This window comes from Natrix helvetica (assembly GCF_964273705.1).
Source record: "Natrix helvetica genome assembly, chromosome: 2".
Lineage (NCBI taxonomy): Eukaryota > Metazoa > Chordata > Lepidosauria > Squamata > Natricidae > Natrix > Natrix helvetica.
In genome coordinates, this window is record NC_138552.1 from 76400638 (window position 1) to 76642721 (window position 242084).

Below are 242084 nucleotides of genomic sequence, written 5' to 3' on the forward strand. Positions count from 1 at the left end.
GGAAGCAGCTCCCCAGAAAAACAATATGTGAAAGACTTTTCTGTCTCCTCACTTGGCCCCAGAATTTTCTTTACTCTGCTATAGTAAGGGGTGACCAAAGTCTAACAGAGTTGGAAGGGGTCTTGGAGGTCTTCTAGTCCAGTCCCCTGCTCAAGCAGGAGACCCTGTATCATTCTGGACAAGTGACTGTCCTGTGTCTTCTTGGAAGTCTTCAGTGATGGAGCACCTACAACTTCTAAAGGCAAGCTGTTCCACTGGTTAATTGTATCCACTGTTACGATTTTTTTCATCAGCTCTAGGTTGTATCTCTCCTTGATTAGTTTCCATCTGTTGTTTCTTATCTCGTCTTCTGGTGCTTTGGAAAATAGGTTGATCTCCTCTTTGTGGCAGCCCCTCAAATATTGGAATACTGTTGCTATTTTACTCCTAGTTCTTCTTTTCACTAGACAAGACATACCCAATTCCTGCAACCTTCTTCATATGTTTTAGCCTCTGGCTAAAAACATCTTCACTGCCCCCTTTCCAGAGTCTGAACATCATTTTTATAATATGGTGACCAAAACTGGATGCAATTGTTGGAAGTTATCACCCAGCCCTCGCCCAGAAAAATGAAATATCCTAGGAAATATTGAAAAGGCAGAATATTTCCCTGGATGTGAAAAAAGGGAGAAACACATTTTAAACACAAAGTAAATTCCTGCAGCTTCCTGCCCATCCCCACTTTGTCAATGGGCCATTAAGAAGACCAAGCTAGTCCACTTTACATAATAAAGAGTTCTCCTCTTCAGCTCCAGAGTGATGGGATTAAGGCAGGATAGTATTGCCTTTTACTCAACTGACCACATGGCATCTGAGAACTCAACCAAACCTGGATTCAAAACTCAGCCTAGAGGGTTGCCCTTGCACGGGCCCATGGGAGTCTGGCAACCAATCAGAATACATTTCTTACACAGGAACAGGAAACAGATAGGTGGGGCAGAACAGATTATAAAAAGCCCTGCAAGCACTTCTTCTTTCTCTTCTCTTTCCTTCTCTTCTTCTCCCCAACATTGAAGCATGTGATCACCTTTTCTGTTCAGGACTCAAGCCATGCGGTCCTGTCCACCATTAAAACCATCTTTCCAAGCAGCCTCCATGTCTCCAGTGTCTTTTTCCCCACTTGGAGCCGAACCCAGAAGGACATTTCTTCCAAGACAGTATTCTAAGTGTGGTCTTACTAAAGCTTTATAAAGCGGAACTAATACTTCACATGATCTTGATTTTATCCCTCTGTTAAGGCAATCTAGGATTGGACTGGCTTTTTTGGCTGCTGCCACATACTGCTGACTCAAATTTAAATGATTGTCCACTAGGACTCTATGATCCCTCTCAGAGATACTGCTATTGAGCCACGTTTATACCTAATCTGTACCTGTTCATTTGTTTTTTTTTTATTGTCTAAGTGTAAAACCTTTTTTTTCTGCATTTCATTTCATTTTGTTATATAGAGCCCAGTGTTCAAGTCTGTAGAGATCCATCTGGATCCTGAGTAGGGTCTTGCTTCCAGGGTGTTGCTATTCCTGTCAGCTTAGTGTCATCTACAAATTTGATGGGTTTCCAAAGGTGGGGGAGAGGTTTCAGACCCCCAAGAAAGATGGTAGAGCCAAGTTGTTAACCATTTGCAACAGCTGGGAGAGTGGGTGTGGGTGTGCTGGTGGTAAGATAGGGACGTGCATAAGTGCACCAGGGTGCCTAGCGTCCCTGTCCTACTGTCCCCATTTATTTGTACCAATTTCCTGTGCTCTTATTCATGTTTATTCTTATTCCTCTTATCTTGTACATGAATGACTAAATGAATGAATGAATGAATGAATGAATGAATGGATGAATGAATGAATGTTCTTCAGGGTGGGGGCAATGGCAGAGAAGGCTCTCTCCCTGCCACTCAGAATTATTTGGCTGATGGTGTCCACAGCATACTTTCCCTGCCTGGGGTGGGCCAGTATAATGGGATGAAGATAGTTCCTTAGATAGCCTAGCCCAGCGATGGCGAACCTTTTTTGGCTCGTGTGCCATAAGGGGGGGAACGCAGGGGGGTCGTGCCTGGGTGTGCCGCACCCATAATGCAATGCGCAACACCCCCCCCCAGTGTGCATGCACGCATGAGAGGTGCGACCCCCCAGTCATTTCTGGTTTGCTCGTAGAGTCGGCTTAAGCCCTCCAGAGGCTTCAAGGACCTTCAGGAGGCTTCAGTGACTTCCAGTTTGCTCGTAGGGTCCTTTTTAGTCCCCCAGAGGCTTCAGGGAAGCCTCCTGAAGGTCCCTGAAGCCTCCAGAGGGCTTAAACCGACCGTAAGAGCAAACCGGAAGTCCGTTCCCGAACTTCCAGTTTGCCCATAGGGCCGTTTTTTGTGCTACGGAGACTTCAGGGAAGCTTCTGAAGCCTCCGGAGGGCCTCTGGGGAGGTGGCAGGGGAGGCTCTTTTTGCCCTCTCCAAGCTCCTATAAACCCTCTGGAGCCTGGGGAGGGTTGAAAATGACTTTAAAAAAGGTTGGACTCAAGTGGCCAAAGCGTGCATGTGCGCTGGCCAGCTGACAGGGCAATGCATGCTACCTGTGGCACGTGTGCCATAGGTTCGCCATCCCAAGCCTAGCCCATATAATGTCAGGTTTTAAAGGTCATAGCCAACATCTTGAATTGGATCCAGATGCAAATTGGCACCCAATGAATTCATACAGTAGAGGTGTTACATGCATTATCCTTGGGTCGCCCAAGATTGCTAGCATGGCTGCATTCTGTATCAGCTGAAGCTTCCAGATACTTTTCAAGGATAGTCCTATGTAGACCACATTGCAGTAGTCTAGACAGAAAATGACCAGGATCTGAGTGACCAAGCAAAGGGCTTCTCTGTCCAGTTGTCTGGCTGGCTGTGTTTTAGAATTGACTGGCTCTATTTTTGCCAATTTAAATTGCAGGCCCCCAAAAAGAGCCTTGTCCCCCACAACAGTTTTCTGATTGAAAGAGCAGACGATTCAAGAAAGACCCATATTGTCTCTATTATAACATATTAAAAACTGAGATCTGATTCTCACACTTTTGGATAACCCGGCCAACATTGATATCTAAGTAAAAATCTCATTGACCCACATTAATTTGGCCTACATTCAAAATTTATCCATATATCTAATTTCATTTAAGTTTGGGCCCGAGGGTATAACAATGAGTTCAAAGGTGTGCATAGACTGCAATGTTTCCCTGTACAAATTAGGATATGAATTGTGACATTATGTCAAAGCAGAAAGCCCAAGGAAACTATCGTTGGTAAGGAGGAAGGCAGGGCGAGGGAAAAGCAGCTCCACCCATCATTTGCCCTGTCTCTATTGATTAGCAGCCCCTCACAGATTATTATTTGAGGGTAGGACTAAAAGACCTCCAAGTATCCTTTTAATCCTATGATTATATGTAAATACGATCTGTGCAAGACAACTTTGATTGGCCTTTGTGAGATGCTTTATATCTATTGCACACCAGGAGGCGCTATTGCTTTTCTATAGTCACAGCACCCTGTAACTATTAGGGCAACTGAAGTTTGCATATAGTTGTGGTTATACCTGCACTGTTTGTTAATCCAGCAATTACTGGCATGCCTCAGCTAAATATCCTGCATTTGCTCCTATATTCATATTTCTTCTCTTAGTCATAATACTAAAGCACCGGGTAGCGCCACCAACATTGTGTGAAACTCTCAAATGGATCGGTGCTTTGTGAAAATTATCCATCTGGGACCAACTTTTGTGGACCAGCAATTTAGGTAAGCAGCAAACATCCTAATTGGATTCAAGACCTGTTTAATGAAAAATAAAGTATGACTGCTTCTTGTTTAAAAACAATTAAGATTAATGGTGGCACAGTGCTTAGAGTGTGGTATTGCAGGTTTACTCTGCCCACAGCCTGGAGTTTGATCCTGACAGGCTCGTGGTTGACTCATCCTTCCAAGTTAGTAAAATGATAACCCAGATTGATGGGGCAATACATCGACATTGTAAACTGTCCAGAGAGAGCTGTAAAGCACCAGGGGCAATATGTAAGTCTTAGTACTATTGCTATTGCTATATACCTGTATAAACTAGAACAAAACTACTGTAACTGAATTGGAAAACCTAGATAGCTGCTAGTTTGTAAGAAAGAGATATATTTAATACAGTGTTTTTTAAAATCAAAAATCTTTGTAGCATCAATATACCATCATTCTCATTTAACTATATTTGTTTAAACGTGCTTTTGTCTGTATAATTCAATATGAATGAAATATAAAGAATGATTGTAGTAACGCACGAAATTTAATTGTAACCAATCGACATGCTTTCTGGAAGATGTAATGAAGAATGTTTTTGTGTGTGTTTTTTGTTTAATTAAAACAATGAAAAAAAACAAAAAAATACAGTGTTTTTTTTTCAAATTTGTCAACCTTAAGATGTTTGGACATCAGCTCCCAGAATTCGCCACCCGGTTGTGTCTACACATCATTAAGTTGCTGTTCAATAAACACTGTTTAGTGAAAGGGTGTCAAACTCAAGGCCCCCAGGCCACATCCGACCCATGAAATGGTTAGATCTGGCCAATGGGGCTGCCCTGGAAAAAGTGAAGGACTGGCCTGCAGCGCCTCAGTCTGCTCCAGGCCAACCGGGCGCCGATCCAGAACCTGGTGGTGGCCATCTGGGTCGGAACGTGGCCACCCTTAGATTCACAGTGCCACTCTGGAGCTGGGGGGGGGCGCCCTTGACCTGCCCCCTGGGCGCACTCACAGGAGACAGCCAGTGCGTGCGGGGCTTCATGTCTCCATCTTGCCCCACAGGCTGACTGCATTCTGAGTGCTTCTCTTTCACCCAGGATGCCAGCACTTGCATGCTTGCTGCTTCCTGCACAGGAGGTGGGGTCAAGGTGGCAGGGCGGTGTCTCTCACTGACCTCCAGGATGGGTTATATCTAAGGCCAGGGTGCAGGAACCAATGCCGTTTGTGGCCCAGGTGGGCTGCTGCTCGCTCATGTGTGTCGGCCTTACTGCATGAGGGCAGGAACAAAGCCTTCAACTGAGCAAAGCCCTCGCATCCAGCCTGCCAGAGCTCACCGCGTTGGGAGAGAAATGAGACCCGTTGTCCCGTGGAGCTATTGCTTGAGTAGGAAGGAGGAGAGCGATCTCCTGTCAGACCAATAACCCCTCAGAAGGTCGTCTGCTGCTTACAACTCAAGAAGAAATATCTTGATCGCTCCGGAACTAAGACAACAGCAGTATTGATGGAAATGCAGCGGGCATAGACTATTCATCAACAATACCATCACCATTGGTCCAGCACCAGCCAATTCCATGGAACTGAACACTGAGTTGGTAGCTGCCCTTCCTTCCATCAAGGCAACTGGCTTGGTCTCTGGAAGATGATGAGGCTCAACAATGGCATGTAGACCATTCAGTCTGGAATGGTCACAGGGGCCTTTGGCCATCCTCTCACCCAATCATAGTCCTATTCTAGAAGAAGGCAAGCTTTGGGCCTAAGTGTTTCCAAGAAGGATTACTGTTATAGATGGGGCTACTTTTAAGGTAGTTCTGAAGTGCAGATGATTCAGAATTTTTACTTGCCAATCTGCACTGACTACCAATTTGCTTCCTAATTCAGTTCAAGTTACTAACCTCGACCCTACATCGGTGCTCCTCAACCTTGGCAATTTTAAGATGTGCAGACTTGACACACAGTAATTGGCTGGGGAATTCTGGAAGTTGAAATCCACACATCTTAAAAGTTGCCAAGGTTGGCAAACTCTGCTCTAAACATTCAGGCTATCAGAAAAGTGCCAGCTGCTCATTTTAACACCTTTAATTTTAATTCTTGTGTATGAAACTTTCTTTCTCCATTCCCCATCAGAGCAAGTGACTTTGTGACTACATAAGACTATGGAACAAAGAGAGATCCCTACTGGATCAGAGATGGTATTCAGCAGGTTCTGACCAGTTCTGGAGAACCGGCAGCGGAAACTTCGAGTAGTTTGAAGAACCGGTAAATACCACCTCTGACTGGCACTGTCCCCATCTATTCTTTGCCTTCTGAGTCCCAGCTGATCAGGAAGAAATGGAAATTTTGCAGTAACCTTCCCCTGGAATGGGGAGGGAATGGAGATTTTACAGTATCCTTTCCAGTGGTGGGTTCCTACCAGTTCAGACCAATTCGGATGAACCGGTAGTGGGCTAGTGGCCTGGGTCGCTGGAACTGGCAGCAACCCAGGCCTGCCACACCCCCAAACCAGTTCCCGGGTCACTCACCCAGTCCCTCACCTCCCAGGCGGCTTGCCTGCCTAAGCTGCCTTGCCTGCCTAAGCTGCCACATGGTGCCTGCCCTGCACCCTAACTGAGCTGCCTCCTCCTGCCTACAGGTAAGTCTTGGTAGCCCCTGCCCAAGCTTGCTGCACCCCCCCCCACTGTCCCCACCGGGCTTGCAACCTTACCTTCCTCCACCCCTTCCAGGAGTCCCCACAAGCCCCATTATGGCTCTCAGGGGGCTTCAGGAAGGCTTGCTAGGCCCAAAATAGAGCATGTGTGGCGTCCCCAAGCCCATTTTTGCTTCCAAGGGTCTTCAGGGAGGCCTGCTAGGCCCAAAATAGGGTGCAGGGGACGACTAGCAAACCTCCCTGCAGCCCCCTAGGAGCAAAAATTGGCTGCAGGGCAGGGGGCTTCAAGGGAAAAAGAAATAAAGAAATCCTCATTGTTTGGGGATCCTCAAGTGCATGGAGCAGAGGTCTTCAAACTTGGCAACTTTAAAACTTATGGACTTCAACTCCCAGAAGCCCACAAGTCTTAAAAGTTGCCAAGTTTGAAGACCTCTGGCATGGAAAGAGCTTATTGAGAGCTTATTCAAAGTGCTGCTAGCTATTTCTTGCTCATGCTAAGCTAATCAATAGTGGAGGTCTAAGAATGCCAGATGATCAATTGGCATGTTCTCAGTTTCAAAATGTCTGACTTTTCTTTCTCCTACCAAAGACCTTCTGGGGTTCTTCACAGGAAGGGAGAAAGGAAGGGAGGGAGGGACGGAGGAAGGAGGGAGGGACGGAGGAAGAAAGAAAGGGAGGGAGGGAAGCAAGAAAGAGGGAAGGGAAGGGAAACTAAATGAGATATGGATGGAAAGAGGGAAGGAGGGAGAGAGAGAAAAAGGAGAGAAAGCAAGGACCACAAACTTGGCACTAGAAGCAGCTTCAGAGGATGCTTTGAAACAGCACAGCTACAGAAGGAGACCTTATAGCAGCGATGGCGAACCTTTTTTGGCTCACGTACCACAAGTGGGGGGAGCGCAGGGGGGTCGTGTGCGGGTGTGCCATTCCCATAATGCAATGCGTGACATACCCCCAGTGCGCATGCGCGCACTACAGGCACTCCCCCCATTTTTACATGCTTTTTTCGCCCTCCCCAGGCTCCAGAAGCTTTATAGGAGCCTGGAGAGGGTGAAAAGAGCCTCCCCCGCCCCCCCTGGAGGCTTCAAGGACCGTCCGGAGGCTTCCCTGACGCCTTTGGAGCGCTCAAAACGATCCTCCGAGCAAACCGGAAGTCACTTCCGGTTTGCTCGGAGGGTCGTTTTAAGCATTCTGAAGGCTTCGGGGAAGCCTCCGGATGGTCCCTGAAGCATTCGGAGCGCCCAAAACGACCCTCCGAGCAAACTGGAAGTCACTCGCGTGCCCTGACAAATGGCTCTGCATGCCAGCTGTGGCATGCGTGCCATAGGTTCGCCATCACTGCCTTATAGCATTTTGGTTATTTTGGTGTCTCTAACACAATTCTTGAACCCCACCACTGGATCACGATAACTATAGCATTATTTTGATAAGCTTCTGAAAATGCCTTGGTGTGTTTCTTTTTTTTTTTTACTGTTGCATATTTTATTTTCAGTGGCGCTTTTATTCAATGTTGTCTTATTTTACTTTTTTGTAAATTCCCTTGAATAGATTATGCTTTATAGTAAAAGAGGGTAATTAATAAGTGGCACACAAGGGTCAGATAGGCTGAACTTCACTTTGTCACGTTGTATATTAAGTAACCTTTTGACTCCTGAGTTAAGTACTAATTTGCAGTTATTTTGGGAGAAGTGTAATATTGCACTGTCATGATTTTGCTTTCTCCTTTTGGGTTAGTATTGCAAAGAAGTTATTTATTATGCAAGGGATAATTTTCCTCAAAAATGGGACTTTTACTTCTTGAGAAATAAGAGTACAACTTCTTACTAAGAATTGTAATTTCTTAGGAATACATGAAAATCATAAGATCAGTTGAAAAAGAGGCACGTCTAAGGCTGCCACTCTGTGCATCCATTTGTATGACCTTTCCCCCCCAATTAAAGTACTTATCTCCAGGCAAGGTTTTTTTTTAAACTTGATTCACAAAATGAGGTGTGGTAACCTGATTACTGTGTAGGTTCATATTGCCAATTTTTACACGTGCTCCTTCCCTACAGAATATCTCCCACAGGTTTCTGATCTCAAAATGCTGAAAACATCATAAGGATTCATCCACAAGTTCTTGGTTCAACATCGCCATTTATTGGTTTGCTGCTAAAAGTCAATGGAGCTTTGGGAACCAGAACCGGCATTAGGAATCAGGCTTAATGGACAGCTGTCAAGCATGCACTTCTACCAGGGTCACTGTTCAGAAGTCCAAGGTTTTCGGTTCTGAACTGTCTTTTTCATTATGTTACAAGAATAATTGGGGGTTTCCAATTATTGATGCCAGAATTGATGCAAATCAAAGATGAATCCAGACATACTGTGAAAAAGGAGATTCATTTTATTGCCAAGAACAAAGAGGAACTGGGGTCCAGAAACTTGGTTCTACCGGGGGTGGGGGGAGGCTGGTCCAGTGGTGGGATTCAAATTTTTTTACTATTGGTTCTGTGGACGTGGCATGGCTCTGAGGGTGAGGCATGGCTTTGTGGAGGTGGCTTGGTGGCCGTGTCACGTAGTGCCGGTTATCACGTAGTTTGTTAGATAGAGATAAGAGTTTTGCCCCAAACAAACTGAATCTCTTTTTGTATGCAATGTGAACGCCGGAACGTGACAGAAAAGTCAGTTCTGGTTATCCCTCCTTGGCTCTGAGGGTGAGGCATGGCTTTGTGGAGGTGGCTTGGTGGGCGTGGCAGGGGAAGGGTACTGCAAAATCTCCATTTCCTCCAGAGCAGCTGGGACTTGGGAGGCAGAGAATAGATGCGGGGAGTCAGAAGTGGTATTTACCGGTTCTCTGAACTACTCAAAATTTCCACTTCCAGTTCTCCAGAACTAGTAAGAACCTGCTGAGTACCACTTCTGGGCTGGTCCTTGGTGTGAGCTCAGGGATGTGGTTTGTGAACATGCTGGTTTTAACGTGGGTCCTTCCTGTGCAGATGTGCAGTTCAGGATGCTTCTGATTTGAGCTTTGATACTGAGGTGCATGTGAAATCCAGAAAGGAAGATCAACTATATAGATTCCAACTCAGGTGTCTCCCTTTATTCTGGGGGGAGGGGATTCCATTCTTTTTTTAAAATATCTTTTTATTGTTTTTGCATTTAAAATAGTGCAGTGCAGCGAAGGCGTTGTGGCCATACAATCACAGTATATGCGCATAATCTCATCCATTCGCTGTCAGTCTACTTAGTACATTTTCTATCCTTCTATACAATCACATTATTTACAGTTTGTTCCAGTCTTGTCACCTTGTCTTATACCAATAATCAAATCTGTTCATAATATTTAGACTCCCCTTTATTTTTTAATTCCTGGGGTAAATCTATCTGCTTCCGCATAGACCAAGATTTTTCTAATTATGTCTAACTCTGATGGGATACTTTCTTTTTTTCCAATACTGCACGTAGGTTATTCGCACCGCTGTCAATACATGGATAACTAAATAAAGCACATCCTTCTTTATACCCCTCTGGTATTACAGCTAGGAGGAAAATTTCTGGTTTGAACAGAATTTGAGGGGGATTCTGTTCTTTGATGGAGTCAGCGAGATACTGAACTAAGCATTAGGATTGCATGTTTATTCTGAGGCTGATTGGAAGGTCAGGGAGCTGTTAAAGTAAGGGGGCAGATCAGAGACCTTTTAATCAATTTTTCCCAAAATTTCTGATTGGCCATATAGTATAAACTCAGAATGGGTGCTCTCTTGGATACCTTTAGCCTAGTTTCTATTGCTGATCATAAGTCTATGGTACGGCATCTGTGTTAAAGATCTTGGACACATCTGCTTTAGTAACTGCTGTATTGGAACATTGGGTGACAGACAACATAGAGGAGGTTTAAAATGGTTTTTCACATGACCGAAGGCTTTTCCCCCAGTGTCTCTTGCCCAAACTGCTAGGCATTTCATTCTTACAGAATTGATGGCAACCATGTGATTTGAATGTGGTTAACAATTTCTGATTCAACCAGTAAATTCCTGCAAATGACTAGCAGCGTTTCTTGCTTCAGAAAACTGGAATGTGACGGGGTTTACTTCGTTTCTAATAATTCAGATATAGGTATGTTAGGAAATCAATGTGCATTTTTTTAATCGCACCGTTTGTAAATTGTTACTGTATCAGGCAGGAACTGCCAACCTTTTGATTTCCTGTTGAGATAAAGTTGTTGAAAACCTTTTCCTGTTGAGATAAACTAAAATGTTTGTGTACTGCCCTGAAATGACTGAATATGAACGGTATGGGAAACATTTGTCCTTTACAACCAAAGGCCTCATGTATGGAAAAATAGGGGAATTCCTTCTAGAGGCCTGATTAACTATTGATTTGTGCTATAGTAGTGTGGAGCCTATGGTGGATGAAGATAAGATGAATAAAGCTTCATAGGCCAATGTCTCTCCTGTAGAAGAGAAACATCAAATACATAAAATTCCTATGGTGTAACAGTTATGTCTTCCATGAATATAAAGGGGGCAATCCTTTGTACAGTTACCTGAGGAGTGGGTTGCATTGAATAGAACAGAGTTTATACACACAAGCACAGACGTATGTGAATGGAGTTCATACACTCACAATCTCTTTCACTCATCTCTTCTCTCATCTATATCTCTCTCATCTAGCTGCATTGTACTCAAGCAAGCAAATGGGTATGTATGTGTTGAAAAAACGAACTCATACATTTTATTTCTTTGTTTATTTTTCACATTTTTGAACCACCCACCTCCCTTAAAGAGAAGCTCTGGGTGGTATACAATGAAAAATCAGAATATAAATCAGTACATAAAATTAAAATGTTAAAGTTAAACATTAAAAATATTTAAATCATTCAGAATCAGATGTTCCTTTGCTTCACTGAGACCTTTGAATAGGCACTCTCTCATAACTTTGTCTCCTGAGAAAGTGGACTATTTGGATCTATTTGGAAGAAACGTCCATTTTCTTATTTGGACTTAATGCCAAGTAAACACACTGAGGATTCATTTTTAATGCAGGAAACCCTAATTTCTGCAGCCAGATCTGGAATATTGAGAAGCTCTTTTTGGATACTTGCACAAAATGGTGGCATAGTGGGAATCTGGAACCTCAAGAGACCAATTTAGGGGAACACCAACTCTGGCAATTGCTCTCTCTGGCATACCTGTATCCTCCTGGCATTTATACCCAAGCCTCTAAAGGGTGCAGTTTGCCTTTAAGGACTTGCGAAAGAACAAGGTGGAACAACAACTCCTTTGACTGGTCCACAATAGAAAACGTCCTCACTTATTGAATTACAATATGGTATGCTGGCTTGACAACCGTGGATAGAAAGACATTACAGAGGGTGATGAGCAGGGCACAAAACATCATGGGCTGTCCCCTGACATCACTAGATGAAATTGCTATGACTCGCTGCCTTAGAAAAGTGAGGAAAATCCTCAGGGACGACTTACACCCTGGTCAGCACTTCTTTACTCTCCAGTCATCGGGTAGGAGACATAGAAGCATAGCCAGTCGTACCAACAGGCTGAAGAACAACTTCTATCCGTGGGCTGTCAGACTCCAGAATGCAACATAACATCATGATAGACTTGCCGGGCCGGTGCAACATGTTCATCTTGGTGGAATATAAATTATAATGTAATATGACAGACATATATGTATAGAGAATTGCATGTTGTTAGTATGATTTACTGGGTTAGGGATTCTCATTCTTTCACTGAGTTGTTGATATGTATTTATGTTGGGTGGAGGGTGCACAAAGGGAGGCTCAGCCAATCTCATTGTACACATGTTGTGCCTTGACAATAAAGGTTGAATTGAATTGTGACATTACGACACATTTTGACGGAATCTTGGCTTGTTACAGATGCTCTTGCGGGAAATGCACTTATTCTTAATGACACACTTTGCAGCAGACTATCTCCCCATAGTTATAATTCCTTTACGGTATCCGCTTATATTTCATACCAGTTAGTATTACTTGTAACTCCCCAAGTTATAATGTCTAATTCAGTTGCTAGATTGTTATCCATTTTCTACTTGCAGAGGAAGCCAAGTGGATTTTGTGACACCTAAGTTTTAAATATGTTGAGACCCCAATCAAACATTCATTCATTCACCAGCCGCTCCATACCAGCTCCATCAACCTCCTGGCCCCAGAGCCAGCTTTTTACTAGTTTCTTGAAAGCTAGCAGGGTTGGGATCATCTGCATCTCCATACAGAGGTTGTTCCCTAGGGCTGGCTTCCAAAATCTTAGTAGGTGATTTTGTCTTTGAACTGGGTCAGGGTTAGATCGGGTGAATGGATGAGACAGGACTCAGGCTTCAGTGACAGCTCTTTATTAGACAACTATTTACAAATCTAGCACTGGCCTGCCTGACAGCTAGCCCTTTTATAGGGAACTGTCAGACGGTTCAGCCAATTGGCTTTGAGTATTCTCCAGATGGAATGGAGGACCTTGGTGGAGCCTATTGCTCCAGACTCGATATATAACAGTCATCAGATAGTGATCCATAGATGCAGTTGGTACAGAGAAGAATGGATCCAATGGAACAATGACCTCTTAACAGTGCTTGGTTGTATCCACTTCTAGTTTTCCAGCACTACTTCTAGGGGCATTCTCAGTTGAAGAAGGCAGGGGCTGACTCTTGGCCTTAATCCTAACGTACTTCTCATATGTTTTCCTTAATGGCTTTTATTTCCTCAAAAGCACCTGGCATGTCTAGTGAGATGAGGAAATTAAGGGAATTTTTAAAGGTCCTGTCCAATGAGAACAAAGTACAGTTCATAGAAATTGTTTAGAGGAAGCTGGGACAATTTTTCTCTGTAATATCCAGAGCAGCAGATCACTGACTTCGTGAGAAAAAAATTCATTGTAGATAAATTCTGTCCGTATCAGATTTTACATTTTGGCTGAAAACCAACAGTCAAATAGAGTGAATCAAATGGCTATTAAAAAGATCAGAATAAAGCTGCATAAATGAAATGTTATAACATTTAAAAGCTAATGCATATTTCTAGTTTACTCCCTGTAGTGCAGAGATGCGTGTCAACCTCGATTTGGGGGCCACATCAGGGTTGTGTTTGATCTTGCAGGGACCCTGCCTTGGGTGGGCATGGCCAGCTCGCTGTTCTGCAGCCCACACATGGCGTTCTCTATTATATTTTGCATAGACTACAGGTAGTCCTTGATTTACAATCACAATTGAGCCTAAATCAGCAATGATGAACCTTTTTTGGCTCACGTGCCATAAGTGGGGGAGTGCAGGGGGGGGGCGTATGCAGGCGTGCCAAACCCATAATGCAATGTGCGACCCCTCAATGCGCATGCGTGCACTACAGGTGCTCCCCCCCATTTTTTGCATGCTCTTTTCGCCCTCCCCAGGCTCCAGAGGCTTTATAGGAGCCTGGGGAGGGCGAAAAGAGCCTCCCCTGCCCCTCAGAGGCTTCAGGGACCTTCAGGAGGCTTCCCTGAAGCCTCCGGAGCAGTCAAAACGACCCTCCAAGCAAACCGGAAGTCACTTCCAGTTTGCTCAGAGGGTCGTTTTAAGCTCTCCGAAGGCTTCAGGGACCTTCAGGAGGCTTCCCTGAAGCCTCCGGAGCGCTCAAAACAACCCTTTGAGCAAACCGGAAGTCGGTTCCCGAACTTCCGTTTGCCCATAGGGCCGTTTTTTTTGTGCTTCGGAGGCTTCAGGAAAGCTCATGAAGCCTCCGAAGAATGGCTGGGCAGGCTCTTTTCACCCTCCCCAGGCTCCTATAAAGCCTCTAGAACCTGGGGAGGGCGAAAAATGGCTTTAAAAAAGGGTGAACTCAGCTGGCCAGCACATGTATGCGAGCTGGCCAGCTGACAGGGCAGCACCTCGCATGCCCTGACAAATGTCTCTGCATGCCACAGATTCGCTATCCCGGGCCTAAATCATCCCAAAGGTGCTTTTTCAGGAAGCAATTGGACTTTCTTGTTTTTTCTTGGAAGACTAATAATAATTGAGTCTAAAATTTTGGTTGCTAAGCAAGACAGTTGTTAAGTTGGTTTTACCCTACTTCTTTGCCACAATTGCTAAGTGAATCACTACAGTTGTTACATTAGTAACACTGAAATGAATTGTTAAGCTAATCTGGTTTCTCCATTGATTTTGCTTGTCAAAAAGTTGCAAATTGATCCTGGGATGGTGGAACCGTCATGCGTACATGCCAGTTGCCAAGTGTCAGAATTTTGATCTTGGAGATGCTTCAATGGTCATGTGAAAAGTGGTCATAAGTAACTTTTTTCAGTTATAACTTCAAACATTCACTAAAGGAATGGTTGTAAACTGAGGACTACCTGTACTGGCACATAAAGGTTAATCTAGTATTCCCCATTAGATTTTCTCCAGATATGTTGAGATTGTAATTCCCACTATTCCAAGCCAGCCCAGTTACAGGTAGTCCTCGATTTATGTTGCTAATTGAAACATTTGTTAAGTGAGTCTTTTTGCGAACTTTCTTGCCATAGTTGTTGAGTGAATCATTGCAGTTGTAAACTTGTTAAATTGAGTCTTGGTTTCCCCTTGACTTTGCTTGTCACAAGGCCACAAAAGCTGATCACCTGACATGACGACAGTCATAAATATGAGTCAATTGCCCAGCATCCGAATTTTGATCATGTGATCACGGGGATGCTGTAAGTGTGGAAACGGTCATAAATCACTCTTTTCAAGGCCATTGTAACTTTGAGCAGCCACTAAATGAATTGTTGTAAGACGAGGACTGCCTGTGTTCAAGACTAACCATCTTGGGAGAAGAGATGTCGAGAATGAGAAACATCTGCTGCTCCTAGCAGGCATGGCATGGCCTCCTCCTTCTCCTCCTCCTCCTACTCCCAGAGACCATCGAGACCAGCTATCCTGTGAAGAAAGGCAACAGGAGAAATGAGGAGGAGGCTTCATCTCGGTCTCACTGGTAGTTGATTTCAACCATAGCTGGCCATCATAGAAACCCTGAGTCAATAATGCCTTTTTTGGGTGGTTTGACTTAGTCCTAAAGGATCACTATCACTAAGTTTGGATTCAGTATGTGTAATAGAATAGAATATAGAATAACAGAGTTGGAAGGGACCTTAGAGGTCTTCTAGTCCAACCCCATGCCTAGGCAGGAAACCCTACACCACTTCAGACAAATGGTTATCCAACATCTTCTTAAAAACTTCCAGCGTTGGAACATTCACAACTTCTGGAGGCAAGTTGTTCTACTGCTTAATTGTTCTAACTGTCAGGAAATAATAGTTATTCCTCAATTTTGATAGGCCTACAACTGAGGCATCTCTAGTATCTTTCTTCCTTTACCTGAAATTATTTCTTTATAACAGTGGGTCTCAACCTTCCTAATGCAGCGACCCTTTAATACAGTTCCTCATGTTGTGGTGACCCCCAACCATAAAATTATGTTTTCCGTATTTTTTTAAAAAATATATGTTTTCCGATGGTCTTAGGCGACCCCTGTGAAAGGGTCGTTCGACCCCCAAAGGGATCCCGACTCACAGGTTGAGAACCACTGCCTTATAAGGTGCTGTATCTTCAGATGAAAGCATGTTTGGGTAGCTATATAAATATTTTAAATAAAGTTAATGTCATCATGCTTCTTCCTTCCCGAGAAGCAATTACTCACTGTCCTTTAGAATGCTGGGAATTTTTTCCCCTCCATCCTACAAATTACTCCACATATTGTACAAGTCCTTACTACAGCATTTCCCTTCTCCCTTCCAATTCTCCCAAGGGCTTTCCTTGTCTCTTTTCTACCCTTTCTTCCCATACATTTCCGGCTTTTTTTCAATCGTGTTTTCTTGGGAAGGGAACTTGAATAGCTGAATCACCTCCTCTCTCCACTCGCTGTGACTGTTTAGGACTACCATATTTTTCGGACTATAAGATGCACCAGTGTATAAGACGTGCCAAGATTTCAAAAAGGTAAGTAAGAAAAAAATGTGTTTGTCCTCCCCGGCCCCCAGGAGCACTCTGCAGGCTTCAGCAGGGCTGGGGGAAGGCAAAAAAATTTCCCTTCCCCCAGCCCTGCTGAAGCCTGCAGAGTGCTTCCGGGGGCGGGGAGTCAAAAGACCCTGATTTTTGCAAAAAACAGGTGGTCCTTTTTTATCAACCACAATTGGGACTGGCAATTCAGTCACTAAACAAAAAGTAATTGTGATTGAATTTATAGTTTTACTTCAGCTTTCTTTTGCTTTCACAGACCTGCAAAGTTGTAAATGAGGGGACTGGCCACAAAGTTACTTTTTCATCATTGTCATAATTGTGAATAGTTGGAAAATGAGGTAGTCACTAAATGAGGACTATCTGCACCATTTTAAAGTAGACTACCCCATTGCCAACTTAATTCCTCTACGAGGAGGACTGAGGAAGCGGGAGCAGGGTCCACCACAGGGGCTGGCAAAGGGCAGCGACTGAGGGCATCCTCATGCCCCAAATTCTTTCCTGGCCTATAGACAAGTTGATAATTGTATGCTGCCAGGAAAACTGTCCATCTGAACATTCTAGGTGACAAAATCTGAGGGGTTTGGTGGTCCCCCGCCAAGAGACCCAAGAGGGGTTTGTGGTCAGTGACCAGTTGGAAGAAATGACCATATACGTAGTCGTGAAAATGCTTGACCCCTGCTACAGCAGCTAGAGCTTCTTTGTCTAGCTGGCTGTAGTTTCTTTCCGCAGCTGAGAGTTTGCGGGAATAATAGGCAATTGGGGCTTCTGAGCCATTAGGAAGGACGTGGCTCAGAACAGCCCCAATGCCATAGGGCGATGCATCACACGCCAAAACCAAAGGGAGGCGGTCACTGTATTGGACCAGCAGTGACTGGGATGTGAGAACGTCCTTAACCATCCGAAAAGCATGAGCTTCCTTGGGACCCCAATGCCAGGGCGTCTTAGAGCCCAGGAGCCTGTGCAGAGGCTCTGCCAACGAAGCCTTATGGGGCAAAAATATGGCATAAAAATTAAGTAGCCATAGAAAAGCCTGAAGCTCCATCTTAGATGAGGCCGTGGGCACTTTTTTGATGGCTTCTATCTTTGATGAGGTAGGGTGGATGCCTTTGGCGTCCATGAGGTACCCTAAAAATTCCACACTGGGGACCCCAATCCTGCATTTTCCTTGCTTAAGTTTTAGCCCAGCCTGGTGAAAACAGCTCAGGACTGCCCTTAACTTCTCAATGAGTTCGGCTTGATCCCTGGCAGATACAAGCACATCATCAAAATAGGATACTACCCCTGGCAGCCCCTGGAGCCATCGCTCCATCAGGCTCTGAAAAATGCCTGGGGCTACGCTAACCCCAAACTGCAACCTCTTGCACTTAAAGGCTCCCTAGTGGGTCACGATGGTCTGGGCCATGGCAGTGGCCTCGTCCACCGGGAGCTGTTGGTAGGCTTGTGCCAAGTCTAACTTGGCAAATACATTTCTCCACCCCAGGGAGTAGAGCAGGTGCTGCACCATTGGTACAGGGTAAGGGTTGGCTTGCAACCCCTTATTGATGGTGCATTTAAAATCTCAGCAGATTCTAATACTCCCATCCTGTTTGATGGGATCACTATGGGCGTCTCCCAGGGAGAGTGGTCCACTGCTTCTAATATCCCTTGTGCGATTAACTTGTCCAATTCAAGGTCTACTTTGGGCCCTAGGGCAAATGGCACTCTCCTAGGCTTAAGGTGGATTGGTACCACCTGAGGGTCCAAATTAAACGAAATGGGTGTCCCCGTATATTTACCGAGCTGGTCGTCAAAAATGTCTGCGAACTCGCTGACCAGCGTGCGAAACAGTCTGGAATCACGGAGTGGATGCTGGAAATGTTGAGCCCCAACATGGAGAACCAGTCCAGCCCTAGGAGGCTGGGCAGCTGGCTGTTGACGATAATGAGGGGAAGAGGCCCCTGGAAATTGTGGCGGGCGACCTGGAATGTGCCACAACCCACAATAGGAATCTGTTGCCCTTGATAGTCTCTGAGGCGAATCGGGCACTGCTTAAGGGTAGCCTTAGTAAGCCTGGGCACTATCCACTTGATAGTGGCCCAAGAGATGAGGGATTTGGAAGAGCCAGTGTCCACTTCCATTTTACAGGGCTCTCCCTCAATTTGGATAGTCAAATAGATCTTGTGGGCTGGCTTTGATAGAAATGCATGGCTGACGGCCCATTCAGAGTGCTGCTGGTCACCTGCGATGGTGAAACAGTCCTCGCGGTGCCTAGGAGCCTGTCTTGTGGACTGCCATGGCAAGGCGTGTTCAGGAGGCCAATCAGCAACTGCCATGGCCGCCCTGCACACCTTGGCCAAATGTCCCTTCCTGTCACACCGCTGGCAGATGGCGGCTTTGAACTTGCAAACTGACCTTGCATGGTTCCCGCCAAAACTGAGGCAACCCGACTGAGGCAAAAAGTCTTTCTGAGTTTGTTTTTTTCAGGTTGTCAGGTTGAGGCGGCTGATTTCTTCCTCGACGTCTGAGAAATCGTCTGCATCCACTTCATTGTGGTGGACAGCGTGGCCCCTGCTGGCATGGATGGCCAGTGGCTGAAATTTTTGAATCTCCACAGTAGACTTATCAGACATTTCATATGCAAACGTCGCTGAAGTCTGAGGTCTCTAATACCACAGACCAGCTGTTCCAGCAGGGCATCGTCCAGCACAGGGAAGTTACAATGTAGAGCCGCTTTCCTGAGGGAAGCCATGTAGTCCGTCACGGATTCCCCTTCTCTCTAGATCCTCTTTCTAAACGCATAGTGTCTCGCCATATGTGAGGGAGTTGAAGAATAATGGTTTTTTAACTTCTCCAAAAGCGTCTCCCAGGGCATTGAGTGCACTGACTGAGGGGCTGCTAAAGCCCTGGTTGTGCTGAATATCTCGTGGCCGCAGGCGCTGAGGAAATAGCCTCTTTTACGGCCACTAGACAAACTGGTGAAGTCATTTGCCTCCAGGAAGCACTCAAACCGTTCGAGGTAAGCATCCCATGTTTCAGTGGCTGGGCTGAATGCCGTGAATGCTGGTAGGGTAGCCATCCTGAGAAGGACAGGCGGAAAGAATCAGCTTGGAGCGACATCTCGTCGCCTGGTGACTTGAGGCAGCTCTAACAGTGACTTTGTTTTTTGTCCTTTACCTCAGACCTGATCCCACCTTCATCACCAGTGTTCTGTAGGGAGAACGAGGCAGACAGGGACTGAGGCAAGGCAGGTTGAAGCTAACACAACCTTTATTAACAGTGACCAAACAGCTCAAATGTAAGGCAAACAGCGAACAAATGACAGCTGACAGCTCTTTTATGCTGGAGCTGTCAGACACTTAGCCAATCAGGTAGCTAGAATCTCCCGTCAGCAGGCTGCTCGCATCTTAGCCAATCAGGACCCAGCAATGCAAGTCAATGGCAGGGAACCTCAGTACTTAACCCCCACTGTCTCTTTTTATCTTCTGATTAATTAGAGTGGAGCCTTTCTAAGCTTCTTTCGCCACCTGTTACTCACTTGTGGCCTCCTTCCCCTTTTATCTCATCATTCCCTATGCAGCATCTCTCTCTCCCATGCTTTTCATTATATCTCTGTTTTGATTCCTTGCCACATCTGTCCTAATTTTGCGTGAACAGAGCAGGGTGAGCAAAGCGATTGGTTAATTCTTCAAGCTATGCCGCCCTCCCTTTTTGCAGGCTACCAGCCAGTGAGAAAGACACCTGCCAATCAAGATAGGTTCGTCTTTAGATTCCTTCTATGTCCTTCTCCTTCTCTGTCCTTCACACCCCATTCTAATTCAAAAAAAGTTAAAAAGAAAAAAAAAACTATTGGAAACAAACACACTACTACTTTGCAATTCTCTATTATTTTCTCATTTTTTTAAAAATAGAGGCAACAAGTGCCAGTTTCCAGATTCCTCTGTGTTTTTGTGTGTGAGGCAATAGAACGGATTTGTCCTTCCATCTATTCTACTATAACCCCATTTCTCAATTTTAGGATTTGGCACATTTCTTACAGGCATTGTCCAATGATTGTGTGTGTGTGTGTGTGTGTGTGTAGTGTAGTGTAAACATTTGACTGGACAGCTTCAAGTGCCCAACAGGCACCAGGTAGATCATGGGTGCACTTGACTGGGCTTCTATCACCCCCTCCCCATAAACATCACAAAAGGCTGTTGCTGTGAAAAAAGGAGAAACACTTTAACTCTGATTCACCTCTGGAAGACCTAAGACTGTCTTACTCATAGACCATCGATGAGATGAAATCACATTGCAGGGGGGGAAATGCCATCAACATTTCTAATATAAGATGCAAGCCAGGAAACTCCCACTGATGGGCCAAACAAATGGGAATAGTGATTATTGTTGAAAATGAAAGCAAATTCAATTCTGCTTCCTAGAAGAAGAAAAAACCCATTGATTCTGCTGCTGCTTTTTTTTTTTAAACAACCAGCTGACTGCAAAGGAAGCAGAATCTTTGCTTTCTTGTGGTATTGAGACATTTAGCTCAAGCCAGTGCAGAGGGAAGTCTGCTTGAGAGAAGGCAAGGGAAATCATCTGACACGCTCCGGAGGTGAGTAGAATCCTGATAAACAACAGTGGTATCTCTTGAGAGCACTAGAACAAGTTTCTCTAATGTGTTAAATCTTTTGCACTCAAAACGAAGAGAATTCAGAAGAGGTCGAGTGCATGATGGAAAAAACTCTTACTAGCTACCTGATGGCACAGTGACATCCATGGCATAGGCAATGTCTTTGTGGCTTCCATCCACCAGGAGGCATTTTTAGCCGTGGGCTCAACTGCATGTGGTTCCCAACCAAAGCCGCCTCCTTGCTGTGTTTGCAGGCAGCTCTCTCAGCACAATCTTTCCATGTGCAAATCCAGGTTTTCTATGAGGCTTAATCCATCCTGGTTAAGGAAAACCTCTGTTCAGGGGCCCCACGGAGAAAGGGAAGCATGCCTAATATTTATCTCGTGTTTCTTTTGAACCAGGCTAAGTCTTGTCTTCTTTCAGGTGTGTTTTGGTTATTATTTTTTTCATTTTATTTTAAGGGTTTGTTATTACATTGAGACAGAGAAATGGATGAGAGAGGGGAAGAGAGGGAGGGAGGGAGGGAGGGAGGGAGAGAAAGAACATAATAAAAATTAGGTTTACGTATATTGCTTCCATAATTTTTATTTTGTATAATTATTTTCAATCACCTATGTTACATCCAGAGAACTCCAGGTATTGGGTGGATTGTAACAGGTAACAGGGAATATTAGAGTCATGAAAGGCTTCCCAAGCCTGTCACTCCCCATATGTGTTGGAGGTTGAATTTGACAGAATTCCCAGCCGCTAAATTTTAGTCAATGTTTTAAAAACATCCTCAGAAGAATGTGACAAATAATGGCAAAAGAGCAGAGATTTTGAAATCCTCTAAGGGAATGGCATTTCATTTCCCTCTGGCTTTGCTGTTTGGTATAATTTAAAGAGAAATATATATTTAAATCTCTGTGCATATGCAGAGGAGGGTCATATTTCAGGTAACTTATTAGCACAATCTTCAAAAGCAAGTTTCTAGTTCAGATATAAAAGATATAGGTGTCTCCAAGGGTTTGGGGGTAGGTAAAACAGTCATGGGGGTTCACAGGAATGGGCAGGGGGGAGGACATGACTGCAGTTTGCTATAGTCACCACTGGAACCCATGCGCCAATCCACGTGCCAACGAGTCAGTAGAAGCTGAAAGAGCAACCGATAATCAACTGACTTCATCTCCATATGCTTCGAAAAATATTACAGATTTGGGGGCCCAGACAGCCCTAACATTTATCAAAACCAGAACGCAGGGATTCTCTGGAGAAGGAAAACATTCAATGGAAAACATCTGGTTTTGCTTTAGGAATACTATGCACAGGACAAGACTAAGTAAGACTAAGACTAAGTGGCTATCGTGTCAGACCCCGTTCTCTAATGACATCTAAGCCAAGGAAAGCGGGTGCAAAAAAGAGGTAGGCATCTCAATTACAGCCAAAGGATGCTGGCCAGCTTGGCTTCTCCCCTCCCTCGGCGTCCCTTGTCTCTTTCCAAGTCTCTTCTGGGAAGCTGTGTGTAGATGCGATTGTTAGGTTCCTGCCACTGTTTCCATTCTGCATTTCACCTCTGTTGGCTTTGAGTGTTCTTTTGTTCTCACAATAAAGGAAAAGGTAAAGTGGAATTCCCATTTATGCCTCGATCCTGTTCCATCCTGTTCTTCCCTCTAACCGTGACCAGCTCCTTGAGTCATTAGAAATATATGTTGACCCTATGGTCTGAAACATCACACAAACGACGGGTGTTCTCAGTTCTGCTTTCTGTCATCCCAGAGGGCAGGATATAGAACAAGGGATTTGAAGTACAGGCAGCCAAGCTCTGGTAGGAAGTGAGGGTGAAAAACGTCTTATTATAAGATGATGGAACCAATCCAAAGGCTTGCCTTCACTGGCTACAATCCTGCAATTGTGCAGGAGCAGACAGCTATCTACCTACAATAGTTTAATTTGGAGCAGGGGGTTAGGCTCAGTAACTTGATAACTAGCTCATTAATGTTATGATTCTGCCTAACACTGCCAATTTGTAGAGCAATTCTCTCTCACATGGAGAAAGGAGGTTAGAAGCAGAAAAAATTATGAGCCTGCATGATACACAAAACGGAGGGAAGGAGGGAGGCAGACCATGCCAATTCCCCCCCCCCAAGGTTTTAAAATGTGTTTGTTTTGCAAATCCTCTCCCCCTGAAGCTACTGGAAGGGATTTGATTGAAACGAGCTACACACTGGAAACGCAGCTTGGTTGGGTGAGGTAAAAATAATAATTAAAAAGTCAGTTTTTGTATGTTTTCCAGCACAATAGCAGCAGCAATTTGGTTTAGTGATTAAGACACTGGCCCAGAAAGTGACTGGGTGACTTTGGGTCAGTCCCTGTGTCTTTCAACCTACCCTCACAGGGTTGTTGTGGGGAAAACAGGAGGAGGAAGGAAAATTAGGCGTATTTGCTCCCTTGAGTTACTTATAATAAAGGCAGGATAAAAATCATATAAACAAATAAATAAATAATAGATGATGATAAAGAGAGAGAGAGGATAGATGATGGATGATAGGTAAGTAGGTAGGTAGGTAGGTAGGTGGATATACAAATACAATAGCAGAGTTGGAAGGGACCTTGGAGGTCTTCTAGTCCAACCCCTGCCTAGGCAGGAAACCCTATATCGTTTCAGACAAATGGCTATCCAACATCTTCTTAAAGACTTCCAGTGTTGGGGCATTCACAACTTCTGGAGGCAAGTTGTTCCACTGATTAATTGTTCTAACTGTCAGGAAGTTTCTCTTTAGTTCTAGACTGGTTCTTTCCTTGATTAGTTTCCATCCATTGCTTCTTGTTCTATCCTCAGGTGCCTTGGAGAATAGTTTGACTCCCTCTTCTTTGTGGCAACCTCTGAGATATTGGAACACTGCTATCATATCTCTAGTCCTTCTTTTCATTAAACTAGGCGTACCCAGTTCCTGCAACCATTCCTCATATGTTTTAGCCTCCAGTCCCCTCATCATCTTTTTGGTTTTCTCTGCACTCTTTCTAGAGTCTCCACATCTTTTTTACATCGTGGCGACCAAAACTGAATGCAGTATTCAGATAGATAGATCCTATCTATCTATCTATCTATCTATCTATCTATCTATCTATCTATCTATCTATCTATCTATCTATCTATCTATCTATCATCTATCTATCTATCTATCATCTATCTATCATCTATCTATCTATCATCTATCTATCTATCATCTATCTATCATCTATCTATCATCTATCTATCTATCTATCTATCTATCTATCTATCTATCTATCTATCTATCTATCTATCATCTATCTATCTTAGCAAAGCCCATGGTTTTTTCCTTCTCTGTGCCTGAGATTGGGATTTCTCTTGTAGAATTGGATTTCACAATTCTTTGAGGAAGAGATCAGTCCTGTGACCTTTGGGGTGCCTTTGCATAGGACATGGAATTTAATTTAACAGGACATGGGATTTAATTTAAAAATGCACTTCTATTCTTGGGGAAAAATAAGACTTTTTGTCATTAATTTTCCTTCTTCTTACCTTACCAATTGGATTGGTATATACTTACTGATGCCTCTTTCCAAGGACCATGCATGAGTAGAACTATTGTATTTGATAGGACCTTGGTCTGATCCAGCCTGCCTCTTTCTGTTTTGGCCATACAGGTAGCCTCACCTTATGACCATTCATATAACAGCAATTCAAAGTTACGATGATGTTGGAAAAAGTGACTTGTGACAGGTCCTTGCATCAATAACATGGTTGCAATTTGGGGGCTTGGCAACTGGCATGTATTTACAATGATTGTAGTGTTCCAGGCTCATGTGATCAACATCTGCAACCTTCTCAGGGAACTTCTGATAATTTTTTGACAAAAATAAATCGGGAAGCTGGATTTACTTGACTATTTTGTGATTTGCTGAACAACCATGGCAAAACTGATCATAAAATTGGGCACGACTGATTTACCCATATTGCTTAATGCAGAGGTTCCAGTCTCAAATGTGGTTGTAAGTTGAGGACTATCCAAAGTAGGTTGGATGTCCAAAGTAATGTCAAATACCCTCTTTTCACTAGAGAGTAGTTGTTTTTTTCAATAGATTTATTGAAATCTTTATCCATGCATCAAGGCAGTTTCCAAAAGAAATATGTAGAAGCATATTGTCAAATAAAAACATGAAGTAAGACTACAAAGCACCACCTAGTACTAAAACAATGAATGAAAATAGCATGCAAGAGGTAAGTTATCAGGTTAAATGCAACTGTTAATCCATTTGAGCGGGAAATGTGAAGTTTTATGGAAGAACTTTAAACTTGGAGACCAGCCCAGCAAAGTTTCTGCTGAATTATAAAATTAGCTCTCTCAATTTGCAACATTGCTGCAAACCTAGCCATGGGACAGACGTGTCATTACTGATGTTAGGCAGGAAGATACAAATGCTAGCTCATTTCTTCTGGTGAAACGGGAGTTGGAAGCAGCCAAATGTCTTGGGATCTGCCTATCTTCCCATTAACTTTCAAGGCCAGGGGAAACATGGCGAATGTATCTGTATATGGTCTCAATTGAGAGGCATGTTGGTTTTTTTTAAAGAAGCTAAAGAGCCATTTCTCTGTGGCAAAGGAAAAATATATCTTCCTATTTACATATCAATTGCTGTTTTTTAAGTCCTCGATGAATGGGCTTTTATTGACAGAAACATTGCAAAGCATCTTAGCTTGACTCAACCTGCTGAAGTATTACAATATTAATGATGTCACTCTTTTTTAAAGATATTTCTGGAAAAATGGACAATTTCCTACCAGTTCTGCTGTTTGCCACCCAGCTTTCTTTGACAGCAGGTGAGAGTTTTCTATTGGATATTTTCTGATAATATTCTCAGAATTGTCCACTGTTAGGGGTATCTCCGTTGGGAGACAGACAATAACGCAGCGGAATGTACAGCTAGAGAGAACGTTGCTAGTAGAAAAAACACACAAATAGAGTTTCAGACACTGCTAGTCAAAACAAGTAGCTTTACTACTAATAATTGCTTCACAAGCAGTGATAGTAGATATATGTCCAAAAACAATTCAAAGAACAAACAATTGCTTACAGTCGCAGTTCACGTTCCAGTCATCGAGCGCGCAAGTAGTTATCAAGCATAGGACAAGCAGAGAGAGAGTGAGTGAGCTCTCCTGACTCCCTCTTATTGTAGAGTTAATTACAGCTGATAAGTACATTCACCCATTTAAAGCAACAACGACCATTTGTTATTGTATATAGGTATATGTTGCCTACCCAACACTAGGAGTATACTCCCAACATTCTCCCCTTTGGGTAGCCAATATATATTCACAATTTCAGTCCATATTGTTCACAACTTTCTTTATGTTTAATAGCACCCTGAGCCTTTGTGAAATGGTTGGCTATATTATCTTCTGACATACAGTATGTTAACTCCACTAGCTTATTTTTAATACTCTCCGGTACATTCAAATAACGCAGATCTGTATGTTTCGTTCTAGTTTTAACTGCCAAATTAGTAATCATTTGAATAGCTTCCTGGTTGTCCTCGAACACGGTAATAGAATCATTTACTTCTATTCCTAGATCTATCAGTAACTGTTTGTAACGTATTATATCAGTACATAGTAGTGATAGACATGAAAATTCTGCTTCCATAGTAGACAGAGTCAGATGTTTCGGCTTAATGGATCTCCATCCAACCAATGCCTTACCCAAGAATACAGCTATTCCAGACGTTGATTTTCTTGTGTCTATATCTGTTGCAAAACTTGCATCAGCATATGCGGTCAGCTTTAGCTCCTCATTAGGCTCAAGGTATAGCGCATAGTGCATCGTTTGCTTCAAATACCTTAAAATCCTTTTTACAGCCTGCCAATGCCTCTCAGTTGGGTCTGAATTATACCTAACTAATTGGTTTGTGCTGTATGCAATATCAGGCCTTGACCAATTGCTTAAATATGACAGACTTCCGATTAGTGATTGGTACAACCCCTTATCAAACATAGCACTCTGTTCATTGCTATTGTTGAAATCCTGACTCATAGGAGTCTTTGAGGGTTTACATAGTTCCATCTTGAACTGTTTCAATAAATTGTTTATTTTATCCGTCTGATATTTTAAACCCTCCCCTGGTTTTATCAATCCTTAATCCTAAATACTGACGTATTTCACCTAGATCTTTTACAGTGAAATGTTTCTTTAACTGTTCAATTATATGAATAGCCTCTTGTTCTGTCTTAGTTAATAATGCTATATCATCGGTAAATAAAAGAAGTAATGAAACTTCTCCATCCCTTTACATCCTAAACAGACATGGATCAGCTAAACCAGCTTTAAATCCGATGCTAGTTAAAGTGTTGACTACACACTGGTTCCACTCATAACCAGACTGTTTTAAGCCATAAAGACTCTTCTTCAGAAGCCAACATTCAGATGTGTCATTGTCTCTGATTCCAGCTGGTTTTTTCATATAGACTGTGTGTTGTAATGGTGCATGTAGATAAGCTGTTTCTACATCTAAGTGTTTAATCAAATACTTATTTTTTGCAGCCCAAACTAAAGCGGTTCTAAGTGTAGTGGATTTTAGACTAGGTGCGAACACTTCATTGTAATCTGTGGCTGTTTGGTCAAAACCCGGAGCCACTAGCCTAGCCTTATATGTTATGGCTCTGTCTACTCCAGTTTTTATTTTATATATTCACTTACTACCGATTGTTCTCTTACCTGGAGGTAAATCAGTGTTTTCATATACTTTCATATTCTGCAATGACTTAAATTCTTTAGTTTTCCATTCCTTTTGATCTTCTAAAGGAAATGTGGTCAATTCATGGTATGTTGCAGGAACTTTGTTAATCTGATAAGCCATAGTTGCCTGATACCTATCAGGTGGCTTAACTACTTGTATAGAACGCCTTGGTAACTCAGGACTTATTACCGGACTTTCTATTTTTACTTGTTCCTGCTCTACTACTCCCTCTTCAGTAGACAACTGATTTTTATTATTCAATGCTGGTTTCTCATCATCTTCATTAGTGCTTGGCTTGGTTTCTATAATCACTTCATTATTTGGATCTAACCTTTTCCACCCTATATGTTCCATAAATTTGGCATTTGCACTACGAACAACCTTTGTTGATCCTTTTTGCCAAAATCTGTATGACCGGTGGTTAGAATTATAGCCTATAAAAATTAGCTGTTCAGCTCTTTCTTGTCCTTTATGTCTTAATTGCGAGGGAATATGAACCCATGCTGGAGTTCCAAATATGTGTATGAAACTGAGGTTTGATTTCTTGCCATACCATCTAGTAAACGGTATTTCACCAGTTGTGGTGTTAATTACGTTGTTTAAAATATGATTTCCACACATCTCGGCTCACAATGATTCAGGCAAACCAGCATCAGCCAGCATCGTTCTAACCATAGATTGCCCTCTTCTTTCCATAAATGCATTATGCTGTGGGTGATAAAGTGCAGAATGTTTATGTTGTATACCAGCCTTTTGCAACGTAGTTGTAAAATTGGAGTTTATGAATTCTGTACCATTATCAGTCACTATGGTGATAATCTTATGAGTTGTTTTCCTCTCTACAAATTTAACCCAGTTAGTGAACCTTTGAAATGTTTCTGTTTTGTTATTTAACAAAAAACAAAAACCATATCCGGAATAGTGGTCTAAAATGCTTAGTACATAACAGGCACCCCCCCCCCCTCAAACTAGGTTTCATTGGCCCTATTAAGTCTGCAAATACCACTTCTAGTGATTTCTTGGTCTTAAACCCGTTTAACCTATTAGCCCGAGTAGCTCTACTCTTCTGTTCATTACAAACATTACAATTTATATACTGGCTACATGGTTTCATCTTCACTCCATCAACTAACTTCACTGTTTCTTGCAACATTTTGAAACTGATATGTCCCATTCGCCTATGCATTAAGTGAATACACTCATTGTGGGGTTTAACATTCGAACAAACAGAATTAACAACATAGGAATCAGACATTACATATAACCCATCTTGTAGTTTAGCAGTAACCTTAACACCCCCTTTTTCAATAAAACAATTATCCCCTTTAAATGTTACAATGTAGCCGTGATTAACCAAAACTCTAACTGAAAGCAAATTAAACCTAATTTCTGGTACATAGAACATATGCAATGTTTTGGCAATACATGGACATTTAGCAATACCTTCAGCCGATACCTGTAGCCTCCACCCATTCGCTAAAGAAATGTGTTATTTATTTGTGACCAACTTTACAAAGTTTTTTCTATCTTTAGTAATGCATATCGATGCCCCACAGTCGATAATCGACAAATTGTGGTTAAATGATACATTATTAGCTATAGTCACATTAATCTCATGTTTTCTAGATTGTAGAGGTTTCTGTGGTTTTGGCTTTTTGCAAAACCTGGCAAGGTGACCCTTCTTACCACAATTATAACAACATTTTACAGTATATACATAACTAGGTAAATCACTGCTCTCTGCAGTCCTCTCTCTTAACTATTTTCTATCTTCTCTTCTTCTAGACTCTTCCAGCAGTCTTGAGGTAGTGGAGCTCAATGTAATGCCCTGTTGAGATAAAACTTCAAAAGATGTTACAAAATTGTCGTAGCTTTCATCAAGTGATGAGAGAATAATATAAACTTGGTGCTGCTCCCAAAAAATTAACTCTTTTTCATGTAGCTCTTGAAACATCTGTTTCATGTAGTTCAGATGTGCTAACATGTTACCACCCTTGGTGAGTCGTGTTCTAAAGAGTTTTCTTGTAATATTAATATGGGTACCCACAGAATCTCGAACATATAGTTTCTTTAAATTGTCCCAACATTTAGCAGCAGAATTTTCACCTCGGATATGACTCAGTTGTTGGTCAGCCAGTGTGAGACCGATAATGCATAATGCCCGTTCATTCCTCCTCTGGAACTCTGCAATCTTCTTTGCATCATCATCATCGTTTGCATCCCAGACAGTGATATCCAGTGGGGTCTGTACTACATCCCATAGTCCTTCACTAGGCAATAGCAAACTACATTTTGCGGACCAAGATACATAGTTTGTGCCATCCAGCTGGGTGACCAACGATAAATTTGGAGTTTGGCCTTGTGCCATTGTCCCAGGTATATCTGACTAACCAGATATTTGCAAAACTATAACATTTGTAGCAACTCCACTCTCTTAACGCTGCAGCTGGCACTCTGGATACACTGGGTACACTGGCTATTCTGGGCCCATAACCAGTGTTAGGGGTATCTCCGTTGGGAGACAGACAATAGCGCAGCGGAATGTACGGCTAGAGAGAACGTTGCTAGTAGAAAAAACACACGAATAGAGTTTCAGACACTGCTGAACAAGTAGCTTTACTACTAATAATTGCTTCACAAGCAGTGATAGTAGATATATGTCCAAACACAATTCAAAGAACAAACAATTGCTTACAGTCGCAGTTCACGTTCCAGTCATCAAGCGCGCAAGTAGTTATCAAGCATAGGACAAGCAGAGAGAGAGAGAGTGAGTTTTCCTGACTCCCTCTTATTGTAGAGTTAATTACAGCTGATAAGTACATTCACCGATTTAAAGCAACAATGACGATTTGTTATTGTATATAGATATATGTTGCCTACCCAACACTAGGAGTATACTCCCAACATTTAGAACTTCAGATTTATGCGAGAACTTTAAACTGTTCACTACTCCCTAAAAATTCAGGTCAGGAGAACTGTTGAGAGACCGGCTTTAAGCTCAAATGAATCAGTGCTTGCAGTGCTTTTGATGTGGCCACGATCCTTTGGGTACAAGCACTGTTGTAGTTTAGTGGGAGATATTCAAAAGGACAAGTGTTGTTGCTTGTGTCTCCCTCTTTTCCATTCAACCAGCATAAAGGGTATTCCAAATATATCTGGAATACCAATAGAAGAGAATATTTGTAGCTCTGGTTTGAACTGTGGCATCCTTGATGCTGTCTGGGCTTGGTTGTTTTCTTGCAGAGGTTTCATTCATCCAACTAGGTCAGCAGTCTTCAAACTTTTGGGCACCAGGGACCGGTTCTGTAAAGAGATATTTTTCCACGGACCAGAAAGGGTGTGGTTTTGTGTGCTACTTGCATCCCGCAGATGGAGCTTCACTTCTTTGTGTGGCCTGGTTTCTGGCATGCCATGGCACATTGCTGAGCCATGGACCAGGGGTTGGGGACCCCTGAACTAGGTAACATCATCAGTGCTAGAAGGGAGTGGGATTCACTGTCTGTTTGTATACAAGTGGCTTGTCCCATCAGTGTTGGTGGGAGCAGTCTTGGTAATCTCTTGATTATTGCTGTTGTTTTCTGTTTGTTTGTCTGAGTTGTTAATTCCTTGATTGAAGTATTTTTTACCTAGTTTGGTAATGAAACTTATGCAAGAAAAGCTCAAAGAGGCCCAAGGACCCCACATATCTAGAATAATCTGCAAAGGATTGGTTCCAGTTGTGGATTCAAACTCAGGGTAAGCAGCCAGGAACCAGAGACATTCAGGGAAAGAAGCCACATCTAAGCAGGCTTGGGGGAAATCAACTGGAACCACCAACCTGATGCTTTGGCCAGCAGTGTGCCTGAAGGTGTCTGAGCTGGGAAGGCCATCCTTGTGACATTCCTAAGACCTTCACTATACAGTCTGAATGCCAAATACCAGCAAAAATGCTGCCCCACATCCCAATTTATGCTATTGAAGATTTCCAATTTAAAAATTATAGGGTTTTTAAAAATCTTCTTCTTGATATTCACAGATCCTTAAAATTAGCAAAACATATTTTAGTAATCATAACTAGAAGAAGAAAAAAGTTACCAACTGCAATAGAGGTAGGTATGTATGTATGTATGTAGGTATGTATGTAGGTAAGTAGGTAGATGGTAGATAGATAGATAGATAGATAGATAGATAGATAGATAGATAGATAGATAGATAGATAGATAGATAGAAAGAATTAATTAATTCTTCATTGGCCAAGTGTGATTGGACACACAAGGAATGTCTTGGGTGCACGTGCTTTCAGTGTACATAAAATAAAAGATACATTCATTACCAATCATAAGGTACAACACTTAATGATAGTCATAGGGTACAAATAAGCAATCAAATCATGCTAGGAAACAATCAATATAAATTGTAAGGATACAAGCAACAAAGTTACAGTCGTACAGTCATAAGTGGGAGGAGATGGGTGATAGGAACGATGAGAAGATTAATAGTAATGCAGGCTTAATGAATAGCTTGACAGTGTTGAAGGAATTATTTGTTTAGCAGAGAGATGGCGTTCGGGAAAAAATGTTTTTATTCCTAGTTGTTCTGGTGTGCAGTGCTCAATAGCATCGTTCTGAGGGTAGGAGTTGAAACAATTTATGTCCAGGATGTGAGGGGTCTGACATTTTCACAGCCCTCTTTTTGACTCATGCAGTCTACAGGTCCTCAATGGAAGGCAGGTTGGCAGTAATTGTTTTCTCTGCAGTTCTGATTATCCTCTGAAGTCTATTTCTGTCTTGTTGGGTTGCAGAACCAAACCAGACAGTTATAGAGGCATAGATGACAGACTCAATAATTCCTCTGTAGAACTGAATCAGCAGCGTCTTGGGCAGTTTGAGCTTTCAAACTATCGATTTCCCTTAATATTTGCAAAGTATCCTTTTTTTAATATGCCTGGAATATCTCACAGTAATCTCCCAGTTTATGATTCGGGTGAAATGTGTCATAAAAATAAGACACCGGTTAGAAATCAGGGACTCTTCACCATGAAATTGTTTCAAAGAGCTCATCTTGGGTAGCTTTCTGCCTTTGGCTGCTTCTCCATTTAGAAGCAGCCGCCATGCTCGGCGCTACTTAACTTCTCTTTCTCTTTTTTCTCATTTTCAAATTTAAACAGATTGCTTCCCATTTTGCATCAGTTCAAGTCAAAAAGAGAAAAAAGGGATTCGATTAGAAATATTTTCCCATTTTCATATCTTTTTCTCCTAGTAGTTCTATGTTTAGTAGACGTTTTTTCTAACATTATCTATAGGCGCCTTTCATTGAGTTATGACTCTTTTTCACGCTATAAGTGAAAGTACAGCTAGCAGGAAAAACAACCTGGTTTGCATACCAGAAATGCAAATGATATTACTGAACAAGTCTACGTTAAAATGAGGACCAAAGGAAATGACTACTTCCGAGATCATAGTTACTCATGTAGACAGCCTGCAATGATTAAGACGACCCCATCAATCCCTTTCAGTTAACTCAACTTTGTACATTATGGGAGCAGCAAGAAATCTGAGCACATGAATGTGCAATCCCTTAGAAAAAAACAGGTCACACTAATACAGGTAGTCCTCGACTTACAACTGTTCATTTAGTGAACATTCAAAGTTACAACAGCACTGCAAAAAAAGATTCATGACCGTTTTTATAATACAATACAATAAATTTATAATACAATACAATAATTTTCACAGTTACGACCTTTGCAGCATCCACATAATCATGTGATCCAAATTCAGATTGCTTTGGCAACTGGTTCATATTTGTGACCGTTGCTGCAACCGTCATATGATCCCCTTTTGCAATCTCCTGACAAACAAAGTCAACGGAGAAGCCAGACTCACTTAACAACCGAGTTACTGACCTATCAACTTCAGGGATTCGCTTAACAATTATGGCCAGAAAGGTCGTAAAATGGGGCAAAACTCTCTTAAGAAATGTCTCACTTAACAGCAGAAATTTTAGGCTCCATTGGTATAAACCGAAGGCATTTAATTGATTAGAGATCAATTATATAAAGTATTTCTTTTGATTATATAAAGTATGTAAAAAAAGAGAGCAAGCCAATTCCCTTCTAGCACTGATGATTGGTACCTAATTTGATAATGAAACAACGACAAGAAAACAATCAAGCTCAGCGAGCCCTAAAGACCTCACACTTCAGTTAGTCTAAACCTTGGTGGTTGTGTTTCATTTATACTCTGGAAATGCACATAGTTAGATCTTCAGCATAGTTTGGTACTTGCAAAATATCGATAGAAGAGAATATTCGTAGCTCAGGGTAAAACTGTGGGGTCTTTGGTGCTACAGCACTGATGATGTTACCTAGTTTGATAATGAAATACCTGCAAGAAAACCACCAAGTTCAGAGAGCACCAAGGACCCCACATGATTAGAGATGTATCTGCAGGTTCTTAGTTAACTGAGTCACAGCATACAAACTCCTGCATAAAAATGTTAATTGCCCAGTGAATACTCAAGTATGTTTGCTTCTTTTATTTTTTCCCCCCAGCTTTATTCAGGGTGAGTGTTATTCAGCCTCATTACTCTGCAGAATATGGGAGCAACGTGACCATAGGATGTCGCTTCCCAATTGATAATTCCTTGCATCTGACACAATTGAATATCTTCTGGCAGCAAAAACTGTCAGACGAAGACAAAGAAGTTTACAAGCTCATAAACGGGCGCGAAGACCTGTCAGGGCAACACCAACATTTTCAAGGAAGAGTCACATTATTATATGAGAAATTGAAAAGGGGCTATTCTATGCTACATATCACTCATCTAAGGATCACAGATGCTGGACGTTACCATTGCGTTGTCAACTATCGTGAAGCTGATCACAAGTACATTGACTTGGAAATTGAAGGTTAGTAGCTATAGAATAAAGGGACGTGGTGGCTCAGTGGCTAAGACGCTGAGCTTGCCGATCAGAAAGGTCAGCAGTTCAGCGGATCAAATCCCAAGCACCACGTAACAGAGTGAGCTCCCGTTACTTGTCCCAGCTTCTACCAACCTAGCAGTTTGAAAGCACATAAAAAATGCAAGTAGAAAAATAGGAACCACCTTTGGTGGGAAGGTAACAGCGTTTCATGTGCTTTTGGCTTTTAGTCATGCTGGCCACATGATCACAGAGACATCTTTGGACAATGCTGGCTCTTTGGCTTTGAAACAGAGATGAGTACCGCCCCCTAAAGTCGGAAAAGCTAGCACACATGTGTGAGGGGAACCTTTACTTTTACCCATAGAATGTCACAGGCAAAAATCTGAATGACACTCCATTATTTCTCAGTGAGAATTTTAGAATATCCTTTTATATATTCAGCACTGAAGACTACCTGTGGGAGAAAAGATGCATTAGTCTATGATAGCCAAAAATCTGAAGAGGTATGCCTTGATAAAAAATTGTTAGCCTGGAAATTGCTATCCTGAGTCCTTCTGATTTTTAAAGATATATTAATCCATTATGCAGATAGAATTGTGTAAAAGTACATGAAGGGCCTTCTTTGCTCTTTCTCTGTTGACTTCATACTACAGAGGCAAGATCTCAAGGGAGGGGATATTTTATACTTATAATAGCTGTCCTTTATTTTAGAAGATCAGGTGGAGGGCCTACACAACCAGCCTTGGAAGAAAGCTACCCAAGGAAGACAATCTGGTTATGTTCCAACAAAGTGACTCAGATGACAGTGGTGGGACCAGGGCCATCTCCACCTTCCTCACATCCAATGGTGGGTTCCTACCGGTTCGGTCCGATTGGACCAAACCGGTAGTGGTTTGGCAGCCTGGGTCGTTGGAACTGGCAGCAACCCAGGCCTGCCACGCCCCCCAAAAATTTTGCACACACCAAACCGGCAGTAATGCTGGCAGCAACCCACCCCTGCTCACATCCTTGCAATCACGGAGGGATAAGTCTCCTTATTGTCGTCATTTGTTTCATAACAAATAAACAGATCGAACTTCTTCATATCTTCACAATTATCCCTATGAATATCCACAGAAGAAGTGAGATTCTACTTCCTGCCTCCTATTTTTATGGCTTCGCAGAAATTTCCCTGGAAGGGAAGTTCTGAAGTTAGCTCTCCCCACCCCCAATCTTGAAAAAGACTTACATTTTATAATGGTAGCACTTGGCATTTTTTTCCTTTGTAACAGAAGGGTGAAACATTAATGAACGCTTTACCTTTAACAAGCAGATTTGTTAAAATGCAGCTGGGAGCTTGTGCGTGAATTCATAACTATCAAAATGTAGCTGGCAGCAAGAGAGATTTAAAACCTTTCTTCTTTTGTGTGGCCATGATAAAAATGGCTCTTTCTAAGCCAGTGTTGGCAAACCTTTTCGGCACCAAGTGCTGAAACGGGAGGGTGCAGGCATGCTGGAAACCAGAAGAGTAGCCGCCTGGTGTGCATGCATGCACTAGAAAGATGATATTCTGGTTTCCAGACAGTGCACCAGCTGGTCTTTGCATGTGCGTGAGCAACAGAAACTGGAAGACCAGGTGGCCAGTGCACATGCGCGTGTCGGAAATCAGAAGATCCTCTTTCCAGCAAGCACAGGTGCACTGGGTGGCTGCTCTTCCAGTTTCCGGCTCTCCCGTGCAGGTAAAAACCAGCTTGCCAGTGCACCAAAACCCGGAAGAGCAACGGGCGATGGCTTGCGTGCTTGGAGAGATGGCTCTGCATGCCACTCCCGGCACGCGTGCCATAGGTTCGCCATCACAGTTCTAAGCCTTTGTTATTGGGAGGAAAACTGCTAATAATACCATTGTAGTTTTCTCCCCAGACATTTTTTAAAGACTTGCACAGTGAATGAATGACTTTAGTCATTAACAAAAGCAACACAAAATATATGTCCTTGTATAATGTCTTTGTCAATTCACCTGTAAGGAAAATAAAAACTTCTTAAAAGCTTTTATTTCTTTTTATGTAGCGCCTTACAAGAGGATAAACATCCAGGAAAGAAAAGAAGAAGACGGCCACGTCTTAACTTGCCAGGCAGAAGGGTACCCTCTGGCTGACGTTCTTTGGTTTTATGAAAACAGAATCAACGACACGATATTTGCAAACACCACACATAAGCTGACAGACACAGGACTTTTCAACATAACCAGTGTCTTGAGAATCAAACCAACTGCTCCTGGAAATTACAGCTGCATATTCCAAAATAAGGAATTGAGGCAAACCTCAGCTCACAGAACAGTGTTTCTAATAGGTAAAAAGAATAATGCGTTGATTATATGGGAGTTTAATCCTGGCAGAAATGGAAAAGCTAGGGTTCTAACCATAAAAATGGCAAAGGATCAAATGAGTTGTGTGAATAGATAGGGAGAACTAGCCTGCAGTATTGAAGATGCTCTAAGACAGAGGTCCCCAATCTTGGTGGCCTGGCTGGGGTGGGGGTGGGGGTGGAGAGGGAAACTGGTTGCAAGAGTGGTGGGCCGGCATATGCTTGTGTGCGCACATGCAGCCCTTATGCAAATGGTGGGCCAGCATGCAGCTTGTTATGGCCCACCAGTGGCCAGCAGAGCTGGGAGCAGATTCGGACAGTGAGGAGGTTGGGGAGGAACATGGGCCAGTCCTGGAGTCTGGAGAAGGCTCTGATGAGGGTTCTGTGTCGGAGGCAGAGAGGGGGGCCAGAACCGTATGCCAGTTATCAGCTGCCTTCAGAGTCAGAAATCAGTGAGGCAGACAAACAGCTGAAGCCTGTTCCTAGTGTGTGCATGCGCAGAGTTGCCAGACGAAGGGAACAACTAAAGAATAGGGATTGACTTGGGAGTAAGGCCAGAGGTGGACGATAAATGGCCCCTCCCAGAGGAAATAAAAGAGGAACAAAGGGGGAGTGGAGTTTGCAGGAGACAATTAGTTCATTTAATTGGTTCGTGACTCTCCGAGACTCCTTGCCAGGTTTTGCAGATATTGGCCGGTCAGCTCTCCAAGCCAGATAAGGTCTAGGGCTATAATCCTCCCTTGAAAGACTTTGTTGGATGTGAATGAGCAGAATTCATAGTAAATTAATAAAAGGGTTTTTTGTCGGGACAAGGAGTTTGCTTCATGCTCTTGGGAAGCCTCGCTCAGAACACAGCTCAACTTACATGAGCAGTGGGTTGGTGCACATGTGCATGAATGCCCACCAGCCCACCGCTCATGCAAGTTGAGCTGTGTGTAGGTCCTCTAAGGAGCCACTCATGGGGCCCAATTCCAAATAGGCCATGGTGCGGTAGAGTGGGCTGTGGCACAGGCTTTGCAGACCCCCTGCCCTAGAAATATGTAGATGATCACTAAGGACCCTAAATGTAGGGTAGCTGAAAGAAACGGTCTAAGATGCAATGGGTTAAAATCTAGGAAGAATAATTGAGTGTGGCCGAGTTGGGAAGGAAACCAGGGGCAGAGAAGTATTTTTTTCTTCTGAAATAAGTATAGAAAGGAATTTCTCTAATCCAATCTACCAATTACTTTGTCACCTTCTCTCAGAGCCATAGATTGGATTTGAGACATAATTGCAGCCTTAAGATTTTAGTGTATACAATACAATACAATACAATACAATACAATACAATACAATACAATAGCAGAGTTGGAAGGGACCTTGGAGGTCTTCTAGTCCAACCCCCTGCCTAGGCAGGAAACCCTATACCATTTCAGACAGATGGCTATCCAACATCTTCTTAAAGACTTCCAGTGTTGGGGCATTCACAACTTCTGGAGGCAATTTCTGTTCCACTGATTAATTGTTCTAACTGTTAGGAAGTTTCTCCTCAGTTCTAAGTTAAGTGTAGGATTGATACATTTCAGATTCCAAAGAAGTTGATTTTTTAAAAAAAAACATGCAGAATTTCAGTATTTGGGGCAACATCTAGAAAGTCTCACAAGCTGCTTAAATCAAATAGAACACCAATTAAGTTTTTGTGATGTATCCATTATACATATCCTCCTATGAGCCTCAAGTCCACTTCTCTTCTTACTCTTGTCTTTTCTTATCAGTGCAGGAAATATCAAGGCAATTACTACCTGGGCAATTGCAATCATTAGTTGCCCAGCTGGAAGAGTGGAATGGACTCACCCCAAACTATAAGAACTAAAAGCACCCATAATACTTACCTAAATCAGGGGTCAGCAACCTGCGGCTCTGGAGCCACATGTGGCTTTTTCATTCCTCTGCTGTGGCTCTCTGTCAATTGATAGGGCTTTCAGTTAGGACAGATAGAGGAAAAAGGACACCATTCTAGGAGGAGACTCTATGGTGGGGGAATCGGACTTCCACTCGGCTCCAGAATTTAACAGGGAGCTTCCGGTTAGGATCATTGTGGCTCTTTGAGTGTTTAAGGCTGCAGACTTCTGACCTAAATTATGGGACCAAACACTTTCCAGTTAGGGGGATAAAATAATCTTATTGTTGAACATGAGAAAAGAAAACATGATGACCTAGGATGGCTCTCTGTTCAGCTCTTTTGAAAAGAAGAAGTATTCAACCTAAAAACAGAGCCTGTAGTATTTTAGCATATGTGCTAATTAGAGACCTAAAGGATTGTGCTATATCAAAGAACTATTTGAAATATGGTTTGCCAATGTCTTTCACTTCAACGGCTATACAAGTTGTCAATGCCTCAGACATTAGCAGGCAGTGAGATTTTTTTCCCAACAACTGGTTCTCCGAACTGCTTAGAAAATTAACAACTGGTTCTCCTGAATAGGTGCGAACTGGCTGAATCCCACCACTGGTTATGGGCCATTGGGAGATTAATGCTCAGGCAATTCATTGGTGCATTATTGCAAAAGTGAAATACTTTTTGGATACTGTCAATCCAATGAAATCAAAGTAGCAAGATATTTTTCTGGTTTAGAGTTAGTTCTTCCAGGACAGCAATACAAGAATTATCTAAGGGACAATATCTGCTGGAACTTGACTTGTATTTACCTGTGAAATTAACTCCCATCTACCATTTTCAAATTGAATCTTAAATTCCAGTAATTCCATGTTCTAGTTTAATGTTTTTCAAACTTGATAACTTTAAAATGTATGAACTACTCCTCCCAAAATTCCCCAGTGGCCAAACTTCCTGTTCCATCCATATTTACTTATTTTAGTTTTAACCAAAAATATCAAATAGAAAGCTGGCAAAGAAAGTACCAGCCTCTAGCTTCATTTCCCCCCACAAAGATGTCCTTGTCAGGCCTGCAGCTGGTTCCTTTTGGGATTTTTGGCCTGCCACACTAATATTCTATTATACTATGCTGTTCATTAGTGGGGAATTGGGAGGGGTAAGTAAGGAGTAGAATGTGTGAAAGGAAATAAAATTCCTTTCTAGAATCCAAGGTCATCCTTTGTCTCGACACCTTTGCACCTGATGGAAACTGGATGGGTGGAACTGCCAGCATGGCAGTGGAAGATTGGACCTTGTGATGGACTTGTGGGTGTGGGGCAAGATCATGAACATTCAACTGGGTGGGGAAATCCTAGGAAGCTCAGATTCGGGTTTCCCCAGATGTGCCAACGTGTCTCTCTTAATAAATTGGAACTTAGAGCAATACTTTGCCTTGGACTCTGATTTAATTTGGGATGTTATTTGGAATGCTGACAGCCTCCAAGACTTAAAAGAGGCCACATAGACATTCTTAAAAGTTGAAAATGGTAGATGGCTGGAGTGCAATGGGAAATGTGCCTACCAAATTCCTCCCAAATTAAAAAAAAAGACAGTTGCATAGCCATGTTGTGAACAGGCAAGCCCTTATCATAACAATCATGTAAAGTAGGGATGTCAAACTCAAGGCCCAGGACCCGGATCCGGCCCAGGGAGTGCTTAGATTTGGCCCGCGAGGCCACCCTAGAAACAGCAAAGAACTGGCCCACAGTGCCTTTTGCCAGTGAAAATCGAGCCCTCCCAAGCTCCATTTTCACTGGCAGAGGGTGGCAGGAGGCTCTGGAGCCAGTTTTTACTGGCAGAGCACTTGGGCCCTGACACAATTGATGTCAAGCTGGCCACGCCCACCACACCCCTGGGGTCAAACACAACCCTGATGCAGCCCTCAATGAAATCGAGTTTGACACCCTGTTGTAAAGGGTCACATTTCTGTGATATATAAAGCATATTGGGGTTAAAAAAACTCCTATTCTGCCATGGTCAGGGTTATGAAAAAAGATGCATCTACCCAATTTTTTTAAACCTAACAATAGAGAATCAGATTTTGTACAAAATCCCAACACATTGTATTTTCTTATTTACAGATCAAAGAAATGAAAGAAATGCATCAGGCACTGGGAAAAATTCCATGATCTTGTTTATCCCAACAATTTTGTATAGTGCTATGATTTTATTTACTACCACTAAAGTCTAAGGGTGGGAAATTAATAAATTTGCACACCCAGAAAGGTAAGTGTCTACTTGTTTTCCAATTGAATTGGAAATTTAACTCCATTTGATATCTTAAGTATTTATTGCTTGGCAGTTATATAGTACTAATGTATTTATGGGGAACCTTTAACACACATTTATCAGCACATGGCTGTGTGATCATGTGTGAGTTTAGCAACTAAGCAAGAAATCCTGGTTACTATTCGGATGGGAAACTAGCACTGTGGCTGGACTGTACAGTAGATAGAGGGAAACTCTAGACAGGTGGCATGGCAATCCCAGTTCCATACTAATGCCAAGAAATGGGGTTTCCACAAAGTCACCAAAGATGAGCTTGATTTTAATATACTAATTTTCTATTGACCGGGTTACATTTAGTTGCTAACCTGATACTTATATTTCCCCCCACATCTCTCCCTTCCTTCAACCCTGTGTGTGTGTGTGTGTGTGTGTGTAAAATTTTGTATTTACCCCATTATTTACCCCATTTATCCTCTATAATTTTGTCTATAATTTTGACATGGCTGTTTCTAATAAAAGCAAGTTTGGCCCCTTTACTCTAAGGATTGAAAATGTCTATGCAAATGTGTGATCAGGCATGTGAAAAGCGAAAGCAATTTTTTTTCTCCATCTGATTAAGCCTATATTGAAACAGAATTTTGGTTTATACTATTTCCTGTTGCTCAAATCTGTATTGAAAATGAACTCAAATCAAAGTGCTTTGATTTGAGAAACCAAAGTTGGGAAATTTGAGAAGCTGGATCTCCCCCGATGGTAATTTCTTAACTATGGTATGAAGTGCAGTTTGTAGCACTGATCCCAATGATTAGAAGTCTTAATGTTGGGATGTCCATAGGAAAAGCTTGGCTAACCACAACTCATTATTTCTTGTGTACCTCTTTTTGTCCCTCTGCTGTTGGTTTTAGAAGAAGATCTGGAGCATCAAATCAAGGATAAAGTTTGATGACTGTTGCAGATGGAGAAGCCTGAGCAAATACAAGAAGCAGTTCTTTTTTGTTGTTTGATCCTCCGTTGAGTCTCCTCTTAGAAACTTCCTTAAGGAAGTTGGACTGTAGAGGTAATTAATGCTGATCTCTCTGGTTTTCTTATGTTCATTGTGCATTCCAAATACTTGTGAAAAATGTGCAGGTTAGAGATTTGGGAATTACTTATTTTAAAGACTCCCCGCAGCTTCCAGATATAGCCTCATACAGAACAGGTGATATATAAGAAAACATTCTTCTTCTTGTTGCAACACAAACTCCAGCCCTTATGGGCTTGTGTGTGATGTCATGATTTAAATAAGAAGGTAGGGTGTATCCTCTAATACTGCAATGAACATTTCCTTATGTTGGCACCTTTATGGCTAGCTACAGGTGCCTCTGGTCTCACTTCACATTTTTGCTATAGAAATGTTCTTTCTGAAAGTTAGCTCCACCATTAATTATTGCACAGCAGCATCTCAATCAACAGATGATGAGGTCTTAGGAAGCAGTTGTGTGCACTAGGTCTCCTTCCTTGTAAGACAGCCTGATATTCTCAAGCATTAGGGAGAATGTTGTCCTGTTACTATTAAATTAAAATTTAATTAAAATTTAGCTATTATTGTTCAGTAAATGGCTTCTGGATGGGTATGAAGAGTGGTAGTTCCATTTTGTCCTGTCTGATGCTCTTATGAAACATTGTAACTAACATTTTTAATATATTTACAAACACTTGTAATATAGCATGTGCAAAGTATGAGTTAGAAATCGGATAACTGCTGTTTCAAACCTTTCTGCAACTATAGTCTTAGGCAAGTTTCTTGTATGCTAATGACATTCTGGATCTTTTCAATTACAATCAAAAATCTTTGTTGTAGAGATGTTAAAATGCTATAAATGCTACAATATACAATCAGTTGGAATAATCTCATGTGCCAAATGGTAATAACACTTGTTTTTACTTTTTGTTTAGAGTCTATTAAAGAATTATTATTGATAATTATTTCTAGGAAAAGTAGCCTATTCAGTAGATTTGAATATTTAATAATGCAAAGTTCAGATTAACGGGGATAATATTAGGTAGTTGAAAAGCGCTGTGAATCTCTGAGGAAGATTAAAAGTAGCAAAACTAAATACTGCCTCAAGACTGATAATACATTAACTAGGATTGATTTTTGTTGGTTCCACTGGACAGTTTAGACTAATTGATTATTGATTTAGTTCCAATTGAATGGTAAATAGGATTTCCGTTTCAAACGTATGAAAATAGAAGCTCTACGTTTCCTGACTGCAAATTATATAATTCAGTGCATTTATTAGTTTCTATAATACATTCAGATGAAAATGATACTGAATAGGTCTGGCTCATGGGCCATTTGGAAAGTCAAGCTTTGGAGCTGTTGAAATCCAGTATATATGTGGTTCCAACTATGCAGGTAGTCCTCAACATGTGAATGTAATAGAGTCTGCCCATTATGGTTATATATTGTGACTGTCATAAAACAAGTTGTCACGTGACTGGTCCAATTTTACAACTTTTTTCCATGGTCATTAAATGAATGTAGCAGTAAGTAATAAGTGCAAACCCATTTTTTTACCTATGGGCACAGTCTTGCAGAAAACCAGAAGTGCCTGTTTTTCAGCAAAAATGTCATAAAATGTAACATGACTGTGGGTGTCAACCGTCCCATTTGGCACATTCAACAAAAGAAATCCCTGGCTCTTTAAACTAATGAAGAGTGTAGCTTTTTTGGAAATGGCAGAAGCAAAGACAGTTCTGGGATTTTCCTGCGAAAACCCACATAGGAACTCCCCTTTTCCCCTCCAGGCCACCCACAGTTCATAATTCATCAACTGAGTTCTGTTCTTTTGCTTTGAGAAAAGCTGCCTGCTTTGATTAAAACATTGGCCTTGTCAGATAATGTCCCTCTAGCAATAGACAGTTCACTTGCATTCCATAGCCTCCTTCCACCCTTAGGAATTCACCACTCTCCTCCCGTCACTGTTTGGCAAAGCTGCAAGCCAAAGCAGGTACAGGTGACTATAGAGTCAAGTTAGATTTGACCAGAAGTGGGTTCCTACCAGTTCAGACCGGTTTGGCCGAATAGTTAGTAACTCGGCCTGCCACGCCCTTGAACTGGTTCTGTTAGCAGTGCCGCCATCTTGCTATTTGCTTCTGCGCATAAGCATTTTTTTACTACTGTGCATGCGCCTGTAGCGCGCATCAAGCACGTGCCCGAAGCGTGTCCCTGAGTGAACCGGCAGTAGCAGAAGCTGGAACCCTGGGTTTGACAGTCGGATGCTGTAAACAGCTATAAATTCAGCTGTGTTGCCAAACATCCAGAGTCATCTGATTAAAATCTTTGGCTTTTTTGCCAGATTCTGGCAAGAATGCCCATTGGTAAAAATGGGTTTGCTTAATATCCATGGGGTTTGCTTAGTGATTGTTGCAAAAAAAAAAAAAAAGAAGTTGTAAAATCTGGCACTGTCATGTGGTAACATACTTAACAATCCTCATTATTTATGACTGTCATTCTAGGTTTAATTATGGTTGTAAATCAAGGACTACTTGTAATTAAAGTCCGTATTATATTCTCATTTTGTTCCAAATGCTTTGCCTGCCTCCAAAGGCCCTGATTTTGTTAATATTATAGGTTTTGCCCGAGTGTAAAGTCATAATTCAATACCACCAATAGTCAAAAATGGTTACAAAATAAATTTGGATTGAAAACTAGATTAGAGAATTCAAGTTTTCATTACAAAATCAGTGGTTTCAGGTCTTAATTTATGTAAAATATGTGTTTTATGATTAAAGCCCCCACCCCCATTTTTTAGGTTTCCTGGACTTCCTAGTGAATGTTCAAATAATTCTGGTTACTGTCACGCACATGCTTTGATTCTATTCGTTAGCATTATTTTATTGGTTCTGTGTTTTTAATGCAATGAACCAGACTTTGGGGAAGATGTTAAAGATATTTATGTGCCATTACTTTATATTTAAACAATCTGGACTTTTATTTTATTATTTATAAAATTTATAATCTTACTATAGGGCAGTGATGGCGAACCTTTTTTGGCTCGCGTGCCACAAGTGGGGGGAGCGCAGGAGGGTTGAGTGCGGGCGTGCCGCACCCATAATGCAACGCGCGACCCCCCCATTTTTACATGCTCCCCAGGCTCCAGGGGAGGGCGAAAAGAGCCTCCCCCGACCCCCCGGAGGCTTCAGGGACCGTCCCTGAAGCCTTCGGAGTGCTTAAAACCACCCTCCGAGCAAACCGGAAGTGACTTCCAGGTTGCTCGGAGGGTCGTTTTAAGCGCTCCGAAGGCATCAGGGAAGCCTCGGACCGTCCCTGAAGCCTTCGGAATGCTTAAAACGACCCTCCGAGCAACCCGAAAGTCACTTCCGGTTTGCTCGGAGGGTGGTTTTAAGCGCTCCGAAGGCATCAGGGAAGCCTCCGGACGGTCCCTGAAGCCTTCGGAACGCTTAAAACGACCCTCTGAGCAACCCGGAAGTCACTTCCGGTTTGCTCAGAAGGTGGTTTTAAGCGTTCCGAAGGCTTCAGGGACGGTCCCTGAAGCCTCCGGGGGGGGGGGTTCTTTTCGCCCTCCCCAGGCTCCTATAAAGCCTCTGGAGCCTGGGGAAGGCGAAAAATAGCTTTTAAAAAGGTGAACTCAGCTGGCCAGCGCGCGCATGCGCGCTGGCCAGCTGACAGGGCAGCGCCTTGCGTGCCCTGACAAATGGCTCCGCGTGCCACTTGTGGCACGCGTGCCATAGGTTCGCCATCACTGCTATAGAGTAACTCTGGCCTGTTTTCAGCTACATAAAATCTAAAACATAAAAAGTTAAAAACAAACATTAAAACCAAAAACACACATGGAGGAGAGGGGAGGGGAGATCTGTTATTATTCAATCAACCATCCCCATTGGTGGCCCAAGCCATCTGGCACAGCCACATCTTTAGGCTCTTACAAAAAGATAGGAGGGTTGGGGCTCATCTCATGTTGGGGAGGGGCAAGATGTTCCAAAGGGCAGGAGCAACAGCAGAGAGCCTTCCTTATGGATCCCGCCAGCTGGAATACTCGGGGTGATGGGACCCACAGCATGCCTCCTCTGCCAGCACGAGTGGTACAGGCCAATCCTAGGGGGGGGGTGTGAGACTCAATTTATCCATTTATTAAGAGATTTGGGTCTATCATGCTTAGTTACCAAAAAGATGATGTGCTCATGGAAAGCACATGATACATGATACGTGTATCTTAAATACTAGATACAAAAAAAATGGATCAAAAAAATTGTCAGCTCTCAGCCTTTGAAATGGTTTTTATCACCAAAAAAGAAAACAGTGGATCACGTGGTTCTGTGTGGTCAAAGATTGTTCAAAACTTGAGTTACAGTATTTTTTATACAGATGTAACTATTATACTTATAGTACTATGGACTAATTCAAATTTTGTTTTTCTTATATATTTTTTAATATTTTTGTTGGAATTATTTTAAGATAAAAAGTTAGTTATAAGAAAAGCAATGAAACATATATATTTTTTTAAAAAAAAACTTTCACAGCAAACTGTGCTGTCTTACAGCCTCAATCTTTCTCTCTGAATTTTGTACGCTTCAGTGAAAGTAAAACTAACTGTAAAACCCTGGGACTTTCTAAAAATGTCACGCATCCACTGCATGACTTGGACCGTGTGTTTGCAGATCAGATGAGCAGTCTGTTGAGGTGTATTTGTTTCATAAAATTTAATTCTGTTAGGGAAGTCGCCAAGAGCTTCTTTACATTATAAAAGAAATCACAAGGCAGCTGGAATCTTGCAAGTTTAACCCTTTTCTTCTTGGCAACTGCAGAAGTGTCAAGTATATGAATAGGTATATTCCTGTAGAGTTCACCTGCACAGAGGGTTTGAATAGGAGAAATGCCCCTCTCACTTGGAATTTCACTTGGAATACAGATGTATTCTAGACTTCTAATCTAGTAATGTGCCAACTACCCCTCCCGGTAGTTTACAAGACAGTTTTAAGATTAAGGCATTAAACACTGTTTTAACTGAGCTTTCGATTCAAAAGACAAGCACCATTAATAATGAATAAATCCAGTTTCTCATGTGGCTCCTCGAAAAAATTAATTGCCCACCCCTGCTATAGAGTGCAGTCAAAAAAGTGAATACACCAGCCACGGGGGCATTTTATATGCATTGCATATTTTTAAAAAAATCTTTTTGCCTTTTTAAAATCATACCCTGCAGATACGTCTGGTGGCAACTGGAGGTGAACCTCTTCAGATAATTCCAAGCAGCATGGAAGCTCAGATTTTTTTAAAAAAGGAGTTCTTTCAGGCAGCCTGGCTCTAAGGCCATTTAAGGCTTTAGATTAGAATAAGCAAAATGTGTAGGCGGCCTAAAAAGGAACAGGCAGAGGCAGCCTTTTCAACAAAGATGCAATGAGGCATTTTTTTTTATTCTTCTCAAGATTAACCCTGCTGCCAAAGTTTTATATGAACTGAAGCATTGGGTCCTTGGTGGCCTCTGAGCTTGGTTGCTTGCTTGTAGACATTTCATTTCTAAACTAGGTAACATCATCAGGGTTAGAACGGAGTAGGGTTTGTGCTTTATTTATCTACCCCATTCCCTTCTAGCACTGACGGTGTTATCTAGTTTGGTTAATGAAACTTCTGCAAGAAAACCACCAAGCTCACAGCACTGAGGATCCCTCATTTCAACAATGAGTTACACTACAAATATTCTCTTCAACTGTATCAGTAGTAGCTGAGGTTTCTAGTACAGATACGAAAGCAACTTCCTGTACAAGCACTGCTGGAAGGGAACCAGGGGTTTTCAGCAGGTGCCTTAGTTTTATTTCCATTATCTTCCAGATACATTGGACAAGTCAACCAAAGCTGGTAAAAGGTCATCCTAGCTTTGTCATAAATCTGGAACCCAAAGCACTTCCAAAACTCAGCACTTGCTCTTTCTGTAAAGGGTACTCCCCAGAGGTGGGATTCAAATTTTTTTACTACTGGTTCTGTGGGTGTGGCTTTGTGGACAAGGCAGGGGAAAGATACTGCAAAATCCCCATTCCCTCCGCATTCCTGGGGGAAGGTTACTGCAAAATCCCCATTCCCTCCCCACCCCACAAACTTGCTTTCCAGCTATTCAGGGCAACAAAAGAAGATCAGCAAGGGGCAGGGCCGGCTATTTGTAGGTTTTCCGAACTACTCAAACTTTCTGCTACCGGTTCTCCAGAACCTGTCAGAACTGGCTGAATATCACCTCTGGTACTCCCACTCAGTCTGACAGTGTTACCTTGCTGGAATTAATACCCCTCACAAGGAATATAGTGACCATCTTACCTGCATTTAGTTTCAAGTTATTATTCCCCAGGGAGCCGTTTACCGATTTAAATTGGTCCCTAAATGATTTATCACTTCATCAATGGTTTTATAATTAACAACAGATGTGCCTGTAGGGCAGAAGGTGGGTAGGAAAGAAAGCAGCATTGCTCTGCAATGTTTGTATGCCTGACATTATACAAACACAAGGAAGCCACAGAGCTGGTGGTGCCCGCAAATAACTCTGATTAAGAGGGATTATGCTATTAAAAGAAAATATACTACCTGTATTACTGGCTTTTCTACTCTTTGATCCAGAACCTTTGAAAGGAAGTAATGAGTAAACATGTAGTTGAGAGAGCTGTAATGTTTCTGCTTTGAACTAAAGTTTAGTTTACTAAAGTTTACTAAAGTAAAGATGTGATACAGCTCCCCCTTGTGTTTTCTATTGTATTCAGATTACAAGTCATTTTTGTTTTAGAAATGATGGAAAACTGAATTTTAATATGGAAATAAAGAACATTGATTTATTCAATCAAATTTTGTCTTATTGCTAACCACCCGTTTTTATTAACACATATGTTTGTTCAGTAAAGAATTTTCAAAGCTAACTAAAATATAGCATTATCGTTACAATACCTTGAATATTCCCATATTATGTCTTGAAGCATGACGATCAACAGGAATGTCCAAGATGGATTTGATCATATACCGCTTAAAATAAGGAACTATTTTAGGGACTATTTTGTAATTTTGGAGAAGTGGAGATAAACAGTTTTGAGTCCTCTACTGTAAAATTTAAAAAATAAAATAGTATCTTTAAGTCTTTGATAGCTGATCATAAATTTGTATTGTTTGTATTTATTTTACTGCATTGTGTTGTTTTGAAGGTTATGGAAAGCTATGTACATACAGCATGTAGCAATAGTAAAGGGTTATCTAGAGGAAGAAAGTCACACATTTAGCTTGAGATAAACAAATAAATACTGTAATAAATAAAGCTACTATTTGTAGTAATTTTCTTGATTACATTTATGTGTAGCAGGTGTTCCCATTTCTAAAGATACTAAAAGCAATAGACCATTATGCCCTGGGGGGAAAAAAGAGACAAGCATTGTTGATTTTTGCACAAGAAAAATGGAAATGGCTGTCAACAAAATATATAATGTTCTTATCGTTACAAATATTGCTACCCTATAGAAGGCATTATTTAAAAATATTTTTACTGATCCATACAGAAATGTAATATCCAGAATGTAAAGGGAAGAAAACAATTTTTTTCAACACAGTTACTTCGACTTTGCAGTACAAATGCATGCATATGGGAGAAAATAAGCAAGTGCCAACTCAGAGTACATTCCAAAACTGGCTGCCTTCTATAACTACAGTGAATTATCTCCAGCTGTCATGAGCTGTCATTTCTAATTGTAAGTTTAATATGCATACTGTGCTTACAAACTTCTTTGGGATCACATTTTGTGCTTATATATTGCAGAATATATTCTGTGTTACGAATGAAGGCAAATATTCTGTGTTTGCCCTAGAGGTTCTACATCTTATTAATAAAAACAATTGGAAAATCTCAGAAGAAATGGGATCCTGCTCATTAGAAATGATTAATTATCTTTTATTTCATCATCCATAGCATCCCCAGATAAGAGGCACTCTGCTGTACTTCTTTTCTAGTAGTTAAAGCACTGGGCCAGCAATTAGGACTGAGTTTTAATCTTTAATCAACTGGAAGTCTTTGGGCCATTTTCTTAGGCCTAGGAAGAAGGCAAACCAATTATTATTTTTGACAAGAAAGTGGCATGGATTAGTCCAGTTAGTCATGAAGGATCAAAATGTACTTGATGGAAGGGGAAAAAAGCAAACAAAATATCTGTAAAACCTACTCAATTGTTTACTGAAGATGGTTTGGAAAAATGTAGATCAACATATCTAGAAGGCAACTCAATAGGAAAAGCTGCACTAATGCAATCTAGTGTGTTTTCAGCTGCTTTTAAACAAAGTTTCAAAAATCTCTATGGGCAGCAATAAAATGTGCATAAGAGACTCATGCTTCCTGCATGATGGCTAGAGCAGAAAACCATAAAGCTCCCTTGAAAAAAATGAATTGTTAAAAGTTCTTTATTAATACTGTGCAACGTCTGTTTATTATCTTTAAGCAAAGGTTTCTGATAGTATTAAGTATAAATTGAGATTCCTGCTTGGAAAAAAATCCTGAAACACAGATGGTTGTTACTTTCCAGAGGCAATATGTTCACCAACAAGTGCAATCATAATACTCTTTTGAATTGTATATTTAATCATGAAATCAGAATAATTAAGGGACTGAAACCTAATTTGCTATTTAGAATAGTAAATTCAGATTTGAATAAGTCTTTGAGTACAGTTACAACTCCACTATTTGCAAATACAGCATTTCCGATTTACACTAGTAATTTTTTTTTGTAATACAACATTTACAACTTTTATTGTGTTGCTTTTAAATACAGTCAGGTTTCAATTATAGTGAACAGCTGCCAGTAATTCAAAATTTGGTTCCCAGAATATGCTATAACAGCCATATTTTGCTTATGCTTTATATTCATGTAAACTGAGTTTTCATTATTAAGCACTTCCACTTTTGCAATGGAAGTGTAAATAGGCAAATGCAAATGCAAATAGGTCATCTCTTTAAACTTCTACAGTATGTACAAACTTCTTTGGGAGGCTTTTTAACTATAACTTAACTTATATAACAGTGACAGTTATATAAGAAACAGGAAATCTCTGAGATTTTGTCTATCAGACACAATTTTGGGAATTTCCAGAGCACTTTTTGCATCAGTAATCGCATGCCCTGTTTTTAAACCAATCTTCCATATAAATATTTGTTTGTTCAAAATCTCAAATCTCCAAGTTCTTCACCGATTGCTTTGAAATTTTGACACAACGTTGTATTCGACTACGTACATGTTTTTATATATGTATATTATATAGATGTCACACCTGTGACAGGTAAAAACATGCTTTTTTGTAAAAACATGCTTTTTTGAAAACTAGCGCCATCTGCTGGACATAAAAGCAACACCCCCTTAGAGTTCATTTCTTCAGTATAATATATTCGGAACAGTTTGGCCTCTCTCCAGCTTTGTCCCGACGGTCCCTTTATGTGTGGCTGGGCTGTGGCTGCACCCTTTCCCCTTTCCCCTTTCCGCCTCTCCTCCGACGAGCTTCGCCATTTCCACCAAGGGGAGCCGAAGCCTTTCGGCCTCCCCCTCCCCTCTCTCTCCTCCCCTCCCACCAGGCTTTTGCTGTCTGCAGCGGGGTGGCCCCTGCCCCATCCCTCGGCCACCTCCTCCCACCCTTAAGCTGACCTCCCCCCACCCAGCCCAGTGGAGCTCCAGAGGTGGAGGCGGAGCGTCTCCTCAGCCCGGCCAGCTACGCGCGCTCTCCACCCCCCTCACCAAGGCGGCTCCGATGGGGCTGGGGCAGCGTCAGCCTGAGGCGCAGCGGGGCTGGGGTGGCCGCTGGGTGCCCCATGAGGTGGCGACTGCAGCGGCAACGGCGTCTCTGGATGGGGCCGTGGCCAGCGGGGGCTGCCTCACGTCCGCATCGCCAGGGTCGGCTCCTTCCTCCTCCTCTTGCTCCTCAGGGGACGCCAGCCGCCTCCTCTCGCCGCCACCGCTGAGGGAAGCCGGGGCGGGGCGGCAGCCTACTCCTCCTCCTCCTCTCCTCAGCTCGGCCAGGCCGGGGCCTGTGGCAGCATCCTCCATGGCAGCTCTTGCAGGGGCCACCGTGGCTCACTTCCATGCGGGGGCCACCTCTGCCAGGAGATTTGCTCTTTCTCTTTTCTTTCTTTTCCATTTAACCAGACTGGGCCACAGCAACACGTGGCCGGGTACAGCTATATGATATAATTTGCAAGTGCACATCTGTGTATGTATGTAAGAGGTAAAGCATTTTAAAGCACACATTTGTAGAGGGACAAGGAAATCAATCTCACATGTACATTTTTCTCTCTCAGCATTTTTTAATATATATATATATTCTGGACGTTACATTAGCAGTCCTATTTTATAATAAATGAAATATATGTATAATAAATGAAATATATGTATAATAAATGAAATATATGTTTCTTTGGTAAATATTTGCACCTCAAACATTTCTGATGTAAATATATCCTAACAGTACGGTCTCACTCTGGCTCTCACACACATTTTATTTAGTTTTGTTGTTTCTAAGATCGGGGGGGGGGGGGAATGTCTGCTTGAACCAACACAAACCATATCATATAGCTGTACACGGCCACGCGTTGCTGTGGCCCAGTCTGGTTAAATGGAAAAGAAATGTTCTTATATAGTTCAACCAACGAATCAAGCCCCCTCTTCCCCAAATTATAATGCCAGAGATGGCTACTTTGTCATATGAAAGAAACCTTTGCATTTGAATGTCTCTATTAGTATAAAAACTCAAATATCTTTACAGCAAGCAGTAGAAACGGTGTAACTAAAATCTGCCTTAGGTGCAGGTTCGTCATGCTTCAATTTCAAAAGGAACTTCTAAACTAATGAAACTGGTCACTAGATGTGTTGATCACAGAGCGATAGGGAGGGGAACTTAAAGTACAAGACGCACCTGCCTTTGTGGTAGAGGATTATTCATTTACCACATGGTACATTCACATCACATTTTGCTAAAAAGCACAGATAAAAATACAACATACGAAATATAAAAGGTTATAGGAAGCCCCGATGAAATATAGGTAGTCCTCGACTTACAACAGTTCACTTAGTGACCAAAGTTACAACGGCACTGAAAAAAGTTACTTGTGACCATTTATCACATTTATGGCAACCCCGAGGTCACCTGATTTATAATTGGGTGTTGGACAACTGATTCACATTGATGACGGTTGCAGTGTCTCGGGATCACGTTCTGCAACCCTCTGACACGCAATGTCAATGGCGAAACCGGCTTCACTTAACGACCGTGTCCCTACAACTTAACCGCAGTGATTCATTTAACAAACGTGGCAAGTAAAGTCGTAAAATGGGGCAAGCCTCGCTTAACAAATTTCTCACTTAAGAACATACGTTTTGGGCTCAATGGTGGTCATAAGTTAAGGACTACCTGTACAGTACATGTACATTTTGGACTGTCGGCTTCAAAACGATGTTTTGCCGGTAAGAACCCGTTAAGTGCGCGTCTGCCTAACTCCTTGGCCATCATCGTGGAGAAAGAGAGCCGACTCTGCATCCCAGGAAAGCCAAAAGAAAAACCGTCACCCGCCTTTCCCCCTACCCCCGCCCCCGGCCTCGATCTCGCCAACCGCTCCGGTGATCGCCACCCAATCCGCAAAATGGAGAAGTCCTCCACTGCGCAGGAAATGTGAGGGAGGGGGAAGGGGGGGAGGATTTCTTTTCCTCCCTTCTAGCTTTTCTCGGTGGTTCTTCCGCAGATCTTAAAACGTCACCTCCGGTTGGTGTTCCCGCTCCCCCCCTTAAGGGCCCTGGAGCCAATCGCGGCGTCCTCTGGTCCGAATTCTCCGCCCCCTTTTCCCCAACCAGTACTGAGTTGCCGTCCTGAGGCAAACAGGGCTCGCTCGCTCCCTCTTTCGGGTCGTATGCGTCTCTCGCTCGCTCTTTCTCCTTCTTCACCCCCGCCCCCCCCTTGCTGTCCACCGCCAGACGCCGACGTAGCAGAAAGAAAGAGAGATGGCGGCGGCGGCGGCGGCGGCCGAGGCAAAGGAAGCCGCGGCGGGAAGAGCGCGAGGCACCCGCAAGGTTAAGGCGACGTCGCGAGGGCGCCGTCTCGAGCTGTAACCGTCCTTTCCCCTTAGGACGCCCCCCCTCCTACGCCTCCCCCCGCCCCCCGTCCCGTTGCTTCAACCCGCCAGGAAGGCAGCTGCGACTCCCTTCCTCTTCCGAGCGCCTCTCCGCCTGGCCAGGGGGCGACGCCGGCCTCCCGAGTGGAGCTTCCATCCCTTCGCTATTATGCTGGTACCTCTCGGGAGCGCCGAGAGGGTCCCGTCCGCCCGAGACAGATGCTGAAAACCCTCCAGGCTTCGGCCGCCGTTTCTGCCTGCTAGGACGGCGCCTGGCCAGGACGCCCGGTTGGCTCTCCGGCTATGTATTTCCTCAGCGGCTGGCCCAAGAGGTTGCTCTGCCCTATAGAGGCTCAGGAGCCCCCGCTCGGGATCCAGGCCGACCCGCAAAGGACTTTGTTCGCCGTGTTGTCATCGTCCCAACTCAGCATCTGGTACAACAGGGTGAGTAAAGTTGTCACCCTATAATCACCACCCGCCTGGGTTTTTTTTTTGGCTACCGTCTCCTCCCGAAGCTCTCTTCTGTTTCCCCCACCCCCCACCCCCACCCAGCCAGATTGCTCCATACCTGACTTTGGCCTCTTCCCCATCTTGTTTTTGAATAGTGAGAAATAATTTTGTGTGCGTGGCTGTAGATAGGTATATACCAGTACATACGTATATACACGTGTGAGTGTGAATGTAAATACATGTGTGTGTGTGAAGATATAGATATCTATATCTTTGTCTATCTCGTATATATGTATATCTGTATGTATATTTCATCCATCCATCCATCCATCCGTCACTCCCTCATTGGGATGTGATGCTGAATTGGGAAATACTTTGAAAATGTGGCTCAAACAAAATTTGTGGCTTTGTTTTGTGGTATGGCTAAGGTTGAACATGTGTGTTAATATTATCCTTTTAAATGTAGGTCTTTTGCCTCTTCTCTTAAATCTTCAGATTGACAGCATAGTTTAGATGTATTTTTAGTTACTTAATGGGCTCTAGATGTGTCAAAAAGTTGAGTGCAAAGGAATGCTTACTTAAAAAGAAAGGACTTGTTTTGCAGATACAACAGATTGGTTCTGTTAGCATCCTTGGAATTTTTCAAAATTTTCTTTTAAACTTTACTGGTATTTCTTAATCTCAATTCCAAACCTGCCTTCAGGTACATCCAGATAGTCCTCGATTTAAATTTGCTAAGGAGACATTTGCTCAGTTAGCTGTGCCCCATTTTATGACTTTCCTTGCACCGTTGTTAAATGAATCACTGCAGTTGTTAAGTTAGTAACATGGTTGTTAAGTGAATCTGGTTTCTCTATTGACTTAGCTTGTCAGAGATTACAAAAGGTACACTACAACCATCATAAATACATGCCAATTGCCAAACATCTAAATTTTGATCACACAATCAAGGGGATGCTACAGTGGTCATAAGTGTGAAAAAGGATCATAAGTCATTTTTTCAGTGCTGTTGTAACTTTGAATGGTCACTAACTGAATGCTTGTAAATTGACGACTACCGGTAGTTGTAGTGGCTAAAGCATAGGGAAAAAATAATTCCAAGAAGCTGTTCACTTTTTTAAAAAGTAGTAGAACTGCATTCTCAATATTCTCCTAATTTATATCTTACATTTTAGGCATATTCCTCTTGATTATCCATTTTGTATACATGTGACAGTTATGAAAAGCATTTTAAGTTTGCATTTGAAATTTTCATAAATTTGAGTTTATTTCATATATTTCTTATTCCGTTGGATATCAAATTCCATGGAAGGAGTAGGATGTGCTGTTTATGTAAATTATATAGAGATGTATTTAGAAAGAACCAACTAACAGTAATGATGAAGATAATTGGGTGGGTTTAAATTTTGTGTAAGAGTGAAATATCTTTCAATAGCAACTTAGTAATGACATTTCTAACATAGTATAGTGCTGTATACTCAATTACTATATACATATGGCACACATTCCTTAAATATTTCTGTAATTGAATTTTTAAAATATCTTTTAATGTCCTATCAATCTGTTGATCTAAATTTAGCATTGACACATTGATTTTATAAAGTCCAGAAAGGAAGTTGAATTTTAGTTGTTCCATATGCTTCTAATTCAGTTCATATCTATGATGCAACGTTGTGTTGCAATCGCAGTCTGTTAGTTCCAGTAGTAATATCTTTGTAAGCATTGGTTTCAAAACAGTCAAGTTAGTGTAAGTCTACAATTCCCTGCAAAGTTATTCAAAATAGTAATCTTAAACATCTGCCTGGGACAAAGCAATGTCTTTTTATATAAGATCTGATGTTCTATAGAAAAGATACTGGTAATACTGGAAGGAAATTCAGAAAACAGTGATTAAAATTAAATGATTGGAGAACCTTCTTTTGGGGTTTCTTAATTTACAAAAAAAAGTAGAGGTGGAGTAATAAAACGAGAAATTTAAAAAGTGAATATGAAAAAAATATCATATATAATACTAGAACTGAAGATTAGTGAATCAAATGCAATGGAAGGATTAGGATGAAAAGGAAAATATATAATTATCTACAGTTCAATTTCTCAATGCGTATTAATCATCCACATGGCATTAAACAATTTAAAATACAGTTCTACATATACTTACACAAGAATAAACACTGAGCTAAATTCCAGAATATCAATTTCTAAATGAACGAGGATTATTATGCCATTACATACTAGACTTTTGTTGGCTGTTAGTTGTAAAAGATGAGTATAATTTATTTTTGTTTATAATTTATCATTTATCATTCTATTTTTCTGGTGAGGAGGGCAAGTTTATAATGCATTTGCAAACGTGTAAAATGTATTTATCTAGTACGTATAAGGGCTTTGATGAGGTAATAAGATTGTTCTTATTTTCTTAAATCCAGTGTAATATGTGCTTTTGATTAGGTTCTTTATGCAAATACAGAAAGCCTTTGTTATCTTCAATCTTGTTCTAGTATTTCACATATGCGTAATTTTTTTAGAAGTTTTCTGTATTTTATACGCCCAAATTCCAATAGTTCTGAATATATTACCAACCTTTATTTTGCTCTTCATCCTGTCCTAATGACTTCACATGAAGTTGTGAATTCTCCTTTGATAGAATCTTCAAACAGAAGTTGGATGGTTATTGTCAGAGTTGCTCTAATAGAGTCTGTTTTGAGATGGTGTTGGGTTGGATGACAACTAAGCCTCTTTCCAGCTCCAATTCTAGGAGTAGCTTACCAGCTTGTATAGATAAATATTTTTTAGAAAATGCCTAGTTTTATACATGTGTTTCTATAAACATCAGTGGTATCAATACTTATTTGTAATGTGTGTTATGTAAATATGGCATCAAAATGGTAAATAATTTTCAATATTAACAAGCATTGCTGGGAAGCTAATGTTTTCACTCTCTGCTATCAAATTAGAAATTTCCCTTTTTAATTGCAATTGGGATGTTATTAACAATGGGATCTATTCTATGTATATGCTTTGTTATATCCACTAGATAAAATATCACTGAAATGAATTTGATCCAGAGTCTTCTGTCATTAAAGTAAGAAATGGAAGCAATATCTAATAATGATTTTGGGCCCATTACATATGAACACTGCGTTGAGTTGTGGGATTTAAACAATTGAAAAGAGGAATCTTTTCCATTTCTCTTGCTAACAGTATTCTCTATTGAATCAACATATACTATCAACAGAGTAATTCCAGTTGGTAGCAACCATTTGCAAACATATTTTCACTTGTAAATTACAGTCTAATTTTACATTTCTAATATGTAAAGCACTTTTTCCTGACATTATGAATACATACACTATTTTGGATGGATGAAGAATTGGGTGACCTTTGCATTTTTTGGAAAAAGACAATAAGATTATGACTATTAAAATCTAAGACAGTAGAGGGAAAGGAATAGGGTCAGTACAGGAGCTAAATTAAGATACTTAATATGACTTTCAGGTTTCAGTTTCTAACCCTTTTGGGCCAGTAGGTGGATTTGGAACTGGGCCATAGTTGAACTAAATAAAGGGGCCAACATCAGAGGACTATTAACAAATCACTAAATACTGTTGTAATGAGCATGGTGTGTGCCATTTTTTTTGAAGTCAAGATGTTGAGGCTAAAGATAATTTAGCAGAATGGTTCTAAACTGTATGAGTCATAACTACAAATATGCAGAAGATACAAAAAGCTTGTTAATAATCAGTAGCATCTTCAGATAATTATAGCTGTTAGAGGAAAAGGTTTGTTTGTTAGGCTTATTCTCTATTCCACCTTTCTTTCAGAAGCTTATGTCTGTTTCAGCCTGCTACATTCCAAATTATTTCAGAAGTAACTCCCATAATGGAACTACTCATTTAGTGAGCTTGTGGGTATTACCCCTGTCTATGTTTTAATTAACTCCTGCTGCTAAGACACGAAGTCATGCATGGGATAAGGCAAGAGTCCCTTCATTCATGATGATTCTTACCTAGTTACGATTTAGAGCTACTCGGTACCGGGATCACATTGGGATTTGTGAACCTATCTGCATGTCTTTCAAAGTTCCTCCACTTTACCAAGGGTTTTACAGTTGTTTCTCTCAGGATTTCTATAGTGAGAAGATCTCTTCCTTTGAGCATGCCTGTTTCTGGGATGCTGGTGGTTGAGGCTACTAATTCCAAAGCTGTGGCTAAAAGGGACAGCTGTTATCCCATTTAGAGACTAAAGGGAGCTCATTTCAAGTGGCAGGTTGTAGTTGCTTCCATTATACCTTGCCTTTATTTAGCAATTTAAGACTCCAGTTCAACAGAGCCAGAGTTGGAGAAAAAATACAAATTCTTACAATCTGTACGTCATTCTACTGAAATGGATTTGAAAGTTATAGATATTAAAACAGGATCCCTGAAAGGTCCTGTTCCTCTTACAGAATTATTTTCTTACCTACAAAAAACACTCCTTATATTTTTCTTTACCAATTACGGATTATTAATAACAAGCTTTTCTTCCATTTTTGTTGAAATTTTGCTAAGTAGAAAAAGGATTTTCTGTACTTCTGTGCAGTCTAGTAGTTTCACAAGTCCCTTCATAGCACATTTTCCATTTTTTCCATTTTCAGGTACACTATCTATGTTTACCATCCAGGGGGCATTGCAAGATTGATCCAGGGTTTATAATGAACTCTAACATGTTAAGGTCCCTCAGTAGTGCTGAGCTGACTTTCCCTTGAATAAAACTGTTCTATTACCTTTTTCCTACATATTTAGAGTGGTACCATTAGCTTCTGTTAATTGTTTATGTCTGTACTTTTCTGTGAGCTGTCTTCTGAACCTCTCCGTGAGGATGTCCAGTTTAACCAGGAAAAAAAAACATTGCAAGAAAAAACATTTGCAACACACAGAAAAAAACCAGGCAATTTGCCTCATATTGTCTAATGCCCACCATAGCAATAAGAAACAAAGTGGGCATGTAGGCACATATATAAAGTAAACGCACATTACAGCAACCCAGACAAAACATTTCGAAGACCAAATATTCTCTTGTATTGGTAAGAGCCATTCCTGTGTATTCTCTGATACCTCTAGCTTTTCCCCCCTGCCCATTTGCTATATATATATATGTTGCCCATATGCACATGAATAAAGAAAAACAAGGTAGGGTGGTAACATCAGAGGAAACAACTTCTATAATCAAGGGCTTTATAAGCTCTTTATCTTTGTGATTTTCAAAAATCCAGTGTGAGCTTGAATTTTTTAAATTGATGCATAAGAGAATTGGTTGACATATAACATATGATTATATATATAGGCAGTTTGTTTGTATGCTTATTACAGTGCTCTGCTATGATTGTAATTTCCTGCCATTGACAATATTTAATGAGCTGTACTGTACAACACATGAAACAAAAAATAAAGCATATTTTTGAAAAAATTCATTTGCAAGCAAATTGCATAAGATAATTTTATATTAGAATTTGTATATTGTATATTAGAATTTTACTATAATTTCTATTGAAGGAGAAAATAGTGAAATGAAGTACAAGTATTTCTGATTGGGGGAAGTCATTACAGTAGTACAGGCAGTAAACACTGCTCTTCTTAAATGCTGCAACCCTCTTTTCCCATTATGCTGCTTTCCTCAGCAGCTTATCTTCTGCAACAAGTTGCCATTAGTTACTGCCATATGTTATGGGCAAGGTTATGCTTTAAACTCTATATCAGCCTTTCCCAATTGATGCCTTCCAGGTGTTTTAGGTTATAGCAATCATTGTTCTTGACTGCAGGCCTTAAATGGCAATGGAAGTGGAGGAAATGGTAATTGTAATTCAAAACAACTGGAGGAGCACCAGATTGAAACAGTTTGAAATAATATTATTGCAACAGCATATGCCAGAATACCAGTATCTTAATATTCCATATCTTCATTTTAAGATATGACCTTTCAGCTGAATTCCTATCATTGAAAGGTATTTGAAGCATAAAGATAAAGGGGTTAGTGCATTTATGATGTGCTGGCATATTATAGTAGTTTTGGGTTGCTTTGGGCTTGACAGAGTTTAAAAACTAATTTTTTTCACACTGTTAAATTTCATGAGTTACAATGAGAATTTATATTTATTATTATTTATTTTAAACATGGTGTATAAAAATATAAAACAAAGCATAAACATGGCTAAAAACATTGAATCAGGTGGACGGCTCCAACTAAAATGATGTAATAAACAGCAACATCTACAAAATAGGGACCTTAGACAAATAATAAACATTGTCCCCAGATCTGCAACCAAAGCCAAGTTTTCAAGCTTTCCAGACTTATACGAGAAAAAGTGCCACCCTTATCTCTGAGGAAATGCTGGTCCAGAGGATGGGACCAAAAGGCCTGCTTCCTAGGTCCTACAATTTAATGGCGGGGAGCTGGAACACACTCATTTTGCTGGAACATACTAGTCAGGCAGAAACAATTTGAGATAAGCAGTTTTTCAGATATCCATTTAAAATATTAAACATGCAGATATTACTCAGGTTATTTATTTGAATATACTAGAAACCAAGCCATTACAATAAAATTAATAAGTAGTTGAATTTATGATCATAGCGTTTATATCTATTGATTGTAGAATCTGTGATGGAAATACTCCACATATAACACTCTGCTAGCCTTGTTTAGAAAAATAGCATAGATCTATCCAGATATCTAAAAATAGTGCAATTATTTGAAAAGTAAATTATTCAAGAAATTATTGTTTTGTAATAAAAGCAAGTTGTTGAATGGTACTTTTTTTTAATTTATATATTCATAAATGGAAAAAAACCCATAGTTTTCGCATACATACTATGTTTGTTTTACAATCTTTTAATATACTCCTGGGACCCTTCAAATTGATTCCTGAAGTATGTTATTGCTACCATAGGGAATTTATAAATTAGCATCTTGGTGAAGCATCAGCTTACTTTGCAATGTTTCTAGTATCTAGTATAGATCTGAAACTTTGTGCTGCAAATGATAGAAATCAAACACTATTATAAAATAAATTCCTGAACAAATGCTCAGCCATTTGTTAAAATAAACATTTCTGAGCCAAAGAGAATGTTCTGATCTTTCCAAGCCTGAGAATTGTGATGCAACTTTAGTTTTTATTAATACATTTCTCACTTTGGAATGACTAACTATTCTATCTAAATTGAGCCGTTTTGAATGATAGCTGTACATCTTGAATAAATCTTTGAAACCAATAATAGTGCATGAGCCATATTTTTAAAGCAGAACGTTTTAAGGCATCATGCTTAATTTATTACTTGCCAAGTAAGTAAGATTATATTGTGGTTTTGAAATAAGGAACTCTTAGATTTTCCTAGCCACAGCTCTTAATTAGTTTGCTAAGAGGGAGCTTCTTAAACATGTTAATATGTGCTTTAGGTATAATGCATTGAATTTAGGTATAAAACAACATCTTAGAAAATATAAATAAACAATGATTTTTACAGTTCTACTATAGTTGTCTTTAAAAAGAATTAGGTAGGTATGCTATCACTTAAAGTGTTTAAAGCTATTTGAAAGAATTGAATTTATGAAAGTAATAGCTAGTAGATTTAACTTTTTTAAAGAAAGATAACATTGAAATATAAAATAATGTAACTATTGTGTACTATCTCTCTTCCTATCCCAGCCCAGTGTGCTAATTGTAAGCTACAAAGAAACACTAAAAGCTGTGTCGCAATTTGGACATTATGACCAAGCTGAATGGAAGCCTGACAGTACTACGATAGCTGTTTCGGTAAGTAAATAAACTTATATAGAGACATTTTATGACTCTTAATAGGCATTTCACATAACATTTTATTGAAACAGATAGAAAATTAATTAAAAAGTAAATTTAAAATGTAGATTGAGTTGGTATCTATATTTTTCATCTATATTTTTTGTTTAGAGCAACCATGATCTGAGTGTCAGATGCCATCTCTTTAAGCTGTCATCAGTTAGGGCTGTTCTACAAGGCTATCACAGAGTCCTTTGCCACTCTTTTTTGTCTTTCCTCCAAATATGTTGGATAAAGAATGTAGTGTCCTATGATTCCAGCAACAACTTGTCTGAATGCATCTGAATTTGTAGTTGCATTATGCTTCATAAAACCATCATTCTTCATAAAGACATACATTCTGAATTTTGGTATCTCATTCAAACATGTATTCACATCTTTAAGTTGTATTAATCTTTGTAATATATTAAATACAGCAATAGTAGGACAACCTCTTAGAGGTGACCCATGCTTACTTCATTTTCTGCTAAGATTTGAAACTCTTTATTTTAATTGTTTAATATATTCCTGTAATTTGTCAGTTCAATCCTGAAGTTCTCTGAATGATGCACAGGGAGATTGTGAGGCCACAGTTATTCTCCCTTGTTTACTTGCTTGATTGGCTAACTTTATTCAGAATCATAGTTGGCCATTAGCAATTTTTTTACTAGTTACATTCCAAAGCACTATTTTAAGGCTGTTTTTGAATATATTTGTGTCAAAGTTGTGAAAACATTTAATTTTTTAAAAAAAGAATGGCAAGATTAGGTTTGGATTGCTTAAAAAAACCTGATAGCATTCTTCTGGGCTGTTGTAGCTGTTGTAATTACTATTTTTTTGAAGAATCTATATCTAAACCTATATCTGTTTACTTATATAAATCCCAATGAAAGTTAACGGTAGCTTCTTAAAATTATACAACTAAATATAAAATAATAACGTTGGAATAATTGTTACAGAATAATGTAGACTAAATGTCAAATTCAGCCTTTTTTCATGTCAGTATATATACAGAACTGAGCCTTGTAACATTATCAACTTGTATGGCAAATGGAACTCAAGAATGTGCATCTATGCTGATGTCAGATTGATACTTCCACATAGTATTGTCTTACACTTTCTTGTAGCATGACATAGCAAATGAATAAATTATTTAAAGACAGATAATGGTAAAGAATGCAAAATTAAGTAGACGGTGCTATCTTGTTCCTTTTGTTTCTTTCAGACACTGAATTTAATTAGAACATAATCTGGAAATTGTAATATATACTTAGATATATAAACACATCTGTCTATATTTGGATTCATAGTTTTGCATCAAATATTAAAGAAAATATTACTAGAAGCAGCTGTCGAAATACGTTTTTCTTTCATCATATTCTTAACTGAAAAACAGGAAACCATGCATGGAAAGAAACCTGAAACCTTTATATTTTTTTTCTCCTTCTGTCTTTGAGAAATATATTAAATTATTTAAAAGAAGGAATCTAGTTAACATTCTTTTAAGTATCTGTCTTTTTATTTAGAGTCCATATTAATTTAATTTTTGGGGAAAATGCTGATTAATATTGTGGGCAGTTACCCATCAAATGGGGAGGTTACAATTAAATAAATAAAACAACATATTGAAACTAAAGAATGAAAATTCAAAAATCAGGTGTTCAAACTGTGATATTGTGTGCTCTCTCTCCCTCCCTCCCTACCCCATATAAACTCTGCCTTTTAAGTACCTGTCCGTCTTAAGGTTTTCTTAAACTTTTTTTTGGCCATTAGGTCAGAATTAATATTGTTTGAATATTGGGGAAAATTAATAAAGTCCATAGGAGTTTGGGGTTAAGTATATGGGTAGCAAACTAAATTAGTCTCGTGTGTTTGTGCGCGCACGTGTGTGTGTGTGTGTGTGCGATGTTTAACAGTATTAAAAGAAAGTAATTTATGCTGCTCAATAAACAATAATAAATTTCGATTTGATTTGATTTGACTTACAAGTATACCTTGAGTTATGGTCACAATTGGCACTGGAACTGCTGTCATCAGTTGGTGTGGTCATACACCGAAACGTTACATGATCACACTGACTAATGACAGCATTCCTTCGCATTGTAGTCATTAACTGAGAATTGTGGGTCATTAAGCAAGTATCCATCCCAATCAAGCCATTCTGGCCTTGGTCCCTCAGCTTTTCCAGTAACACGCAACCATAGGGTTATATGGGGGCACTGCAATGGCTATAATTTTGGGCATGGATCATAAGTCTCTTCATTCAGTGCTACCATAATTTCAAATGGTCACAGAAAAAACGATTGTATCCGAGGACTACCTGTTTTCATTTTTTCCCTTGAGTACAACATTCCATATGTTTTAAATATATGGAATTACTGACAGCTCTGATTTTTTGGAAAACTTTTAAATCTATGCATTTTTTAATTTTGTCTATCTTAACTTTCAGACTGCAAATGGATACATATTATTTTTCAATCTTATTTCTGCAAGAGACAAATACCTGTATGAGCCAGTCTATCCCAAGTAAGTTTTGCTGTAAATCTTTTATTTGTTCCACTGTACAAGGCTACATGTATAATACCACAGAAACAAATTTCTAGTTGCACAATAGGAATTTTCCTTTGTTTTCCTTTCCATCCCTCCCTGATCTTTTTCGGTACTTTAACATTTTGCTAAAAATATTATTTTTGATCCAGAAAACTATTCATATGGAAAAATATAGGGAAAGAAAAAGAAATTAGCTTTTTGTATGACATAAAAATATGGATATATTAGTAATGTGTACAGTATATTTGTCAATTCCTTTTACTCCATAATATGAAAATTTTAAATCTTGTTTTAACAGCAGGAGCTTGAAAATTCTATTGAATAAGTGTAAATAAGAAAAAATATATATCGGATCAGTTGTCTAGAGAAAGGATGGACAGGTTTTAAGTGTATTCAGAAGTTGACGGTGGTTTGTTGGTTCAGTGTATCGGCAGTGGTTTGTGGTTGGCAGAGGTTTGTTGGTCAGTGTATTCAGAAGTGTAATGCAAATTAACCAACATCTAGTTACCCCAATAATTGTCATGTTAACACTTCATATGAAGTGTTAACATTGTAATAAAGCTTTGCTTTCAAAGCTATGATGACCTTTGATGGCATAGAAATGATACTAAGCCACTATCTTGAATTAACTGCATCTAAGGCAAATTAATTAATTTGGGAATATATAAAACTCCCCAGTTTGGAATAGTTCAGGAGAACTTTGGAACATTCTGTAATTCTTCCACATCAGACTAAACTTTTTCCAGGATCATGCTGTCCCAGGGATGATCTGTGGTTGAAATGTAAGATTTAAAGAGTTTTCCAGAATTGTTTATGAAGCAGTGAGCTCTTCAGCCTCCTTATAACAAAATCTTAGTAGAACATTTTAATATTTACCATTTGGTTCCTTAATTTATGTATAATCAACAGGAACAGTACAATTTTAGAACTCAATCTGCATTAAAAAAAATCAACGTAATAAAAATCTGCCATTGTGTTTTGATCATTTTGTGTTAGCTTCATGTTAATAAACAGAATTCTATTAATTAAATTCTTTCACTATGTTAAGATGTTAGTTTTCAGGGAAGTAAGCTACCATAAATAATGTGAGAATGTAACAACTCCAAATATTCCTTCTCCTAATATCAAATTGTGTCCTGTGATTTTGAAAAATAGATAGTTTTCAGCCAAAAATTAAATACTTTATGCTTTTGATTAAAACTGTACTCATCTTTAGAAAGTCTTCTCATCACTGCTGCTTCTAATGATAATACTCTGTCAATATTGGAGGAAAAACTTGTAAATCTATTATGGAAAAATGACAATCATCTCGGACAATAATTTTATTCTTTGGAAATGCTATACGTGAAATATACATACTTATGTTTATGATAGAAGGAGAGATACATATGTAGTTCAGAAATGCTCTTAGGCTTGATAGATAAATAGATTTCTAAGAGTATTATAAAACATTTTTGCTGACAATCTCTCATATCTCCTTATAATAGAATTATAATTTCTATACAATGTATGCATATAAAGCATTTTATATGAAATCACTTGTTGCTTTTGCTTTCTGTCATTCATGTGTTCTTTAGATGATTTTCCTTTTCATTTCTCCTAATTTTTAGACATCTATGGTAAGAGACTGCAGAAATATAGCTCTTGTTGATGTTGCAACATAGATGAAACATTCTTTCCTGCTTCTGTCATCAACTTACATTCAGAGTTTAAAGGTCAAAGCTATTGAAGTACTAAAATAAGTTCACAAGGCTATTTTGTGTGTCTGAGTATTTTAAATGGGTATGATCATCTTTTATTTTTCAACTTTTTCAATGGCTATCAAAGAAAAAAGAGTAAAGTGGAGCCATTTCTGTTAAAGGATTTAGCATGGGATTGAATTCCAGCTTGATTCCCCTAGACCAGTGATGGCTAACCTTTTTTCTAAAGGTGTGCCAAAACTATGTTCATGTGCGGTATAGCACGCGCATGCCCTAAAGTGCGTGCCCACCCACCTGCGCATGCACGAGAAACCCCCACCAGTACATGCGCGAGAAACCCCCCACCATGCATGCACAAGCGATCCCCATGCACAGGGGTGAAATTTTTGCCCTCCCCATGTTCCGGAGGCTTTCCTGAAGCCCAGGGAGGATGAAAACGGCCTCCCAAATGGCGTCCCAATGGCCCAACCAGAAGTTTGGGAACTAACTTCGGGTTTGCCCGTTGGGCCATTTTTCACCCTCCCCAGGCTTCATTTTCGGCCTTCTGGAAGGCTGAGGGAGGTCGTTTTGCCCTCCACAGGCTTCAGGAAAGGGCCGAGGGAGGTCATTCTCCTAGGCGCTGCTTGGAGTGTCCAAGCACGGGTTAACATCAGCTTGCTGCCCAAGGACTGAGTTCGAATTCTTGTAGCTCCGCCTCTTGCTCCCCTCAGAGGCTCAGTTTTAAAAACTCAGTCGCCCTACAGGACGCAATTTGGGGAGATCCAGTCCTTGAGCAGCAGACTGGACCCTTTGGTTAGTGTAGTTAGCTCCTTTTGAGTAAAATAGTTAAGTTTAGTTAGCTCCTAGATAGAAGTTTGTTATTTTTCTGTATTTTCTTGGATTTTCTTGCATTTCCGGCTTTTTGCAGTTTGAATTTGGCGCGTGAGCCAGGCTGCCTGGAGCGCGACTCGCTTCTCGCAGCGACGAGAGCAATCGCGCCGGGGGGGTTCGTTTGGCGGCTGCCAGCGAACAACGGGGGTGCAGGTAGGAGACTAGGACCCCAAGGGACAGCATTAGGCTGTTGCCTTTTCCCCCGGTGCCGCTCCAGGCGTGAAAACGCGAACGGCGGCCATTTTTAGTTTAAAAATTTTGGCGCGCTTTTTCTGCCGGGGCTTTTAGCCTCATCGCGTTGCCTGCGCTCTCTGCAGATCGCCGCAGTAGGGGTTGAAGAGGACCATTGCAGGGTCTCCTGACTGGGTCTCTTCCCCTCCAGACCTACAAGCGGCCACAGGGGTTCTTTTGGTCATCTAGACCATTCACCCTTGCCTTCTTCAGCGCTGATCTGCTGGCTTCCGACCTCATCTCAGCCGGAGCCATTTTCCAGCCACCACTTGCCTACAGCAGGAGGATCCCAGAGATGCAAGCCTCAGATTCTCCAGCACCTCAGCCATCGGGAAGGATTCCCAACACTATGGAGAAGCAAGTGGATCAGCAGGCTGGCCCACCAGCAGCTAAACACAGCAGGACCAACCCTGCTGCTAAAGGTGAAGGGGTGGGATGCCCAGCTAAGGGGAAGGCTCCTAAAGCCAAGCAGCCTTCTAAGGCTGAGGAGAGACTAGCTGCTAGGAGGCAGAGGGCCCTGGAGAAACAGTTCCAGAAGGCCTTTTCTGCCCAGCAGGCCCTTCCTCCAGCCCCTAATCCTGGGGAGGAAGGGGTTCCTGTTCCATCTACCTCCAGACAGGGGATTCCTCCCTCCCTTCCAGGGGAAAGAGAGGAATTCGATTTTTCCCCTAATCCATCCAGGGCCTCCATGGGTTCCCCAGGCCATTCCCTGGCAGCAGATTCCCTTGATGAGGCAGACTCCCTGGCAGAGGAGGGGTCCTTCATCTATTCAATAACTGGACCAGATACCCCTCAGGCCCACGACCTCCCCTTGCCCAAAAGCATGCAGGAGGTGGTGGCTGAGGCCATCTCTCGGGGTATCACTGATGGGATGATGCAGCTGGCATCTAAGCTTCCCTTTGCATCTGTAAATCCCAGTAAGGGGAAACCAGCTAGGGCACAAGGTCCCCCAGCTAGGGAGGCCTCACCTGATCCCTCGGGCATCAGCGAGGTTTCTGACTCAGAGAAGGTGGAGCGTGATGCTCCAGACCTCTCAGGATGAAAATTCCACTCCAGAGCCTCCCCCCTCTCTGGGGCTTTTTAACTCTTCCATGTTTAGGGCTATTCTGACTAAGGCCCGGGCTGCAGGACCCCAGATGGGCCTTCCAGCCCCCAAGCCCAAACCTACCTCGGATCAGGCTTCCATGGAGACCATCGGTCCCCAGGACCCAGGGGCAGGGCTTTTCAACGAAGTTTCCCCCCCCCCCCCTTAGACTTGGTTCCAGCCCCTCAGCTGTTCCTAGACATTATCCAACGCCAATGGACCCAGCCTGGGTCCTTGGCAAATCCCAGCGGGAACGACAAGAGGTTATTTACCATGGAAGAGCCTCTGGAGGAGCTTCTAAAGCTCCCCCAGGTCGATGACCCCATCATGTCCCTTACCTCCAATTCGGCTCTACCTGCTGAATTACTGGAGGGGCTCAAGGCAGAGGACAAAAGGGCTGAATCGTCTTCTATCAAGACGCATATGGCCACTGCCTGGGCCATGAGAGCATCTTCTGCCTCTTCCTACTTCGGGAGGGCAGCTCTCTTCTGGCTTCACAAGCTATTGGCCGGCCTACCGGCTGGGGACACTAAAATGAGGCAGAACGTAAATAAAATCATAGCAGCCATAGAATACTCTGCTGATGCTTCACTTAGCGCCACTAAGTTTTCCTCCAGGGCATTGGCCGCCAATGTGACCTCACGTCGCCTACTGTGGCTCCGCCACTGGCAGGCAGATGTCAAGGCAAAGTGGAAGCTGGCTTCCGCTCCCTTTAAGGGTGGGAAACTTTTTGGGGAGGCCTTGGATTCCTTTCTGATTGAATCCAAGGATAAACGCAAGATACTCCCAGCCATGACCAAGAAACCTGAACGCAAGGGCCAGCCCTTTCGGAAGGGTTCCTTTCGGGGCTCCGAGCCTTCCACCTCCTCAGGTGGTCCAGGCCGTCCCTTTCCCCAGTCACAGGAACGTCCCCAGGACAGGTCTTTCTACAGGGATAGAAATAGACAACAGGGCTTCCATAAACCTTCCCGAGGGGGGTTCTCCAACTGCCCCTTCAGGAAATCCAAGTGACAGTCACAGGGACCCTCCCATAGGCGGCCGTCTCCAACTCTATGCCGCCCAGTGGGAGGAGACCATGACGGACGTGTGGATCCTCAACACGATCCGTCACGGCCTGACCCTGGACTTCCTTTCCCCCCCCCCAAGATCCCGGGTTCGCTGCCCCACTCCCAGGTCACCTCACAAGCTCCAACTAATGAGGGCGGAGATAGACCACTTTTTAGAGATAGCGGCCATAGAAAGGGTACCCGAGGGTCAGGAGGGCACAGGCTTCTATTCCATCCTGTTCCTAGTCCCCAAGCCATCGGGAGGGGTGCGGGCAATCTTGGACCTCAAGCGACTCAACAGGCATCTAGAATACAAGCGTTTCAAGATGCAGTCCCTGCAGACCATCCTGGGTTGCATCAAGCAGAGAGACCTCTTGACTTCGATAGACCTGAAGGAGGCGTACCTGCACGTTCCGATTCACCCGGCGCATCGCAGGTTCCTGAGGTTGCAGTTTGCCAACCAGCATTTCCAGTACAGAGCCCTTCCCTTCGGACTCTCGTCAGCCCCACGCACCTTCACCAAGCTGCTGGCCGCCATCGCAGCTCACCTGCGCTCAATTCCAGTGAGGCTGGAGTGCTACCTGGACGACATCTTGATCCACTCGTCATCCAGGGATCAGGCGCAACAAGACCTCAACACCACCATTCAGGTCTTACAACAGCACGGCTTCTCGGTCAACCTGGCCAAGAGCCATCTCAACCCGACCCACAGGATCCAGCATCTCGGCACCATCATCGACTCGGAGTCCTGCAAGGTCTTCCTCACACAAGAGAGAGTGGACAGCATCAGGTCCCTCGTGCGGAGGATCCGGTCCACCAGGTCAGCAACGGTAGTTTCCCTCTCGCAACTGCTAGGGAAGCTGGTGTCCTGCATTTCGGTGGTCCCGTGGGCACGCCTCCACGCGAGGGATCTCCAGTGGCTCCTGCTGCCCCTCCAGAGACGCATGGCCAGCAACTCCAAGAGGGTGATACGTCTCCCTCCCAAGGTAATCCGTTCCCTCCGATGGTGGCAGTCGGACGCTCTCCTAAAGGGTTCCTACTTCAAGGAGCCGGAGCGCCTGGTCATCACGACAGATGCCAGCCTCTTCGGGTGGGGGGCACACCTTCAGAACCAGGTGATCCAGGGCAGATGGTCTCCAGCGGAGCTCGCCCACAACATAAACTGGCTAGAGCTCCGGGCTGCCAGACTGGCCCTGAAGCATTTCCTCCAGCTGATCAGGGACAAGGATGTGCTGATCCTGACCGACAACATCGCCACGAAAGCATACATCAATCATCAGGGCGGCACACGATCCCTTGCTCTGATGACGGAGGCGGAATCCCTGGGTCGGTGGGCGGAACGACACCTCAGGTCTCTGCGGGCAGACCACATCTCGGGAGAGGACAACGCGACGGCAGACTGGCTCAGCAGATCCACCATCCAGAACGCGGAGTGGCGCCTTCACCCAGATCTGTTTCATCAGTTGTCTCTGCGATTCGGCCTTCCAGTTGTCGACCTCTTCGCGTCTCCGGCCAACGCCCAACTACCCAGGTACTTCACGAGGTTCCAGTGCCCAGGGGCGGAAGGCACGGACGCTCTTCGTTCTCCCTGGCCTCCGGGTCTGCTGTACGCCTTCCCGCCCCTGCCGCTAATCCCACAGGTCATCGGGAAGATCCTGACAGAGGGAGCGGAGGTACTGCTGGTAGCTCCTCACTGGCCGAGGAGATCCTGGTTCGCAGACCTGGTCAGTCTCTCAGTGTCTCGTCCCTGGCGCATTCCTCAGGACCGCATCTCCCTCAGCCAAGGGGCCATCCATCACCCGGAACCCCAGTGGCTGAAACTTGCCGTGTGGCACTTGAAGGGGAGATCCTGAGGCTCAGCGCATACTCGGAGAAGGTGATCCGCACCATCCAGGCATCCAAACGTCCATCAACGATTAGAATCTATGAAGCTACCTGGTCGGCCTTCTCTCGCTGGTGCCTTCATCACCAGATCTCTGCCACTTCTGCCACCGTTCCCCAAGTGCTGGACTTTTTGCAGGACGGCCTTGACAGGGGTCTGGCACCAAACACTCTCAAACGCCAGACTGCCGCCTTGGCCTCCATCCTGTCTACTGAGTCGCACCTGTCCCTCAGCAAACATCCGCAGGTGCGCAATTTCCTCAAAGGAGCCTCCAATCTGGCTCCTCCTACCATCCACAGGTATCCCACCTGGGACTTGTCCGTGGTGCTACGTTCTCTGTCCGGGCCACCATTTGAACCCCTTCGGACAGTTGGACTACGCCACCTGACCCTCAAGACGACGTTCCTCATTGCCATCACTTCGGCACGCCGGATCTCTGAACTGGCGGCCTTGTCAGTCAGAGAGGACCTTTGCGTCATCCACTCCGACAGAGTGATATTACGTCTGGACCCGGCATTCGTACCAAAGGTCAACAGCGTTTTCCACCGCTCGCAGGAAGTGATCCTCCCGGACTTCTGTCCGCATCCCAAGCACTCCAAGGAACGTGAGTGGCATAAGCTGGACGTCCGCCGTACCCTGCGGATCTACATGAAAAGAACAGCTCCTTTCCGCAAGTCGGAGGCCCTCTTTGTGTCATTTCAACCTGCCACCATGGGCAAGAAGGTCACCTCCGCTACAGTAGGGCGCTGGATAAGGGCGTGCATCCAGCTGGCCTACGAACATCAGGGCAGGCCGGCGCCTCCTCGTATCACCGCACACTCAACAAGAAGTGCTGCCACATCGGCCGCATGGGCCACCCAAGCATCCATCGAGGACATCTGCCGGGCTGCTACGTGGTCAGGCCCGTCACCGTTTGTCAAGCACTATAGACTGGACACTTTTGCCTCGGCTGAGGCAGCCTTTGGGAGAAGAATTCTGCAGAGGGTTGTGGCTAGCCCCGCGCCCGTGAACAGTTCTTCCCTCCCTGGGGGATCATAGCTTTGGCATGTCCCGTGTTTGGACACTCCAAGCAGCGCCTAGGAGAATGACCGTTGTCTTACCTGAATGGTCTTTCTCTAGGCGCTGCGGGAGTGTCCAACCCCACCCTATCAGGGGTCGCGGGGTAGTTTCTTCATTGGACTGGACTATTGCATTGACAGTTCCTTTGGACACTCCTTCGTTTTTTAAAACTGAGCCTCTGAGGGGAGCAAGAGGCGGAGCTACAAGAATTCGAACTCAGTCCTTGGGCAGCAAGCTGATGTTAACCCGTGCTTGGACACTCCCGCAGCGCCTAGAGAAAGACCATTCAGGTAAGACAACGGTCATTTTGCCCTCCACAGGCTTCATGAAAGTCTCCGGAGCCTGGGGAGGGTGAAAATCAGGCCCAACGGGCCAATCAGAAGTTCGTTCCCGAACATCCGGTTTGCCCGATGGGCCTGTTTTTGGCTCTCTCTAGGCTCCGGAGGCTTTTCTGAAGCATGGTGAGGGCAAAACGACCTCCCTTGGCCCTCTGGAAGGCCGAAAATCAGCTGGTGCGTGACAGAGCTGAGGGCTGCCATGCTGGCAAATATGACTCCGCATGCCACAGGTTCTCCATTACGGTCCTAGATTGAAAAGACATAAATAGAATGTTTTAAATGAATTTACATTTAATTTCATTTTTTAAATGAACATGTGATGTCATCAGGGGGGTCCATAAAGGCTTGAAGAAATGTTATGATTTATATCTGGAGTTAAGTCTTGGGGGGGGGGTGTCCATGGCCGTAGCCCATGGCAACAAAAAGTATTTAAAGGGGGTCCACGGTGAAAAAAAGGTTGATGCCCACTGATATAAGGCATTGGTTGAATTTGTGGCAGGAGGAAAAGAAGACAGAGAATATTTTGAAAACAGAAGCGTGTGTAAGCAGAGCAAGAAAGAATGATGGATATGAAAACATTAGCTGTTCAGTTGAGGAGGCAAACGGGAGCAAGGTTGTGGGGTTGCATTTTTGTTCAAGCCTGTTGGTCCCAGATACAGCATCCTCAGCTTTCTATTTCCTTTGTCTAACTGGATGCTGCACTTCCCAAGCAAATCATTTGTCAGAATTAGAAATGGATATGCCTAGAATTAGAAATGGATATATATAGGAAAGTACAGTTGACAAAAATATAAAGCTAGATAAAGAAAAAACAATTAAGCAAATGAGTCAAAAACAGTATACTCTTTCATTTATTTATTGAGGGAAAGGAGCCAAGGCTATATGTTGATTTTGAGACTTGTGTAGAGAACAGATCACATTTTAGGTTGCATTTATGCAGAAATATTGAATATTTAAAAAGGTTCATAAACTTTTATGCACCACAATATATGTATGGTCTTTTCACTGTTTAGGTGTACAGGTAGTGTTCGACTTACAACAGTCCATTTAGTGACTGTTCAAAGTTACAATGGCACTGAAAAAATGACCAATGGTCATGTGACCATTTCCCACAACCATTACAGCGTACTCATGGTCATATGATCAGAATTCAGACACTTGGCATTTATTTATGATGGCCAGAGTGATCTAGGGTCACCCAATCACCTTTTTCAACCTTCTAATAAGCAAAGTTAATAAGAAAGCCAGATTCACTTAACAACTGAGTTACTGACTTAATATTTGCAGTGATTCACTTAACTTTCTTGTGGCATGAAAGGTGGTAAAATGGGACAAAACTCACTTAACAACTCTCACCTAGCACCATTGTGTTGGGCTCAATTGTGGTCATAAGTCTAGGACTACCTGTACAAGATAGGCTACAAGTATATATTTATTGCCTTATTTATTTCATGTCTAGGAATACAGGTATTTAGCACATTAATTCTATCTTTCATTATCACACTAAAATCAAGATGAGTAAGAAAGAAAATCTCAAGTGTACAAGGTACTTTGTGCTTACCCAGAATTACATTGGACAAGGATTCCTTATCTACACAGTGCATCGTCTCATAACTTGCTGATATGTATTTTTTTTCTGCTGCTACACAGAACATCTTAATTAAGCTTGTTGAGTGTTTTAAAATGTGGTTACGAAGAATTATTTTTTTAGGTGACTTCAACATGTTTCAGTTTTATTGTTTTCTTACATTTTCGACATAGTTGGCATTTTGCACAGTCTGTGTATTTGAGTGAAACTGAGATGCATTTAAGATGCTAGTATTCTGATTATTCAAATAGTTTTGTTCGTTTGGGTTTTTAAAAATGTGTTTATTGCATTATTTTCATATAAAATTAAGCAGTTGGCTATATTCCTAACTATTTTATTTACTGGTTTTGACTGCTTTTCAGTTGAGGCTACTGACAGTTTTCGGGTGATATTAATTCATTTCATTTATCGTTGACTGTTTTTCTTTCCAGATTCTTAAATAACTTTGTAATATGTCCAATAAATAAATGTCTTCCTAGCCTGTTGTAATGAGTTGTATATTTTTATAATCCAATGCAATAAACTGAAGAGATGCTACATATTTTGGACTGAGTGTCTTTCAGAAATCATTACTCATCCCTATTTAATGTAACAATGTAGTCAGTATTCATCTGAAGAACAGTATTTGGTGTCTTTGCTATTATGTCATTATAATAAAATGTGATTAATGAAATGTTAATTACAATCTCTCTGTGTTAGTTGGAGTAGTAGAGAGCTCTTAGTCTAGATGTTTCTGTTCTATCCAAATGTTTGAGCATGGGAGATAGGAATGAAATTTAGAGGAGGACAGGGTAGAAAAGGAACAGCATGCTTTCTGACTGCAAGGAATTCTGGAATTATCTCCCATTTTAAATTCTACTGAAACCTGATTGTTATTCAGCATTTGTTCTATGATTGTATTATCTTATTGATTTGATCTTATTGCATTTTTCTGTTTGAAATATACATTTAATTTCATATGTAACTGGATTTAGGAGGACTTGGACTCCCACATTAATACATTGTACTTCAAAGTGGTCAGTTCTTATTATTTGATTATCTGACAAATAATCGGTACATCATGAGAAATCATTATGGTTCATAGTTAATGGTTATGGTTTTTCTATTGAGGCAATATTTTTAATAAATTACTTAGAAGAACAATTTACATGGTGTGATAAGGGAATAGCCTTTAAGGTAATTTAGAGCCTATTCCAACTAACTCTTCTTGAAATGATCTCTCCCAATACCTTGTGGATAAGATTCTGAACATTTGTTAATTTTTGAAAATACTTTATTTTTATTTATTTTTTTCTTGGTAAAGTCTTTTATGGTTTTGATCATGAAAATCATGATACAAATAATTGAAATAAACAAATCTGTGTTTTCTGCACATTTAAGCTTTTCTTGATGAAAATTTCTTTCAAGTTCTTTCAAATTGCAACATACAGTTGTTGTTGATTAGAGAGTATCTTTCTGAGTATAAAGTAAGTCTTCAGTCTTTATGATTTTAAAACACTGATTAGATTGTAATCTAGTTATAGGAATTGTGGAGCTATTTTGCATAAAACTCATTCTTGCAAAGATAACCTGTAAAGCTATGAATATTTGATTGTCTTAGTATCACATATTTGATTATATCAAATGTCAATTTTTTAAAGTATTTTGCAGTGAAATACTGTGTATCTCCACGAGTAGAGGAATCTCAATGCCATGCAATAATTTGAGGTTGAAGAGCATTTCCTTAGAGCTTCCTTTGGTGGCTGGAGGAAAAGTGTGAATTAGACTGACTATTGGTCTCCTCAGGCCTTTTTTTAAAAAATAAGAATTGTTTTCAGGACCACAGCTTGTAATATAAATGTAGGTGGGTGTTTAGAATGTTTTACTTTATTATGTATCTTCTCTTCAGATCAAGATTTATTTTAAGAACTTATTTTAAGGATTTATTTAACCACAGACTAAATTAGTATGTTAATGTATAGAATTTGGGGAAAATGAATTAAGCATTGTTGGTTCTTTTTTTTAAAGAGGAAGCCCCCATCTGAAAGGAACACCGTATTATAAGGAAGAACAATGCGCTCCATCATTAAATCTAGAGAAGAAACAAGTGCTAGATTTACAAGCAACTATTACCAGGTACAGTGGCTAATAACTTCTATATTTAAATTATTTACCAGAACAGCAGAAAATAAGATGATTAATAATTTAGCACATAGTATAATTAAGAGTAGAAGTGAATAATATCATATTAGAGTATCCATTTTCTTGGCAGTTCCTCAGAATCTTGAATAAATCTTATCATCATCTGCTATCTAATTCTTTTAATGAGAAATGCTACAGCTATCCCTACCAAACAATTTCTGGAAAAAAGCTTACATATTGTTATTTATCAGTTTGACTGCCGTCTCATTCAGAAAGTGACTCACAGTGAATACAGAATATTATTAAAACATATGCTATCTTATTTCTAGGCATATCGTTTATAATAATCATTTTTATGGTTACATGCCTAATTCAAATGTAACTAATTTACTGTTGAATAACATGAAATTTTATTTTAAAATGTGAATCATACAGATTTTTTTCATTGAAAATATATAATTTTGAATTATTTTTTTACTAAATCTTTTCAGCATGGCATTCTTGAAATAAGATCAAATATACTTAGTGGATTGAAAAATTTCCCATCAATATTCAAAGTATCTAAAGAAAATTCTGAATTCACAAGAAATATAGATTCTGCAAGACAGGATGTTTGAACTTTCAAATGTTATTTCATGATTGAGTGAGTGAGTGTGTGTGTGTGTGTGTGTGTGTGTGTGAGTGAGTGAGATACTATTTGGACACATTCTCTATGCCTTTTCCTGCAGCAACACTGAGTGGCAGGACATGGATACTCCTAAAGCCTTTGCATTGTGCAACCTAGTCCTCACTTATGAACCACAAAATCTGTCATTAAGCAACGTGGTTGTTAATTGAAATGCTACATGACTGCATGGACTTACATTAGTTCTAACAGTGGTTCTTAAGTGAATCACCACAGGTTATTAAGTGCAATGTCATGCGACTGCAACTTGCAAGTTCCCGTGACTTCCCTGTTGATTTTGTTAGTTGCAAGCTGGCTGGGAAGGTTGCAAATCGCAATCATATGACCATAGGATGCCTCAACTATTATAAATGTGCACTGGTTGCCAAGTGCCCAAATTGCAATCGTGTGACTTTGGGGAGGCTGTGATGGCCGCAACTTTGAGGACTGGTTATGAGTCTCCTTTTTCAATGACATCATATCTTTGATCAGTCTCTGAACAAGCAGTCAACGGACCACTTGAATATAGTCTATACTATATTTATCTAAAAGTACAAATGTTCAGGATCTTAATTGCCAATACAGGTTTTAAACCCCATTGAATTCCCACTGGCTACCTTTGTGCTGCAAGTCCCAAAGAGGGTAAATCTGATCATGTAACGCCTCCTAGTGGTGACCAGTGTAACTGAAAACACAATATATACATTGTATAAAAATAGAACATTTTCCTTTTTCCTTAAAGTGGAGGGGATGGAAATCGTGTAAAACCTTTTACATGCAAGCATGAAATAATGTAACATCGCATCTCTCTTTGCTCTAAAAGCTTAATAGAAAGTGAACTGTATATACAGTTGATTAATTGATTAATTTCAGATAGTTGGGAAGCTCTAAAGTAGCACCCAAAGGTCTGTGTCTGATTTATTTTGCTTCTCTTTGCACAATGCAGGGCTACTTTCAACAGTTCTTGTTCTTCCATCCCTACATCCAGCTCCAAAAAGTTGGAGGATTATTTAGAGCTGATAATTAGAGGTGATTGGGTTTATGAATACAGAAATGTTGAAAAGTTCTAAAGAGAATTGATATATTGGTGAGATTGACATTTCTTTTATATCAAATATCTGATAAAATAATGTGCCTTGCTTGTAGTTTACAGTCCATGCTAGAGGATCTGATCATTGCTACGGCTGATGGTCTTCTACATCTTATTCACTGGGATGGTTTGACAAATGGAAGGAAAGCCATAAATCTCTGTACAGTATCATTTTCAGTGGATCTACATTCATCTAGAGGTATTTCTTCTATGTATATATGGTTGAAAAGTGGGGATTCTAAATTAAAATTTAATTAATATTTTGTAATAATTCATAGCAGTTCCCATTTCTTATATTACATAGAAATAGAACTGATGAAGAGAGCTTACAATTTAATAATGGCAGCTTTTAATAATTCTGTTCTTTAGCAGGTTCTTTTTTGGGTTTTGAAAATGTACACATAAGAAATATGGAATACTGTGCTACTCTTGATGGATTTGCTGTAGTGTTTAATGATGGCAGAGTTGGTTTTATTACACCAATGTCAAGTGGATTCACAGCAGAGGTAAGATTTCTTAGCAGTTCAATAGTTTGATTAGCTTTTCCAAGATGTATTAAATTATTTGGTCATCTGTCGTCTGTTTAGTAATATTTGAGCTGTGCCTGAGAAATTGTGAAAATACATATAGTTAGCCTCGTTTACTAGAAAATAGGGTTAATTTACAGAAATATTCTAAATAAAATGAGATTCACTTTTTTGCAGTAAAATATTAATGTAAGATTACCTCTGTAAAGAAAGGGTGAAATAGACAAGTAATATTTCTAGAATATCAGCTTGTTTCATAATCTCACACCAGCATTATTATATTCTCATAAATTTCAGCTATTCTTTATTGTTAATTTATTTCCTTAAAATATGTTGTTCCCTTGTGCATACATTCTTTTTTAATATTTAGCACTATATAAAACAAATATTTCAGAATACATGAAATATATGTATATTGAATGAATACTTATATCAGTTTAAAACTTGTTATCAGTTTAAAAAGGGCATATACTGTAGGTCATGTCTCATTTTAAGATGTAACACAATGTGCTGAAAGCTAAACAGATAACTTACTCTTGCAGCAACTCCATGGTGTTTGGGCACAGGAAGTTTTCGATGGGACTTGTGTGGCTGTAAACAACAAGTACAGATTAATGGCATTTGGTTGTGCAAAGTAAGTTGAACATCTTAACTCAGAACTGGAGTATATTCTTTTTAAATTATCTGAGGGTAAAATTGTTACTGTGCTAAAGTTACTGAATTCCTAATTATGCCATCCTTTCTCTAAGAGGACATTATCTTAGCTTTTAAATACAAATCCAAAGTTTATCATATCTTCAGGAAAGCGATCTTGTAAAGGAAGTTATTTAATTACTTAGGTAATTATTTAATAGGGTTTGGTGGAGGTACATATTTTTAAAATCTGCAGTTTTTAAATTCTTGGTGGAAAGGTTATATCATTGTGCTTACATTTTGTACATCAACAGTTGTTGTTATAATGATCAATGTTCCCAAGTTGCCAAATATTTTATGTTCATTGAGCAATATTGGATATTAAGGCTTGTACTAAATTGTACTTTTTTCTAAAACCATGGTTTTAGAAAAAAGTCTCAAACCGGTAAGTGTATTTTTGCTATTGTTATAGTAAAAAAACAGATGTAAAGCAATTTTATCCCCGTTGCTTCTTATCAGGTCTGTTTGCCCAGACCAACCCGGATTAGTCTGCAAAATAAATAACCTTTATTTCCATTGTTTATTATGGAATTAAAATAATCACCATCTTCATTCCTGCAGCTAAGGTTTGTGGTAAATAGCACTTGAAATGGATTATCAGACCATGTTTATGTGCTTACGGTTGAAAAACAAAGGAGCTTAAGGCTTGCTTTGAACTGCTTTTCTTTTTCCTGTGATAGAATGTTCAAAACATTTTAGAGTGATGGTGTGGAAATATGGGACATTGGATGTTTGCAAGATTTTTTTGTACAATTTGCCTTCCTATAAGTTGATTATTATATGCCTTATTTTCTGCACACATCTAGAATATGTTTTGATAGACGTTTGTCAGATATTTGAGGTATGCTATCATATCCACTGCATTCTCCTCAAGACTAAATGTGTCAAATACCTTCACTCTCTCTTCATAATACTTAGTTTTTAGTGCATTAAGTACCCTTGTTGCCCTTTCCTAAACCTTTTCAAATTTTCTGAATTCTTCTTTAAAGATTTAGACAGAGTATTCAAGTTGGAATACCTGCCCCAAGATAAAGCCATTTCCGGTATTGTAATATGAAATGGTATTGTGAAAATAATTTTACCAGAATACTAGATCATTCTGTTGGTATCTAAAATATTATCTATTCATTGCATTTCTAAGTTATTTGCTGCATGATATAAAAGTAGTTATCTTTGAGGTGAGTATCAGTACCAATGGTTAATTTCTGCATTTTATATTCAGGGCTGAATTTGTGTGATTTTTATTATTAATTTAAATTTGGCTGTTAGCTAGAAGAGTCTGTTTTGAAGGGGGAAAAGGTGGATATGAAGAAATAAATAAGAAAACCAATTCAATCTAACAAGTACTGTACATAATTATTTATCTAGTAGATTCAGTTGGATGCAGGATGTTCATGTAGCATCCACCAGCATTTCATTCAAGAACTCATCTTAAATCTAGAATTGGTTTAAGGAAGGCCTGCAGATGCTACATTCATGCCCATGTCACGTTTTGTCCTTGAATCAGGCTCTCTGCACAGTCTAATATGACTCTAACATCTGTTTCCCTCTGACACTAATGAGCTACCGGTAGTCCTTGCCTTACAACAGTTTGTTTAGTGATCATTCAAAGTTACAATGGCACTGAAAAAAGTGACTTATCCTTTTTGGATCATAAGTCACTTTTGACAGTTATGACCTTTCCAGCATCCCCGTGATCATGTGATCAAAATTCAGATACTTGGCAACTGGTCCGTATTTATGACTTTCTGTGTCCCAATGTCATGTGATTACCTTCTCCTCACAAGCAAAATCAAAGGAGAAGCCAGATTCATTTAACAATCAGGTTACTAACTTATTAACTGCAGTGATTCACTTAACAACTGAGGCAAGAAAGGTCATAAAATGGGGCAAAATTCATTTAGCAAATGTTTCACTTAACAACAGAAATTTGGGGCTCAATTGTGGCCGTACATCTAGGACTACTTGTATTTGAATTAAGTATATGAAAGTGGACTTATTCTTTACCTTCACATTTTCATCTGATCAGCTTAATTTTAAAATTCTTGTCTCAGAATTGTTTGTGTTTTTTTTTCTTTTCTAGTGGTTCTGTGCAAGTATATACAATAGATCATTCCACAGGGGCCATGCAGCTGTCTCACAAACTGGAACTAACACCCAAGCAATATCCTGGTATGCCCAATTATATTAACATTCAGGTTGGATTGTTTATCATCTTTTTGGTGATATTCCTCCTTGATTCATTTATAACAAGTAAACAATTTGGCATGTAGTGGCTGTACAAAAGGCTGATCTACCAGTCCAATCATCTGGGTCTATGTACATTCAATTATGTATATCCTGTACAGTTCTGTAGCAGACAATATATGTCTGACAAAAATTTAAAATATTATTATTACTCTTCATAAAATACAGTCAGGCTGGCCATGTTATGCTCATGGCTGTACCATCTCTGTAAAGACAGTTATTTCTTTCTTTTAAGGAGTAGTCAACAGCTGTTTGTTAACAGTAACAGAATAGAGGTTGTGAAAGAGCTATGTTTGCCCTAGTTCTTTTTTTTTTTAGTCTAGTGGTTGTAACGGTTTTGCAACCCAGGTCATTCTACTAGTTACCCAACATGAATGCATTGTTTGTTTAGTCACAGAGAAATCAAGTGGTTAGTTACCAGGAGAAAAGATTCCCTTTACACCGACATTTATACATCTAACACCCAGTTTAGAAAGTTATAAATCTTGCTTTGCATTTCCGGGTATTGTGTTCTGACTACAGACTTGTTAGAGAAATAGAGAAACTGCTTGGAAACAGTTATAAGGTTCACTTACGCTGTTCCAATGTTTTTTACTAGCTTGGAAGGAATTGTGGCAGGGCTCTAGAGATCTATGACAACTTTGCTAAGAGCTCTGGTAAAAATTTTCATATCTTTAAGCAAGAATAATTTATACAGAGGAAAGAGGGCGGAATGTAGATATGCATTTACTGTTCATCCTGATGACTTCTTACTCTGTTTTTGTGCATTACTTCTATGTACCTAATGAGGATAAAACTCTGCAGAGTTTAATAAAATTAAATTGCATCCTGTTAGGATTAATATTTTGAGGAATATTACCTATCCCATAGAGCCAATATACCACAGTCTTCCCTTCACCTTGTAGCTAAGTCTCTCTCTCTCATCCCAAAAGAATAGCAATGGTGGAATTGAATTGAATCCCTTGTGTACCATTTTGAATTTCCAGACGAAAAGTAGGAGCTCAAAATATTAACCACTATTCAACTACTGCCCGTCTTTAAAATAGTTAAAAATATTGCAAAGAGTTTTTTTAAATCTGCCAACAATTTTTGTATTTCAATAGATATTTGGAACAAAACAGGAGCTGTTAAACTCATCAGATGGTCTCCAGATAATTGTGTTGTTATGGTGACCTGGGAATGTGGAGGCCTGTCTTTATGGAGCGTATTTGGAGCCCAGCTTATTTGTACTCTAGGAGGTGACTTTATGTAAGTAACTTGTGCTTCATATTAGGAAATTTAACCAAAATATGTATCTGCTATTCAACGTTTTATTTGCTGCACAAAGCTTTTAAAACTATTTTTCTTTGCTTAATTATTTAATATCTCATACTGTATATGTTATCAACTGAATTAGTAAAAAGGACTAGGCTGAAAAGCAAAATGCTCATTTTTTTCTGCACAATATTTTTGTAAGTGAAATGTTAATATGCCAATGAGAGGCTTTATCTTCAACTACAAAATCAGTTCTCCCTTCAATCTCTGTTGTACAAACGTTAGATCTATATTTTTATGTGCTACATATACTGTACCTTCTAAATTCAGAGGTATTTTTAATAGCTACAGAGGACTTTCCTTCTTTCTTCTGTTTATTAGACTTGATGAAGTTGATTAAACTGATATGATGTGATACTTTTAAATTAATAGAAAAGTACAAATGATACTAAAGAATAGGGTTGGGCAAATATTTATATCTCATACTGATTTTTCTTGGCTACTTGGGTTTAATATATCAAGGATCAAAAGGTGGGACTGGGAACTAGGGAATTAAAAATGGCCCCTTATTAGTATGTATGTAGTGAATTGAAACACAAAGTCTCTTTAATATCCAATATTTGAATGTAATATTTTGTTTATGCTATTCATTTTAGTCACCGAACTGATGGTACTAAAAAGGACCCTCTAAAGATCAGCTCTATGGTGAGCATCATTTATTATTATTTTACTAGTCTCTTTTTCTCTCTCATGTAGGTACATACAATTAAATTTTATTCTAATACTTTATCAATAAACTAACCTGGACTTATCCACTTTACTTAAGTCTCTTTCTGCATTAATATTGCAATCCAGATATTTCCAGGTTACTTTTTAAATTTAATTTACTTAATTACACAAAGAAAAATATTCAGGTTCATAAGCAAATAATATTCCCTGCCAGGGACAGATCTTAGAAAATCACAGTATGTTGTTCCTTCTGTCAGAATAACAAAACCATTCAGTTCATAGGAACTGGAATATGTCTTGGATACCAATTCTCAGCAAATACTACTAATATTTCACAGAACAAGGCTGACATTTGGATAGGGATTTTGTCTGTGGTTTCTCTTAGCACACATGGCTATAAAAGGTGTACAGAATTGTGAAAATATCTGTAAATGGTGTGAAAGGAATATAAAGGAGGAGACTAGTGCTTTTCATCAAACTTATTGGTAGCAACTTGATATTAGGCATTCTTGGGTAGTAAAATTCTAGACAGTATTTCTCTATTCTAATCTTTTAGTTGTTTTAAGTGATATACCTATTTTTTATTTTTCGTCTTAGAGTTGGGGATCCGAAGGTTATCATCTGTGGGTAATCGATGCAAATAACTCTGGGAATTCAATGATTGAGAGCAAAAACAAAGGGCAACATTTTGGTATTTTGCAATTTCAGTTCATCAAAAGTGCACTAGCAGTTAATCCTTGTATAGTAAGTATTCAAGTTTGATGGTTTGTAGTGCTATAATAGAAGTGTAGTTACTTCTGTTATATTTTAGATCAAAACATTGCCTAAATTGAATTATATTAAAATTGTTTTTTTAAATAAAATGTAAATAAAACAGTATATGATAATGTTGCTGTGCAAACTTTATTTGAAACATGAACGTGACAGCACTCTTAAATAATCTTTTCCCAATTTTATTTGGTTCACTGTCTGAAGTACTGGTTTCTTTGTTTATTCACAGAGCAGCCAGGAGCAGGTCCTCCTTCAGGGAGAAGATCGCTTATACTTGAACTGTGGAGATGTTGTGCAAGCTCAGAATCCTAGAAGTTCTTCGGCACATGCTGAACATAAACCTGTCCGAGAAAGAGGCCAATTTTCATATGAGAGCTTAGATTCTCAGGGTTTAAGCACTTTATTAGGGCACAGGCATTGGCACGTTGTACAGGTAACTCCCTCCCTTGGTACTTGACTGCTTCCCTTTTCACATCTTATTTTTTGAATGCCTGTCGGCTTCTGCTCTGAAAGAAGACCAGATTAAAATCTAGTGACTTCCCAAGGCTACACCTTAAACTGCTTTAACTTTCTCATATAAGAAACCTATCCTTAGTTCTATAATATCTATTGTCTATTAGGATCAAAATATCTTTACTGTTAAAACTTCCTAACTGAATTTTTTTTACTTATGTTCCTGATAGACCAGACATACATGCCAAGAAATATACGTATGTCAATAAATATATAAAATGTACATTACATAAAGAACGCTGAATATCTACTATAGAGATACCCAGAGATCTACTGAAAATGGGAATAAATATTTGCTGGTGTAATCATGTAATATTTTATCTATTGGCTTTGATGGAATGTGGTAATTGTAATAAATTTTCATAATTCTTTTTTTCTTCTTTTAAAGATTCACAATATATATTTAGAGATCAACTGGCCCATAAGGGTAAGTTGCTTTAAAACGTGAATACTTTACAAATTTGATTGTATTGAGATAGAAATTTCACTTTTTATAGAAATGAATTGGATGGGGCATCTTGTCTTAGAAATAATTATTAATGAAATAGGGCAAATAGTATAATTCTTCTGTTAATAAGGATCTGACGTTGCGTTTGTTTTCTTCATAAACAGTTTTCAGCCATTGATAAGATGGGGCAGAATGTAGCTGTAGTTGGCAAATTTGGCTTTGCACATTACTCTCTGCTTTCCAAAAAATGGAAACTGTTTGGCAACATTACCCAGGTAAGTGGCTGATTATAAATAAATTAGTGGGTTTCTTTCTAAAGATGTTATTACCAATTTATAGAACGTCATTTAGGTTTATAGTCTGCTTGCTAATCTGTTGTGTGTAATGTATGTAATGTAATATAATGCATGTAATATGTATATATTAAATAATAGACATTTACATTAAGGTTCATAGAAATAGTTTCTTATCTCAGTGCTCAGTGATGGATATGACATTTTGTATTTTAGGAGAAAGGAGGAAAGAATCTTGTAAAAATAAGTCATTCCAGTAATATTGTAATTAAAGAATTTCTTATAATTTTACTAAAAATAGAATTGTTGGCTAATAACTATTCTGGCAGAATTCATTTTGGAGAAGAGGGAGGCCACATTGTTTCCATTGTTTATCAATTTTGAGAATGGAGGAGGTGGATTATAATAAGGCTGAGGAGGAGAAGGCAGGCCATGGGTATCTTTATTCCCAAAGCAGCTTAACTGGATTCTTTCTTCTGCCAAAGGCAGCTACAACAAGTAGCTCTGTAGGAAGGATCCTGGAAGTTTTATGTTTTTACATTGTATTAGCTGCTTGGGAGGTTTGTTATTTTGAAATGTGGGTTCTAAATAATGTAATAAATAAAATAAACTGAGGGAGTCAGGAAGGTAAACAAAAAATAGCCAACATAGTTCTAGGCTGCATAAACAGGGATAGAATCAAGATCACATGAAGTATTAGTACCACTTTATAATGCAGAGAAGAGCAATAAAGATGATTAGGGGACTGGAGGCTAAAACATATATTAAAAAGTTGCTTGAATTATTGTGTATGTCTAGTATTATGAAAAGAAGGACTAGTGGTGACATGATAGCAGTGTTCCAATATCTCAGGGGTTGCCACAAAGAAGAGGGAGTCAAACTATTCTCCAAAGTAATTGAGGGCAGAACAAGAAGCAATGGGTAGAAACTAATCAAGGAGACAAGCAACTTGGAACTAAAGAGAAATTACCTGACAGTTAGAACAATTAATCAGTGGAACAACTTGCCTCCAGAAGTTGTGAATGCTCCAACACTGGAAGTTTTTAAGTAGAGATTGGATAACCATTTGTCTGAAGTGGTGTAGGGTTTCCTGCCTAAGCAAGGGGTTGGACTAAAAGACCTCCAAGGTCCCTTCCAACTCTGTTATTCTATGTTCTATAAAACATCTTCTACTTTCATGCTCAGATTTTTCTGAGCATGAAAAATCCACTTCAAGGAAATACTTCCTGGAGATTTAAGACAATAGCATTGCTTTCAATCGCAAGGGAGGTATGCAGAATATTTGAAATATGAAAATAACTTGTTTTGAGCACTAAACAGCTGTTTTCAATAGCAAATGGGCCTTTTCTAATGCCATTCAGACTTTACCAAAACCATTAAAAAATTCCAGCAACTTCAGAACAGCATCAAAACATTTCAGTCATCTCGAGCTTGACACGGCTCTTTCAAATTCAAAATGGCATTTCCGGCTCATTTTTTTTTCTAGTGGGATAGCATGTTTCTTTGTACTATCTTCTCAAGATCAATCCCTAATGATTATATAGTGATGTCAAAGCCAATAACCTGCAGTTCTTATAAATAGTGTAAATATAACATTTAGGATTGACTTCTAGAATACTCGGGGCCAGGGAAGAGTTAATAAAATTAATATTCTAATGTTTATCCATAAATGTTATTAGAATGTTATTAACATCTTTTTTATTATGTAATTGTATTAGCCTTGATTATATTAATCTTGATGGATAAGCTGTTCGGATTTTTAAAAAGTTGAATAATTCTAGCTTTCCATTTACTTTTAGGAACAAAATATGACTGTTACTGGAGGCTTAGCATGGTGGAATGACTTCATTGTCATTGCATGTTACAACTTAAGTGATCGCCAGGAGGAGGTAAGGCAGACCTTAAATATAAAAGACTGAAATTCTCCCGTTGATGCACTTTTATGGCAACATTAAATAGAAATCTGCCTGTTATATTAGTTATATTAGAAACTTTATTGCCTGCATAGAAATAACAATTACAAATAACAATAACTATTATTTTCATTTTTCTTTCGGTTTTCAGAAAGTATTAGGATTAAAATTAATATTCCTCAAAATTCTGATTTTTGTAAATTAGATTTTTTTAATTGCCGCAAAATAACAGGATGTTAGTCTCATCTTTCTTATGAGTGTGATAGTTTAGAAATTGGATTCTCACTCTAAAATGTTTAAAGATTTACTTCCATGATAGTTATATTGTTTCATGCTGTAGGATTAATTGTTCAAATGTCTGCCCAACATTACTTTTGCATTGTGTTTCTAATGTAAGTGTAACATATACATACATATGATACATATAGAATGTTCTTTCTTCCTCATTTTAAGGAGGAAAAGGATAGTGAATGAAGAGTATTTAGTATCACAACAGAGATGAAAAATCCATTCCATGAAAAATCTTCTATCAGTAGTTAGGGTGTAGATGAGCCAGCCTTATTATAAGTTCCTCATGAAAGGACAAGGCTTGAAAATTAGTTTAAATTCTCCTTATAAGTTTGTGATCAAAAGTTTTCATTATTCTTTCAGCTAAGAGTATATTTACGAACAGCCAATCTGGACAATGCATTTGCTCATATCACCAAAGTGCAGGCAGAAACTTTATTGCTCAGTGTCTTTCGGGATATCATCATTTTGTTCAGAGCAGACTGTTCTATTTGCCTTTATAGTATTAAAAGAAAATCTGATGGGTGAGTATGAAATATGTTATTGCATACTTCATTTTACTTTACTTTTGTTTTAAAGTATGGGTGAGGGAGAAGGAAACCTTTGGTGAAAATCTCTTGAATCAGATTTGAGTGGTGTCCTTTTTGCTCTTGTTCATTCTGATGTGGCCCCCTTGTAAATACTAACACAGAGAGAGTTCAGTATTACAGGCATTAAGTCATGTTTAGCTCAGCGGGTACTTTATGTTAGAGAACTCAACAAAGCTAACCTTAAAAATGAAAAATATTAAAAATTTAGCATTAAAAATTACCAAAGTTAATAATTAAATATACAGTATAGCATATTGTAATCTGACTTACTTTTCAATGCTGTTTGCTTTATTTGGTTACATGGAATATTTACAATATCTTTGTCTTGTCAGGATTGTTGTATTATCTGAAAATTATTATCATACTGATAGACAAAGATCTTAAAATACCTCACATATGTTTATTTGGGGCTAGTAGGATACTGACCACTGGACATTTCTTTGTCTTTCAGCCCTAATCCCACTACAAGTATTCAGGTTCTTCAAGAGGTTTCTATGTCACATTATATTCCTCACCCCTTCCTTGTTGTGTCCGTTACTTTAACATCAGTAAGAACAGAGACAGGTATCAGCTTGAAAATGCCACAGCAGGTATCTACAGGGTATTTTAAAAATTATTTTAAAGCTAGTGAAAGCAGATTTTCCACTTGAAAACAGTATATATATATATATATATATATGACAACACCATCCCTCATTAAATCTCCCCAATTGTTGGAGCAAGATATATGAGAGGACGTGATTGATAAATCATGGTGTTTTAGGTTAAAGGCAAGATAAAAATGCATGGGTTTGAACTAATATTGATTTTCCTAATGTGAATAATATCTTTATGAAGGAATGATTTGGATTTGCTGCTGTTTTTACAGCTTCGTGTAGGTGGTTTTTTTTTTTTAAGCTGATGAAATTGCTATTGTTTTGAATGAGAGTTTACTTGTAAAACTTTTGAGGATTCAGTCTAGCTCTATGATGTTCAACATCAAAAATTAACTATGGGGAGAGATAGGGGGATATAATGTTATCAGTCTGCTGAACGATAATCAGCTTTACTTTTTGGAGAAGGCAGTTGGGTCATCAGCGTTTCATTTATGACCAGCGTGGATTGAATGATATTGAATAGTATGCTTTTATAAACACAGTGCTGATCATGATGTGTTTGAACTTTCAGAAAAACAGATTCAGCGAAATTGAAAAGGAATAATAAATTTTTGTTTTTCTTTAAGGCCTGTGAAGCAGAGAGCATTATGTTAAATTTAGCTGGACAGTTAATCATGGTACAGAGAGATCGATCAGGTCCTCAGATACGAGAAAAGGAGAGTAGTCCCAACCAAAGGAAACTTGTGAGTTAATTTATGGAAAAATCTCAATGAAAGGAATGCGCATTGTGAATTAATCTGAATGTGTAATACTTTGTTGATCTTACAATTAAAATAATTGGTCAATAAATGACTGTAACTTTTCTAAATTCTTGTAACATTGTTTTTCTGTAACAGTCTTTTCTTTAGAAGCAAATTACAATTAGTTTCAATTATTTCAATTATTATTTTCAAATAGCGCTTACTTACCCAAAATTGTATGATAGTGATTAATGTACAAGGTTGTTTTCAAACTAACGCAACTAACAATATGAACTGTAGCAATATCTTAATAAATATAGCAGGGACGGAAGGCAAAAATAAGGGATTTAATATCAGTAGCAAATATAAGTAGTACTGTAATTTTAGATTATTTTTAATGGAACCTTTCCTTCATTTCTGTACTTCGGTAACATATTTATGTTAATACATAGTGAAGAAAAATAGATAGCAAGCTGTATTGCTGATTATTTAAAATGTGGGAAAAATACTTTGTAGTAACAGGATAATATGAAGAAAATGATGGTGGAGAATAGGGAGAGTTGAATTAATTTAGTAAACTAATATGAACATGCTTATATTGAAAAAGAATGAGATGTCAGCAGAATTAATGTTTGTGTGTTGCCATATAAAACTTGATGCACAACTTGTGTAAAGGGAGAAAAGAAAATTGCCTAATTAGTATTATTCCTATGTTCTCAGCTGCCATTCTGTGCTCCTGTTGTACTTGCCCAGTCTGTAGAAAATGTTTGGACGACATGCCGCTCTAACAAACAGAAACGGCACTTATTGGAGGCTCTGTGGCTCAGCTGTGGGGGATCAGGTATGAAGGTCTGGCTTCCTTTGTTTCCCAGGGACCATCGCAAACCACATTCCTTTCTTTCAAGACGGATCATGCTGCCTTTCCACATTAACATCTACCCCTTGGCTGTTTTGTTTGAAGATGCCTTGGTTCTTGGTGCTGTCAATGACACTGTGCTTTATGACTGTTTATACACTCACAGCAGTGCTGTTGAACATTTAGAGGTCCTCTTCCCCTTCTGTATTGTTGAGAGAACATCTCAGATCTACCTCCATCACATTTTACGCCAGCTTTTGGTGAGGAACCTAGGCGAACAAGCCTTGCTTTTGGCTCACTCTTGTGCCGCATTACCATATTTTCCTCATGTACTAGAACTGATGCTCCATGAAGTGCTGGAAGAAGAAGCTACCTCGCGGGATCCCATTCCCGATCCTCTCCTTCCCACCGTGGCTAAATTTATTACAGAGTTCCCCCTCTTCCTACAGACTGTTGTTCATTGTGCTAGAAAAACAGAATATGCCCTGTGGAATTATCTCTTTGCTGCTGTTGGAAATCCAAAAGACTTGTTTGAAGAGTGTTTAATGGCCCAGGATTTGGACACAGCCGCATCTTACCTTATTATTCTGCAGGTAATTATATTCACTCATTTTATTCGGAAAAGTGGTATGGTGTGTGCTAAGCACACGACCCAAAGGACACATTATTTTGATAGAGCTTTGTCTCTTACAAGTATATATTTATTAAATAAGGACAGAAATAAAAAAATAAGAGAGGGATCCTAATTATCTTTGGGAATGAAATTGTCTACTATGCAGTCATCCGCGTAAGTATAGAGGACCTGATTGATATAATAGGTGCCTCTAGGCCATTTCCAGTTAGCAGTCCTATCATAGTCATGGATAGTAAAATCATGGGCCATGATTATTGGACAATGAAATCAAAGGTGTGAAGTTTGATGCATGCTTTTTATCTGCAGCCTTTTCTGTTTGCTTATTGAATCAGTGGTTTCTGTGTAAAAAGTGTTTTATATTGGTTCCAGAATATGGAAGTTCCAGCAGTTAGTAGGCAGCATGCAACTCTGCTATTCAATACAGCTTTGGAGAAAGGAAAGTGGGATCTTTGTCGGCACATGATCAGATTTCTGAAAGCCATTGGCTCCGGCGAATCAGAGACCCCCCCTGCTACACCAACAACTCAGGTTTGAATGGCACATGATTGCTCTATAATAAATATCTTTGACACTAATCCAGATGTAATTTGGGGGGGGGGGTGTTCAAGTCATGTGTGGAACTTGCTAACTATCCAGTTATCCTATCAGATATTTTCCTCAATAAATGGATTTTAATCATACGCTAAACCATAGTCCTTTTTATTAATGAATGACTGTATGCGAACATGATTATTTGATCGTTAAGGGTAACTAGAACTTGCAACCCATATTTGGCATCTTAAGCAAAGCCTGGATTTGCTTGTTTATAACGTCACAAGACTTGTTTATATGTTGTTCTGGAAACAGAACTGTGGTAAAAGTATTACAAATCAAAATGACTCATCAGTCCGTATCGTGCTACTGCTTTCGCCATTTCGAACTTGTTGCTTTCAAATTCCTTGAAGTTGGGTAGTCGGGCATTTTGATCAAAGGAAATAGGAAAAAAGACTCATATTTTCGGAACTATAGCATAACATTCTCAGTCTCAGCAGAACCACTATTTGCTTATAGTCGTTCTTTGATGTCTGCAATCTGCAAGATGTCCAAGCTAAGCCTATGCTGTTTTGGTAGCAGATGACAAGATGTCTGGACAGAGGCTTTATTCTCTTAAACTAAGGGTTTTTGATCCTTTTTTGAAAAATAACCAAATGTAGCATTAAGCCTGTCTGACGCAGTAGCCACCTTAATGTCATAACATAGCAAGAAAGCAAAAAAGAATAATAAAATGCTATTATCTAAAAACTTTTGAAGTCATTATAAGTAAATGGATTTTTTTTCAGGGAGCATCTTTTTGATGGAGGATTACTTGAATAACTCATTATTGTGACATTCATTAGAAATATTTCTTTCACCATAAAACCTACCCTCAGCTTTTCTGGTTTTCAGCCAGTTTGCTCTTTGCTTTTTTAAATGTAATCAGTTTAGATACTGTCCAACTCTAAAGAAGTCTCCAATCGGTCTATTCTTATCCTTCTTTTCTTCCATGTAGGAACCTACTTCAAGTGGTGGCTTTGAGTTCTTCAGAAATCGCAGTATTAGTTTGTCTCAATCTGGAGAGACACTTCCAGCTGGCAAATCGAACTTGCAGAAAACCCTGAGCATGCCATCCGGCCCATCTGGCAAAAGGTAACCAAGTAGAAGAGAATATGTGTCTCTTGCTATATATTTCATTGCATCAAGCCCCTACATATATTAAATTATAGAGATTATTACTACGTTACTGATTCTATTTGATGATGAAATTTCACAGCACTCCAACTTTTGACTCCTAGAAAATTAGGCCAAATCCATAAATTAAATGGAAGTTAGTCTTTGGTGTTAACTTTGTTATTTTTCCACCTTTGTAGATTGAGTAAGGAAAGTGATTGTGCTGAGAACATGTACATTGACATGATGCTGTGGAGACATGCTCGCCGTCTTCTGGAAGAAATCAGGCTTAAGGACCTTGGTTGTTTTGCTGCACAGCTAGGCTTTGAGTTGATCGGCTGGTTGTGTAAAGAGCGCAACAGAGCTGCCCGTGTGGAGGATTTTGTGTCTGCCTTGAAGACATTACACAATGATTTTCTTTGGCCATTTCCCATTATTCCAGTGTGCTCTATAAATTCACCTTTGAAGAATGGAAAATGTAGAACAGGTATCTTATCCTCCCTCTCGTTTAATTTACCAGAATCTAAATGTAGCTTTAGAGTAAATGGAGCCTTACAGTACTTTCATTTTGGGTTTTCAGATCAGTTTATTATTTTCATATTTGTACCAAATCCATTGTTGGTGCTACCATAGAGGCAAATGTAGCAGGCACTTTGAATTCAAGTGATGTTGCACTTTAGCGTGTTAAGATTAAACATGTTTAATTCAGTCTTTGAAATTAAACTGTATTTAAACAAAGAATAAAAACATATAGCAAGTAATTGTTGGAAGCAAGTTATTGTTGGAATTGATACTATCTGTCTGATGACTGTAACAGTTAAAGTGTTCATAGGAAATAAAATAAATTGACTTGGTTTGATTGTGTGCAGGTTTCCACTGTATGTGGCTTTATTAATCTATACTGAAGCTTATGGTAGGCATCCTAAGTAGTAGGAATTGGTTACAAGTCATCGAAATGAATTAGGCTTGAAATCTTAAATAACATGTTTAAGGCTGGAACAACAGCTTGTTCACATGCTCTCATTTCTAGTAATAGGCGAACAACTCTTAAAATCACAGTCTGCTGACAGCTTTTTAAACATGGAAATAGACTCTGGCATCCCAGGTGTACCAAGGAGTCACAGCTGGTTTGGTGCCATCAGCTCCTCCCAAAGAGAGATGGATACAGCATCTTCCCATGGCCCTCAAATGCAGGAGGCATTCCTCTCACCTTTGTTAAGTAAAGTGGGTGAGTTCTTTATTCTGATATTTGGCTTTCTTTTAAGTGGTTCTGGGTATTTTGTCTGAAAATAAATATATACTTTTCATATATTACAACTGCCATTTGCTTCTTCATCTTTCTTGGAAATAATGCAGAAGGTAAAGGATTAAATAGCAGAGGAAAAACAAACCAATAATATATTTATGAATGCATATTTAGAATGAATTCAACATAGGAATTCTATTGGCAGCAGCAATCTAGAACTTCATCACAAGATAGCATATCTATATGTATAGTGACCATGCTAGTCTCTTTTGAAATAAGCAGTGTTCACAATGTGCAGAAAAAGAATAATAAATATTAAATTGGAAAACAGTATCCCACCTTTATTATTTTTATAAACAATTCAAGGTGGTGAACATATCTAATCCTCCTTCCTTTTCCTATTTTCCCCACAACAGCTCTCTGAGGTTGGTTGAGCTAAGAGTGAGTGACTGGTCCAAAGTCACCCAGCTGGCTTTCATGCCTAAGGAGGGACTAGAACTCACTAGCCTAGTGCCCTAACCACTAGAACAAACTCTCTTGTTCAAATCAACCTCATTCAGTGTCTGTCCTTATAAGCTATCACTAAACTTCTTAACTCGCCATTCTTAAGGATATCATTAAGCACAACCTCCTGAAAGTCCTCTTACTCTCAACAAGTTTACTCTTTGTACATTTGCTTTGCTATTAGATTCACGTTCATTCTCTCTGTCCAGATAGTTCTTCCTTAACAGAAGTACTTGGAACCGACAACACCACCACTAAGCAATCATAAAATATACACAAAGTGGTCATAAAATACAATGTTGTATGACTGTACTGACTTAATGTGGCAGTTGTAGTTGCAATTATTAAGCAAATCCAGTGTAGTCATTGAGTGTGACGTCACATGATTGCCATTTGTGACCTCCCTTGACTTTTGTTGGAAGCCGGCAGTGAAGGTCACATATGGTGATGATCTGACTGAGGGACACACAGCCATTGTAATTGCAAGCCAATTGTCAAGTGCCTGAATCTTGATCCTCTGACCGGGAGATGCTACAATGGCCTCAACTACAAGGAACAGTTGTAAGTCTCATTCAACACCATTGTAACTTCAAATAGTTGTTGAACAAGCTGTTGTTAAAAGAGGATTACCTATATGACTAACTTAATTTGTGCTCAGTTCACTGTTATTCACCACCAATTCATTCTTATCCTACCTCTTGGTTTACAGCATACGCTTCTTAAATATCTCATACTATTGTCATAACTACATTAATTCTCAGTTCCATTTTGCACGTTGGGGAGAGTCATGCTTTAGAACACAATTGTTTTAACTTTTTTTCATTAAACAGCCATTCCTTGCAGCAGAAAACAGCCTTTCTTGTAGCATTTACATATTTTACATTTTGTTTCCCCATTTCCCCTTCTTCACTAAAGTCACTTATTTGCTGCTATTTTGGTTTCTTATGTATAACTTGCTTTTCTTCATTCAGTTTTCTGAGAGAAACACAATTATCTTGTTTTGATGCATTAATTTCTTTTAGATACACTTTCATGCTTCACATAGATTAGTGTTCCCTGCAGATGTGGTACTTGATAATATGGCATCATCTACATACAAAAATACATGCAGGTTTCATGTTTTCACATTCCACCAGCATCCGTATGTATTTATCCATAAAAAAATATTAAACAGCCAAGTACACTATACTGATGAGATGCAGGTTTTTTTGCACCTTTTAAATAAGTCACAGAGACATTGAAACATCTATATTTGGTTTACTGTATTTGACAGGTGACGAGGGGAGCATTGGCTCTGCCACGGATCTGACAGAAACAAGCTCTATTGTGGATGGAGACTGGACTATGGTGGATGAAAATTATTCCACCTTGGGTCTGACACAGTCTGAATTGGAACATATCTCTTTGGAGCTAGCCAGCAAAGGGCCACACAAATCACAAGTTCAGCTGCGGTAAATGTGATGGGAGTTTGTATTGTCATTGGGATTCCTTTGAATTGTTCTTAGTGGATGGGGACCAAGGATAATATCCCGAGATTCTGTGCCTTAGACAGTGCCTGTGGATCTTTTTGTAGGTATTTGCTTCATATTTTCATGGAAGCAGGATGCCTGGACTGGTGCATGATCATAGGCCTAATCCTTCGAGAATCTTCAATCATCAATCAAGTGTTTAGTCTGGCGCAGTCTTCAGAGGTTGATGGGGAAATGTTGCAGAACATTAAAACGGGATTGCAGGCAGTAGAAAGATGGGCTTCTACAGACTGGTGAGTTGCATGAACCTCCTTTCACTATACCTATGATTTAAGCTGCTTTTCTAAGAAACAGCAGTAAACAAAGAAATAATATTCTTTAACTTATTCAAAATTTAACAGATAGCAAAACATAATTTTAATGCTTAACCTCTTTGAGGACGTATTCTATATGTTGAAATACTACATATAATACTTGACATAATTTATCTGTGGAATTATTTTGTAACTGACTGACTGTTCCTATTAATATACTTGACAAGAGTTCTTACTTCAACATGTGTAATATAAACAGAGAAGTATGTATCCAATGATATGCACAGTATCTTGAATTAGCATATTTCTCATAGTAAAGCAGCAGGTTGCAATACCAAACTTTGGCTTAATTTGAAAAAGCTAGGAAGCTCGGGGACTGTAGATTAGATGGGAGGAAAAACAAGCACCATCTCCACCAGATAAAAGCATTGAAAAATTGCTTGCAGGTTGGCATTAAAAAAAAGGTATATCCATATGATTCACAAGAAACCAAGCTCAATTTTAGCGAAAATTAGAGCATCATATATATTTTCATTATACAAAGGGCATTCACTTGTTGGATTGGCTTACTACACCAAGTTAATAACCAGAAAAGGATAGTTACTGGATTTGCAGTCTTAAAAATGTTTAAACTATTTTTTAATTTTCTTATCTTATGTTGTTTAGTCCTGGCTATAAGCCATTTTTAACCATTATCAAGCCACAACTGCAGAAGCTGAGTGAGATATCGGAGGAACAGGTGCAACAGGAAGCCTTTCAGCCTACAAATCTGTCAAGAGTGGCTGAACAAGCCAGTCCAAGGGCAGAGGAGAACCGGATTTCAACTAACCACAATGCTAGTCCTCAAAGTGACATTGGTCCTAATACTTCAATTCGACCTGATGAGGACATGATTGGATTGGAAAAGGAAGACCATCCCCTTCAAGAAAGCAATTATGACTGTACTGTCTCCTGACAGCATCACACATAATAACTGTTTTAGTAAAGTTTCATAATGATGGCATTGAAGAATACTGCTTTTGGAAAAAAAGTACAGAAATCATTTTTTTTCAAAACATACGTTTAGTTTTGCTTTGTTTCTGTTTTTAATGAATACTTTTTTTTACATGAGTAGAGAATTTCCTTGAATTTGGGAGTGCTTTCCCAGTAATTTCCTCAGTTCTTTTGTTTATCTGATTGTGTGAAAAGCAGCAATATCCACCTGTATTCCAAGATTTATTTGAAGTTCTTGTAAAGTCTGTCTCTATTTTTACTTAATCATGCAGAACACCAACTATGTATCAGTGTATATGATCTTTATTGAATTTTTATTTTATTTTTTTGAAATGAAAGAAAATTTAATCTTGGAGACAATTCTAAGATTTACCCATCTGTACCATCCCCAACTTAATTTTTGAACCAAAACTTGAACAAGTTGACAATGAAGCTTGCTGGGATGAAATTTTGATGCATTCTGTGTAGTTTAATTGCCTAAAGGAAATTATGGCCTGATTAAGCTAAATTCTATTCTATAAATTATGCAGGTATCACATATTTTGACATCACCAAATATTATATATTAAAAATTGTAAAATACCTTGTATCTTTTGTGAACACTCTTGTATATTTTCAAGTTTATTGTTTATGCTTTTTGTCTTTGCTCCACAGTGTAGGGTAGTTTTATCTATCTTGCATGTTTGTACTTTTAACTCCAGGAAAACTAAAAGTAAAATTGCACTTCTATCAGAATGCAACTGACTTTCATCTGGATTATTTGCAGCTTCATTTCATCATTTAGTCTGTTCAGATCCATTCTGAGCAAAAATATTTTAAATGAATTACTGAATCCTTATTTATTTCAATTGTAAAGATGCTTTCCTCAAGATTATTTTTGTGTAAATAAAACCAATTTATATATTACTGCTATTAAGACTTTGTAATGGCAATGTACAGTGTATATATTTAAGCCACCATCTTGCTAATATTTTATAATGCATATACTTGTAACTAAAAACGTTTATTTTAACTTTCATACAACAATATTATGAAAAACTGGCTGCAGCAGAATCTCATGTTTGCTTGAGGTACTTATTTTTTCAGCCTGCTGACTCCAGATTGGTATTATAAATACTGGTGTGTAATATTAAATACCTGTAACAGTATTAAAATTTAAATATTGTATGGCTTGTACTGTGCAGTTGGGAAAAATGCAACACTACTACTTTTTCTACAGAAACCTAACACTTATTTTTATAATATGGGTGTAATTAATACATATATGGACCAACATCATTTATCTTTTAGGTAGTATGAGAATGTTTATCAGCCACAGTCATAGTTCATGAAATTCTCTATGCAAATTCTGAATGAATATATTATGAACAGTCAAAAATATTGCTTCCTAACCTTAGCAAATCGAAGGTGAGTCTCGGTCTTCAACTCCCAGAATTCTCAGCAATGGTTATGTTGGCCATGGAATTCTGGGAGTTGAAGTGGAATTTGCTAATCTTGGGAAACTGGTCAAGAGGGTCAGCAAAGAAAATACTGGTTATGACTTTATATATTTGCTTAGAAAGGCATGGTCATGTCTTTTTATTGATAAATGTAATTAGATAGTTTTTATTGCTGTTGTGTAACCTTTACCGTTGGTAAGACTATAAGTAGTGGTACATGTGCAATAACTTTTAAATAAAATATAAAGGGGTGGAAATGACCTAATTTTTCCATACTTCTTACATTGTATTTTGTGCATCATGGATGCAAAAATTGTCACTTTTCTTACATCAGAAAGAAGAGATACTACTTTTCTATATTGTAGTGAACATATTAATAGCTCTTACCATTAAACACTACACTGCTGTGTTCCAGCCTAAGCAGCTTTTTTTCCCCTAATAGCATCCATCATATGCCTTATCTCCAGTGCTCTTAATTCTGTTACTCTCAATAAGCCCTTTTCGCCCCTTTACAATGGGGACATCGTCCTCCTTTGGAAGTTAAGCAGGTTCCTTATCTTACTTAGAGAGAGCTTGGGAAAAATTCCATGGATGAGAATCCTCAAGGGGAAAACAACTCAAGAAGCTTGGGAAATTTTGAAAAATGTGATTACAAAAGCCCAGTCTAGCACAATACCAATGAAGAAGAAAAATAACAGCTCCCAAAAGAAACCAGCATGGCTGCATAAAGAACTCTCTGACAAATTGAAAGACAAAAAAGATAAGTACAAAAAGTGAAAAGGGGGGGGGGGACATAACTAAGGCAGAATATCAGCAAATAGCCCAAGCATGTAAAGATGAAGTGAGGAAAGCTAAGGCTCACAATGAAGAAAGGCTTGCCACAAAAGTAAAAAATAACAAGAAGGTGACAAGCAACAGGGAGAAAGCAGAACTATTTAACTCATGTTTTGCATCTGTCTTTACACAAAGGGATAAAACAGTCCAACCTATCAAAAACAGCACCACAAAAATCAGATTAGGAACACAAGTTGAAATAGGGAAGAAAATGGTAAGTGAGCACCTGTCTACCTTAGACGAGTTTAAATCACCAGAACCAGATGGATTACACCCCAGGGTTCTGAAGGAACTGGCAGACGAGATCTCAAAACCACTGAACTATATCAGAGATCCTGGAGCACCGGACAATTGCCAGAGGACTGGAAAAGATCTGATGTGGTTCCCATCTTCAAAAAAGGGGAAAAAAACAGATCCAGGAAACTACAGACCTATCAGCCTGACCTCAATACCAGGAAAGATTCTGGAAAAGATAAGCAACGAATTAACGAACACCTAGAAGCAAACAAAGTAATAGCCAAAAGCCAACATGGGTTTGTCAAAAACAGATCATGCCAGACTAATCTTATTGCATTTTTTGACAAAGTGACAAAATTAGTGGACCAGAGGAATGCCGTCGATATAGTTTACTTGGACTTCAGTAAGGCATTTGATAAGGTAGACCATAACCTACTACTAGATAAAGTAGAAGAATGTGAGTGGGACAGCATCACCACCAGATGGATTCATAACTGGCTGACCAACTGCACTCAACATGTAGTCCTCAATGGAACTGCATCTACATGGAGGGAGGTATGCAGTGGAGTACCCCAAGGCTCTGTTTTGGGCCCAGTACTCTTCAACATCTTCATCAATGATTTGGATGAGGGAATAAATGGGGAACTCATCAAATTTGCAGATGACACCAAGCTGGCAGGAATAGCCAACACTCCAGAAGATAGGCTAAAGATACAGAAGGATCTTGACAAACTTGAAAAGTGGGCACTATCTAATAAAATGAAAGTCAATGGTGAAAAGAGTAAGGTTCTACATTTAGGCAACAAAAACGAAATGCACAGGTACAGTATAGGTGGTACCTTGCTCAACAGTAGTAACTGTGAAAGGGATCTTGGAGTCCTAGTAGACAACCATTTAAATATGAGCCAGCAGTGTGCAGCAGCTGCCAAAAACCAACACAGTTCTAGGCTGCATCAACAGAGGGATAGAATCAAGATCACGTGAAGTGTTAATACCACTTTATAATGCCTTGGTAAGGCCACACTTGGAATACTGCATTCAGTTCTGGTCGCCACGATGTAAAAAAGATGTGGAGACTCTAGAAAGAGTGCAGAGAAGAGCAACAAAGATGATTAGGGGACTGGAGACTAAAACATATGAAGAACGGTTGCAGGAACTGGGTATGTCTAGTTTAATGAAAAGAAAGACTAGGGTAGACATGATAGCAGTGTTCCAATATCTCAGAGGTTGCCACAAAGAAGAGGGAGTCAAACTATTTTCCAAGGCACCTGAGGGTAGAACAAGAAGCAATGGGTGGAAATTAATCAAGGAGAGAAGCAACTTAGAACTGAGGAGAAATTTCCTGACAGTTAGAACAATTAATCAATGGAACGGCTTGCCTCTAGATGTTGTGAATGCCCCAACACTGGAAGTCTTTAAGAAGATGTTGGATAGCCATTTGTCTGAAACGGTATAGGGTGTCCTGCCTAGGCAGGGGGTTGACCTCCAAGGTCCCTTCCAACTCTGCTATTGTATTGTATTGTATTGTATTGTACTTGATATCCACATTAAGAAGACAGATGCTGCCCTGAAAGTAGAAATATTGCCAATTGACCAACATATTGCTCTGAATAAGCTGCATAATACTGTTAAAATTGAAAGGGGGGGGGGGGTTAAATAGTTGATAAATATAAGAGAAAAGACATTCCACATTCGGTTTGCAAGAGATCTAAAATTGCATAGAAAAGGCTACTTGAGTCACTTTCTAACGCCCCAGTTCAAGAGGAATGTTCAATAGTCTCCTTCAATGGGACAGATGATCATACAAGGAGTATCTTTTCCAGTTTAAATGAGAAACAGAGTCACAGTTGTTTTTTATGATGGAATGAGATCCGCGCACACAGTCGATTCCAATGAACTTCAAAGCAATAGGGTTTTAAGCACAATTCTTCCTGTTGCTAGGAGACGGTGCAGAGGCCGTTTGTTTTTTGCATCTGCTTTCTCTCCAAGCAACCAAACGATGAGAATGGGAAGAGATTCCATTTAGCTAATAGATTAAGCAGTAAAGACTTTTCACCTAAATCTGATGGAAGAAATTACTATAGCATGCATATTATTCACTTCATTGAGGAATGAATTGCCACTGATTGGAAAGAATACAACTACCTGGTCTAGGAAGTGGTACAATTATTTGAAGTAGGGAATATTCCCCTTTCAACTGATTTCAAAATGGAGGGCTGTATTGTAGAATTCCTGCGATTCAAAATCTTGCTGGCAGAATACTGCCATTCTGCAATTGTACCAGCCGGTTACTGCAAAAAGCAAAAAAAAATGGATATGATCTTGTAAGGTTTTTGAGTGCAGCTCAGAATCTGATAAATCCAATGAACACGAGGCAGCTGATAATCAGTTTTAATTCTGATCAGAAAGCAAAACTGGGTGACCTTTTATCTCCCACCTTAAACAGAGGAGGCAGAGAAAAAGCCAAAGCAATTTTTTTTCTTGAACTTCTTACAGTTTACACGGCTTGCACAGATGGTCATAGTGTTAGAAACATAATTTCATATCCATTAGTTCATGCAAACCTCATGATTTTCTCAGCGCTCTGCAAATAAAAAACTTTAGAAGGGGAAAGGGGTACATTTTCTGGCCTATACCCCAGAGCTTTGTTAGGGAGTGCTATCTCACATTGTGTTGCTGAGAATACACATTTTAAGTTATAAGGGAGGCTATTTGGCAATTAGCCTAAAGGCTTTATCTTTGCTGTTGGCACATTAAGTTGCAATGGAGCTCAGCTCAGCAGGGAATCAAAAGTTGTGTTAGGTACACTCCAGTGGTGGGTTGCAGGCCGTACACCCCGGTACGGATGTACTGGGGCCTGCCCGGAGCATTGGGTTCCGGTACGGTGCTCCGGAGGCGCCACCTGCCCGCCCGTCGTCCTTACCTGTCTTTAAAGTCTTCGACGCTTCCGTGCAGAGCACGTACAGCACCTGTGCGATGCTCTGCTGAGCAGCTGGAGCATTGTGAAGGCTCGTGGAGGCATCGCAGGCCAGTAAGACCCATGCACGCATTCGTGTGGAGGACGCCGGGTCCCGTTGCAACCGTACTGGTAGCAACAGGATCCGGAACCCACCACTGGTACAGTCTGTGTGCTCTAATCTTTTCAATCTCTTCCCACAACCCACTTTTATTCTCTGTCCTAGTTGGTAACAGCCATGCGAGCAGTTTGAAATTCAATTTTAGGAGGGAAACTGAATATTGAGATACATTTATGTCTTGCCTCTTAACAAAGTAGTCAATAAATCTTCAATGGAGTGGCAGCTTGACTAGCTGGATTTCCATCAATATTTGAAGTTCTCAATCCCGAGATTTACCTTATATTTCTCTCTTCCCAACTAATTTTCTTAAATGTCCATTTAATAATGTTCTCTTGATTCCTCCCTGCATTTTGATTCCTTTCATCTAAACTGTTTCTCATTTGCTTCCAAATTCCTAGTGTGTTTATTGTTTTAATTTGCTACTGACACATGATGTTACTGTTCTTACAAATATATCATGATCTTGCTGCCAAAAAATCTTGCATTTTGATCTCCTTGACCTGTTCACTGCCTCTGATAACGGTGAATCACAGTTGCTTCAGAGTCATTCCCTTAAGGTCTCATGACAAAGCTCCTTGCTGAGGTGGTTTTTTTTCTGCTTTCAATTTTAATTATTTAATGCTTTTATTGGTTATTATTTCTGTGACTTAGTCTTGTCTCCCTGTAGATGTCATCCCCTGTCCAATTCCATTGTCTCCTCTGCTCTGAAATAACTGGCCTTCTGTGTAGACTCCTGTGCCTATTTGTTTTTTTCTTCACAAATACAACACAAGTGTATGGTGTCATCACTTTCGGTCCAAAACCAATTATCATAGTTTTGGGGCTTTATTCCTGCATTAAATATGAGCTGAGTAACTTTGGGCTGGTCATGCTTTGTCAGCCCAACTCACGTCACAGGATTGTTGTGGGGAAAATAGGAAGACGGAGCTGTGTTGGGTGTGTTCAGCATCTTTAATCTATATGTATAAACCCCTCGGGGTGTGTGCTGTTAGGATACAGCCTGTTTTGTCTTAAAATGTCTTCTACTGTACTGCCGTAAAATAGCTTCTACTGTGCAGTGCAGTGGAGTTGCCATGGTAACAGTTTCACAGTACACTACAAGGGTGCTCCCTCTGGTAAGGGCAGGGATGGGATCCTACCGGCTTCACTACCAGTTCGCTGAGCATGCACGTCCACAGTTAAGAGAAAATTGAACTTCTGCATTGAAACAAGGAAAGGAGCAAGGAAAACAGCTGAGGAGTGGCAATTCAATCCGCTGCCCCTGATCCGCTGGGCTCCAGAAGCAGAAATAAAGGTTTGTATAATGCAGGGGTGGACGGCGGGCCCACTTTCATAGAAACAGAGAACTGGTTTGCTCTCGGTTTGAAGTCAGAGCTACCGGTTCAGGCGAATACCACCTCCGGGTAGGGGGGAAAATCATACATTAAAAATTGTGTTTGGTCCAGACATTTCCCCCTATAAATAAATACCCGGGCAAAGCCGGGTTATCGGCTAGTTTCTTATAAAGTAAGAAAGTTGGGATAATAAAATTAAATAAATACATGCAGCGGTTTGTACACACCCTTCCATCCCCACATGCCCTCTTTCCTCATATAGATAGATCTACTGTAGATCTATTTATTTTAATTGCCATATGTATAGCTGGTGCTGAGGCTGTTACTTTCAACATCAATTGAAAAGCTGAAGTGCAATTTAAATTATACCGAATGATTTGCTTCCTTACCCAATATTAACATTTGCGTTTTGCGTAAACCTAACAAACTAGTTGTTAAGAGGGCGTACTTACCTGGAAACTGTTTCTTCATTAAAATAATGTTACTTAATACAAATTAATTGTGTATGTCTTCCTTTTTCCTATTTCTGACATTGTGATTCCATGTACCATCTCAAATGTAGCGCTCTGTGGATGAACTAAACTCCCAACTTCTAACTTCCAACTAGCTCAATGATTCTGATATGCTATTTGCCTGAAGGTTTCAGGTTTAGGAAGATTTCTACATTCACTGACCTGGGAATAAGTTTTAATGAACTCCGTGAGACTTCTGGTTGCACATGTATAGACTTGTGTTAACCAATGCACAACATTTGGACCAGGGCCGGATTTTCCTATAGGCTAACTAGGCTTCAGCCTAGGGCCTCAAGATCAAGAGAGGCCTTTTATTTTTATTTATTATCCGTGCCACATTTTTTATAAAGGTTAGTACCAATTACAACATGTTTCATTTAATATATTGATATATATCACAGTAATGATGTATTTTATTATCTCTCATGTAATTTACAAACTTAAAAATGGGAGGTGAAAGGGCCTCAAAAGTGGAATAGCCTAGGGCCTCTTTTCATCTAAATCCGGCCCTGATTTGGACAACAACTTTGAGATGAGATGCCATTTGTACATGTGGGATTCAATTTTTTTTACTCCCGGTTCTGTGGGTGTGGTGTGCTTGGTGGGCATGGCAGGGGAAGGACACTGCAAAATCTCCATTTCCTCCCCACTCCATACTGCAAAATCCCCATTCCTATCCCACTTCAGGGGAAGGATACTGCAAAATCCCCATTCCCACCCCACTCCAGGGGAAGGATACTGCAAAATCCCCATTCCCTCCCAATCAGCTGGGACTTGGGAGGCAGAGAAATGATGGGGACAGGCCCAGTCAGAGGTGGTATTTACCGGTTCTCCAAACTACTCAAAAGTTCCACTACCAGTTCTCCAGAACTGGTCTGAACAAGCTGAATACCACCTCTGATTTGTACACAGGCAATAGCATGCTTAATACAGCAGAGCAGAGGTGGGTTCCTACCAATTTGGACCGGTTCGGCTGAATAGGTAGTAACTTGATGGCCTGAGTCACTGGAACCGGCAACGACCCAGGCCTGCCATGCCCCTGAACCGGTTCCCTGGTCATTTGCGCTGCCCACCAGCCCTGTTCAGTCACTCCTCACCTCCCGGGTGGCTTCCCTGCCTCAGCTGCCTTGCCTGCCTAAGTTGTTACATGGTGCCTGTGCCCCAGTGGTGGGATTCAGCCGGTTCGCACCTATTCGGGAGAACCGGTTGTTAACTCTCTAAGCGGTTCAGAGAACCGGTTGTTGGAAGAAATCTCCTTTTGCTTTTTCCCACTTTACAGGGCTAATCCTGTAAGGAAGGCAGGAAGGAAACATTCTGGTGTTGTTTCTAGCCTAATCTTTATTGCCCTGCTTACAGAAACGGCCTCTCCGGTTAACCCTTATCACATTGTCCCAGCTAAGGCAAAGCGCCCATCGACCTGAGTGACATTGAGTTGGCCATGCCCACATGGTCACACCGAGCCCCGCCTACCCAGTTGGTCATTAGGGCAGAGAACCGGTTGTTAAATTATTTGAATCCCATCACTGCTGTGCCCCAACTGAGCTGCCTCCTCCTCCTGCCTACAGGTAAGTCTTGCTAGCCCTGCCTCCCTGGAGCTTGCTGTGCCCGCCCCCCACTGGGCTCGCAACCATACCTTCTGCTTCCCCTTCCAAGATCACCCCCATACCCATTTTGGCTCCCAGCAGGCTTCAGGCAAGTCTGCTAGGCCCAAATTAGGACATGGGGGCTGCCTAGCAAGCCTCTCTGCAGCCCCCTGGGAGAAAAAACGGGAGAAAGAAAGAAATCCTCGCCATTTGGGGATCCCCAAGTGCATGGAGCAGAGGTCTGAAAACTTGGCAACTTTAAGACTAGTGGACTTCAACTCCCAGAATTCAGCTCTGCTGGCTGGAGAATTGGGAGTTGAAGTCCACAAGTCTTAAAGTTGCCAAGTTTGAAGACCTCTGCTAGTTGCTATCCTTAGGCTCAGGCTAAGCTAATCAATAGTGGAGCTCTAAGAATGTCAGATGATCATTGGACACGTTCTCAGTTTCAAAATGTCTGGCTTTTCTTCCTCCTACCAAAGACCTTCTGGGGTTCTTCAAAGGAAGGGAGAAAAAGGGAGGGAGGGAGAGGGGAGGGAGGAAGAAGGAAGGGAGGGAGGAAGGACGAGGGAGGGAGGGAAGGGAGAAAGGGAAGGGAAAGGAAAGTGAATGAGATATGGCTGGATAGATGGATAGAAGGAGGAAGGGAGAGAAAGAAAAAGGAGAGGAAAGGAGGACCACAAACCTGGCACTAGACACAGCTTCAGAGGATGCTTTGAAACAGCACAGCAATCCAGGGCTGGAAGGACCCTAGAGGTCATCTAGTTCAACCCCCTGCTCTAGCAGGAGACCTTATATCATCTTGGTTATTTTGGTGCCTCAGGACGATATTACCAGAAATCCCCAGGCATTGCCAACCTCTCCCCTCTAGTAAAAAAAAAACCTAGTGCAAAAACTTCATGCAGTATTAAAAAGAATAGAAAAGGGGGCTGCTGTGTATTGTTTAATGGACTGCTAAATTGGCAAAATGGACAGCTAAATTGGCCATGTCCACCCATTAACATAACCGCCAAGCCACTCCCACTCGGTCACATGACTGCCAAGGCACCAAGCCACTCCCGTCTGGTCACATGACTGCGACACACTCACAAAATAAACAACGTCCACAGAATCGGTAGTAAAAATTTTTGAAACCCAACACTGCAGCATAGTCAACAACAGTGAACGTGATAAAATATCTTTGTTAAAATGCAGGAATTCGCAGAAAAAATAATGCATACTATTTGTGGTATCTTAACATTCAAATGGTTAGTGGACTTTTTATATGCATTTGCAAAAGATCGGTTCTACTAACTCCATACACGTGCCATTATGTGGTACATGTAATGTTATATTACGTTACAACATTACATGTATTAATGTATAATTTCACCTGTGCTTTGTCTTGGTTTTGTTGAACAAAGAAATAAGAACAAAAACATTAGACTTTGTCTAAAGTTCTGATAATTAAACTTTTGAGTTTCCTAATCAGGAAAGTAAGCTGCTATTGAGCAATGGAGGAAGTAACAGATTTTCAGTAATACAGGTAGTCACTCCTCAAGTTACGAATGTATTGGAGCCTATCTATTCCATTCGTATATCAAGTATTTGTGGAAATGAATCCTGTACCTTGAACGGAATCACTCCCTCCTTTCACCCACGCATTCGCTAATCAAATGCATGTCTTGTTAAGTGCACATGAGGTATCTCGGGGAGGGGAAGGCCGGTGGTGGTGGTGGTGGTGTAGTGATGGAACAGGTCACCTGCTTCAGACCATCCAAGGCCTCCCCTGACCCACAGATACCTCATTCTCCCTCGCCTGAGGTCCCCCCAATTGTTCCCTCCCCCATCTTGCTACACTGGGTGACTTACCTTATGAAGATCCGTTTCCTCTCCAGCCTGTTTCTTTGCCGGCTTCCTCCTTTCTTGTCAGCAAAGGTCTTGATGAGGCCTGCAGCGATGAAAAAGGAGGCCAAGAGGGCCATACATGGCCTTCCGGACTTCCTTTCTCACTGGAGATCTGCTTGACGAAGATTCCGGCAATGAATAACTGTCAAGTGGATCGCTGGATAGAAAGGAGGCTCGGAAGGCCATGTGCTGGGGCTCGTTTCTTGTCAGCAAAGCTCTTGAATATTGCGTCCCTCTAGGCCAGGGGTGTCCAAACTTGGCAACTTTAAGACTTGTGGACTTCAACTCCCAGAATTCCCCAGCCAGCTCTGCTGGCTGGGGAATTCTGGGACTTGAAGTCCACAAGTCTTAAAGTTGCCAAGTTTGGACACCCCTGCTCTAGGCTTTGGAAGCCCTTTTCAAAAAGCCTTTGCCAGTAGGAACATCTTTGGAGGGACGTGCCCTCTCCTCCCAAGCTCCGCTGGTGCCAACAAAAGCTTTTTGCAAAGGGCTGCCAAAGCCTACCGGAATGCAATGTCCCTGCAGGCTTCGGCAAGGAAAAGACAAACTGAGGGAAGGACTGAAGGGCTGAAGCCTTCCATCCGTTTGCAAACGTCCAGGCCTCAATTCTCAGAGAATAGAGGCCTAAGGTGCAAGATCACACGAGATCAGTAGCACAAGATCTCACGGTACGTTAGATCTCTGTTCTCGGCGAATGCACCGAAAGCCTGAAGCAATGAAGCAGGCAAAGAAAGCGCAACAGGGAGAACTTCGCAAGGTGAGTTTCCACAAGCGAAATGCCTGTGAAAACCTGGCCAGGAAGGGGATTAGGTGGAGCGAATGTTGCAGAGCCTCTGTTGTTGTTCAGAAGAGCAAACAACTGCTGTGGTGCTGCAATATTCATAATTTCGGGACTTGTTCATAAATGCTTATTGCGTAACTTCAAACGTTTGCTAAGGGAATGCTCGTAACCCAGGGATTACCTCTAAGAATTTTCCTTCCTTGGTCCTAGATATTGTTTAGTTTCATAAAGTAAAGGAGATATTTGGCCAAAAGGTGGCAATAGCAAACTTTCTATACTTTTGCCAAGGTAACTGTGTGGATGTGCTGGAGAAATTGGAAGGAGTTGAGTAACTTTCAATGGGTGTGCGTTGGATGAATTGTAAGAATAGCTCCTGGGACACCTCGCCCCAAACTGATTGTGTTTGTGTTGTTGCCTTGTGCCAAGAGTTTTGACAGGCAGTGGTCAACTCATATGTTAAGCACCCTAATCTAAGTAATATGCACATCTGAGATCCCAGGCTCTTAATAAGGAGGTTTCAGGGAGAGTGTTGAATCACTCCACTGAACTTCACTTTTGAATCCTGATTATAAAATATGAATTCTAAGGGACCAGGTTTTTTTTTTAGAAAGGTTGTTTGCTATTAGTGCTATTAGTGATTATAGAAGGGAACCTCTTGGTCAAAGCACTGTGCACTCTGCTTCTTGTGTACCTTCAGTGAGTGTTTTTTCAAACATCTTTAAGAACATATTTGTTTTGCTGTATTTGACAGGTGGTGAGGGGAGCATTGACTCTGTCACAGATCTGACAGAAACAAGCTCTATGGATGGAGACTGGGCTATGGTGGATTAAATTGTTCCCACTTGAGTCTGACGCAGTCCGAATTGGAACGTATCTCTTTGCAGCTAGCCAGCAAAGGGCCGCACAAATCACAAGTTCAGCTGCAATAAACGTGATGGGAGTTTGGGATTCCTTTGAGTTGTTCTTAGAGAAAGGAGACCACGGATAATATCCTGTGTTTCTGGGCCTTAGAAAGGGCCTTTGGGTCTTTTTGTAGGTACCATAGTTGCATCATATTTTCATGCAATCAAAAGCAGAAGCTGGACTGGTGCATGATCATAGGCCTAATCTTCATATTTAGCTGAATGTGGCTTTAGTGCTGTAATGATTTGCTATGGAAGAAATCAACTGCATATCACTGAATGAGAAGACTTGAGAATGAAGCTGACTAAATTGAAGCCTAATATAAAATCTCTCTGCAGCAGGCATCAAGCACAAGGATCTCACTAATTTAAGTAGACTAAAGCTGCAGTCCTACATTTTCCTGGGAGTAAGCCCCATTGAAGACAATAGTAGACAATGTAGACAATAGTAGACAATGTCTACTCCTTCTGAGTAGACGTGCATAGGATTGCGTTGTGAATATGATCTTCAAGTGAGCTCAAATTGTATTTTAAATTTGTTAGGTACCTTTATTTATATATACATATATATGTGTGTGTGTGTGTCTGTGTGTCTCTGTGTTGTATTTGTGCTGATAAATAAATAAAGGGAGACTAGTATAGATCCATTTCAAGCTATTTAGCGCTCATCAGCTAGCCATACCCTTACTGGGATTTGAACCTGGGCTGTATTACATATTAGGCAGGAGTCTTAGCCACTATGTCACAGGCTCTCCTCCTTTATCAGCTGAGCCAGGGAAATAAGTATGTATTTGTGGTACAACCCCTGGTATGCCCAAATATGGGAGGAAGCTCACTACTCCCTCCTTCTGTCCTTCGGCTCATCACAGAAAACCATCCAGGCAGAAAACCATATTTTTATTTTTAATGTTGCCTTTTTATATTTGTGTTGTATTTGTGCTGATAACAACACAAATATAAAAAGGCAACATTAAAAATAAAAATATGGTTTTCTGCCTGGATGGTTTTCTGTGATGAGCCGAAGGACAGAAAGGGGGAGTAGTGAGCTCCCTCCCATATTTGGGCATACCAGGGGTTGTAACATACATACATACATACATACATACATACATACATACATACATACATACATACATACATATTAATATAATGAAAGTATTACAGAAAAAGCTTTCATTTAAATGATTTTAGATTTATGCATTTCAGTTCTCTATTATGTTTTGAAAGTTTATTTGCTGTTTTTTTCATATCCCTTCATACTATTATCATCACTGATGTAGAGCTTTAAAAGTGTCAAACAGGGAACTGCCTTTAGAAGCCAGGTGGCAGCCAAGGCATTTCCCAAACTGTGATTACATTGCCTCCATAACTACTTATGCTGTTGCATTTACCAGGAACTCTTCTGTTGCTTTACCACACCTAAGTCATTTAAATTTTTTGCTTTTATTTTTTGGATGCTTTTAAGTCGCTGAAACTTTCTTGCCAAGATTTCAGAACTGGTTTCCAATATCTAGGACTCACTTAGAGACTGGCCCAATGTCACCCAGCTGGCTTTGTGCATAAGGCGTCTTTCAAGTTACCGTACAATAAAATAATTTATTATTTTTTAAAACGTTTTTTCTAAAATAGACGCACAGAGGAGAAATTACAATGAATCAAATGGCTGCGGTAGCTTCCATTTCATACTTTAAAATAAAGATTTAAATGGTATCTCTCCAAAATCCAAGAAATCCCTCATTGATAGGGTCAGATCCCAATTTCTATCCCTCCTTTTACCTTTTACTTTCTTACCAAAATGGTTTACTCTAAAACTTATTTTCCACCTGCCCTGATGTTTGATGTTTTTAATTTTTGAACAATGTTCAGTTTTCTTGATACAAGTTTAGTAACTAGATAAGTTACAAAAGAGCAACTACTCCTTGATGATCCTTGATTAACAGCCGTTCATGTAGTGATCATTGGACATTACAGTGGGCCTAAACAAATGGTATATTATGACCGGCCATTGAAGTTACTGTCGTTGGAATATCAACATTTGGGGGATTGGCAGTGGGCCTCCAGTTACAGTCAAGAGGGGACTTCAATTCCGCCATCCATCTCTGCCCGTTTGGTCTTCAAGTCTGAAGCAGCAAAGATTACAATGATAATATTTGGGAGGTTGGCGGTCCTTCCCCCAAGGATGAACCCCTTGGTTACAGAGAGTGTCAGGCTACTCTGTAGCTCCTGGAGTGTTCTCTCAAGGACTCCAGGGTTACAGCCTTAGAAATGGCCATGAAAGAAGACAAAAAAACCTTAGTGCTATTCTGCAGAGAGGCCCATACCAACTTTATAGTTCCTACGGCTTAGGAATGGTTTATTCCTATTTCTTTGGCAAAACTGGATTTAACTTGATTTCCCCATAAGCTTTCCTAATTTTGTAGAAACCTGCAGCTTCCAATGGAGTGTAAATGGCACTCTCCTGAAAAATCAGGTAAATAATAAAAATAATTGTAAGTAACCAGTTCAGTAATTAACTAATGGGCATATTATCACCAAAATACAGTTTGTGTGTTGTGTGTGTGTGTACAAGAGACCAGAAAGGTGACTCAGTGCTTAGAAATATAGTGTTAGGTGCTTACAGTGGATGAACAGGCAACTGTTTTGTTCATATACTGCTTGATTGCCATAGGGAAGTCAGGTGAATATGGACTTTGCTTTCATAGCAGGGATGGGTTTCAGCCGGTTCTAACCAGTACGCTAGAACCCATTCGTCCAGTGGCACAGTACAGGAATGCTCACTCCTGCCTGCCCCCCCTCTTTTGCATAGTGCAAAAAGGACATCCCGTGGATGTCACACTTGACGTTCGCAAACCTAAACCTGCCTGCACACACGCACAATTACAGGCACGGCGAGGGAAGCCTCGGCATGGAGTGATTCTGGAGTCTACCTGCGACTCCCCGTGGAAAACATAGGCACGCACAGACTGCACAATTACAGCCCCGGAGAGTGGAGACTCTCGGAGGGAAGCCAGAGGCAGTGGGGCAGCCGGGCCTCTCGCCCTCAGAGGGAGGAGGAGCCAGTTGGGAGAAGGGTTTTGGTCCTGCTGCCTCTGGGGACGGAGCTTTACTGTCCAGCAGCAAAGATTCCGTCCCTCATCCCGGAGCCTTTGTAATGGCGGGAACTTGTTCTCACTCGCCCGGGCTTGTGCAGAGGCTTCCCTCTCTGGGCCTGTAATTGTGCGTGTGTGCATACACCTATCTTTTCCATGTGACCGCGGCCGGAAGACAAGGAACTCGAGGGGGACCACAGAGGCGTCGTCCTTCTGAAGAGGACCTGTCCCCGAAGAGAGGAGATGTGGTGGCATCAGTCTTGGGATGTTCTGCGGAGCCCCCCAGGGAAAAACGCCACTGCCAGGTACTTTTAACCATATATTTTGGTCCTGTGACTGCAGAATGCTGCAAAAAACTATAAATGCAGACCAGTTGTTGAGTGTTTCAAATGTGATTGGAACACTGAACAAGGTGACCACAGTATGCGTGTGTCTGTGTGTGTGTGAATGAGAGAGAGAGAGAGAGAGAGAGAGAGAGAGAGAGAGAGAGAGAGAGAGATATGGAATCAGAGAGAGACTGACAGACACACAGAGAGACAGAGAGAGAGACAGAGTGGGAGGGAGGGAGGGAGAGGCAGACAGACAGAGACACAGAGAGAGAGAGATGCAGAGCGAGTGATTAAGTGAATGAGTGAGAGACACACACACACACACACACAGAGTGGCAGAGAGGGAGGGAGGGGAGAGAGACAGAGAGAGAGAGGGAGAGAGACAGAGACAGACACAGAGAGACACACAGAGTGAGCAAGTGAGACACACATACACACACACACACACCACAGAGTGACAGAGATGGTGGGGAGGAAAGAGAGAGACAGATACAGAGAGAGAGAGAGACAGACAGACACACAGAGAGAATGATAGATAGAAACAAAGAGCTACAGAGAGAGATAGACAGACAGACAGACACAGAGAGAGAGAGAGACAGAAAGAAAAAGAGAAAGAGAAAGAAAGAATGAAAGAAAAAAAGAAAGAAAAAGAAAGTGGAAAGAAAGAAAGAAAGAAAGAAAGAAAGAAAGAAAGAAAAAGAAAACTTATGACCACAATTGAGCCCAAAATTTTTGTTGCTAAGAGCGTCGTTAAGTGAGTTTCAGCACATTTTCTGAGTTGGCCATGCCCACCTGGTCACATGACCGCCGAGCCACTCCTAAAAAACAGGCCACACCTACAGAAGAGGTTCTAAAAAAATTTGAAACCCACCACTGTTTCATAGGCATAAAAGAATCCAGAAAAAAGAAGGAAAAACAGTAAAACCGGAACACACAAACTTAAGAATTCAGTTAGATTGACCATCAAGCTTGTTGGCATTATAATTAAAAGAGCTTTATTTACATAGTGCATTCAAAATGAGTATCATTATTGCAGCAATTACCATTAACAGCTCCATATTCTTCATGATAGCCTTAACGGTGCGTAATTACAACAATTCTTTAGTCAATGAGAACACATCAAAATATTAAGCACAAGGCAGCACTTGTGTTATTTAAAGGCAGTAAAGAATGTTATTTTGTGCTTGTAGCTTCAGTTCAAAAGCTCCTTTTATTGCAAAAACCCAAGAACAGCTGTTCTAAAGCTACTTTCCAAAAGGTAGTTTGGTGTTATAATGTCAGCAGGTGAAGGGACTATTCAAGTGGCAGAAACTGGTGAATTTTTTTTTTTTTTTGCATTAAAGAAACAAAAGACCTCCTTCCCCAAAGAGGTCTTATCAATACTGCCATTGAAATATACTTTAGGCTAAATTATTCCTCATCGTTTTTCTTTCTGTCAGGAATGCCATCTTTCCCGACTCACCCAAGCTCCCTATGAACAAAGTGGCATCCAATAATTGAGAGACAATTGATCTTTTTATAATTTCTAGATTAAAAGATAAACTGGTCATAGGTAGAAGTCCAGCTTAAGGGATAAATCCAGTTGGGAAATCTTTCCAGTAAAGCATGTAACGGAGATGACTTTTGATCTTCTCCAAACAAAAAATGGTTAACTATGGCAAGGGTGACCATTCCTTTCGTGGATTTGTCCGAACCCTAAAAAGAGAAAAAAGCAAATAAGCTCATGTCTGATTATTTGAATCCTATTCTCATTCAGCACTGTGTAATGGTAGAATTCGAAGCTTGCAAAGAAGGAACCAAAGAGTATCATCAGCTGAAGAAACCAAAGTTTTAAAGGATTCCAAGATGCTCACTGAAATGGTGTTAAAAATGGCTGTTCCCAAAACAAAATGTTATTTAAGCCTGAAGCAGAACACATAAGCACTATACCTAGCAAATAAAATGGAAGAAACTAAATTCCTGAACCTATATTAATTACATTTTATGGGGTTAGGGTTAAAGTTAGTTTATGAGTCAGAAGGATATAGAATATGTTTAATCCCCATTAAAAAAACTGAGGAAGTGAACCTTAATTCAAACATATAGAGCAGAACACCAAGATAATTCTGTTGTTTTTCTTTTGCCAATACCATTCTACATCAAAATATAATTCAGACTCTATATCAGGTAAAGATTCCCCTCACACGTGCTAGTCATTCCCAACTCTTGGAGGTGGTGCTCATCTCCATTTCAAAGCCGAAGAGTCAGTGCTGTCCAAAGATGTCTCCATGGACATATGGCCGACATGACTAAACGACGAAGGCGCACAGAATGCTGTTACCTTCCCACCAAAGGTGGTTCCCATTTTTCTATTTGCATTTTTACATGCTTTCTAACTGCTAGGTTGGCAGAAGCTGGGACAAGTAATGGGAGCTCACTCTGTTACGCGGCGCTAGGGATTCGAACCGCCAAACTGCCGACCTTTCTGATCGACAAGCTCAGCGTCTTAGCCACTGAGCCACCGTGATTCTATATATCTAGATAGAAAAAATGATCATATTTTATAGACATAAAGGTAGTTTGAAATTTTGCTGTTAGATAAGGACACCTTTCAAGAACTTCTCTCCAGTACTAGACAAATTCTAATTTGCTTCTCGGGTTTACTGCAACCAATGGTAATATATGAATAGTACAGTATACGCTACCCTGTTTGCATCTACTAATATAACCATGTCAGTAAGACAATGACAGATAATTGATACAATCTTAAGTGAGCATCTGGAAACACCATGTGAGTTCAGCGAATTTCAACTAAGCAAATACAGGAGTACAGGATTAATTTCTATCTGCTGGCGGTATAGTTGCAGGAATCTAATATTCAAGGGCATATTTGATTTAATGTATTCCTGAAATGAAATATAAACACTTGTCATGTGAAGGACACATAAAGAAAAGGCATATCCAAATTAATAGCACTAGAAAGCAATTGTGTGTTAAGTTCTACAGATGAAGATGAATTAATAAACTGTATCCAAAGGGCAACCCATTTAACTAAAGAAGAAAGGAGAGTTCTAAGAAATGATGGGATGCTGAAAGAAGAAACTCACCTTCAGCTCGATCCAAAAGTGCCAGGGGTTGGCATGGAGCCCACGTGCATAATACACAAAGTAGTCTCCATTCAAGCTATTAACAACGGGAGCTCCATTTCCAAGAGACCAAGTGGACAGTGTTGAGCCTTGATGTAGTCGAAGATATAATGCCATGTGGCTTGAACCTGAAGCAGATGATAAACAAAAATCTCTACATGAATTCAGAAGAAAGGATCGTGGAGCTGCCACATGTTTGGTGCCACAATCTAAATACACCACTTGCTTGGATTTTCGTAATATCCTGGAAGGGATATTTTCCTAATCTCTGGATTAATTTATGACCTATGCTTTTAAAAACATCTAGGATTTTTAATACATCCTAATAAAAGAAACTGGCACACCTCTTATGACATAATTTACAGAATAACACAGCTAGAAGGGACCTTGGAGGTGTTCTAGTCCAACCCCCCATTCGAGCATGAGACCCTATACCTGTGATGGCGAACATATGGCACGAGTGCCAGAGGTGGCATGCAGAGCCTTCTCTGTAGGCGCGTGCACCATCGCCAGCTGGTCTTTGCCGAAGCACTGAAAAACAGCCCCCCAAAACGGCCAAAAACCAGGCATGTATGCACCGGCCATCTGGTCTTCGGGTTTCTGGTGCTCTGGCATGCATGAAGACCAGCTGCGTGCCGCAAACTCAAAGACCAGCTGGCCAGCACACGCATGTGCACCGGTCAGCTGGTGTTTGGGTTTCCAGCGCGCATGCACATGCATTCCGGTTTGGGCACTCATCGCCAAAAAGGTTCATCATCACTGCCCTATCCCATTCTGGACAAATGACTGTCCAATCTTAAAAACCTCCAGTGGCAGAGCAGCCATAACTTCCGGAAGCAAACTTTTCCAATGGCTAATTGTTTTCACTGTCAGGAAATTTCTCCTTAATTCTAGGTCTCTCTGTGATAGGTTTCCATCTATCAAATGTTATTTCATGTCCTGTCCTTAAGTGCTTTGCTTATCATAGTCAAAAATATCTTCAGGTACAGCCTGTAAAATGCATGTTGTGTCTGCGATATGCTGTATTCATGCTGATCTCTAACAACTTTGACTGAAGGTTCCTGATTTAATATTACATCATATTTGGGTAACTAATTAGATGAATTAAATAATTTGCCATAGCTAACTAGTTGTTATGATCAAATAATTCTGTATAAGAATCCTCTCAAGGCAAGGAAGGATGAGATATTCACCCACCTATTACTTCAAAGGTTAGCTTTGTAGAATCCCATGGTGTCTGCTCTTTAGAAAGAAGCTGAAAGCGAATAGGGTTTTGGGGAGTAATTGCTGGTGCAGGAAGATACCATGTTTTCCTGTTAAAAAAGGGGGATTTTTATAAAAGTTATCAATGTAATTAACTGTAAAAGTCCTTTAAAATATTTCAAATTACTGTTTCAGGTTAATTCTGTTCCACAAAGCATAATATGGCTGAGCATATTAAAACCTAAAATGCTACTGAATATGCAAAATGTGACAGTCTTGCATGCAAAGGAAATCAAAACGATTAGCCTTTTTCATTGTAACATAAAAATAAAAGGATAAATCTGTCAAAAGTAGTTTTTGTCAGAATATTTTTCTTTTTAAAAAGCCCACCCTTGTTTATCAGATCCCCAGGAAATAACGATAAAAGGCTCAAAGTTTTGGTCAAAGCTGAAAACTTTCACAAAGCGGAATGACAAGAGGCCCTATTACACAGAGACAGGAATAACTCTGATGGTATTACTGACAGATGAGGCCAAGCTTATTCGGAAAACATTAGGATTCATTAACACTTTTTAAACATAAATAGAAAAGGGTGCAAAAGCACAAAACAAAGCCTCCCAATAGCTGGAGTTCTGCTTCATGGTACCCCAGAACATTATTATTTTTTCTTCTTCTTTTGTGCTTTCATGTCAGTGTGGCCTCTGTGACTGCTTTGTTTCTTGGCCTAATTTCATGCTGAAGATCCCTTTTGCCTTTCAAGATTAAAGAGATTAAAACAGAAAACGTTTCCTGTCCTCTGCAGGAAGTTTTAGGAAACCCCATCAGTCCAGCAAAAGATACAGGAAGAAAGAAAAATGTCACTTCTTCTCCCACTTCTCAACCAAGTAGCTGGCCTGGCTCAACTTTGATCTAACTATATCGCTCCTGACGGGTTTTTTATTTGGGTATTTTAATTGCATTCAATTACTTAGGGGTTTTTAAACATTGTATTTTATTGTTTTTATTCATTAGCCGACCTCCTCCTTGTACATGTCTTGGTATATGTTTTTGTAATATGTATGTCTTGTCTATATATTTATTTCATATGTTTTATTGTACGCCGCCCCGAGTCCTTCGGGAGAGGGTGCGGCTAAGAAATAAATATTTATTATTATTATTATTATTAAACCCTAAACCACATTTTCAGACTCTTTCCAGTCCGGCTGCGGCTTTGTTATGGAGATTGCCCTGTTTTGCAATTGGTTTCCTTCTGGTAAGATTGGCTTAAAATGCAACAGGTTTACTGATTTACTTGAAGATACTTGCTTTTCAAAAGTATTGCATCAATGGATATTTCTGTTAAAACTAAGTAGTTCATTAGGTGTGATTACAACCAACCGAAAAAAGTAGTTCACAGGTAGAATCCAAGGAAATCCACAGAGAGGGGATCCTTCCTCACATGTGGCTGCAATAGAGTCGTTGAGCTCAGGCAGGTGGGGTGTCACGAGCGATATCCCACTGTAGTCCATCCCATTCATCCATATTCCAGAATCACTTTTTTCCAAGTGACCATCTAGGCTATGAAATCTTCTGTTTAAATGCTGGGAAAATGACAAGACAAGAAGTTACTAAGACTTTGCCACCGGTCTGTAAGGCAGATACAAAATAGCTCACTGGGGCAAAGGATGTCCTTTCTTTACAAACGTCTGGGTGACTTCTCAAATATGCAATGTGAGTGTTAAATCTGACTGTGCCTGTTGCAGTAGACATTTTTCTTTCTGTATTTTTGGAAACCCACAAAGCTGATTGCGTGATGGTCAACAGCAGGGGTGTAAAACTCGATTTCATTGAGGGCCGCATCGGGGTTTTGTTTGACCTCAGTGAACCAGAGTGGGCGTGGCCAGCTCAACATCACTCCTGTTGGGGGCGCCTGTAGTGGCCCGAGCACTCTGCCAGCAAAAACAGGCTCCCGAGCTCTCTTTTCACTGGCAGTGCATGGCAGGAGGCCGTGGCAGCTCAAGAGCTCGTTTTCGCTGGTAATAGCACCACAGGCTGGTCCTTTGCTGTTCCAGAGCAGCCCCGCAGGGTATCTAAGTACCCTGCAGGCTAGATCCGGTTCCTGGGCCTTGAGTTTAAAACTCCTGGCCAACAGCATACTAATCATGACTGTTGTGAGTCATAAAAAAAGAATTATGATCACAGCTTGGACTGAAGAAGCTGATAATATTACGAAAGCAAGGAAAGGTCAGAGAGCAATGTAGAGCCTTCTCTGTGATGGGCCCAACCCTCTGGAATGACCTCCCCCCTGATATCAGAACCACCACCGACTTCCGCTCCTTCCGACAAAAACTGAAGACTCACCTGTTCCGTTTAGCCGGCTTGGCCCATTCATAGTCTTATTTTACCTCCTGGCAGATATTTTTAATTGGGTATTTTTAGGGATTATTTTTAAACATTGTTTTAACTGCTTTACTTTAGGTACAGTTTTTACAGCCTCCTCTTTTAGGTATTTAGTATTTAACTATGTTTGTATTTATTCCTATGTATTTATGTATTTTAATCTGACTGTACACTGCCCCGAGTCCCTTTTGGGAGAGGGGGCGGTATAAAAGTCGAAAATAAAGTAAAAGTAAAGTAAAGAGGAAGTTACTGAGTGAGCAAGTAGGGTGGTTATCAGTTTAACCAAGTTATAAGCAGTAATAGCACACTCTGGATACCAGCATGCCCACTCAAAGTTCAAATATAATTTTTCAGAAATGGCTGCTGCTCAGAGTTGCCTTAAACCACAAGATGGGTGGCAAATAAATATGACAACCTGGCTATGTGACAACCCATAATAATCAAAATTATCCACTGTGATTTACCTACCACAGTGAAGCCAGCTGACATGGCAAATCAAGCAAGTGACATAAATCACTACAAAAATTTGATCCCTTTTCACAGTAATAACAATTTTCATAGAATAATATATTTGTCAATCTGCTCTCCTCAGTTCCTAAAATAGCGCTTAACATATTTTATATTACATTCTGCAATATTACACACACACACACACACACACACACACACTCCATACAGCATGGTTAAATGCTCATTTATCACCTAATTAGGAATATGCCTTTTCAATCCAAGAAGTTGCTACTAAAACTAGTTTGTAAATTTAAATTACCTGTATTTTTTGGAGTATAAGACGGACCGGAGTATAAGACGCAGCATGGTTTTGAAGAGACAAATTTGAAAAAAAAAGTTTTTGCACTCTGCAAACCACCCCAAAGCTGCCCGTTTTTTTGTGAAAACGGGCCCATTTTTTTTTAAAAAAAGGGCATGAATAGCCCTTAAGAGGCTTGCAGAGTGTTCCTGGGAGGCAAGGGGGCCCCCAAAAACGAGCAAAAAAGGCCAGTTTTCGCGAAAACGGACCCATTTTATTTGTCAAAAAAGGGCATTAGGAAGCTTATAGAGTGCTTGGGGGCTGGGAGAGGGAAATTGAGCAAAAAACAGGCAATTTTTTGCTCAATTTTGCCCTCCCCAGCTCTCAGGAGCTTTCTGACAGCCTCCTACAAGCTATGCATGGCCATTTTGGTGAAGGGGGCAGGGTTTCAGAAAGCAAAAAATGCTGTATTCAGTGTATAAGATGTACCCAGATTTTCAGCCTCTTTTTTGAGGGAAAAGGGTGCGCCTTATACTCCAAAAAATACAGTACTTTAAATTCAACAAAGAATTAATTCAAATGTACATAAGATTTAAAGGCCGCATTAGGAAGCTAATAACTTGAATTACATGACTGATATTCCTAAATTGAATTATTTGTTTGTTTTAAATGTCTACACAGGGTTGTAGCTTTATACGTATTGTTATGTGACTTGCTTTACAAGTCTGTGCTTTAAAGAGACTTAACATACAGTATGTACATACTACGCTAGAAGACACACCTATTAGGAAACCACACTTTTATTTATTTAACAGATCTGAGTCGACCGGCTCTTTTATTGCTGTTTTATTCCACCCATTTGAATACATAGTACTTTGGTTGTACTGAACATCTAACCAGCCAGCAAATGTGGGGAAATACCTAATATGTCTGTAGGTTGATTTAAGTAATTGTTTTGATCTGTAGGACGCCTCCATTTCCATTTCTACTTAATCAAATAAAATCATTTACAGGTACTGGTACAGATAAGACAAACTTATATCTGTTTGCTTAACAATTACTGTTGGCCTCCCAAAAAGTTACAATATAAATTTGAATTTATTACCACTGCCCCACTCCTATGGTCACATGTTCATAATTTGGGTGGTTGGCAATTAGGTGGCATTTACAATTGGTCACAATGTCGTGTGATCACATGATCACAATGTGTGACCTTTTTTTGCCAGTTTCCGGCAAAAATTGACATTAGTTAACCTGGATTTGCATTTATAATTGTGCGATTTAACTTTCAACCATCATAAAATGGTTGTAAAATCCAGTCACTTGACCACAATGAAAATTCCAGTCCCAATAGCGGTGGCAACTCCAGGACTAGCTGTAGTTTGCTGTCTACCATGTGCAAGTTTTATACGTTTTAAAAACAAATTTTGCAACAGTCAGAGTTACCTTGATATATTGCCAATAAAAGGATGGGAATAAATGTTTATGATAAACATATCCATGGTAAAAGTTATTGCACAACAGAATATGAGTTTGTTTCAGTGTTCACACCCTTTACAAGGACAGAATCTTTCTGCGCATGAAGTGAAATGAAATCTTCTATCTAGCTGATAGTATAATATTGAGCCATAACAACAGAATTGCTGGCTGAAATGTATTATTAACCTGGTATTTCAAAGGCCGCTTTGAAGTGTGTATTGATACTGCATGTTCCAGTTCTACACTTTTGAGGGGTTACAATATTCTGTTTTCTATCATTTGCTTAAGCACGACCTCACTTGATCATGTCCCAATAGCATGAGGGTTTTCTTGAAAAATCCAGTTTCATATAATTACTTGTCAATTTAGAGTTTTCAGCAAGAATCGTATTTATCAATTAATGTTAACTGCGTCAGACATGATACAAGTTGGAAATGAACTATCAGTGAGTACTTGAACATACAAGTGATGTCCTCATTTCAGTTTTGTAAGTTTTGCCTCCAAACCTCAGGGCAACCTTAGCCATTTTGATTAGTTTTCTTGGGAATTTTGACCACATCCTTTCCAAGCCCTGGATTTAATGGGATAATGTGTTGGTTTCAAAAGGTTTGATGACAGCTGTTACAGAGGCACCTCTGGAGATGAAGAACAAGAATTTCTCCATAGCGCTGCTTGGAGAATCCAAGGATGGGTTAACACAGCCTGTTTGCCCAAGGACTGAGTAGATTTTTCCCCTCTGGCCACGCCTCCTTTGCCTCTTCCGGCTCAGTTTTAAAAACTCAGTCCGCCCGATAGGACTAGTTTTGGAGAACTCTCAGTTTTTGAGTAAATAGACTGGGTTCTCCAATAGTGATTTTAGAGTATTTATGTGTTACTATTAAGTTGTTATTAGGATTTTCCCCCAAGTTTTATTATTTTGGCTTTTTATTTTCTTTTTTCCTTTTTTACCAAGAAGAAGATTTTACAAGAGTAAGGCTGAGGCAGCGATCGGTTCCACAGCTGCTTAGTCGCAGCTGGGGGAACAAGCGAGGCCGCTCGTCCGGCGTCTGCTGGCGAGCGCAGGGAAAGACGGCAATCCCCGTGTTTTCCTGGTCGCTTTGGAGAAGAGGCTTTTAAAAAAGCCCTTGCTTTTCCAAGCAGCGTCTTTTGCCGATCGGGAGAGCGGTGGCCATTTTGAAAAGCGCTGCTTTGGCGCGCTTTTCGGCTGCAGCCAATAGGGAGCGCCTGGACCTTAAGTGAGGCTTTTGGCGCGCAGAAGAGCCGGCGGCCATTTTTTTGAAACGTTTTACCTACCGGACAGCAGCAGCAAGCAGCAGAGCCTCTCCGCCTCAAGCAGACAGCCGCGGAGGATTGCGAGGGCTTGCCTGGGTCTCCAGCAAGCCTGAAGTTCCCCAGCCACCCAAGGGGAAGCGGCAAGGAGTGTCCTGGTGCCTGATCCAGCCTCCCAACTGAATCTGCAGACGCTTCTGGAGCCGTCGGGCCAGCGTCCACTGCCCTTCCCTCAGCAGCGACCTCTTCGGATCAAGCTCAACCTAGGATGGCTGATGAAGGTTTGGAGCGAAGGGAGGAGCTGGCAGGGCCATCTGCAAAGCGCAGTAGGCCAGATCCCTCAGGCCAAGGGAGAAAGGGAAACAAGGGCGCTGGGAGGAAAGCTTCCCACTCTTCAGCTGGGAGCAAGGCCTCCAAAATTCAAGGGGACAAGGGCAGGACTCCCTAAAGGACAAGTTTGCTAGGCCCCAGGTTCCCTCTGCATCCTTGCCAAGTGAGGCTGGGCCAGTTCCTTCCCCACCCATTCAGAGGGAGATAGAGCAGGGGGAGGAAATGGGGGATAGATCTCCATCCTTCTGTGATAGGGATTCCATGTCAGGATCCCCTGCAGCCTCTCTGGGTTATCCAGATTCTCCTAGCTCTTCAGTCAGGGAGGATATCCCCTCTTTTCAATGTTGTTTTCATGCAGAGGATCAGAGAGATCCTCCTAGGGGTGCCAAGGGACAGGCCTATGACCAATCCAGGCCTGTAGAGGACAAGGGCCCAGCTATGTCAGCAGAAATGAGGGATCTCATCACGCAGGCTATTTCCCAGGGTGTGGTAGAAGCCATGAGGCTACAGGAAGGCAGGGGTGGCAAGGCCTCTAGGCCTGTTCGCCCCCTGGGGGAAAAGCGGACCAGAGTCCTCGATTCCCCGGGCACTTCTATCACCACAGAGGTGTCTACGTGGGAGGAGGAGACTGCTGAGGAATTTGCTCTCTCGGAGGATGAGGATATGCCTCCAGACAAGCCCTCCTTCACTGGTCTCTTTAAGCCATCCTTATTCAAGTCCATCTTACACAAGGCCAGAGCCTCTACTGAGCTTGGTGCCAAACCTAAGGACAAGGAAGTCCCCTCTACTTCCCAGGACCTCATGGCAGGGCTGTTCAGCGAAACAACCCCTGACCCAGAACTGATACCAGTCCCTGATATGTTCATGGAAGTTATCCAGCGCCAATGGGCGCAGCCAGGTACCCTGGCCAACCCTAGTGGCGCAGACAAAACACTGTACCCCTTAGAGCCTAGGTTGGAGGATGTTTTGAAACCTCCAGAGGTGGATGCCCCTGTGGTTTCTCTGACCTCTAATTCTAATCTCCCGGCCGAGCTATTAGAAGGGTTAAAGGCAGAGGATAAGAGGGCAGAAAAGGCTTGTCTCAAAACGCACCAGGCGGCTGCCTGGGCGATCAAAACCTCCACTTCTGCCTCGTTCTTTACGAGAGCATCCCTACTATGGCTGCGCCAACTAAGATCTCAGCCCCCATCTGAAGCATCTCGTTGGCGACATGATCTTAACAAGATCATTACGGCTGTGGAATATGCCGCTGATGCCTCTCTGCATGCAGCGAAGTTCGCTTCCAGGGCACTAGCGTCTAACATCACTTCTCGCCGCCTGCTTTGGCTCCGGCACTGGCAGGCGGACATGAAGGCGAAGTGGAAGCTGGCTTCAGCTCCATTCAAAGGGGACAATCTCTTTGGGGATTCCCTAGAGAAATTCCTAATTGAGACGAAGGATAAGAGGAAGGTCCTTCCTTCCACCTTCAGGAAGCATGACAAAAAAGGTCAGGGCTCGTTCAGGAAACAGGCCTTTCGGGCACAGGAAGGTGCCCAGGCCTCCACCTCTTCCTATTCCTCCCAGAGACAGTTTAACCAGTCCTCTGACAGGTCCCAGGAACGAAACAGCTTTTCTTCCAGGGGCAGACAATCCAATCAAGGTTCCTTTCGGAAACCCTTTCGTGGGGGCTCCCACAACCGTCAGTTTAGACGTGGGAAGTGACCGTCTGGGGTCTCCTCCCATCGGGGGCCGCCTGCAATTCTATGCAGACCGTTGGGAGGAAACAACCTCGGACAAGTGGGTCTTAAATACCATCAGGAGGGGTCTAACCTTGGAGTTTCTATCCTCCCCTCCGCGGACCTTTGTTCGCTGCCCACTATCCAGGAACCCTGTAAAGAGGGCTCTCATGCAGGCAGAAATAGATCATCTTCTGCAGATCAACGCAATAGAGTCAGTCCCTCCAGAACAGGAAGGGAGGGGGTTCTATTCCATTCTCTTCCTGGTCCCCAAGAGTTCAGGGGGGTGGAGGGCCATTTTAGATCTGAAGCGCCTGAACAGACATCTGGCCTACAAGCGCTTCAAAATGCAGTCTCTTCAGTCGATCCTAAGCTGCATGCGACAAGGGGATCTGCTCACCTCCATCGATCTCAAGGAGGCGTATCTGCATGTGCCCATCCATCCCGCACACAGGAAGTTCCTGCGCCTGTGTTACAACGGAAAGCACTTCCAATACAGGGCGCTTCCATTCGGACTTTCTTCTGCACCCAGAACGTTCACGAAGCTTCTTGCAGCTGTGGCGGCCCACCTGCGCAAGCTTCCAGTCCGCCTGGAGTGCTATCTGGACGACATCATCATCCACTCAAGGACTCATCAACAAGCGGTGAGAGATGTAAACATCACAGTTCATACCTTACAGGACCACGGGTTTTCCGTAAACATGGAAAAAAGCAACTTGACTCCTGCCACGCGCATACAACACCTGGGCGCCATAATAGACTCGGTTTCTTGCCAGGTGTCCCTGTCTCCGGAAAGAATCCGCAACCTCAGAAGCAGAATCCGGTTGTGTCGCAAGAACAGGTCCTGGCAGGTAGTGCAACTATCCCAACTGTTAGGGAACATGATTTCTTGTCTCAACATAGTTCCCTGGGCACGTCTCCATGCAAGGGAGCTGCAATGGTTCTTGCTTCCAATGCAAAGAGCAAAGATCAGCAACTCCACCAGGAAAGTTCGCATCCCACCAAGAGTGACACGGTCTCTGAGTTGGTGGCAGTCTCGAGCAGTGGAGAAGGGCTGCCTATTCAGAGAACCCGACAGGATCGTGGTAACGACCGACGCCAGTCTCTACGGTTGGGGGGCGCATTGCCAGGGTCACTTGGCGCAAGGCAGGTGGTCCAGCGCGGAGGCAGCCCGGAGCATCAATTGGCTAGAGCTCAGGGCAGCCCGGCTTGCGCTGAGGAAATTTGCAGAACAGCTGAAGGGGCACCACGTTCTGCTACTGACCGACAATGTGGCCACAAAGGCTCATGTGAACCGGCAAGGAGGGACCCACTCCAAAAGACTCATGTCAGAGGCGGAGGCCATAGGACGATGGGCAGAGAGCCACTTAGCGTCGCTGAGGGCGGATCACATCTCCGGAACCAGCAACGTGAGTGCGGATTGGTTGAGCCGTCAGACCATCGACAACTCGGAGTGGCAACTTCATCCGGACCTGTTCGCACAGGTGGTAAGAAGGTTTGGTCTCCCACAGGTCGACCTGTTTGCCACGGCGGCAAACACACAGCTCCAGCGGTTCTTCTCCCGCTACAAGTCAGCACAAGCGGAGGGGACGGATGCCCTGAGGTCCAACTGGCCTCCAGGTCTGCTTTACGCGTTCCCGCCCCTCCCTCTGATTCCGCAGGTGATCTACAAGCTGCTGAAGGAGGGGGCGGAGCTCATTCTGGTGGCTCCACATTGGCCCAGGAGATCCTGGTTCGCGGACCTGGTCGATCTGTCTGTGGAACAACCGTGGAAAATTCCTCCAGACCAGGTATCCTTGCGTCAGGGGCCCATCAACCATCCAGAGCCCCAGTGGTTGCAGTTAGCCGTCTGGTGCTTGAGGGGCAGCTTCTGAAGGACCAGAGCCTCTCAGACAGCGTCATTAAGACTATCCAAGCTTCCAGACGTCCGGCCACTACTCGTATTTATGACGCGACTTGGGCTGCCTTTTCTACCTGGTGCAGCCAACGGGACATTGACAGTGCGGAAGCGTCCATCCTTCAGTTGTTGGACTTCCTACAAGAGGGCTTGGACAAAGGACTGGTGCCAGCCACACTCAGGCGCCAGGTGGCTGCATTATCCACCATCTTAGCCAGACACCAACTTCAATCCCTGAGTCACCATCCTCAGGTCAAGAGTTTTTTGAAGGGGGCTTACAACATTCGACCCCAGGTGGTGCACAGGTACCCGACCTGGAACCTACCCTTTGTCCTACAGACATTGACAGCGGCTCCCTTCGAACCCTTGAGGAAGGTCTCTCTTCGATATCTGACCCTTAAGACCGCCTTCCTCATAGCCATTACTTCAGCCAGAAGGGTATCTGAGATTGCGGCCTTCTCGGCCAAGGAAGAATTGTGCATCATACACCCAGACAGGGTCATCCTATGGTTAGATCCCGCCTTCATGCCGAAGGTGAATTCTCATTTTCACAGGTCTCAGGAGGTGATCCTCCCGAATTTCTGTCCCAGCCCTCAACACTCCAAGGAGCGCAGGTGGCACAAATTGGACGTGCGAAGGGCAGTCCGCATTTACCTGAAACGAATGAAGGACATCAGGCACTCTGAGGCCTTCTTTGTGTCTTTTCAACCAGGCTCGCTGGGTCGCAAGGTATCGTCTTCAACCATAGGTCGGTGGCTGCGGGCTCGCATTAAGATGACATATGACCTTCAGGGCAAGCCGGTCCCAGCACGTGTAACGGCACACTCCACCAGAAGTGCGGCCACGACTGCGGCCTGGGCGACTCAAGCATCCATTCTGGACATTTGCAGAGCGGCCACGTGGGCGTCACCCACGGCTTTCATTAGAAACTACAAGATCGATTCCTTTGCCTCTGCCGAAGCCTCTTTTGGCCGTAGAGTGTTACAGAAGGTTATTGAGGCTCCGGACAATGTCACTTCTTCCCGCCCTGGGATACCATAGCTTGGGCATGTCCCATCCTTGGACTCTCCAAGCAGCGCTATGGAGAATGACCGTTGTCTTACCTGAACGGTCATTCTCAGGGCGCTGCGGGAGAATCCAAGACCCACCCAGGGTAATTGTTTAGCTCCGAGATTGTATTTTTACACAGGTGTGAGCTGAGGGCGTCTTCGTCGGACAAGACCTCGTTTTTAAAACTGAGCCGGAAGAGGCAAAGGAGGCGTGGCCAGAGGGGAAAAATCTACTCAGTCCTTGGGCAAACAGGCTGTGTTAACCCATCCTTGGACTCTCCCGCAGCGCCCTGAGAACGACCGTTCAGGTAAGACAACGGTCATTCTACTGAATTCCTTTGGGCCACTTCCATTTCACATGGGCAGATTGTAAATTGATAACTACGGCTGTGTAAGAAATAGAACTCTCACAAAAATCAGTCAGAGATCTGACTAGAGATTTATGATTATAAGACATTTGGATTGCCTTTTCCTATTTTATATAGGAACCAAGTTGCCAATACACCCTCTTATATTAAACCATGAAATAATTGGGCAGAATCAGTGAAGATTTCTTTCTGATTCCTCTTTCCCAGTTCCAGGGATGACATGATCCAAAGGCTGAGGTAAGATGGCATATTGAAGAGTGCAAGATAAGCATATCTGAGAATGAGGTTGATGAAAATAAAGTACACATATTAATTTCAAACCACTGGATTTAAGGCAAAGTACTCATCCTTTCAAAGGAGAGTCTTAAAAAAACAAAATCGTACATTTCCTTGCAAATTCAGAAACACTTTTTACCTGAAGAAGCATTCGCTTAGGCCTCGGGTCTGCCAAATCCGAACTGAAAGGGAAGAAGATTCCACTGCAAACAAGGATAAATGTGACTATAAAAATAGTTGTCAAAGATATTAAGGTCAACTTTGTGCTTCTGGACAGATAAATAAAGCTGAGCTAGAAAAAAAAAGGGAAATAAAAGAAAGCAATTACTTTTACTGAATTACTGTACTTCTAGAAAATAAGTGTGTCAAGCAAACTTAAATGTTAAACGTGTTAAAACAAACCATTTTATTTCTTTGAAACATATCTTTCCACATACAATTTAATTTTAATTTTTTTAAGTTTGTGGCGAATCAGAGATCATGTTGAAAGCTAGTGACTTCCCCAAATCCATCCGCAATGTTTCCTGTAGCACAGGCATTTGATTTTGTGCTGTCCTTGACTGAGGGATGGCTGAAAAAGCCAAGTACACATTTCCTATTGTTCTACAAAACATGCCTTTATGAACGTAGTTTAAAGAAACTAAAATGAGGTTTAGTCTTTACAGTTGCAACGATATCTTAACGAATTCTCAGAAGTGATGGCGGTGGGGTCAGGAAAAAGTCCTGAAATTTAGTACCCTTGGCAGGTGCTAAATAATAAGCTACAAAAATCTATTGATCAATTAAGAGGGCAGACATAATTTGCAACAAAAAAGGCACAAAACTTTATTTTCTGTTACAGAATTTCGATTTATTTCTACTTCCAAGCCCATTCCGTAGATCGTGAACTGCGCTACCTGCCCTGCACAAATAAAAATTCACAAAAGGTAGAGGACATGGAAAAGAATGAGAGCTATAAATGGTTATTTGGAAGTGTAGGATGTGGTCACCTCAGTTCACAGAATGGAAAATTATCCATTTTAAGCCACAAGATACAGCTAAATGTCTCACAATTTTTGAGCTTGACTTCTCTTGTGTTCTTCTGGGTCTTTTTCCCTTTTAGTTTTTGTGAGAATAAGGGGAAGCCAAGACTCAGATGCAAAAGGACTGCTAACACAGTGCTCTCAGTCAACCTAGGGGAAATTGTATCTCATCTGACAAACCAGTCTATTACTGCAAATTATTTTTAATGACTAAAAAAGAATTGAGAACAGCACAAATGCTTGATTTCAAATTTTTGCCATGGGAAATTTCTAACTAGGTATTGTATAGAAGACAGACCCTAATTGGGCATTTGGAGATTTGATTGATAAAATACACAATCCAACCACAGACATTCTTACTGAAAAAGTAAGTTTCCTTTTGAATATCAGAAGGAGGAGGCTGGAATAAGAAGGGAAATATTGCCTATCCATGTGTCTTCTCCATTGTGTACATGCAAGATAGCAAGATATGCACCTCAAAATCTTCCCAGATACCTCCATTAATTGCAATTCTGCTTGCAGTTAAAAATTCCTTTTTTGATTGTATTTGTTCCTTCATAGCAAATGTTTTCATGCTGATCGTACCTTCTTTCCTCAGGTGAGAACACTGACAGGACACATGTTTAAATATACTGTTCAAAAGTTATCAAATAAGTTCAAGCATAGAATTCAAGCCTTTAAAATTATCTTACCAAATAGGAAGACAGAAGTATGCATATTGCAAGGGCGAAAATACCCATGACTACATCTGGTGGAGCTTCAGAACCACTGCGCCCCATAATGGGAATTAGGATTTCAAATACAAGTCGGATAAGGTACATTAAATAGAGGTATGGAATAAACATTCCCAGGAGATAAACTGTTACAAATTTCATTGTAGCACCTGTAACAGAGACATAAACGGATTACAATGTAGAAATTGCAGCTATCGACTTTAGCCACCTTCCAACTCAGAGCATTCTAGAAGTTATCTGGTACAGTATTATGTAAATATAATTCTGTTTGAAGGCAATTATTGTGTTTGTCTTACAAAACAGGTAAGATGACTTAACGGATTAAACAATGGCTTAAAAAGCAGGCTAACCAGATTTTCTGTCAATATGAATCATCATAGCTCTAGTAGCACCATTTTAAAAAGTGGCTATGCCAGCAAGTCTTCAGCTCAAGATATGCTTACTCAAGAAGGGGAATAATGGAACAAGTCTGGCCATGCAAGTGGAGAAAGAAATTACAGATACTAATTTTTAAAATCATTTCCCACATCTCAGTGCCTTCCAGCATTTATGAGAGTATAATTCTAACTCACCTGAAAGCCAACAGATTGAGGTTTTCGTACAAAGCAGATACATTTATTTTACATACTCTTTCAATCACATGAAGAATGGTTTTAAAAATAGATCAACCAGATTTTTAAATCATTTAAAAAAACCCAGCTATTTATGTAAATCTGTACATCAAGGCACAAAAGACCAACCAAGTATGTAATTCATGCATTCTTTAAGTTGATAAGAGAGCAGTAACTGTGTGGAAGAAAAAGGCTAACTCAAGGTTCTTTATTTCTGATTGATAAATAAGGGATTTGATAATTGATGGTACAAATTTGGTATAGTATGTCATTTCAAGATAGCATGAATTACTCTTTTGGCCAGAACAGAAGGACCTATAAAAAGCCCACAAAACAAATGTGTGCATTTCTTATAAATTGGTTTCCTGGTACCCTGAGTTGAGTGGAAATTACTTTCAGGCAAACTGGAACAAACATTGAGAGCCACATTGGAGTCTCAACAACAGCAAAATGCAAGTAAATTGGGAAAAATATGTATCATTTGGGGGTTTTTTTGTTTTTTTAAAATTTTATTTACAAACATGTAAAATACACACACACACACACAAAAAAAAAAAAACTTAGACGTACACCACGTTTACACAATACAATACGAACAGGAGCTTCCTGTTCTTTCTAATAGCAATTGCCAATCGATATCGCTCACCTTATATTGTTTCTCCTTCTATTATAGTTCATTTGCATGGCACCATTCTTAACCCTCTTATCTTACTCCTCTGTCTGCTATATTGGATGATTACCTCTAGTAAATTTAAACCACTTGGATAAAATATGTATCATTTGTAACATCACTCAATAAATGATGTGCAGTAAACGTGTTTGTTTTTGCTTCCAATTAAAAACCAAGTTAGAGAGGATATATCCGTGGTGGGTAGTATAGGTTAGCTACTTCACATGCACATTTTAACAACTGATTTGCATAAGCTGTGTTGACCAAGCATGACCAAACTTATCTTTAGAAAGTTACACAGACTCTTTTAAAACATGTTCAAGAGCTAATTATGAATAATTCATTCAATTTTCTTCAATATCAATTATGGTATAAATACCAATTATGAATTCTAAAAGGATGAACAGGAAAATCTGAACATTGATACCTAAGCTTACATATTTTAAGGGGGATAAACAAGAATTGGGCAATGCCAAAGTTTAAAATTGGCAGATGTGCTTCCTAGTACATTTTTTAATTTGACAGTTTTGCTGTTCCTTTTTTCTTTCCAACTTCCTATTTCTTCTCCTTATGCAGAAGGCTGCCAAAAAAGGCATAGAGTGTTCTTGTCAGACATGTGAACTACATGAAACTAGCCCTGACCCGCTCCCGGTCGGAGGACCTAGCGGCCGCCTGGAATAGGGCGGTGGCTGGGGCCTTGGACCGGGTTGTGCCTTTGCGACGTCTCCTGCGGCAGCGATCCACCCGGGCTCCTTGGTTTACCGAGGAGCTGAGGGTGATGAAACGCCACAGGAGACGTCTAGAGAGCAGGTGGAGGTCCTCACACTCCGAATCTGATCGAGCACAGGTAAGAGCCTACTTGCGGACTTACCTTGTGGCATTAAGGGCGGCCAAACGTAAACATTGTGCCGCCCTTATTGCGTCCGCCGATAACCGCCCTGCCGCCCTGTTTCGGGTGACCCGCTCCCTCCTATCACAGAGGACGCGGGGGGCACCCCTGCAGGGAAGAGCAGAGGAGTTTGGGGAATATCTGCAGGACAAAGTCGCTCAGATCCGGAGCGGATGGGCCCCCTTCAGTGGACTGGACGAGCCGTCAACAGCGAGTCTTGTGAGACCACTCTGGGAGGAGTTTGACTCTGTTGCCCCCGAGGATTTGGACAGGTTACGTGGACGGCTGCGACCCACCACATGTTCAATGGACCCGTGTCCCTCCTGGCTGGTACTGGCATCCTGGGAGACGACATGAGGCTGGCTTCTGGGCCTGGTGAACGCTTCGTTGGGTGAAGGATCCTTGCCAACCGCCTTGAAAGAGGCGGTGGTGAGGCCCCTGCTCAAGAAGCCTTCACTGGACCCAACGGAACTAGCTAATTACCGTCCAGTCTCCAACCTTCCCTTTTTGGCAAAGGTTGTTGAGAATGTGGTGGCGCAGCAATTTCCGCGACACCTCGACGAATCCGAATATCTAGACTCACGCCAGTCCGGTTTCCGACCCGGGCACAGCACAGAGACAGCCTTGGTCGCGTTGGTTGATGATCTCTGGAGGGCCAGAGATAGAGGTTGTTCCTCTATCCTGGTCCTATTAGACCTCTCAGCGGCTTTTGATACCATCGACCATGGTATCCTATTGCGCCGGCTGGGGGGGATGGGAGTCGGAGGCACCGTTCTACGGTGGTTTGGCTCCTACCTCTCTGACCGGACGCAATGTGTGTTGACAGGGGGGCAGAGGTCGACCCTGAGGCCATTCTCTTGTGGGGTGCCGCAGGGGTCGGTCCTCTCGCCCCTCCTATTCAACGCATATGTGAAGCCGCTGGGGGAGATCATCCGTGGTTTTGGGGTTGAATACCATCTGTACGCTGATGATACGCAGCTGTACATCTCAACCCCAAACCACCCCAACGAGGCTGTCGAAGTGATGTCCCGGTGTTTGGAAGCCGTCGGGGTCTGGATGGGGGACAACAGACTCAAACTCAACCCCTCCAAGACTGAGTGGCTGTGGCTACCGGCACCCCGGTTCAGCCAGCTAACTCCATCGCTGGCCATAGGAGGTGAACAACTCCCCCCTGTGGAGCGGGCGCGCAATTTGGGCGTCCTCCTAGATGCCCGGCTGTCTATGGATGACCATGTGGCAGCCGTGGCAAGGGGGGCGTTCCACCAGGTTCGCCTGGTGCGTCAATTGCGCCCCCTACTGGACCGGGATGCCCTACGCACGGTCACTCATGCGCTGGTGACTTCTCGCCTGGACTACTGCAATGCCCTCTACATGGGGCTTCCCTTGGGACGCATCCGAAGACTACAGCTAGTTCAGAACGCAGCCGCGCGGGTGATTATGGGGAGCTCAAGATACTCCCATGTGACACCTCTCCTGCGCGAGCTGCACTGGCTACCTGTGGTTTTTCGGGTGCGTTTCAAGGTATTGATTACCATCTTTAAAGCGCTCCATGGCACAGGACCCAGTTACCTGCGGGATCGTATCCTCCCGCACACATCCCTACAACCAATCCGCTCTCACAGGGAGGGACTACTGCTGGTGCCGTCCACTAGGCAGTGCCAGCGGGCGACGCCTAGGGGTAGGACCTTCTCTGTGATGGGCCCAACCCTCTGGAATGACCTCCCCCCCGACATTAGAACTACCACTGACTTCCGTTCCTTCCGTCAAAAATTAAAGACTCACCTGTTTCGATTAGCTGGCCTGGCACATTCTTAGTTTTTACCTCCCGATGGATATATTTTAATGGGTAATTTTGGGTAATATTTTAACTCTTGGGTTATTAGAGTTTTTAATGTACTATATTTATTATTCTATATACAGTCTTGCAACCTCCTCCACCTACGTATTTAATTATTTAACTGTTTTATGTATGTATTTTATAACGCATTTTAGTGACTGTACACCGCCCCGAGTCCCTTTCGGGAGAGGGGGCGGTCTATAAATACGAATAATAAAAAAAATGAAATGAAATTATATCAGGGACTGTGTTTGGCTTTGTGGTCTCATGCTTTATAGTAAGTGTAAAGTTCCTAGTACCTCTTTATGGAGGTACTCTGGAGTAACTGACGTCAAAATAGTTTTGCCATTTTAGAGTTTTATAAGGACTAAACATGAATACTATAAACCTTATTTAAAGTTTATAGCATCTTATGTATCATTTCAATAAAATGGCCAAAATTGGGCTAATAATTCTCAGGGGAGAGTTGGGAGGTTTTAAGAACAAAATAGATGCTATAAGTGTTCCAAAAGGGGCTGAAAACACCAGACTGAAGACATCACACTATCAGCACCATTTGCAACATCATCTCTCAGAGGCTACAAAAATATAGTCTCGGCTATAAAGATGCCCACCCCTGCCTTACCAGAACCAATGGGGAGATAAGTCTTGTTGCCATACCTTTTTCTTTCAATTCCTTATAGGTCATTAGTTTTGTGAGGAGTGGAAAAACTACACATATTGTACAAACATATGCAGAGGAAAGTCCCTGGTAAGTAAGCAGAACCCCTGAAATAGACCAAAGTGCAAGTGGAACATCAAAAAAGAGTTCTCCTAGGAACTGTTCATTTGCATGCTGGGAAAAGAAAAACAAAAATAAGAATGTCAATCCTCTTTTATTTAAATTTAAAGACAATGCATCAGGCACTTTAAGAGCAGAAAATTGCTTCTTAATACACAATATATAGGAAGTTCCACTTCCTGTGTAAACAGGAACTGTCTCAATCAGAAATTGTCTACTACTTCTGACTACAAACACGAGGGATGCAAAAGGAAGCCTTAGAAAAAGCAAGCATACGGAAGAATCTAGGTGAGCATAGCAGGACAGCTTTCCAGAATCTTATCACACTTTTGAACAAATGTGGCTGTACTAGAAATTTAAAACAGTTATTTTAGGATTTCAATTATTAAGAAAGGGTCAGCATCATCCTGTCAAAAACCACAATTTTATCCCTGGATTCTGATAGCCCAACTTTGAGAAGGTCAAAGGGTGATCAAAATGATCTGGGATTCACATATGGCCTGCGAACCGCCTATTGTGTTATAATGAAGTTCACTTGGAAATTTTGTCTCGCTAGGGAATTTAGAGGAAACATCAAAACATGTAATCAACAAGGACCAAATATCAGAAAGTTGGGATAGACTTCTGCCTAGAGAAGAGTTTTACTGAGCAGTCTGACTCATCTAACAGAGGTCTTTACATTTATGAAAGGAAAATAATCATTGCTAAATTAAATTATGTAATAAAACATAGTAGTACTTACTTTATAATAAAATTTCTTGGCTAATGTATGCACAAAAATCAGTATAGCCAGCGCTGCAGATCCATAGAGAAAATGGGCGACATAGTAGTGGGTATACCAGCAAAGAGATTGTCCAATAAGAGAAATAAATATTGCCACAAGAAGGATGCCAATGAAGGTGACAAAGAAACCAAGCATTATAAAGCCTAAAGCAACAGCAAATTCCTTCAGATAAGTAATTGCTGGGAGGAGGAAAAGGAAAAAGATATTAAAATCAGAGACATACTGTTTGATTACTTTTAGGAAGACTAAAGTAATAAGACGTGGTTCCCGGTATAAATAAAAAGGGCAACAAAAACCACAAAGCTTTTTCCTTTCATGACTGAATTGCAAATTACTGCTTTACATATTTTACCTTTTTGCATTCTAGTCACAGTGTTTCTGATTTGACTTAATTGCAACACGGCAAGGCTTTTACTCTTTTATGGAAGAAACTGCTTCTATACAGTATATAGCAGGTTGTGTCTTATTAAAATGAGCAGAAAACTTCATTTTGCTTTTCACTTACTCTCTAAGATGCATTTCTACCGATTACTTTTTCTTCTAGGCCAAGAAGCATTTCATGCATAAGCCATCACAAGCATCAAATCAGGGTTATGAAAGGAGAAAGGCAATAAGCATAATAGGCCAATGTCTATATATTTGAACCCCTCTCTGGATCCTCTGCCTAGTTTTTGCACCAAAACCAGGGCTTCCCTACCACCACCTAGTTCCCTCTGTTTTTTCCAAGGTCTTGGGTGAAGCCACCACCCACAACCAGCTGGATCCTTCCCAGCATTTATTGGATGGAACTCATGCATTTGGATCTTCACTTCCTGACTTCCAAGGAAGCTACTTCTGGATTGTTCTTCTCTTCTCCCCAAACATGAACCAGCACTTGCTATGTGGGGGTGGGCTCACCTAACCTGCTTGAAGAGACTGCTGATGTGCCAACCAGCACTCCCTTAAGTGATAAGCATGTACATTCCCAACTGCAGAAGAGCCTTGATCCCACCCCCCCTTCATATGGCAGTGGTTTTCAGGCCCACACCTCCAGTCCTATAATGGGGATTTTTCCTTGCGTTTCCAAGGATGCTTTGGATTGTTGAGGCAGCATAGGAGCGTTCTTCATCCTACCTAGGACCATGACCAGGAACTGTGCAGTTCTTTGAGGTCTTGCCTAATTAGCCCTTTGCACCTTGTTCTGCTTTGGTTCCATGACAAATTTTTCCACATATAATGAGAACTGCCATGCTTAAAGTCCCTTTGTCTCTCTTAGGGTTAGGGTTAGGGTCTTATGAAATTCTGGAAAATCTGCCTCTAAGCTTGACTTCAGAGTGCTGCAGAATTGCAGCTTAATCTCCATCTCAAAACACTCATAATTGCAACACAGAGTTAATCTAGCCATCCATCATAACCCTGTTAAGTACTGGTAACTGTCAAGCATGCAACTAGTTTCGCCATCCTTGTTCCTTTTTGTTCAGCCCTGTGTTTTTGACATCTGTTCAAACATAGCAAGAAAGTCCTGTGGAACTTCTTCCTCCACCCCCACCCCATATAATTACACTGGCACAGATATGGCTTCAGTCTCCCCATCATCCTCAGATACCTCCTCCCTTTCCAACATTTTTCAAAACAGTCCACATCCCTCCTTTTTCAGTTTCTGCACAAGCTACTTGAAAGCTCCCTCTTGGCTTTCAAATTTTCTTTCTCTTTTCCTTCACTTCTGCTCAGACTCCTCCAGAGAATCACTCCTGGCTCCTACTCTCTCACTGTTGCCTCTCTTTCCTTTGAGATGTGTCACTGGTTCTTGTATACAGGGGAGTGGGCTCCAAACCCCCAGAAAGCCAACTCAACCCCACGTGGCCTCTAAACGATACATCTACAAGTACCCAAATGCTAGTACTCACTACTTACTATACCACTCTTCCCTGAAAACAACTAAAACCCTTGTTCCTCTACTTCTTCTCTTTGTGAGTCCTAGTTTTGAAAACAATAAATCTTCTATGTTCCTTAGGCTGCTTCAGGGTGTTTTAGTTTCACAAACCACCATATACCATATAGTTTCAATTGGGAAACTGTGACCATCCTAGACCAAGCCAAGCCCAAAAACGCCAGGGAATTTCTGTGCACTCTGACAAATTAGCCATCAATAGACACATAGACATAAACAATACTTACATACTATGCAAAAGAGACAATCAACAAGACAAAAAGGAGACAAAAAGACCAAAACGCCTCCCCACCAGCAATCAGCATCCAGATGCGCATAGATCCCAAGATTAACATCAGGCCAGCAATCAAGTAACAGTGCCCCAATCAAGGAAGTGCCAAACAAGCCAACAATAACCAGCCCAACCAAAGAATTTCCACCAACAACATCGGGGAAAGCCACTAGCATTTAAACTGAGAAACCCCACTTCTTACTAGCACTGATGGCTGCCAGGGTTTTAGGTAATGAAATATCTGCAAGAAAACAAGCAAGCTCAGAGGGCACCAAGGATCCCTCAGATCTTAATGGGACAGGGCAGCAACCCAGATACTGGCCACTTAATCTGTCTTCCCACAAGAAGTTATCACTTAATCTGTCTTCCCACAAGAAGTTATCACTTAATCTGTCTTCCCACAAGAAGTTATCACTTAATCTGTCTTCCCACAAGAAGTTATCACTCCAGGTGTAGCATCTCCTGTACGCTTTGCATTGGATTTTAGAAACCTTTCACCACCACTATCAAATGCCTTAGCAAACTTCTGGTAACCGGTCTGTTTAGTTTCTGTAGCTTGGCAAACACTCCTCCTTGTCACATATCCACGCTCTGTGTTAACCACTGGCCCTTTAACAAGAGGGTAATTAGCCCCTTGTTCGGTGCCATTTATATGTTATAGTGTGACTGGGTTTAATTTTGAACTGGAGGTCTACCTCTGAGCAAAGGCAGCAATAGACGCAGAAACACAGAACAGTAGAAGAGGCCTTATGCTTTCGACTTTATAGAGATTATTTACAGCAGGAATTTACAACGGGTATAAATCACAGTTCTGACGTTGGGTCTCCCTACTAGGTCTCTCTATCAGCGACCATCCACCTTTACCTCCCCTGCTTCCTCCCCGTTTCTCTCCATTTCCCTCTGGACTTGATTAGAGAGAAGGAAGAAAAGAAAGGAATTGGCTGGGATTACTTTTTTCCATCTCAGTTTACTTCCGTTTCTCTATAGGGGGAAGAATCTCCCTCAGCATCTTCTGTCCAGATTTCCTCCAAAGCCAGAGCTTCCCTACCAGCAGCTGATTCCCTGTGTTTCTTCCAATCTTGGGTGAAGCTACCGCTTGCAACCAGGCATACTCCTCCTAGTCCTCCAGGGTCTTGGGACTCTAGTTATTTGCTTCCTGACTTCTAGGGAAGCAACCCCTGGATTGTTCTTTTCCTCTCCCCAAACAGGAACCAGCACTTGCCCTTCAATTCGGTTCTTTGATTTACTCTCCAACTTCTCCCCATATTTTGCTCTCCAGTACCTCTGGTTGCTCCAGCTATAAACATTACTCCCCCCATTTTCTCTCCATTCCTTCTCTCACACTCTGTCTCCAATTTTTGGTTGAACTGGCAACATGTCCCATAGCAATTGAGGAGGTCCTAGTAGCCAGATCAGCTCATCAGCCTCATGACAGCAGAGTTGTCAAAGCTAAACTTTCTTTTTTTCTCTTTTTCCTCACTCCAATGTCTGGCTCACATCTGCAAAGCAGTGGCTTTGCCAGCCCCCCAAATCCATATGCCACAACATGCAAACAAGTCTTCCTTTACTTTTAACTCCTGCTTCTAACCTATTTTACTTCCTACTTCTTTTTCTATATTTTATATAAGATTGCTTATTCTTAAACAGAACAATATTCCTGGATAATGCCTGTGTGGGACAGAACATGAAATGAACTTACCTCTTTTTCTTGGCTGTAGAACTTTTTTGCTTAGATAAAGCATGGCCACTGATGCAATGATGCAATTCATAATGGCACCGACACGGGCTGGGTAAGCCAAAATAAACATGCCAAGAACATCAAAGAAGACAACATTTCCGTGTTGATACTCCTGAGATTTGGTTGATATATCTGACATTGCTAAGTATTTTAGCATAGCTAAGATATTGTCACCTTAGGGAGAAAAATAGTATATATTAAGGATTTATCTTTTATTAAGTACATCAGCACATCATTTCACTAATAGTATATTATGAAACAATTGGAATTGGATTTTTTTAAAATTCTCAAAACAAATAAAAATTGAAAGGGGAACAGTAAATGGCTGGACAAAATTCAATATACTGAGGGCCTGGGTTTTTAAAATATAGTTACAAAACATTAATACAAATAGAGAAATAATTCAGTATACTGCAGGGCCAATAATGATAAAGAAGCAAGTAAGATGTAACCAGGGGAAAATTCAAGGAAAAGTGTATAAAAGTAAGATATGATATCTAAATGGTTTTTAGTAATTAAAATCAACTAACTTTACCCAAACTCCTTAATATAGAAGCAAAATTAATTTATCCGGTTACATTTATCCATAAACTTTTTATTTTCAAACATTATCTTTAGGATACTGAGATTTTGGGCCAATTAATTTCAATTTTCGTTAAGGGGAACAACAATCTTATCTTGCCATTGAAAGTCATGAAAAACTGCAAATACTAACCTGCTCTCTGAATAGAATCTGTCAAAATTCGATCCACCGTGTCATATTTTGTATGATAGATGTAACCATTTTCAATGAAAGCCAGGTCTATTCCTGTCAGCATAATTAAGTCAAATCATAATATTATTTAATATAACTTTGTAATATAACTTTACAAAGCATTCTTAACTAAATTAAATTATTTGACAAGTAAGGTTACATTAACTATGAAGAGCCATGGTGGTGCAGTGGTTAGAATGTAGTACTGCAGGCTACTTCTGCTGACTGCCGGCTACCAGCAGATGGCAGTTCGAATCTCACCAGGCTCAAGGTTAACTCAGTCTTCCATCCTTTGAGGTTGGTAAAATGAGGACCCAGATTGTTGGAGACAACATGCTGATGCTGTAAACTGCTTAGAGAGGGTTGTAAAGCACTGTGAAGCGGTATATAAGTCTAAGTGCTATTACTACTAAATTTTCTACTAAACAATCATATTTCAATATTCATAATTTTGATTGTGTGCTTATTATTTATGCTTTTCTTTCTTTCTTACGTGGTAGCTTCGGAAAATGTTTCAGAAAAATATTAATAAACAGTTTTTAATTACTCTGGTTGGTAAAGCTGACAGCGCAGAATGCAGTACTGCAGGTAAACTCTGCCCACAGCCTGGAGTTCGATTCTGATGGGGCTCAAGGTTGACTCAGCCTTTCATCTTTCCGAGGTCAGTAAAATGAGGACCCAGATAGTGAGGGGCAACATGCTGACACTGTAAAGTGTTCAGAGAGTGCTATAAAACACTATGGTGTGGTATACAGGTCTAAGTGGTATTGTATTGCTAAACCAACATTAACTCAGAACGCACTGGCCCAGCCATAATGGGGAACAAGGGAGGTTCTCCTTGTCCAACTCACCATTCTTAATAAAACCACTGTCTTTGTAATCCCACCTTCATTACCTTACCACTTCTTTGGCTCAGAAAATCTGCAATGTGCACATCAACATTAGATATGAACATCATTGGACAGCTCTGTATCACAAGTTTTTCTTTGCTTTTATTGGCTTGACAATCCTATCACCTATTTTTCATTGTCCTCCCAAGTATAGTCCCAAAAGCTGACCCTACTAGGCCTATCTAACATACCTGGAACATTGCCAAAATCTCTGTAAATACGGAAATCTGTGTCTGCAGGGATGACACCACTCTGAAACACCTCTTGAGCCACGATAGAACCAAAAGGGTGCTTAGCAGCAGAGATGTATGCCTGTACCAGCCAAGGGTTTTCAGGTCCTGTAAGAATTACGAGACCAGCTATGAAATAAAAATAAATTTTAATGTAGTGTTCTATATTTAAATTTGTGCTTTGCCATAAGCAAAACACATGGCTTTGATTCTAAATATGATTACATAAGAAAATTCGCAGGAATTTTAAATTCCTCTTGTCCCATTCCCTTTCCCACATTTAACATGACATACCTGAGAGTGGCTTTTCAGAGGACACACTCTACCATGACCCAAAGGTAGTAAAAAATGCTAATGCCACAACTCAATGAAGTCAAAGATGCAAAAAAACCTGCTCAACTTAATGTCAATTGACCACAAGTTTTCCAGATGGTATGGTTGGTGATCAGCAAATTTGATTCAAGAGGAACTGTCCCATTTACCTGTACAACTAAGAACAACAATGGTTTGAGAATGTTAGCTGCTCACAAGGAAAATTAAAGTCATCTATGTTGCTTATAAATGTTATCATCTTAGGCCATTTGTAAAATTTTGTATGATCTCAAATCACAATATGAATCAATCCTTAGGGAGAAGAAGCTGAAGGCTATGAAAGATACATGGCATTGACACATCCTTTCTGTCAAGAAAAGGAGTACTTTTTGGTTTGGGTGAATTTCTGCTCAGGACCAGTCAGGACTCAGTTCAAACTCAAGGAGAATATTATGAAACTTTGTATACTGTCCCAAATTACAATAGAGAAGATGCTTAAGACTGGGATAACCATAAATGTTCCTACTTCCAAAAAAATGAGGAAAACCTTGCTAATCAGAAAACTTACCTTAATACTACCGTATCCCAGACAAGTTGTAGGCAAAGAATGTGAGTAATAAACTCTAAGCTTGGATGAAATCCAAGGAAATTATACGGGACAAACAAGTTGAGTTCGTCAATCAGTGTACACCGTATTTTGAAATTATATCATTTTATCCAGGAATAATTTATATAATCAACCTTATTTGTGGCATTTTTGGACTTTCTAGTTGCCTTTGACTCTACAATTAGAAAGACTCTGTGGGATAAACTCAGGAATACCAACATGAATCGGTGTCATCTTTGTGTGATCAAAAATTCGTATGCAAACTCCTTCTTCAGACTTAGATATAACAACCAAGGGCAGTTTTCAGAAGCAATATTCATACAAAGGTGTCAGGAATATATTTTGGGCCCTAATTATTGTTAACTATTCTTTAATTCTGTGACCGAGACAGTGACTAACACAGATGGTTACAATCCTAACATCTCCTATATGGAGATGATGTAGACCTTATCTCCTGTTCACCCATACAATTTAGAATGCCAATGAGTTCTGTAGTACAGCACTGCAAACTGAATAGGCTGGTAGATAATTTACAGAAACTGAAAGTCATGGCATTTGCTAAAAGAGCTGAAGTCCAAAAATGAACGTAGAGTAGAATCCAACTGAACCCAATTAAATATATAGAGTGATTTTCCCATCCCACAGGAAACTGCAACAGCCATTAAAATGTATTTTTTTTTACTAACAATGAATTAGTACCAGCTGTCTTAAAACTCCTCCTAGGTAATACTTTGACCCAAATGTTGTATGCCACTCAGATGGCCTTTTAGGTAAGGAAGAATCTTCCTTATATAAATTTCAGTAGCAAGCAACCAAATACTTGCTACACCCAGATGGGTTTCTAATGCCTTTGTTAGGTTATAAAGTGCCTAAAGCTGAGATCAGTATATGGAGGTTGATGTTAAACTGCAGCTAAAGCTCCAGCTCTTTCATGTTTAATTCCATTAACATTGGCAGATCACTTTCCATCAAGCTGCAGGAATGTCATACAACAAAAATGAATGTCATGTCAGTTCTCACAGACTGATATAGCCCTGAGATACCACTATGCCAAACATATATTTGTGCAGAGACTAAACAGCACTGACTTCCAGATGAAAATAAACATTTATCCCAGAGAAGCAGGGCCTGGGTCAGAAAGGGCTTCTGGAAAGAGGCCAGCTCTCTCTCTCCTCATTTACATTTTACACTATTCAACACACATTTACATTCACAAATACTAACTGTATTTAAACCAATTACCAAATATGCCAATGAAATTTCATAAATCTATTTATAAAAGCATAAAATCTACTTTCAATTCCCCTTTATCGCAGTAATCTGTCAGTAATCTTTAAAAGGCCACAATAAAAGTTTTGTGGTAGCAATGAGACAGTTATATAACAAAGAATCATTTAACAATTAGCCAGTCTTAAAAACCCAGTTAAAAATTACATCTAACAGCAAGTAATGAAAACAAAATAATTGTTTATCAGAAATGAAAATCCTATTGTGATCTTCAACTGAAAAGTTGCATCAAAAAGGAGGCATTGTGATTTTGCAATGAAATTGTCACAAGACTTATATGAGCGGTATTAAAAATCTTACCAGTCTGAAACACAAGTTCTTTCCCTCCTACTCCAGCAGCCTCCAGATTAATAAATGCTTTCACTGATTTGGCCCATGGATGTTGTGTAATGAAGCCATGACTAGCCTTGATTTAAACAGTAAAGACAATGGACTGAAAATATGTATTATATATGTTTGAAGTATCTTCTGATTGCACAAAGGAGATTCTAATTCTGGAAAAAATTTTTGCTGTTCTCTTGGCTTTCTTGCTTAATTAGTTCAAAGTTTATTAGGTTACAAGCCAGCATCAAAAAACTAATAAACATATATTAAACGTGTTTATAAATTATATAACATGAAATATAAAAAGAATAAATGATGTAACAATTCACTAATAAATGTTAAACAGGCCAGCTTTTTCATAGTCCAAGAGAATGTGCACATTTGAAAGACTGAGTAATCTAATGATTAATCTTGGCAAGCAGTAGCAATGATACAAAACAGCCATTTTATATAGTTTCAAGGTATTCTGATCTTCTTCCACAGGAGCAGCTTGTTAGAATAGTTTTCCCAGCTCAAAGAGGGAAGGACCATTTTAAACAAGCAGGGTCAACTCCCTGAGCATTGTAGAGCAAACTATTATTTTCTTAATTGCAATACCGTGTTTTCATAAAACACATGCCCACACATGTGCATATGATCAAGATTAAGAACTGAACTCAGTTTCACTGTAATGATGGGAAAGAAAAAAAAAACACCTTACTTTTATTTCAAGTATCTGTCAAATCCTTCAGTTTTATACACCTTAAAAGCAATTTTAGCTTCATATTAAAGAATAAACTCTGTACGTTTGCTCATATTAAAGTATTAAGAATCTACTCGTGCTTTCTTACCTGTAAGATACTTTCCTCTGCCCCATTAAACAGGAATATAACAGATTGTTGCAAAGGTTCAGACGATTTTGAAAGTGTGTGCAGTATTTCAAGCATAACAGAACAGCTGATAGCATCATCACTAGCACCTTAATATAATAAGATACATAACACACTAATTATCTGATGCTGAAACATAATTATAGAACATTTTAAAATATCGTAGTATTGAAGGCTGGATGAGTTATCTCCAAAGTGGCTGGATTGATGGGAAATGGAATATTTCAGAAAATAATAAAATAATATGCCCAACAGTTTGACACATTTATATACTTTTCTGTCCATAAAATTAAAGCCATTTAATATAAAAAAGTTTTAAAAGAAAAGTTTACTGTTCATTGCAAACAGGAACTGAATTGTATAACTCAACTCTGCCAAATTTACCATTACAAAATTACTGAATTTAGATCATTCAGGTAGAATATTAGTAAAAAAAAAAAAAGAAAATTCAGAACCTGCAAAGACTTGCAGCATTAATTGCTACTGTGATTTTTTTTTCAGTTGGAATGTTCTATAGGACAAATTGGGACAATGTTCAGTAGATTTTGAATTGCCAAAATGAATTCATAAATATTTTCAAGAATCTAATTAAATGAGTAAGTTATATTTGTTTTTAAGCAATATAAATTTAATTAAACATATATTGTTCATACAAACAGTATGCAATTTTAAATGAATATGCTGAGAATTAGTTCAACAGAAAAAGCTGAAACAGAAGAGAAGAACAATTATTTCATTTCCAAATCCAATTAGAACAATTTTGAAATAGTTACTGTATTCAATTACACTACATTTTAAAGAATAGAACAGCTATACCCCAGTGTCCTGTGACTGTCTTTGACGGCTAGAAACACAATGGAATTAAAAAGAATTCAACAATTATTAAATGCAAAAACATTTTATTGTAATGAATTAATGTAGAATTACCTCTGGGCATTAAACAAATAAATTTTGAAGTGTAATTAAACTTCATTTTTAAACAGAAAAGAAACAACACTTTTCTGTGAAACACATTTTTTCCTGTAAAATACTTTGATCTATTTACCTGAAGTATTTGGTAAAGAATCAAAGTGACAATTCAACATCACAGCATGTTTAGCTCCTCTTCTGGGTTCCAGTTTAACAGCAACATTAGTAATATTGTCATAATAACTGGTGAATCCTCCAAGAAAGTCAATACTGAAAGTGCCTGTTGGCCTCTGTATATCTACAGAGATTGTATGGGCATGATTGCTTTTAATTTCAATAGCTTTAACTTGTTTCAAGAGGTAGTCAACAGTGAAAATTTCATTTTCTGGACTTCCAACAATTCTCGGGCCAATTGCAGTAATATTTTCTAAATATTTCCTGCGGGACGTATAAAATAAAACATTAGAAAATTATTATAAAATATTTCATAATTTCCACCAATCACTCCATTAAAGAATTTAGATTATTATTATAGAAACAAAAATGTACCCACTTTTTGCCAACAAGAACGGTCAGGGTTTTTTTTCTACATTTATTATGTATGGTAATTTTTGAAAGACTTAATTCAAGGTTCAACAATTAATATCCCATTTAAACTATTTTGGAGTCCTATCAGGAGTATATATGGCACCAATTGAAAATCACTGACTTAAAACATAGCAATCTATAAATATGGGTGAAATGTACAACTCTTATAAATTCTGACTCAAGTATCAAATGTATTGATATGTACTATGAAATAATTCTAATAACTTTTTCATGATTTGTAGGTCATGAGGTTCATATGTAATGCTCTATTACCTATAAGAAAAATTGTAGAAGACTTCAGTACTGCAACATACGATTCATACACTTATATGTGACCTGCTGATTTGTATGCTTCAGATTTATACATAAGAATAAAGTTGCACTATTGAGAAAACCTACATACTTTTGTATTACATTATTATAAAAGACTACCACATTTCCTTCAATATGCACAGCATTACATACGTGGAGTTACTGCATTAATGTATATAATACAAAATCAATCTGGAATATAATTCAGGTTCAAAATATTCTAAAGTTGAAGAAATTGTAAAAGTAGGGAAGTTTTTTTCTAATGTTATTGGACTATTTTCCTTGATAAATAAACATGAAACCTGGAACTTGTAGATGTTTTTAAACAGGAACTGAGACGGGTGAAATTCATCAGGTTCTGACGGGTTCTGGAGAACCAGTAGCGGAAAATTTGAGTAGTTTGAAGACCTGGCAAATACCCCTCTGGCTGGCCCCAGAGTGGGATGGGAATGGAGATTTTGCAATATCCTTCCCCCAGGAGTGGGGAGCGAATGGGAATTTTGCAGTATCCTTCCCCTGCCACGCCAACAGAACCGGTAGTAAAAAAAATTGAATTTCATCATTGAACTGAGATATCTGGCTTTTCTTGTAGCAGTATAGATGTAGTCTGCAACCTATCTATATGCAGTATAACAGGACTATGTATGCTTTGAATATTATTTGGAAGGGCTTCCCATAAGCACAGAATCTCCCTAATCAAAGTGACTTTTTTCCCCTCAGGAGAAGACAATGCTGGGAAAAGTGGAAGAAATTGAGAGGATAAGCAGGACAAGATGGATTGACCCAGTTACTATGGCAATGGGAACAATGGGAACTGGAAGATCGGAAGCATCAGATTAGGAAGAAAATTTATCCACGTAGTTACTAAGAGTTGATAGCACCTTCGTGGCACATAATCCATCAACTTCTTTTCAGGATTGTGTAGAAATCTGAGAAAAATGACTACTTAACATTTGCTGCCAATATTTAACTTACTGTCTTTTCCCTGTTCTAGAAGACTAGAAGGACCCATCCTTCTTTAAGTGGATCTTAGCTGTTTTCTGCTTAGGGAATGACCTGTCCAGGGAACTACATCTTCACGTGCATTAATGTGTCCAAGCATTTTTATAGTATTCATTCAATATGATTTAAGTAACAGTATAATAGAACAGTATGCTATTATTTTCACTTTACTGTTTTAAATTCTTTTATAACATACATTTTCATGAGAAATTTGTAATGTACCTAGATTATGTTAGTTACTAGGGAGATTTGTAACATAATAAATAGTAAAAAGAAGTATTAATCTGCTTCTAAATTAAGTGCCAATTATACTAGTATGGTAGCACTCATGATGAAGTAAGGTGAGTATGTTAAAGATTCTAGACTCAAAATTAAATTATAATGAAACCAATGAGTTAATTCTATATAAACACCATTTTGGATAGATGAGAAATTGTTCAAAAAGATCAAAGATCAAAAGACACTGAAATATAACTGATAGCTCAAATTTCATTTACGAAATTAATAAAAAATAATGCATTCTGCATCAGCTACTTTTATTAATATGATCAAAAGAAATGTTTTAATTGGTTTTGTTACTCACCCCTAAAGTCAAGAATAACCTACAGAATAATATTCACAGAAAGCTAGAAAAATGTTTATTTATACATATACAGGTTGGTATAAAAATGTAGATACCATATCTACAGATATAAGAAAGAAATATTCAGAGGATTAAAGAAATAGAAGTAGTATAAAAAGGGGATATGTCACTCTTTGCCCTTTCCTGGTTTCATAACTTTCAAAAATATAAAGATGGGCCTTACTTAAATATTGTAAGAAATAGAAATAGCAAATGTAGATCATTTGTCTATTCAGCATTGCACTAAATTGTCCATATGGTTTCCATATCAAAAGAAGGTTGCACAATTTACACCAAAGTTTTAAATAAACCTCAAATTACCCATACAAAAGTAAACATTGGGTATGGGGTATGGTGATACAAAAATCTACAAAAGGCATTCGCTCAGAGTGATTCACTCCGGTGTGGTTATTCTTCCCATTATTCAGGTCACTGCAGGAAAGAGAAAGCTATTCAATATTTAACTGGCTTGATGTATGCCTCGATGCCTCCAAATCAAACATGTTCACCTATATGGTGAAGTACTGCTTATTCTCTAAATATTGAAAGGAACTCTTATCTCTTTTCATTATGTTCATTTTGGCTTCTACAAATGCTACATGCCAAGTGATACAGATTGACTGATTTTACTTCTCAATACAATAGCAGAGTTGGAAGGGACCTTGGAGATCTTCTAGTCCAACCCCCTGCCTAGGAAGGAAACCCTATACCATTTCAGACAAATGGCTGTCCAACATCTCTACAAGTTCTCTCTGCACATGCAATGGGCCTGAGGGAAAATCAGCAAGGATTACTCAAATAGGAATTGTCTAATATCTGAGCATCCATTGGGACAGAGGGGGTGTAATAAATTGCATAATAAATGAATATATTGCTTAAATAAATTTGCATAAATACATTGCATAAACAAATTGCATATATAAATAAAACTCACATACAAACTCTTCAACCTCAAGAAAGAAATGTTTGGTTCTGAGCAGCAAATATTATTTATGTACTCTTTAAATATATTTCTTTATATACTCTCTTTTCCCAAAAAGATTATCTACCTACCTATCTTGTATGCATGGGGATTTCCCATCATTTCATTGCTATAAGAACTCTAAGATAAACTGGACCAAAGGAGAGTGATTGTCCCAAATTCATCCTGTGAGTTTCTATGGCTGAACCTTGCTCTTCTTATTCCTGGTCTGTTCACACCACAGCCCAAATACAATTCATTTTTCAAAGGAGCATAAAGAAAACTATGGCTTTTGTACTTTCCTTCTTGAATCAAAGTAGTAACCAATAGACATTTACTGTCACTCCGTTATTGTCCGTGCAGATCAGATCAGAAAGCAGAGCAAGGATTCCACAAATGGCATTTTACTATTGTAAAGTATAATTAAAAAAAATAATCTTTTAAAGCCTGCCAACCTCCTTCTGCCCCCTTATACCAGAGTCAAAGCAATGTTATTTCAAATTTATTTCTCACCTCTCCATTCTGAGGGCTGAGTTGTCCCTTATTTTGCCTTAAACGTTCTTGCATCTCTTCCTTAAGGTTATATACACATCCCTCCATACCAGTTTCCCAACCTTGGCAACTTGAAGATGTCTGGAAGGGAGTTGACGTCAGGACATCTTCAAGTTGCCAAGGTTGGGAAACACTGCTCTGTACCCAACTGGAAATGTCAAAGGCCACTATCCTCTTTTACATAAAATAGAGCTGTAGAACCTACAACGGTGGTGAGATAAAACCAGGAATTCAGGAGGAAACCCCCCCCCCCCTTTATGGTTTACTGAAGGACTCTATTGGCCCAAACCTAATTCCCCTCCAAAGATCAACCAGCAAAGTTTCACGTTTAGCAAAAATCATGGAAAAATGGGAAGACCCTCGCGAACGTTAGTATGGCAGCAACACTAAACAAAACGCGCAAACATCACTCGAACCAGGTGCTTCTTATTCCAAGCGGATGAATCACCCGTCCTCTATTGGCACCCACGCGGAGGCGGGCGGGGGGAAGGCAGGATGAGCGCACGGCGCTGTCAATTACCTGGCGCGCGGGGCGTTGAATTCCGCGGGGTCGCTCGCCCCGGTCACCAACTGCTGGAAGGAAATCTGCACGAGCCCGCGAAGACCCAGCAAGTAGAGGAGCAGCGCGAGCGCCGTCAGCAGCTCCGGGAGGGAGCTCGCGCCTCTCCCTGCCGGCTTTTTCTTGTCGTCCCGCTCATCTTCTTCCTTTTCCCAGCGTTGCTTCGGAGGCTCCTGCTGCTGCTGCTGCCCCCGCCGTCGGCCTTGCTGCTGGTTATTATTGTGTAGCGGCGGCTCCTGGCTCCGGAGGCGCCTCACCGCGCTTACTGCCGCCGAAGTCCGCTCCATTCGAAATCCTGAGCCGCTCCTTGCTAAAGATCCCGTCGGGACTTGCCGGGGTGTAGAAGCCTACGGCAGCGAGAAAGGTCCAAAACTTCCTCACCGCAATCAGTACAGCTTCTCATTCGCGAGGGAGGGGGGCCGCAATCAGTACCGCTTCTCATTCGCGAGGGAGAAAAGGAGGAGGACCTTCCTCCGAGTCCGCCAATCGGCGGGAGCGCGCGGGTTCGGGAAGCTGCAGGGGCTCCGTGAAAAGGGGCGGGCGAAGAAGGAGGGAACCTGAGAGACGAAAAAAAAAAAGAGCCTCGCTTTCTCTTCTTTTTTGTCCCCGGTTTTTTCCTCTTCGCCCTCCGACTGGTCTCGTTTCTCCTCCCCCCTCCTCACCTCCCCCACCTCCCCCCCTCTGCTCCCCTCTCTCGCTGTCAAACTCGCCCCTCCCCTCTCTTTCATCCAGCTTCGCGCGCGCGTCCCCTTCTTCCCGCTTTTGCCTCCCCCCCCCCGCCCCGCCTCACCTACGGGCGCTCTCTCTCTCCTGAGCCGAGCTAAGCGGCTTTCCTCGGTTCCTTCTGTTCCTGTCATCTCCCATCCGCTCTTGCCCAGGCATTTGCCACTCTCTTCTCCCTCCCCCCATTTTCTCTTTCTCCTCGCCCCCGTCACCCACCTATTTACCTTACAGTCCCTTTCATACCTACCCAAGCATCTTTAACAGTAACGGAGTTGGAAGGGACCTTGGAGGTCATCTAGTTCAATCCCCTGCTCAGGCAGGAGACCTATTCTAGGGATTCGAACCACCGAACTGTGGATCGAGGAGCTCAGCGTCTGAGCCGCTGAGTTGCCTGAAATCCAAGAGCGGAGGTGGTGGGGACAGCGGCAGCGCATCTCCCTTTTCCGTTCTCTTTACTTCCTCTTTTCCTCTGCCTTGGCGCTGCTTTCTACTCCCCGTATAGTGTAAATTAATTATTTTTGAATGGTGTATGAAACTCCAGAAAACAGGCCTAGGAGATAAAACACTTTTTACACGACATTCAAAAGAGCAACAGAAAAGAAGTTTCCCGACAGAACAATTAATCAGTGGAACAACTTGCCTCCAAAAGTTGTGGCTGCTCCAACACGGGAAGTTTTTAAGAAGAGATTGGACAACCATTTGTCTGAAATGGTATAGGGCTGTGAGGGCGAACCTATGGCACGCCTGTTCCTTTTTGTGTTTCTGGCACACATGCACGCATGATGATCAGCTGGCCTTAGTACACGCATCAGTGCCGGAAACTGGAAGAGCTGGTCTGTTTTCTGGCAAGTGCATGTATGCTGGCCATGTCAGGGGAAGATATTTCACCCTGAACTAAATGAGGTCTTAGACCGCGGCTTTTCCAAACAGGCATATCTTCAATGAGCGAAAAATAAAATAAAATCCCGGAAACATGTTCTAATTAAAAAACAAACTTTAATACAAAAATAATAAAATAGAAAATAAAACAAATCTATCTAATTGTTACATTTTGGCAAGAAACAGTTCGTCTCCCAGCTTCCTGGCAGACGGACAAAGATCAAAAGGGAAGAAGTCTCTGGAATGTGTGATGTATATAAACATGTTAAGCATGCGCAATAAATCATTGTCAGATAAGGCTTATGACCTGCGCAGTAACTCTTTCAGTTCAGCTATTTAGTTCAGTTTGGCTAGCAAACAAATTAACGCAGTGACAGGCCAGCTGATCATCGCCTGCATGCATATCAGTAACTAAAAGACTAGCTGGCTAGCACGCATGCGCGCGCCAGAAACCAAGAGTTCATTTTCCAGCACGCCTCCTGGTCAGCCTCTCTTCTGGGTTGTGGCCCCAATGAGCGTGTGCGTGATCACCTTTTGCAACCTTCTGACAAGCAAAGTCAATGGGGGAGCCAGATTCATTTAACAACCGTGTTACTAACTTAACAACTGCAGTGATTCACTTAACAAATATAGCAAGAAAAATTGTAAAATGGGGACAAAACTCAACAAATTTCCCATTTAGCGGCATAAATTCTGGGCTCAATTGTGGTAGTAAGTCGAGGACAATCTGTATTGAAGCCGTTCTACAGTATAAAAAAAAAGATTCTTAGACATTAAATATTTATTAAATATTTATTTTTCAGTAAACAAGTTATCAGTCTTTTTTTTCTAATAGTTTCATGGATGATGTACTCACATCTCCAATACTAGATATAAAATGGTTGATTCTTCCTGGTATGGTAAAAGCTGCCAGACACTAACAATGATGTATGTTAAATATCAAAAGAATTTCCATTTCCTTTTTTAGAATTAAAAGGGAATGTATTCTTAAAAAATTGAGGAGAGGCTGCAAGGGGATCTTTTGCAGGAACGCTGGTGCTCTTAGCCATCCCAGGAATCCCTCCTTTTGATCTTAGTGTAACTTACCTCAGAGTAGGCATGGAGAGAATTGCCTTGTTAATTGTCTTCAACCTAAGATCAGGTTGAATAATTCAATATTATGCTCCCTCTTATGAAGTGGTCAATTTGGTTGACTTTAGTGATTTCTCACTGCACCTAAGAAAAGCAGAACACTGACATTTAGAATCTTAAATTCTCTGAATGTTAAATCAGCCCCTGGCAAGATACAAACGTATTAGTTATATTGTCACATGGGTTATTTGTGACTATGTGCTGTTAACATTGACAAAGAACTATTTATGTATACATAAACCATATCTGGTCCACATTTCTTTTATGAGAGTTGTGAAACAGAAAATATAAATATAATATAAATATAAATTTGAATTTATTAGCCGCTCCCTTTCCAGGCAGGACTCGGGGCGGCGTACAATGGGCATATAGAACATAGAAACATGTGTACAAACACATAAACATACAAAAATACAGAGACACACATGCACGGAGGAGGTAACCAATTACAACATTTAGACAGTTAAAATCCCCATTAAAATACCCCAATTATAAAAGACCCAATGTACAATTAAAATTTAAAATTTAAAAAGACAGTCAGGAGGAGTGAGAAAAATTACGGTTGAGCCAGGCCAGATAATTGAAAGAGGTGGGTCTTCAGTTGTACACGGAAGGAGCGGAGGTCGGAAGTAATCCTGATGTCACGGGGGAGGTCATTCCACAGGGCTGGGCCCATCACAGAGAAGGCTCTGCTCCTGGGTGTCGCCCCCCGACACTGTTTGGCGGACGGCACCCGGAGAAGTCCCTCTCTGTGTGAGCGAATTGGTCGCAGGGATGTGTGGGGCAGGATGCGATCCTGCATGTAACTAGGCCCTGTGCCATGAAGCGCTTTAAAGATCATAATCAAAACCTTGAAACGCACTCGGTAGACCACAGGAAGCCAGTGCAGCTCGCGCAGGAGAGGTGTTACAGGGGAGTATCTAGTCCTCCCCATAATCACCCGCGCGGCCGCGTTCTGGACCAACTGCAGTCTCCGAGTGCATCTCAAGGGAAGCCCCATGTAGAGAGCATTGCAGTAGTCCAGGCGAGACGTCACTAGCGCATGGGTGACTGTGCGTAGGGCATCCCGGTCCAATAAGGGGCGCAATTGGCGCATCAGGCGGACCTGATGGAACGCCCCCCTTGCCACGGCTGTTACATGGTCATCCATGGACAGCCGGGCATCTAGGAGGACGCCCAAATTGCGCACCTGTTCCATGGGGGCTAGTTGCACGCCCCCGATGGCCAGAGATGGAAGCACCTGGTTGAACCGGGAGGCCGGAAGCCACAGCCACTCCGTCTTGGAAGGGTTGAGTTTTAGTCGGTTGCCATCCATCCAGACCCGTACGGCCTCCAAACACCGGGACATCATTTCGACGGCCTCATTGGGGTGGTTCGGGGTGGAAATGTATAGCTGAGTATCATCAGCATACAGATGATATCCCACCCCAAAACCACGGATGATCTCGCCCAGCGGTTTCATGTATGTGTTGAACAGGAGAGGCGAGAGCACCGATCCCTGTGGCACTCCACATGTGAGTGGCCTCCGGGTCGATCTCTGTTCCCCTGCCAACACACGTTGCGTCCGGTCAGAGAGGTAGGAGCCAAACCACCGTAAAACGGTGCCCCTGACTCCCAACCCCTCTAGCCGGTGCAACAGGATACCATGGTCGATGGTATCGAACGCCGCCGAGAGATCTAATAGGACCAGGATAGAGGAACAACCCCTATCTCTGGCCCTCCAGAGATCATCAACCAATGCGACCAAGGCCGTCTCGGTGCTGTGCCCGGGACGGAAGCCGGACTGGCGCGGGTCTAGATAATCATTTTCCTCCAGGTGACATGGGAACTGCTGTACCACCACACTCTCTACAACCTTCGCTAAGAAAGGAAGGTTGGAGACTGGACGATAATTGACTAGGTCCATTGGGTCCAGGGAAGGCTTCTTGAGCAGGGGCCTCACCACCGCCTCTTTCAAGGCAGCCGGTAGAGACCCCTCACCCAACGAGGCGTTCACTAGGCCCAGGAGCCAGTCGCGCGTAACCTCCCAGGATGCCAGTACAAGCCAGGAGGGACACGGGTCCAATAAACATGTGGTGGGTCGCAGACGTCCACGCAACCTGTCCAAATCCTCGATGGCAACCGAGTCAAACTCCTCCCAAAGCGGTCCCTCAAGACTCGCCACGGGCGTCTCTACTGAACCACTGAAAGGGGCCCATCCCATCCGGATTTGAGCGACTTTGTCCTGTAGATATTTCCCAAACTCCTCTGCTCTGCCCTGTAAAGGGGCTTCCCGCGGTCTCTCAAACAAGAGGGAGCGAGTCACCCGAAACAGGGCGGCAGGGCGGTTATCTGCGGACGCAATAAGAGCGGCGCAATGTTGACGTTTGGCCGCTCTTAATGCCACGAGGTACGTCCTCAAATAGGCTCGTGCCTGTGCTCGGTCGAATTCGGAACGGGAGGATCTCCAACGACTCTCTAGGCGTCTCTTGTGGCGTTTCATCACCCTTAGCTCCTCGGTAAACCAAGGGGCCAGGGTGGTTCGTCGCCGCGAGAGAGGCCGCAAAGGCGCCACCCGGTCTAGGGCCCCGGTAGTCGCACTATTCCATGCGTCTACCAGGTCCTCCACTTGGGGGCGGGTCAGGTCCACAGGAGGTGGCCCAAGCTCCGTCTGGAACCTATCTGGTTCCATCAGGCGCTTGGGGCGGAACCATCTAATACCTTCCAGTTCCGCCTCCTCGCGGCGGGGGGTAGCACCAGGGAAGTCCAGCCGGAGAAGTGAGTGATCCGACCATGACAGGGGAATAATGGTAGGATCCCCTATTCCCAGATCACTCATCCACTGGCCAGAGACAAAGACAAGGTCCAGCGTGTGGCCTCCCTCGTGAGTGCTTTCAACAGTACCATAAAACACTACCCAATGAGGAAATTCATTTTTGAACATTAATGCCAACTCCCAGAGCTCATACTAAAAGTTCAGAAACTGAACATGATACCAATCGGCCAATCAGTTGTTCAAAACCTTTGTGCTTTCATCTTATGTATGATTATCTGTGCAAAGAGACGATATAACTGCCCGGAGTCACTTCAACAGCAAGGGGCAGCAGTTAAATTGAATTAATTAATAATTTATAATTCTATGTTATAGAGCAGTGGTATCAAACTGGTGGCCCGTGGGCCAGATGTGCCATGCGCAAGCCACGCCCACCCCAGTCTGCGAAGAGAAAAAACATCGCAAAATGTCACGTGATGGCAATGTGACACTGCAAGTTTGACACCCGGGTTATAGAGAAATGTCTGTAATTCAGTTGAACTTACTCCCATGTAGAAGTGGACAGAAGTGGAGTCTTGCAACTTAAATGTATTTGTTTGTTTTGCATCCTATCTTTAATTTAGGAGTCAAAAGTGGCACAACTAGGGGTCTCTTCACCTATTTTCCATACAACAGCCCCTCTTCAAGATAGGTTGTTCTATCCACCTAGAATGAAGTCCAATACATTCAGGAATCCTGGATCCTCTGCTTTATGGCTGCTATTTGTAATCTGCTATAAGTAGCTGATACAAAGAGAATACTGTCAGATCACAGAACATAATTGTTTCTGTCCATCCACTGGTCAGTCCCAGTTGGAGTACAGTGTCCAGTTCTGAACGCCACAGTTCAAAACAGACAGTGACAAGTTGGTTATAAAGATTGTAAGAGGCCTGGAAATGAAGCCTTGTGAGGAATTGGATATGTATAATTTAGGGAAGAGACAGCTGAGGGGAGATACAGAAGCAGTCTTCAAATATCTGAAAGTTGGTCATGTGGAAAAATGAGTTGATATACCCTAAAGCAGGGGTTCTCAACCTTTTTTTGTTCATAGCTCCCTCATTTACCTCTGAAACCACCCCTTTAGAGTCCCTGTTAGCCAGGGAAGGGTACTTTATGGTTTTCCCTGTTTATGAACCTAAACTGTATCTTAAAAAAGACTGTGCCCCTCTAGAAATATAGCCCATCTTGAGAATCATTGCCCTAAAGCAGTGGTGGGCAACCTTTTTTTTCAACTGAGCCAAATCTCGCCAAAACCACGATTGAAATTTATTTTGAGAGCCACATTTTTAAAACCGAAAATACATAGGATGGTACACTGTTTTTAGTTTCAATAAACTCTGGCATTTGAAGCACGCAAGTCTTAAAGCTGTCAAGTTACAAGATCCTTGCACCCCTAACCCTTTAGAAAAAAAAACCCAGGGTCTTCAAACCTGACAGCTTGAAAACTTGTGGACTTCAACTCCCAGAATTCCTCCTCCAGTCATGTTGGCTCAGGAACTCTGGCATTGAAGCATGCAAGTCTTAAAGCTGTCAAGTTACAAGATCCTTGCATCCCTAACCCTTTAGAAAAAAAAAACCCAGGGTCTTCAAACCTGACAGCTTGAAAACTTGTGGACTTCAACTCCCAGAATTCCTCCTCCAGTCATGTTGCGGCGACGTCATCTGCGTGGATCCATCTTCGGCTTTTTTCACAGGGGGCAGGGCTGCTGCTGAAGATGCCGACGAGCCCCTGCCGCCACCAGAACAACAGCTGCCTCCTCCTCCTCCTCCAACAGCATCACTACATTTGGAGTGAAGCCGCCAAAGCTCCCGCTGGCGCCCCCCTCCACTCGGAGCACCGCGTTACCCCTGCTGCCTTCTCCGCCGCCGCCATGCTTTTGAGAAGCCATGAGGCTTTTTTTCCCTGCTCCTGCCCCCCCCGCCGCCTTCCTACTGGCTCCCGCGGCCTCATGGCTCCTCAAAAGCACAGCAGAGGAGGAGGGGGCAGGGGTAACGCGGGGCCCAACTCAGGTGCTCCGAACGGAGGGGGAGGCGCCGCTGCCATAGGCGGGGGCGCCGGCGGGAGCTTTGGCGGCTTCACCTCTGCCGCAGCGTCGGGTGCTGTTAGAGGAGGAGGAGGCAGCAGCAGATATTCTGGTAGCGGCAGGGGCTTTACTTTAGCTGCACCGCCGGGCGCAAGCAGCTAGGATTGGCCACCCACAAAGGACCTCCTCCCCGGGCTTGCTTTCCTGGCGTCAGTCGCCCTGTGCTCACCAAAACAAGTCCGGGAAGGTCCTTTGCGGGCGGCCAGTTCTAGCAGCCGCGCACCTTAGAGGGAACAGTGGGAGGGAGGGGAGCGGGCGCCCGGCACACAGAAGAGCCGTATTAAAATGTGTAAAGAGCCGCATGTGGCTCGCGAGCCGCGGCTTGCCGACCACTGCCCTAAAGCAATGGTGGGCAACCTTTTTTTTCAACTGAGCCAAATCTCGCCAAAACCACGATTGAAATTTATTTTGAGAGCCACATTTTTAAAACCGAAAATACATAGGATGGTACACTGTTTTTAGTTTCAATAAACTCTGGCATTTGAAGCACGCAAGTCTTAAAGCTGTCAAGTTACAAGATCCTTGCATCCATAACCCTTTAGGAAAAAAACCCCAAGGGGTCTTCAAACCTGATAGCTTTAAGACTTGTGGACTTCAACTCCCAGAATTGCTCCTCCAGTCATGTTGGCTCAGAAACTCTGGCATTGAAGCGTGCAAGTCTTAAAGCTGTCAAGTTGCAAGACCCTTGCACCCCCAACCCTTTAGAAAAAAAAACCCAGGGTCTTCAAACCTGACAGCTTGAAGACTTGTGGACTTCAACTCCCAGAATTCTGAGAATTGAAGTCCACCAAGGGCATCAATCATATTAGCCCAGGGATCTGCAAAATTGGCTCTTAAGACTGGTGGACTTCAAGTCCCAGAATTCTGAGAATTGAAGTCCACCAAGGGCATCAATCATATTAGCCCAGGGATCTGCAAAATTGGCTCTTAAGACTGGTGGACTTCAACTCCCAGAATTCTGAGAATTGAAGTCCACCAGTCTTAAAACAGCCAACTTTGCAGACCTCTGTGTTAGCCCAAAGCCTGGCGCTGGGCGGGCCTTGCTCCCCCATTGGTGGAGCCCCAAGAAGCGTGGAGGGAGAAAAAGAAACGGAGGCCAAGGAGCTTCCCCACCCTCCCAGCAAAAATCTAACCGGGGAGCCGGGCGGGCAGTAGCAAATTAGCCGATCACGCCACGTGGACACGCGGCGTGATCGGCTAATTTGCTACTGCCCGCCCGGCTCCCCAGTTAGATTTTTGCTGGGAGGGGGCGGGGGGGAAGCTCCTTAGCCTCCGTTTCTTTTTCTGCCTCCTCGCTTCTCTTCCCCGCCCGACTTCAGGATCCTCCCTAATCATTGTGGGTCGAAAAGAAAAAAGGGAAAGGTGCGCTTATTTTGAAGTGCCCGAGAGGAGGGAGGGGAACGGGCGCCCGGCACACAGAAGAGCCGCATTAAAATGTGTAAAGAGCCACATGTGGCTCGCGAGCTACGGCTTGCCGACCACTGCCCTAAAGTAATGGTTCCCCGACCTTTGCAGCTTGGCAGGCTAGCTGGGAGGGAGGGGGGAACCGGCCCAGGGAACCGGGCCACATAAGTGATGGGCTGGTGGAAGTGGGCTGTGGCATTGGGGACCCTAAAAAATCAGAACCAATAGATTAAAACAACAAGAAAGCAAGTTTAGGCTACTTGCAACCATATTATAGGATCAAAACAACCTTCTTCAGATTGTTTTCTCTAGATATCTTAGGAATTTATCTCCCAAAATGCCCAGACAGATAATCTGGAGAGCATTAGATTAAGGAAGATGATTTAGTATTAAGTTGTTTAAACTAGTGGGGGAGAAGCTAGACTGAGGAATAAAAGCCATTTTATAGCTAAATCATGCCAATTACAGTGATCAAAAGCTGCATTGCCAGGAATTCACTCGTGATAGTCATGAGGGTTAGCTAATCCTAAGAAAAAATGAGAAAACCTTTCATAGCTCAGCCAGACCCTGGATGTATAGGAACTGGTAAGACTCCGAATTTTTGTTTGCTAGGTTTTATATTAAATTTCAGCTCGATAAGATTCCTTATTTCTGAAAAATACATTTGATGCAATTGATGATTATTTTACTTCAGTGCATAATTTGCTACTTTGCTTTTAAACAATACCACACTTTTGGTTTTAGATTATTGTGAAATCAGATTTTAGTGTTTTAAAACTTAGTATTAAAACTAACATTTTATGTACCCATAAATCGACAGTCATCAAAACTAATGAATTTTTATGGTGCTTTAGTTTGTTGCTGCTTTTTAATTGTGTGATTTTTGTTTGAAAGAAACTTAAATGAATGAATGCTGTTTTGATTCTGATCTTGCAGAATGTTAGCCTGTTTACTGCCTTTAATTGGATTTACATCGCATAATTGTGGCTAACCCAAACTGTGTATATATTTTTCTAAGGCTGAAGTCATACAAATTAGATTAAACCATTCAGCTTGATTTGGTATGGATGATTAATTTTGGGGGGGTATTTATATAAATGACAACAAAACAAATCCATTAAAAAGTTTGAGACATTAGAGAAAGTATATCTTAACAAAGCTCATTACCACTCCTTGATTACAGGATATATACAAAATGAAATAAGTGTGTTTTTATTCAAGCTATGGATTTTTTCCATGTTCCTTCATTGTACGGAAGTTCCTCCTATATCTCCACATCTGCTCAAGCCACTTTCTGGATCAGATTTAAAGAGTATACAGAACATGCAAAAAGAGATAAATAGGTTCTGTTGAGAGATACTTGTAGCATGGACATTTAATTTTGTCTATATGTATTTTATTTCCCTATACCAGTGCTTCTCAAATAGTGGGGCGGGCCCCCCAGGGGGGGCGCGAGGCTCCGTAAAGGGGGGCTCAGCTCAAATTATTTTATATATTTTTGTTTTGCAGGTTAAAGTTTTTTTTAATATTGTGTTCCTTTAAATCCTGTGCTCCTTTAAATCTTTTCTGCTACAGTTAATAAAGCTATTCTTTGTTGTAAATTGATCCACATTTCTTTCTTTTTTTATTCTCTTATGCGTTAATAAGGATACAGTGTTATGCAGAGGTGTACTTATAACAATTTTATAGACAAATGATACTATTTACAGTTGCGCGGGGGGCGCGAAATGTTTTCTTCTTCCTAGGGGGGGCATGACAGAAAATAATTGAGAAGCACTGCCCTATACAGACACACTTGTTCGACTCCACATTAAATACATTGTGTGATATGGTTGTAAAAACATTAGTCTGGTGCACTTACCCCAGGGTTATCAAAAGCTATATCAGATAAAACCAAGATCTGAAATCCTTTTAAATGTTATAACGAGAACCATATTTCTACAGTTTATAAATAAAAGGGGTTTTACATTCAGATACCATTGTAAATTGGATAATCTGCTCTTGACAGCAAAATTTAATTGCAAAATCTAACCTGGAGTCCTGTTTTTGTATTTCTGATACTGATTGGAAAGTATTTGTCCAGGAAGCTTGAATTGATTGGCAGCTGCTCTCCAGCTTTTTCCGTAAGTAAAGGCCCTTCATAGTATTTCATTTTTAATTGAATTGTTGCATCAGTGGGCAGATCATATGTTCTAAGTATCACCTCTTTGAAATATGTAAACAGAATCAATCATTCATTGCATGATCAAGCTAATCATCACATGAACTTTTTTTAAAAAATGAAAATAGCCTTCGGGGCAGAATCAAATTAGCATTCTCTAAATAAGACAGTACTTTTTCCAAAGCACAAAGGCCATGTTTATAAAGACTCTGCACAAGCTCTAACAAGCACTTCAGAAAGCACCCAGCAGAGACAATGGGAGGAGATGTTTCTGTGAAAGCGGAGTGCCTCATTTCTCTTAAGGCCCAAGACAAAATTACCATGGAGAGCTATTCTCAGCAACTGGAAATGAGGAGGAATAAAAGCCTGAAGTAGCTGACAGAAATCAGAATCATAGGGCTGGAAGAGACCTTGGAGATCTTCTAGACCCGTGATGGCGAACCTATGGCACGTGTGCCACAAGTGGCATGCGGAGCCATTTGTCAGGCACGCGAAACGCTGCCCTGTCAGCTGGCCAGCGTGCATGCGCGCGCTGGCCAGCTGAGTTCACTTTTTTAAAAGCTATTTTTTCGCCTTCCCCAGGCTCCAGAGGCTTTATAGGAGCCTGGGGAGGGCGAAAACCGCCTCCCCCGCCCCCCCGGAGGCTTCAGGGACCATCCCTGAAGCCTTTGGAACGCTTGAAACCACCCTCCGAGCAAACCGGAAGTGACTTCCGGTTTGCTCGGAGGGTCGTTTTAAACGTTCCGAAGGCTTCAGGGACGGTCCGAGGCTTCCCTGATGCCTTCGGAGCGCTTAAAACGACCCTCCGAGCAACCCGGAAGTTACTTCCGGTTTGCTCGGAGGGTGGTTTTAAGCGCTCCGAAGGCTTCAGGGACCGTCCGAGGCTTCCCTGATGCCTTCGGAGTGTTTAAAACGACCCTCCGAGCAACCTGGAAGTCACTTCCGGTTTGCTCGGAGGGTGGTTTTAAGCGCTCCGAAGGCTTCAGGGAAGCCTCTGGACAGTCCCTGAAGCCTCCAGAGGGCCTCCGGGGGGTCGGGGGAGGCTCTTTTTGCCCTCCCCAGGCTCCTATAAAGCCCCTGGAGCCTGGGGAGGGCAAAAAAAACATGTAAAAATGGGGGGGGTCGCGCGTTTTGCGTGCATGCGCACTGGGGGGGTCACGCATTGCATTATGGGCGTGGCACGCCCGCACTCGACCCCCCTGCGCTCCCCCCACTTGTGGCACACGAGCCAAAAAAGGTTCGCCATCACTGTTCTAGACTAACCAAGACAGGAGTCCCACTCCTTACCACAGCACCAACAGAGGTGGTATTCAGCAGGTTCTGCCCAGTTTGGAGAACCGGTAGTGGAAATTTTGAGTAGTTTGGAGAACCGGTAAATACCATCTCTGACTTGGCCCTGTCCTCATCTATTCTCTGCCTCCCGAGTCCCAGTTGATCGGGAGGAAATGGGAATTTTGCAGTAATCTTCCTCTGGAGTGGGGAGGGATTGGAGATTTTACAGTAATCTTCCCCTGGAGTGGGGTGAAAATGGAGATTTTACAGTATCCTTTCCCTGCCACGCACACCAAGCCATGCCCACCAAGCCATGCCATGCCCTGCCCACCAAGCGACGCCCACAGAACCGGTAGTAAAAAAATTTGAATCCCACCACTAAGCACCAACCACAACATTGATAAAGCCTGCTGGATCATAACCCTAATAAAACCTTGTTGGTGGAAAGGAAGAAAATACCATATTTTTCAGAGTATAAGGTGCACCTTTTTCCCCCCCAAAAAGAGAGTGAAAATCTGGGTATGTCTTATACACTGAATAAAGCATTTTTGGCCTCCCGAAACCATGCCCTCTTTGCAAAAATGGCCATTCATAGCCTTTAGGAGGCTTCCAGAGTGCTCCTGGGGGCTGGGGAGGGCAAAAATGAGTGAAAAATGGGCCATTTTCTGCTCGTTTTTGCCCCCACAGCCCCCAGGAGCACTCTATAAGCCTCCTAAAGGCTATGCATGCATTTTTTTTTACAAAAACGGGCCCCTTTTTCATGAAAAATGGGCCAATTTTGAGAGGTCTGCAGAGTGCACAAACTTTTTTTTTTAATTTGCCTCTTCAAAATCTTGGTGCGTCTTATACTCCGAAAAATATGGTCGTACTTCAAAACAGAAACATCTAAAGAGACTTTTAGATTTCCTCAGCAGGTTGGGGATGAGAACATAGCATAATGATGCTTGTGCTATACTATAGTTACAACAAAACACCTTTCATGCTGCTGAAAAGTAAGACTATATTTTTGCATTTCATTTCAAAAATCTCTTGGGAATATATTATACAGACCAGGCATTGCTCTATTTGTTTTTTTTTTTTTAGGTGAGACCTGAACAAAGCAAGATGCCTAGGGGACAGCATTACCTAGATGACAACTTTGTTAGGGGGAAGGGATATACTTCTCTTTCTGCAGAAGAGTAAGCATTTTGGGACAATTAAAAAAGAATTCAATGTGAAATATATGCTTTTCATTTGCGGAAAGGGCAACAGATGTGAGTGCTTTTCTTCTTTGTCCTATATTGACTCCCTGGTACTACATATGGTTCACTTATGGAATTGCAGAGGCATGTAACAATCCACTTTGCTATCTACTTTGTTGTGGAATTGAAAATATATAGCAAAATTTATGCTAGATTGTACTATGAATTAACTATGGGTAAGCCACTTACCCAGCATTTCAGTACCAGGAAATTCAAGTTTTATCCATGTTTGTTCAGGATTACAGGCTGTTTTATAGTGGTTAATTATACAGAGTAAGGAAGATGAGCCTGAGAGAAATATGGGATCTAAAGAAAAAACATATTTTAAATCCACAACAGCATTAGTAAGTGACTGAGATAGCACTTCCCTAATTCACAAAAGTATAAGAAAGGAGAGGAGATGCAGCAAAAAATCAGATTTGCAAGATCCTCAATAAAAGCAGTTTCATCCTTCTTGATTTCTTGGTTTGGGCTACCAAGTCACTGGCAGACATTTACTGATTTTTTAAAATAATTGCTAAATAATTCTATTTCATAAAATAAATTGGCATGTATGCCATTGATATACCCCCTCATTGGCAAATTACAGCATATACAACAAAAATACAATAACTGAATATAAGATATTATAATAGATTATATGATACAGTGCAATAAACTAACATGATAGTCTGACCAAGGCCAGAATCTCCTGGACACAGGCAGAGTTTCCCTCCACACCTTTTCACACACCTTTTCACACCTTTCTGTAGAGTTATAGAGACAGATTAATAGAGATATTACAGCTGGACGAATTTCAGTCGGTGGTGGCCTCAGCATCCAGTCTCTACCTTTGAAGGACAAAACATGGAATTAACACCAGAGGTGGTATTCAGCAGGGTCTGACCAGTTCTGGAGAACAGGTAGTAGAAACTTTGAGTAGTTCGGAGAACCAGTAAATACCACCGCTGACTGGCCCCGCCCCCATCTCTTCTCTGCCTTCTGAGTCCCAGCTGATTGGGAGGAAATGGGGATTTTGCGGTAACCTTCCCCTGGAGTGGGGAAGGAATGGAGATTTTACAGTATCCTTCCCCTGCCACGCCCACCAAGCCACGCCCACAGAACCGGTAGTAAAAATGTTTGAATCCCACCACTGATTAACACCCCCCCCAACTCTAGTCAAGCTGATATATTGGAACATGAAATAACATGAATAAATCTATGACAAATGGTAATTTGTAATTAAGATTACGTTTGTAACCCTTAACTACAATTTAACCCATGGTTGGTATTTGAATGTTGCACTAGTCCTAACTACATAATGTCTCAGCATGTCATATAAGCACTGACATGAATTTCACATTGATAGAGAACCTCCAAATACTGAACCAATTGCAGTAATCAAAAGTCCATCTTCATTCCTTTGTTCCTAACTGATCATGAGTTTCTAGCATACAGTTTTTCATAGATAAATGAAATTTCTCTGAAATCATTTGAATATTAATACATTCCTTATAAAACTATGCATTTATTAATAACAACTGTTATTTTATGTCCATTGAAATAATAAAGCTATCTTTTGTAAAGTTTGAAGTCACTTTTTCTCTGCATGTACCTTCGAAATGTAGAATAGTCATTCCAGATCCTTAGCAGTAATTAGATCAATGTGTCTTTTTCAACAGGGCTACAGGTATTGGAATTCTAATAGTTGTACTTGCAGTTTTACTGATTCTTGGCTGTTGGTGTTGTAAAAGGCACAGTGGTTATACAAGGCTTTTGGTAAGAATAAACTGCCTTCTTATTGGATTATTAATTAGACCCACCTCTTTGAACATTGTTTAATTTTTACAAAATATGCTAAACTCAAGTCTGCATAGAACCCATACCGTATGATTCAGGTGTTGTTCCTTTTTCCTTTGTACATACAAATATTCTGTAATGAATCATTGCCAAAGGAAATACACTCTGGTCTGGAGCTGTTTAAGAATCCTTTTGTAATTACATTCAGACAATATGCTTAACTGGGTCAGCCACAATCTTGTTCGGTGACCCAGTTAAGCACAATCGTGTTCAAAGTTTTGTTATTTATTTTTATCAATTTAAGTGGCTCTGTTGTTACATCTTCAAATCCCCCAAACTTTAACCTTAAACTGTTTACTATTGACCTCACCTCATTTCTAAGAGATCTTTAAGAGGCGTTGCATAAGCGCAATATCGTGCCTACCATCCCTGTCCTACTGTCCCCATTTATTCATACCCATTTCATTCATACTCATGTTTATTCTTATACCTATTATCTTGTAAACGATTGACAAATCAACTAAATAAATAAATAAAATAAATAAGTGGCTGTCCATCTCACCAATGTGACTCTGGGCAGCCAACAGGAATTAAAACACTTGGAAATGCAATGTGTGTGTATAAAAAAAACTAACTAATCGAAGGGATTCCCCAATGCATCCTTCACCAATAGTGTGAAACTGACTCTCCCAGTCTCTTGCAGGGAAAATAACCAGGTCTTCAAGGCTTTCTGAAAGAGGAATAGTGTTGGAGTCAGCCAACTCTCAAGGCAGTATGATACTCTAGACTGCAGATCCAACTATTATTTGGGTCCATTATATGACAGTCCCCCAAAAATAGATATGGAGCCTGCTCCTCTGGTCAACCTGATGTAATTGACAGAGATTATGTGAATAAGGCAGTCTCTCATATGGCTGGCCCCATGCCATGTAGAAATTTGTGAGTACAGTAATAAGTACTTTGTACAGTACTTATACTGTACAAGTACTTTGGACAGTAATAAGTACAGTCATTTGAATTATACCTGGAAGCAAATTGGAAGCCAGTGTCTGGGATGGTGCAACAAATTAGATTCAAATTTGATTTAATTAAGAATATGTTGAAAGAATGGTTACAATATATTTAATAAATTCTTGTTGCTGTAATATGAAAAAATTATGGTTTGCTGGCAAATTTGGATGGCTCTCTGAGAGCTGCATCCAAATTTTAAAGAGATCTGAAGCACAGGCCTTCAGGTTGGGAACATTTGATCCACAGTATGGGCACAAATTCAGCTATGAGTTGAGTTACTCAATAGCCATGGGAAAGTTAATCATTTTGCATTAACATAATTAGAATGTATTATCTCTTCTTGCTGAAAAGTCTTTCTAATGTTGCAGTGTTTTCCTCCTTGCATTTCAAGATCCCTTTCGTATCTCCTTTTCTTTCATTTGCTAAATTTCCTTTCTGTTATGCTGAACTCTTTCTAATATTGATCTTTGTGCCAAAGAGTAAGAATTTTGGATTGGCCTCTCTGACCACCTCAGAAGGCAGAAGCTCCCTCAGTGACTCCAAATTGCCCTTGCGGGAATACACCAGCAGCTATAGTCATGTGGTAAGATGATTGCTTATCATTACTTTCGATAAATACTTCAGGAGAGTACAATTTACCAGTGTTTCTCAAACTTGGCGACTTTAAGTCCTGTAGACTTCAACTCCCAGAATTCCCCAGCCAGCTATGCTGGCTGGGGGATTCTGGGAGTTGAAGTCCACAGGACTTAAAGTCGCCAAGTTTGAGAAACACTGATTTAGACAGTCAGTTTAAAAAGAGTTAGGAGAGATATGTGTCCTAAAATAAATGAGAATGGGCTGGATATAGATTGGATAAAATAATACTAAAATTAAAAATGAAGTAAAAATTATGTCTGCATTCATTGCTCCTAGCAGGCAATGCATACTATATACCCGTGTTTTCTTTCCTTATTTTCCTTTGGACAAAATAAGCACTAGGGCTTATTTGGGGGGGTGTTCAATGTACAGGAAGCCCACCTTTTCTGTTTACTCGTGGCCGCAACGGAGGCCAAATGACACACCGGTGCCATGGCCACGAGGTGAGGTTGGGGTGGAGATGCCCCACACCCTACTTACCTCAGGGCCCCCACATCCAGGCCATTCATGCCCCAACACATGCCTCGCCTTGGGGCCGCGGCCACAGCACACCCTCAGCCTCCTGCTCCATTGCGGCCATGAGCAAGTAGGACCACATGGGCTCCTGCTGCATGTGGCTGCCAGTGCTGCTGCCATGAGGCAGGTGTTGGGGCATGGATGACCTGGCTGTGGGGGCTCTGAGGTAAATCAGTGTGGGGCATGGGAGCAGGCCCACCCTCCCAACTTGCCTTGTGGCCGTGGCACTGCGAGTAACCAGATGGAATGGGTGAAAAGCCGGCTGCGCAGGCTCTTAAGTAGGGCTTATTTTGGGGGAAGGACTTATATTAGGTGCACACATAAAACATGTTAGGGCTTATTTTCAGGATATGGCTTATTTTCAGGGAAACGAGTATGCAGAAAGCTTGTGCAAAATTGACATCCAGCCCCTTCAGGCTTACATTTTACTTATAAACATATTTCCATTTTTATTGAATATATTCAGCATTGTCGATTATCCAATGGTGATCAGAATATTACACTTATTTACCTGTTAGTAAACTACTTGCAAATTTGTACTGCAGCGTAATTTCATCTGACTCTGATGAACTATGGAGCAGTTATTTTCCCTCATGTTGTGACTGTGCCTTTGGGTTTTGGCTTAGGGAAAAATAGTCCTGGAAAGCCAAACACTGCTCTGTACACACAAATGTTCTCTTTTGCCTTTTTGGGACTTGACAGAAAGAAAGAATGTTTGGGGAAGCAGATCCTCCAGGGTTGTCTTTTTAGAATATTCACACATGGTTATCTTCTACATTCCCAGTGGTTTGAGGACAAGGGAAAGAGAAAGACGGGATAGGAAAAAGAAATAGATTTATCTAAGTAGCCAAAAATTAAAAATGAGTTAAATGAGACATCCTTGTATTGTCAGTCAAAATATATAAACACTATACTGTACATTTTGATTGACAATACAAGGATGTCTGACTTAACTACTTTTTAGTTTTGGCTACTTAGCCAAATTGTTTAATTTACAAGAAATTGTAGTAAAACTTTGAATTCTAATTCAACTACGCTGTTTTAATTCATGTTGTTACTAAATTCATTTTTGAAATTCCTTTTCTTAAGCTGCCACCTTGAGGTCAGTGACAAGATAGTCTGGGCATCTGAAATATTACAGTGATTTCTGGGCTTCTGTCCTTTTTGATGTCAATTATATCCAATTACTTTATTATTTTCTCTATTTTATCCAGTTTGTCTAATGGAAAAATTAGACGACTAGGTGCTCCAAAAGATATAGATTTGGCAGGTCTCTATGATTGTATCATAGTGGCATTCTGTTGCTTGGTAACTGGTTTATGTTTCTTTTATACAACCAGAGGTCTACTATCCAAGGTCCATGAAAAGGAAAAGTCATTGCCCAAGAATGGACTGTTAACTATATCGATGATAAATATGAATGGTTTAATGAGGGACTTGTGGCAACTAGTGACCTCTACTATTGGTCTATTCCGTAGAACAACAGTCCCCAACCTTTTTGGCTTGGTGGCCTGGTGGAGGAGTGAGGGGAGATGGTTCTGTGTGAGCGAATATTCATGCACAGAATTCCATTTGTGCAAGGGGCCAGTGTGCGCGTCCATCACACAACTGGAGCACCCACAAGCAGCCTGCTGCTTCTGCAAGTGGAGCTGCATGCAAACGCACATGCACACCTGCTGCATGTGTGCGCCCAGTTGCAAACAGGCCACAGCCTGGTAATGGGGAATGATCCGGGGGTTGAGGACCCCTGATGTAAAAGATTATTATTTTTGGGAATATATTTCTTTTAAATTAAAGGTTGAATATTGAGTATTGAAATCTTTCTCTTAAACACTTGGTTATATCTTAGATGAACAGAGAAGCATAATTTTATATTGGAACCCAACCAACAGTACACACACACACACACACACACACTTCCAGCTACCATCCAGTACACAAACTATTTCTTACAATGAATGCTTACAACAATTGATGAATACGAATCATGAAATATATGCAATAATATATTACTTGCATAACTCCTTAACATATTAATTATAAAAAGTAGTGCAGTTCTGGAAATTGTTAATGGTGGAGGATTATTCTTCGGAAATATTTTCATATTAGCACTGGGAATTTTGAAATTTTACTTTTCTTTGCATATTATTAACTTACTCAACTTTCATTGATACAGGTGCCAGATGCCCCACCAGCTTATGATAAGAGCTCCAGCAGCCTGTTACCACCACCATATGCACCATAAACAGGAGGAATTACTTAAGTGCTTGCTTACTTCAAGTAATTTCTAGAAGCATCTGGGAGAGAAAACGCAAGCTAATATGAATATTTTCAGAAATACTTGCTTAAGAAAATGTAACTGTCCTCTTTTGCATGAAATGCTTAAGATGTTGAAGCTATAGCCTATGTATCTTCATTTTATATATCTTCATTCAATATAAGAGGAATGCTATTTCATTTATATATATATATATATAATAAATATTACAAAAAACCAAAAACCAGTCTTCTTGGAATCCTTGACAATACTAACAAAAAGGGCACCGCAAAGGTGCTTTTTCAAGAGGCACCTGGACTGCTTTGTTTTTCTTTGAAGACGTTTTGCTTCTCATCCAAATGTGCACATACTCACTTTCAGGATATGGTTGTAGTCCTTTAGGATGAAAAAACCTTTAACGATCCTTACATTTTGTTCTCAGAATATGTCTTCCTGCTTGCCTTTTTCCTTTGGTAGTCCTTGACTTACGACCATAATTGAGCCCAACATTTCTGTTGTTAAGACATTTGTTAACTGAATTTTGCTCCATTTTGCGATCTTTCCTGCTTCAGTTGTTATGTGAATCCCTGCCAGCTGATAAGTTAGTTCCCTGGTTGTTAAGTGAATCTGGCTTCCCCATTGACTTTGCTTGTCAGGAGGTCGCAAAAGGGGATCATACGACCTTGGGACATAGCAATGGTCATAAATATGAACCAGTTGCCAAGCCTATGAATTTTGAGCACATGATCATGGGAAGGCTGCAACGGTCATAACTATGAAAAATGATCATGTCACTTGTCAATGATTTTGTAACTTTGAAGGGTCACTAAATTAATTGTTGTAAGTCGAGGACTACCTGTACTGAGACAAAAAAAAAAAGCTAGAACAGCTTTGGAGTGGGAGTTAAGTAATTAACTATCAACATTCTACTCTTTTAAAACTCTACTCAGAATAATTCACAACAAAATATTGATATATTCCCAAAATAAAATGGAAAACAAACAATTCAATTATTAATATGAAAGAAATAGCACAATTCATCAGGTCATCAGCCGGCTGGATCTGGCCCCTGGGCCTTGAGTTTGACACCCCTGCCTTATGGAATCAGCCAAGTCTACTATATATAAAACTGCATATGAATCTGAGATATTATATTCTAAGGTTCACTCCATGTCCTCTCTGGTGGGAAAGTCTAAATCCCAGATCTTTGTAAAAAGGACACTTTTAAAGATTTTTTTTATATTGCTAGCTATGGCATTATGAGAATATATTAATATGTAATCCTAAAAGCAGCATTAAATAATTTTAATGAGAGGAATGTTTGAGAGTTATGTACTAGGATAGTTCTGTGTTAACCACAGTGCTCCTATTTCTGATCCAAGAGGAAATCCTAATTTTGAAATCTGGGAGTAAATTTCAGATTAAGAGTGCTTTATGGCCACCATCCACAGGTGTTTAACCATGAGCAGATCCAGTGATTCTATCCAAAAGGTACAGCTGCAAACCACCAATATGAAGCTTGCTTTCAAACGATACAACCCATAGACAAATCATTGGTTTCTCTCTGATTTGTTCCAGATATAAATACTTAGTGTGTTGAATTTGCAATGATATAATAGAAAACAAAGAACAGGTGATTTGAAGTGGCAAGAGCTATTGGTTGTGTTTGAAGATAAAGTGGCTGGTGGCTACTGCATTGGTAATACTTGTCTTATGAGAACTACAACTAAACATACATCCACAAAAGGGGAGAGGGATAGGGAAAAAACTTGTGATGCAAACTGTGCCCTTTAAGTACTTGTTTGTGAAATCCTAATGAAAGTATGAATAGTGGGACTTATGGTGAGGAACAGATAATTGAGTAATATTTTCAATTTGAGGATTTCTTCAAACAAAGTCAACTCTCTTCATTGTCTACCTCACAATTATTGCATTATTCTACATCATAGTGTAATAGCTGATTAGGTTCCTTTGTCATTTTAATCAAGACAAACAGAAATGGTTATCTTTTAACAACCCATTTGAAATTGTGAGCAAATGTTCATGTTCTATGGCTACTATAACACTTTAGGAGGTCTATAAATGATATACAGAAGAGCTGTAAAAGTTGAAGAACAAGAATCATAATTGTGAGCCATTTACCTAAGGGGAAAGGCCATGTTATATTGGACCATGTCTAAATATGTGTGCTTATTATGTAATATTTGGAAACCTTCATTGATTTCTTAATGCAAGTACATAGATATTTTACTGACAAATATCCTTTCTCCAGAGTATTATGAAGCAGAAATACAGCAACTTTGTTTATTACATACAGCTCCTTCTGCATTATTGCTAAACAGTACACTTATCCAAAATTACTAAAATACTTAAAAAACTATACATTATGTAAACAAAACATAAATAAGACAGAATAGTTCTTTTTACACATGGTTTAGTCCATACTGTTAAGGAATTGGGATTATGTACAATTTTACACCATAGATTGCATTTTTACAACACATCAATATAGAACATGGGAACATTTGAAAACAAAATAGAAAATTTCTAAATTATGAGAATGAACAGATCCTAGTAAATGTGCTAACCAAGAACCAAACATTGCTTTCTATATCTCTGAACAGTTTTTCTCCCACTTTAATAAAAGCCTTTAAAAGCTTTGCTCTTAAAGATATCTCAAGAAGTACTTTCTCACCATTTTTTGAAAAAAGGAAAACTGAAATGATCCTCAATCAAACATGAATTTTAAAAAAACCAATGACGGCTTTGTGCACACAAATCCTTGAGATATGACAGGTGTTTTAACATGTTAACAGGTAACATTTGTTGTTAACGGCAAACCGTGTAGCTGCTATCTACTGTCATCTTGGATCCCTTCCACTCATGAATTCCCAATGATACGCAAAAATATTTTTTTGCTTCATTGTTTCGTCTGCTCAAAACATGCAATTACATGCCTTGGGTTCATGGACATAAGTCAGATGTTTCAAACAGTGTACTTTAAAAAAAACAATTATAAATTAATTTTATACATATACACACACACACGCACACATACAAATGCCCCAATATTTCAACGGCTCATTTACGTGAAATTCAAGACGCAGCTGTGTCTGGGACACCTATGCTGGAGTTCAGAAAACTGGGGAAGACAACAGCAGAATTCTTAGTTGTAGAAATAAGGTCAGCAGAGAAGGATGAAGACAGAGATGAAGTTTCTGAAGTTGGAGTCTTTATAGCATTCAAAATGGCTCCTTCAGGGCTGACCATCAGTTTTTTAATAGATGTATCTAGGTGCAATACAGACTTACTGTTTTGTAGCTGTGAGGTACTAGTGTGAGTTGCAGGAGCTAAAGTTGTCTTAGTTTGAGTAGAAGATGAGGTAGCCACTACCAAAGATGTAGACAGTGTTGTTGCAAAAGATGGAGTGCCTGACTTTGAAGTATTGGCAATTATTTGTGGAGTAGCATGAACAATAGGCACAGGATTTGCAATCCCAAGAGAGTTCACAATTTTGGTAGAGCTTTTTAAAGGCAGTTTTGATGGCTGCCAGCTTAAGGAATTACCCATCACTTGTGTAGTCTTCTGGGGAGTGGGAGCAGCAAACGATACACCTTGAAATCCATGGTCATTACTAACAGTTAAGAGAGGTCCAATTTTTGGATTTGCAGAAATGAGTAGAACATGACTGCCAGCTCCAAGGCCCTGAGATGGAACAACAAAACGAGTACCACTGATCATTATTTGAGTTCCAGGTGCCAAAGGTGTACAGGTGTTAATTATTATTTTCTGTTGGATATGGGATTCATTTAATTGGCTGCCTACATTATTAACTATTGATGGTGAAGATGGAACAGTTTGAATTGTAGAGGTACCAGGAGCACAGGAGAAAGCTGAAACTGGCTTTGCATTAAGTGGCACTGGTGGGCAAGGCAGAGGAACTAAATTAGAAAAATTAATCACTTTACTTGCATTTGGGGATGCTTTTTGAAGTTTCGGAGTACTTCCATTTGTTGGCACTCCAGCTGAAATGCCTGAAGGCTGAAACTGAGCTTGTTGACTTTTTGAATGGGACACACATTGCGAAGTAGGTGGAATTGCTGACAATTGAGGAACTGTGTGCAACATTTTAGGGACACCATTCACTGGTACAGGCAAGGAAACTGTTACTGGCAACTGAAAAGCAGATGATAAACTTGAATGAGAAACTGTTGGGTGAGCAGTAGAAATCAGTACAGATGAAGCTAGGTGCCCTGTTTTCACAGTCGATATAGCCATAGTACTTCCAACATTAGAGGAGGACAGCCGTGTAGTTAAAACTGGTATTATTTTTGCTGGGGGTTCCATTCCACCTGCCAAAATAGTAGGCCGTGTTCCAATAGTAGCTCCACTCAGAGTTACAGAAGTAGGATCCAAACATGGGCTGCTGGTTACTGTAGTGGTATTTACTGCTTTTGCTGCAATGCTTTGACATGCCAAACTCGAACATACAGGAACTAAACTACTACTGGTTGATAATGGGAAAATTACATTATGATTATTTTTATCTTCCAAATCTTTTGGTGCTGTAGGCTGCATAATGTTAACTGTTGAAACATTCTGAGCATTGCCTGTGCTATTTATAAAGGCCTGACCAATATTAAGACCTATTTTTACATCTTTTACTTGAGAAACAGTTGGCGATGTATTTACTTTTAATGATGATCCCACAGTAGATGGAAGGAGGACGAGCTGAGGTTTCTCTGTGCTTTTAACATATGTCTTACCAATGGAAGGAGAGAAAGTCTGTTTAAGTGGTTCTGTTGTTACATTTGCATTTGACTGAATACTGGCAAGTGGAGTATTAATGAAAACCAGTTTCTGCGCACTAACACCAGTGGATGTTGGAGTAGGAATTAAGTTGACTCCTGTAGCTCCACACACAGGAAGAAGCGAAGGATTTGTGACTAACATAAGTTTTTGAATTTGGGCACTACCCAGACCTCTGCTGGTAATGGAAGTGACTTCAGGTTGTGCAACAGAATATTTTGCATTATTTACATTGACTTGTTGATTAATAAAAGAACCCTGGGTAGTACAACACATGGAACTCTGCCCAACATTTTCTGTAGATAAGCCCACTGCATTACCAGAACTGTTTGGTGGAGTTGTCATGACAATGTTTGATGACATGGAAGGTAAGAATGGAGAGGAGGATCCATGTAGAGTTTTTGACACTCCTTGATTCACCACACCACTATTATGAGACTGCCCAAATGTGACTGTGGTGTTTTTCCCCTTTTTTGGAGTTGCACAAGAGGAAATAGTTGGGATAGAAGTTGTTACTGGAGACATTTGAGCAAGCGTTGGGAAGCTAGGTATTGCTTTTGTCACAGCGGAAACAGTAGAAGTTGATAACTGTGTGGATTTGGGCATTAAAAATGCTTGAAGCTGGGGTGCATATGTAAAAACAGAACTTGGAGAGAAGTTACTAGCAGAAATTGGTTCTGAATTTGTTTGCACTTTTACGATTCCTGTGTTCCCGCCACGTGTCCTGACAAGGATAGACTGTGAATCTCTTATGCAGATTGTTTTCAGCTCTTGTTTTGTTTCACTAATGTCAGCAGTATTTTGTGGGGAGGAACTGGTGTAAGAGGTCACACTCTGTGATACTGTTGTCAAAGTCTGAACTGCTGAAGAAACAATAGGTAAAGCAACAGGGGAGGAGGCAGCCGAAACGACAGTCTTGGTAATTTTTACAGTCTCGCTTTGGTTCATTTTCACTACTGATGCTAATGTGTTACTAGTGGAAGTGACAGAGGGCAGCAGTGAAATTCTATTCACTGAATCAGGCCCTTGTGGCAACTGTAGAATATTTTTTTTAATATTTGTGTTAGGCAGAAGTGTAGTAGCAGCATTTATTGAAGAAGCTGGAATAGGAGGGACTAAAGTAGTGTTGCTATCGGGTGATTGTGAAAGAGAAATGCAGTGTTGTTCAATTGTATTTTGCTGTAGGGGTTGGTTTTCTTTTGCTCCACCTTTACTTTCTCTGTGCTGGATGAGAAAATTTTTAGGCAAAAGAAGGACTTGCTGCATGATTTTCTCTCCTGTGGTTTTTTCTCCTGACTTACCATCAACTACAGGCTGCATCTGAATCTTCACTGAATTATTGTGCAAGTCTACTGGCATGCAATGGCCAGCTGGCATTTTGTACAACACTTGCAAAGAACTCTTTGAACTGGTCTGGCAGGTCAATTCTGGTTTGATTGGAGAAGAACTGACAGTTGATATAATCAGTTTTTCAGAAGTAAAAGTGTTTCTACCTACCGTAGATGGCAACTGACTTGTTAAGGCCACTTTGTTCCCAATATTCTTAGCCAGCAAGGCCTGGATAGGTTTGGTCCCTTTTATTAAATGTGGTACATATGCTGTAGAGTCTGTCATGTCCAATGATTCTGAAGCTGAAGATTCTATCTGCCTATTCAAGCAGCTCTCAATTGACAGATCATTTTCAATACTACGGACGGTAGCATCATTTGTGCTTAATTTTAGCTTTTTCCTTGGTAAAAAATCATTTGTGCTGTCATCTAGGTAATAGTTTTGCTTGGATTGGCGTTTAAAAGATTTAGGCACTATCTTCTGCATTTCTCTACAAGTCAAATCTCTTTTAAGTGGTCTGGATTTTCCTGTATCAAGGTCCATTTCTGGCGAGTTCATGTCTTCTAGGAGGAAAAGAAGAATCAAGAAGGGAGCCATTTTTAGAAAAGCAAACAATAATTCTTAATTGATCAGATCACTCTAACACTGTTGTTCCAATAAAACAAAAGACGTTTTGGTGATACAGTTTATGATGTGCTCAAAAACTTACCGTATTTTTGGAGTATAAGACGCACCGGAGTATAAGATGCACCAAGGTTTTGAAGAGGAAAATAAAACAAAAAGTTTTTGCACTCTGCAAACCTCCCCAAAATGGCCCATTTTTTGTGAAAACGGCCCGTTTTTTTCCTTAAAAAAGGCATGAATAGCCTTTAGGGGGCTTGCAGAGTGCTCCTGGGTCTGCCCCCCCAAACAAGCCAAAAACGACCCATTTTTTTGTGAAAACAGTCCTGTTTTTTTTTGTCCAAAAAATTGCATGCATAGCCTCTAGGAGGCTTATAGAGTACTCCTGGGGCCTGGGGGAGGGGCAAAATTGAGCAAAAAATGGTTCGTTTTTCACTCATTTCTGCCCTCCCCAGCCCCCAGGAGCTCTCTAAAAGCCTCATACAGGCTCTGCACTGCCATTTTTGGTGAAGGGATGGGATTTCGGGAGGCAAAAAATGCTGTATTCAGTATATAAGACGCATCCAGATTTTCAGCCTCTTTTTGAGGGAAAAAGATGGGTCTTATACTCTGAAAAATACGGTAATTATTTTAGTTCTATAAATCTTCATTTATTTTATACTCAATTTAATATTTAAGCATTTTCTGAAATTATTTAATTAACTCAACATAGATAATATCCTATTGTTTATCCTGGGGTAGTGGGGATGTGTTTAAAAATCTGAAATTGTTTCAATCAAAAGTATGAAATCATCTTGTCAGAGTTACCTATCAGCATCCCTCTCTTCCCCAAAGGGAAAGAAAGAAAAAATAAGCTTTTTTTTACCATTGGGATCTGGGGAAACAACATAAATTGATTTGTCAAAATTATCAGCAGACTATGCTGTAATTAATGTTGCTTGAATTTGCACAATATTCTAAAAGAAATGGTTAGTATAAAACATATAACTACTTTGTTATCAAATTTCCTTTTGGTAAGACAGCTGAAGACTCTACCAGTACTCCACCAGTGAATCGCAGGGTAACAAAAGTACTTACCCATATCCATATAGTCTCTTTTAAAAAATTCTGTGTGTTCTGCAGTTTCACTGGTAAATGTACTGGAAATTTCTTTGACAATATTTATTTCACTGTCCTCATTAGTCCACTGTTCTCGAATAAATTTATCATGATCCGGTTGCCGTCTGAAGTCATCATAGTCCTTTTTTAAGCGAGACCTTTGATGGAACATTGTAGATAGTAAGATTTTTTTTCTTTTCATATTAATATTTAAAAACAAGTAAACGATTGGTGAATTCTTACACTTTACATTTACCAAAAATATTCAGTTAATTACCTGTTTCTATGAAATGCCTTCATTAATTTTGGTTCCCATGGTAACAACTCATTTAGCAGTCGTATCAAAGTACAGTGGAGTTCCTTTACAGCCTGCTTTCGATGATACCATCTTCCCTGTAAATATGAAAATGCTTATTACAGAGTAAATTTTAATCAATAAAGATAAAATGTGCAACTTCAGGAAAAACAACATTATGGATTCATCTATTTTGTAGTAATCTGTTTCTCATTAATTACTGCAGAAGATGTCTAGTGTTCCACCAAAAATTAAAATAGAAAAAGAATATAGAACTAAATTACTACAACATGATTCAACTTTTCTTTTTCTCTGTCTTTTAAGTGTAAGATGTTACTTTATTTTCAAAGCAGATTAGAATTAAAACTATATAACATAATGAATGTCTATTTCAATAAAAATGCCTAAATATCATAAATCATAAATCCAGCTGCTGGTACGGAATGCCAGATTGGTCTATAACAAGACCTCATCATTCATGATTTGATGATAGAGTCAACCTGTTGTATTCCACTATATTGGACAATTTTAATTCAATCTAACTTCCCTTTTTAGGGAAGATGGTAGAGAAGGTGGTTGCACAGCAGGTTCAGCTGATCTTGAATGAAGCAAATTATTTGAATCCCTTTCAGCCAGGAGTCAGAGCCAGACATGGGATGGAAATAGCATTGGTCTAGCTCCGTGGCGAACCTATGGCATGTATTTCCAAACTTCCAGTTGGCCCGTTGGGCCTGTTTTTTGCCCTCCCCAGGCTCTGGAGGCTTTCCCGAAGCCTGGGGAGGGCGAAAACGGCCTCCCTTGGCCCTCCGCAAGGCCAAAAACAGCTAGCCGGCACACGCATGCGCGCCGGAATTGAGGACTGCCATATCAGCAAATATGGCTTTCCTGAAGCCTGGGGGGGGTGGCGCGAAAATGGCCTTCCCTGGCCCCCTAGAGACCCTCTGGAAGGTGGAAACAAATCGTTTCCAAATTTCCAGCTGGCCCGTTAGGCCTGTTTTTCACCTTCCCCAGGCTCCGGAGGCTTTCCTGAAGCCTGGGGAGGGCAAAAACGGCCTCTACTGGGACCCCAGAGGCCCTCCGGAAGGCGGAAACTGATTGTTTCTGAACTTCCAGTTGGCCTGTTGTGCCTGTTTTTCCCCCTCCCCAGGCTCTGGAGGCTTTCCTGAAGCCTGTGGAATGTGAACACCTCCCCCCACCCCCAGTGTGACTTTCTGACAAGCCCAGGGTTTTAACCATTGAGCCACTGCGCTGACCTGCTAAGAGGGAATGCTTTGCTCAAAATCTCCCAGATGGTTTTCATGCTACAGGGAAAACTAGAACTGGAGCTTTTCTTGCTCCTAATCTAGCATCATAACACTTTACCATGCTGGATTTTACAAATGAAGAAAAAGTATTTTTAAAAAATATCTCATCCCAGAATATATTTATAAGACTAGATGGAGCAGTAGCCTACATGATAGGAATCTAAATTTAGGTTAAAGAATCTGGTTCAAACATTTTAATGGCAAAAATCTTACATTTATATTCAAAAGTAAAACCCACTAAGTTCAGGGTAGCTTAGGGACAGATAAATGTGCTCTACATCTAAATATATTCCTGATCAACTCACAATTGGATTGTTATAAACATGGCCAAATAGCCATGCCTTTTTCATTTATTTTATTATTTACAAGAATACACTAAGCTGTCTGCTATTTTGTTCCCTAGACTATGAAATAAAAATGGAGGCCACTGACTTTGTCTGCTTCAACTTATCCCATGACAAACTAGAATTCTTTGGGGCAAAGTGAAGTGTTGCAATACTTTTGGCCACATCTGTATAATGTACTCTTTATGGTTTGCCATTGAAAACCATCTGGAAACTAAAGTAGTCCAGAAAGTGGCATCAGAAACAATGAAGGAAATGTCACTTATGTTCATTGCTTTCCAAGCTGTACTAGTTGGCTCCCAGGTACTATTTAAGAATCTGTCTGCCATTTAACAAAGCACTTCTTGGGATACAGCCTGGCTATCTGAGGAACTTCTTATCTCTAATTGTTTCTGCCCATCCGGTATGATCAGGCAGGATGTATTAATTGACTTCTCTTTATCCAGTTTTAGGACTTTTGTGAACAGATTATGTTTCAGGCCATAATGTTGATAGTTAAAAAGGGTTCACAAACTTTTTAAGCGTCACTGTACTTGAATTTCAGTTGCATGTTTACTTGCACAGAAGGAAATCTTACTGAAAGAAAAATGCTTACTTCTGAGTAACCTTACAAGAATTAGCTTATAGTGTTAACTCATATTCTAACACATGGCTGAGCAGAAGTCTTTTCTACTTGCTAAGTGAAACGTTTGTTAAGTGAATTTTGTCCCATTTTACAACCTTTTTTGCCATGGTTATTCAGTGAATCACTACAGTTGTTAAGTTAGTAACACGGTTTTAAGTAAATCTGGCTTCCCCATTGACTTTGTATGTTCAGAAGGTGGAAAAAAGTTATCACATGACTCTGGAACAGTGCAACTGTCATAAATATCAGTCAGTTGCCAAGCATCCAAATTTTGATCATATGACCTATGGGGGAGCTACAACAGTCATAAGTGTGAAAAACAGTCATAAATCACTTTCTTCAGTGCCATTGCCACTTTGAATGGTCATTAAGTTAAGCACTATCTGTAATTTCCCGTTAGTTTCATGACATAAAATCCATAATGTACTAAAGTGATACAATTATGTTTCCTATTCTGAAATCTTTCAGGAGGCAGTATTTGATAAATCTGTTAGGAGATTGGAAGACAATATAGAAATATAAGTGATTTTATTTGGATGTTAACATTATAAGGTGTAATAAGAGATAATGCTCAAATACTGATATCCAAATATTTTCTTTTATTTAAATTAATTGGAAACCAAAATGTGTCCTAGTTAAAATCTTGTAAACTTTTTCATAACTGAAAAAAAAAGAGATTAGGCAGTCAAGATGTTACACTGTCCCAGTCAATATGTTCAGTGGTGGAAGACACTAGGAATTTTTGTTCAGTAACAGTTGAACAACCAGATCTAATTGAGAAACCATTGATTAGCTATCTAAAAGAAATGATCTTAACAAATAGCTTTAATATGATGCATTAAGAAAAAAAAATCACATACCGATTTCTTTTTAATATGCTCAATATCTTTGAGTTCATTCTCAGTTTTTCTAATTAATTCCCTGAGTTCATCAAGATTAGTGCAAATAAGCTGGAATAAGAGAGAAAAGTTAAAACTGTTAAAAATCAGAGACATGCAACACACTCTATTAGAAAATAAGTATTACTGCACTCAATTATTTACAAAATAATTGAATATATGTTGCACCAGTTAGATTTTGATTTCACTGAGCATTCTCTGCTATCATTGATCTGCTCATATGAGTTCTTCCCCTGAAGTATAGTTGCACGTTTCTTAAATTTTATTGCTATTTGGGTTTCATAAAAAGCGATGGGCAGACTTTGTGGTACATATTGTCCCTAATGATGCTGAAAGCCAGCAGGAAAATGAAAAAAAAAATTGATGTAATTTTTCAGGTTTGGAGGGATTTTAATAATATGAGTGGTTGCTATTCTGCATCACAGAGGCCTTCCAACTCTACTATAACTATAAAATATTTTCAAATAGTCCAATTCTGATCCCTCTTCTGGAGGAAACATATGTGGGAATGGCAGAATCCTATTATAACACATACACACAAGGGGGAAAATTTATTTATTTAAATTTATTTAGCCTATAACTACAGACTCTGACCAGCTATTTTAAAACCAGGCCAGAATATCTCAGTTGCGTCACGGCCTGGCTTGTAGCCCCCACATTATTATATAAGGATTCATAGTTGGAAAATGACCACTCCATCAATATAAGCAATAAATATTGAATACATAATACACTGTGGGGTCCTTGGTGCTCTCTGAGCTTGGTTGGTTTCTTGTAGATGTTTCACTACCCAAAAAGGCAACATCATCAGTGCTAGAAAGAGTGAGGTTTGCACTCTTTATATACTGTACTAGTGGCTTGCCCTGACGGTGGGAATGGTCTTGTTGGTTTCTTGATTGAGTAGTTCTTTACTGTTAGGTTGCTTGTCTGAGTTGATAGTTTGGGGTATTGTTTACTTTTTGATCTTTGATCTAGTGTTAAACTTGTTTATCTCTGCTCAACTGCGTGTTGAGTGAGGAAGCTGGTGAGGAAGTGTTTTGGTCTTAGTGATTCCATTTTGACTTTTTGATTGTCTTGTTGAATGCTACTTGTTGTTTATCTCTAAGTGCCTGTTGATGGTTGATTTGTCTCAGTGCCAGGATTCCAGAAATTCTCTAGCAGTTTTGGACTTGACCAAGGTCCTAGATCAAGCTAGATGTTCACAGTTCCCCAGTTGAAGTTATGGTTAAGGAGTTTTAAGGAGTTAAGAGTTTTCATCATGTGCTCTGACTGATAGTTGGTGTTCATGGATGTACCACTAGCATATAAAATAAGAGCAAATCCCATTCCTTTGTAGCACTGTATCTAGCGTGGTAGTGAAACATTTACAAGTAAACAACCAAGCTTGGACAACATCAAGGTTTCCACAGCTCAACCCTGAGCTACAAATATTCTCTTCCATGTAATCTTCCTCTGAGACCAATTCTCAAGAGTACTGTTACATGCATGGGCTACTTGATCCTAACCGATGCAATTCAGAAAAATCTCTATAATCTAGATAAAATATTCTATGATTATTTCAGGATAAATTATTTTGTTTATTATCAATTTGGTAATGTTAATTTAAGTATTATTTAGAGTGAGGGAGATATTAACCAGACATTGTAGACGTTACAACCTTTCAAATCATTTATTGAACCAAATAAAACCCAAAAGGTATTACCTGGAATTCTGGGACAATAGGCTTTGTAATAGATTTCCTTTTCTTTGTAACTGCTTTTTTAGATATGGATTTCTTTCCTTTAAAGGGGAAAAAAGATTTGCAACATAACTATATAAATTCATATGTGTAAAAATATGGACTTGAAAATTAATTTGCAACTGTTTGTAGGAATCAAGAATGTTTCAGTCATAGTAACTCTGCAGACAAACTACTATTATAAGGCTTTGTGTAAGACTTTCATTCAAATTCAAGATTTGAATTTAAAAAATCATTCTTTTATTTTTCTCAGACTAGTACTATTCTAGTAATGTTGGATTTATATTGAAGGATCCCTTAAAAATATTTTTTAAAAAAACCAATATTCTTGCCTTCTCTCATACATATGTCCTTTCTCTTCTTCTTCTGTACTTGCGTACACAATTCAGATCTTATCTGACAGAATTCAAGCCTAAAGTTTTAAAGAAATCAACATCTCCCACATCTGGAATATTCAAAGTAGATAGGAGCAGAAAATCCTAATTACCTTTAGAAGTAATAACTGACATTGACATTTAAGATCACAAGCTGACTCATAAATACAGGCGGTCCTCGACTTCTGATAACTGAGCCCCAAATTTCTGTAGCTAAGTTAAGTGAATTTTGCCCCATTTTACGATCTTTCTTGCCACAATTGTGAATCACTGCAGTTGTTTACTTAGGAATATGGTTGTTAAGTGAATCTGGCTTCCCCACTGCCTTTGCTTGTCAGGTCACAAAAGGTGATCACATGACCCTGGGACACTGCAACTGTCATAAATAAGAGTCAGTTGATGACGTAACTGGGTGGGATGCTGCAATGGTGAGAAAAATGGTTACAACTAGCTTTTTTCAGTGCCGTTGTAACTTCAAATGGTCACTAAATAAACTATTGCAAATGGAGGGTCACCTATATTATGCAGACTATTGTATTTGGATTCAGATTGGATAGCTGTTGTTTATTATAGGCTAGATGTGATGTGGGAGGTTAAGCTGGTAGTAATTTTATTTCTGAAAAGAGATAGAAGCACAAAATATCTTCATGTCTTCCAGATACTTCACCCTATAACTTTCAAAATTCCTCGTCATTAGGATTGCATCTGGAGGACCTCAGGCTGCCCCTTCTTGATCTATTTAGTTGCTATTCTAGTTGAATACATTTTCTAAACATTCTTGATATTTAAATAGTGAATACAGCTGCCTCTACACTAAACATCATGCAGTCAAATTGATGCAGACCAGAAAATTATCAGCAAGCATGGAAAAATCTCATGTTTGCAAAACCTCAGTGCATTTAGTACTCAATGAATGTTGATTGTGAGACAACAGAGAAAATCAAACACAACACAGGATTGGAGAGAGTAGTTCGATATTTTTAAACTTTTCAAGACTATGGGATAATGACAGAGTTCTATTAATTTTTAAAAACTGCATGACTACTGAAACTGTGACTGGAAACATGCTTGGTGCAATCTGGCTTGGAGAGACAGATTTCTGTCTTCTTGCTGTGCCTCTACTTCCAACTGCTTTGTGATCAGAAAAGGGAATTTTGCTTGAGTGGAGGAAACAGTTTCATTTGCTTTATGAATTGAGATGGGCATTGCAATTTCCTTACTTGAGGCACCCCAGTGCTGTTCAAAGTGATAAATCAAAATCTCCCCCACCCCCAGCAATTTGCCAGCAATGTGGGATCATGTGTATAAAGGTGAAGTATTTTTATGAACATTCAGTGCACACTTCCAACATTTTTTTATGAAATGCTGCTGTTCTCAGAGTATACATCAAGAATCACTGGAATACCACTAACTAAAAACATTTAACACTGTTAACATTTTATTGCAAGAACTTCTTACTGTTTGATTTTGGTAATAAACAGTCAGTTTGGCTGGAATATTTTATACTTCCTCCTCTATTACCTATTTCATATATTTGATATCCTATAAACCTGTACCTTCAAAGATGAAATAGTAAATTCTTATAAGCAAATGAATGACCAAAAAAGCATATTTTTTCCTCTTAGGTGTCATAAGTCATGTTGAAATGATACAATGTAATATTCTTACATAATATACATTACAGGTGTTCAAATTGCAATGAATATATTCCTTTTATGACCTATTTGATTGATAGAATAGAATGAATAAGCTACCCTCTGATCTTCAACTTACTGAAGGTCAAGCTCACTAATGTTCTATTAACGGTATTGTTTTAAAATAAACTTTTCCATGTGAATGTTTTGAGAACATGGATAATCAAAACTTAAAACAGCTTTATTTTTTTTTCTTCCACATTTAACATTTTAATCAAAACCAACCAGGCAATCATATATGTCACAAAACATACCACAATATCAATATTTAGGGGCCAGATAGGGAACTCAAAAATTTAAAGAGAATTACTGCCACTATGAAACTAAAAGTAAAGCTCATGCAGAGCAGGACTCAAAATAGTTGAATTTTGCTTAATTTTAGTCATTTGAGCTAAGTTTACTTAATATATCAATGACTCAGAAACATGGACTCTGAGCACCTAATACATTATTTGAATGATCAAAAGAAGCAATGCATTGATGTTTACATTGCTGCAATTTATGACAGTAATGGGAAAGTTTTAAAAATAATGCTTCAAATATTGAAGAAATTGTTTTGCTTTTAAAGGCAGTTCCCCAAAAGAGGGGCCAGAGAGACCCATAAGTTATTTATTTATTTAATTTATTATTTCCTGATAGTTAGAACAATTAATCAGCAGAATGACTTGCCTCCAGAAGTTGTGGCTGCTCCAACACTGGAAGTTTTTAAGAAGAGATTGGACACCCATTTGTCTGAAATGGTATTGGGCTCCCTGCCTGAATAAGCAAATAAAACACCTCCAAAGTCCCTTCCAACTATGCTATTCTGTTATATGCCACTCATTTCAAAGTTTGAGGTGACTCTGAGCAGCAATTAATAATGTTGGTTCTTCCCCCTGGAATGTCTGCTGTGCTACCTCAACATGGTGGTGGATGAGTGAAGAACATTGGGAGTGTATAAACGATATGAATTAATTGACAATACATTGGCAAATGATGAGCCCCTTAGGTCAGATGGCATTCAACATAGTACTGAGGAAGAGTTGAGGATCTTTCAGCGTGTTAATGGTGTTTATAATGTAGCTACATTAAAGCCTTCAGGAAGTCTAGGTGCTGATGTTGCCATGAAGGAAAAGAAAATCCAAAGCTGCAAAGACAGAATTACAAAGGAAATATGGAATGTAAGAAGCATGAACAAGCTCAGAACAGAGAAATATGAAATGAAACAACTACACATTGCTATCATAGGTATTAGTAAATAGAATGAATTGGAATTCTACTCTGTAGGCATGTGGGAAAGACCCTGGGAGAAGGGGCAAAGCATTTCTGCCTTGGGAACAGAGATAAGAGAGAGCTGGCTAGTGGATAGGGCAAGAGGCTCAGAAGTGACCCTCCTTAGTTTCTCAGGTGTTGCTTCCAATTTGGTTACCTGTAAGGCTGCCATATATTTTCAGTCAAAAGATCACACTGTGATCACACTCAAATGTGATGTCTCCCAGATATCTCCTCAAATGTCCACTCAGGGGAAGATGAGCCAATTCCTGGCATATTATGAACTGGGATGATTAATGGTTCTGAATGGCTGTCTGGAAGGGATTTGGCTGAGGCTCCAGCTAAGAAAACCTTGCAGTGGCAGACAGCCAGCGAAGAGGAGGTGGAACTGCCTTCTGCATTGATCCGGGGCAGAGAAAAGGCAGGAGCAGAGAAGATCAGCCAGACTATTCAAGAGGAAAAAGCCCGAACCATCTTGAAAGGCTGCACCAGAAGCTGGCTATTTATCACAGCAGATGGATGGAGGCGTTGCTGGGAACATGATTGTTTTCTAGCTATGTGTGTGGTTGTCATGATTCCTGCTTCACTCTAGAGGGGAGCAGAGTTCGACCCGGAGGCCACTCACATGTGGAGTGCCACAGGGATCGGTGCTCTCGCCTCTCCTGTTCAACACATATATGAAACCGCTGGGCGAGATCATCCGTGGTTTTGGGGTGGGATATCATCTGTATGCTGATGATACTCAGCTATACATTTCCACTCCGAACCACCCCAATGAGGCCGTCGAAATGATGTCCCGGTGTCTGGAGGCCGTACGGGTCTGGATGGATGGCAACCGACTAAAACTCAACCCTTCCAAGACGGAGTGGCTGTGGCTTCCGGCCTCCCGGTTCAACCAGGTACTTCCATCTCTGGCCATCGGGGGCGTCCAACTAGCCCCCATGGAACAGGTGCGCAATTTGGGCGTCCTCCTGGATGCCCGGCTGTCCATGGATAACCATGTAACAGCCGTGGCAAGGGGGGCGTTCCATCAGGTCCGCCTGATGCGCCAATTGCGCCCCTTATTGGACCGGGATGCCCTACGCACAGTCACCCATGCGCTAGTGACGTCTCGCCTGGATTACTGCAATGCTCTCTACATGGGGCTTCCCTTGAGATGCACTCGGAGACTACAGTTGGTCCAGAACGCGGCCGCGCGGGTGATTATGGGGAGGACTAGATTCTCCCCTGTAACACCTCTCCTGCGCGAGCTGCACTGGCTTCCTGTGGTCTACCGAGTGCGTTTCAAGGTTTTGATTATGATCTTTAAAGCGCTTCATGGCACAGGGCCTAGTTATATGCAGGATCGCATCCTGCCCCACACATCCCTACGACCAATTTGCTCACACAGAGAGGGACTTCTCCGGGTGCCGTCCGCCAAACAGTGCCGGGGGGCGACACCCAGGAGCAGAGCCTTCTCTGTGATGGGCCCAGCCCTGTGGAATGACCTCCCCCGTGACATCAGGATTACTTCCGATCTCCGCTCCTTCCGTGTACAGCTGAAGACCCACCTCTTTCAATTATCTGGCCTGGCTCAATCGCAATCGTAATTTTCTCATTCCTCCTAACTGTTTTTTAAATTGTTCTTAAATATTAATTCTTAACTGCATGTTGGGTTTTTACAATTGGGGTATTTTAAAGCTGATTTTTAACTGTCTAATGATGTAATTTGTTTCCTCCTCCGTGTATGTATGTATGTGTGTTGTGTATGTATGTACGTTTTTGTGCTGTTATTTATCTTTTATGTTTTATGCTCCATTGTACGCCGCCCCGAGTCCTACTCGGAAAGGGAGCGGCTAATAAATCCAAATTTATTATTATTATTATTATTAGATTGATCCCCGTGTTTGGAAGTGAATCGTGCCTTGGAGACTCTGGACTTTACTTGCCTCGTGAATTCTCTTGTGTAGGGATTTAAGTTTTGCCAGGTGGATGTAAGTTTGTCTGGTAGAGTCATTTTGTTTGAGCAACTTTCAAGTGCTTTGTGGACTATTGGACCCTTGCTCTGTGAGCTAACCCTGATCGTGGATGGACCTAACTGGGACAGTTCTGAGTTTTTGGTGAAGGGAATTGTTGGGGAATATTAACAAACTTACTAAACCACAGTTATATGTATGTGTGAGTGAGTGGAGCAGCACATCAAGACACAAAAAGAAGTTGGAATGATTTTGCTTTTACTCTTAGGAAGGGTATGGTAAGAACAATACTTGACTAAAATGCACTCAATGACCAAATGATCTAGTGGTTAAGATACTGGGCTAGAGACTAGGAAATTATGAGTTTTAGTCTGCCGTGGGATGAAAGAAAGTTGGGTGATTTTGGATCAGTCACTCTCTCAGCCCAGCCCATTTCACAGGATTGTTGTTATGAGGAAAATAGGAGGAAAAAAGAGTATCTCACATGTTCGCCACCTTGAGTTATTCATAAAAATAATAAAAGGCAGGATTATTATTTTTTAAATATACCAATTAAACTTTGTAAATAACCATTTAATATGATATGTAAGTTTTTGCTCCAACCACTGATGCAGAAGAACAAGGAATTGATGAATTTTATGATCAGATTCAGTTTGAAACTGACAGAATTCTAAGCAAGTTATGCTACCTGTTTTTGGAGATTAGAGTGCCAATCTTGGAAATAATTAAGGAGGAAAATTAGCTGACTGTATGACACAGGAAACTAAAATAAAGCAGGAGAACAACATTAATTTCTGCTAATCCAGTGATTTATTCATAGCCAACACAGCCTTCAAATAACCAAAATGAGATTTAAATCACCAGAGTACATAGAAATCAAATTGACTATATTATTGGTACAAGGTGGTGAAACAGCTCCTTTATAAAAATAAAGATATTGCCAAGGTCTGACTATGGATACTACTTCACAAATTGCTCATGAGCATCTTCCAGATTAAATTAATTTGGAAGAAAAAAATCCAACCACTTTCTATCCCAAAGGTGCCTTTTCAAGAGGCAACTGTACTTTGTTTTTCTTTGAAGATGTTTTACTTCTCAACCAGGAAGCTTCTTCAGTTCTGACTGAATGGTGGGGAATGGAAGTATTTACATGCCTTGCAGATAGCTGGTCATTTGCATTCTTTTAGAAAGTCATTGAGGCCATTTGGAGGTTTATCTGTGTCCTCAGGGTTACCTTAGTGCAAATGGGTATGGAGCCTTCTTGGAACTCCTGAAAGGATGGTATAATTCTTCCATTCCCCACCATCCAGTCAGAGCTGAAGAAGTTTCTTAGATGAGAAATGAAACTTCTTCAAAAAAACCCAAGAAATTCCAGTTCAGGGGTGGGTTGTTGCCTGCATTACTGCCGGTTTGGCGCGCAAAAAAAAAAAGCGCAATAGAACCGGTTCGGGGGCGTGGCAGGCCGAATTATTACCTACTCGGCCGAACTGGTAGGAACCCACCTCTGGTCCAATTACCTCTTGAAAAAGCACCTTTGGGACAACCATGATCTGGATGACTGAGAATCTCCATAAACAATGATAATGATAAGATCTTGATCATTTACCCAATATTTTCAAAGAGAATATCCAGAATCACTTTGAAATCGTGAACTTATGGATAAGGAACCAGAAGAACTTTGGAAAGAACTAAAATAAGCTGTTAAAGATTTATGGAAAAAAGAGTGCATAAGATTAAAGAAAAGAAAAAAAGCAAATCTCAGAATGCATAGTGGAAATTGCCAAGAGAAGAGAAACTAAAGCCAAGAAAGACAAAGATCTCAGGACAGAATTTGACAAAGTATTTCAGAAAGCTGTTAGAAGAGACATAAAGCAGCATTATGACATCTGTAAAGACATTGAAAATGGAAACATAGAAAAGCAAGCAAAATCTTTCAAAACATCACTGCGTTGAGAAAGAGGTACCAACTTTGAATTGGAATGCTAAAGGATGCCAGTGGAAGATAGTAATTTATTCAACTGATAGCAACTGATTCAAAGAAGATCAAACAAACATGAAAGGAGTATACTGTAATTCTGTAAAGTACAGTTATCAATATCCAATATACCTTGGAAGACATTCCCAAATTTTAAAAACCTCTAGTACCAAAATATCACTAGTAAGATCAGTATACTCTGGTCACTGACAAATCAGAAGGTTACAGAAATAGAAATAATATATTCAAAAATATGACAAGCAACAGAAGAAGAATCAGAAAGGATTCTAATCAAAGTATTCCAACAAATACAGCATGTTGTGAGAATACACAGTGGCCAACAGATTGGAAAAGGTCAACCTATATTTTAATAGCAAAGAAAGAAAATGTAATAGACTGCAAACTATCATAAAGTATCCTTAATTTCAAATGCTAGCAAAATAGGGTCATCCAATGCAAATTAGAATCTTGTTTGAAAAGTGGGGTGGCCAGATATGCAACCTGATTTTGGAAAAGGCTGGAATATAAGACATTATTGCTAATGTGCTCTAGATAATTAAGACGGCCAAAGAATAGGAAAAAAATATTATATTGATTACAGAAAGACCTTTGATTATTTTGATCATGTCAAGCTATAGAATGTTGTTTAAAAACGAGAATCCTAGAAGATGTCCTTTTCCTCATACAAAGCCTATACACAAGTCAGGAAACCACAGTTTTGATGGAATATAGCAAAAAAGACTGGCCCCAGATTGGCAAAGGAGTGAGAAAAGATTGCATACTCTTTCCTTATTTTTTCAACCTATATGTAGCATATATATATTGAGCAAAGCTGGATTGGAAGAGAAATTCAACACTAGGGAAGAAACATTAATAGCCTATGTAGTGCTGATGAGATTACTTTTGTAAAATACAAATCTGAAAGCTTAATATAATTAGTCTTCAATTTATGACCACAATTGGGATCAGAATCTCAGTTGTTGAGAGAGAAACTGACATTAAGTGGAATGCCCATGTGACTGCTTCATTCAACAACTGAAACCCTGCAGTCCTGGCTGCAGTCATTAAGCAACCTCCTAAGCAGATGGAGTGAAAGAGGCTGCCTGTTGAGTTTAGTTCCCCTCTGTGCACAGAAGGGAACTCCTCTGAATGGTTGCAGGAACACAATTCAGATCTTCAGCGTCTGAACTCCATTCCTACAGCCCTTTGGAGGAGTTCCTCTCTCCTTTATGTGTGGGAGGGATGCTATCTGTATAGTCTAGGTTGGAAAGAAAGTCAAATTCAGAACAATTTTTAGCAGCAGCATTAAATGTTTAAATAGGAAAACAACCAGCAAAATTATTTCCCCCTGTTGCTTTGTTCAAGTCATCTTACCAGATTTGTGCTTCTTGTGTTTGGCTTTCTTTTTTATCATGAGCAATTTATTCTGGATCTCAGGTTTATAAGATTTTAATGAGTGGAGATGAATCTCGCGTTTTCTCTGAAGGCTTTCATTCAAAATATCTTTCAATTTCTTTTTTTTCTTCTTCTTCTTCTTTGCTCTTACTTGACTAAACATTAGTGTTTTCTGTTCTACCGAATTCTTTGAAGTCATTTCTTTAGCAACTTTGTGACAATTAAAGTCTGGATTGTCAGTCTGATTACCATTCACATGAATCTGGCACATTTTAAGTGTGTTTTCTTTTAATGGGATTCCCTCAAGTTTGACTACTGAAGATTCACCACATTTTTCTTTGTCTTCTAGAATCCTGATTTCTCCTGGGCTAAGAGGTTCCCCCAATACATCTTCTGAAACAATGCCTTTATCTTGATTTTCTTTACAGCAATCTTTTGTAAAGTCACAATCCTTATGTGTTTTTTCTTCGCAATTATATTTGATTTCATGTTCTGGTATAACATTCAAGAGATTCAAGTGAACTTTTGCCAAGCAAAGATTTTTTTCAGGTTCTTGTTTTGCATGAGGCAACAGCTCTTTAGCATCAAATCTAATTTCCCCATTGCTTTTGATGCCATACTCACATTTCACCTTCTCCAGTTTAATGCGTGGTATTCTTTTTACTTTAATTGGAGAAATGGGAAATTCAGGGGCATGAAAAGGCTTTTGCTTATAAATCCGTACGTCTGCACCACAGAATTGTGGGAAATGAACATAGGCATGTTCTAAGTAATCATAACCCAGAATCACTTCCCTGCACTCATGAATAGGTTGACCAAGTACTGCATCCTGTACATCCTTTTGAGTCTCATATACAAAGTCACAGAGGCCTTTAAGCAACCATACCTTCTGACAAAATGGAAGTTCATGAAATGGTTTTTCCTCCAAAGGATTGACTTCTCCAAGAACTTTGAAAAACTGAGGACAGAGACCAAGTTTTTCTGCACAACTGTCTGGATTATCAGTTTGCCCAACCACTGTATACCACTGTTGTACTTTCTGTCTAAGTGCTGCTTCCCAAGTCCTGTAAAGTAAACTTGGTCTTCGATGCAAAGTAGATCTTCGATGGGGAGGACTTAACAAAGAAGTCATTATTTTAGATAAAAATTGACTGCACTGAGGCATCAAAAGACAGCGTTCCAATTCATAAAATACTATTTCAGGCAAATTTAAAATATGTTGTGCTAAACAAAGAAAATGGCCAATAGCTGGAATTTCCCACATGTTTTCCATTTGAGTAGGTGCTGCTTGAGACAGAAGAGACTTCTCCCATTCTTCTACTTCTTTTTGACTAGCTTCTTCTGCCTCTTTTCTTTCTTGGTCTCGAAGTCTAAAAAAAATCAGGTTTAACATTAAAAAAGGAAGACAAATGGAAAATAGTTTGTACATAAAAGCAAAAGAAACTTTATAGTAGCATAACTAAGATTTTCACTGAGTCTTGGATAATACAATACTTCTGTAATTCAAAATCTACTAAAACAGCAACCTGATTTAGTTTGGCTATTTTATTATCTTATTGTCACTGGATATTGAGTTATCCTTCAACTAGAGCAAGTTTTGTAATGTAGTATCTAGAGGTGCTGATGCAGCATATGATACTATACTTCTTTTGCCCAAGATAAATTATCCCTCACATCCCATTTTCCTATTAATATTTATAGCATGATGTAGTATAAAGATAAAATATTATAACAGCAGACATTTGTACTGAGTGCATAAAAAACAAAAAACAAATAGTCTGTAATGGTGCCTGTGTTTAGTGAACAGCTGATGGACTAAATACTAGCAAAATATTTTTATTTATAATATATAATATTGCATAATATTGGAAACATAATATAATTACTAATGTCTCAAATTAATTATATTGAAATCTTACCACACTCATGCACAGAACAGAACTCTACTACTACTTTTTAATCATTATCAAGACTAAATTCTGAGATCCCACGGTATTCTACGTAAAGAAAAAACACTTTCTCAGAACACTTGCTCATACAATATAGTTCCACCTGCTGCAGTCCACATAATCCCACCTGCTATAGCCTCCTGGCTTTTACTCAAGCCTTTTCTTTTAAGGAGATTAACTGTAAGGGGAAAGCCCTGCTATTTCTGCCACTGTACTTTTGGGACCCAAGTTCTAAAGGAATACACTTTAAATCCTATCAAAGGTTTCTTTATTTATAAAGACCACCATATTGATAAATATGTCAATATACATTTAAATCACAATATTTAACTTTGTCACAATCCATATTCCCAATATATTATCTTTTTTTAAAAAAATTCAGACGACTGAATATTAAATCTTATGTTCTCCTGTGCGCTGCTTGGAGAGTCCAAGCATGGGTTAAATTCTGCCTTCTGCCCAAGGACTGAATTGAAACTTCTTTAGCTACACCTCTGGTTGCTTGTTCTAGCCAGTTTTTTTTTAATTCAGCCTAGCCCATACCTTTTGTTTATTTTATATTTCATCTATTGTACAAGCTATTTGGTATCTGTTTCAAGTACATTAGCGTCCTAATAATAAGCCACTTGGCCAATATCAATTCTTTATCCTCTTTCTGCAACAGGTTAATTTTAATATAAGAAAAAAGATCCTCAACTCATAAGCATTGCAGCGGCTAAGTATTGATACAAGCACTGTCCATTACATTCTATGCTTCAGTGAATCTCAGAGCTGATTGGGTACAAGCTGTAACATTAATTGTATTTATGCTACCTCTAGATCACAGCTTTTGCTAAACAAATTCAAGGGGAAATGACCATTGGCTTACCTGAAGGGTCCTTTTCCGTGCACTGCAGGAGAGTCCAAGCAAGGGTTAAATTCTGTCCTTCTGCCCAATGGACTTGATTGAAATTCTTGACCACGCCTCCTGGTCTCCCGGTATCTTCAGTTTTTCAATGAAGGCATGGTCCCGAAAGTTAAGTCGATGTCAAGTCAATGTCAAAGTTCCCTCCTTCCAAACAATGTCCACAGACGAAAAGTAAGAACAACTCCGATGGAAAGGAGATAACTTCAGGGCAGGATTGGACTCTCCCGCAGCGCACGGAAAAGAACCCTTCAGGTAAGCCAATGGTCATTTTCCCATGCGCTGCTTGGAGAGTCCAAGCAAGGGACATACCCAAGCAAAGAAATGGCCAAGGGAAGGAACAACAAAGAGTAACAACCCAACCCTAATGCGTCTCAGAAACAATGGCCTGCAGCACTCTCATGCCAAATCTGCGGATGCAAGTTTGTCCAGCTTGTAGTGTCTGACAAATAACGATGGGGACACCCAGGTCGCCGCTTTGCAGATCTCCTGACCGACGCTGTTGTGGCCCAGGCCGCCGCAATGTGCTGTCACTCGAGAAGGAACGGGCCTGCCCTGCTGTTCATAGGCCAGGAAGATGCAAGCCTTGATCCATCTCCCAATAGTGGACGAGGTGACCTTTCAACCCAATGAGGTTGGTTGAAAAGCAATAAACAAGGCCTCCGACCGACAAAGGGGAGCTGTTCGTCTGATTTACCTCTTGATTGCCCTTCAAACATCGAGAGAGTGCCAACGACGCTCCCTCGGGTGATTTGGGCGTGGGCAAAAGTCTGGGAGGACAACCTCCTGGGCACGGTGAAAATATGAATTAATTTTTGGTACAAACGATGGATCGAGATGGAGGACAACTCTGTCTGGGTGGATGGTACCCAAATCGTCCCGGACCGATAGAGCCCCAATTTCCGAAATCCTGTGGGCTGAAGTAATGGCAACAAGGAAGGCAGTTTTAAGAGACAGGTGTCATAAGGACGCATGACGTAATGGCTCAAAGGGGGGGGGCAGTGAACGCCCTGAGCACAGTGGCAAGATCCCAGGAAGGATAACGATGGACAACCTGGGGACTCAGGTTGGAGGCTCCACGTAGGAAGCTGCGTACTTCAGGGTGGCTGCTGAGTGGCTGATGGTTGCCATAGGAGAGCACCATGGACAAGGCTGCTACTTGGCAGCATAAGGTGTTAGCAGCTAGACCCCTATCAAGGCCCTCCTATAGAAAATCTAGGATTTGAGGGGGGGAAGCGGCTGTTGGTTGAAGATGGCGTGTCGTGCACCAACTAGCAAAGGTGGTCCAGGTGGCATCGTAGATCCGCGAGGTGGAGGCTCATCTGGAGGCTCAGATGGTGTTGATCATCTTGGTAGAATAGTTGGCTCTCCTCAGGAGGTTCCTCTCAAGTGCCACATGGTTAGCTTGAGCTACTGGTGCTCCGGATGCGTAACCGCTCCCTGGCTGAGAAAGACCGACTCCTGAGGAATCCTCCAGGGATGTGCGATGGACAGGCACATCAGATCGGCAAACCATGTCCGTTGGGGCCAGTATGGAGCCACCACAATAACTTCTGTCTGATCCTCCAGAATCTTCCTGATCAGTCTGGGAATGAGCGCCAGTGGAGGGAAGGCATAGAGCAACCCCGCAAGCCAGGGGGATCGGAGGGTGTTGACTCCTTCCACCTGGGGACATTGGAATCTGGTGAAAAATTGGGGGTGCTGAGCGGTCTCTTGAGTGGCGAACAGGTCGACCAGGGGATGACCGAACATCTGAGATAATTGGTGAAAGAGGCACGGATAGAGGCGACACTCCGAGTTGTCTAGTCTGGTGTGGCTCAGCCAGTCCGCCTGGACGTTGTTCACTCTGGAGATGTGCTCTGCCCAAATGGATTGTAGGTGACGTTCCGCCCACTGACCAATCACCTCCATCTCCGTCCTGAGGGAGCTGGTACCCCCTTGGCGATTTATGTGCGCCTTTGTCGCCACATTGTCGGTGAGGACAAGGACATGGTGATGTTGGATGCAGTGCTGGAACTTGCGAAGCGCTAGCCTGACCTCCCTCAGCTCCAACCAATTGATGCTGTGTGAGAGATCGCGAGCTGAACACTGTCCTTGAGCCACTAGGTTGTGCAAGTGAGCTCCCCAGCTGAAGATGCTGGCATCGGTTGCGACGGTCAGTCTGGGCGGTTCCTTGAAGTAAGTCCTTTTCAGGAGGGCTGATGAAAGCCACCATTGGAGAGAACAAATAACTTTGGTGGGTAAGACGTACCTTGACCGGTGAATTGCTAGTCTTCGTTCTCTGCATTGGCAAGAGAAACCATTGCAGATCTCTCGTATGGAGTCTCACCCAAGGAACAATTGAGAGACACAAGATCATCTTCCCTAGCAACTGTGACAGGGTGACAATGCGAGTGCTGGGGGAGAGGCAAACTTTTTGGACCAGTTCTTGGAGACTTTCGACGCGGTCCGGTGACAGGAAGACTTGGCAAGATGAAGTGTCTATCACTGTCCCCAGGTGCCGAATCCTGGTGACTGGAGTTAGGTGGCTCTTTTCGAGATTGATGGTAAAACCGTGATTCTGCCACGTCCACATGGTGATGCGTAGATCTCATGTTGCTTGCACTGGCGACGATGCCTTAATCAAGATGTCGTTTAGGTAACACTGTATGCAGATCGGTCGCAACCTTAGGTGGGCAGCGACCGCAGACAGGATCTTCGTAAACATCCTTGGGGCTGATGATAGGCCGAATGGAAGAGCCCTGTACTGAAAGTAGGTCCCGGCGTAGAAGAATCTTAGGCAGTGCCTGTGCTTGGGCCTGGTGGGGATGTGGAGGTATGCCTCCTTCAAGTCTATTGATGTTAGGAAGTCCCCTTGACAAATGCAGCCCAAGTTGGATTGGAGGGACTGCATTTTGAACTTTTTGTAGGCCACATAATGGTTCAGCTCCTTTAAATCTAGTATTGCTCTCCACACACCCACACACCCGAGCTTTTGGGCACTAGAAAAAGAATGGAATAGAACTCCCTGCGTTCTTGCCCTGAGGGAACCGTTTCTATGGCCCTGATCTTTTTGAGGTGATGGATCTCGGCCTCCATGAGACCCTTCTTGGTGGGGCATCTGGGAGTCAGGCAACAAATGAAGTGGTGCAGAGGGAGGGAGAGGAATTCCAGGGTGAGGCTTATCCGAATCGTTTGGAGCACCGACGCATCTGAGGTAATCTCCTCCCACTGGGCGGCAAAGAGTTGGAGCCGCACCCCTATGGGAGGATTGGGATGGTGGTCACTTGTTCCAATGGAAGGGCTTGTTTCCAAACCCTCCCTGAAAGGGACACCGGGAGTAGGGCTGCTGAAGGGCCCTGTCCCGAAATGGCTGTCGATCCTGATTGCAATCCGTCCCTTGAGCGTAGGAACGCTGAAAGGAGGAGTTGTCATTCGGAGGATCAGTTGGGTGAGAAGCCTGCCTGCGGGAGAAGGAGGACGACCTGCGGTTGGGTTTCCTGGAAACCGTGGGCATCACCTTCCGCTTATCCTTGTTCTCAACTAAAACTGAGTCAAGCGCCTCCCCAAATAACTTGCCCCCTTTAAAGGGAGTGGAAGCAATCTTCCACTTCAAATGCATTCCAGTGGGTAGCCATAAGAGGCCATGGCGCGCGAAGCAAACTTCATCACATTAAGGGTGGCATCTGCAGAATATTCTACCGCGGCTACAATTTTGTTTAGGTCATGCCGCAGTCTGGCTTCCCCTGCCGGGAGCCTAGTAAATAACTGGCAAAGCCAGGCAATTTTGGCCCTATTGAAGAATGAGATGGAGATGGCCGCTTTAATGGCCCAAGCTGCGGCTTGATGGGTTTTGTGACAAGCCCGTTCAGCTCTTTTGTCCTCCGCCTTAAGTCCGTCTAGAAGGTCCAGTGGGAGCACTGAAGAGGAAGTGAGAGCCTGAACTGGAGGATCAACGGAAGGGAGCTTAAGAAGCTCTTCCATGGTAGGATCCACTGAGTAAAGGCGTTTGTCATTACCGCCAGGGGTGGCCAGGGTCCCAGGTTGGATCCACTGGCGTTGGACTACATCTTCAAAGAATTTGGGAGAAGGGACGATTTCCTGAGCGGAAACCTTCTCATCGAACAGGCCTTTACTGTGGATCCATAGGATCCGCAGCTGTCTGATCCAGAGGCACCGCCACCTCCATGTGGGTGGACACCTTGGCCTTGAACAGAATTGATTTGAACAGGGATGGTTGAAACAATCCAGCAAAGGCTGGTTTATGTGGAAAGGGGTTCTCATCATCCAATAAGTCATGACCCCCCACATCCTCATCGTCCCAAACCGATTCAGCACTGGCCACCGATGGGGGCGGAGATGAAGGCCTGTGGGGGCACTGTCGCTCTCCAGGGCCCTGAGGGGGCTGCGGAGCTAGAGGGGCCTGAGGTGCTGGAGTGGCCTGAGCAATGGGAGGAGCTGGCTGTGGAACCTGTGGTTGTGCCTCGTGCCTTTGGAGGCCCTCAGCTATCCCCTGAGAGATTGCTGTAGCAATCACCTGCCTCATTTCTGCTGAGAGGCCTGGGCCCAGGTCTTCTACTGGGCAGATCCCCGCCGTAGTAAGCCTGAGAGTGGAATACCTGGCTAGAGGGAGGAGGGGAACCCTCCCTATCAGAAAGTAGGTCGCACTCAAATAGGTCCGCACACCACACACCCCCTAGAGGGGGAAGGGGATTTGGACCCCCCAGGAGAGAAACCTCTCTGAAAAAAAACCCCACACTCAGAGATAGTGGGAGGAGGAGAGGGGGCCCCAACTGGCTCCTGACCAATGGGGCTTCCTGGCTGATCTGGCTGGTGGACTTGTGCCACTATCTGCCTTTGGGACTTTGCGAATTCTTTCTCCAGGGCCTTCTGGCATCTGGAAGCATAATGGCTTCCCTAGCAGCCCTGCCCGCCTTCCTGAGATAGGGCCCGTTGGATTGGGAGACTGGCCTGTCGGAAGGGGGTCCACGGAGATCTCATCCGCCATGGTGGTAGTCAGCTTCTGTGGTGGTCAGGCAAACATCTGGCAAGTAGAGTGACTGCTGGCAATTCTCTGGGAAGCAGGGCAAGCGGGCGCCAATGGGACACAATTTAACGCTGCCGGGGGAAGAGGATTGTGAAGGAGTGCGCCAGAGATTGAAAGGCTAGACGTGGAGGGTGGCCTTGGCCAGAGAAACCTCCGAAATAGCCCAAAATTCTCACCGCTTCAAGAGAGCTCTCCGATCGCCGTCTTGACTCTTTCCAGCCGCCGCTGAGAAAATGCAGCAATTGCGCAAATGGCAGAAAACTTTGCTGCTCAAAAATGGCCGTCGTAAGGGGGTAGAGCAAGATGGCGGCGCCCAGGGAAGCACCAGGTTGCCTCCGCTGTGGAAGGGAAAGCCGGCTGTCGCTCCGCTCCGAAAGCTCACCTCCGCTGAAGACTTCAGCGTCTCGGCGTGCGGGTTGCCTGATGGACAAACCCCGGCGGTAGAGAGCCAGCCGGCTAGCAGCTCCCAGTGCCCGGCTTACCCCGGGATGCCTGGAAAGCCGAGCCTCTCTGTCGCGATGCAGAGAGGCGAAGGAACTTAATGCTGCTAGAAGGAAAAAAGGTCTAGGCAAGGAACAAATAAGGAATAAAAGGGAATCAAATGCTTGTAAAGGATACAGGTAAGAAAAAGAAGAAAAGTCTCAGGAGAGACTAAAAAGACATCCTAATGGGCAATGGACTGAATTGAAAAACTGAAGATACCGAGAGACCAGCAGGCATGGTCAAGAATTTCAATGCAGTCCATTGGGCAGAAGGACAGAATTTAACCCTTGCTTGGACTCTCCAAGCAGCGCATGGGAAAAAACCAGTATATTCTGTACATAATTGTATTCTGTACAGAATGAGCGCTATCCTGCTCTTGAAGAAAATTTAGGGAGAATATTAATCGAGTGGTTCTTTTTTTTTGTGAATTCTAGAAAGTTTGAGACACAAACAAAGCTTCCATGCATTCATCCTTGGAATAATTATGTGGACTGGTTCAAGATTGCATATGCAGTATTAAACAAGAAAGGGGTATTTGTATACTTAAAACTATCTTAGCTTGGTTCATATATCAATACTTGATTATATTGATATGGTTTTGTCTTGACAATGACTGGATTTACAAATCAAAGTGCTTTGTTTAAACTGAAGTATTGACAATTCTCTAAACTGCATGCAATAACAATACATAGCCAAGCATTCCTAATTATTCTGTACCCAGATATATTTGACTCATCTATAATTAATATATTCCTCAATCACATAGAAGATGATGAGGATTGGATTCACATATATAGAAATTAATTCAGGAAAAGTTACTAATAATTAAATGATGAAGAAAAATACAAACATAAAAGGATTAATATTAACTGGATTCAGACATTATGCTAAGTCATGGTTCATTTAGTAGGCCACAATTGCCTGGTTCATACAATACTTCAAAAATCATGGCTTGACAAGCACAATGAGGGAGAGCTCATATAAGCCACCATGTGCTGTATGGATGAGGCCATCTTGGAAATGTCCTTTAACAGAAAAAATTGAAGCTAGCTTAATAAAATGACTTTAGAATTACAAACAAATGTTCAGAGATATACCGTATTTATCGGCGTATAACACGCACTTTCCCCCCCGAAAAATAGGGGGCAAATGATGTATGCGTGTTATACGCCGATATACGCCAGGCGATATACGCCAGGCACACAGAAAAGGATCGCGGAGCACTTCACCCCAAAAGCAGCTGCTTTTCTGTGCGCCTGGCGTTTAAAACATCCGGCTATCTATCTAAACGCCAGGCACACAGAAAAGGATCGCGGAGCGCTTCGCCCCAACAGCAGCCGTTTAGATAGATAGCCGGATGTTTTAAACGCCAGGCGCACAGAAAAGCAGCTGCTGTTGGGGCGAAGCGCTCCGCGATCCTTTTCTGTGCGCCTGACGTTTAGATAGATAGCCGGATGTTTTAAATGCCAGGCGCACAGAAAAGCAGCTACTGTTGGGGCGAAGCGCTCCGCGATCCTTTTCTGTGCGCCTGGCGTTTAGATAGATAGCCGGATGTTTTAAACGCCAGGCGCACAGAAAAGGATTGCGGAGCGCTTCGCCCCAAAAGCAGCTGCTTTTCTGTGCGCCTGGCGTTTAAAACATCCGGCTATCTATCTAAACGCCAGGCGCACAGAAAAGGATCGCGGAGCGCTACTCAGCGGGGTGTGGGCGAGAGGAGGAGAGAATGGATGAGCCATCTCTCCTCTCCCCGACACCCGACTAAAACGCTTTCTTTCGCCCGCGGAAGAGCTCGGGCGGGCGAAAGGAAGCGCTTTAGACAGCGGGGGTGTGGGTGAGAGGAGGAGAGAATGGATGAGCCGTCTCTCCTCTCCCCGGACTCCCGACTAAAAGTTAATAAAAAAAGGAAGGAGGGAAGGATGGAACTGGAAGGGAGGCAGGGAAGGAGGGAGGGAGAAAGGAAGGATAAGAGGATAGGGAAAGAGGAAAGAAGGCAGGCAGGCAGAAGGGAGGGAGGTGCAAGGAAGGAAGGAAGCATAGATAAGCAGGAGGGAAAGAAGGCAGGCAGGCAGGAGGAAAGAGGAAGGAGGGAACTGGAAGGGAGGCAGGAAGGAAGGGAAGGAGGAAGGGAGGGTGGAAGATAGTAGCAGTGAAAGCAGCAGTGTTCATAGTTGCTTTTACTGTCCTTTTACATTATTTACCTTATAAGTGGTAATAATATTAATAAAAAAAAGTTCTGAGCTACCCTTATTTTGCTTCAAAGTTCTTTATTTGAAATTTAAATTTTTTTCCTGAAATTTCCCTCTTAAAATGAAGGTGCGTGTTATACGCCTGTGCGTGTTATACGCCAATAAATACGGTAGATACATATTTGTGGAATTAATTTTAAATGTCAAATCCAGTATTAATGTTTGAGTACTTCACATTATTAACAAACTACTTTTTGTAGATTAGGTGAATAATTTTCTGGATCCATATTGCAAAGGTAGTTGTGGTGCTTCAAACATTTGGCATAGCTGTCCAAATCCTTACCAAGGTTTTCTGCCTGAAAACAGCTGTGAGCAACCAATGTCTGCCATCACATCATGGTTCCAGAGAAATTTGCTTGTGAATGAAGTGCCTCTCTCAAAGATATGCACAAGAGGTTTGCTTACTTTATAGACAGGGACCAATGCACCAAATATTGAGTTTCTCCTAACAAATACTTTGGGCCATCAAGGTACTTAATGTGTATCTATGGGACCCTGGAATGTAAAGTGATTACTAATAATTGACCAATTAGGTAGATTTAATAATTGAATTCTATTCCTGATAGACTTTTGTCCAAAAATTGTACAAGTTTTCCATCCGTCATCAAGCTAAAAAACAAAAGATACCTGCAGATTTCCTATCTCAATATGAGAGAGCTTCTGAACTCCAGAAATTCAGAAATAAAGAAGTGGTCAAAATGAAGGAATGGTGTAGTATGATTTTTTAGAAGAATGGTACAGACTAAAGACAAGAATTGTAGTTTTATCTCCTCTTGTTGCAAGAAAGATTTATAAAAATACATTCTTTACAAAAATGAAAAATTACTTATCAATAAAATTGAAGATCTATCCCTTTACGTAGATTTATTTACCTCTTACTTTTTCACAAACTTATTTCTATGCATATGTTTTTTCCCTAAACTTTATCTCTCAAATTTGTTATGTAACTTATTTTACAGGTATACTATGTTTTACGATGTTTGCTATATTCTTATACATTCCAATGCATTTATTATGAGTATATTTTTAAGTTTCTGTGAGTCTCAATATACGTATTTCCTTCCCTCCTTTTCTTTTATACACAGGACTGACCTGCCTACACCAGTGTTAGTTACTGGGGCTTAGCAAGCTGTCCCTATCCACTCTCCTAGCTGTAGAATATAGCTGTCTTTTCCTCAACCCAGGCATTCTTCGGCTGTTGTGTTATGGCTTAATCATAATATGAACATGCTACATATGAGTCCTCGACATTTTTTCACTGCCATTTATATAAAGAAAAATTTGCAAAAAGATATGCAAAAAAGATACATTCAGTTTATTAAACTTGGCTAGGAAAAAGCCATAAATTTCATAGTTTATGATATCTGTATTTACTATTGTTATCACACTAAACAAGTAGGGACGTCTTGTGAGTTGACAAAGGAACTTTTGTCATCAACTAAAATAACCCTACATGCCAAAATTAATTTTCATAATTCAAAATAGAATCTTTCCTGAAAGTTAATTATGATTAATAGTAAAAGCTTTCCAAGCCAAGCCGCTCTACCAAATTAGTAGTTTCCTTCTTCTTCAGGCTGCTTTTTCACCTTCCTCCTGATTGTATATAACCCCATATATTAATGCTACATTAAACTTAATTGTAAACTATTAATAATGTAAAATAAATGGGAGATATGTTAACTATGTTGATATTTGAGCTAAGGTATAAATTAACCACCATCATCACCACCCCTAAAAAATGAAATGCTTTGCTATCAAATGGTTTTCTAATAAAACAAAAATACATGTTTTTTGTTCCAAAGCAGGATATTAATAAAATGAACAGTCAAGGCTACCACCACTATGATGTGAGTAGACATCTTGGTGCCTTCCTTTCCCCTGCATCCTCCCATGAACTTCTGAAAGCTGATTGGGAGACATGCAATGAAGAGAGACTGGGTAGATGTTCTCTCAACAAGTACCCGTCTACCAGTATCTAGGCACAATTGGATGCTATCCACAAGAAAATAATGATTTTTTAAAAATTCTGTAGTCTTAGAGCAGTTTCTAATTCTTGAAATATAAAAGTGTATTTCATGTGTTTTGGTTCAAAAAAAATGTCTTATTTTTCTAAGAACAGATACAACGGCATAATTATCTGTTAACCATTTAGATTTCTTTTGGAAATCCATTTTGAACCAGAAATGAGGGGCAAGTGAAATGTTTAATCTTTTAAGGGACAAAGCCTGGAGGGACAAAATAAAGAAAGAATAGCTAAACACATTCCACTTTTGCCTTTTACCTCTTTTCTTCTTTTGCTTTCAGTTGTTCTTCCTGTCTCAGAACCTGAACCATTACGGATTCAAACACGCCTGTAGTCAAGCCTGCTAAACTGCGGGGTGTAGAACGACGCCTTGTTGAAGTACAAGCTGTTCCCTTCTCATCTTCCAGCCCATAGAACCCTTTAGATGTTACTGTTATTGCTGTCTTCTCTCTTAAATGCCTTGAAAGAAAAATCAAACAAATGCACAAGAATGTTTTTCCTGAGCAGCAGTAATCCAGCAACTACACTTTTTCACATTTACAAAGGCAGCTCAATTAGACTACTAATTAACACCAATTAAGTGTTATTCTGACATGTATTCTGATAGCAAAATATGCTCTTCACTATGTGCTTTGTGTTATCATATGCTCTGTAATTAAAAAGAAACTCTTTTTTTAAAAACAGTAACCTGAATTTTATTTAATGTCATCTTCCATTAACACATTTGACCATTAATAAAACTTTAAGGAAAAATAAGAGACTCTGGAATGGGATAAATATTGGTGTAGAACAGAAATGCTTGCTTTTAATGTTTCTGATTTTTACAGAAACACTATTATAGTAGAGAGGAAGCAGTCACACAATTTCAAATGCTGCATTCTTACTAAGTACCCTCAAAGTACATTGTGCTAGTGATGATGCTTTCCTTCTATAACTTAACAATTTAAGCAGGGGAGATTCTGAATTGGAGGGAAGAAGTACGAACGAGAAGGTGAAAATATAAGCAAGTGTAATTAAAGGTAACACTTGGAGATTTGGTAGGACTTAATCCAGATAATCATATATCTGTGACTACATAGACTGTACAGATATATAGGATAGTATTTTAAATGTAAGGGGTAGTTTAAGTATTTTCTCACAAAAGAAATACTGAAGATAGGTGATCAAGTGATTCTGAACAGTTAATATCACATTGATTTTTTAATGAGAACATGTTTTTTACAGATTATTACTCATATAGCCCACACCATTTGTGGCTTCCAGTTCTGCTTTTGTGGCAACTATGGTTTATTTTATATGCCATGATAGCTCACAGTTGTGCAAAGCACACTACGAAATGAAGAGAGCAAGAGAGGACGACATATCCAAATTTATATTGTTCAAGTCTACCAAGATCATTACAACAGGTTTTTATCCCCTATTGCCTTTTATTTGTAACCCTTGAGTTCTGCTTGTTTACTATAATTACTGCCATAACAACTATTAGTCTGAATGCTATTAAACTTTTTGCATTGTTACACTTTATTAACTATCCATAATCCCATAAGCATCTCACTCATACACAAGTGATTATAGTTTGCCTTATGGATTAACATAATAGCTGACAGATGCAGAGCTTAAGTAGACTTCTCATTTGTCTGCATTTCCTGGAAATGCATATTTTAGGTGGAACCATTACTCAATCACTTCTGCTTGACTCGTCCTGCCAGAAGCAGAATATATGAAAGCTCTTCCTTACCCCTGATTAAATAAGCCAGAATCTACAGACCAGAAATAAACATGAGTTCCAGGTATAGAAGAGCAAACTAGAGATACTGGTTCTGGCAACATTCTAAGAAACAAGGCAATGTGTTTCTTTGATCTGTTTAGCTGCTCCCACTGAGCAGCCAATTGAAAATGACTGAGCAGGTGTGTGCAACAAGCTTCTAATTAAACAACTGTAATTCAAAACACTTTGATTTAGTCTGACATTAAATATAGCCAATGCTTCTTTATCCCACTTCACAAGTGCACTGAAGCATTCTCTGTTTTTGAAGATTAAAACTCAGATTTCAAAATGCCCTTTATTTGTGTCATTCTTCTATATAACTTCAATAGTCTTCAGCTGTTACAGATGTACTAAATTTTGGTTGTTATTAGGGACCTGTTTACTTTTCAAACTCATTAAGCTCATAAAGGAATATGCCCTACTTAGTTCATTGAGACCTGCTATTAAATAAATATCCAAAAAGCTGCAGCCTTTAAAATGTTACTAGTTATGGGACTTCTAGGGAAGAAATGGTGAACTGAAGATGGCTACACCAAGAGTGGATCTGATAATTTGGGGTTGCCCAAAAGTGTTCCAGACAATTGCTCCTTGCAAGAACTGGTAGGTTTGGAGCTCTGGGAGATGAGGAAATTTGTTTGTCCAAACCGCTGTTGGCATCTTTATGCACATCCTCTAATCATTTATGGAAATAGCTCATTAATTATTTTTCAGCTATTAACCTTTGGAATGACAAGTTTCTATAGCACTGAGTAAGTTTCCTTCACAAAATAAAATGTATATAGAAGTTTTAGATCTTAAAAAATTCTTATTTGGAATAAACAACAAAAGTCTGATTAGAACATTCATTTTGGAATGTTACAAATGGACTAAGGATCCAGATGAATTTGAAATAAGATTTTGAATTTAATAAGACTCCTTTCCATGGAAAAGTGAGTAGATAAATAAGTATTACTTCAGTGGGAAAGTAACAGTTCCATATTTCACCGTACACTTTGCACTGCAACATGTCATGTTGGCTACCTGATCGTGGAAACATCTTCAGACAGATGGCTCAATGGCTTAAAGAAACAAAGATGAGCACAGTCCCCTAAGTCAACTATGGCTAGCAGAATAATACCTGCAGGGATTCCTTTAACATTTTCCCATGGAAAAATGCTGTTGCTTTTATTTTAAAAAGCATGAAGGATAGGACTTAGAAAGTTAGACATTAACTGGACCAGAAGAAGCTGAACATTACAAATGAAGATGGAGAACACTTACTGATAAAGAATGGAGCAAAATATTTCAATGTTGCACATATTGAATGATATATTTGAACAATGGAACCAGATGTTAATTTTAAAAGTGCCTGCCATTTTAGACAGGCTGTGTTTAAAAAAGGTATAGATGCTTTATCAGACCAAGGCTTATTTGAAACCTTATCTGATTTAAAAATGATGAAAAAATATGTTACACTGAATGTAACAATAAAACCATAATAATTAAATGGGATATACAAATAGAAAACTAAAAGAACTATCTGGATAGCTTCCTTATGTTTACAAAAGAGACTTTAGTTTTGAAGATTTTTGTGAGAAGCTACAAAGGAAAAAATGAAAAGAAATTAAATTCTAGGACAGCAGTCCTCAGTCTTTCCAACTTGGCAGTCCAGCCCGGCGTGAAAGAAGGGTCCTGTAAGTGGCAGGTGCACAAGCACGCATGCAGCTTCATTTGTGCGAGTGGCAGGTGTGCACACTCTCCACTCATGCGAAAGGAGCTTCATGAGAGTGGAAGGTGCTTGTGCTCACACGCGAAAGCCACTTGCGCAAGCAGAGGGTGCTTATGTACGGAGCGCCCTCTGCTTGCGCAAGTGAAGCTTCATGCATGCGTGCTTGCTCATCTCTCCCGTGGCCCAGTTTCTAACAGGCTGCAGCCCAGTAGTGGTTTGTGGCCTGGGGGTTGTGGATCCCTGGTATAGGACATTATTTGTAACAAAGACCAAGATCAGACTTGGGCATTCTACATCGTGGAGGCCAATCTGGGCCTTTGGTTGTGCTTGTTTGGCCCACCACAGCAGCAATGGTGACGGTGGAGGCTGCAGTTGTAGCAGCAACCGCAGCTCTATTTGTTCAGCCCTCCACAACAGTCCCAGTTTCGCATGTAGCCCCTTGGGAAAATTAATTGCCCATTCCTGATCAGGAAGGAATATAAAGTTGGTTTATTTGATCAAGGTTAAAATAGATACTGTACGTTTTTATCTCTTGTAATCCTTAATGGACGTTTGCTGACTAGGGTGAATGACAAGATTTTAAGGATTTGTTTATAAATAGGTGATATGAGACGATCATTTATTTTATTTTTAGAGAAGATGGTAAGTTGCTAAAATTGTTTATGCATGTTATGATAAAGGGGAAAATTATTTATTTATATACTTTTCTCTTCTTTTACTACATTATTCTTTTTTTCTATTTTTCCACCCTTATTTTTTTTCTTTTAGTTTTCTTAGTTTACATTCTTTTTTAAAAAATTGCAATTTTTAATAAAAATATGTTATTAGAGCAGTGCAGCACATCAGATTCAAAGGGAAATAGTTATTACACAACACAAATGGGCATGCATACAGTTTAAACCTTTAATTAAGGGTATCTTTTCCTGGGATTTTGCTACAATTTAAGACGGCAGCCATGCAATCCTACGAAAAGAAAGGATCCTATAAAAGACACAGTTGCTTCAATGATCTACTGACAAGTGCTCTTTTTTCTCTTGAATGCAATCTTTAATAATTAGTGACAAAAGAGAAGACAGAGTAGGAGCAATTGTGGCAAAATTTTATGTAACACTTTTAGAATTTCCACTATTCATAAATCTTCTATCTACAGCTTACATCTATTCTCGGTGGCTTAAAATATGAGCAAAAAGGCAGATTGAGACAATAAGCAGACTGAAGTTTTCATTAAAATTATGCAATGGAAGTGTAATGGAAATTAGAAGTCTGGAAAAATTGGTAACCATTTGAAAGATGTGCATAGTTGCATTTAAATATAATATGCTTAATAGTGAGGAAACACTCACTATTTGGGGATGGGAACTTTGTTTTAAGCGGGTACTGATTGAATGGGCCCTGTTTGCTAATTTGTTTATAATTCCTGGGAGATGCTTACGGATACGATCAAAGATATTGTTTAACTTCCAAATTTATTTTAGGTTTCTTGCTGTGCTTATTCTTTATTGTGGATTTGAACTGCAAGAAAATAAATAAAATATATTTGTGTCTTGCAAAAGTCAATCAGCAAATTTAAATCACCCAATTAATCTCTTTTTACTTTAAGATACTAGGTCCGTGATGGCAAATTGTCCTCCTAAAAGCTGAGGGAGCAAAGTACAATAATGGAATGGGAAAAACTCTGAGAGGTAAACAGACCTCTCCTAGTGAAACTGGCAAATTTTATGTATCAGTTTATATATCATAGTGATTGATTGTTGAAATGTTAGTGAAAACATCCACATTTGTTCCAAATTAGGATTTGTTTAGTGTTTAGTAGAGTTTAGAGAGAGAACAAAAGATTTGGAAAAAGTCTCATTTTTTCTTGAAAGGTCTTACACAATTGGAAACTTTAATACTCTATGCTTATTTTTCCACTTAAATTTCACTATTAATAAACATACAATGCTTTCATTTTGATTCTGTATTAAGGACCAAATTATGGGAGAAGCTGAAAGCTGCATCATTCAATAACAATAGCACTTAAGACTTATATACTGCTTCACTGTGCTTTACAGCCCTCTCTAAGCAGTTTACAAAGTTAGCATATTGCTCCCAACAATCTAGATTCTCATTTTACTGACTTCAGAAGGATGGAAGGCTGAGTCAACCTTGAGCCGATGAGACTTGAACTGCCAAACTGCTGGCAGCCGGCAATCAGCAGAAGTAACCTGCAGTACTGCATTCTAATCACTGTGCCATCATGGCTCCATAGGCTTCTCCATTTAATTTGTGCCCTCCCCATTACAACTCTTAAAAATCAAGTGAAATATCTAAGAGTTTCTCTCAAAGCTGGCCTGAGATTAGCTGCCTCCCTCAGGAACCGCTTAATCATTTGATGCTGAGCTAGTGATCGGTTACCTTTACCCCAAGCACTGTGCCCAGAGTGTCCACTTGCCTATGGAGGATGTTGTGAGAAAGACCTTTCTCCAAGCCATCCTGCAGGAACTCAAGGATTTGAGGAATGGAGGTTAAGGCCGGAATGATGTGTGCACCCAGCACCAGTCCGTGAAGGCGACCACGTAGCATTATAGATTCACATGGTGGACTGCCTATGTGAAGCCTCGATGGTCCCAATCACCCTAGCTGAGAAGTTGGCCGCCCTTAGATGTTCCCACTCGTGTCAGGCAGTCAACTGGAGCCCCTGGGCTCCGGGTGCAGGAAGAGCCCCTGGCACCTTTCTGAGGAGAAGAGCGACCTTCTCCTCAGGAATTCTCCATGGGGTTGTGATCGAGAGGTCTACTAGGTCCACAAACCAGGCTCTGCAAGGCCAAAATGGTGCCACCATGATAACCTCCGCCCTCTCCAAGACTACCTTCCTCAGGGCCCAGGGAATTAGGGGAGGGGGAAAAGGCGTACAGAAGACCTTCCGGCCACCGGCAGTGGAGTGCATTGATTTCCTCTGCTCCCTGAGCTGGGAACCAGGAGATGAACCTGGGGAGCTGGGTGTTTTCCGGTGATGCAAAGTGATCCACTAGTGGTTGACCGAACCTCTGGCAAATCAGGTGGAAGAGACCACGTTGCAGTTGCCACTCCCCATGGTCAATGGTGGCCCTGCTCGTTGTTCATGTCTGAGATGTGCTCCACCGTCAGGGAGAGGAGATGTCGTTCTGCCCAGGTCCCCAGCCTGAGTGCCTCGTGCCAGAGGGTCACTGAGTGAGTACCCCCTTGTTTGTTTATATGGGTCTTGGTAGCCACATTGTCTGTCAGTGCTAGCACATGGTGTCAGGTGACCTGCGCCGCAAAGTGCCGGAGGGCTAAGTGGACCGGTCTGAGCTCCAGCCAATTGATATTGTGTTTCACGTCTGATGGAGACCACTGACCTTGTGCTAGCTGCAAGCCCAGCAGAGCCCCCCAGCCGAAGAGGTTCGCATCCGTAGTCAAGGTGAGCCTCACCGGATCTTTGAAGATCAAGCCTTTCCATAGAGCCGTGACTGCCACCAAGGCAGAGACAGGAGACCTGGGATGGCACCTTGATCTTGAATGATGCATCGCTGGTGCCATTTTGTTGATGTGGAAGCAGCAGCCACTGTAGCGTCCTCGCGTGGAGGGGAGCCCACGACACTATAGCGATGCAGGAGATCATTTTCCCCAGAAGCTTGGACAGAAGGAGAACAGGGACAAACCGCTCCCTATGTACTTGCCTAACCAACTGCACAATGTTGTCCCTACATTCGGGGGAGAGATAAACCTCACCCTCAACTGCATTGATAATAGCTCCCAGATGTTGAAGCCTATTTGAAGGAACAAAATGGCTCTTTTCAAAATTTACTGAGAACCCATGGGCTTGTAAGGTGCGAATTGTGACGGACAGGTGTGATCCTGCCTGCTTGGTCAAAACTGCCTGGACTAAGATGTCATCCAGGTAGCATTGTATTCTAACTGGGACGGATCCCAGTGCATGGCCAGGGTGGCTAGAACCTTGGTAAAGGTCTGCGATGCCGAGGCAAGACCAAATGTCCAAAATGCTGAGGTGAGAACAAATGGGAAAACCTGAGGAATTGTCTGTGATCTGGAAAGATCATAATATGGAGGCATGCCTCCTTGAGATCGACTGAGGTCATATAATCCCCTGGTCTAACCCCTTCCAGAATGGTCTTCGGGGAGGCCATCTTAAACTTCCTATAAACAATGTGGGATTTAAAAAGTTTTAGGTTGGAAATTGCTTTCAACACCCCCCCCCGAATGTTTAGGAGCCACAAACACATTGGAGTAAAACCCCAATCCCTCCTGATCCCTTGGGAACCAGCTCAATAGCCTGAATATCAAGGAGGTGTTGAATTGCCACCTTAAATGAGATTCTGCTTGACCTGGTTCCTTGGCGAAGAGAAGATAAATTCTAGGCGAAGGCTGAATCTAATCATGCTGAGAACCCACTGATCGGTAGTAATGGAATCCCATACATCTGCAAACATAGAGAGGCGGCCACCTATTAGAGGATTCACTCTTGAATCACTTGCCGCTGCAGAAGGGGCGACCACTCTCCCGCAAAAGGGCCTCCTATTCTGAGGTTGGTATCTGTTTCTATCTTGAGGATATGTCCTGTCCATCTGCCTGTCCTGTTCTCTATCACTACGGGGAGGAAAGAATCTGGATTGATGGAATTCCTGGTCCTGGTCCTGGAAAGAAGGTCTACGACAGTGATGGCGAACCTATGGCACATGTGCTATAGGTGGCACATGGAGCCATTTGTCAGGGCACGCGAGGCGCTGCCCTGTCAGCTGGCCAGCGTGCATGCGTGCACTGGCCAGCTGAGTTCACCCTTTTTAAAAGCCATTTTTTGCCCGCCCCAGGCTCCAGAGGCTTTATAGGAGCCTGGGGAGGGTGAAAAGTCTCCCCCACCCGAGGCCCTCCGGAGGCTTCATGGGCTTCTGTGAAGCCTCCGGAGTGCAAAAAACCGGCCCTACGGGCAAACCGGAACTTCAGGAACGGACTTCCGGTTTGCTCGGAGTGTCGTTTTGAGCGCTCCGAAGGCTTCAGGGAAGCCTCTGACGGTCCCTGAAGCCTCCAGAGGGCCTCCGGGGGGGGGGGAGAAGCTGTTTTCGCCCTCCCCAGGCTCCTATAAAGCCTCTGGAGCCTGGGGAGGGCGAAAAAAGCATGTAAAAATGGGGGGGTCGCGCTTGTAGTGCGCACATGCGCACTGGGGGGGTTCGTGCATTGCATTATGGGTGCGGCACGTCCGCACACAACCCCCTGCGCTCCCCCCACTTATGGCACGCAAGCCAAAAAAGGTTCGCCATCGCTGGTCTACGATAATACGGAACCGGCCTCTGGTCCGAATGATTGATCGCCATGGGCAATACCTTCTTTTTATTCTTGTCTTCAACAAGAATAGGGTTCAGGGGTGCTCCAAACAACTGCCCCCCCCGAGTAGGGAAAAGCTGCCAGCCACCACTTGGACTTGGCATCAGCCTGCCAGTTACGAAATCATAGGAGCCTTCTAGAGGTCACCGAAGTCGCCAAGGCCCTGGATGTGTACTTGTAGCATCAGAGGAAAACTGTATCTCAGTTTACTCAAATCCTGCTGCAATCTAAGGTCATGTGAGGGAATATGTTCCTGCATCTGACGTAGCCACAGAAGAGTGGTCTGGTTAAAGAACAAGGCCGAGGCAGCCGCCTTAATGGCCCAGGATGCAGTTGGAAAGTCTTATGTAAGTTAAGTTCAGCCTTTTTATCTTCAACTTTGAGGTTATCAGTTATGTCCCCCAATACTAGGGATGAGGACAAGGCCAGTGCTGCCACAGGGGAATCTATAGATGGCATTTGTAGTGCCTGGGAAAACCCTGGTTCTAGATTGTAAAAAAGCCTGTCATTCCCCCTCCCTGGAGTGGGAAAGGCCCCAGGTTTCTCCCACTTCTTCTTCAGCACGTCTAGGAAGAGCTAGGGAGCCGGTATTTCTTCCTTAGCAGCCAAAGGTTCAGAAAAGAGACCCCTCCCCCTACGGTAGCGGACCTAGAGGTGGAGGGTTCAGAAGAGCCCTCATCCAAATTAGCAGTTGACCTAGCCTTACACAAAAGGGACTTAAACAGTTGAGGAGAAAACACAGCTGTAAAGGCAGGTGGGTCTTGGACCAACTCTTCTTCCTCATCAGATAATTCCAGATCACGGTGAACTTCCTCACCATCCCCTGATCCCTCACTGGCCAGTGAAGGGAAGGTAGATCTATCTTGAGCAGAAAGAAGTGACTGGGGTTGGTCTATACCACTTCGTGGAGCCCCACAAGGATGTTGATCTATAGCTGGAGGAGCTCTGTGCTGCAGGCCTGTAGCAATGCCCTGGGATATTGCTTGGTTTTTTAAGTTGCCTGAAGCAGTCAGGAAGCTCAGGCATTGTGGTGGAAAGGCTGGTAGGGGAGTGATCCCTGGCCCTAGGGCCCTGCGGTGCCAATCTGGGCCCTGGCTGGAAGGATGGCCAGACAAGCAAATGGATCCCCTGTTCTATCCTCTGTGTCTCCTGGGGATAGAAGGGGTAACAAGGAGACAACATTCTTATAGATCGAACGCTGCGTCCTGGAGATCTGTGAGAGGGGCCTGGAATGGGTGACAGTTCATGAGGGGATCTAGATCTAGCTGGGGACGGGCTAATCCTGTCCCTTTGTGATTGCCTCTCTGCCCTCTCTACCTTCTTCCCCAGAGCTTTATGTCTTCTTAACTCATCCTTCTCCAAAGCCTTGGGGGGATACTTTGTTTCAGACTTCTTGGCCCTCGCCGAGGCCATGGGCCTGGTTCTATGGCTGGATGTTGAGGGAATCACCCCCTCTGCATGCGTGGTGTCCGCCATTTTAACCGCCCCCACACCACACGGTAGTCATGACATGCACAAAATGGCACCTGGCTGCCTCAGCAATAGCGAACCTCTTGTCACAGCTTCCTCCAGCTCTGTGCTGACTGCGGAGCTTCTGCATTCCTTTCCTGAGCTTCGGAAAGCGGCTGGACACTTCCACGCGGTCCCTGCAGCTGATCCACTCTTCCTTGAAGCTGTGGCAGGAACCGAGGCTGTCCCTGTGCAACGGGAGATCGTGCCTTACCCAGACAACCCAACTGGAGATACTTGTGCAATCACAAGCTCCCTGGTGGTTGCTGTTTCACAGCAACTGCCTACGGGCTCCACATGGCCTTCTGGAAGCTGAACTAGGTCACCTGCCGGTGCCTACGGCTTCCCTCCTCTGATGGCGAAGATGAACTGCCACAGTGTGGTAGAAGGCTCAGGCAAGGCAAGCGAGGGGTGGGTGGGGGGTAGAAGAGTCCAGGAATGAGGATTTTTTAAGGAATAACTCACAGGAGCCAAAAAAGTTGTCTCTCAGGCCAGACTGAATTGAAAGTGGAGCTGGGCACAGGAAGCAGAGAGGCATGTCTTCAAATTTAACTCAGTCTCTGGGCAGATTGGACGTGAGAATAATGCATTCCTGGACCCTTCCACATATGACTACAGAGAACAGAGATGTATTTTTACACCACCATCCCTGGTATGGTGAGGTGTCTACACAATGATCTGGTTTGTATAACAAGTTTTAAGAATGTACGATTTTGGAGTTATTGACAAAACATTTTAAAAGTTAAGAGGGAAAACTCACAAAGTATGTAAAAAGCTTCAGCCCAATACACTGTCTTGTGATGTTAAAGAATATGCTTAGTGCAGTGGTGGGTTGCCAATTTTCTTACTACTGGTTTGGACGCGCTTGCGCGCACACACAACACTTCTGTGCATGCGCAGAAGTGTCTGGGTGGGTGGCCAGAGCCTCCCACCACCGCAATTACCGGTTTGCCCAATCCAGGCCAAACCGGGAGCAACCCACCTCTGGCTTAGTGAGATAAACTAAAGGACTACCTAATTTATTTTGAAGTCTTAAGAAATTTTCTCAACTGTTTTATTATTCCTACAACATTTTAAAAAGTGCATTCTGGGGGCATTATTCAGCCATTTAAACAACAGTTAGTATCCAGGGTACATTCTGAAAATTAATACCATTTAGTTTTTCACTGAATTGTAAGCTAATGTGTCAGGGTAATATATCACTTTTTTCTCTCTACTACATCTAAACACTACATGATGAATAGATTTACATGCTAAATTAAGAAAGTATGGCCATAACCAATATAAATTGATTTTCATATACAAGGTACTATATACAGTTCTGGATGATACATAGTTTAACTAAGACAGATAAAGAACTACAAACTCAGCAGCTATAATTCAGCTAAATTGCATTAACATGTAATAATACATTTATAGAAAGTTTCCTTATAAAACTTACAGAAAATCTTAGTAACTGTAAGCATTAACATTTAATGTATATAATATTGTATATACAGTAAGAAATAAGCATCTTACTTAGCACATTACTCATTTATTGGGATATCACTCTAAATTAATTTCAATTCCACAACTAGAACCCATGCTTTTGGGTAAACATAGATTTAGTTTGAAAATTAATTTGGAAGTCCAGTTCCCCCACCATAGAGTCTCCTCCAAGTGCGGCATCCTTTTTCCTCTTCCTGTCCTACCTGAAAGCCCTATCAATTGTGGAGCCAACCAGCAACAGAGAGCCGCAGCAGAGGGATGAAAGAGCCACATGCGGCTCCAGAGCTGCTGGTTGCTGACCCCAGCTCCAGACTTGTCGCATCCAATTCCTGCAACAGTTCTTCATGTGTTTTTGTCCCTCAGCCCCTAATTATCTTAGTTGTTCTTCTTTGCACTTTTTCCAAAGTCTCAAAATCTTTTTTTAATGTGGTGACCAAAACTGGATGCAGTATTCCAGGTGTGGTCTTACTAAGGCTTTATAAAGCAGTACTAATACTTCACTTGATTTTGATTCTATTTGATTATACAACCAAGGATTATGTTAGCTTTTTTGGCTGCTGTCACACACTGCTGGCTCGTGTTTAAATGATCATCCACTAGGATCCCCAAAATCCCTCTCATAGTTACTATTGAGCCAGGTTTCACCTAATCTGTACTTATACCTTTGGTTTTTCCTGCCTAGATATAAAACCTTGCTTTCCTCCACATTAAATTTCATTTTCTTAGATAAACCCATTGTTCAAGTCTGTCAAGATCTGTTTGGATCATAAACTTGTCTTCCAGGGTGTTGGCTAATCCTGCAAGTTTAGTGCAATCTGCAAATTTGATGAGTTCCCCTTCTAGTCCTCCATTTAAGTCATTTATGAATATATTGAAGAGTACTGGGCCTAGGATGGAATCTCGTAGAACCCCACTGCTTAATTCCCTCAATGTAGATGTTGTATCACTAAGGAGTATGGTTTGTCAGCCAGTTACAAATCTATCTGGTGGTGAGTCTGTATATCCCACGTTTTCCTAATTTACCAAGAAGTAGGTTGTGCTCTACTTTGTCTAATGCCTTGCTAAAATCTACAATGTCCACAGCATTTTGCTGGTCTAATAAGTCATTTTGTCAAAGAATGAAATAAAATTGGTTTGGCATGATCTGTTTTTAACAAACTGGCCGGCTACTAGTTATAACTTTATTTATACTGTGAAATCTAGATGTTCACAGATCTGTTTTTTAAAATTATTTTTCCTAGTATCTTCTCAGGTATTGATGTTAAACTGATTGGTCTGTGGTTTCCTGTATGTTTTATTTTCCTTTTTGGAAAATGGGAACTACATCGGTTCTTTTCCAATCCTCTGGTAGCTTCCTGGTACTCCAGGATTTTTTTAAAGGTACGGCACAGTGGTTCTGATATAACATCTGCCAGATTCTTCAGAACTCTGGGAGGTAATTTATATTACCTCCCAGATTTATATCCCAGATCTTGATGAATATAAATCACCCTGGTCCTGGTGATTTATATTCATCAAGATCAGCCAGGTGTTCTCTTACCTTTACTTTAATTTTTATTTCTAGTCTGTCTTTTGCAGTTATGTTTTTGGAAGGTTGGGCTATAGTTTCTTTTTGAGTGAAGACTGGGCTTTTATTATTATATTTTTTCAGAGTTTCCCACGCTTCTTGAGCTGTGTTTCCCTTTACGATTTTCAAGCATGGAATTTTTTCTTAGGTTCTCTCTGAGTTAGTTAAAATCAGCTCTTTTAAAGTTTAAGACACTGGTTGGATTATATTCCATTGTTTGTGTTTGCATTATATTGAATTCCTTGGTCATTCTCAACCTAAGGTTCCAGCAACTTGAATTCCCTCTATCACTTCTCTATTACTAAGAATTAGTAGTAAGAATTCAAATTAGCCTTATATTTATTTTGGAGCTTTTTGCTTATAATCACACATATAAGTCATAAGTCTCCTTTTCCAAACTTAAGGAACTACCTGTTCCTGCATTTAATTCAAAATATTACAATGTCTCAAAAATCTAATTTACAAATGTGCTGTCATTCAATGAGACATTAAAATACCAACTTCCAGGTTGTTTAATAAATTATCGTAGGTGCAAATTTAAGCAAATTGGGCTGCAATGCATAAGGAAAGTCAATTGCGCACATTTGAATTTATTGAAATAATGTTGAAGAAACCAAAATATTATCAAACCTAAAGAAAAATCTAATGGTTAAAAAGTATACAGGAATTCCTTGTCTGATGATCATTTGCTTAACAATTGTTCAAGTTACGATGGCTTCGGAAAAAGTCATGTATGAATCGGTTTTCATTCTTATGGCCATCACATCACACCCACAGTCATGTGATTGCAATTCAGGCACTTGACATCCACCTCACATTTATGACTGGTTGCAGCATCCTGCAGTCATGTGATCACAATTTGTAACCTTCCCAACCAGTTCCCAACCAAAAATATTATTGGGAAAGCTGGATTTTCTTAAAAACTATATGATTTGCTTAATGCAGCAAAAAATGGCCATAAAATTGGGTTGGTCATGTGCTGATTCACTTTTTGAGTGGTCCAACATATAATTGATGCCAGTCTTAAATATGGTCATAATGGGGGTGGGTTCCTGAACTGGTTAGTATCAGCCACGTGTTGCTCGTGTATGCGCAGTTGACTAAAAATTGTTCTGCGCATGTGCAGAAATATGCCGGCAACAGCAGAAGAGACCGGAGAACCGGTTCGGGGGCATGGCCAGCCAGGGTCGCTGCCAGTTCTGCGACCCAGGCCAAATCACCACTACTGGTTTGGCCGAACCAGGAGCAACCCACCTCTGGGTCATAAGTCAAGGGCTACCTGCATTCTCATTTGCTTGGGATTACAATGAAATATGGTTTCAGTTTGTTATGGGGGACTGTGAGCATGGGGGGGAGGGGGACAAAGATAATGGAAATTTGCTTTTTTCTATCCAATCCACAACTAACTTTCTGGCTGAACTAAGATATCAAAAATTGCATAAAGTATTTGAAAGAAAATGTAAAATGTCCAAAATGATCACAGGGCATCTGCATTAAGCCAAAATTCCACTAAATGATAAAACATATTACAATTACAAGTTTGCTCCCTTATGTACTTGGATGTGATGCTATCATTTGTCTCCTTGCCCTTACTAACTGGCATCAAGAAATTTGTATGCCATAACTTAACCAATATGGATAGCATAAATTAAGACTATGGATTGCTATGTATTCCTTTCTAATTAACATTGCATTATTTTTAGCATTTTTGAAAAGTGTTCACATTAAAGTTAATTGATCCTAAATTTAATGCAATTCTTCTGTCCAAAGAAAAAGCAGATAGAAAAATATATATTTTGTGCAAATGTATACAAAATATTTGAATATCCAATTTCCTCACCTTCCCAACCATGTCAACATTCCCACCTTGTCAAGCATTTTAGGTGAAACAAACTCTGGAGATCTTCTACATGTCCAATAAATACTGTGTATGTGACACTTTTGTACAGGCATACGTATACTGTAAGTATACTTATCTCCCATAAGTAGGCAGACAGACAGACCCCTTTCTGTCAGTCACATAGAAATCAGCCTCACACGTATGCACATTTCCAATTTTTTTCTCAGAAGAAACAATTACAAAGAAAAGAGATGTTCCTGAAGTATAAGTAGTCCTCAATTTACAACCACACTTGAGCCTGGAATTACGGCAATAACTCTTTGTGATCATTAAAGAGGCACCCATGTGATCCCCTTGCTTAACAATCATGATGCTGGTTCTCTTAGGCGCTGCTTGGAGTGTCCAAGCATGGGTTAACTTCAGCTTGCTGCCCAAGGACTGAGTTCGAATTCTTGTAGCTTCGCCTCTTGCTCCCCTCAGACGCTCAGTTTTAAAAAACTCAGTCGCCCTACAGGACGCAATTTGGGGAGATCCAGTCCTTGAGCAGCAGGCTGGACCCTCTAGTTAGCGTAGTATTGCTCCTCATAATTATTATTACCAGTTTAGTTAGCTCCTAGTTAGAATTTGTTGTTTTTTGTAGTTTTCCTTTCATCGTTTGAAGAATATGCGCGTGAGACAGGCTGCCTGGAGCGCGGATCGTTTCTCACCGCGGCGAGGGCTACCGCACCGCGGGGGTTCGTTTGGTGGCTGCCGACGAACAGCTGGGGGTCAGGTAGGAATTCAGGACCCCAGCGCACAGCGTTAGGCTGTGGTTTATTGCCCCGGTGTCGCTCCATGTGCAAGCCCGCGAGCGGCCGCCATTTTTGTTAAAAAAATTGTCGCGCTTTTCTCCCGGGCCTTTTAGCCTAGCCGCGCAGCCTGTGCTCCTTGCAGATCGCCACAGAGGGGATTGAAGCGGGCCTTGCTCCGGGTCTCCTGACTGGCTCCCTTCCTTCCAGATTGCCCACGTGGCCGCAGGGGTTCTTTTGGTCACCACCAGACCATTCACCCTTGCAAAAGTCCAGCACGGATCTGCAGGCTTCCAGCTTACCTCATCCGGCACCATTTCCAGCCACCACTTGCGAGCAGTTCTGCAGGAATTCCAGCGAAGCAGGCCTCAGTCTCCTCCTCCACTCAGCCATCGGAGTGATTCTATATTAATATGGAGAAGCAAGTGGATCAACAGGCTGGTCCCTCAGCCACTAAATGCAGCAGGCCCAACCCTGCTGCAAAAGGTGATGGGGTGGGACGCCCAGCTAAGGGGAAGGCTCCAAAAATCAAGAAGCCTTCTAAGGCCGATGAGAGATTGGCTGAAAGGCGGCAGAAGGCCCTTGAAAGGCAGTTTCAGAAGGCCCAGTCTGCCCAGCAGGACCAATCCTTAGCACCTCCACCTGGGGAGGAGGGGGTTCCTTCTCCATCTATTTCCCAACAAGGGGTGTCCCCCTCCATACCAGAGGAACGGGAGGATTTTGGGTTTTCCCCCAATCCATCCAGGGCTTCAATGGGTTCCCCCAGCCATTCCCTGGCTGTAGATTCTCTTGATGAGGCAGACTCCCTGGCAGAGGAAGGTTCCTTGATCCACTCAGTGACCGGGCCAGATCCACCTCAGGTGCACGAGTCACCTTTGTCTAAAAGCATGCAGGAGGTGGTGGCACGTGCCATTTCTCGTGGCATTTCTGATGGGATGATGCAGTTGGCCTCTAAGTTGCCCTTTGCCACTGCAAATCCCAGCAAGGGCAGACCTGCTAGGGCACAGGAGCCCCCAATTAGGGAGGCCTCCCCTGCTCCTACGGGCATCAGTGAGGTCTCTGATTCAGAGGAAGTGGAGCAGGAAGCTCCGGATCTCTCTGAGGACGAGAATCCCGCACCAGAAACACCCGCTTCATTGGGTCTCTTCAAGCCCTCCATGTTTAGGGCTATTCTGACCAAAGCCTGGGCTGCGGGCCTCCAAATGGACCTCCCAGCTCCAGCAGAAAAGCCTGCCTCTGATCAGGTTTCCAAGGAGACCATCGGTCCCCAGGATCCGGGCGCGGGTCTTTTTAAGGAGGTCTCTCCTCCCCTAGACCTGGTTCCAGCCCCACAGCTGTTCTTAGACATCATACAGCGCCAATGAGCCCAGCCTGGCTCCATGGCGAACCCCAGTGGGAATGATAAAAAGTTGTATACCATGGAGGGTCCTCTGGAGGAACTCTTAAAGCTCCCTCAGGTAGATGACCCCATTGTGTCCCTCACCTCCAACTCTGCCCTTCCAGCTGACCTACTGGAGGGCCTCAAGGCAGAGGACAAGAGAGCGGAATCATCTTCCCACAAGACTCATATGGCCACTGCTTGGGCCATGAGAGCATCTTCCGCCTCTTCTTATTTCGGCAGGGCAGTGCTCTTCTGGCTCTGCAAGCTGTTGTCCGGCCTACCGGCTGGGGACACTAGAATGAGGCAGGACGTCAATAAGATTATAGCGGCCATCGAATATTCTGCGGATGCTTCTCTTAGTGCCACTAAGTTCTCCTCCAGGGCTCTAGCCGCTAATGTGACCTCACGCTGCCTGCTGTGGCTCCGCCACTGGCAGGCAGACGTAAAGGAAAATGGAAGCTAGCTTCCACTCCCTTCAAGGGAGGGAAATTATTTGGGGAGGCCTTGGATTCCTATCTAATTGAATCCAAAGACAAGCGGAAAATATTACCAGCTATGACTAAGAAACCAGAACGTAAGGGCCAGCCCTTTCGTAGGGGTTCCTTTCGGGGCTCAGAACCTTCCACCTCCTCAGGCGGTACCGGCCGACCTTACACCCAGGCCCAGAACCGTCCCCAGGACAGGCCATCCTACAGGGATAGGAATAAGCAGCAGAACTTCCGTAGGCCTTTCTGAGGGGGGTACTCCAACCGCCCCTTCCGGAAGTCTAAGTGACCGTCACAGGGACCCTCCCATAGGCGGCTGCCTCCAACTCTATGCCGCCCAGTGGGAGGAGACCACGATGGACACCTGGATTCTCAACACGGTCCGTCACGGCCTGACCCTGGACTTCCTATCCATCCCTCCGAGATCCCTTGTCCGTTGCCCCATTCCCAGGTCACCCCACAAATTCCAGCTCATGAGAGCGGAGATAGACCATCTATTAGAAATAGCGGCCATAGAAAGGGTGCCCGAGGGTCAGGAAGGCACAGGCTTCTACTCCATCCTGTTCCTAGTCCCCAAGTCATCAGGAGGAGTGAGGGCAATACTGGACCTCAAGAGGCTCAACAAGCATCTAGAGTACAAACGCTTCAAGATGCAGTCCCTTCAGACCATCCTGGGCTGCAACAGACAGAGAGACCTCTTGACTTCAATAGACCTGAAAGAAGCATACCTGCACGTACCAATTCATCCGGCGCATCGCAGGTTCCTGAGGTTCCAGTTTGCCAATCAACACTTCCAGTACAGAACCCTTCCCTTCGGACTCTCGTCGGCCCCGCGCACCTTCACCAAGCTGCTGGCCGCCATCGCAGCACACCTACGCTCAATTCCGGTGAGGCTGGAATGTTACCTGGACGACATCCTCATCCACTCGTCGTCCAGGGAGCAGGCCCAGCAGGACCTCGACACCACCATTCAAATCCTGCAACATCACTGGTTCTCGGTCAACTTGGCCAAGAGCCATCTCAACCCAACCCGCAGGATCCAGCACCTCGGCACGGTGATCGACTCGGAGTCCTGCAAGGTCTTCCTCACACAAGAGAGAGTGGACAGTATCAGGTCTCTCGTGCGGAAGATTCGCTCAACGGGGTCAGCATCGGTCGTCTCCCTATCCCAACTTCTAGGGAAACTGGTGTCCTGCATCTCGGTAGTCCCGTGGGCACGTCTGCACACGCGGGACCTCCAGTGGTTCCTGCTGCCGCTCCAGAGACTCAAGGCCAGCAACTCCAAGAGGGTGGTGCGCCTACCTCCCAAGGTACTTCGCTCCCTCCGGTGGTGGCAGTCGGACTCTCTCCTGAAGGGATCCTACTTCAAGGAGCCGGAGCGCCTGGTCATAACAACGGATGCCAGCCTCTTCGGGTGGGGTGCCCACCTTCAGAACCAGGTGATCCAGGGCAGATGGTCGCCAGCGGAGCTCGCCCACAACATAAATTGGCTAGAGCTCCGGGCTGCCAGGTTGGCCCTGCGGCACTTCCTCCGGCTGGTCAAGGACAGAGACGTGCTGATCTTGACCGACAACATCGCCACAAAGGCGTACATCAATCATCAGGGCGGCACAAGATCCCTTGCCCTGATGACAGAAGCGGAGGCCCTGGGAAGGTGGGCGGAGCGACACCTGAGGTCCCTGCGAGCAAACCACATCTCGGGAGAGGACAACGTGACGGCGGACTGGCTCAGCAGAACCACCATCCAGAACGCAGAGTGGCGCCTTCCCCCGGCGTTGTTTCGTCAGCTGTCACAGAGGTTCGGCCTTCCAGTCGTCGACCTCTTTGCATCCCCGGCCAATGCCCAGCTACCCAGGTACTTCACAAGGTTCCAGTGTCCTGGGGCGGAGGGCACAGATGCTCTTCGGTCTCTCTGGCCCCCGGGCCTGTTGTACGCCTTCCCACCCCTCCCTCTGATCCCTCAGGTCATCAGGAAGATTCTGTCAGAGGGAGCAGAAGTGCTGCTGGTAGCTCCTCACTGGCCGAGATCCTGGTTTGCCGACCTGATCAGCCTCTCCGTGTCACACCATTGGCGCATTCCTCAGGATCAGATATCCCTCAGCCAGGGGGCAGTTCAACATCCAGAGCCCCAGTGGCTGCAACTTGCCGTATGGCACTTGAGGGGGACATCCTGAGGCTCAGCGCATATTCGGAGAGGGTGATCCGTACCATCCAGGCATCCAGACGTCCTTCGACGGTCAGAATCTAGGAAGCCACCTCGTCGTCCTTCTCTCACTGGTGCCTTCAACATCAGGTCGTCGCTACATCTGCCACCGTCCCCCAGTTCCTGGACTTCTTGCAGGACGGCCTTGACAAGGGCCTGGCGCCCAATACCCTCAAACGCCAGACAGCCGCCTTAGCCACCATCTTGTCTACAGGCTCACACCTGCCCCTCAGCAAACACCCGCAGGTGCGTAATTTCCTTAAAGGCGCCACCAATCTGTCTCCTCCCACCATTCACAGGTATCCAACCTGGGACTTATCTGTGGTGTTGCGTTCTCTGTCCGAACCACCCTTTGAACCTCTCTGGACAGTTGGTCTGCGCCACCTGGCTCTCAAAACGACCTTCCTTATTGCCATCACCTCGGCACGTAGGATCTCTGAATTGGCCGCCCTTTCAGTCAGAGACGATCTTTGTGTCATCCATCCCGACAGAGTGGTCCTTCGGCTGGACCCAGCGTTCGTGCCAAAAGTCAACAGCGTTTTCCACCGTTCACAGGAGGTCGTCCTCCCAGACTTTTGTCGGCGCCCCAGACATCCCAGGGAACACGGCTGGCATAAGCTGGACGTCCGTCGTGCCCTGCGGATCTACATGAAAAGGACAGGTCCCTTTCGCAAGACAGAGGCACTCTTTGTGTCATTTCAACCTGCTACCATGGGCAGGAAAGTTACCTCTTCCACCATAGGGCGCTGGATAAGGGCGTGTATCCAGCTGGCCTACGAACATCAAGGCAGACTGGCCCCTCCTCGTGTCACTGCCCATTCGACGAGGAGTGCCGCAACCTCGGCTGCATGGGCCACCCAAGCATCCATTGAAGACATCTGTCGGGCCGCTACGTGGTCTAGCCCGTCGCCCTTTGTCAAAAATTATAGACTGGACACTTTCGCCTCGGCTGAGGCAGCCTTTGGGAGGAGAGTTCTACAGAGAGTTGTCGTGAGCCCCGTGGCTGTGGACAGTTCTTCCCTCCCTGGGACAACATAGCTTTGGCATGTCCTGTGCTTGGACACTCCAAGCAGCGCCTAGGAGAATGACCGTTGGCTTACCTGAATGGTCTTTCTCTAGGCGTTGTGGGAGTGTCCAACCCCACCCTGTATAAGGGCCGCGGGGCACCTTCCATTGAGCATTTGGACTATCGCCATTGACAGTTCCTTTTGGACTACTCTTTTCATTTTTTAAAACTGAGCCTCTGAGGGGAGCAAGAGGCGGAGCTACAAGAATTTGAACTCAGTCCTTGGGCAGCAAGCTGAAGTTAACCCGTGCTTGGACACTCCCGCAGCGCCCAGAGAAAGACCATTCAGGTAAGCCAACGGTCATTCTCCCCATTGTGCTCATTAAATAACCGTGCAGGTCGTTAAGCAGAGCAGAGGTGCCTCCATAGTGGCAGGCCCTGGGAGGCATGATACAGACTGAGGCCCGCACTGCAGCACCTTCCCATCTCACAAGAGGCCTGCACCAGGCCTTCCAGGGCCTTTCCCAGCCGAGGTATCCCTTGGACAACTTCCCATCGCACTGGGTCTCACATTCTTGGGCCCATCCTGTCAGGCCTTGTTCCACTTATCTCTTCTGAAGATTGCCTTTCCAAAAGAGCACCCAGCCTGTGCTATGTGAGACCTTCCTGAAGAGTCCATCTCGCACCATTCTGGAGGCAACTGCCATTCGTTTAGAATGGCATGATTTTCCATCATGCCCTTCTGAGAGACTGCAAGAATGGCAGATGCTTCCAGAATGGCACGAGGCAGCCTATGCAAAAAGGCCATGCATTGCATTGGCTGGGTGCTTTTTTGGAAAGTCTATCCTTGGAAACTGCCTTTCTAAAAGAGAATCAACTGATGCGTCACGTGGCCTCCCTATTACAGAAGCACCTTATGCCATCCTAGAAGCAGGTGCCATTTGGAGGTAGCTGTAATTCTCAGACTGCAATTCTAGGTAGGCAACATGGTTTTAGGCTGATTTGCTTTCAAGAAAAATGATCTTCAGAAGGTAAGTGGAGCGCGGTGGGGGTGGGACCCAGCGAGGCAGGAAGCAGGCCTAAGAGACTTAGCAGAGTTGGATGCAGGAAAAGATGGGCAGGGGCACTTGCAATACCCTCACAGCCAGTCATAAGGGCAGGTAGATTGCCAAGTGCCAGAACTCTGATCATAGGGGACTGCAGCAGCTGTAATTTCAGACATATGTCATAAATCCCTTCGTTCAGCACTGTCGTAATTTTTAAAGATTGCTGAAAAATGCTCATAGGTTAAGGGCCACCTGCACTATGAAAAAGAAGAAAACAGAAGGGAGAAAACAAAAAAACTCCCACAAATGAACCAAAGGGAAATTGTAATTTCATAATGTGGAAGAGGGGGAATGGGAGAGAAAAGTCCTAGCTAGGCATTGCAAAAACTATTTAATTCACAAAACAGCATCAGGCACCATCTAATCTTCAAGGTTATCATCAAAGAAATTCATGCCATGCAGCATGTATGCACACATCTGTACCTCTATTTATTTTTTCCCCTAACAGCTTTTTCTTATCTTTGAATGTAAGGATTAAGAATGGCCACTCCTTCTTTTGGGACAAGCTATTCTACATGACAAGAGCATCTACACAGAATATTCACTTCCATGCACTTTCCACAGATGTTCTAATAGAAGGGGGCTTTCAACAGATTCTCTGTAATGATTTGGCACTATAAAGGGCTTCTCCCATGGGGGCAACTGAAGGCAGAAGTTGGGAGTTAAGGCAGAATCCTAGCCTTAGATTACCTCAAACTGTCAGTGATAAATCCCAAGAAAGGCAAGGATTGAGAATCTCCTGATATGTTAAAATATTAAGGGAACCAATTTATAATCATTTACTATTATTTATCTAAAATTAAAACTAAATTGATTCCTTAAGCATTAACACAATGACCGTGCTGTCTTCCTCATGGTTGAAAAAGCAATAGATCCTTTAGACATCTACCTAGGTTAAAAAGATACTATAATTTTGAAAAAGAAAAATAACAAAAGATCCTCCACACACTGAGAGTGTGCAACATACTCTCTGCATGTATTAAGTAGGAAGATTCTATTTGGAAAAAGGTAATTTCAAAGGTACCCTGACACTAAGCATTGAGATCTTTATAGATAAAAACACATTTTGAACTGCACACAGAAACATACTGATAGCCACTGCATCTCAAATAAAAATGGTGTAATGGAGTCTGGTCATTTATTGGGCAGCTCCATTGTGCATCACCTGAAGTTTCCATGTGGTCTTCAATCAATGTAAAGTAGGTTAGTATAGTCCAGTGGTCGGCAAGCCGCGGCTCGCGAGCCACATCCGGCTCTTTACACGCTTTAATGCGGCTCTTCTGTGTGCCGGGCGCCCGCTCCCCTCCCTCCTCTCGGGCTTCGGAGGGAAGCTTCTGCAAAAGCCTGGGCGAGTGACAACAAGTTCCCGCTGTTACGAAGTCTCCGAGGCTGTAATTTTCTGAGCTGTGCTCGCGCGCCTGTTTTCCACGGCGTGGAGCAGCGGCGAGCGATGATTCCGGAGGCCATCAGTGGGGGGCAGGGTCCCCCCTCACGTTCCTCATCTTCCCGGATGGCCCCCGGAATCATCGCTCGCCGCGCAGAATCTCGCCGCTGCTCTACGCCGTGGAAAACAGGCGCGCGCGCACAGCTCAGAAAATTACAGCCTCGGAGACTTCGTAACGGCGGGAACTTTTTGTCACTCGCCCGGGCTTTTGCAGAAGCTTCCCTCCGAAGCGTTCCGAGGGAGGAAGGGCCAGTTGGGAAAGGGGCTTTGCTCCTGCTCCGGGTTGTAAGCTTCCCTCCGAAGTCTTGGGATGTTCTGAGGAGCCCCCCAAGGCAAAACGCCGCTGCCAGGTAGTTAAAAGTACCTCTCTGATTCTGTCAGACTCTGTCAGTCTCTCTCTGATTCCCTCTCTCACTCCCTCTCTCTGTTCCTCTCTCTGTCTGTCTGTCTGTCTCACTCTCTCTCACACACACACTGTGGTCACCTTGTTGAGTGTTCCAATCACATTTGAAACACTCAACAACTGGCCTGCATTTATGGTATTTTGCAGCATTCTGCAGTCATAGGACCAAAATCCTATGACTGCAGAATGCTGCAAAATACCATAAATGCAGGCCAGTTGTTGAGTGTTTCAAATGTGATTGGAACACTCAACAAGGTGACCACAGTGTGTGTGTGTGTGTGTGAGTGAGACAGACAGACAGAGAGAGGAACAGAGAGAGGGAGTGAGGGAGGGAATCAGAGAGAGACTGACAGACACACACACACACACACACACACAGAGACAGAGAGGGGGAGGGAGGGAGAGAAAGATAGACAGACAGAGAGACACACACAGAGTGAGTGATTAAGTGAATGAGTGAGAGACAGACACACCCACATACACAGAGTGACAGAGAGAGAGGAAGGGAGGGGAGAGAGACAGAGACAGACACACACACACACAGAGTGAGTGAGAGACAGACAGACACACACACACACACACAGAGTGACAGAGATGGGGGAAGGAGGAGAGAGAGACAGAGATACAGAGAGAGAGACAGACAGATAGACACCCAGAGAAAATGACAGAGGGAGACAGAGAGGGAGGGAGGGAGGGAGAAAGAGACAAAGAGCCAGAGAGAGAGAGAGAAAGAAAAAGAAAAAAAGAAAGTGGGAGAGAGAGATGAAATTAAAAACAACAACATACAAACCTAACTTACTCAAACTATCCAAGGAAATGCAAGGCCAATGTTCACATTAGTGGTTGTGACTTTGTCAGTCGTTGTCAGGATGTAATTTTCTCTACATTGTAAGGCAAATTTTACGGAATTTAACGTTATCAATAAATAATATCGTTCTAAAGTTTTTGTTTTATTAGTTGTGTTATTTGTATCCTCCCGACCTATGTGGATACTTGCATGCAGAATATTCTCAATAAAAACTTATTGAAACTAAAAACAGTGTACCATCCTATGTATTTTCGGTTTTAAAAATGTGGCTCTCAAAATAAATTTCAATCGTGGTTTTGGCGAGATTTGGCTCAGTTGAAAAAAAAGGTTGCCCACTACTGGTATAGTCCAATCAAGAAATGAAAAGGATGTGAGAGACTGGCTGGCTGAGGAATTATAGGAATTGATGTCCATACCTCTTCAATCTTCCAAGGCTATGAAACACTGATGCATAAGCTTCTATTAGATTACTATTGTTAGTAAATTTTGCTTTTGGGAAGAAATGATGGCCAAATAACCAACAACTCAAAAACACGATCCATAACTGATTACAGTTGATGGCTCAGTAGTTAAAGATGTTGAGCTTGTCATCTGGAAAGCTAACAGCCCAGGTTTGAGACCCGAGCTCTGAGTGACGGGATGAGCCCCCGTTACTTGCTCCAGCTCTTGCCCATCTAGCAGTACAAAAGTATGCAAATGCGAGTAGATAAATAGGTACTACTTCTATGTACCTATTAAATGTACAATGTTCCATGCACCTCGCCATATAATCATGCTGGCCACATGACCATGAAAATGTCTTCAGACAGCACTGGCTCTCTTGGCTAAGAAATGGAAATGAGCACAGTCCCCCTAGAATCAGACACAACTGGACAGGAGAAAAGTTAATAAGTGTTTTATCGCCTTAAATGTTGCTAAGCTAACTAACCTGCTTCTTCAGAATAATATTCTCATAACTTTATAGTAAAACTGATTATTTTGTCATATCAAGTGATGTATTTAATCTCTGATGGCACAGAGTGAAATAACAAATAATAATGTTATCTGATGGTTGTAACTAGGTTCTTAATAATCTGAAACTGACAACCTGTTCTAGATAAGGTTTTATCTAAAAAGGGTAAATGTTGAAAAAAATATTATTCCTGGTCTATTCCGGCTTTTCTATACAGTATCTGCTTAAATTCCCCCTCCCCAGCTGCCACTTCTGTTCAATTGTGTCCAGTTCTTGGAGACTGCCTGGACAAGTCCCTGTAATTATCTTGGGAAGATTTTTCAGAAGTGGTTTATCATAACCCTGTTCTAGGACTGAGAGAAAGTGACCAGCCCAGGTCACTTAGCTGGCTTTGTGTCTAAGGGGAGACTAGAACTCAGAGTATCCCCGTTTCTAGCCTGATGAACCATTATATCAAACTGGTGTAAAAATATATTATTGGAGTCTCTATTAAGCTTTATAAAAAGTAGCTTTCTCTCAGAATTCCAAAAACCAAGGTAATCAAATTTCTTATTACTATATTTATATTTCAATTTTCTCTAGGAATGCAGCAAATGGAAGATTCAAGACAGCTACAAGGAAGTATTTCTTCATAAGTCCATTATTAAAGATTGGAATTTGCTGCAGTTAATTTAAAATGTTTTAAAAGAAAAGAGAGACAAAGTTATTGGTGGCTACTACACATGAATGACTACTGTGAAAAGATTCCTGTATTTTTCAACAGAATGTAAAGACTTAATAGAAAAAATATTTTTGTTTTGAAAAGGGAGATATTATGACAGGATAGAGTCCTAAATATAGGTCTATTAAAATTAGTGTAAAGTGAGAATTGCTAACTATCATATGAAAGCCACTCAAGATGTTTTGTACAAAGTTTCTGTAATACAAGAATTAGCTATGAACAATTGTACTTGTTGAAACATACCAGTGACAATGAGGAACGTAAGAACAATTTAGAAATAGTCTAACTGTATAAAATTAAAAGTGTATCTAATCCATTCTTCTATTCCCATCAACCAGATATCTTATACCGTGTTTTGGCCCCCCAAATAAGCGCTTGGCCTTATTTTTGGGGAGGTCTTATTATTTTTGAGGTGTAGGAGGTGGTAAGCGTGGTCCTCATGGCTGCTGCAATATTTTCGGATGAGAGTATATTTTAGCGCATGCACTCAAAAGCCTGATTGAGCTTATTATCCGGGGAGGTCTTATTTTCAGGGAAACAGAGTAGGAAGTTTACCAACAAAATATGAATATAACAGCCTCCTGCTCATGTTCCCTAACAATTAGTAATAAGAAACATCCATTTTCTGGTGGTGTTTCTGGTATTAGAAATAGTATATGCATTGTACAGATTGAAGTTCACAGAAAATTCAGTCTTTAAATATTGGTAAACAAACCAAATCCAGCATGGTCTCCTGCTTTCTGAAATAAATGGGATAAGGCAGGGAAACAAATATTGCTTAATTTCTCATTACATCAATCGAAATTCTCCACTGATCAAAACATTCTTGAATAGCAGGACCTCCTTCATTTAAAGTATGCAAGATTAGATTCAAATCCTATCTTCACAGATAAAATTTACATAGTTAATTCCTCATTGTTTTATTAATCTAAACATTTGTATTTATTAATTTAAACATTTGTATTCCATCTTTCAGTTCTAATTGAACAATCTTTGATGGTAATTTCCCTGGCCTAAAACAAAAAGACAAATCTCAGTTTCATCCTCCTTTTCTCATTTACTAATCTAAGATATTAAAGTGAATCCTCTTATTAATTGCTTCATCAGCAGTTACAGAAATATATCAGAGTGTTCAGCTATGGAGATAAAGTCCATTCATCCTTGCAACTTCAAAGTTGTAAGAATAACTAGTCACACTTGCCAGATTTAAAATGTAAACATCTGCTTATAAACAAAGTTAGGGAATACATATAGAGATATATCTTGTGTTTGTGAACTTTAATCTGCCCAAACTACTGAAGCTCATCTTTTAGCATTTTAGGACATATTTTAAACAGTATCATTTGTTAGATCTATTCATTAAAGATATTTGTTTTCATATTGTAGCACAACATCCAGTATCTTTGGTTTCTGGTCAGGGGAAATAATACAGCATTGCATTATAAAAGCAAAAGAAACCATTATATTTGCTAGAAGGTTATGACCAAATTCATTATATATTAGCAGTGACTGGAATTTCAAGCACTGTTGGGAAAAAAGAGTATTAATGAGCTAGTGTAGCATGCTGAACACTGGCTTTATATATTTTGGTATCTGCATCCAACCAGCTCATCCAGTAATTAAACACCATCTTTTCAACGCAGTTATTTGCAGTAGATGAAAAGTAGGCATCCATAGAAGTTATGTTCATGTTCTTCAATATGAGTTTTTACTGATCAAGAATACCCCTCTTTCATCTTCAAACTGTCTTGCTTCATTCAGGCCATTACCAGCATCAATCAGTAACTCAGAACCTGAACTATTTCAGATTTAGAGTTAAGGCAGAGTAAAAATATACCATCTAGCCCATGTTTGTCTATTGAGAAGAAAGGGATTGGTCTGATAAACCAAATTTTCAAACTTAGGTCTATTTCTGTGACTTCTGTGGCTAATCAATCAGAACAATTAGAAATATATATTTCTTCTGATGCTGTCAAGTCTTCTTTATTTAAATAGGTAACTGCACACAAAAGTGGTAGTTCAGGCAAAACCATTTAGTTTTAAGAGTATTTATACAGCACAAAATTCAAATACTGTAAAACAGTATGCGAGCTGGTGAAAAAATAATCAAAAATGCTGATGAACAAATACAAAGAAAAGTCTAGATTTTCCTTACACTTCATTTCTGTTACTCTCCACCAAGAGTCTTTACCAATGTTTCCAAATGAAATGAAATACTGTATAGCTCATTAGCAATATATAGTGTGTGCTTCATATACAGAAAGTCTTGGATTAGAATCAGACTCTGGCAGCTAAAACTCTGCGTAACAGCATAGGCAAAATAATACTAAATGGATCAATTGTATAAGGGAGATTTCTTTTCTAGTCCACGGGAAGCTTTTTCCTGGTATATCTTATGAAGTTATAAAAGAAGTGATATTATATAATACATTTTCTGACCAAAGCATCTTATATGATGATCTATTTCTCTAACTACAACATTAAGAAGATAGAATGAACAAGGCATTTTGTGGTGATGCTCACTATAAATTATAATCATACTTTTTATGGATGTTTAGCCACTCTCAGCAAAAAAATCTTGCAGAAATTCAGAACAATGTATTCATAAGTATAAGGCCAAATTCTAGTGGCATAGTTTGCATTTCACACTAATTCAAAACAAGTCACTTTATGACTCAGTATTATATAAAACCAGGCCATAACTACATCACTTTACCCCATTTCTAAACTTTGTCATAAATGATTATCAGCTGTGCAGTACAACAAATTCTATATTCATGATCAAGATCTTATTAGTTCAGTGGGGCTTATAACTTACTTAACAGAACTGTAACCTCAAGGGAAAAAAATAAATATATATCCATTTTTAAAAAAAAGTACAGTCAGCTTGTACAGGATTCACACCCTCACAGCCTATATTAAAAAAAAAAAAGAACTCCTTCCACTCTGTGTAAACTTTCTTCCTAAGTATTCGGATGCAGCAGATATATTACACCTACCTAGAAAGCAGAGCCAGTTTCTGTTCAAGCATCATCTCCAACTTCTGGGCTTGTTTGGAGAGCCAGTGATCTACCCCATGAAGCCGATAGCAGGTCTCCAACATCAATCGGAAATCGGCCACAAAATCAGTAATTCCTCTGTACTGGCCAGAAGCAAATTTTTCTTCCATTTTCAACAGCCACATCCCGGACAATTGCTGAGTTTTGGGGCAAGGTAGAAGACAGCCACTATTTTCTTCCGCGGGAAAGTGGGCAGCTCCCGTTTGGCCGCGTTCACTTTTTTGGTTTTCCCAAGATCTCAAAAAAGGAGCCGTCAGAGGCCGGTGCTTTTCTAAGAGAAACTCGCTCAGGATCCGATAACCCTGTTGCAATTCCGGGCTCAGGTTTTGCTCCCAATCGGGGTGGCCGCCAGCGCTCCCTCCTTCGAGCTTGTCTGCCGTCGGGAGGCAGCCGGTGAGCGCCGGGTCCGTTAATGCCTCCGTTCCGTGCTCCCCAGCTCCGGCCGTCGTGGCAGCCACCACCGCCACCTCCTCCTTCTCCGGCGGCGGCATCTCCATGTCGCCGCCGTCGCCCTCTTCTTCTTCTTCGCTGCCGTCGCCCTCCTCTTCCTCCCCTTCGGGCTGCGCCGGATTCATGCCCCGCCGCAGCTGCGTATGTCGGCGCCCGTGGAAAGCGGTCCCGGCATCCAAGAACTTGGAAAAAGTCGGCGCCGCTTCAGCCGGCCTAGACAGCTCCCGCCTGCCTCTTCTGGTTAGGCCGGCCTCGGTCAAAAAAAAGAAGGTGCCGCTTCGGCGGCCCCTCCGCCGCCGCTTTGCGCGCTTCGCCTTGCCCCCGAAATGCGGCGGCAGAGGCCCTCTCGTCGTGGAGAAGAGCCGTAACCTGTGGCGGCAGGTGAGAGCCGCTCTAAACTCGCCCGGGTGGGAGGAAACGGCTTCGGAAAGCCCGCCGAGAGTTCCCTCAGAAAAAGGCTGCCAGGGACACCTCAGCCCTTGCGTCGCAGGACCGAGAGGGGCGTGAGGCACAGCCGACAGGGAATACCTGCCTGAGTGGAAGGAGCGGCTGCCGAGGAGGGCTCGGGGCTCATTGCCTCGCTCCCCCCTCCGGAGCCAGAGGCGTCCCGACCGGTAGGGAGACCTGCGCTCCCTTCCTAGCTCTGCACCCGGGCCCGAACGAAGCTTCTCTCCAGCCCCGCTGCCTCGGCAGAGGGACGAAGCCGGCGTGCTGTCAGTTAATGGGGGGCGCTGCCAGACCTCAGCAGTCCCCTCCCCCCCCAAGCCAAGAGACAGAGAGAAGTAGTGGGAGAACCCAACCTCCACCGTCTGCGCAAGCGTAGTCGCGGCGGACTCTCCGGTTGCGTTGACTGCGCGCTTTGTATTGGACACCTGCTGGAGAGTGACATCATCAGGGAGTGACGAGAGAGAGTGAGGGAGAAAGAGCGAAAAGACGGGGAGGCCGGCCGCTCGGTTAGGGCCGTTGGTTGCTGGTAACCGAGAAGGATGGAAAGCTGACCGTAGAGTCCAAAGGGAAGAGCTGCCACAGATGCGAGTGCAAGTAAAATCGTAAAGCGGGTGTTAAGACTCATTGGAAACGTTAGAAAAGTTCGGAGTTGCGCTGTTCTACCTGCATTTCGTGAATCTCCGCCACCAACTGCAGCCTGGATTGTCCACCGTTTGTGATTCAGGCGCGGCTTTGAAAACAGCCAAGGAATGGAAGACCCTGGTTATAGGACTCTATCGATCTCAAGCTTCAAGTAGCTTTTTCTTTTTTTTCTTTTTTTTATTAAAAGAGTTTTGTACAAACAAATTTTCCCCCTTTTCACCCCCCCCTCCACACAATATAAATCTCATACAAATGCTATACCCCCCCAACCCCCCCGCAAAAATTCACATTCAAATATTATACCAAACACTTTACCCCCTCCCCTCCCCCCATCTTAAAATAGATTACTCATAACCCCTCTCCTCCCAACAAACACTATATAAATTTCTCTTAAATTAATAATAACACATTGATCATTTTCTAAGCTAATTTAACATCTATAACTCTTAATATAAATTTCTCCTAGCCTAACAATGTTTCATTAGTCCCATCTTCTAATTTATTCATACATATATATTGCCCCACCCTCCACCCTAACCCTCCCACACCTCCCACACAAACCCACCCCCCTGACTTCCGCTGTATACCACTCTAACAATTCCAAACATCCCATATACTATTTACTCTGATCATCTATCGGTCTAAACATTCTTACCTAAAGGCTAGATAATAACTCCTAGTCTGGTATTTATTCTGTATATAATCAATCCATTTTGCCCATTCCTGTGTGTAATCCTCCTGTTTCTGAGCTTTTAAGAAAGCTGAAATTTTTGCCATTTCAGCGAACCCCACCACCTTCTGAATCCATTGATCAATTGTCGGCAAAAAATCTTTTTTCCAATGTTGCGCAATCAACAACCTAGCTGCTGTAACCATATACAAGGCCAATTTTGTTTCCCCTTTGGTAAAATCCTTAACTATACCCAATAAAAACATTTGTGGAGTGAATTGTATTCTTTTCTTAAATACATTCTGCATAACCCACCATATTTTTATCCAAAAAGCTTTAACCTTGTTACAAGTCCACCATACATGAAAAAAGGTAGCATCTAGACACCCGCATCTCCAACATTTTGGTTGAACATTTGGGTACATGCATGATAATTTTTTAGGATCTAAATACCATCTGTAAAACATTTTATAGAAATTCTCCCTTAAATTCTGTGACTGTGTAAATTTAACATTCTGAACCCATATTTTCCCCCACGTTTCCAACATAACCACTTCACCAAAATTCTGAGCCCATTTAATCATACAATCCTTAACCAATTCACTTTCTGAGTCTCTTTCTAACAGTACATTATATATTCTTTTAACTTGTTTTGGACCAGTCTCTTTTATCTGCTTAATCAGTTCCACTTCTTTATCCATAAAGCCGACCCTGCGATCTTCTTCCCATCTCTTCTGAAGCTGTATGTAATGTAACCAATTTAAAGTAATTCCTTCTTCCAACAGCTGTTCCAAAGTTTTTAACTTCCATTCGCCCCCATCAGCAATAAGCACATCTTTATATAAACAACCCCCGAGTGACTTAATATTCATAATCCCCATGGTGTCTGCAAGATCCAACCAAAGCAGTATTTTATAATCCCAATTGGGCCGGTGCTTCTTCCATATTCTCATCAAGGCACTACGGAGAACATGGTTGTTGAACACTTTATCCACCCTGTCTTCATAAAAAAGATATGCATGCCATCCCAGAACAAGATCATGGCCTTCTATATTGAGCAATTCCATTTTTGTTTTCCCGAACCAGTCTGCTACATGCGTTAATACCGCAGCTTCATAATACAATCGAAGGTTTGGGAGTCTGAGGCCGCCTCTTTCACGTGTATCTTGCATAATCTTCATCTTTACTCTCGGTTTTTTCTCCTTCCAAACAAATTTATTTAATGTTGTTTGCCAATTTAACAAGGTTTTATCTGACTTAAGCACGGGATTTATCTGGAATAGAAAGATAAATCTAGGTAGAATGTTCATTTTAATTGCTGAGATCCTTCCAAGCAAAGACAATTGTAACTTTTTCCATGCTTCAAGATCTTTCTGTATCTTTTGCCACAACACTTCATAGTTATTTGAGAAAAGTTTTGTGTTTGATTCTGAAATTTGTATTCCTAAATATTTAACTTTAGAAACTATTTCAAAACCTGCTAAACTTACAAGTCTCTTTCTTTGAGTCTCTGTCATGTTTTTAACCATCATTTTCGTTTTGTTTTGATTTAGTCTAAACCCAGACACCATGCCAAATTCTATTATGATATTTTTCATCTGGATTATTGATTTCAAAGGATGTGAAAGGGTAACAACCAGATCATCGGCGAATGCTCTAGTTCTGTATTCCTTTTGCCTAATAGCTATGCCATCTAAGGATTTTGAGTCCCGAATTGCGTTCAACAAGACTTCCAAAGTTAAAATAAATAACAATGGGGATAATGGGCAACCTTGTCTTGTGCCTTTTTGTATCTCGAAAGTTGTTGACAAATTTCCATTAATAATAAGTTGTGCATTTTGTTGCTGATAAATTGCTCCAATCGCCTGCCACAATCGTGGTCCCATATCCATCTTTTCCAAAGTCTTGGTTAGAAAGTTCCAATTCACTCGATCGAAGGCCTTCTCTGCATCCAAGAAAACCAGCACTGCAGAGATCTGCTTATTCTTATCAAGATAGTCAATTAAATCTATGAGTTGCCTTACATTCTCCTTCATATGTCTGCCTTCAATAAATCCTGCTTGACCATGATGAATAATCTCTTGAATAACCGGCATCAATCTGTTGGCTAGTACCTTAGCAAATATTTTATAATCTGTGTTCAGAAGAGATATCGGCCTGTAATCCTCTGGTTTCTTAGGGCCCTCTTTATCTTTAGGTATCAATGAGATAAAAGCCGCTTTCCATGAGGGAGGTATTTTACCTCCTTGTTATATATTACAAAATAGTTGTGTAAGATATTCAATCATTTCCAGTTGTAAAGTTTTATAATACGTTGCAGTCAAACCATCAGTCCCTGGAGCCTTAGCTAATTTAAGTTGATTTATAACTAAAGTGATCTCATCAGCGGTTATAAGACGTTCCAAATTTGCCTTTTGAAGCACAGAAATTTTTGCAACCCTTTTTCCTTCCAAAAAATCATCTATTAACTTGTTCTGTATATTATCCTGTACATATAGCTTAGTATAATAGTCCACAAATGATTTTTTAATCAACTCTTGTTGATATACCATCTTCCCTCGAAACTCAATTTTATCAATAATTCTGTCATTCATATTCCTTCTCAAAGTATATGCTAACCATCTACCAGGTTTATTAGCGTTGGCAAAGGTGTTATGTTTAGCAAATTGCAAATTGGTTGCTGTTTGTTCTGCTATAAGCATCTGAAATTGATCTTTCAACAGCTTTAGCGCCATCTGGAGCGCCTGGTCATTCGGGTTTATTATAAGCAGCTGTTCTTTGCGTTTTATTTCATCTTCCAATTCCATTCTCCTTTTCTGTCTAATTTGTTTGTGTTTAAAGTTCATATGTATCAGGACCCCACGCATATAAGCTTTACTTGCATCCCAAACTATTTCAATGGGAGTGCCCTTATTCATATTAAAACTGAAAAATTCCTTCATGTGTTTTTTAAGTTCATCAACATTTTTTTCATTTCTAAATAAATTTTCATTTACTCTCCAAGACCTTCTTGGCCTCATCCCTAATTCAATTTGTAACCACACCGGACTATGATCGCTAAGTGTCCTGGCGAAAATCTTGGATTTCTTGGCTTTAGGAAGTAGATCCGGTGTTAACAAAAAGAAATCAATCCTTGAAAAGGATTTATGTCTATCTGAATAGAAAGAAAAATCCATCTCATTTAGATGTTGCGTCCTCCAAACATCTTTTAATTTCAAATCGTCTTGTAAATCAAAAAAAGCCTTTGGTGATTTGGTAGTGAATTTCGTCTTTGTACTCTTGTCTATCTTTGGAGAAATCACTCCATTCCAATCTCCCATTATTAGAATACTTTTAAAGTTCCAGTCTAAAATTTTTAAATGGAGCATCTTATAAAAACTTTCTTGGCATTGGTTAGGAGCATATATTCCTAGCACCAAAATGGAACCGAAGTCTGTATCAAATTGAATTGCTATATATCTACCAGCGTCATCTGCCTCTATAACTTTAGTTGAAAATCTTTTATTTATATATATCACCACACCATTTTTCTTTACCAAATCAGAGGCAGCATAAAATGTTCCCAGTTTTGAATTCACTAAGTACTTCTGGTCTTGCAACCTAATATGAGTCTCTTGAAGGCAAACAACATCATTATTAAATTGCTTCAAATAATAAAATATTTTTTTCCTTTTTTGTGGGGAGTTCATTCCATTCACGTTCCAAGATAATAGCTTAAGCATCTTTAGATCTGGTCTGGAGCGCTGAAAGCATTTGCTGAAGATCTCTCTCCACAAGACCAATCTTCGGCCCTGCTCCTCCCATGGCTCCGGTTTGCTTCTTAGCTTCTTTCTTAGCACATTGTGTTTGAGGGTCGACGCGCTTGTGAGATTCTAACATTTGTCTAGTCGTGGATCTGGTAATACGTTGTTCGACAGGTTTAAATATCGGCATTTCAGTGAGAGACTTAGAAGGTCCTTCTTCCAAGAAGGAACACAACAGAGATCCAGAGGGTCGACTCCACCTACAGGCACCCTGCCCCTCCTTCTCTTTTTGTGTCTGCATTCTTTGCTCTTCTGTCTCTTTCTCAAACATCCTCTGCTCTAAGACATCCAAATCTACTGGTGTTGGTGTAGATGTACGTGGGGGGGTTGCATTTTTTCTTGAGTATTCCATGATAAAAGTCTCTGGCTTTATCTATTGTATTCAGACGGTACCTCACC

General features: G+C 41.4%; 5 protein-coding genes and 1 long non-coding RNA gene across 10 annotated transcripts; 3 read left to right on the plus strand and 3 right to left on the minus strand.

The window, feature by feature from the left end:
• The first annotated feature begins 16160 nt into the window (after nt 1-16160).
• On the plus strand, nt 16161-45111 carry CD274 (CD274 molecule). 2 transcript variants are annotated; one of them, XM_081945075.1, is made up of 6 exons: nt 16161-16366; nt 25729-25797; nt 34243-34599; nt 36661-36942; nt 40954-41098; nt 42007-45111. In XM_081945075.1, exons 2-5 carry the CDS (start codon nt 25743-25745, stop codon nt 41061-41063), a joined length of 804 nt encoding a protein of 267 aa, XP_081801201.1. In that variant the 5' UTR covers nt 16161-16366; nt 25729-25742; the 3' UTR covers nt 41064-41098; nt 42007-45111. The 2 variants fall into 2 exon arrangements, with proteins under 2 accessions (XP_081801201.1, XP_081801200.1); XM_081945074.1 differs by lacking the exon at nt 16161-16366 and adding an exon at nt 20771-20957.
• Nucleotides 34610-50633, minus strand: LOC309388086. Its single transcript, XR_014174719.1, has 3 exons — nt 48414-50633; nt 38829-38898; nt 34610-35068 (listed from the first exon to the last, which is right to left on the minus strand). It is a non-coding gene; the product is annotated as an uncharacterized lncRNA (long non-coding RNA).
• A 3317-nt stretch (nt 50634-53950) lies between these two features.
• Nucleotides 53951-99694, plus strand: RIC1 (RIC1 homolog, RAB6A GEF complex partner 1). The gene is made up of 26 exons (XM_081945066.1): nt 53951-54651; nt 62339-62446; nt 64917-64993; nt 76823-76930; nt 78747-78889; nt 79063-79196; nt 79760-79851; nt 81994-82082; nt 83261-83405; nt 84068-84116; nt 84738-84884; nt 85141-85344; nt 85813-85851; nt 86037-86147; nt 87965-88054; nt 88730-88890; nt 89408-89546; nt 90179-90295; nt 91013-91741; nt 92152-92310; nt 93311-93447; nt 93669-93955; nt 94499-94696; nt 96492-96669; nt 96792-96980; nt 97668-99694. The coding sequence occupies exons 1-26, from the start codon at nt 54511-54513 to the stop codon at nt 97954-97956; spliced, it is 4260 nt and encodes a 1419-aa protein (XP_081801192.1). The 5' UTR covers nt 53951-54510; the 3' UTR covers nt 97957-99694.
• A 15269-nt stretch (nt 99695-114963) lies between these two features.
• On the minus strand, nt 114964-152278 carry ERMP1 (endoplasmic reticulum metallopeptidase 1). The gene is made up of 15 exons (XM_081943360.1): nt 151840-152278; nt 147419-147720; nt 146335-146462; nt 145481-145586; nt 142936-143082; nt 141816-141908; nt 141062-141274; nt 137120-137340; nt 136257-136431; nt 131548-131738; nt 129973-130125; nt 119701-119903; nt 118318-118433; nt 117082-117248; nt 114964-115690 (listed from the first exon to the last, which is right to left on the minus strand). The coding sequence occupies exons 1-15, from the start codon at nt 152163-152165 to the stop codon at nt 115526-115528; spliced, it is 2706 nt and encodes a 901-aa protein (XP_081799486.1). The 5' UTR covers nt 152166-152278; the 3' UTR covers nt 114964-115525.
• A 1010-nt stretch (nt 152279-153288) lies between these two features.
• On the plus strand, nt 153289-171995 carry MLANA (melan-A). Of its 2 annotated transcripts, none has more exons than XM_081942507.1 (6): nt 153289-153312; nt 162963-163013; nt 165407-165501; nt 167226-167322; nt 168833-168937; nt 171683-171995. In XM_081942507.1, exons 1-6 carry the CDS (start codon nt 153310-153312, stop codon nt 171749-171751), a joined length of 420 nt encoding a protein of 139 aa, XP_081798633.1. In that variant the 5' UTR covers nt 153289-153309; the 3' UTR covers nt 171752-171995. The 2 variants fall into 2 exon arrangements, with proteins under 2 accessions (XP_081798633.1, XP_081798634.1); XM_081942508.1 differs by lacking the exon at nt 153289-153312 and adding an exon at nt 161401-161475.
• A 2044-nt stretch (nt 171996-174039) lies between these two features.
• On the minus strand, nt 174040-237370 carry BRD10 (bromodomain containing 10). Of its 3 annotated transcripts, none has more exons than XM_081942224.1 (8): nt 235614-237370; nt 206359-206559; nt 193449-194839; nt 184790-184866; nt 183049-183138; nt 179898-180013; nt 179600-179778; nt 174040-178464 (listed from the first exon to the last, which is right to left on the minus strand). In XM_081942224.1, exons 1-8 carry the CDS (start codon nt 236246-236248, stop codon nt 174860-174862), a joined length of 6294 nt encoding a protein of 2097 aa, XP_081798350.1. In that variant the 5' UTR covers nt 236249-237370; the 3' UTR covers nt 174040-174859. The 3 variants fall into 3 exon arrangements, with proteins under 3 accessions (XP_081798350.1, XP_081798348.1, XP_081798349.1); XM_081942222.1 differs by having other exon boundaries at nt 174040-178461; nt 235614-237153; XM_081942223.1 differs by lacking the exon at nt 206359-206559 and having other exon boundaries at nt 235614-237153.
• Nucleotides 237371-242084: the final 4714 nt, after the last annotated feature.

Bases quoted from the DNA above. Each gene is read 5' to 3' on its own strand.
- ERMP1 (XM_081943360.1), bottom strand. From the start codon at position 152,165: ATGGAGCGGACTTCGGCGGCAGTAAGCGCGGTGAGGCGCCTCCGGAGC. The intron at 143,083-145,480 runs GTAAGATTTTTA...TAATTCTTACAG, and splicing joins AGAACTTGTGTTTCAGACTG to GACCTGAAAACCCTTGGCTG. The intron at 141,909-142,935 runs GTATGTTAGATA...TTATGCTGACAG, and splicing joins AGATTTTGGCAATGTTCCAG to GAATAGACCTGGCTTTCATT.
- MLANA (XM_081942507.1), top strand. The intron at 167,323-168,832 runs GTAAGAATAAAC...TTTGTGCCAAAG, and splicing joins GTGGTTATACAAGGCTTTTG to AGTAAGAATTTTGGATTGGC. The intron at 168,938-171,682 runs GTAAGATGATTG...TCATTGATACAG, and splicing joins CCAGCAGCTATAGTCATGTG to GTGCCAGATGCCCCACCAGC.
- CD274 (XM_081945075.1), top strand. From the start codon at position 25,743: ATGGACAATTTCCTACCAGTTCTGCTGTTTGCCACCCAGCTTTCTTTG. The intron at 25,798-34,242 runs GTGAGAGTTTTC...TTTTCCCCCCAG, and splicing joins CCAGCTTTCTTTGACAGCAG to CTTTATTCAGGGTGAGTGTT. The intron at 36,943-40,953 runs GTAAAAAGAATA...TCTTATTTACAG, and splicing joins CAGAACAGTGTTTCTAATAG to ATCAAAGAAATGAAAGAAAT.
- BRD10 (XM_081942224.1), bottom strand. From the start codon at position 236,248: ATGAATCCGGCGCAGCCCGAAGGGGAGGAAGAGGAGGGCGACGGCAGC. The intron at 180,014-183,048 runs GTATGTGATTTT...TCATATTTACAG, and splicing joins AGCATATTAAAAAGAAATCG to GGAAGATGGTATCATCGAAA. The intron at 178,465-179,599 runs GTAAGTACTTTT...TTTTCCTCCTAG, and splicing joins AAGAGACTATATGGATATGG to AAGACATGAACTCGCCAGAA.
- RIC1 (XM_081945066.1), top strand. From the start codon at position 54,511: ATGTATTTCCTCAGCGGCTGGCCCAAGAGGTTGCTCTGCCCTATAGAG. The intron at 84,117-84,737 runs GTGAGCATCATT...TTTTCGTCTTAG, and splicing joins CTCTAAAGATCAGCTCTATG to AGTTGGGGATCCGAAGGTTA. The intron at 85,852-86,036 runs GTAAGTTGCTTT...CTTCATAAACAG, and splicing joins AGATCAACTGGCCCATAAGG to TTTTCAGCCATTGATAAGAT.